Source organism: Haliotis rufescens, unplaced genomic scaffold (assembly GCF_023055435.1).
Source record: "Haliotis rufescens isolate VD_foot unplaced genomic scaffold, xgHalRufe1.0.p SCAF_33, whole genome shotgun sequence".
NCBI classification, from domain to species: Eukaryota; Metazoa; Mollusca; class Gastropoda; order Lepetellida; family Haliotidae; genus Haliotis; species Haliotis rufescens.
In genome coordinates, this window is record NW_025964035.1 from 516,265 (window position 1) to 794,540 (window position 278,276).

The window sequence follows — 278,276 nt, forward strand, 5'->3', positions numbered from 1 at the left end:
TACGACATGGCAATACACTCTTCTGGTGCAAGCTCATTATTTCAAGTGGTTGCATTCAGTGTGCCATAATCCCATACGACATGGCTATACACTCTCCTGGTGCAAGCTCATTATGTCAAGTAGTTGCATTCAGAGTGCCATAATCCCATACGACATCTCCTGGGGCCCACCTTGCTGTCGACACAAGATGCTGATTGCAGAATTTTTTTCGTTTGGCCCTTAAGTCTCGAAATTCATTTCAGGTGGAATTTCGGGCAAACAAATGGACTTGTGAGATACTCACGAATTCCGAATCCTCAGTTGCTGGTGTCACGTGTGTGCCAGCTCTCTGGGTCGCCCCTATTCCCTGAGCTATGCTGCGTTTTCCAGGCGTGACAGATAGCTATTCTTGTGGGTCCGAATCCCAGATTCAACCTTATTATAATCCTTGGTTTGTCGGCACCATGCTCGTGGGATCGACCAAAGTGGTAAATGTTTAAACTGTTCCTCCCGCACAAGCTGAGACGCCGTGATATAAGTCCAGACCCGGGAACATCCGGGGTAGAATAGGTCTTCAGCAACCCATACCTTCCATATAAAGCGACTATGCTTGTCGCAAGAGACGACTAACGGGATCGGGTGGTCAGACTCGCTAACTTGATTGATGCGTGTCATCGATCCCAATTGTGTGATGTCAAGCACAGGATTGCCTGGTCTAGACTCGATTATTTACAGACCGCCGCCATATAGCTGGAATATTGCTGAGTGCGGCGTTAAACAACAAAGAAACAAACAAACGATATGAGTCCAATACTGTTAACGAGGCGTTAACCCATACCCAATCTCTTGTATCAGATTTCAGAATGGTGATGTCGACCTGCCGGAAGATGGCGCTGACGGGACTGCTGGGAATATAAGTCTTATACTGTTAACGAGGCGTTAACCCATACCCGATCTCTTGTATCAGATTTCAGAATGGTGATGTCGACCTGCCGGAAGATGGCGCTGACGGGACTGCTGGGGATATAAATCCCATACTGTTAACGAGGCGTTAACCCATACCCAATCTCTTGTATCAGATTTCAGAATGGTGATGTCGACCTGCCGGAAGATGGCGCTGACGGGACTGCTTGTGTACACAGGTTCACTGGAGGTAATCCTGATTCAGCGAAAGACTCAACCTCAATACACTGTATAAATATAATGTCCGTGTTTCCACACTTTGGCTCCTGAGAGTTTCTAGCTCCACACTGAAGCACATGTAACATATGTGATGTCTCCTTTGGCAAGTTTCTTTGTTCGAAATGTGCCTCTGTTCACCCACTAGTGAATGGGTACCCGGTAGGATGAGATGACAATGTGGTTGTTCTTTTTCTAGCGCCTAACAGGCAGATTTGGTTGTATACTCCCCAGAGAGCTGTGATTGTTGAGTGCACACCCATCAAGTGTAATTATGTATTTAAAATATAAACCATAAGTAATATATATATATATATTGCAATGTAGACCTTATTGTGTCACTGAATTTCGCAGCTTTTATTCTCCTCCTGGGTACAATTGTGTAAAGTTCATGTTTCTGATGTTCCCCGCATTGACATTGCCGGGATATTCCTGGAAGCGGCGTAAAACAATACTCACTCATCAGTGCTTTTCAGGGCTGTCTGTCGGGCGTTTTGGGACCAACATTACCGCAGCTACAATGCCTCTTCAGTACAAACTTACAAACAATATCAGCCATTTTCCTCGTGGTCGGAATCATGAACGCCGTCGGTGCCGTGATTGGCAGTGTCCTGCTGGCGCACGTGGAGCTGCATCTCCTCATCGCGACTGCCACAACAATAGCCATTGTGTCACATTGTGCGTTTCCGTTTGTACACAACGTTTATACAGCAATGGTGATATCATCTATAACGGCCTTCTGTCTGGGAGTGCTGTGTAACAGTAAGTACAGTAAACTACGGTTATAACGAACACGCTTATAACGAACTGACGGATATAACGAACTAACTTTTTAGTCCGACTATTTGCTGTAGTTATGCTGTATATATGCTTATAACGAACTACGGTTATAACGAACTAAAAATAGTAGTCCCTTTGAGTTCGTTATAACCGTAGTTTACTGTACATGGTACTTGTAAGCCATCTTTTCTTTGTAATTTAACACCGCATTCAGCAGTATTCCAGCTATATAACGGCGGTCTGTAAATACTCTGGACTAGACAATCCAGTGATTGACATCATGAGCATCGATCCACGCAATTGGGATCGATGACACGCATCAACCAAGTCAGCGAGCCTGACCACCCCAACCCGTATGTCGCCTCTTACAACAAGCAAAGTCGCCTTTTAGGCCAAGCATGGGTTGCTGAAGACGTATTCTACCCCGGATCGCCACGGGGTTCCAGCTATATGCAGACGGAGATATCAAGAGATTGATATTATGAGCAACACCCCACGCCGACCGGGCACGATGACACACAGTGAACCAAGTCATCTTGCCTTTCACGACAAACATACATACCCGCGGCGTCTAACCATTTGTTGATTTACTGTGATTGGTTCCATCGAAAATGTGCAGGGTTCTTTCATTAGGACGCAAACGTTATGGGGATAGTGTCTTTGTTTGTAATTTGTGTAGCTATTCCTATTTAAAGTGTGTACACATTCCAATGTTTAGCAGCTCTGTGCTGGTTTTCTTTGGTAGGCTTGTTAATCGTTATAATAAGAACCCAAGTGTGTCAAGAGAAGTCAAGAAAGACCCTTGTTTGAAATTGAAAACTCCAATAATTCATGTCATTGGAAAATACATATTTTAACGATGATAGACATATGACATTTAGGTATACATCATTTAAATTTACTAAAATAATCCCGTTGAAATGCTCAATGACATCCTTTTTGACATAAATACAATATTGACGGAAGTGGTCGTGATTGGTTCATAGGTTGACAACGCATCAATATCCCCGAAATTCATTCAGAAACATCCGTAATATACGTGCGAAGTTTCACTGAGTGAAACGCTTTGATTCAGACAGTTTGACAGATTCAGACGACGCAAATGGAGTTACTCCCCTTTGCCGAATGCATGCGCATAAACATCGGCTCAATTAAGCGCAACGACACTTATGCGAGATAAGCAAGTTAACTTATGTGTGTTCCGATTGTTTTCTCAGCGGGGTACATGAAAATAATTCTTATCTCGATACATGCTTCTTCTACTACCATATGGTGTGGAAACGATCCCCAAACAATTTTTCAGCTTCTAAACCGCTGATATGTCATACAAAACATATCGCACAAAAAAATGGAAATAGTAACTTAGATATAAGTTTGACAATTTCAGTGTGATGATTCATTTATCATTTTTACAGTTAAAAATAAACTGAAGGCCGGGAGTGCCTGGTAAAACTCAAAACTATCAGCCCGAGAACGAATCTGTAGTCCTCGGGCCTACGGGCCAGCCGATGTCTATTTCGAACACTGCTGCATAAAGATATTATGAAGCCGAGGTAATGGGAGAATAGGTCCATTACCGTCTGAAAGACCCGTGAAGATCCGGGGTAGAATAGGTCTTCAGCAACCCATGCTTGCCGTAAAAGGCGACTATGCTTGTGGTAAGAGGCGACTAACGGGATCGGGTGGTCAGGCAACTTGGTTGATGCAAGTCATCGTATCCCAAATGCGTAGATCGATGCTCCTGATGCTAACCCCTGGATTGTCTGGTCCAGACTCGATTATTTACAGACCACCGTCAAAAAGCTGGAATTTTGCCGAGTGCGGCGTTAAACAACAAACAAATAAACAAATCTTAAATATTCCCGAATGTATTGAGAAGATTCTGGTATGAAATGTGATGAAACCAAATCTATTACACACTAAAAATATCCATGTTCAACCTCCATTTGCAGGTCGGATTTTTGGAGCAGATAAAATATGGCCCAATCAACCATTTGCGGTTCATCTGGTCATAGCAGGATTTGGATTGGGGTCTATAATAGCATCAGTGGTGTCGGAACCATTCCTGGAAGAATTGCCACACAATATAACAACCGACCCGGAAGACAGTCAGGGGTGTCGCAACCAGGCCGTTCGTGTTCAGTACCTTTACCTCCTCCTCGCAAGCTTTGGTGTCCCAGTGTCAGTCGGTATGTTTGTTCTATACATGTACGCCCGGCAAACAGATCCACTGCATTCAACGTTGTTTGAAGCTCGCTCCACAGGCGCCAACAGTCGACGAGGTTACAACCTGTTTCTTGTCTTCTTTTTTCTTCTCTGTATGCCGGCAGGTGGCGTATTCATAACATACGGGGACTTGCTCACGACGTTTGGAGTGAATAGTAACCTACACATCAGACAAAGCTACATGGCGTTAATAACAGCACTTTTCTGGGGAGCCTTAGTGACTGGGCGAATTGTCATGACAATAGCATCAATCTTCATTCGACAAATGTGGATAATTATTGTTTGCAGTATTGGTTTGTTTTCAGCATCCATATCGCTTGTGTTCTTTGCAAATGAATCTGAATGGTCCCTTGGGATTTTATCTGCTGTTTTCGGCTTTTTCTGCGCTCCCTCTTCAGCAGCGTGTTTTTCTTTGGCCAGGGAACGTATTGAGTTAACGGGATTTGTTGTAGCGGTAGGTACTGTCGGGGAAAATGTGGGAGCAATACTAGGCCCCTATGTTGGGGGTCTTCTGATGGGGACGTACAGTTCAGATGCGTTTCTGTACGTGGTGCTGAGCCTTGTGACGATTCTGTTTATTCTGTTTTGCTGCATCTACACTATAGGAAGATACTTTCTAGAAAGCAATTCATGTGAAGGTGTGCATCTATTGCAAGCCACCTCGTCTCACAGTGAAGAGGAGGCAACTGATAACTCCGATACATTTTAATGTACAGTTCATGTTCTTCAGCAACCCATGCTTGCCGTAAAAGGTGACTATGCTTGTCGTAAATCCAGTGATTGATATCATGAGCATCGATCCACGCATTAGGGATCGATGACATGAATCAGCCAAGTCAGCGAGCCTGACCACCCGATCCCGTTAGTCGCCTTTTACGACAAGCATAGCCACCTTTGCAATCACTGGATTGCAAGCCACCTCGTCTGAGAATGCGGCGTTAAACAACAAACCAACCAACCAACCAACCAAATCATGTTCGATTACCCTGTGTAATATATATATGTCCATACTATTGTGATAAATGCCTGGGACCCGTTTCGTTTTAAGCCCAACACTGTCCCACTGTCCCACATGTCCCTGTGTTACAAAAGACTTGTACATTTAATGTAGTATTATTGTAAGTTGCGGCACATGGCTGAAGCGGTGGTAGAATGACGAGTGCTATCGCCGAAGGCGAGAGTACTTCAGGATATGCCTGAAAACTACAGGCTTGAACGTTCGAGAAGTTTCGGAATGGGACAGTTTCTATAAGGCTGGCGTATCTATTTAATTGCGACGAGAGGGCGTTTTTTCGGTGAGGCATTTTTCGACCCGATCCGCGACTTATCTGTTTGTGCGGATCGGATACCAACCTGAAAACACTAATCTCCTGCTATCTTTCACCACTTTTCTGTAGTGAGTGAGTTTGGTTTAACGCCGCTTTTACAGTATTCCAGTTATATCGCAGCGTGTCAGCTTAATGTGGGAGGAAAGCCCGAAGTGATGCAGGTCTCGGACGTTTACCACTTCGGTGAAACCCAGGAGCACGGGTATGGTGCTGACAAACCTAGAAACATATACGGGGCGAACTGGGATTCGAACCCACTTTTCTGGAACGAACAAGAACGAAGACAATGCTCTTTCAAAGCATGGGACAGTGACAATATTCTGAACATGCGTAGGTGCACTTACATTAGTTCTAGAGACTGATACTTGTTGATGTTGTCACTCAATTGACCTATTGCCTTTATGTATTGTAAACCCGAAACTATATGTTTCAATATAACTTATTATTAAATTATTATTATATTCATATACTGATTTCACAGCCTTGTTGTGTACGAACCGATTTCTTGGGTAACCTCTCTGGTATCATTTGGTAATCACCTTGTGACAAACGTTTGGTTATAAGATGGGTGAGGCTCATGGATGAAGCCAGGGTGTTGTCACCACAGGGACATATGATCCGATGCATTGTCGAGGAGGGTCAAACTTGTATGTATAATCATGAATGTGTACGATTCCTCTCTTCCAGATATTGGAAACTTGTTACTTTATACACTCTATGGAAATTGGTAGCGGTGCATTGTTCAAAACCGTGATTGTTATAAATAAAACACAACAAAACAAGCAAAAAATGTGTATATATTTCAAACGTAACATGTTTTTCAACCACCCCTTGAAAACCTTTGCTGCTCTGTTTTTGTTTGTATTTTTGTTTTTTGTTTGTTTGTTTTTCTTTTGTTGTTTTTTGTTTGCTTTTTTTTTTTTTTTTTAGTGTTTGTGTGTGTGTGTGGGGGTGGTGGAGGGGGTGGGGGGGGGGGGGGGGGTGACGGGGTTGTTCTGTACGCCGTATTCCAGTAATATGCCGGTGGTCTGTAAATGATGGAGTCTGGATCAGATAATCCGGGGATTGACATCTTAATCATCGATCATCGAAATTGATACCTTGTACTTGGAATAATGCCGATGTAGGCGGATCAGATCATAAACATCAGGAAATGGACCATGTAATGATAGAGCGTATATCAGAAGTTCTACCCAAGTAATGTCTTCTAAGCCTGCACAGACTACGACCTGCAGCGTCAGTTGAAAATCGTGACACCTGAAGTGAATAATATTTTTTAAAAAAGGTCACTTTCATTTGCAGGAAAACACCCCCGGGGGTGATATATATGGCAATTATGCACGGTTAGAGTGAGTGAGTTAGGCTTAATGCCACTTTTAACATTATCCCAGTTATATCGCGTGTCTATTATCGGGAAGAACCGGGATTCGAACCCACAATCATAGGTTTTTGGCGTGTCCAAGGGACGCAACTCTGCACAGCGAATTGCGGCGCCTTAGACGACTGGGCCACCCATGCCACACAAAGGTGGCACGATCCACAGAATGGAGGAACGATCCACAAAATGGAGGGACAATCAACGCAATGGAGGGACGATCCAGAGAATGGAGGTAAGATCACATGCAGCCAGGCAAGTCACAGAGCCTGACGACGAGATCCGCCATGTGGTTTCCTCATACAAGCAAAGGCGGCATGGACTTACGCGTCCTCGTACTCACTCACTCACTCATGCACTCGATACGTGAAGATCCGGTGTAGAATAGGTCTTCACCAACCCATGTTTGCCATAACAGGCGATTATAGGTCTGAAGGTGTGCATCTATTGCAAGCCACCTCGTCTGAGAGTGAAGAGGAGGCAACTGATAACTCCGATACATTTTAATGTACAGTTCATGTTCTTCAGCAACCCAGGCTTGCCCTAAAAGGTGACAATGCTTGTCGTAAGAGGCGACTTACGGGATCGGGTGGTCAGGCTCGCTGAATTGGTCGTATCCCAATTGCGTGGATCGATGCTGGTGATGTCAATTACTGGATTGTCTGGTCCAGACTCCAGTATTTCCAGACCGCATGCATATAGCTGGACTAGTGCTTAGTGCGGCGTTAAACAAAAAACAAAAAAAACCTTCACTCATGAACTCACTCAAAAACCCAATAAATCACTCAAAACTCAAAACATTCAACTACAAACCAATGGACATTTGAGTGTGACTTTATTAAAACGGAATATATTAATGTGTATATAAAGGCATGTAGATATATTACTCCAAAGGTCATTGTGCCACACACAAATTGATATTCTGACGTGTACAGGTCTGTATTTTTATTATGGCTGGGACGATACACCCATTGTGCCATCCGATACGTATCACGATACCTTGCTCACGATCCGATACGTATCGCGATACGTACATGTGCACTTATCTGTGGTGCGTAAGCCATCTTTTTCATGGACAGGATTGCGAAATACCTGGCAAAATGATGAATGACAATTCGCAGTGTCAAGTATGGCGCAATGAATGAAAATATTTTCGTTTTCACTATTCATTTTCACTGGTTATTAGTGTTTGGTGTAACATAAGGGATTTATTCTGCCTCTCAGAAATCCACAGTGCTTGTGGCGGGGTATAAGAGATTTATTCCCCCGCTGAAAAATGTATTACCCTCCAAGGCGGTTACATTGTATTTTATCAAGATCACGTGGATCAATCAGATCTCGTAATTCTGACATGGAGGTGTGATAATATATATCTTTATATATGCTGGTGTTGTGTGCAGCTAGCATTCCACTTCCGTTGCCATAAATGGTTGTCACTGTTCACAAAGTATTCATTTTACAAAATAATATATCTCACCAGTAAATTAAGGTGAGGTCGATTCACAACATATTTGCAGCAGATGAGATACAAAAAATCTGATTTGCATGCATTTCAAAATGGAATAAATTGCGACGATCGAGGAACACTCTCATTAAAATAAAAGAAAAGTGGTTCACCGCTCATGCTTACTCAATTGTTGAAGAAGTAATACAGTCACGCAAGAAAGGCGTCAGGATAATAGTATCTTTGTAAGATAGGCGTCAGGATAATAGTACGTTTGTATTCCGTTAATGAATCAGGACAATCGTCCCGATCTTTTATGTCGTCTAACTATGATCTGATTTCTGTACTGAAATATATTGCTATGGCCCTTTACTGTCTTGCAACAAACTTTATACCCTTGCGCTCTAGTCTTTCCAGTATAGGTTTGTAGATTTCTGGCAGGATAGGCAGGATGACACCTCTCTTAGTTATCTCCCCTGAAATAGTGAGAGGAAAGGGTTAACGATAAAGTAATATAGGCATTACGACATCTCTCTTAGTTATTTCCCCTGAAACAGTAATAGGAAGGGTTAACGATAATGTGATATAGGCATTACGACATCTCTCTTAGTTATTTCCCGCAAAACAGTGAGAGGAGGGTTTACGATAAAGTAATATTGGCATGACAATACTTCTCTCAGTTATCTCCCCTGAAACAGTGAAGGAAGGGTTTATGATAAAGTAATATTGGCATGACAATACTTCTCTCAGTTATCTCCCCTGAAACAGTGAAGGAAGGGTTTATGATAAAGTAATATTGGCATGACAATACTTCTCTCAGTTATCTCCCCTGAAACAGTGAAGGAAGGGTTTATGATAAAGTAATATTGGCATGACAATACTTCTCTCAGTTATCTCCCCTGAAACAGTGAAGGAAGGGTTTATGATAAAGTAATATTGGCATGACCATACTTCTCTCAGTTATCTCCCCTGAAACAGTGAAGGAAGGGTTTATGATAAAGTAATATAGGCATGACGATACCTCTCTCAGTTATCTCCCCTGAAACAGTGAAGGAAGGGTTTATGATAAAGTAATATAGGCATGACAATACTTCTCTCAGTTATCTCCCCTGAAACAGTGAAGGAAGGGTTTATGATAAAGTAATATAGGCATGACGACATCTCTCTTAGATATCTCACCTGAAACAGTAATAGGAAGGGTTTATGATAAAGTAATATTGGCATGACAATACTTCTCTCAGTTATCTCCCCTGAAACAGTGAAGGAAGGGTTTATGATAAAGTAATATAGGCATGACAATACTTCTCTCAGTTATCTCCCCTGAAACAGTGAAGGAAGGGTTTATGATAAAGTAATATAGGCATGACAATACTTCTCTCAGTTATCTCCCCTGAAACAGTGAAGGAAGGGTTTACGATAAAGTAATATAGGCATTACGATACCTCTCTCAGTTATCTCCCCTGAAATAGTGAGAGGAAAGGGTTAACGATAAAGTAATATGGGCATGACTTCACCTCTCTCAGTTATCTCCCCTGAAATAGTGAGAGGAAAGGGTTAACGATAAAGTAATATTGGCATGACAATACCTCTCTCAGTTATCTCCCCTGAAACAGTGAAGGAAGGGTTTACGATAAAGTAATATGGGCATGACTTCACCTCTCTCAGTTATCTCCCCTGAAATAGTGAGAGGAAAGGGTTAACACTAAAGTAATATAGGCATTACGATATGTCTCTCAGGTATCTCCCCTGAAATAGTGAGAGGAAAGGGTTAACGATGCAGATCATTCAAGTATGAAGACACCTCTAACCGTTGTCTCAAGGGCGGTGGGGTAGTCTCGTGGTTAAAGCTATCGCTCGCCATGCGAAGACCAGGTTCGATTCAACACATGGGTACAATATCTAAAGCCCATTTCTGTTCACCTGCCTTGATATTCTTGGTATATTGCTAAGAGCGGTGTAAAACCAGACTCACTCATTTAGTTATCTCTCTTGAAACTGTGAGAGGAAGATATTTACGATGAGGATCATATAAGCATGACGACATCTATCTCAGTTATCCCCCCTGTTATCTATCTCAGTTATCTCCCCTGAGAAAGAGACAGTGTGAGATACAATTTCTGTCTGTAAGAATCAAATATGTGTCAATCGTGTTACGTTACTGACACACGCAGTGATGTAGCAAAATCAAAACGAATGTAAGACTCTTGTCCAACCATGCTATTAAAACCGCAAGTATCCATTATATACTACTCAAAACAGTTAAGGATCATGGCATGATTAATTATATTAAAATTAAAAGATTCAGGTAATCTTTAACTTTTCATGAGAAGTATATTTGGTGCTGCATCGCCCGCCTACCATTCAGTATCATCATTGCTGCTGTTGCGGCGCATCGTCCCACGCATTTAGCCATGGCAGTGTGACCCCCAGCGTCCCCAAACACAGTCAGCTCCAACTTCCGGGTTTCGCTGGACCCATCATGGAAAGCTGCGGTTACTTTGACGTCCATCAGGTTCATGTCTCGTTCATTTGGACCTGCAATATGCATAAAGACAACCCACTTATTGTTTGTAACACGACCGCCTCCGTGGTCTAGTGGTGGACCGTCCGCCCGGAGAGCGGAAGGTCCGGGGTTCGATCCCCAGCCGCGTCATACCAAAAGACGTTAAAAGATGGTACTTGTTGTTACCCTGTCTGGCGCTCGGCATTAAGGGGTTAAAGCAAGGACTGGTCGGCTCGGAGTCAGTATACTGTGTCTGAGTGGGGTATTTATGTTAAACTGCCGCATGGTATATCAGTGGGCTAGCACTATAAATCGGCATCAGTCCGGTCTAGTACAAGCAGCCACACACATACACGTACATACACGTCGCTATATCAATGCAATAATCTTGGACGCGACGTTAAACCCAATTTCACCTCACCTCACCTGTAACACTAACTGCAGGCAATGTACCAGTGTACCAGTGTACCAGTGTAACAGATCAAGTCCTGTGGCGACGTGTCTCTCTCTTCGATTATTTCATAACCAAGCAAATAGTACTTATAGTACCAACTCGACACAATGATATTAAACCCTATCAAAGCCTCACTGTGAATGTAAAACCTCAGAGTACACGTAAAACTTCAGTGATCTGGTAAAACCTAAATGTGAATGTAAAACCTCAGTGCACGGGTAAAACATCAGTTTCAATGACAAACCGCTTGTGAATGCGAAACTTTACTGAGAATGTGGAACCAAAGTGTGAAATTAAAGGAAAAACCTCAGAGTGAATGTAAAAAATGTATGGTGATAATGATGTTAGAAACTACACCGAAACCGAAACGTCGCTCTTAATTGTAATAAAGAAGTTGTTGTTTATCCATAATTCTTATCCTTTCACATTAAGTTTGATGTTTTAAGGTTTGAAGAGTAGTCTCCCTTAGTCTCCTTCGACCCAAGCTCCTTCCCAGCGCGTGATACTCGCGGTAACATCGCTGCCACCAGTGTGGGCGCGGCCATTACAAGAATCTTTAAATTTGCCCTCCAACCCCATATGTAGTAACGTTTATACTTTTGTTTATGTCTTTGGGAATGCCATCATATTTCATTTTGAAAAGATTTACGACTGACCATGTTTTCCAGATGAATTTACTTTGTTGTTTTAATAATCAGATTGGTTCGAGATTGCAGACTAACGAAAAATCAACCAACTTCTCCCTTACATTCTTACTATATCAATTAAAGATGATAGTTTTAATGAAATAGAAATTCAAATTGACAAACAAAGAAAGTAATGTATCTGCGGTAAGTGTATTCGGCGTCACGATAGCCGTCACTTGTTTGTAAACATAACGGTCATTCGGTTGCGAGTTCAACTCCAAGCATGAATGGGGGCCACCTATCACAGTGGGGAGTTGTGGTAGCGATAGTATAGAGAGCTCCGCGAACGGACTATCGCTGTGAGGAGCTTGCCTTTGACCTTTATGTATTTTTCTGCTAACCTCAAATGACACCGGAAACGGCAACTAAAGACACCATAAAGAATTTATTATGCCGCAAGGTTTACACTGTATGGTATCCATTTCGCACATGACATGTCAAAATGAACACCTGACACTTACAACCGTTGACATTAAACATCAAAAGTGAAGTCTCGAACGTGATCCCCAAATATATGAATGTCCTTGCACATCAAAATTAATTATATTAAAACATTAAACAGTGGTTGTTTTCTGGTAACCCAATATGGCACCGTATGACGCCACTCCCAGTATTTTTCTGCTGTCCTAATATGACGCCTTATACGGCAACTGAAGACACCATAACTAAAATGTAGCCCTGAAACGTCGTTAGAAACAATAAAGAAGTGGTTGTCCACCAAGCATGTCTTCATTTCTTCCAACTTCTACATTGCCTGTTTTTGATTGTATACGGCACTGCTCAGGGTTGTGTTAAGAATAGATGATACGGCAGTACTTGGGGTGTGGTGTTATGTACAGATGCTACGACAGTACTTGGGGTTTAGTGTTAAGTACAGATGCTACGACTGTACTTGGGGTTTGGTGTTAAGTACAGATGCTACAACAGTACTTGGGGTTTTGTGTTAAGTATAGATGCTACAACAGTACTTGGGGTTTGGTGTTAAGTACAGATGCTACAACAGTACTTGGGGTTTGGTGTTAAGTACAGATGATACGACAGGACTTGGGGTTTGGTGTTAAGTACAGATGCTACAACAGTACTTTGGGTTTGGTGTTAAGTACAGATGACACGACAGTACTTGGGGTTTGATGTTAAGTACAGATGACACGATAGTACGTGGGGTTTCGTGTTAAGTACAGATGCTACAACAGTACTTGGGGTTTGGTGTTAAGAATAGATGACACGACAGTACTTGGGGTTTCGTGTTAAGAAAAGATGACACGGCAGTACGTGGGGTTTCGTGTTAAGTACAGATGCTACGACAGTACGTGGGGTTTGGTGTTAAGAATAGATGACACGACAGTACGTGGGGTTTGGTGTTAAGAATAGATGACACGGCAGTACGTGGGGTTTGGTGTTAAGAATAGATGACACGGCAGTACGTGGGGTTTGGTGTTAAGAATAGATGACACGGCAGTACGTGGGGTTTGGTGTTAAGAATAGATGACACGACAGTACGTGGGGTTTGGTGTTAAGAATAGATGACACGGCAGTACGTGGGGTTTGGTGTTAAGAGTAGATGACACGGCAGTACTAGGGGTTTGGTATTAAGAACAGATGCTACGACAGTACTTGGGGTTTTGTGTTAAGTACAGATGCTACAACAGTACTTGGGGTTTGGTGTTAAGTACAGATGATACAACAGTACTTGTGGTTTGGTGTTAAGTACAGATGATACAACAGTACTTGTGGTTTGGTGTTAAGTACAGATGCTACGACAGTACTTGTGGTTTGCTGTTAAGAAAAGATGACACGGCAGTACGTGGGGTTTCGTGTTAAGTACAGATGCTACAACAGTACGTGGGGTTTGGTGTGACGTACAGATGCTACGACAGTACTTGGGGTTTGGTGTTAAGAATAGATGACACGGCAGTACTTGGGGTTTGGTATTAAGAACAGATGCTACGACAGCACTAGGGGTTTGGTATTAAGTACAGATGACACGACAGCACTAGGGGTTTGGAGTTAAGTACAGATGACACGACAGTACTTGGGGTTTGGAGTTAAGTACAGATGATACAACAGTACTTGGGGTTTGGAGTTAAGTACAGATGACACGACAGTACTTGGGGTTTGGAGTAAGGTACAGATGCTACGACAGTACTTGGGGTTTGGAGTTAAGTACAGATGACACGGCAGTATTAGGGGTTTGGTATTAAGTACAGATGACACGACAGTACTTGGGGTTTGGAGTTAAGTACAGATGACACGGCAGTACTTGGGGTTTTGTGTTAAGTACAGATGCTACAACAGTACTTGGGGTTTGGTATTAAGAACAGATACTACGAAAGTACTTGGGGTTTGGAGTTAAGTATAGATGACACGACAGTACTTGGGGTTTGGTATTAAGAACAGATGACACGACAGTACTTGGGGTTTGGAGTTAAGTACAGATGACACGGCAGTACTAGGGGTTTGGTATTAAGAACAGATGCTACGACAGTACTTGGGGTTTGGTGTTAAGTACAGATGACACGACAGTACTTGGGGTTTGGTGTTAAGTACAGATGCTACGACAGTACGTGGGGTTTGGTGTTAAGTACAGATGACACGACAGTATTTGGGTTTGGTTTTAAGTACAGATACTACGACAGTACTTCGGGTTTTGTGTTAAGTACAGATGACACGGCAGTACTTGGGGTTTGGTGTTTATTACAGATGTTACGACAGAACTTTGGGTTTGGTGTTAAGTACAGATGTTACGACAGGACTTGGGGTTTGGTGTTAAGTACAGATGCTACGACAGGACTTGGGGTTTGGTGTTAAGTACAGATGCTACAACAGTACTTGGGGTTTGGAGTTAAGTACAGATGATACAACAGTACTTGGGGTTTGGTGTTAAGTACAGATGCTACGACAGTACTTGGGGTTTTGTGTTAAGTACAGATGCTACAACAGTACTTGGGGTTTGGTATTAAGAACAGATACTACGAAAGTACTTGGGGTTTGGAGTTAAGTATAGATGACACGACAGTACTTGGGGTTTGGTATTAAGTACAGATGACACGACAGTACTTGGGGTTTGGAGTTAAGTACAGATGACACGGCAGTACTAGGGGTTTGGTATTAAGAACAGATGCTACAACAGTACTTGGGGTTTGGTGTTAAGTACAGATGACACGACAGTACTAGGGGTTTGGTGTTAAGTACAGATGCTACGACAGTACGTGGGGTTTGGTGTTAAGTACAGATGACACGACAGTATTTGGGTTTGGTTTTAAGTACAGATACTACGACAGTACTTCGGGTTTTGTGTTAAGTACAGATGACACGACAGTACTTGGGGTTTGGGGTTTATTACAGATGTTACGACAGAACTTGGGGTTTGGTGTTAAGTACAGATGTTACGACAGGACTTGGGGTTTGGTGTTAAGTACAGATGCTACGACAGGACTTGGGGTTTGGTGTTAAGTACAGATGCTACAACAGTACTTGGGGTTTGGAGTTAAGTACTGATGATACAACAGTACTTGGGGTTTGGTGTTAAGTACAGATGCTACGACAGTACTTGGGGTTTGGTGTTAAGTACAGATGCTACGACAGTACTTGTGGTTTGGTGTTAAGTACAAATGCTACGACAGTACCATGGGGTGAATGTTAAGAACAGCGACTATGCACAGTGACTATGTGGGTGAGGAGGTAATCTTCAAGATCAAACGGTCCTTTCCAAGGCCACCCCACTCTCCCGAAAGAACGCTTTCATCATTGCGTTACCTACCAACCACAACCAAAAAAAACCCCCTCCCTCCTCCTCCTCCTCCTCCCTCCACGACCACCACCTTTTTGCGCTTTTTTAATGGAAGTGGAAGATTTTACGTGCGCTTCTGTTCCTTTTTTCAGGCGCACGCCTCCCCGGAACCGGACGTGACGCCATCTTGAATGCATGCGCATGCCCTCTAGGATGCGCACGTATCACCCAGCATGCCCCTCTTTGCCAATCCAAGATGGCGGCACTTCCGGTAGGGGAGATAACTCCTGCTGGCTTGGTTACCATGGTACTGTCCTTAACTACTCGGAACATTCCGAGTATTGACCGATTCCCGGCAGATGACCTTTCGGCTATCCTCCGATGACCATACCACAACCGAGCACTGCAAAATTTGTCCGATTCCCTCGCGGTCTGGCAGGTGCCTGGAGGGTCACTGGTGGGCTTCTTCCCGATGTCAAAAACATGGCCAATGCTCACAGATGATCGTCCGGTGCCCCTTCGGGTATCTCTAAATTTTGCCGATTTTCAGCTTTTTCGGGCATCGTAAACTAATCTTTCCCTGCCTTGTGGTTATTTGAACGGAAGTGGCCTTGTGGAATGAATGAATGAATGAATGAATGAATGAATGAATGAATTGTTTATTTGTTTATTTGTTGAACATGTTTATATTTTTATGCAAGGCCAGTATAGGCCGAGGAGACACTATACACAAAACCATGTATCACATTTTTTTGGTTATGTTTTTAACATAATTCTAAAATGTACAGTTAGTGTGAAAAATAGAACTTTGATCAGAATTTTTTGGTTAAACAACGTTTAAAAAGCGTTTTCTCCAGGCATTCATTTTAAAATACATTGTACATCTGAGGCATCATACATTAATACCATAATGTGTGCATCTTATGTGTTATTGACAAAAGCAGGATTATTAAATATACTGGGTAATTCCTTAAGGCGAATATCATTATAAAATGGACATTGTAGAAGAAAATGCTTTTCGTCTTCGACACAATTAATTCGGAATTTAAAAAATCGGTAAACCGGAAGCTTACACGCCACACCAGCACCTGAATATAGTAACTTCCTTAAAACTGCTTACATTAAATAGTACTACATTCCTGACACCGGGTCACGGTCCAAATACAATGCACTCCAATGAGCATCTGCCGAATTTCAACAGAAACAATGAAACACATATACAAATATTCTTCAACATAAAAGTACACCGCCATATAACAGTCGATATAGTATATAAGTTGCTGATATAAACTGACGTCCAAAAGAAACTTTACCAACTGAAAATATAAATTTGAGACAAAGTATAAAAATTTGTTCGATGAAGTCTATCTAAAACACATAACCTAAATACAACAATAATGTATGCAGAAAATGTTAATCGTCTGTTATATGTTTGCGAGATAACACGCGAAAAAGTGAAAAACACGTGCACCACGGACAACTGCAAATGCACGTGTGTGTAAGGGTATAAAACGATTGCAACGGCAAGTAAGACATCCACGGTGATTAAAAACACAAAAGAAAAGCCACGACTTACAGTCGAACAACGTGAACGAGCCTTGGGTATGGTACAGATGGGAGCCACCCACGCCCATATTGCACGAACCTTTGGTTGCTCCCGTGTTGCCGTTTCCAACTTGATGCAACGTTACAGACAGACAGGGCGGACCGCTGACAGGCCAAGAACAGGCAGACCCAGGGTGACCACGCCCCATGATGACCGGTACTTGCGTACCTTGCACCTCCGAAATCGCTTCCTGACAGTGACGTCATCGGCGACAAATGCCTTAGGTCACAGGGTTAGTCGACAGACAGTGGCCAGGAGACTCAGGGCTCATGGAATCAGGGCTTTTAGACCATACAGAGGACAGCTATTGAGAGCGCAACATCGTCGTCTGCGATTAAGATGGGCCCGGACTGTACGACGTTGGCAATGACGTGACTGGCAGAGGGTTGTCTTCACTGACGAAAGTCGATTCTGTATGTTTCGGGCTGATGGAAGACAACGTGTTTACCGCCGAAGGGGTGAACGAACGGCGGCGTGTTGCGTGCAGGAGGTCGTACCATATGGTGGAGGGAGTGTCATGGTGTGGGGAGGGATCTGTGAGCAGGAGAGGACACCGCTGGTCATCGTTGACGGAAACTTGACAGCTCAGCGTCACATAGATAACATTCTTCGTCCAGTTGTCCTACCATTTCTCCAACAGCAGCCACGTGGTGTCATTTATCAGCATGACAACGCTAGAGCCCATACAGCCAGAATTGTCACTAACTTCCTCTCAGCCAACAACGACAACGACCTGCCGTGGCCTGCACGCTCACCCGACATGTCCCCCATAGAACACCTCTGGGACTTGATGGATCGTCGTGTGACAACGACCACACTCTCCAGCCAACCGGCAAGAACTGATCTTGGCTCTCCAAGAACTGATCTTGGCTCTCCAAGAAGAATGGCGTCAAATCCCACGTGACCTCATCAGACGACTGACTTTTTCTGTGCGTCGAAGAGTTTTTGCGTGTATTGAGGCATTTGGTGGTCACACACGCTACTAATGACTTGTTATTGAACGTGAGCGATTGTTTATGTACTCTGCCTATTGTCCATGATTCTGAAACTCGAGTTTTGTACCACACCCAACTTTGGGGGGCTCTGACGTCATTCTCGGTCGCGGTATGATTGACATTTTCATTGTTGATTATGTTGATATATTGATCTTCTCAATACACTTTACTTCATGCATGTATGTTTTGTTGTTTTTTAGCAAGAGTGATTTCAAACTCTGGTAAAGTTTCTTTTGGACGTCAGTTTAGTATATAAGTGTTACTTGACGACGCACTCAGTAATATCCCAGCTATATGACGGCGGTCTTTAAATAACTGCGTCTGGATAAGACAATCAGTGATTGATATCATGAGCATCGATCCAACTAGGTTACGATGACATGCATTCATTCAGTCGGCAATCTGCTGTTGAGATGCCCCTATATGGGCCATACCAATAGCTGTCACATGCCTTTTGTGTGAGTCTCGGCATTTTTCTGATATTCTTTTTGATGCTGCATCCTTGCTCTGTCCCATGCCGATATTTATGCAACAACCATGCACGAACATTTTTTACAGTTCCCCAAATCATGTTTTTCCCATTTTGCTTGACTGCACTGATTTCACTGCATCCTACAAAAAGAGACTTTCATGTGTGCACAGGGTGTGTTTTGGTGAATGTTTTGTGATAACGTTCTAACTTATCGCACCGTCTTTATTACAGATAAAACATAATTTACAAGTGATAATGTACTATTGCCCGGCAGTTTATATAGTATATAAGTAGTAGATATAGTTCATATAGTATATGTAATGTATAAGTTTGTTTGTTTGTTTGTTTGTTTGTTTGTTTGTTTGTTTGTTTGTTTAACGCCGCACTCAGCAATATTCCAACACTATATGACGGCGGTCTGTAAAATAATCGAGTCTGGACCAGACAATCCAGTGATTAACATCATGAGCATCGATTCACGCAATTGGGGTCGATGACATGTATCAACCAAGTCAGCGAGCCTGACCACCCAATCCCGTTAGTCGCCTTTTACGACAAGCATAGTCGCCTTTTACGGCAAGCATGGGTTGCTGAAGACCTATTCTACCCCGGAATCTTCACGAGTCTAATATAAAAGTAGCAGATATAGTATATAAATAGTAGATATAGTATCTATAGTATACACGTAGCAGATATAGTGTATAAGTAGCAAATATAATATTTATGCAGAAGATATAGTACATAAGTGCCAGATACAGTATTTAATCACCGGTAGTAGATATGGTATATAAGTAGCAGATATATTATATTAATAGTAGATCTAGAAATAATTATTACTAAGTTTGTTTGTTTGTTGTTTAACGGCGCACTCAGAATTAAATATTCCAGCTATATGGCGGCGGTCTCGAAATAATCGAGCCTGGACCAAACAATCCAGTGATTGCATTCAGGAGCATCGATCCACGCCATTTGGATTTGATGACATGCATCAACCAAATCAGCGATCCTGACCACCCGATCGCGTTAGTCGCCTCTTACGACAAGCATAGTCGCCTTTTACGGCAAGCATGGGTTGCTGAAGACCTATTCTACCCCGGAATATCCACGGGACATAAGTAGTAGATATAGCATAATATATAAGTAGGACATATGTATAGTATATACGTAGCAGATATAGTATATAGAAGTAACATATATACAGTATAGAAGTAGCAGATATAGTATACAGAAGTACCATATATATACAGTATATAAGAAGCAGATATAGTATTTAGAAGTACCATATATACAGTATATAAGTAGCAGATATAGTATATAGAAGTACCATATATATACAGTATATACGTAGCAGATATAGTGTATAGATATAACATATAAACAGTATATAAGTAGCAGATATAGTGTATAGAAGTAACATATATACAGTATATAAGTAGCAGATATAGTATCTAAGTAACATATAAACAGTATATAAGTAGCAGATATAGTATTTAGAAGTAACATATATACAGTATATAAGAAGCAGATATAGTATTTAGAAGTAACATATATACAGACTAATGAGTATATAAGTAGCAGATATAGTATTTAGAAGTAACATATATACAGTATATAAGAAGCAGATATAGTATTTAGAAGTAACATATATACAGTATATAAGTAGCAGATATAGTATTTAGAAGTAACATATATACAGTATATAAGTAGCAGATATAGTATTTAGAAGTAACATATATACAGTATATAAGTAGCAGATATGGTATATAAATGTAACATATATACAGTATATAAGTAGCAGATATAGTATATAGAAGTACCATATATATAAAGTATATAAGAAGCAGATATAGTGTATAGAAGTTACATATATACAGAATATAAGTAGCAAATATAGTATATAAGTAACATAATAGCAGATATGCTATCAAGGCTACCAGCTGTGCCTATTTACACAGGAAGCTTCTGTTCGTTGTGATAACTGTTAAGAAACCCTACGGTGTCGGGAGACGTCTGCTTCGTTATGCCACAGGGACATATATGTCCCTCCTCTACAACCCTCATTTTGAAGTCGAATAAAATTCAAAATACATCATGCACACTTATACACTTCACAGTTTTGAATAAGGTGGGAAATTCCCTGTTCTGTGGTATCATCCACTGGCATTTTAGGCCAAGCAAAAGTACTGAAAATGACCTCTGAAAATTAGGTACATCGTAAATGTCGCCATTTTTTTACACATTACTAAATCACCACTCACGGCGTTATTTACATGATGTTTTGAAATCTAAAGTTCGGATATTTACTCGGAGAAATGAATTTCAAAAGTAGCATATTAGTGATCACGGGCAACTGACTTTTAGAAAATCACCAATGATCATTCCAAAACGTCTCCGATAACCCTAGAATCGTTTAGAATGTTTTGGAAAATACGCAAACACCAACGCCGAAGTGAACTTTCCGCCATATTGGATAGTGCTCACAAAATCACGTTTCAGGTACACCGGTTATGAGGCGCCTGAAACATCACGTATATTTCAAACTTAGCTGCGATACACACATCCTTGAATCCCTCATACATTTTAGAATCAAATGACCAATGGTCTTTAATTGTCACCAATACGAAGTGGATGGATGAAATCAAGCAAAATAAGTTAGGTGTGAAAACGAACGCTGTGCTCGAAAAAGCACTCGGTTCCAAATTGAAATAAGAGGTATCTACTCTACAGTAGGACTACATCAAATTTCCAAACACAATCTCCTAAATGTGGGAACATGACTGGACAAAACCCGAATCAGTAACGGATATTGACGAATGTAACCGAACATTTCTAGCGGAAAGACCCGAATAGTAGCGAATGATTAAAACCTAGCCACAAAGCTCTGCACATCGTGTGCCCACATTTTCATTGACTGAACCGACACCGCTATCCACAGCATCGAGTGCGTAATTTTTACGCATGCGCAATCGTCACCCGGTACACAATATCCGGACGCCATACACGTGAATCAAAATATCACAAATATGAGGTAAATATGTCAACATTATTGCTTTAATTGGGTTTGAGAGCTGCTGCATGCACTCGGTGTTGTATTTCAAGGGAGAGATTGTACGGAACAGAAAGAAGTGCAATACGATCTGCAAGATACAGTCGGAATTGTCAAAACGCTAAACGTGTTATTGTGTTGTGAGAATGTTACCCAAGGACTAGGCTAGTATAATAAAGACTAGACCTCAAGAAGCATAATTGGCAACAATGCAGTTTACCGGGCGCAGCTTATATAGCTCTATTGCCTAAGGCTGCCGCTCTCTCTTCACAGATCTCGTGTGCCTCTTCGATCCTAATTGGGTTAGCTGTGCTTGGGTTAGGGTAGGTTATTCCCTATCCCCCGCTACCCCTGAGACTCTATCCTTAGCCCTTGGCCCTAGATTAACATATCTTACTGACAAAAACAGTTGTGAAATTATCTTAATTAAAATGTTATAAGAAGGGTCCAGGAGACTCTCTTCATTTTAAGATACTGCTGTAATCTAGACTTTCCAAACATTATAGACTTGCATTGGATATATTTGTATCAGGGTCTGTATGACAAACTGCCCTTGCACCCTTTCCTATCAAGCACCCCTTTACAATAATAAGGGTTAGGTACCCCTTTACGATCGGACACCTCTTCATAGTCCCAAGGGTTGGGCACCACTTGCCAAACAAATAACCCTTTCAGCGTTAGAAATTGGCACTATTCCTATCATGCCTATAGTCCTTGCCAAACTGCCCAATAGTAAAGGTATCATAAGGACTAGTAGAAATTTGCCATTTTTAGGGGTTTTGCTATTTGTTATCATTATAAGGACTAGTGGACTGAAACTGTGAGTTTCTACCGCTGTCTTTAGGTTAGTGTTGGGCAGCCTGTTATGATCCTAAGGGTCAGTTGTGAGGGAGGGTGTGCTAACCATCTCAAGTTAGGGTCACATATTCAGCTCAGCCATCTCTTTTAACAAGTTAATCCAATGTAATTTGAGGAAAGTCCGAACAAGTTTTATCAAGTTTCGTGTTTCATTGAGAAAATGGCTACTGCGCCTGTGGCCTAAAGGTAAACAATCGGGTGCTGATGTTAAACGAGCACTAATTATTTGTGATAGTGTTGTGATCCCATGGTAAAATGTTGGTTAGTTAGATTAACCCATTAGCTTAGCTTCAAACTGGAAACATGAGTTCGATCCACCACCCAGTGCTAATTGAAACCTGAAAATCCAATAAAGTGCACTGCTCCTATTTGACCCGTGAAGATTCCAGGGTAGAATAGGCCTTCAGCAACCCATGCTTGCCGTAAAAGGTGACTATGCTTGTCGTAAAAGGCGACTAACAGGATCGGGTGGTCAGACTCGCTGACTTGGTTGATGCATTTTACGATCCCAATTATGTGGATCGAGGCTCATGATATTAATCACTGGATTGTCTGGTTCAGACTCGATTATTTCCAGACCGCCGTCATATAGCTTGAATATTTCTGAGTTCAGCGTTAAACAACAAACCAACCAACCACTACTCCTATTTAGAAACGCTTCACCAGTCTCGCGAGCCTAATCGGTCATTAGGGTTAGGTGTGTTTCGGTACGTTACCCCCAACTGTATCATTAATGCTTGGATCCTTGAAAGGAAGTACTGGTGAACATAGTATGTTATTGTTAAACAAAACAGGCCATTCATTTGGGGCTGCGAAATGTTTATAACGAACACAGATATAGTGAAATTTTCTGTTTAGTCCTGGCCATTTGCTGTTTATTTTATCATATAAAATTGATGGATATAACGAACATGCTTAGAACGAAGTTATGGATATAGCGAACTCACTTTGTGGTCCGGTGTGTACTCTGTCCACAACAAAGTTTATGTTTGTAACAAACTGTTAATGTCTGAACTGCTCATGCGTCACCAATCAGCCTAATCATGCTAATAGGCTATCAAATCGGCTATAAACAATAGAAGGCAAGTGATTAATTTGATTAAGTACTGACACTTTGTACTCAATTTACACCCACAATCAACAATATTAAAACAGTGATTAGTTCTTGGCCTTGGAGTGGATACATGAGATGTCTTCAAAATTTGGCAACTAGAGTGGGGATATTCAGTATTGATAAAGTTACAATGGCAGACACATCTCGCAAGCGGAAATCTTTTGTGTCTGTATGTCAATGAAACCGTACCAGTAAGAAAGAGTATTTATGGATGTCAACTTCTTTTTTATGAGGTTGACATCCATAAGTTCCCTCCACTGTGAGTATTACTTCTAAATGCCTTTCAAAGACTCGTATTGATCAGAAAGATATTTTAACATGTACTTACTTGTGTTATGTATTTTATGTCCTGAATGTGATGAACAAACAACAAATACCCTTGTTAGGGGAGATATCAAGTTTAGTTCTAACCCTGACAATGCTCCGTTCCAGGAATCTCCGAGGACGTGGGGGACCTCCGATGAGGGGAGGGATGAGACCATCGCATCCCCCATTCAAACCTGGACCTCCGTATGTACATGCTAGGATTTAGGGGTGTCATAACCTATAGCTATATTTATTCCATGATACAGTACATATATCAAGATGTATTGATACTTAATACATGTAATATATATGTTTTGTTGCATGAAATAGCTTGAGTCCATTTGTCAAATGTTAAGCATGTTAAGAGTATCTTCAGCATTTGTTTAATGCTAGTGGAATTCCAGACCTTTATGGGTGTGTTCTCATCAATGATATCCTGTGACCATGATTGTATATTTTACAGACAATTAAAACATGTTTCAGGTTAATTCCACAGTTGTTGGCGTAGTTAGCATGGTTAGCATGTTAGGATACAATTATATCATTAATATAACTCAATTGCAATGTTCATGATAGCAAAAAAAAGTATAATATCACTTTCTAGCAACTTTTGTAAGTTTTTATTCTGTAATTTGATTGAGATCTCGTGACATTAACCCTGACCTCACCAAGGCTCGAGACTGTAAACCTTAAGTCCATTCAGAACGTATTATTCCTGTTGCTCATACAATAGTCTAAATACCGTATTCGACGTAGTAAGCGCCTAGGTCGCTCTCAAAATTAGAAATAGGGGTCTCTTATTGGAATATAATTTTGGTGAGATAAAAAACAGAGATGAAAGATTGTAAATTTTGTGGTTTGTGCTGACAGCCTGAAATGATATAAAAGAAGAATCTGTGCTTATTATACACAACAGATATATTTTTGAGAATTTAATTGCCCATAATTAAGGGTGCATATAACACACGAGTGCATATTAAACACGAATAAATAAGTCTTGTGTACATTGATCAATCAGAAAGGGTCCTAATTGGGATTGTTCACTGGCCAATATATTAGCAAATATTTCCGGGGGCACTTATTATGTCGAATACAGTATGCCATTGTTTTTTTGTATGATTCACTGTGATCAGCAATTGCATAGGAAACTGAGTGACTGTCTGATGGTACAGGAGTTTAATCAGTATTTCCTCCATTTCAGATTCAGAGCATTTATCCCCCATATACCATTTGACTTGGTACAGGTGAGAACTGCCATTTTCATCACATTATTTGATACTTAATTTTGAATGAGTGAGTTGGATTTTACGCTGCTTTTAACATGTTTAACAGTATTTCAAACTGTTCTGATATCGGAATAAGCAATGATGTACATGATCATGATGATAAGGGTTTACAAACATGTTCAGGGTCTGGTCGCATGAGACAGCCTCCGTGGTCTAGTGGTAGAGCGTCCGCCCGGAGAGCGGAAGGTACATGGTTCAATCCCCGTCCGCGTCATACCAAAAGACGTTAAAAGATGGTACTTGTTGTTACCCTGTCTGGCGCTCGGCATTAAGGGGCTAAAACAAGGACTGGTCGGCTCGGAGTCAGTATACTGTGTCTGAGTGGGGTATTCATGTTAAACTGCGGCATGGTATCTCAGTGGGCTAGCACTATAAATCGGCATCAGTCCGGACTAGTACAAGCAGCCACACACACACACACATGCATGCACGTCGCTATATAAGTGCAATAATCTTGGACGCGACGTTAAACCCAATTTCACCTCACCTCACCTGGTCACATGATATGCAAATTAGCTTGTGGCTGTCTCATTATGCTAAGCTGCTCTCTGGTATTTACAGGATTCTGATTGGTAAACACTGGTAAACTCCAGGGCGGGCGGTGGTGTAACCTAGTGGTTAAAGTGTTTGCTCGTCATGCTGAAGACCTGGGTTAAATTCCCCTCATGGTTAAAATGTGTGAAGCCCTTTTCTGTTGTTCCTCGATGTGATATTGCTGGAATATTGCTAAAAGTGGCATCAGAATGACCTTTCATCCAACCAATCAAAGCATCGCTTACCAGATCATGAAAGTGACAGTCGGAATGTGTATTCTAATCATGCAAACTTGAAAACATTAACACGGTGTATTCCGAACGTACAACTGATTCTGTCAAAATTATCGTCTGTCTCTTGCTTCCGTGGGATAAACATTTGAATGGAGGAGGCGTTTGCACGTACATGGGAAGCACTGCCATACAATCTCAACCATATATTAGGCATTCCGGAATGTTCGTGTGTTCAGTTTTCAATATTTTAATCAAGAACTGTGTCAACATATTTTTCAAGCGTAATCTGAAATGGAAGTCGCCAGGTTAAAATGAGTGCCGAAAAGTCTCGAGAAAGCTGCTTTCTAAATTGGCTGATGTCGACTTCTTGTTAGTCATTTCAGTGGTCAGTCATAGCTTGCGAAAGGTCGTTCTGACGTGACCTGTAATGGGATGTCCTCACATGTTTGTTTACCGGCAGCGAGATCTGATTTTAATGAGATTGCTTAAAGCCATACTCCCCCACTCAATCAAGGGTTTTCTATTTCTGTTTGGTTAATATATTGTTTATTCACAGTTTGACCGCATCCACTCTCTGAGCACTACAGCATGTACAGTAGACTTTCTTTCATTACCTATTATTAATATGATAAAATAAGGAAATAACATCCTGTAATGCCGTTTACTGGTTTATTAATATGGTTTACTCACTACAGATAAGAGCACATGCAAGTACGTTGATATGTATCGGATCATGAGCAGGATGTCATGGTGTGTATCCGATCACATAGTTGGTGTATTGTCCCAGCCTTAGTACATTCTCGGTATTTGGTGTAGTATTAGTTGATCTTACCAGACCAAGTGTAGATCATTTCACCAGACTCTGGTTACTGAGTAGTGATCTTACTAAACCGACCCATGAAGATCCGGGGTAGAATAGGTCTTCAGCAACCCTCGCTTGCCGTAAAAAGTGACTATGCTTTTTGTAAGAGGCGGCTAACGGGATCGGATGGTCAGACTTCCTGACTTGGTTGATGCATGTCATTGTATCCCAATTGCGTGGATGGAAGCTCATGATGTCAATCACTGGATTGTCTGGTCCAGACTCGATTATTTACAGACCGCTGTCAAATAGCTGGAATATTGCTGAGTGTGGCGTTAAACAACAAACAAAACAAACAAAACCAAACTCATACTAAACCAAATAGAGATCTATTTTACTAGAGACTATGGCAGGCAGACCAGCGACTGAGGTCGCCTACTTCTAATGTGCGTTTCTCCCCATGTTCTCAATATGTTTGATTGCCATTTCATTATTTACTGAGTACATCATGTGAGTCACGTCTTAGAATAACTGGTCAATAATGTGTATGATTGAGGTCACGTGTAATTATTCCGATCAAGGAACTGTAGATGTCATTATATTTTTGTAAATTTCAGTGCGAGTCAACATTTCCCCGTGCCAAGACAGCCCCAGAGGAGAAGGCTCTCACTGAGGTAATTCCGAGTTCAGGCATTTTCGTATATTGTTAGTGCCAGTATTCAGAACCAAGGGGCTCAAGAGACACTAGACTTGGGGCAAATGGCAGTCCTGGCAAGTGTTATTGGTGTCGTCCTAAACCCTTTTGTTCTTTGTAAGATCCAGGTTAGAATTTGGTCTTCAGCAAGTAATAGCAAACAAGCTTGTTGTAAGAAGCAACATCTACAAAATATATCAATTGCGTAGATTGAGGCTCGTGATGTCGATCGCTTATTGTCTGGTCCAGACTTGAATATTTACAGACCACCGTCAAAAAGCTGGAATATTGCTGAGTACGGCATTAAGCAACAAACCAATAAAATGTTTCCTTGTCATACCCATGTCATCCAGATCGAGCATTTTACTGCTTTTTTTTACTAATCACTCTTCTGCTTGTTTGAGTATTTCCTGAACAAATGACTGCTAAATTAAAAGAGTTTTGAAGATGGAGTCCAGGAGAGTTATTGATGGCTGTTTGTGTTGCAGTCCCTGTTAAAGAGGAACACAGACCTAACCCCTACAGCTCAGGAGCAAGCCTCCATCCTGGCCCTCGTCACCAAGATTCAGGGCATCCTGGACAACCTGGTCATCGCACCCGGCACATTCGATGCCGCTGTAAGTAGATGCATGTCATTGTATCCCTTTTGCTTGGATCAATGAGCTTGATATCAATCACTGGGTTGTCTGGTCCAGACTCAATTATTTATAGCCTGTGTCATATAGCTGGAATATGGCTGAGTGCAGAGTTAAACAAACTACACACACTAACATACTCACATGCAAGCAATCCCATCTTGTTCGTGTTGCAGCAAGTGGAGGAGGTGCGACAAGTTGGATCTTTCAAGAAAGGCACCATGATGGGCGGTCACAATGTTGCAGATATTGTTGTCATGCTGAAGACTCTACCTACAAGTAAGTCAGATAATATAACGCACCTGCCACACATAGTCATTGTTTTCCCCACAGGGGATTCCAGGTTAGAAGTCTGCCTCCATGGTCTGGTTGTAGAGCGTCCGTCCAGAGAGCGGAAGGTCTGGGGTCGTACCAAAAAACATTAAAAGATGGTACTTGTTGTTACCCTGTCTGGCGCACAGCATTAAGGGGCTAAAACAAGGACTGGTCGGCTCGGAGTCAGTATACTGTGTCTGAGTGACGTATTCATGTTAAACTGCTGTGTGGTTTCTCAGTGGGCTAGCATCAGTCAAGACAAGTACAAGCAGCCACACACACATTCATGCACATTTCATCTTAACTCACCAGTTTAGAATCGGTCCCGAGGGCCCCACTTTCAACGAACGATCATAGGGCTATGCAGGCTGTAATTCTGTGTTAAGAGTATGTGAGTTACAATCACTTTGTGGAACGGGGCCAAGCAAGCTGTGCTTGGCGTAAGAGGGTACTTATGGATTTGGTGATCACTCATTGACTTATGTGATGACATGGAACTGTACCCCAATGCCGTGTCTCATTGCTCATAATAATGGCCATGAGGTTGGTCTTGCCAAGCCTCAATTATTTGCCATATAGCTGGACCCCTCGTGGGGATTCTGGGTTAGAACTATGCTGTTTGTAAGAGTGAGTGAGTAAGTTTGGTTTAACGCCGCTTTTAACATTATTCCAATTACATCACAGCGTGTCAGCTTAATGTGGGAGGAAAGCCCGAAGTGATGCAGGTCTAAGACGTTTACCACTTCGGTGAAACCCACAAGCACGGGTATGGTGCTGACAAACCTAGAAACATAATTGGGGCGAACCGGGATTCAAACCCATAATCATAGGTTTCTGGCGTGCCCAAGGGACGCAACTCTGCACAGCGAATCGCGGCGCCTTAGATGACTGGGCCACCCGTGCCCCTTGTTTGTAAGAGGCCAAATGGATGGGCAGGATAAGTGACTTTTAGTAGTGCCCTGGTACACTGACAGCATAGATCAGCATCACATAGCTGAATGAAATATTGCTGAATGCAGCATTAAACAACAAACAAACAAACAAACCTATTGCTGGAACACTGCTGAATGTGGGCCACGTTGAACGAACACCGAATGACAGATTATAGGTGTACGGTTTAATGATAGTGGTATTTTGGGGTCCACATTGGACTTATTTTAACTTTTCTTATGGGTAATGTGGGAATGAGGGTTGCCACATGTCATGGTATTGCAGTTTATTGTGTTCTGTTGCATTCCTTATTTGTGCCAGGATCTGATGATTGTGGGTTTGAATCACAGCTTCACGCCATGTGTGTGTTCATTGTTTTAGTGGTAGTCTTTCCTCGCTCTTTACGCTGACACACTGGGATATAACTGAAATACTTTTCAAATTCAAAGTGGAATAAAACCCAGCCATCTCACACTCCAAAAGGACACAATGTTTGGGATCGGGCAAAAGCCTCTTAATGAAATAATTGTCATAATGTCAATTGACTTTCTCATAAATATTGTCCCTAAGTAAAAAGTGAACATTACTCCTCTCTTTGAAATTGAGTTACAACAAGAGTTACCCCCCTTCTTGCCCAACAAGAGTTGTCCCCCTTCAACTAGTTCAAGGCATGTCCTGTTTCCAATTTCAGGCATTTTTGGATGTTTCCATGGTATGATTTGTATAACTACTCAGATCTTTTAAAGACCATCTGTAGCCTATCAGTGGTAGATATACGTAGGCATACCCACAAACAAGACAGAGAATCTTACCTGTATCATTGATATGTTGGTGCTATTCAGTTCTCTATGATACCCGTGAAGATCCGGAGTAGAATAGGTCTTCAGCAATCCATGCTTGCCTTAAAAGGCGACAACGCTTGTCGTAAGAGGCGACTAACAGGATGGGGTGGTCAGACTCACTGACTTGGTTAGCGTATGTCATTGGTCCAAATTACGTGGATTGATGCTCATGATGTCAATCACTGGATTGTCTGGTCCAGACTTGATTATTTACAGACCGCCGTCATAAAGCTGGAATATTGCTGAGTGCGGCGTTAAACAAAAAACAAACAAACAGTCTTCTATGCCAGGGAGAATCAACAATGCTATCAACATTGTAAAGTACAAAAGTTACCAGTAATTTTCTGAAGTGCTCTCTCTATGGTTATTATTAAGGCGCCTAAAAATACCCAAACACACAGCTTTGATTCAACTGAATCTTTTGCAGATTAGCCATCATATGTTGCTGTGTAACATCTATTGCACTACATTATTATTCTATTATTTGTTCATAAATTAATAAATTATGTGACCCGTGAAGATTCCGGGATAGAATAGGTCTTCAGCAACCCAGGCTTGCCGTAAACGGTGACTATGCTTGTCGTAAAAGGCGACTAACGGTATCTGGTGGTCAGGCTCGCTGACTTGGTTGATGAATGTCATCAATCTCAATTGCGTGGATTGATGCTCATGATATCAATCACTGGATTGTCTGGTCCAGACTCGATTATTTACAGACCGCCGTCATATAGCTGGAATATTGCTGAGTTCGGCGTTAAACAACCAATCAACCAACCATAAATTATGCAAATTTGAACAAAAGCCTTAAATTTAAATGCCTTTGTTTAAATGGTAAATTGTTCAAGAGTTGAAGCTGTTGAGAAATTTCACCTGATCTGTCTTTTGCTCATGGCTTCACTGTTACTGTGTCACGATGTCAAAGCTGTGGGATGTTTCAAATTTGGGATTTAGAAATAAGAATGTATTTGGGTAAAAATATTTAGATTTATGGGATTCAATCACATTTAAAACAAAATTCAACCAAACAGATTACAATACACACATATTCTTCAATTACCTTTAAGTGCAAAACAGATTGGTAGATGGATTTGCTCGCTTCCTTTGTTTGCTACTTAACATGAGATTGGGCTGTACACCAGTATCCATATTATAGATATATTGGTTGTATTTCTTCAGAGGAAGCGGTGGCGTCGCTAGGCAACAAAGTATTGGAAGAACTTAAGGTGCAGGAACCCAATGAAGGTGAGAGTCACAAGGGTCGTCAATGACGCCCAGTGGTAATCGATGATATCACAATGGTCTGCAAATGGTATTTCAGGGTTCAATTTAGCTATAGAAAACAGGCACCAGGGCACCCTATTGAAAAATGTAAGCTAATATTTATGTCTATATGCACCAATTGCATGTATATCTTTGCAAGTTTGTGTCTGACGAACCATTACTTGTCCACACAACGGCAATCTTTGAATGCATGCAATACCTCTATGCTTTATTTATCATTCTACATCACTAATAGCTGTGTTATATGTATTTTATAACACAGTCATCAGTGGTATCAGATAGGGTTGGGGCGATACACCAACTGTGCGATCCGATACGTATCACGATACCTTACGATCCGATATGTATCACGATACTTGCATGTGCTCTTACCTGTGGCAGGTAAGCCATCTTTTTCATAGAGAGGATGGCCAAATACCTAGCACACTGATGATTTACAGTTGGCAGTGTCAAGTATGGCACAACAAATGAAAATATGTATGTTTTCACTATTAACTTGCAGTACTGATTAGTGTTTATTTTTTACTTAGTGTGCGACTGTGATCAATACTTGTATCGAGAAGTAAAAAATTGCGATGCACCGATGCATCAGTGTATTATGCGTCTTTGTATCAACTTTGATACATTTATAGGACCAGGGTGCCACCTGGTTATGTCCTTAAAGTGAGCCATGTATTTCACTGGAGCAACATCTCCTGTTGCAGCCAGTTTGGGATGATCGACAAAAGGAAAGATCCCAATTATCCCGGATTCTGTCGTCGTGTGTTGAGGTTAAGTGTCCTATATTTCAGTGCTGAGTATGCTGACAAATGACTCGGGGTTTGAGATCAGTTCTGCTGACGCCAGCGTGAAGGGTCTGATCACCACCATCCCACCAAACCTGAAGAAGCTGGACCCAGAACTACATTGTACGTACACCCACTGCAGCATGTAGCATGTCTGCCCACGCGTTCTCCTCCCTATCTCCTCGCCTCTCTCTTCCTCAACAACATTCACCCATCCATATATCTCTCTCTCTCCTCTCTCTCTCTCTCCTCTCTCTCTCTCTCTTTATCAGACTCTCGCTGCAGCATCAGACTCTCCGCCCACACGTTCTCTTCCCTATCTCCTCCCCTTTCTCTTCCTCAACATTCACCCATCCATATCTCTCTCTCTCTCTCTCTCTCTCTCTCTCCTCTCTCTCTCTCTCTTTATCAGACTCTCGCTGCAGCATCAGACTCTCCGCCCACACGTTCTCTTCCCTATCTCCTCCCCTTTCTCTTCCTCAACATTCACCCATCCATATATCTCTCTCTCTCTCTCTCTCTCTTTATCAGACTCTCGCTGCAGCATCAGACTCTCCGCCCACGCGTTCTCTTCCCTATCTCCTCGCATCTCTCTTCCTCAACAACATTCACCCATCCATATATCTCTCTCTCTCCTCTCTCTCTCTCTCCTCTCTCTCTCTCTCTTTATCAGACTCTCGCTGCAGCATCAGACTCTCCGCCCACACGTTCTCTTCCCTATCTCCTCCCCTTTCTCTTCCTCAACATTCACCCATCCATATCTCTCTCTCTCTCTCTCTCTCTCTCTCTCTCTCTCTCCTCTCTCTCTCTCTCTTTATCAGACTCTCGCTGCAGCATCAGACTCTCCGCCCACACGTTCTCTTCCCTATCTCCTCCCCTTTCTCTTCCTCAACATTCACCCATCCATATCTCTCTCTCTCTCTCTCTCTCTCTCTCTCTCTCTCTCTCTCCTCTCTCTCTCTCTCTTTATCAGACTCTCGCTGCAGCATCAGACTCTCCGCCCACACGTTCTCTTCCCTATCTCCTCCCCTTTCTCTTCCTCAACATTCACCCATCCATATATCTCTCTCTCTCTCTCTCTCTCTCTCTCTCTCTCTCTCTCCTCTCTCTCTCTCTCTTTATCAGACTCTCGCTGCAGCATCAGACTCTCCGCCCACACGTTCTCTTCCCTATCTCCTCCCCTTTCTCTTCCTCAACATTCACCCATCCATATCTCTCTCTCTCTCTCTCTCTCTCTCTCTCTCTCTCTCTCTCTCTCTCTTTATCAGACTCTCGCTGCAGCATCAGACTCTCCGCCCACGCGTTCTCTTCCCTATCTCCTCGCATCTCTCTTCCTCAACAACATTCACCAATCCATATCTCTCTCTCTCTCTCTCTCTCTCTCTCTCTCTCTTTATCAGACTCTCGCTGCAGCATCAGACTCTCCGCCCACACGTTCTCTTCCCTATCTCCTCCCCTCTCTCTTCCTCAACATTCACCCATCCATTTCTTTCTCTCTCTTTCTCTCTCTCTCTTTATCTCCCTCTCTCTTTATCAGACTCTCGCTGCAGCATCCCTTAAAAAAAAAACCTTATGAAGAAAACAAGAGCTTCTCTATCTCTATACAGTCATATTACTGTAATTATTATAAATGACCTGCACTTTATACAGGATTTGTCCAACCAAAACAAATGTAATATATTATAATGAACGACACAAACGAACCTTCCCAAGCTAAATAGTAAGCAAACATTCTGTGAGCCTTCATGATTGTGTGGTTGCTATGTTTGTGTGTGTTCTTTCAGTGGATGGTAAGGTGATGCAGGGTCATCTAGCAGCTGTCAGACATGCAAGGTGGTTTGAAGAGAACGCTGTGCACTCAAGGTATGATACAAGGTTTATTATCAGACAGACCAGGGATTTAACTACATGTGCTCAAAGGCCGATATTCAACCCCAAGGCTGCTGCAAATGTAATTAAAATTTCCCATTTTTGGAACTGAAAATTTCCCAAATCATGTTACAATATACTAATATATATAACAACTAATATCTTGGCTTAGAAGTAGCCTGTATTCACAGATATTACACGGCCAATAAATAGAACAGGTTTTAATGCTTTGTTTTATATTATTGCATTCAATGCAATCTCCAAATACCTCTGAATTTATTAAGTTATGAACTTTTAACAAATCCCCATTTTGAACAAAAGAAATGTTTTTCCCAATTTGTCTGCCAGGGGCACTTGGTTAAAAATCCAAGATAAAGTCCTAGCAGACAGACAGACAGATAGACCATAATACAATCAAGTTGGAAAAGATATTTCAAAGATAGAAATGCCTATTTTTTCAAGTGTCCCACAGGGCATTATTCATAAAGATGTTTCAGTGTGATCTTTGGAATGTTGGTTGGTTGATTTGTTGTTTAACGCCGCACTCAGCAATATTCCAGCTATATGGCGGCGGTTTGTAAATAATCAAGTCTGGACCAGACAATCCAGTGATTAACATCCTGAGCATCGATCCACGTAATTGGGATCGATGACATGCAGCAACCAAGTCAGCGAGTCTGACACCCTTTGGAATGTAAGTGTGCTAGAAGAAAACGTTTGCTTCATCTGCTGGCTTCATGAGTATCTTTTCATAATAATAAGCAGTCCTATTTTAGAAGGGGGTCCAGGTGGCCTAGTCGTCTAAGGCGCCGCGATTCGCTGTGCAAGTTGCATCCCTCGGGCACGCCAGAAACCTATGATTGTGGGTTCGAATCCCGGTTCGCCACGATTATGTTTCTAGGTTTGTCAGCACCATACCCGTGCTCATGGGTTTCACGGAAGTGGTAAACATCTTAGACCTGCATCACTTCGGGCTTCCCTCCCATATTAAGTTGACACGCCGTGATATAACTGGAATAATGTTAAAAGCAGCGTTAAACCCAACTCCCTCCTATTTTAGGAAAGTTCCCTTCCTCTTCATTGAGATTGCTAATGCCCAACATTATTTTGTGCATCATGGTGCATTAGGCATGTTCACATGTTTATCATTGTCCATGTGTTTATCATGTTTACTTGTGCGAAAGTACATTTATCACTGGCTTCATGTAACAACCATTGTCACAAGGTACTGTTTGTTGTTTAAAGTTATTATTCATAAGTGTTCCCTTGGGCGCTGGGAACATATTTTAATCATGCCTTTTTTTTCCTTATCTTTAGTGCTTGACAAAGAATTTTGGTCTGACATCTAATGATGGATGTTGTCGGTTGACTTGAGTCTTTTGAAGGTTTCAGTTGTTGGTAGATTGATGAGATGATTGGTGAAACATTCTCTTCTTGGTTGAGCAGTCACATGATGTGACTTCAAAATATGTTCAAGGGAGATAACTTCAAATGTTTTCAAATTGTCTCCCCTTTACATCACTAAGGTTTGAAAAAGACTCTGCATGGCGTTAGTAAACCTATTTCATGCATTGACCAAATAATTCAAAGCATCTTGAGTTGGCAGTTAGCAATGTTTTTCATCCAGTCAAATTCCAGCCCACAGTTTGTTTTACAATAGTGTTTGTCTCCCTCCAGCATCAAGGTGCTGATTCGACTCCTGCGAGATCTGAAGAACAGGTTTGAAGGCTTGCAGCCCCTCACACCGTGGATAATTGACCTGATGGTGAGACTCACTGCACCCTGGCACACTCATCTTGTGTGCCACATCGATTGTTCCTCAGACGTGCCAGAATCCATTTGTTGAGGGTCACTTATTGATGAGTTCTTTAATGCACCCTGAACTAATATTTCTTACCAGAAAGAGATGTCCGTAATATGTTACATGCTCTCTACCTTTTGAATTAATGATCCGTTTTTGCTTGCCCCACAGTCATTAAAATCAGATCTTACTGCTCTCTATGGCAACACAAAGATGTGAGGACATCCCATTACAGGTCATGTCAGAATGACCTTTTGCAAACTTTGATCGACCAATGAAATCGCTTAACAAGACCTTGACATTAGTCAATCAGCTTTTCTTGAGCAGACAAGTGACTTCCATTCAAGACTACAAATATTGCTTCAAAATTAGTAAAATGAACACAGAAAATTGATGAGGGGAGTATGTGATGCTGATGTTACTGTTGCAGGGTCACTATGCCGTGATGAACAACCCCTCCCGCCAGCCCCTACCCATCAACGTTGCATTTAAGTAAGTAGAAATAGTCATCAGAGAATTGACACACAACTCATAAATCTGTCTGAACTTGTTCCCCTGTTTGAATGTGACGCAAACTTAGCGCTTTACCCAACATCCAACCGCCTCTGTGGTCTAGTGGAGAGCGGAAGGTCCGGGGTTTGAACCCTGGCCTCATCATACCAAAAGACGTTAAAAGATGGTACTTGATGTTACCTTGACTGGCGCTCGGCACGTAGTTCGCTATTTATTTTCACATGATACCGAGAACTAATGAATGCTATGTTAGTGTTGTCCAATCACAGCCCTCAACAAATCAGCTGCTGCCTGTTTACTGGTGTTTAGGTAGACAGGAGCCCAGTCTAGAATCTGTCAACGATGAATGTTTTGCCATTGTTTTGCCCAAGTTTTCTGCAATGTTTTTTCTTAAAATGATTCCTGATCAAAATCAGGAAGACCTTTGTGTCGCAAATATGATTGTGTTTCAGAAATGATGGCCGTCCCATAAACGTGATGAACAATGAATTCATCTTGCCTATTATTTGGTTCTGTTGAGAATTGACTTCAATATTTTGCGTTAACATATAAAAAACAATGGTGTGCACGCTGCGTAAACACGTGTTGCAGATTTATGCAAAGTGTGCAGATCGGTTTTTACAACTCCAAAGATGCAAAATATAGAAAGTCAGTCCTTATATAAATAAATACGCCACAATAATAGCTTTAATCATTAACACACAAAAAATGTGACACCATTCAGAGCAAGAATACAACACAAGCCCTGCCTATTCTATTATCAGCCAATCAAGAAACAATAGTCCGTTGGTGGGCGGGGCCTAATTATTGGGGTTTAAGGAAAATTGCTTGACTAACCATGGAATTGCTTGCAATATATTTATATGGACTATTAACCTGGCAGTGGATATGAAGTCCTCCTGGGTTCCAATCCCAGTTTGCCCCGATTATGTTTCTAGGTTTCTCAGCACCATACCCATGCTAATCAATTTCACTGAAGTGGTAAACATCTGAGGCCTGAATCCCCTGGGGCTTTTGAAGCTGACATGCTGTGATATAAATGGAATACTGTTCAAAAGCACTCACTGTCTCACTCACTCACTCACTCACTCACTCACTCACTTTCAGGCGATGTCTGCAGCTGCTAGCGGCCGGCTTCTTCCTACCTGGGTCGGTCGGCATCACAGACCCATGTGAGCAGGGGACAGTCCGCGTCCACACAGTCATGACCCTTGAACAACAGGTAGTGTAAAGACATGCATTATGTCATGCAATAGACCAGATAGAACTTCTGCCGTCATCATAAATAAATAAGACTGACTAGTAATTCAGATACATCTATCAACAATTTCACCTGACCATTAATTTTGTGAAGTAAGTTGTATTATGATGGGGATATATTGGCAGAAAGGAAGGATGGGCATCAGGCTCGACTTCTAGCTTGACCAACCAAACTGTTTCTGGCTGCTTTTCAACATTTTGAGTCCATAACTTGCTCATGTTCAAATATTTGAACTATGATTCCTGTCACCTCTAAGCCTCATTCCCACTGTTCAGCCTTACACCTACGTTTGGTGTTATCATTTATCTGAAACAAAGTCTGTTACTCTTTCGTGTGAACCCTTCTGCTTAATTAAAAAACAGTTTGAAAGTAAACTTTCTAAATGTTTTGCTCATTTCTAAAATCGGATCTAATGGGCCAAAAAGGCCACTTATCATACCCCGTCCTTTCTACTTGCCAACAGGCTAGCATGTACATGAGAATGATTCCTTAGGGAGAGGTTTTATTACCATGGTGTGATGTTCCTTACAACACCTAAACCAGTCAGTCCACCATTCAATCAGACCATCGTTCCTTCATTCAATCCATCCTTCATTCAATCAGTCCATAGGTCCTTCGGTCAATCATTTAATCAGTCAATCAATCAATCATTAATCAGTCCATCAGTCCAATCGGCCCTTCGTTCAATCAGTCAACCGATCTATCAGTCCATTGGTAAGTCGGTCCTTAGTTCAATCAGTCCATCAGTCCATCAATCAGTTAATCATCCACAAGTCAATCAGTCCATCAGTGATTCCATCAATCTATTAATTATTCCACCAGTCATTCAGTCAGTCCGCCAGTCCATCATTCCATCAATCATGCCTTCTGTTTGCAGGACCAGGTGTGTTTCACGGCTCAGACGTTGCTCAGAGTTCTCAGTCACGGTGGTTTCAAACAGATCCTTGGCATGGAGGGCAACTCAAGTAAGTCTCACACTGTGGACCTGTGAAGATCCGGGGTAGAATAGGTCTTCAGCAGCCCATGCTTGTCGTTAGAGGCAACTATGCTTGTCATAAGTGGCCACTAACGGGATCGGGTGGTCAGGCTTGCTGACTTCGTTAAAGCATGTCATCTCAATTGCGTGGATCGATGCTTATGATATCAATCACTGGATTGTCTGATCCAGACTCGATTATTTCCAGACTGCTGTCATATAGCTAGAATATTGCTGAATGCGGTGTTAAACAACAAACAAAACAACATCAAGGACCCACATTTCTTAGTGCTTCCTCCCACGATAATCTGGCACTTTGATACAACAGAAATACTGTTGAATACAGCATACAGCTCACTCCATTGCATTTGTGTGTCAGGTATTGCCACAGAGATGAGCGTGTGGGAGGGCGTGGTGGTCACCCCATCAGACAAGGCCTACGAGAAGATCGAGAGGAAGGAGGGAGAGGAAGAAGAGGAAGAAGGAGGAGACGATGAAGGCATGGACACTCAGGAGGGCCAGTAGTGGTGAGTTGCATTGTGGGTAATGTGTTCGCTCACCAAGACAAAAACCCAGGTTTTAAATTCCCCACATGAGTACAATGTGTGAAGAGTTTGACTGTACCCTGATACAACATGTACAAAGGAGGGCCAGTAGTGGTGAGTAGCATTGTGGGTAATGTATTTGCTGATCAAGACGAAGGCCCGGGTTTGATTCTCCACATGGGTACAATGTTTGGAGAGTAAGCCCTGATCTCTACTAGAGTCAGTTATGGAGTGATTGTAAACCTCACAATCTTTATGGGAAGGTAGCATCGTTTTTAATGTGTTCACACTTCAAGACGAAGGCCCCAATATGTAAATTCAGAGTTAAAGGGGAAGTGTACACGCAAAAATCACTTTCTTTCTTTTTCTAAAACAAAACGCAATTTTAGAATTAGTTAGTATCTGTGTTTGAAAATATACGCTCATTTTTTTCACAGTGAAAGTAGGAAGCTCACAATAGTGTTAAAATGATATGTCGTTATGAGGCCTTCGTTTTACGAGCGAAATAGGCCTGAGTTATCCCCCTTAGATTATGACGTAATTGGTGCCAATTCAACTGGGTCCCTGTCTATTCTCAACGCAAAAGATATCAAGGACCAGTTTGCGGTAAAACAACATGGTCTACGACACACTCCGGCGCAGTGGTGACTCAGCATAACACAATTCTGGCTGGCATCTGAGACGCTAGAATCACAAAACTGTACCTACACCACGTGAAGCGGCTCTAACAAAGCATGATGACATCATAATGTTTATCAATTGGCACCAATGACGTCATATTGCAAGGGGCATAAGCCATGGTGTTTTTGTTATGGAAATAGAACACTTGGTAAATGTGAAAAATATAAATCGTTTTAATGCAAAAAATATGTTAATTAAATATGATGTTTTTATATTTTTGTCTATGACACTTCTATGTTAACACTTTTAATGTGGAAAAAGTACAAGAAAAATTGGTTCATTTCCGTGTGAACTTGCCCTTTAAGGTTACGTTTTTGTATGATGTGGTTGCTAGTGTTGATAGTGTCATTGGTGATCCTGCTATCAACCACTGGTTTGCATAATCAAGGCTGACATAATTACAAGCTGCCCTTTTACAGCATAATTATTCCTGGTTGGCCTAAAACTGTGTAAGTGTCATAAGTTTGACAATCTGATTAAAATCAGATCTTAGTTTTCGCTACCGCTTATCAAAGATCTGAGGACATCCCATTACGGATCATGTTAGAACGACCTTTTGCAAATTTTGACCGACCAATGAAATGACTGACAAGAAATCGACATTAGCCAATCAGAAGGCAGCTTTCTCGAGCTTTACGACACTAGTTTCAAACTGGCGACTATGCTTCCAAACATATTTTGACGTTTTCTCGATTAAAAAAATTAAAACTGACAAGAAGAACATTCTGGAATGGCTTATAGATGGCCAAGATTGTATGGATATAATCATAAAACCTGTAACTGTCGTTCGGAATACCCCGTGTTAAATAATTCGTGGTTGCATGATTAGAAAACACATTCCGACTGTCACTTTCATGATCTGGTAAGCGACGCTCTGATTGGTTGTATGAAAGGTCGTTCTGACGTGACCCTTAATGGGATGTCCTCAGATCTTTGTTTAGCATAGCGAGAACTAAGATCTGATTTTAATGAGATTGTATTTTGAGATCTTTTACTCTAGTACGATGTGTCCCCCTGCCTGAAAATTTGACAACTTTTCCATATTCTTATGAAACTGAAGGAGGCATGGGTTTTTAGCCAATCAGATGACAGCTTTCTAAAGTGATTCAGCTTCATGTCTTTACTGCCTCCATTCACAATTTCTTTTTTAACAAAGGAAAACCCACAAAAAAACAAATATCCATTCAATGGTACTCTATCTTGATGTAGGTGTTATGGTGCTGAGAAATGAGAGGGTGTGTAAAATATCCTACAATATGATGACACATCCTTTATTATTTACATTCTGAAATGACTATTTAAGTTCATTTTCAAGATACAGAAAACAGGTATGATGGTACCGAGAATTTAGAAGCCTTGACACTGCTTTACTGAGTTCCAAGTCCAACTGCTGTGACCTTCTGTGAAGGGGTTGTCAGATCTTCACATATAGAGGTATAGAAGTAAAAGGCCTGATTTTAATTAGATTGAAAACAACATTCAATCTCTCTCATCTGATCCTGAATGAAAACCTCTTTTGTTTTGTTTTCCAGATTCCAGCTGCTCAGACAAGATAGAAGCACTGACTAGAAGCCATTTGCAACATTGAGAAAAGAAAGACAAAATTGTTCCAACTAATAGAAATCCTGCCATCATTAAAAATACCTCTGTTTTGCGCAACATGATCTGTTCATGTGAAGAGGGCTGTTTAGTTTGTTCTATCCAGACAATTAAATGATTTCAGATGGACTGAGAGGCCTACGCTTGTGTGGGTCATATGTATAATAAGGCTGGTAAATAGATGTTTACTAGTCAAAGCTATTTTGCCCAAGACAAGGGCTTTTTGTGTGGCCTAATGAGGTCTGTTTGTATAGAAATGTATGCATTTAGTATCATGGTCAAACTCATACATTATTCCCATCACATCATGTCCTATGCCATAAATGCCCCCTGGGGCGGTGGGGGTAGCTTAGTGGTTAAACGTTCGCTCATCACACCTGAAGACCCGAGGTTCGATTCCCCACATGGGTACAATGTGTGAAGCCCATTTCTGGTGTCTCGTGGTTTAAAACCATGCTCACTCTCTCATAAATGCGACTCTTTTCTTAATCTGATGGCCATTGCAGTTCTGTGTCAGTGTACGGCAGACAATCAACCCACCACCAGCAGTGAGTAAAGTACACGCAAAACACAAGACTGTCATGTCAATGTATTATTGAAAATTGATGATAATTAGGATAAGGACTAATGGCTTCACAGTCTGGTCAATTTTCAGTGTACAGACAAACCACTGGTCAAGATATACCAGGCTACTGGATACCATTTTTATGTGCATTACCTTTAAAAAATATGTCGTTTATGTGTTATCGAATAACCAGCCATTTCACAATTACATCTGTATAGAACTCCTACATTGTATGGCAAAACTTTCACATGGAATGTTTAGATTGTGAATTTGCATATATTTTTTACTGATTTTAAAAAACACACACACACACTGGATATCCTCGATCGAAATGTGGATGTTGTACATTGCAAGCATGTATGTTTCCTATTTTACCATTTTCATGTTGTCATTAAAATCATCTTTTTGTATCATTGATGTTGTGTCTTTTGGGTGCAACCATCGTATGACGCTCTTTAAGATTGTACCTTCAAAGTTGTGAAATACGAAATAAATGAGGCTGTATCATTGTCTCTCTTATTTCTGGCTCAGGTAGGTAAATCAGTCAGCCACATCAGCCATGACTGCTGTTGCTTAACACTGAGACTGGGCTTTCCTCTCCCTGAGCTGAAACCCTGAAATACTATTTTCTGACTGAAACACACCTCATTGCTGTGTGCCACTGAAACAGCCTACGTAGACCTCTTGCCGTTGCACTTAGCGATGACCGCAACTCCCATACCTTAACATAGACTTACAACAGTCATAGTGGGAAGGATGTTTTGTACAACCGCACCCAGGGCCTGGTACACACATCTTAGCGCAATGAGCCATAAGCCTATGTTAAGGTATGGGAGTTTCCTTTGTGTTGAGATCGCTCCGTGGAACCAGGCTCCGAATCACACTATTCACCACATGAAACAGTTTATTCTGATTTTATCCTTTTATTTCAAAATATGAATACATATGTGCATAGATATTCTAAAAGTTACAAAATCTATTTCCTTTGATTCACAAGTTTCCAAGTATATCAACAGGGTATACATGACATTTTCTACAGATGCTACATGAGGGACAGAAGCAGTTTGTGATCACCCTTGAATATTGGAGGCCGAGAAATACTACACATACACAGAAGACTGAAAATATAGCTTACTATCTTCAAGTCCTACTGGACCTACAAGGCACTTGGTTTTAGCCGCAATGTTTAGTACACTGCTTGGGTATACATGGAATACTTCAAATATAACAAGAAGCATTCAACAGCTTGATATATGGATGATTTAGATAGTAATCTACGGCAACTGGGAATTCAGGATTATCTGTCGCGAGTGAATTAATTTTGCAAGTTCCTAGATTTGCTATAGGTTCTTTATGTTACCCAGTCAATTTTCTTGGGACATAAAGAAAAATGTGGTTTTCTTGATCTCAAATGGAGACGTCGGCTCCATTACTCTGTTGTTGGAACGACCTCACATGTAATCGTTCGTGGCATCATGAACAATGGATGACGTCATCTCAATTATTTGCGTTCATATGACGTCACGTTGCTGTGGGCCTCTTCGCACATTGAAAACAATTGAACAATAGTTGTGACGCTCAGTGAGAAAATCTTAAAATTTCGCCTATAGCCGTGTCATGGGTAGTATACGATGAAGAATCCCGAGGTCGGGATCTGATCTAAGAATTTTAAAGCACGAAAGCCTTAATGACCAGTTCACCTTGTTTCAAATATTAAATCGTTCGTGTGTCAGCGATATAAATTAATTAAAAAAATAACATTAACATATGAACATTTCATTACATAAAAAGTAATGTAAAAGTAAAAAGCCTATATTAAAGTATGGGACTTACGATTACCTTAGCGCCAATATAGCTTTGAGGAACGAGGCCCTGGACCCATTTTGACCCAACCTTTAACGATTCACATGACGCAATGCAACAGCCACCCAGTCAAAATGCCCCCCCCCCCCCCCCCCCCCCCCTCCCCCTTCTCCCCCTTCTCCCCCTTAGTTGTAGAAGGGTACTGGTCCCTTCCGATGTTGTGATGGCGAACTGATCCTGGGTGTGTGGAGATCTAATACAACGGACAACGGAGGATACTTTTAATATGTGACACGTAAATAACCTTTCACTAACACAAACAAACATTTAAAACTGTGATAATTTTTTGAAGGACGTGGGTCAGCCTGGAGGTCAAAACGATCTCTTGTCTACCGAAAGCCATGGGTACAATGTGTGAAGCCCATTTCTGGTGCCCCCTGCCGTGAAATTGCTGAAATATTGCTAAAAGCGATGTATAACAAAAATCACCCACTCACTCATTCAGAACATTGATATAAGGTTTCGTTGTAAAGATGACGGGACGTGTGGTGACAAGACGATGATAGTTTTAAGTAGGTTTTGTCAAGTTTATGAGCCGGATAATACCGTTCTTTTGTATTAATGGTACGTGCACTGCCGGTACTCCTCTCCACTTCGACAAGACATATAGGTATAACAGTTCTCATCTCATGATGACCCAGGCGTGTCTTAAGATCGAATCCATGTGTTCAATATCTTTTACATCATTACACTGCATGGCGGTCGTACGTCATCACGGACGAGAACCAGGAAGTACTCTCTCGTTCGTGAAGTAATGACGATGGTTTTCAATTACTTATTTTCATTTTGCTACAGATGCCCGTGCAGGTATTCACAGCCCCCAGCATCAGCAGTACGCGTGTACCCGGATCTCAAACAATAACGGATGTTTTTGTATGGCTCACACCTGTTACCACACATCTTGTAATTTTCGACACATCCTGAGCAAAACCGTTCACATAGAAAGTATAGTTCTACACAAAACATAACGAAATAAAAATCTTATACTCTATACAATCTTTAAATAGGAGACGTTTGAAAACATAATTCAATTACCGTTAATATGTCATTACCCGTATATTAAACCCCACTGTCGAAGATCCAGTGCATTTCATTAATCTCATTTTTAATATTTATATGCTTATCACATCCGTTTGGGAAGATAACACACTGGATGTTAAAGAATGCGTAAAACCCTGTTCCTATCTTTTAAAACCACTTTCGTCACAAGTAAGGTGTCATTCGAGGGGGGATCATGTGGTCTCTTTACAATGAGGTATGCACATTTTGGACATAAACTACCTCTTTTCTTGAATATACACGACGTACAATAATGTATATTCAATCTATAGAGATTGTTATACGAGAGCGAGGGAAAAAGATGATTTTTTACACGTACCGCTGTACGTTTTCTTAATTCTTATACGAGTTTCGTAAAATCAGTGTGACGCACATGCGAGTGTAATAATGTCTTTATAACCCATTATTTCTGAATCATTTTTAGCTTCCCTTTAGAAAAATGCACTGAACACGACTGCCTTCTTAGAAAAACACAATTGTTGAATGACGATAACAATCTTCAGCCATGACGTCGGTTCTAGTTTGACCTTACGTTACAATAAGATTCGAATACCGTCCGGATGACGTAAATAATACACTGGTTTTAAGTGATATGTGCGCCAGTGCTAATACGACTTCTTAAACTTGGTTATTTCTAACCCTGTGGGTATTAACATTACATTCAGAACTTTAACTCCGATACATGTCTTTGCGTAGAGCTGTGAAGACACTCCAAATTTTCCAAATTATTTGAAAATACATCTCAAAATTGTCTTTGAAAATGCGTATTGAAAGTACGAATGCGTATCCTCTTTTAGCATCGACAATAATGTTGTATTTTCACCAGCTTCGTCAATATTCAAACTATTTTTAAGAAACTGATTTGAAGAACAAAGCTGACAAAGGTTTATGTAAAACAACTTCTTTATTAACCTGTAATAGCAACGTTTCAGTACAGATACAAATACAGTTGTCAAGCAAGATTGACAAGGAATAAGGATCTATACCGAAACGTCGCCATATTACAGTAAAATCAAGAAGTTGTTATCCATAAACCTTTATCCACTTTGTCATCCGTCAACTTCCGAGAAATGCCTATCAAACAATGATTTGAAGAAATAACATGTTGCGACAGTTGGAAGTCCAATGCAAGTCGCAGGTAAATATATATCGCAGACTATTTCTGCGATTAATTACGATAAATGTACATTTGATTGATTTAATCATCATTTTAGTGTAATTTCACATTAAGGATTTGTTCCCAGCCGACATTATGTTATACACCGGATCAGACAAAGCAGACCCCATTCTCGAAATCCATTTTATATATGTATTACTCGCTACTCAGTATAGAAACCCTGGTTTTTTAACCACGTCTGAACGCTCTGGACGTTCGCGTCCATCCACTTAATGTTGGCGTTCGTCTTCTCCATAGCCTGCTCGAATGCCCGCTTCCCTGACCCCTGATCGGGGTGCGTGTCCACGAAAGTCTGAAGCTGAAACAAAGTTACAAGAATTTTAGTTTTCAGGAATTTGACTGCGGTGATAGACGGAATACTGTTTGTTGCCGCAATCAGCAATGCGTCAGCTGTAGAACGGTGGCCTGTCAATACTTGAGCCATTACCGGACAAAAGCGCCGTCTGCTCGATGACGGTAGCTGTTGATTTAGAGTAGCCTCCCTTGAATATAAGATGAACAGGAACACGAGCTCCCTATAGCCGCCGACAAATAATGGTATGGCTACTCTCTGGTGGCATTGCACACGAAAGGAACTTTAATACATGGGGTTGATTCCAGGACTCACACACTCCGAACTATAAAAGCTGATTATTTTTAAAACATGAGAAATCCAAGTTAATTTCCCTGACCTGTTTCAATTGGAACGGCGTGTTAAAGGATTCCGTGATTCCTCCAATTAGACGTGTGAAGGCGAAGAATGCTGTACCATAACTGTAAAAAAAGAAATATGGTAAGAAGCTGACTGTGTGAGGGAGTGGCTGACAATCCTGTGATTGATATCATGATATTATGACATGCATCAACCAGTGGTTATTACTTGTCATGTCCTTTCTATGGCCATCATATTGACCAATCAAATTCCACCTCTCATGTCACTTGCATTTACTTCAAACAAAATGGCGGCGCCCAGTGAAGACGATGTGATCGATAATCTACATCTGTAGTGTGATAAAACGGATCCTACTTCGCGAAGTGCATCAAATTACATGCGAACCTTGATTAAAAACAGGAAAAGATTTGGAAAGTATATATTAACGACGAGTTGGCGGTACACATCCTTTGCAAATCCTGCAGTCGACCGAAATCTGCACAGCAGTTTACGAATCGGATGTTGATGTCGATATTTATTGGACTATGCATCGACTCGTTAGTCCAGCCAAAATATAACTCCATAATTCCAGCCTAGTTCGGCAAGAGCGGAAACTGGACATTTACAGCCAGTTGTCTCGGGAAGGTGTACTCACTCGTTCCTAATGGTTTCCCATCTGTTCCTGAAGAAGTCCCAGGCCAGGCCTTGACCTATGGAGTTTCTAGACACATACACAAGTACGTTCAGGGCGTCCTGTTTGCGGACTTGTTCTGTCATTAAAGCTCGGTTTAGGAATCTGAAATAAGATTAAACATATCTTCAAGGAGGTGTACATGGATGAGAAAATATTTATGAATAAATGTCAGTAATACAGGGACTGATCACACAGAGTGGTTTGATGGCAAAGGGGATGTTGGAGAGGGTGTGGCAGTATGGTGGGTGGGACAGTATAATGGTAGTATGATGGGTTGGGCAGTGTAATGGGTGTGGCAGTATGGTGGGTGGGTCAATGTGGTGGGTGTGGCAATATGGTGGATGGGACTGTGTAGTGGATGTGGCAGTATGATGGGTGGGGCAGTGTAGTAGGTGGTGCAGTATGATGGCTGGGACAGTGTTGTGGGTGTGGCAATATGGTTGGTGGGACAGTGTAGTGGGTGTGACAGTACGGTGGGTGGGACAGTGTGGTGGTTGTGGCAATATGGTGGGTGGGACAGTGTTGTGGATGTGGCAATATAGTTGGTGGGACAGTGTGGTGGGTGTGGCAATATGGTGGGTGGGGCAGTGTAGTAGGTGTGACAGTGCGGTGGGTGGGACAGTGATGTCGGTGTTGCAGTGGCAGTGAATGTATTTTGTTTGTTTGAAGTTGCTACAGCGAAAGGAGCAATATGGTCGGTGGTATTGTGGAAGGGGCAATATGGTCGGTGTTATTGTGGATACGGCAATATGGTCGGTGTTATTGCGGACGAGGCAACATGGGCGGTGTTATTGTGGAAGGGGCAATATGGTCAGTGTTATTGTGGAAGGGGCAATATGGTCGGTGTTATTGTGGACGGGGCAATATGGTCGATGTTATTGCGGAAAGGGCAATGTGGGCGGTGTTATTGTGGAAGGGGCAATATGGTCGATGTTATTGCGGACAGGGTAATATGGGCAGTGTTATTGTGGAAGGGGCAATATGGGCGGTGTTATTGTGGACGGGGCAATATGGTCAATGTTATTGCGGACAGGGCAATGTGGGCGGTGTTATTGTGGACGGGGCAATATGGGCGGTGTTATTGTGGACGGGGCAATATGGTCGTTGTTATTGTGGACGGGGCAATATGGTCGGTGTTATTGTGGACGGGGCAATATGGGCGGTGTTATTGTGGATGGGGCAATATGGTCAGTGTTATTGTGGACAGGGCAATATGGTCGGTGTTATTGTGGAAGGGGCAATATGGTCGCTGTTATTGTGGAAGGGGCAATATGGTCGGTGTCATTGTGGACGGGGCAATATGGTCAGTGTTATTGTGGACGGGGCAATATGGTCGGTGTTATTGCGGACAGGGCAATATGGTCAGTGTTATTGTGGACGGGGCAATATGGGCGGTGTTATTGTGGACGGGGCAATATGGGCGGTGTTATTGTAGACGGGGCAATATGGTCGGTGTCATTGTGTCGGTGTCATTGTGTCGGTGTTATTGTGGAAGGGGCAATATGGTCGGTGTTATTGGGGACGGGGCAATATGTTCGGTGTTATTGGGGACGGAGCAATATGTTCGGTGTTATTGTGGAAGGGGCAATATGTTCGGTGTTATTGTGGAAGGGGCAATATGGGCGGTGTTATTGTGGAAGGGGCAATATGGTCGATGTTATTGCGGACAGGGCAATATGGGCGGTGTTATTGTGTAAGGGGCAATATGGTCAGTGTTATTGTGGACGGGGCAATAGGGTCGGCGTTATTGTGGAAGGGGCAATATGGGCGGTGTTATTGCGGACGGGGCAATATGGGCGGTGTTATTGTGGAAGGGGCAATATGGTCAGTGTTATTGTGTCAGTGTTATTGTGGACAGGGCAATATGGTCGGTGTTATTGTGGAAGGGGCAATATGGTCGGTGTTATTGTGGAAGGGGCAATATGGTCAGTGTTATTGTGGAAGGGGCAATATGGTCAGTGTTATTATGGAAGGGGCAATATGGTCAGTGTTATTATGGAAGGGGCAATATGGTCAGTGTTATTGTGTCAGTGTTATTCCGGACAGGGCAATATGGGCGGTGTTACTGTGGAAGGGGCAATATGGTCGGTGTTATTGTGGACGGGGCAATATGGTCGGTGTTATTGTGGAAGGGGCAATATGGTCGGTGTTATTGTGGAAGGGGCAATATGGTCGGTGTCATTGTGGACGGGGCAATATGGTCAGTGTTATTGTGGACGGGGCAATATGGTCGGTGTTATTGCGGACAGGGCAATATGGTCAGTGTTATTGTGGACGGGGCAATATGGGCGGTGTTATTGTGGACGGGGCAATATGGGCGGTGTTATTGAGGACGGGGCAATATGGTCGGTGTTATTGGGGACGGAGCAATATGTTCGGTGTTATTGTGGAAGGGGCAATATGTTCGGTGTTATTGTGGAAGGGGCAATATGGTCGGTGTTATTGTGGAAGGGGCAATATGGTCGGTGTTATTGTGGAAGGGGCAATATGGTCGGTGTTATTGTGGACGGGGCAATATGGTCGGTGTTATTGTGGACGGGGCAATATGGGCGGTGTTATTGTGGACGGGGCAATATGTTCGGTGTTATTGTGGACAGGGCAGTGTAGCCAACGTTAAAGAGGATGGTGCAATATGGCCAGTGGATGTGACAATCCCTTTGCCAACACAGTTGTTAATTAAGGAAGTCCTACCGGCTGAGGATCCACGGTTCTCTGGAGCATCCCATGGACGACAACAGCCGTGCAGATTCTGCCGCCACAGTCGCCGTCTTGTATTGTGTGAAGGCGAAGTCCCACTCCAACACTCCACCGTACTTGATGGCGGTGCAGTAGACAGTGCTCTTCAGACCAGGATCGATGCTGGAGAGGAGAGTCACAGAGTTAATTGTGCCGTGCCTGAGACACTTGGGAATTGTGCTCAACAATGAGTGAGTGAGTAAGTTGGGTTTAACGCCGCTTTTAACAGTATTCCAGCTATATCGCGGCGTGTCAGCTTAATGTGGGAGGAAAGCCCGAAGTGATGCAGGTCTCAGACGTTTAACACTTCGGTGAAACCCATGAGCACGGGTATGGTGCTGACAAACCTAGAAACATAATTGGGGCGAACCGGGATTCGAACCCACAATCATAGGTTTCTGGCGTGCCCAAGGGACGCAACGCCGCACAGCGAATCGCGGCACCTTAGACGACTGGGCCACCAATGCCCCCGTGCTCAACAAAGTAACACGTAAAACATACGAGAAGCACCGTTCAAAGTAGCGTTGAACCCAACTCACTCACTCAACATGCTGAATGCCACACTACCGACTAAAGAGTTGGGAGAGAGTGAGAGACCGAGTGAGTATGGTTTTACGCCGCTTTAAACAATATTTCAGCAATATCACGACAGGGGACACCAGAAATGGGCTTCACACATTGTATCCGGCGTGGCAAGCGAACACTTTAACCACTAGGCTACCCCACCGTCCCAATAATTAGAGAATAGGGGGAACGTTGACACTGGGCCATGGAGGCCACACTCGATGATTCGTCGTCACTGTGTCTGTTGTCAAGGTATCTACCAATCACGTAACCACTAACACTTTTTTTCCATTCTAATGGCTTCAATGTCATTGGCACTGTCAGGCACTGTGAAATTTTCAACCAGAATTATGTTTGTTTGTTTGTTGATTAACGCCGAACTCAGCAATATTCCAGCTACATGACGGCGGTCTGTAAATAAATCGAGTCTAGACCAGACAATGATTGATATCATGAGCACCAGAATTAATCATTCATTGTACTCAAATACATTGATGTTGTTAATTTAGGAAGCTAAATCGTTGTGTCTAAAATATGCAACTGAGTATATAAGAGCGTTTGAAATCACTTTCTTATATCACAAAAGCTGTTCAACAATACTTCTAAAAATATCATGCTTTAGTGTAGCATGCTCGTGTGCCCACATAATCACGTACACTCAAAATACATTCTCAGCTCCCTGGGGAGAATATAACCCAAGACACTTGAGAGTTTGCATTCACACTGTTATCTCATCCTACCAGGTACCCATTCGACGTTGTGTGAACAGGACCATATTCAGACCAAAGTCAATTTGTTTTTCAATCCGGGCTGGGCCAAAACCCACGGTCACCCATGCAACTTCTATCCGCCGCCCGCGCTGCTTTACTACCCCTGATGTGCACTGTGAGCTATGCACAGGACCACATGCTGATCTCGTGTATACTCGTATACGCTTGATTGTAAGTAGCTGCACATTAGTAAAAATATAAATGTATCTGAACTTACGGGTTGTTTGATGGGGTGGCCATCCATTCTCGGAAGAGCCTCAAAGATTCATCTGTGCAGGCTGTTATGCCGTATGAACACGCCGACCCCGATATCAAGGACCGGATATATCTGCAGCAGAAGCACATGTACGTCATCAATAAAAACTGAGAACAGTTTGCAGTTAATTTTCATGAAAATAATAATTGATTCTTTAAATCAGCCAATTTCGCTGCCAAACATTACATAGAAATGTCATCATGGAATCACACAAACATGTTCCTTTTTTTGTTTGTTTGTTTGTTTGTTTGCTTGTGTGTTGTTTAACGCCGCACCTAGCAATATTCCAGCTATATGACGGCGGTCTGAAAATAATCGAGTCTGGACCTAACCAGACAATCCAGTGATTGACATCATGAGCATCGATTCACGCAATTGGGATAAGGTGACATGCATCAACCAAGTCAGCGAGCCTGACCACCCGATCCCGTTAGTCGCCTCTTAGACAAGCATAGTCGCCTTTTACGGCAAGCATGGATTGCTGAAGACCTATTCTACTCCGTATCTTCACGGGTTTCACACAGATGTAAACCATACAACACTCCCGGAATCGTATATTAACATATAGGACAAAATAGAGTCGCAACGAAAACAGAGTTAACCGATGCACGTAACCAACACACAACAAGTCTCCAATAAACGCCAGGACCTTATACCGTAAAGTGATTTCATCGATACGACTTTCGTCAGTCTAACAAATGTTAACTTTGGGATAACACTTCCTTAGTAAAGTACAAATTCGAATATTTTTGTGGGTGGAGTCCCATTCGGAATTCGAGCCCACACTGCCAGAGTGAGACACCAAATCGCCAGTACACAAAGTCAACGATCTAACCCATTCAGCCACCGAGGCTTCCACAATAATGAAAGTCAGACAACTGGTTGTCGAGATCACGTTCTTTGTTCCAGGGCCGTGTTCAGTAAGCCCCACGCTGTCCGAAGCGCAGGTGCATCGGGGATCTGGCCGTGTTCACTAAGTCCCACATGTGCATGTGCTCCAGGGTGCCGTTGTACAAACCGATCTTAAGGTGATCGTAACTCCCACACCTTAACATAGACTTACGATAGACTTAAGCCCCACTCTGTCTTAGGTTTACCAGGGGAACTGGGCCGTGTTCAGTAAGCCCGACTCTGTCTTAGGTTTACCAGGGGAACTGGGCCGTGTTCAGTAAGCCCGACTCTGTATTAGGTTTACCAGGGGAACTGGGCCGTGTTCAGTAAGCCCCACTCTGTCTTAGGTTTACCAGGGGAACTGGGCCGTGTTTAGTAAGCCCCACTCTGTCTTTGGTGCACCAGGGAACTGGGCCGTGTTCAGTAAGCCCCACTCTGTCTTAGGTTTACCAGGGGAACTGGGCCGTGTTCAGTAAGCCCCACTCTGTCTTTGGTGCACCAGGGAACTGTTCAATAAGGCCAGGTTCACACAGTGCCGATTATGGTTCCCGTTTGAGATCAGACAGCGCTACGAAAAGTGAAAAAGTCGGATTACTATCCTCAATGATCTGGAATGTCCTATCATTGTCTGACAGCAGTCGTTTATGTCCTTAACAGAGTCCTACGGATCGGGAAAGGTCCAGAGAGGTCGGCCAAGTACTCTCGACAGTATGGTGCGTCCTGTAACATTCGGGAAACCGATTTTGTCTAGTCCGATTACAATCGTGACTATGTCGTGACAGATTCTACTGTATCGGATTAAAATCGCCACAATGTCCTGTGTTGTCTGGACGGTGTCCTGTGGATCGGGATGCTGTCGTGATGAACGGTCATGAATTGTTCATTGCCGTTTCTTGTCGATTAAGTCCAGACTGCCTCCAGATCTTGCCGAATGCGAACCGTCTTTGTCGGTTCACTGTCCGGTCATTGTCTGATCTCTGTCGGATCGCATTCGGGAGAATCATATGTCGGGACATATTCGGTCTTTTTTTACCATTCGGAAGATACAAATCGGATCAGATTCGGATTAAGAACGGGAGACTCGGGATGAATTCGTCTGGAAACGGCAGAATCGTCACACTTTCTGAACAATATCTGATTGTTTGTGAATTTCCCGCCACGAATCACAAGATCTTGATCAGACTTCTGACAAATTTTAATCGGGAATAGTCTTATCAAGGACGGCAGTAAATATCCTGAATGTGTGATTGAGCCCTAAGCCAGCGCCCGCGCTATCGCAGGTGCATATGAAATTTGAAGGCTCAGTTCAATGTTCAACTTACGATGTCAGATGCGATGCCCCAGTGTTGTTCATGGTCAGTGTATTAAATGGCATCTGAACCTTCGCCTTCATGAAAGCCTGACAACACACAAGTATTGTATATAATTAAATAGATATATTGTATGTGATTCCATGGCATTTAATTGGTTAAACAAACAATGATGAGACAACTTCTTTCAGGATTGTCTGCCACAGAACTGCAAATTACCAGAATCGGTTGTCGCCGTTATGTGTTGAGTCAACACAATGGAATATATTTTACGAGCGCGTTGCACACTTTCGCACAAATTCAAAAATTCACCTTTGTCAGGCTGCGTGAATAGATGAGGTCTAAAATCTGACCAATTCGGCCCTTCTCCCACATCAAACTGACACGCCTTGATATTACGTAAATATCTTTTAAAGCTGCGTCAGACCAAACACTCACTCACTCACTCACTCTTCCTGAGGGAAAGGAGTTAACTGACTGTAAAAGTCCAGCTTCCACCCTTGCCGAACCAGGCTGGAATTATAGAGTAATATTTTGGCTGGACTAACGAGTCTATGCATCGTCCAATCAAAACCGCGTAACAAAATGTCGGTAAATTGTAGGATTTGCAAAACGTGTGTACCGTCAACTCAGCATCATTTCCAAATCTTTTCAAGGTGCTCACGTGATACGATGCACTTTGCAAGTTAAATCCTTTCTTATTACAATATAGATCAGATCGTCTTCACTGGGCAACCAATTTATCTGAAGCAAATTAATGCAAGTGATGCGAGAGGTGGAATCGGATTGGTCAATAGGAGGGACCTAGAAGGGGAATAACTCGTAATAGTCACTGGTGGCGCTACGGTCGAGCCCAGAAACTCCAGCCTAGTTCGACAAAGGTGGAAACTTGACTTATATAGTCACGTAACTCCCTTGCCTTGGGAAGATGATACCGACTTACCCCGAATGCCCCATACAGTCCTGTCTTGGTCAGCATGGTGTCGACGTATCCTAGCTGTCGAATGGCCGCGGCCCAAGGGACATACTCTAACTCCCTGTCGAGGTACTCCACTGTCTGCAGAGCCATGTCCTGGGGCAGCATCCCTGCTCTGAGGCAGACACACTGGTTTAGTCACAGGGACCCTATCCTCTCCCACCTTCATCGTTTAATATCATTTGTTTCTTGTTTTTTTAACGGGTTGCTGAATCTTAGTACCAAATATGATTTTAATTGCGTCCCGTGTACCCCACGAATATCCTCTAAAAAGACCCCCGAACCCCGCGTATCAAAAGGGGGTTGGCAGCGTCTTTGTTGTATAACTCTGTAGTCAGCAATATTCCAGCTATATGACAGGCTGCTGAGGAGTTTTTACCCGGAGCTTTTTCATAGTGCGTGTGTGTGTTCGGATTGAACCGCCACAGAAGTGGGCCACTCTGCGCTCTTCTACATCTTCGCTAAACTACAAATCATTAGAAAGTGCATATACCAATCTCCTCCCTTCTCTCTTACCTTCTCATACGTTTACATGTGTTCCTCATCAGTGAACTTGAAATAAGGATTAAAAAACCGATACGAGTTTTGGAAAACAAGATGGCGGTCCCCATGAAACCGCTATCGGTTTTAACTTTCCATCTTAAAAAGTCAGTAGGAGTGGGCGAGTGGGGATGTACTTCGAATGCGATATTCAGTATATGTGTTTTCAGATTTGAAGGCATTGAAAATTTCATGCCCTGAAATTTCACTTGAAACCGACTGCGTTAGCGGTCTGCATACAAGACTCGTAAAATATATATCTGGGTCGGACAAACCAGTGGTTGATAGCATGAGCAACGAGTCGTAGGGACATGACGCAATCAGCAAGGTCGCACATTGTGACCACTTGATCCTCATTAGTCGGGTCTTGCGACAGGATTCCTGCTGACCCTTCTATCACTGTAGCAGATATTGAATACATGTAATATACTCTGCCCTCATTAGTCGGGTCTTGCGACAGGATTCGGCTCCTGCTGACCCTTCTATCACTGGTAGCAGATATTGAATACTTGTAATATACTCACTTAGCCAAACTCCAGGCATCGTTTATAATTTGTGCTCTGTTGATCGTGTGTATTTGCTGGAAGAGAAAAGAATATCGACTAAACGTAAACATTTATTTTAATGTCGTTAATTAAACTCGCCCATCAATACCTGGCAATGCCAGCGGCTTCCTGTATCTTTTGAATGAAGAAAAAATCAAACGAGCGCTGTCTCTGATGTGGCTTACATGAAACATATATACAACAATCTGGTCTTACAATGTTCTTGAAATACAGAAGAACAATAGCCATTTAAAAAATAGTATCCCCCAAAGAGGTCAGTTAGCTTTGATTACTTGTAGGTCTGTATTACAACATCAATATTACAAAGTAGACACAATTTATGGATAACAACTTCTTTAATTACTGAAAAGGTGACGTTTCGGTAAATATCCTTAAATACCGTTGTCAAGCAAGACTGAATAAAGATTGAGTGAGTTTGGTTTTACGCCGCTTGCAGCAATATTCCAGCAATATCACGGCGGAGGACACCAGAAATGGGCTTCACTCATTGTACCCATGTTGGGAATCGAACCCGGGTCTTCGGCGTGACGAGCGAACGCTTTGACCACTAGGCTACCCGACCGCCCCTGAATAAAGAGCATGGTACAGAATACATATAGTAGATGGAGGATTAACAGTAACAACAATTGCATACATGAGTGGGATAACATGAGTAGTAATGACAACAGAAGGATAATACTGTAACGACATGATGGACCGAAACGTCGCCTTAACAGTAATTGAAGAAATTGTTTTCCATAAATTGTGTCTACTTTGTCATCCGTCAACTTCTAGGTAATGCCTATCAAAGAAAACATCAACATTGTAGCTAATACTGTGATTTTGGAGCTTTTTTTTTATTGTCTAAAATCAGAGTTGGAAAGTTTAATTTACGAGAGCGGAATTGGACTTTTGACCTTTTCATTCTTATAAACAAAAACTAAAATATGAGAAAGATGTTGAGTTTTCGAGCTTTCCAGTTCTTCGAAAACCACTCGCCAAACATGTTTTAATCTCCTGCATCAAGAAAACCAAGAAAGTTGGATGAACTATTCATAATTGTATAGAGATCAAATCAAATCTTACAGGTATTTATCTTATTCTTGAAAATAGCACTACGGTACTGGAGTTCACCACAGGAAAACCTCAACTAAAACAGCCTCTCTACTTAATTATTCCAGATTGGAAAACTCAAATCGATCTTTTTTAAGCTTTCCAACTCTGGTTTCTGAAGACGATGATATCAAAATCATGGCATTTCTTTGTCCTGAACACATTTCTCGTAGACATCCTCTCTCGCAGACAACCTAACCTCTGTTGATGGTCTTACAAATCTGAGCAAGATGGCTGACAGTGATGCGTGTCATCGAACCACGACGGCGTGTGGCGTTGGTCATACTATCAATCACTGGTTTGTGTGACCCAGATTGTTTACAGGACGCCGAGGTATATGTGGAATATTCCTGGCTGGGGTGTAAACCAAACAATAAAGAAAGTCAAACTGGTTCTCACCCTGTGATCCGTCTTCAGCTGGTTGACGAGGGCCATCCAGTTGGCGGTGTCGTAGTTGACCCTGTAGAAGCCGTACTGCATGGGGTTGCCAAGCACCCAGCTCACGTTGTCCGACCTGGGGGGGATCACGGAGGGGTTGTCAAATATCACTGCAAGCGACATTTGAGTGAATGAGTGAGTGAGGAAAGGAGAGGTGATGTCGTTATGTCAATTCAGTGTACTAGCATTTGCCTTTCTGGAAATCCGGGTTACAATTGGTCTTCAGCAGCCCATGCTTTTGAGAGGCGACTAACGGGATCGGGTGGTCAGGCTCGCTGACTTGGTTGATGCATGTCATCGTATTCCAAATGCGTGGAACGATGCTCATGATGTCAATTGTCCGGTTAGGTCCAGACTCGATTATTTTCAGACCGCCGTCATATAGCTGGAATATTGCTTAGTGAGGCGTTAAGCAACAAACAAACAAACAAACAAATCTTACAAATGAGGTTTTATAAACTTGGGGCCATTTGACATTGTTTGTGGCGCTATGATTCAAAAGAATATTGTTCCATCAAACGCTGAAAAATTAAATTCACCATCGGGTCAGGAAACAGAGACGGACAACAATACTGTCTCTAACACATTGTCAGGACTCTCGGGGTGTGGAACTGTTGAAAGTAGTTCAAATGGTGGAATAAAACTTACGCTCGTTGCTGTCTGGCTTGATCCAGCTGATGTCGGCGTCCGTCTTGTTGAAGTCGTTCTCGACGCTGCTGGTGTAGGCGAACGGGATCTCCCACTTGTACCTGGAAAACATACGCAGTCGGAACTCGAGTCAGTGAGTGAGTGAGTGAGTGAGTTTGTTTGACGCCGCTTTGTTACGTATTTCAGTTCCACATCCTGCTGAATGAGGGAGGAAGCGACGCAGGTCGTAGATGTTCACCACGAAGGTGAAGCCCAATATTCCCGAGGCAAGGGAGTTAATGACTATAAAAGTCCGGTTTTCACCCTTGCCGAACTAGGCTGGAATAGAGTTATATTTTGGTTGGACTAACGAGTCTTTGCATAGTCCAATCAAAATCGCGCAAAGAAATCGAAATCCGGATCGTAAACTGTCATGCAGATTTCGGTCGATTACAGGATTTGCAAAGCATTTGCATCGCCAACTCGATGTCAAAAGATATTTTTCGAATCTTTTCATGTTTTTAATCAAGGTGCTCACGTGATTTGAAGCATTTCGCGATGTCAGACTCTTTTTATCACAATATAGATCTTGATTATGGATAACATCGTCATAACTGGGCGCCGCCATTTTGTTTGAAGCAAATGCAAGTGATACGAGTGGTGGAATCTGATTGGTCCATAGGAGAGGCTTAGAAGGGATAATAGCCACTGGTGCCACTATGATGGAGCCCAGGAGTTCCAGCCTTGTTCGGCAAGGGTGGAAACTGGACTTTTAAAGTCGGTTAACTCCCTTGTGTCGGGAAGATGTTACTGTCCGACATCTATTGTTAATGCAGCGGAACTTTTCCTTTGAAAATATTGTTCTGTATGAGTTAAATGTACATTTAATTATTTTTCCACCTTGTTTGTCTGTATGTCTGTATAAAAACACGGAGGGGTCCAGTTTGCCTGTTCAAAACTTTTGAAAAGCATACATTAACAAACAAAATGTTTTGTGTTCGTAAAGATAAATGGTTTGTGAATAAGGGGATACACACAAATCCAGCAATATTATATAGTTTGGCTACTGATGGAGCTCGTGATGCCAGTGAAACAAACAGCATCACTTATTGTTCAAGGTTAGGAAGAATCGTGTCGAAGCCATGTATTAACGACCTGTACATGCACCCGAAGTGCTATGTGGACCTACCCGAAGCTGGACGTGTATTTGCCTGGGTCCTTGGCGTTAGGGTCAGTGAGGAAGCGTTGCTGGGATACCCTTATGCGCGTGCCTTCACGAATCACCATGACAACCGGGTAGTTCATCTGCAGTGTCCACGTGTCCATCACTTCCTTCACGTTGATATTTTTCCCCTCCTTAGCGGATTGCTGTAAAGCGAGGGCCAACTCGTTATAACGCATTTCCCTTTTCCACTAACTTCTAAAGGAACGTAACCATGCACACTACCTCAACCGTAATCAAACCAATGCTATTTAACAGTTTCGTGACGAAATATATTTTGATCATTTCCGTCACATTCAATATAGAAATTATTGGATGTATATCTATAAAAAAATGGTGAATATCAAAATTTAGGTAACAAAAGCAGGCACAAAATGTGTACACAGAATTGTGTATGTAATTCAATGTAAACATACGAAACGTAGATTAGGAAAATATAGCTTCATCAGAAGCAGGACATATCTGGCAGTAGTTTCGCCTCAAATAGCTTCAAGAATCATGATGCAGCATGAAGGAACTTTACTGAAAAATAAGTTGAAACAAGACTCGAACCCGTGAAGATCCTGGATAGAATTGGCCTTCATCAACCCAAACCGGGCATGCTTGTCGTAGGAGGCGGATATATATATATCATCGTATCCTTATTATCCTTATCCTTATTACGTGGATCGATGCTCATGACCATTCTGACCATTGAACTGCCTCGCTAATCGCCCCAAACTCCACTTCTTACTCTCTAAAAAATATCGTACATACCAAATCCACATAAACCTTTTCATAGGCCATTACATTTTCTTTAGACATGCATAATTTCAGGACCTGTGAAGATCCGGGTTATAGAATAGGTCTTCAGCAACCCATGCTTGCCGTAAATGAAATGCCGACTATGCTTGTCGTATGAGGCAACTAACGGGATCGGGTGGTCAGTTTCGTTGACTTGGTTGATTCATGTCATCGTAACCCATTTGTGTGGATCAGTGCTAATGATGTCAATCACTAAATCGTCTGGTCCTGACTTGATTAATGACAGACCGCCATGATATAGCTGGAATATTGCTGAGTGTGGCGTTTAACAACAACAACAACAACAAACAAACGAAACGCTTGATACGACATTAACCTGAGGCACTATAGTGGAATTTGTTGTTCCTCCTAATATGAACTTGCTTTGTTTCGATGGGGATGGGGATGTGGGAATTTGTCATTAAATTTGATACTTAAAGTTTGGAGAGTATTTCCCCACGACTTCTCACAAAGGTGCTACATATATCAACGTCGCAAGTGCGAGAATAAGTAAGGTATGTTTCGTTTTGTATCCTTTAAATAGAAAAACTGAAATATAATGAAAATATAAATTATGTGAACACTTATGGTCTGTCAAATATTACGGGGATTATAGCTTTTGAAAACCGGCCAACTGCCGGCGACATGCAGATGTCGGACTCACTTTGGTGAGGGCTGTCCACAGATCGTCGTGAAACGCAGCACCGTAGGCCTTACTCTTGAGGTAGTTCTGTAACAGAGACGAGATGGAGAGAATGATTAAGTGAGAGAGAAAGAGAGACAAAGTTTGAGAAAGAGACAGAAAAGGGGAGGGAGGGAGAAAAGAGGAGGAGGAAGAGAGAGAGAGAGAGAGAGTGAGAGAGAGACCGGGACAAAGGTGAGAGAGAGAGACAGATGCGAGAGTGACATATAGAGAGAGTGGCAGAGAGTGACATATAGAGAGAGTGGCAGAGAGAGAGAGAGAGAGTGGCAGAGAGAGAGATAGAGTGGCAGAGAGAGAGAGAGAGAGAGAGAGAGAGAGAGAGAGAGTGAGAGAGTGAGAGAGAGAGAGAGAGAGAGAGAGAACGTAACGTCTCCTCCCCGAGATCTTGGCGTTAACCAACATTCACCCTCGCGTTTATACCACCTAAATGAAAACAAGGAACATATAGATACTTACAGATAGACCGAGCTGGAACCTCCTCCCCGAGGAAGATCGCGGTGTTAAACAACATTCACTCTCTCATTTATACCACCTTAAAGGGCAAGTTCACACGGAAATGAACCTAATTTTCTTGTACTTTTTCCACAATAAAAGTGTTAACCTAGAAGTGTCATAGACAAAAATATAAAAATATCACAATTAATTAACATATGTTTTGCATTAAAACGATTTATATTTTTCACATTTACCAAGTGTTCTATTTCCATAACAAAAACACCATGGCTTATGCCCCTTGCAATATGACGTCATTGGTGCCAATTGATAAACATTATGACGTCATCATGCTTTGTTAGAGCCGCTTCACGTGGTGTAGGTATAGGTGTGTGATTCTAGCGTCTCAGATGCCAGCCAGCATAGTGTAATGCTGAGTCACCACTGCGCCGGAGTGTGTCGTAGGCCATGTTGTTTTACCGAAAACTGGTACTTGATATCTTTTGCGTTCAGAATAGACAGGGACCCAGTTGAATTGGCACCAATTACGTCATAATCTAAGGGGGATAACTCAGGCCTGTTTAGCTCGAAAAACGAAGGCCTCATAACGGCATATCATTTTCACACAATTGTGAGCTTCCTACTTTCACTGTGAAAAAAATGAGTGTATATTTTCAAACACAGATACTAACTAATTCTAAAATTGCGTTTTGTTTAGAAAAAGAAAGAAAGTGGTTTTTGCGTGTACACTTCCCCTTTAAGGCAAACAAGGAATATACAGATACGTACTGAGAGGCCGAGCTAGAACCTCCTCCCCGATGAAGATCGCGGCGTTAAACAACATTCACTCTCTCATTTATACCACCTTAAGGCAAACAAGGAACATACAGATACTTACAGATAGACCGAGCTGGAACCTCCTCCCCGAGGAAGATCGCGGCGTTAAACAACATTCACTCTCTCATTTATACCACCTTAAGGCAAACAAGGGACATACAGATACTTACAGATAGACCGAGCTGGAACCTCCTCCCCGAGGAAGATCGCGGTGTTAAACAACATTCACTCTCTCATTTATACCACCTTAAGGCAAACAAGGAACATACAGATACTTACAGATAGACCGACCCGGAACGTCTCCTCCCCGAGGAAGAACCGCATCATCCTGATAATGGAGGCACCCTGCAACATGATCCTTGTTTGTTCAGTAACAAGTAAACACATGCACACTGTGATAGAGAAAAAGACTTATTACGCAGTGAGCATTATGGATCTGCGTACAAAATCTACCAGAAGATAAAACATACACAATAGCAATAAGCAATAAAATAATAGCCACACGGTAGATTCCTATAAATAAATTGTAAGTGATTCCGTTGCATTTGATTGGCTAAACAAGTATCTATTGTAAAATAGAAAATAGGCCACGCCCACGAACGGATAACTGTTTCGTGATTGACTGATAATAGGATTGGCGGGGCGTGTGTTGTATTATTGCGATTTCGTATTGTTGTGTACTTTATTTGTTTATTTATTTATAAGAATTAACTTTCGTTTTTGTTTTTGTATTATGTTAAACGCCGCAACAATGATGGCATGCATAAACGAAGTCATCGAGTCTGACCACACGATCCCGTTAGTCGCCTCTTACGACAAGCATAGTTGCCTTTTACATGGGTTGCTGAAGACCTATTCTAACACTCATCTAAACAGTATTTCTTTGTTTTGGCGTTATGGAGTTATAAACTTAAAAAATCGGCGTGTATGCTTTGTGTATAAACGCAAAATACATTGAAGTCAATATTTATAGGTACGATATAATGATAATGTTATTTATCATATCTGTCATTATATATTATAATAATATTCGATAAGAGTCAGTAGTCATTGTCAGTAGTTGGTTCATTTATGATTGGAAGGTGGTAATCATATGTTATATTGTATGCCTGTGCGCCGAGGATGATCCTACCTTTGCGTATGAGATCCTGTCAAATATCTCATTGATCTCGTCAGGGTGGGCGACGGGGACGTACACGGGATGTGAAGAGATGAGGCTGTCGAAGTCGAAGACGTCCTGGAGATCCTCCACCACAAACTGCTCAAACTGTAAAACACAAGGCATAACTACATCCACACATCCCTAAGATCCCCCTCCACAAACTGCTCAAACTGTACAACACAAGGCATAACTAGATACACACGTCCCTGAGATCCTCCACCACAAACTGCCCAACACAAGGCATTACTACATACACACGTCCCTGAGATCCTCCACCACAAACTGCTCAAACTGTCCAACACAAGGTATAACTACATCCACACATCCCTAAGATCCCCCTCCACAAACTGCTCAAACTTAACACAAGACATAACTACATACACACATCCCTAAGATCCCCCTCCACAAACTGCTCAAACTGCCCAACACAAGGCATAACTAGATACACACGTCCCTGAGATCCTCCACCACAAACTGCCCAACACAAGGCATAACTACATCCACACATCCCTAAGATCCCCCTTCACAAACTGCTCAAACTTAACACAAGACATAACTACATACACACATCCCTAAGATCCCCCTCCACAAACTGCTCAAACTGCCCAACACAAGGCATAACTAGATACACACGTCCCTGAGATCCTCCACCACAAACTGCCCAACACAAGGCATTACTACATACACACGTCCCTGAGATCCTCCACCACAAACTGCTCAAACTGTCCAACACAAGGTATAACTACATCCACACATCCCTAAGATCCCCCTCCACAAACTGCTCAAACTTAACACAAGACATAACTACATACACACATCCCTAAGATCCCCCTCCACAAACTGCTCAAACTGCCCAACACAAGGCATAACTAGATACACACGTCCCTGAGATCCTCCACCACAAACTGCCCAAAACAAGGCATTACTACATACACACGTCCCTGAGATCCTCCACCACAAACTGCTCAAACTGTCCATCACAAGGTATAACTACATACCCACGTCCTTGAGATCCTGCAGCACAAAGTGCCCAACACAAGACATAACTACATACACACGTCCCTGAGAACCTCCACCACAAACTGCTCAAACTGCTCTAACACAAGGTATAACTACATACACACGTCCCTGAGATCCTCCACCACAAACTGCTCAAAATGTCCAACACAAGGCATAACTACATACACACATACATTCCGCCATCTGGAACCTATTAACACCTCTCCACCCATTAAAAAGTAGAGCTTACACACACAGTTGCGAGGAAAAGATAATATATTTCATCAGGGCATAACTTACCATCTTCCAGTCTGGATGAACGAAGTCCACTCCCATGTATTCCACGAAGCTGGCGAAGCCCTCGTTTAACCAGAGGTCGTCCCACCATGACGGCGTCACAAGGTCACCAAACCACTGTAGATAAAGAGCACTTGTTTAGCCACATCGCCCCAGTTGTACACAAGTGTACACAGAACGGTTCATACAAGTGTTTACACAACGGTTCATACAAGTGTTTATACAACGGTTCATACAAGTGTACACACAACGGTTCATACAAGTGTACACACAACGGTTCATACAAGTGTTTACACAACGGTTCATACAAGTGTTTACACAACGGTTCATACAAGTGTTTACACAACGGTTCATACAAGTGTTTACACAACGGTTCAGACAAGTGTACACACAACGGTTCAGACAAGTGTACACACAACGGTTCATACAAGTGTACACACAACGGTTCATACAAGTGTTTACACAACGGTTCATACAAGTGTTTACACAACGGTTCAGACAAGCGTTCACACAACGGTTCATACAAGCGTACACACAACGGTTCATACAAGCGTTTACACAACGGTTCATACAAGCGTTTACACAACGGTTCATACAAGTGTTTACACAACGGTTCATACAAGTGTTTACACAACGGTTCATACAAGTGTTCACACAACGGTTCATACAAGTGTTTATATAACGGTTCATATAAGTGTTCACACAACGGTTCAAACAAGTGTTTACACAACGGTTCATACAAGTGTTTACACAACGGTTCATACAAGTGTTTACACAACGGTTCATACAAGTGTTTACACAACGGTTCATACAAGTGTTCACACAACGGTTCATACAAGTGTTTATATAACGGTTCATATAAGTGTTCACACAACGGTTCAAACAAGTGTTTACACAACGGTTCATACAAGTGTACACACAACGGTTCATACAAGTGTTTACACAACGGTTCATACAAGTGTACACACAACGGTTCATACAAGTGTTCACACAACGGTTCATACACGTGTTCACACAACGGTTCAAACAAGTGTTTACACAACGGTTCATACAAGTGTTTACACAACGGTTCAAACAAGTGTTCACACAACGGTTCAAACAAGTGTTTACACAACGGTTCATACAAGTGTTCACACAACGGTTCAAACAAGTGTTTACACAACGGTTCATACAAGTGTTTACACAACGGTTCAAACAAGTGTTCACAAAACGGTTCATACAAGTGTTTACACAACGGTTCAAACAAGTGTTTACACAACGGTTCATACAAGTGTTTACACAACGGTTCATACAAGTGTTTACACAACGGTTCAAACAAGTGTTTACACAACGGTTCATACAAGTGTTCACACAACGGTTCAAACAAGTGTTTACACAACGGTTCATACAAGTGTTCACACAACGGTTCATACAAGTGTTCACACAACGGTTCATTCAAGTGTTTACACAACGGTTCATACAAGTGTTCACACAACGGTTCAAACAAGTGTTTACACAACGGTTCATACAAGTGTTCACACAACGGTTCAAACAAGTGTTTACACAACGGTTCATACACGTGTTCACACAACGGTTCAAACAAGTGTTTATACAACGGTTCAAACAAGTGTTTATACAACGGTTCAAACAAGTGTTTATACAACGGTTCATACAAGTGTTGATACAATGGTTCATACAAGTGTTCACCCAACGGTTCATACAAATGTTCACCCAACGGTTCAGACAAGTGTACACACAACCGTTCATACAAGTGTTTACACAACGGTTCATACAAGTGTTCACACAACGGTTCATACAAGTGTTCACACAACGGTTCATACAAGTGTTTATACAACGGTTCACACAAGTGTTCACACAACGGTTCATACAAGTGTTTATACAACGGTTCATACAAGTGTTCACACAACGGTTCATACAAGTGTTCACGAAACGGTTCAGACAAGCGTTCACACAACGGTTCATACAAGTGTTTATACAACGGTTCATACAAGTGTACACACAACCGTTCATACAAGTGTTCACAAAACGGTTCAGACAAGCGTTCACACAACGGTTCATACAAGTGTTTATACAATGGTTCATACAAGTGTTCACACAACGGTTCATACAAATGTTTATACAACGGTTCATACAAGTGTTCACACAACGGTTCATACAAGTGTCACACAACGGTTCAGACAAGTGTTCACACAACGGTTCATATAAGTGTTCACACAACGGTTCATACAAGTGTTGATACAATGGTTCATACAATAGTTCACCCAACGGTTCATACAAATGTTGATACAACGGTTCAGACAAGTGTACACACAACGGTTCATACAAGTGTTCACACAACCGTTTATACAAGTGTTCACACAACGGTTCATACAAGTGTTTAAACAACGGTTCACACAAGTGTTTATACAACGGTTCATACAAGTGTTTACACAACGGTTCATACAAGTGTTCACACAACGGTTCATACAAGTGTACACACAACCGTTCATACAAGTGTTCACACAACCGTTCATACACGTGCTCATACAACGGTTCATACAAGTGTTCACACAACCGTTCATACAAGTGTTTATACAACGGTTCATACAAGTGTTCACACAACAGTTCCAACAAGTGTTCACACAACGGTCCATACAAGTGTTCACAGAACACACCTGATGCGCCAGTTCATGAGACACGACCACCGCGACTCTCTGCTTGTTGCCCTCTGAAGACACTCCCGGTTCATACAACATAGCCGTCTCCCTGTATGTGATCAGCCCCCAGTTCTCCATGGCTCCAGCAGCAAAATCAGGAATGGCTATCATGTCTGGAAGGAATATTAAGCAAACTTTTACAATACTCAAACATAATGCTTGTGGGTTTCACCCGAAACCTTAAACATCCTGCTTGACTGTATGCATTCCTCCAACATAAAGCTTACACGTCGTGACATACATAGAGTACTGTTGAAAGCGGCGTCAAAATTCACTCACTCACTCACTCAATCCATATTTGACACACGGTGGCGTGACTGAAATACTGTACAGGTGCGTGTTTAAACAGGTCTTCAGCAACACGTACTTGCCGTAACAGGCAATTATGCTTGTTGTAAGAGGCGACTAACGGGTTTGGGTGGTCAGGCTCGCTGACTTGGTGATTGGGGCACGGGTGGCCCAGTCGTCTAAGGCGCCGCGATTCGCTGTGCAGAGTTGCGTCCCCTGGACACGCCAGAAACCTTTGATTGTGGGTTCGAATCCCGGTTCACCCCGATTATGTTCTAGGTTTATCAGCACCATACCCGTGCTCGTGGGTTTCACCGAAGTGGTAAACGTCTAAGACCTGCATCACTTCGGGCGTTCCACCCACACTAAGCTGACACGCCACGATATAACTGGAATACGGTTAAAAGCGGCGTTAAACACAACTCACTCACCTACTCACCCACTGATCTATTCACTCATCAACTCACCTTGTTTTGGGAGAGGGAACTTGACATCAAAGTACTTCTCAAAATAGGTTAGGACTTTCACCCCCACATCAAGGGCGTAGGGGGTCTGGTCCACCGACTCCGGCCTGGACCACGCCCTGTACTGCAAACACAACACAGCATGTCACTTAAAGTGTCCGTGAATGAGTGAGTGAGTAGCAGTACCAGTCATATCTTGACGGGAAACACTCGAAAGGTCGTCAACATTGTACTGTGTCGGAAACGAACCCGGGTTATACACGGGTGAACGCTTTCGGGAAAACAGAAAACGACGAGGAAACGCTTCGAAAACGCCTGAAGTTATGTCGACGTATTTCCGCGTTATTGGTCGTCTCATAAGGAACAAAAGTTGTTTTGTGTCCACATGACTGCCACGCCTCGCCCCGACCGACTTTGGAAACACCTGTCTCTACCCTGCCTAAGGAATGGTACGATAGCCTAGTGGGCAAAGCGTTCGCACTGATGGTCGATTCTTACTCGGATTGTTACCATGAGATCTATACGCCATTATGATGTTTATCGCTGGGGGCGGTGGGGTAGCCTAGTGGTTAAAGCGTTCGCTCGTCACGCCGAAGACCCGGGTTCGATTCCCGACATGGATACAATGTGTGAAGCCCATTTCTGGTGTCCCCCGCCGTGATATTGCTGGAATATTGCTAAAAGCGGCGTAAAACCATACTCACTCACTCACTCACTGTTTATCGCGGGCACAAGGGATATTTCTTGAAAAATTCACGTTGCAATATTTGCCATTCCTTTAAGTAACAGTTCTTATTGACGGAATGGCTTGTTTTCACTTCATAAGTGTTCGCACACATGCAGCCATCTTCGATAATTCATCATCGCGATATGTCGTGATTCTATTTCAAGTGACAAGGACGATAGCTGTTATACTACTTCATGTAAAATACACTTAATTTCTAAACAAACAATAAAATGGCCGCATCTGTTATCTATTGGATAGAGTGTCTGTCCTGAAGCGGAAGATCAGTTACGCCAAAACAACTAAAAGGAAGGCACTTGTTGTTACCCTGTCTGGCGCTCAGCATTAAGAGGATAAAGAATGGCTGATCGGCTCGGAGTCAGTATACTGTGTCTGGGTTGGGTATCCATGTTAAACAGCGGCGTGGTATGTATCTGACTGGGCTAGCAGTATAAAACCACCATTAAGCGGGACAAGTGCAAGCACACACGCCTCTCAACCCATGAGGGGCGGTCGGGTAGCGTAGTGGTTAAAGCGTTCGCTGGTCACGCCAAAGGCCCGGGTTCGATTCCCGACATGGGTACAATGTGTGAAGCCCATTTCCGGTGTCCCCCGCCGTGATATTGCTGGAATATTGCTAAAAGCGGCGTAAAACAATATTCACACACTCTCAACCTCTGATCAAATGCTGGTTTAGTTTAGTTAAATATGCATATGTTGTAAGGCACAAAGGTGAGGTGAGGTGAAATGGGGTTTAACGCCGCGTCCAAGATTATTGCTCTTATATAGCGACGTGCATGCGTGTGTGTGTGGCTGCTTGTACTAGTCCGGACTGATGCCGATTTATACTGCTAGCCCACTGAGATACCATGCCACAGTTTAACATGAATACCCCATTCAGACACAGTATACTGACTCCGAGCCGACCAGTCCTTGTTTTAACCCCTTAATGCCGAGCGCCAGACAGGGTAACAACAAGTACCATCTTTTAACGTCTTTTGGTATGACGCGGCCGGGAATCGAACCCCGGACCTTCCGCTCTCCGGGCGGACGCTCTACCACTAGACCACGGAGGCGGTCGACGCACAAAGGCTTCTCCTGATAACTCGTACTTTCGTTAACTCACCAGTATATCGTTACTCGTAGTTTCATTGGTATATTCAAAGTTGCACACGATAAAAGCAAGCAGGTATGTCGGCATCTTCGGAGTTGTCTGATAAACATCGGCCACCCAGTTGTCTCCCCTGAAAAACATGTAACACCAGTCAATCGGTTGAATAGGGGATCGTCTCAAAAGTTAAAAATATGGGCTGCTGAAGACCAATTGGAACCCGGAATTTTCAGGAAGGCAAATGCTAGTACACTGAAGTCACATAGAGAGAGCAATACAGCAAAGCCAGTATACAATTTAGAGAAACAATGAGAACTTACTTTATTTATCAAAACAAACAAACAAACAAACTCTTTTACAAGTTTACATATTTGGCCTGGTATTTAAAAGTTTGACCTGGTATTAAAATATATTACATGGCATTTACATAAATGGACTGATTTTTACATATATGGCACACATATTGCTTTCAAATTTGGCCTGGCATCAACATATTTGGTATGACATTTACATATTTAGTCTGGTATTTACATATTTGGCCTGGTATGTACATATTTCGGCTGGTATTTAAATGTCTTACCTGGTATTGACATATACTCTTCAGAAAAAGAAACGCAAAGTCAGATTCGTGTGAGGTTGGAAAATACATTTATTCGAGGAACCGTACAAGGCATCGAGTCATGAAGTTGTGGAGAGAACGCTTGGTGAATGTAGTCATCTCATTTATCGGTACATAGGAAAAAACAAAGGTGAAGGTCAGCTACCATCAGTAACGCGTATGTCCCCCGTTGGAATCGATAGCGCCCTGACATCTCCTGCTTATGGTAGAGACGAGTATGCGAATTACATCCTGGGGAATGGTAGCCCACTCGGCCTGCAACGCAAAAAACAACTACTGCAACGTCTTGGGTTGTGGTTGAAGTCGGCGTAGCCGTCTATCCAATTTATCCAAAAGGTGCTCTATCGGGTTCAAATCAGGGGATCGTGAGGGCCAGGGGAGAACATCGACAATGTTGTTGTGTAGACAGGCTCTTGTGATCCCCGCGGTATGCGGTCGAGCATTGTCCTGCTGGAATACACCGTTGCCGTTGGCTCCAATTGCGTGGACGTGTGGTAGGAGAATTTCGTTGGTGTATTGTTGAACCGTAAGATTGCCCTGGATATGGACCAAACCTGTCCTGCCATGATGAGAAATAGCCGCCAACATCATAACGCTACCCCATCCAAACCTCCGGCGTAACGTTCTCACCGACGTCTGTAGACCCGTGCTCTTCCATCCCCTCGACGGAGGAGAAATCTTGATTCGTCGCTGAACCAGACATCTCTCCATCGCACTTGAGACGATACCCTGTGTTGACGACACCAATGCAGCCGTTGTCGACGATGTTGTCGACTCAGTATGACGCGTTGAACAGGACGTCTTTGCTCGTAGACATGCTGTTCTTAAACGGTTACGTACGGTCTGTTCGGAGATTCTGCGCAGTCCGGGTATTTGGGATGCGGCTGAGGTGGCTGCGGTCGTCCTCCACGTAGGTGGCGCAGTCGGATGTAGCGATCTTGGTTACTCTTGGAGGTGGTTACTCTTGGTCGTCCCGACCTTGAGCCATGCTGTTGAAACCGATCCCATAGCCTTGTGATGGTGCTTGGCGCTACATCTGATCGGGATTCCCCTGCCTGCAAGCGGCCTATGACGTTGTTTCTCTGCACTTGTGTTAATCTTGGCATGCTGTTGAACTGTCACTGTTCGATTGACGCAGATGCCAGGCAATCAAAAACCCTGCACTTTAACACCTTTCATAGTGCTGCTACACGTGCAGTGCGTGCAGCTCCATGGCCCTTTTGTTATTGCACTGGGTGCGTTTTTCCGAATCGTACATGTTTCCCGACTAATGGTTTGGATGTCCTTGTTGTGATCATTTTGATCCGGAAAGTTTGTCACTGACACTATAACACATTCAACCTCTTCATTTTGCACATTTTGTCCCGTATATTTTGCATTTATGGCAAAAAATATCCGTTTTGCGTTTCTATTTTAGAAGAGTATATAATATTTAGCCTGGTATTTTCGTATTTAGCCTTGCATTTACATATCTTTTGGTATGTACACAATACACAATCATGGAACTTGACAGAGAATGCCTACTTTTTGCAAATAAGAAAACTTAAGCGATGCCAGCTAGTACAGCTAACTGCAGTGGATGAGGCGCTGTAGCTTACCTGTCCTGAGAGTCTATGATTGGCATGTTGGACAGAGACTTGAGATGGTTCTTCCTGACCAAGGTGATATTGAAGTTAGACTTGATGGCGGGTTCGTCAAAACAGGGAAATGTCTTCCGGGCGTCCGTGGGCTGGAACTGGGTCGCAGCGACGTAGCTACATGAAACAAAGATAACTTTGTAAGGTGAGGTGAAATGGGGTCGGGTTTAAAATTACCGTACTTATACTGTGACGTGTGCGTGCGTGCGTTCGTGCGTTCATGCGTGCGTGCGTGTGTGTGTGTGGCTGCTTGTACTAGTCCGGACTGATGCCGACTTAAAGTGCTAGCCCATTGAGATACCATGACGTAGTTTAACATGAAAACCCCACTCAGACACAGTATAGTGACTCCGAGCCGACCAGTTTGTTTTAGCCCCTTAATGCTGAGCGCCAGGCAGGGTAACAACAAGTACCATATTTTTACCGATCCGAGGAAACCCACAAAGGAGGCAGTATTTCTAAATAAACATTATTAGTTGAGTGTATTGTTAACATCATTTATTAGGAATGATAGAAAACATCTATTTAAACATTGATTCATGGAGATTAAACGTATATTTATTGGATCGTGATACCACGATTATCGGATTAGTTTTTCGCATCGACAACGCTATCCGTTATGTGATAAATAAACTTACATCGTATCATTATTCTGTTCGTATTTAGACAGATAGAGTCCATGCAGGTCGTCAGACAGAGGTCCGGTATAATTCATCTTCACATAGTAAAGGCCATCTTTCACAAGCAGCCCGTCAAGATGAATCACCATGAATTGTCGGTCCTTGTCCCATTCCCAGTTCTCGATAGAGGGCGCTGCGGCTGTTCCAGGTTCCGCCCCAAATTCCAGACTTCCGGGAGTGATCTGGAGTTTGTTGGTGTGCAGGGTTACGTTTCTTGTGGGCGTGTCACAGCGGAGCTGGATTCTTGTGAAGCCATTGAAGGTGAAGTTTTCGGCCGCACCTTCGTACATGTTGGGCCTGATTTCTATGTCGTAATACAGCGGGTACAAGGCCAGGGGTATCCTCACATCCTTCACTAGCGGCTTAGACGTTGGGGAGGGTGTCGTCATACCCGTCGTACCGGAGGGACACGCCATGCCTGGAAATAAATTATTGATAGGCCTGAGTGAGTGAGTGAGTGAGTGAGTGAGTGAGTGAGTGAGTCAGTCAGTCAGTGAGTCAGTCAGTCAGTCAGTGAGTCAGTCAGTCAGTCAGTCAGTCAATGCGTAATTAACGATTCACGGCGTGAAAACACACTCACTCACTCAATAATTAAAACCCATTGTGTTAGTCCTGTTTTATAGCAGCAGTTTTGTTAACCGATGCTGCAGGATTGTGGATGGTGTGTGAGGCAACGTTGCGCTCAAGACGTATGTCTTTGAGTGTGTGTGTTAGTGTTTGTGTGTGTGTGTTTATGTGTGAGTGAGTGTGCGCGTCTGTATGAGTGATTGTATGTGTAGTGAGTGTGTGAATGTAAGTGTGTATGTGTGTGTGTATATGTGTGTGTGCGCGTGTGCGTATATGTGTGTGTGCACGTGCTTGTATGTGTTAGTGTATGTATGTGTTAGTGTATGTATGTGTGTGTATGAGTGTGTATCAGTGTATGTGTGAGTGTGTGAATGTAAGTGTGTACGTGTGTGTGTGCGCGTGTATGTGTGTGAGTGTGTGTGTGTTTGTGTGTTTGTGTGAGTGTGTATAAGTGTATGTGTGAGTGTGTGAATGTAAGTGTGTACGTGTGTGTGTGCGCGTGTATGTGTGTGTGAGTGTGTGTGTGTTAGTGTGTGTATGTGTGAGTGTGTATAAGTGTATGTGTGAAAGAGCCGGTGCTCGCTTGTAATTGTCCAGACTTATGCTGGTTTTATAGTCAGAAACCCAATGAAACGTTATGCCGCAGTCTGACATGGATACACCGCTCACACACTCCGAGCCGACCAGTCCTTGTTTTATCTCCTTATAGCGGTATGAACTGTGATACCCATAAGGAGGGCGTTTCCTAGATATCGTTATGTAAAACCACGCCCGCGCCGACCCCACCGACACCCCCACCCCCACCCCCACCCCCACCCCCACCCCCAGCCTCATCCCGAACAATCAGTCCATCACCCCAGCCCACCGGATCTGCTAGAGGCCCCGGAAGACTACACTACCTCTGCATGGCGAGATTGACCTCAAACACCTGTCTTAGTTTATAACTGATTTCATTGTGTAAGAATTCGGCCAGAAGAAAGAATTAATTGAAAACACCCCCACAGACAAGACGCGATATCAATCACGTGACTAATCACAAGTCAGCTCACCTTCCACACTCAACAGCTTCACTTTGGAGGGGTCGTATCAAAGAAAATATATACTATTTTTGTAATATCTTTGGAGGATATAAGGTAGCATGTGTGTGGAAGTTATTTTGTTACTGTGATGAACTAAATGGACAAACACCAACTAGATTGGAAGATCCTGAAGTAATCATTTATTTATCATGATAAATTGTAATAGAGGTGGCGAAGAATCGGCGCTGACACAGTCCCCATGAGGAGACGTGGATTTACATCCAAGTTTTCAATTGGATGTAACTGGATAGAACAGAGGATTAATTATCTGATTTTCGTTTCCTCTCTTAGATTAAAGTCGATCAGCACTCCTTTGATCTCTTAGAGGTTTAAAACTAGGTTATTGTGTTTGTTCTTTCTTTATTTCGTGCAGATAAAGAGGACATTTCAGTTGATACAACTAACACAGAACCCTTTTTATTTCGTTATCCTATAAATACGCGGACGCTATCTGCATTCAACCAATGAGATGTGCAAGAAGTTGCATCTCGTGATATATGTTTACATTAAATACATTTTTAGGTCTTCCCATCAATCGTATGTCTACCTGGAAGATAAGCAGACTTTGTGATGTCTGCGTAAGGAATATTTCTTCTATGAATTGTCTTTTATGTTTGTGGAAAAAAGGTTATCCTCGATCACAAATCAATGAAGAGTGACAAGTGATGTTTCTTTTCTCATTTTATGTTATTAAATATCTGAATGTCGTATACAAAGATGTATTGTCAGTGGAAGCTACAATCAACACCAGTATATCTCGCAAACCTGCCCCCTCTTCCCTCACCCCCGTCCCCATCTTTCTCCCCCCCCCCCCCCCCCCCCCCTCTCTCACACACAAACACTTACACACACATTAATCATCCTCAAATCCCTTTTCCAGCAGCCCCAAATCCCTTTTTATCTCGTCCAAGTCCCTCTCTCCACCCACAAATTCCTTTCCCCACCCACAAAGTCCCGTTCCCCACCGTCAAATTCTTTCCCCACCCACAAAGTCCCTTTCCCCACCCACAAAGTCCTTTCCCCACCCACAATGTCCCTGTTCCCACCCTCAAAGTCCTTTCCCCACCCACAAAGTCCCTTTCCCCACCCACAAAGTCCTTTTCCCCACCCACAAAGTCCTTTTCCCGACCCTCCCACAAAGTCCCGTTCCCAACCGTCAAATTCTTTCCCCAGAGTCAAGTCCTTTCCCCACCCACAAAGTCCCTGTTACCACCAACAAAGTCCTTTCCCCACCAACAAAGTCCCTTTTCCCACCGACAAAGTCCTTTCCCCACCCACAAAGTCCCTTTCCCCACCCACAAAGTCCTTTTCCCCACCCACAAAGTCCTTTTCCCGACCCTCCCACAAAGTCCCGTTCCCAACCGTCAAATTCTTTCCCCAGAGTCAAGTCCTTTCCCCACCCACAAAGTCCCTGTTACCACCAACAAAGTCCTTTCCCCACCAACAAAGTCCCTTTTCCCACCGACAAAGTCCTTTCCCATCCCAAAAAGTCCCTTTCCCCAGACACAAAGTTCTTTCCCAACCCACAAAGTCCTTTTCCCCACCTACAAAATCCTTTTCCCCACCCTCCCACAAAGTCCCGTTCCCAACCGTCAAATTCTTTCCCCAGAGTCAAGTCCTTTCCCCACCCACAAAGTTCCTGTTACCACCCACAAAGTCCTTTCCCCACCGTCAAGTCCTTTCCCAACCAACAAAGTCCCTTTTCCCACCGACAAAGTCCTTTCCCATCCTCAAAAAGTCCCTTTCCCCAGACACAAAGTTCTTTCCCCACCCACAAAGTCCTTTTCCCCACCCACAAAATCCTTTTCCCCACCCTCCCACAAAGTCCCGTTCCCAACCGTCAAATTCTTTCCCCAGAGTCAAGTCCTTTCACCACCCACAAAGTCCCTGTTACCACCCACAAAGTCCTTTCCCCACCGTCAAGTCCTTTCCCCACCGACAAAGTCCTTTCCCACCCACAACGTCCCTTTCCCCAGACACAAAGTCCTTTCCCCACCCACAACGTCCCTTTCCCCACCAACAAAGTCCCTTTCCCCACTCACAACGTCCCTTTCCCCACCCACAAAGTCCCTTTCCCCACCCACAATGTCCCTTTCCCCACCCACAAAGTCCCTTTCCCCACCAACAAAGTCCCTTTCCCCACCCACAAAGTCCCTTTCCCCACCCACAATGTCCCTGTTCCCACCCACAAAGTCTCTGTTACCACCCACAAACTCATTTTCCCCTACCGCAAAGTCCTTTCCCCACCCTCTAAGTAAATCAGTATAAGAAGGAAAGTAATCCTTTCAGACCAACAACTAGTCTCTGGAATGAACAATTTTTACAGCAAAAACTGTTACTAAATTATCTTAATAAAATATAATGAGAAGGAGCCAAAAAACGTTCTTCATTCTGCATCAATCTAGACTTGATATTTTTGATAGACTTGCGAGGGCTGTATTGGATATATTTGTTTCGGACATTGTATGACAGACTACAATCCACTGAGCTGTCATTGTGAGTTCTTTCCTTGAACATGTCTTTCATTCACACGACCGGTAATAATCGAGAGGTTTTTCAAAACCAAGAAACTACTTTCATTGTGTTACCGAACTCCTCCCTATTAATGACCGCCTCCGTGGTCTAGAGGTAGAGCGTCCGCCCGGAGAGCGGAAGGTCCCGGGTTCGATCCCCGGCCGCGCCATACCAAAAGACGTTAAAAGATGGTACTTGTTGTTACCCTGTCTGGCGCTCGGCATTAAGGGGCTAAAACAAAGACTGGTCGGCTCGGAGTCAGTATACAGTATACTGTCTGAGTGGTATTCATGTTAAACTGCGGCATGGTATCTCAGTGTGCTAGCTCTATACATCGGCATCAGTCCGGACTAGTACAAGCAGCCACACACACACACACACGTACATGCATGTCGCTATATAAGTGCAATAATCTTGGACGCGACGTTAAACCCCATTTCACCTCACCTCACCTCCCTATTAATATGTCTTGGGAATGTAGTACAAAGCAATGACCACGACTCAAGATGTCATCGACAGAAATTAAGTAGAAACACAATCTTTACGTCATGGTCGTAATATCTCCAAGATTTTCTCTATAGGGACAGTATAACATTTATTGGTAAACCTTAACACATGAACATTATGTATGCTGCATAGGCAAAGAGAATTATATACATCGACCAAATATTAACCTTCACGATAACACAGCACCACTCTGTTATTCCAAGCACCCTTGAACAATGAAACGCCGCGCCCAAAGAGATCTGTAAACCCACCACCTGCGTCGATGCGCTCGATCACCAGGTAATGTATACAGCGAGGTGACAGTAACTGGTCTCCGTGTGTACATATATATGTGTGTTTATAATATAAACTCGCCCAACAAACAAACACCGAGACAATACCAACACTATGTCGTGCACGGTCATAAGAAAGTCGCCTTGACGATGTTTGTCTTTTGTTACACCGAGACACGGTGATGGGATATCATATAACAAGCTGATATTGAAGCAATTGTTCTCTCATACAAACCACGGGGATCTATCCCGTTTGGCTCAAACGCTCAACCAGCACCAAACCTCGGGTGCAGCGTGCTTTATTATATCCATGTTGAGTTTCGTTGGAACTTTCAACATTGAATCCGATTATCGTCTTCGAGCCGACGAGTCCTTGTTTTATCCCCTTAATGCCGAGCTCCAGGCAGGGTAACAACAAGTATAATCTTTTAAACGTCTTTTGGTATAGCGGGTCCGGGCATCGAAACACCCACCTTCCGCTCCCCAGGCGGGCGCTCTATCCACTATATTGTATGGAGTGAGTGAGTATTGTTTTACGCCGCTTTTTAGCAATATTCCAGCAATATCACGGCGGGGGACACCAGAAATGGGCTTCACACATTGTACCCATGTCGGGAATCGAACCCGGGTCTTCGGCGTGACGAGCGAACGCCATTGAACGACAAAGATCACCAAGAACACGTGCACAGATCCATGAGAGCTACATCCAAGCGCAGATCGGTTTATCGAAATCGTATATTTTACTTTACGGCAGATCGCCAATTACCGTTTATAGGTTCATTTCCAATAGTCGCTCTATCTCGACACTTCTCTTGTATCGAAGTGTCAGCCATATGTTGAACCTAACACAAGTCTCCATGTAAGCACTTATAGATTCACAACACTCGCTGTATCTCGACACTTCGGTTGTATCGAATTTTAGCCAAATGATCAACTTGACACAGGCCGCCATGTTAACACTGATAGACTCACAGCACTCGCTGTATCTCGACACTTCGGCTGTATCGAATTTCAGCCAAATGATGAACCTGACACAGGCCGCCATGTTAACACTGACAGACTCACAACACTCGCTCTATCTCGACACTTCGGTTGTATCGAATTTCAGCCAAATGATGAACCTGACACAGGCCGCCATGTTAACACTGATAGACTGACAACACTCGCTCTATCTCGACACTTCGGTTGTTTCGAATTTTTAGCTAAATGATGAACCTGACACGGGCCGCCTTGTTAACACTCATAGACTCACAACACTCGTTCTATCTCGACACTTCGGTTGTATCGAATTTCAGCCTTATGTTGAAACTGACACTGGTCTTAAGGCAATTTTTTTAGATTCAACGAAGCTGGTTCTGCCTTCGAGTAAGCGAGTGAGGTAAGAATTTTTGTAACGTCGATACCATGTCAGCGATATAGTGACTTGTACATCACGGAACAGTAAAATAGCAAGCAATGTATCCATTAACACTAGTATGAGCACATTTAAAAATACGACTATTACACATCAGCACAATATATAAATCGTCTTCGAAATAAGTGTGTGACTTATTTGGAGCCTAAAGTTGTGGGTGTGGTTGTGGGTGTGGTTGTGCGAGTGGTTGGAGGGTATAAGCCCAAGATGGCACGAATACGGTCCTCCATTGAAATTGTGCTTGCTACTCAACAAACGACGTGTCTGTCTTTTACCAGGCTCTTTCCTAACGAAACAAATACAACGGCAACGAATATCAGCTAAATAACGCAATATTTGATATATTTTACAGTAATGCGTCTGAGCGTTTCACATGGCCATCCCAAACAGCGCCTGATTTGTCACGTGACCCGAGGACGTTACGTCTTGTGTGAACCTTTTGTGTATGATGCACGGAATGCTGTCGGAAGGGGGCGGAGTTGTCGTCACCTCTGACCTCTGCACGGAATGATACAGCGGCTCTGGTGAACAGACATGTGTCGTAAATTACCGAAACTTCCCGAGAGCACGGGCGAGGGTGAGAATGCATAGCACATGAATCAACATGGCGGACTTGTCACACCAGGGACGTCTTTGTCCGGAGGAATATTTGATATTTTAAATGTGTCATACCGTCTGTATGGATATCAAACCACAGCTACACAGGGAATGTTTCATCAGTGGGGCGGTCGGGTAGCCTAGTGGTTAAAGCGTTCGCTGGTCACGCCCAAGACCCGGGTTCGATTCCCCAACTGGGTATAATGTGTGAGGCCCATTTCTGGTGTCCACCGCCGTGATATTGCTGGAATATTGCTAAAAGCGGCATAAAACTATACTGACTCACTCACTGTTACATCAGCCATAAATGAGCACCATCAATCACCAATCCGACTGCATCAATCATTGATCCACCATCAATGCATCTATATATTCATCAATCCACATCAATCCACTATCGTTCGATACCAGTCTATCATCACTTCATCTTCATACAAAAATCAATCCATCTGCAATCATTAATTCGTTCCTCCATCAACCCATCATATCCATTCATCAACGACCGCCTCCGTGGTCTAGTGGTAGAGCATCAGTCTGGAGAGTGGAAGGTCCGGGGTTCGATCCCCGGCCGCGTTATACCAAAAGACGTTACAAAATGGTACTTGTTGTTACCCTGTCTGGTGCTAGTCATTAAGGGGCTAAAACAAGGACTGGTCGTCTCGGAGTCAGTATACTGTGTCTGAGTGGGGTATTCATGTTAAACTGTGGCATGGTATCTAAGTCCGGATTAGTACACACACACACACACACACACACACACACACAATAAGTGCAATAATCTTGGACGCGACGTTAAACTCCATTTCACCTTACCATTCATCACCAGTACATCTCCAGACATAGAGAATCTCATCCGAGTGTTTTTGTTGTTGTGTGTATCAAATATATAATCACAAGTAGATAAAAGATTAAAACTGTGAGGCTATACTAACATTTAGTCCCAGAAATATAGTTATCTTATATAAAAATATGTAACTACAAAACAATAACTTAAAATCCAAATGGAGCCCAGAACAATCCTTTATTTCCGAGGGGGCACGGGTGGCCCAGTCGTCTAAGGCGCCGCGATTCGCTGTGCAGAGTTGCGTCCTTTGGGCACGCCAGAGACCTATGATTGTGGGTTCGAATCCCGGTTCGCCCCGATTATGTTTCTAGGTTTGTCAGCACCATACCCGTGCTCGTGGGTTTCACCGAAGTGGTAAACGTCTGAGACCTGCATCACTTCAGGCTTTCCTCCCACATTAAGCTGACACGCCGTGATATAACTGGAATAATGTTAAAAGCGGCGTTAAACCCAACTCACTCACTCACTCACTTAATTTCCGAGCTGGGGTAATATAGACGATAAAGGGAGACAATTTGAGGGTAGGTTACACTTGCATGAAAATAGTTCCGTCAAAGTGTCATGTTCCACAGAAGTGAAATATCAAGTCTTACGGTCACTGCAATGGAAATACCTCTTTTCTTGACTTCTGGAAACTCAGTCTTTCACACTTAAGTATAATATAAACAGCCACCATCCTTATCATCATCAGACCCGTGAAGATCCGGGGTAGAGTAGGTCTTCAGCAGCCCATTCTTGCCGTAAAAAGGCGTCTATGCTTGTCGTAAGAGTCGACAAACGGGATCGGGTGATCAGGCTCGCTGACTTGGTTGATGCATGTCATCTATCCTAATTGTGTGGATCGATGCGCATGTTGTCAGTCACTGGATTGTCTGGTCCAGACATGATTATTTCCAGACCGCGTCTTATAGCTGGTATATTGCTGAGAACAGCGTTTAACAACAAACAAAAAAACAACTCTTCATGGTATTCCAACCGTTTTGGTCCCTAATACCCATTCGAAGAAACCATGATGTCGTACACATGGACATGCTGCCCACAACGATGTAGCGATTGACTGACACAATTAATTAATATCTTATAACGCTACATGCTACTTTTTCATTTATTTCCGCAATCCATCATATCGTAGCTATCTATGTAGCCTGCCAATACTTATGGACCAGGCAAACCAATCACAGGAATTAGCGATCCATCCATCGAGAAGAAGACATCCAATCACCCAAGACACAGAGCCTGACCACTCGATCTGTGAAGTCACCTCCTTGGCCATATGACCGCCTCCGTGGTCTGGTGGCAGAGCATCAGCCCAGAGAGCGGAAGGTCCGGGGTTCGATCCCCGTCCGCCTTATACCAAAAGACGTTAAAAGGTGGTAATTGTTGTTACCCTGTCTGGCTAGGCATTAAGGGGATAAACAAGGACTGTTCGGCTCGGAGTCAGTATACTGTGTCTGAGTGGGGTATTCAAGTTAAACTGCGGCATGGTATCGCAGTGGGCTAGCACTATAACATAGCACGTCGCCATATAAGTGCAATAATCTTGAACGCGACGTTTCAACATTTCACCTCAGCTCAATTCGACCACCTGCGCCCCCCCCCCCCCCCCCCCCCCCCCCCCCCCATGTATTTAGAAGATCCCATGGAGGGAATGAACTAAATAGATATGTACGTCAATTTAGAACTGTAAACATCTCCTCTCTGTCACGTAACATATTAAACTAAAACTCTTTAAGTTTGGTAGTAAAATATCTGCGCAACTTCATTGCCGCTACAAATCGAGTAATGTGAAAATAAAGAAATAAACACACGCCTATTAAAACCAGCATTAATCCTAACAAAAAAGTCTCTGTTTCCAGATACAGGTCGGTCATCGCATTCTTCCCTTGAGTTCTGATAACAACCAGACATCGAAGGCCTCAACCACCGACTGTCTCCAATCTGGGACAAGTCTGTCCGTTATTTATGTTCGGATGCAGAAGTGGGGTAATGTTTAAACCAGCATCAGCAGCTCAAACACTGCTTGACAATGCCTCACTGATAATGTGCATCTGTTTGAGTGCGGAATATTCCTAACTGCGCAGTTCGCCGGGGTTGGATTTTACAGCTAATGACCGACTTTATGTCTGTTACGCATACTTACGTTTAAAGTTTGATGATGAGTTGATGTGTTTATAAGTCATTAAAACGAAGAGAGTGATATAATGAACAAGGGAGGGGGGAAAGGGGTTCATTGTCGCGTTCAGTCCATTTATAAAGTGACGTGCATGCACAAGTGTGTGTGGCTGCTTGGTCTAGTCCAGACGAATGACAGTTTTTTAGTGCTAGCCCACTGAAATATCATGCCGCAGTTTAACATCGATACCCCAACAGAGACACAGTATACTGACTTCGAGCCGACACGTCCTTGTTTTATCCCCGTAATGCAGGCAGGGAAACAACAAGGTTCACTTTTCCAGTGAAATAACAATACGTGTTTTATAAAAATTAAAAATAGGAACAATATTAATACGTGCGCGACAGATAATCCATCGCTTCCCGCGTTTCCGTTCCATCAAAATCGAACGCTTAATTGACCTACTGAGAGCAGAGCTTAAATTAAATATGCTGATGAAAATATATAACGCCTCTCGTAGCAAATCATTGGAAAATGTATCAATGAATACAATTGCAATAAATCCCTCAGCTGTCCAGATTAACGGTGTTTCCAGAATAATGGAGTCCAGATTAACGGTGTTTCCAGAATAATGGAGTCCAGATTAACGGTGTTTCCAGAATAATGGAGTCCAGATTAACGGTCTTTCCAGAATAATGGTGTCCAGATTAACGGGGTTTCCAGACTAATGGAGTCCAGGTTAAAGCTGTTTCCAGAATAATGGAGTCCAGATTAACGGGGTTACCAGAATAGTGGGGTTCAGCTTAACGGGGTTTCCAGAATAACATAGACCAGATTAGCGGGGTTTACGGGAAAATGGAGTCCAGATTAACGGGGTTTAAGGAATAATGGGGTCCAGATTAACGGGTTTTAAAAAGGGGGGTCCAGATTAAAGGGGGTTTCCAACATAATGGAGTTCAGACTAACGGGGTTTCCAGAATAATGTGGTTCTGATTAGCGGGCTTTCACTGTTTATGACATGTCACATATAACACTCTCAAACACACAACCCATCTGCACAGTGCGCTCGTGGTATCTGTTTCAGATGTAGTCGAGCTTTCACTTCATAAGAAAATATGACCTTGACCTTGGCTTAACGTGTTCCTAACACAGGTGTGGGCTTGTGAGGCCATCTTACGTCCTACGGTACTTAGTCTGCTACTTATGCCGTGTGTGCCGACCCCTAGACGTCCCTTGTCGTCTCCTCCATTGGGTAATGGCTAATAATGTCAGGCCTTAGTGTCCACTTGTGCCTAATGGTCAGCTTTAATGGCTAGCTTTCGTGTCCCTCGCCATGATATTGTTTGTATATTGCTAAAGGTTGCGTACAACCATACTTACTCCCTCTCTACCCTCCCCTATTACCTATATTGAATTTATTTCATCAAAAAGGTCAACCAAATGTTGCTTCCCCAACGGCCAGTCAGTGCAGTCAATCAGTCGATCATTTTTTACATGTGTCAAAACATACGATATCCACGTATAAAACACATCAAATAGCCCTTCCTCCCAAAACACACACGCGATGTGAGGAATTCACATACAAATTGACATTGCACTGTGAGGTGATTTGAGGTCACGACCCCCAGCGTTGACTAAACAGACCAATAAACGCTCGCCACTCTCAGCAGTTCCGTGACCTTTAATAATATGACCTGTCCCACCCACCCATCCCCCTTTGAAACCTAGGCACCATCTTTGTTTTATAAGGCGACATTTTTGACAACACGTTGACCTTTCGTCAGTGAATATTTCCAAGTGTTTCACTTACCAAATATGCACGTCTGTGGCTTCTTGCATTACACATGAAAAACACACTGGCATAGCAAATGTTCTTCAAGTGAAGAAAGTTGCCTGAGAAAAACTACGTGAAATTGGAGTTGTGTTAAAGGACAATCCACTGAATTCATGTGCCAGATACCTTCTCGAATATGTAAGTTTCACAACATGTGCGCGTTTTAAAGAAACACTGCTGGTGGCATATACAACATTTAATTTAGTAAGTGAGTATTGATTTATGCACCATCAGCTGCCAATGAAAAAATATGTTTGTTTGTTGTTTAACGCCGAACTAAAAATTACAGCTATTATATATAGACCCCGGTCTGTTACTTATCCATTCTGGACCATACAATCAAGTGATTGATATCACGAGCATCGATCCACCCAACTGCATCAACCGAGTCAATTAGCCTGACTGCTCGCTTGTCGCCTCTTAGGACAAGCATGGGCTGCTGAAGACCTATTCTACCCCAACCCCCCCCCCCCCCCCGCCCCCACCCCCACCCCCCACCCCACCCCACCCCCACCCTTCCACAAACACACACACACTCAAACACACCCGTAAAAAGAAACATCATTTGCAAAATCACAAAATGTGCAACTCCTATTCTTGCAAAAATTATTAGTATTCGCGCATACGCAACATTTCAAAGTGCCGCCTCTCTTTATCGTGCCAGGATCCGATGACAGTGAGCGTGAATCGACCTGATTGTGGTTCGTGGTCGTCAGTCCCAGGTTTTCATAAAAGTGGTAAACGTCTGAGACCACACGAAGAGATTACGCCATTTTTACAAGGACCAAATATTAATTGGTTCAGTATTTTTCAAGTTACGCCAGTTTTACATGCACATACATAAGACTTACAACTGCTTTGTGCAACGGAAGCCAGCATCACTTCGGGTTTTCCTCCCACATCAAGTTGACACACAGTGTTTGTTTGTTTATTTGTTGTTTAACGCCGTACTCAGCAATATTCCAACTTTATGACCGTTGTCTGTAAATAATCGAGTCTGGACAAGACAATCCAGCGATTGACATCATGAGCATCGATCTACGCAATTGGGATACGATGACATGCATCAATCAAGTCAGCGAGCCTGACCCGATCCCGTACGTCGCCTCTTACGGCAAGCATAGTCGCCCTTTACGACAAGCATGGGTTGCTGAAGACCTATTCTACCCCGGATCTTCACGGGTGTATTATTGTCATCACGATTGTCTTTTGCAACCGTCTTATACTCGTCGATTTTCTCTAACAACGGATGATTCCACATAATGAGACCCCCGTTCTCCTCGAATAACGAATAACTAGACATAAAATCTGCGATTCACTAGAACGACGGATATCACGACATCCTCGGATACCCGTTAACTCGAACAGCGAATGACTCCACACTCTGACTACCGCTTTACTCGAACTACAAGTAACACGACATAATCGGATCTCCGATCTCATGGAACGACGGACACCATGACATTTTCCAACGACAGGGCAGACTTCGAGATAATGAGACTTCGAGATAACGAGACTTCATTCACAAAGGCTGAAGCAGAATGTCCTGTTTAAAAACCACGGTGATATTTAAAAGTTTACAAGAGCTGGGAGCCCTTTCCAGGAAGTGCAGAAAGTGGACGCGGTGTTGCTGAATAACTTGTTTTCCGACATTAAAAACATGTTACTAGCACATTTTGACAAGGATACCTACAGGCTTGCTCTTAATGTCGACATTAACATCTCCCGATGTCGGGACGACGTTTAACTGCCACGTCTAGGACAAACCAACAGTAAACATGTCGACACTGTTTCCTTTTATGATAATACAGTCTGCATGAATGATAAATCCGTGCAGAATGAAATAATGAACGCAGCAGTTTGAGAGACGTTGTTGGGTGGCCTACTTTCCGGCTTTCAAGACGCTATTCGCTAAAACAAATGCCACATAACCGCGTTATAAACGTTTCGTGTACAATGACCTGACACAAGGGAACGGTGCTGACTGACAGTGTGGATCTAGATGCAAGGGTACGGTGCTAACACTGTGGATCCAGATGCACGGGTACGGTGTTGACACTGTTGATCATAATGCACGGGTACGGTGATGACTGACCCTGTGGATCCAGATGCACGGGTACGGTGCTGACACTGGGATCCAGATGCACGGGTACCGTGCTAACACTGGGATCCAGATGCATGGGTACGGTCCTGACACTGTGGATCCAGATGCACAAGTACGGTGCTGACTGACACTGTGGATTCAGATGCACGGGTAGGGTGCTGACACTGTGGATCCAGATGCACGGGTACAGTGCTGACACTGGGATCCAGATTCACGGGTACGGTGCTGACACGGTGGATACAGATGCACGGGTACGGTGCTGACACTGGGATCCAGATGCACGGGTACGGTCCTGACACTGTGGATCCAGATGCTCGAATACGGTGCTGACTGACACTGTGGATCCAGATGCAGGGGGGCGGTCCTGACACTGTGGATACAGATGCACGGGTCGGTGCTAACACTTGGATCCAGATGCACGGGTACGGTGCTGAGACTGGGATCCAGATGCACGGGTACGGTGCTGACACTGGGATCCAGATGCACGGGTACGGTGCTGAGACTGGGATCCAGATGCACGAGGACGGTGCTGACACGGTGGATACAGATGCACGGGTACGGTGCTGACACGATGGATACAGATGCACGGGTACGGTGCTGACACGGTGGATACAGATGCACGGGTACGGTGCTGACTGACACTGTGGATCTGACTGACACTGTGGATCTAGATGCATATATTCGGTGCTGACAAACCAATTAGCCTTATCAGGGCGAATCCGGTATTTAAACCCATGAGTATCGGATTCTGGCACGACTAAGGGACACGACTCTGCTCTGCTCTTAGACGACGAAGACAACCATGTGCCCCCAAAATTGGTTTGTCAGCACTGGACCCGTGCATCTGGATTCACTAAGTCAGTAAAAAAACGGACAGCCACGTGTTTATGTTTGTTTGCTGTAACGCCGCACACAGCAATATTCCAGCTTTATGACGGCGGTCTGTAAGTAATCGAGTCTGGACCAGACAATCCAGTGATTGATAACATGAATGATGACATGCATCAACCAAGTGAGAGAGCCTGACCACCCGATCCCGTTAGTCGCCTCTAACGACAAGCATAGTCCCCTTTTACGGCAATCATGGGTTGCTGAAGACCTAATCTACCCCGGATCCTCACGGGTTCTGTTGTCACGTGGCTAATGTCAATCATTTGTTAGACTTGATTGATTGACTGTTTGTGTTTTTTGTTCAACGCCACGCAGCTTTAGTCCATCTATATCACGGCCTGTAAATAATCCTGTATTCAATGGTTGACATCATGAACATCGATTTACGCAATTGTGATACGACGACATGTCGACGAGTCTGACCACCCGATCCATTGATCCGCCTCTCACTACCTCAGGTTGCCGACGACCGGTACTGGCATCCGGATCCCCCATTTTTATCGATTATTTTTTAATTAAAAATAAATTTCTCATGTTACTGGAAACAGGTGAGGTGAGGTGAAATGGGGTTTAACGTCGCGTCCAAGATTATTGCACTTATATAGCGACGTGCATGCACGTATGTGTGTGTGGTTGCTTGTACTAGTCCGGACTGTTGCCGATTTATAGTGCTAGCTCACTGAGATACCTTGCCACAGTTTAACATGAATATCCCACTCAGACATAGTATACCGACTCCGAGCCGACCAGTCCTTGTTTTAGCCCCTTAATGCCGAGCGCCAGACAGGGTATCAACAAGTACCATCTTTTAACGTCTTTTGGTATGACGCGGCCGGGGATCGAACCCCGGACCTTCCGCTCTCCGGGCTGACGCTCTACCGCTAGACCACGGAGAGCTGGTAGTCACGTAGTCGTTATCCTATATGGTCTGAGGGTGGTACATGCAGTCTCACACACACACACACACACGCACACACGCACACACATACACGTGGACGTCGCTATATACGTGCAATAATTTTGAACACATCGTTAAATCCCATTTCAGCTAACCTCACTGGACCTTGAGTGTAAACACTGTCTGGACCAAAGCAAATATTACCAGCTCCATTGAAGAGACTTCAACAAAAATCATCCAGCGAAAGATCTGACAATCAGACTTCCTCAGCCTGATGCCTGACCTGGCCGTCGTCCTACAAAGCGATCTTAGCAATGAGGTGATCGTAACTCCCATACCTTAACATAGACTTACGACACCCTGGTCTACGATGGTTCTACATTTGTCAGTCGGCCAGCAGGGTTCCAACCCACAGGATTAGCAGGATAATTAGCAGGAACGGTGATCGGATTATACCGCTGAGACATGACCTACATTCCAGCTCTCAGCTTGATTTTTTTCTTCAAAGAAACCTGGTCGTCACGTGCTCTGTCTTCCCTGAGCGATCTGATATGCATACATACGTTTGACTTCTATCATGCTGATTTGTGTAGCCGATAATCTCAATCGCCTGCTTATTTATGTCGTACGTGGCATGTTGGTTATAAGAGGCGACTTTCGGGACCGGATGATTCTTCTCGGTGATTGTATGTCGTCGTACCCCGACACAATGGGACGTTGCTTATAATATCAATCATTAGTTGCTCTATATTATTTATTTATTTATTTTAATATCTATTTATTTATTTATCCACGAGTATTTAAGCTCTCTTGGTCAGCGAATCAAGAATTCGTCCAGACACCATAATAACATTTGTTGCGAAAAAAAAACAATAATTGTTTACAATAAACGTTTACAATAGAGTAAATAGTTACAAATATATAGACAGCTTTTTTCTTCTTTGATGTGAACATCTCCGCGACAGAGATCCTTGGAAAACCAGCAACATGACGAGTCCTGGGATTATATTTTGGCTTTCTAAGAAAACAGAACACGCGAATAGCTTACAAACTGCAAGTTGATTCCAAAATGCGAAATCACCTCTATACGAATACCGCCTGTCTGGGAAAACATTGCGTCAGCTAGTTCTACATTCGTTTCATTACTGTAATTCGTGTTTTGCAAATACCAAACCCTGATTGTTTCAGTTGCGTTGATAAATCTACTTATAAACGAATTTTACGAGACTTTAGCACGATTGGGGTAAACAGTGAAGTTTAAATTTACGCCAAGTATTTTTATGGACATTATACGCATTTTTTACGACGTTGCTAACGATAGCGTTTTCAGTTTTTATCGTGACACAGCATATTCCATCAAGACCCATCCGTGGGAGCGTTACGTTACGTCACAGCCCTAAACGCTTAATTGTGAATATGTTGACACACTCAACGAGCTCGAGATTCCGGTGTCAAGCGAAACCCACTTGGCAACGATTTCTGAAAATTGCGGTGCGGCTTAGCGGTCGAGCATGTTGAGATGACTGAACCTCACATATCCTCGTTTTAAAACCAACCGTGAAGACGCCATTCATTGTGAAGCAGCTCTCACACTTTGCCGAGGTGGTTGCCGAGCTCTCCCGAGCCTAACTCGGTTAGGACACGGGAATAGGTGAGGTGAAATGGGGTTTAACGTCGCGTCCACGATTATTGCACTTATATAGCGACGTGCATGTACGTGTGTGTGTTTGTGTGGCTGCTTGTACTAGTCCGGACTGATGCCGATTTATAGTGCTAGCTCACAGAGATACCATGCCGCAGTTTAACATGAATATCCCACTCAGACACAGTATACCGACTCCGAGCCGACCAGTCCTTGTTTTAGCCCCTTAATGCCGAGAGCCAGACAGGGTAACAACAAGTACCATCTTTTAACGTCTTTTGGTATGACGCGGCCGGGGATCGAACCCCGGACCTTCCGCTCTCCGGGCGGACGCTGACTGGGGAAGAGACTACATGTATACGGGTATCATACGGGTATCATACGAGTGTGTTACGAGCCCAATAGGAGTCCAATAGGAGTCCAATAGGGGTATATTAAGAGTTGCATACCAGCACAACGATCTCGATACGAGCTGTACGAGTTTGGGACTTCTTCGGCGGGAATAAAACTCGTACAACTCGTATTACACTTGGTCAACTCGGCAATTAATTTTGCAGGCGATCCTCATACGAGTTCTGTATGAGCACTAAGACCACGAGGGTACTACGAGTAGGACGAGTGTGTTACGAGTTTGTTACGAGTTTACTTGGAGTTGGCTGGAGGCCCGACTGTTTTGAGCAGTTCCAAAACTCTCGTTGATCAGTACGAGGTATCCCGAGTTACCCCGAGTTTAGTACGACCTCGCCACGAGCTCCATACGAGTCATTCGTCACCACTCGCTCCTTTCCGTAACCTGCAAGAAGACTCGTCCCCCTATCGAAGAATGTTAGATGCGAAAATACGACAAACCAATGAGAATGCGCGTATGACGTTAAGAATCCCTCAGAAATAATTTTTTATTTTATATATGTCTTGCATCTAAAAATATACCCAAGACACAGTTAAATGTGTTCAATCATACTGTATAATTCCGCACGTCCCGGTGTGCTTTAAATTGCATCTGAAATATATATAATACATGGGGAAATATATGTGAACCATTACGCAACGAGTTGACAATTGTTTTAGGTATGCCCGTTTGCGCTAAGACGGAACCCAGTTGCAAAAAATGGCCATGAGTCGCTATTCGGGTTGTCCCGGAATAACACGAGTTGCTCACGAATACATACGAGTACCCCTGAGTCAGCTCGGGTCCATACTCGGGACGCAACTCGGCAATGTGTGAGAGCTGCCTTAGAATGAAATATGACACAGGTGGTTTATCTCAACCGTATCTTCTCTAGATTCATAATTTTGTGGGAGTAGCAAACCCCAAAACCTTCCGGAAATGGGATTTTCTTCATCAAAAATCGTCACTGAATACACGGGAAGGTCAAAACACATTTGACCCGAGAGAATAGTGAGTGGGTGAGTATGGTTTTACGCCCCTTTTACAGCCATATCACGGCGGGGTGAGGTGTGTGGGGGTGGGTGGGGTGGGGTGGGGGGTGGGGCACCAGAAATGGGCTTCAAACATTGTACCCAAGTCGGGAATCGAAGCCGGGTCTTCGGCGTGACGAGAGAATGTTTTAACCAATAGGCTACCCGAGAATAGATATAAGTAGATTAACACATGGTCCTAATAATATCTTATGCATAAGGTTATATACAAATTGTTCTACAAAGTAGCCATCGAGTACTAACGAAGCATTAACTCTCTAACTTCAAGCCTAGAGCTGAATAGGGAATGGGTAAGAGAGATGGGTTTAACGCCGTTTTAACATTAATCCAGTATCGTGCGTGTCACCTTAATGTGGGAGGAAAGCCCGAAGTGATGCAGGTCTCAGACGTTTACCTCTTTAGTGAAACCCACGAGGAAAAGGGAATGATTAGAGGGATGCTGACACAGTTAACCTGAGTGAGTGAGTGGATGGATGAGTAGGGGTTTAGGACCTTGATTACAATACTCCAGCATCATCACGGGAGACATTATAACAATGTGGGGAATAGAACAGTGACGGCGTGACGAGCTAACGTTTTAACCACTAGGCTACCCTTCGCCCCAAACAGCCGATGTAATTGTGTCCACTATGTTTGTTTGTTGTTTAACGCCGCACTCTGCAATATTCCAGTTATAAGACGCGGTCTGTAGATAATCGAGTCTGGACCACACAATCCAGTGATTGACATCATGAGCATCAATCCGCGCAATTCGGATACGATGACATGTATCAACCAAGTCACCGAGCCCGACCACCCGATCCCGTTAGTCGCCTCTTACGACAAGCAGTCGTCTTTTACGGCAAGCATGGGTTGCTTAAGACCTATTCTACCCCGGATCTTCATGGATCTGTCTCACTATGAAATATTGAGCTTCACAGAAACATTTCACAAGCCATGGACAAACTTTATTTTTTAAAGTTGGTTTTCTGTGTGTGCCTGAATGGCGTACACAATTCAAACCCTGTTGACACGAGCGTAATCAATTATACACGTCAAAACACCAATAGGCACCAGTATAATGTGAACAATCAGGCAGGAAGATCATGAAAAGATTCCCTACCATCTGGTTGAGCCCTCTAACAAGTACGGAAGCCTTTTAGGGCCATTTCTTTTTTCTTTTCTTTTTCTTGAAATTTCAAGATACTTAGTAAGTTGAAATTTCAAGATAATAAGTTGAAATTTTAATATATTTCAACTTATTATCAACTTAAGTTCAAGATCTTTATCTTGAAATTTCAAGTAAATTTCTTTTGTTAAAATGGCCCTAAACGGCTTCCGTGCATAAGCAATGATATGCATACTTCATTGTAAGCCGACAATCAAACGCTCGTCATAACAAATCGACCGAAGTTCAAGGTGACCTCGGAATTGCGCCATCTTCAATTCCAGTGTGTCACCGGTTGTCGACTGTTGTGAACACTATTGACTGAGCTTGAAAGAGATCGGTCTGAATTAACAAAGAGACTTAGTTGCCACCTGTGAATAACGAAAAGACGTGAATTTGAATCGTATATGGCGGATTGTCATGAAAAAAGACTTGTACCGTGCATTGTAAATATCAGCTGGCGACGGAGCTCTGTGCACGTGCAACAGCGGCAGAGAACGTATTCCTCGTGCATCACGCAGGGGCGACTCACGCAGCATAAATACACTCTACAAAGAGTTCTGGTATATTTTTCAAATATTTCGCACAAGAGAATGTTTTGTAGGGATGTGTTGAAGTAGGGAGATATCCTCGTAATTCTCGATTCTCCATTCCTTAAAAATAATGAGCCTCTCCTTCTACATCATAATCCGACAATTGAACCCGCAGATATGCATAATTCCAACTGCAGAGGTGACGATATGACGTGGAACATGAACTCAAAGTGCAACGCGTCACCCCCACACCCCCAATTTTTAGGTGAAAGATAGGTAAAAAGTTTTGTTTTGTTTGTTGTTTAACGCCGCACTCAGCAATATTCCAGCTATATGACGGCGAACTGTAAATAATCGAGTCCGGACAAGACAATCCAGTGATTGACATCACGAGCATTGATCCATGCAATTTGGATACGATGACATGCATCAACCAAGTCAGCGAGCCTGACCACCCGATCCCGTTAGTCGCCTTTTACGACAAGCATGGGTTGCTGAAGAAGTCTACACTTAAACATCTGCATGATTTCAACGCCAACTAGTCTGTCTCAAAGACCTAAAGAATAAATTAAAACACGAATCTAAAAATATTTGGCAAGTCTAAAGTGGCTCAGCTCTAAAAGTCCCTGAAATTAAGCATTCTTTTGGTCTCCATTGGATTTTTAAACTTTTTTAAATATATATTTTTAAACAAGATAACTCTCTTTCTGGGACTGTTAGCAGTCTCCATGGCAACTACACTCCATGTAAGAAATTGAAAAGTGTACCCTAACATCAACATGGTCGACAACCGACACTGGAGCTTCCTAGCTTTAACCCAATATACACTGACGTATAAACGCCGTGAACACATTTTCAACAGAAGTGGGGTTAAAGGTTGCATAAGCCACAGTTACCTCATAACCGTTTGAAACGTCAAACAAAAACAGTCATATTCGTATATACAAATTGGCAATTCTAGCGTTAGAGCACGACTAACGAGCTCACTGCTAATTAAACGTATTTACTTAAGGTCAATTTATTCCGACTCAGTGCCTATATATATTTGACCCGTTCCAAATTGCTGTACTTCCCCATATTTTCCACATGACGTCAAAGGAGGCACACGTGGTTGGTGTAAACATATTCCCCACGTTAACAGGAACTGATGTTAACCGCGTGCAGATCTGCTACTATGTATTATTAACAGGAGTAAATCCGCCGCCTGAGCGGACGATCAAAGCGGGCTGTCTTCATCGTTGGGGAAACTCTGGCTACTGCAGATTGTATGCATCGAGCCGTGAATCTCAACACCTCGTTAGAGTCGCAGTGTTTGTAGTTGAAGATCCGTTTCGGTAATGTCTTATCGTAAATCTGAAACATATGTGCAGAGACCATATACCGATATATGGTCTCTGATAAGTGCCATTTCGTAACCGCGATTCCTCTTTACGACAACCCGGAAAAAGAACTTGGATTTCATTTTCGGCATTTATGTCTACTGTTTTATGACTTTAACCAGGCGATAGGGCATTCACTTGTTGGCATAAGTTTATAGTTGAGATAGGTAAAAATATCACGCTCTTGTACGACATGCCGCAAAGCTATATATACTTAAAATAGGTCCAATAAATGAGCGAGTGAACATAGTTTAAAGCCGCTTTGAACAGTAAATAAGTTATATCACGGCGTGTAAGCTTAATGCGGGAGGACAGCCCGAAGTGATGCAGGTCTTAGACGTTTACCACTTCGGTGAAACCCATGAGCACGGGTATGGTGCTGACAAACCTAGAAACATAATCGGGGCGAACCGGGAAACCCAACTCATTGACTCACTCACTCACTCACTCACTCCAAGCACACGTACGTAACAACTATAAAAAAACCTTATATATCCTGTTACTTTCACCACGTGTTGACGTTGTACTGACGTGTACACCTGCATCCTGAACCACTTGATATAACAAGCTATCTGATGTTCATGTTTGTAATCTCAATATTTCATGTTACTTTCAAGTGACGTCAGGGCAATGGTTGCAATAGGCGATAATGCAACGCACCTTGTGTTCAGCGGTAGGGTCAGGTCGTTGAGGATAAGAATACTTCATTCCTTAAGTTTTGTGTAACACAAACGAAGAAAAGAGCGGAAAATATAAACCCCTCACCTCACACTAACCCACCCACTCATCACCTCATACCGACCCGTGAAGAACCAGGGTAGAATAGGTCTTCAGCAACCCATACTTGCCGTAAAAGGTGACTACGCTTGCCGTAAAAGGCGACTAACGGGATCGGGTGGTCAGGCTCGCTGACTTGGTTGATGCATGTCATCAATCCCAATTGCGTTGATCGCTGCTCATGATATTAATCACTGGATTGTTTGGTCCAGACTCGATTATTTACAGATCGCCGTCATATACCTGGAATATTGCTGAGAGCGGCGTTAAACAACAAACCAACCAATCAACTCATACCAACCGACTAGGAACCAGCCTACGTCAACCCACCCCACTTCAAAACCCAGCCAACTCATCCCGCCTCACACCAAATCACCCCGCCTCACACCAACTCACCCCGCCTCACACCAACCCACCCACCCCTCACCTCACACCCACCCACCCCTCACCTCACTCCTCACGCACCCACTTCACACCAACTCACTCCGCCTCACACCAACTCACCCCGCCTCACACCAACCCACCCACCCCTCACCTCATACCCATCCACCCCTCACCTCACTCCAGCCGACTTGTACTCCACCGACCTCACACTGACGCACCCACTTCACACCAACTCACTCCGCCTCCCACCAACTCACTCCGCCTCACACCAACTCGCCCCGCCTCACCCTAACTCACACCAACTCACTCCGTCTCACACCAACTCACTCCGTCTCACACCAACTCAGTCCGTCTCACACCAACTCACACCAACTCACTCCGCCTCACACCAACTCACACCAACTCACTCCGTCTCACACCAACTCAGACCAACTCACTCCGCCTCACACCAACTCACTCCGCCTCACACCAACTCACACCAACTCACTCCGTCTCACACCAACTCCCACCGCCTCACACCAACTCACTCCGCCTCACACCAACTCACTCCGTCTCACACCAACTCACACCAACTCACTCCGTCTCACACCAACTCACACCAACTCACTCCGTCTCACACCAACTCACACCAACTCACCCCGCCTCACACCAACTCACTCCGTCTCACACCAACTCACACCAACTCACTCCGTCTCACACCAACTCACACCAACTCACCCCGCCTCACACCAACTCACTCCGCCTCACACCAACTCACTCCGTCTCACACCAACTCACACCAACTCACTCCGTCTCACACCAACTCACACCAACTCACACCGCCTCACACCAACTCACTCCGTCTCACACCAACTCACACCAACTCACTCCGTCTCACACCAACTCACACCAACTCACCCCGCATCAAACCAACTCACTCCGTCTCACACCAACTCACTCCGTCTCACACCAACTCAGTCCGTCTCACACCAACTCAGACCAACTCACTCCGCCTCACACCAACTCACACCAACTCAGTCCGCCTCACACCAACTCACCCCGCCTCACACCAACTCACACCAACTCACACCAACTAACCCCGCCTCACACCAACTCACCCCGCCTCACACCAACTCACCCCGCCTCACACCAACTCACTCCGCCTAACACCAACTCACTCCGCCTAACACCAACTCACCCCGCCTCACACCAACTCACACCAACTAACCCCGCCTCACACCAACTCACCCCGCCTCACACCAACTCACCCCGCCTCACACCAACTCACACCAACTAACCCCGCCTCACACCAACTCACCCCGCCTCACACCAACTCACCCAGCCTCACACCAACTCACCCCGCCTCACACCAACTCACTCCGCCTAACACCAACTCACTCCGCCTAACACCAACTCACCCCGCCTAACACCAACTCACTCCGCCTAACACCAACTCACCCCGCCTCACACCAACTCACCCCGCCTCAGATTAAACTCATCCCGCCTTACACCAACTCTCACCAATCCACCAGCAACCCACGCACCTGACACCAACCCCACGCACCTGACACCATCCCCCCGCACCTGAAACCAACCCCACGCACCTGAAACCAACCCCACGCACCTGACACCAACCCCACGCACCTGACACCAACCCCACGCACCTGAAACCAACCCCACGCACCTGACACCAACCCCACGCACCTGACACCAACCCCACGCACCTGAAACCAACCCCACGCACCTGAAACCAACCCCACGCACCTGACACCAACCCCACGCACCTGACACCAACCCCACGCACCTGAAACCAACCCCACGCACCTGAAACCAACCCCACGCATCCCTTTCTGAATCCTGGGTGACCTGGGTTTGGGCTCCATCCACATTGTACTATCCAAATGTGACCTGCAGTGCGTTGCCCAACTTAAACCATGAAGCACATTCTGGTGAAAGTTCACACAGTACGCGTTCTAACCTCAATTTTTGTCTGATTGGGTGAGAGATAATTGAATCAAATATTCAGAAAATAGCAAGCAGTAGCCCTAGGACGAACGCATAAAGTGTACCTATAAGCAGGTAGGCTAAGGTAGTTATGTACATGCATGTGGAATACTGTACATTGTACAAGATAAAATACATGCATCCCTTAAGCAATTTCGTTGTAAAGAATGACGGATCGGGGGCAACAGGTTCTAGTTGTTGTTGACCTCGAAGAACCATCAAGTTCGTGAGAAATACTGAGAAAATACGTAAAGATCTCCAATAGCCTGTGAGGCGCTCGAATGTTGACAGTGACATCACCGTCACATCCTACCGGGTACCCACCCAACTACTATCCGCGACCGACGTTTCTTAACTTCACGTGTTTTGTGACCTGTGCGCTATACACAGGGCCGCGTGCAACCAGTGGTTGATATCATGAGGAAACCCAGCCCGATCAAACCAACACAGCTAGCGCTGAGCAAGGTCTGGTGACTGGAAGGGTGTTGACAGTAAGCACACAGAAGTTGCCCGGAACGAGCACACACGCGGACACCCAGGAATGTAGGAAATGGCACAACACCACTCCGCGTCAAACTGCTGTGGTCGTTTCCAGTTAATATTTCTGTTTTTAAAATAAACAGGATGATTCCATTCTTAACGAGAAAACAAAACGTGGGTATTGCTGGTAAGAACAGAGACCCAGAAGCTGGTCAGCCTCGGTGACTTGGTTGATTGTGTGTTACCTTACCTCAGCATTGGGGGACGTTGCTTAATAATAATAATCATAATCATAATCATAATTAGTGCATGTATAATGCGTCAGATTCCATTCACCAAGTGGATGCTCATAGCGCTACACTATTATTACCCCGGTCAATGGATCAGTGAGCACTCGATTTTCATTCTCAGCTCCCTGGGGAGTATACAACCCAAGCTGCCTGTGAGGCGCTGGAAGGTTAACAATCACAGGATTGTCAGGCCCAGACTTAATTATTTACAGACCGCCGTCATGTAGCTGGAATATTGCTGGGTGTTGCGTTAAACAACAATTGAGTGAGTGAGTATGGCTTTACGCCGCTTTTAGCTACATTCCAGCAATATCACAATGGGGGACACCAGAAGGCTTCACACATCATACCAATGTTGGGAATCGAACCAGGAACTTCAGCCTTACGACGGAACGCTTTAACCACTAGGCTACCCAGCCGCCCCCGTCAAACAACAAACTGGTCAAAATAAGAACACATTTTGAAACATATTTTCGGAAGACACACATGAGCATTTGTAACAGTGACCTATATACGGCAGCATCATTACGTTATAACGAAGTGATTTCATCTGTCCCCTTGAGTTCGTTACAAACAAAACTGACACTGACAATGCTTGAGCATGTCTACGCTCAATACACATGCTTTATACACGATCGTTCGCTTTAAATGAAAATACAACGTACATGTTATTCGGAACATGGCTAGGGACGTTAAACAACCATTGTGAATATTCGTGAGTACAGAAGGCGACAATTGTCGGCCCAGGGGGGCCCCATTCAACACGCAGCGTCTGGTATGACAATCTGTAACTGTAGTCCCTAGGCCTCCAGTGCAACAAAACGCATACAAGTCCATATGTTTGACAAAGTCAACTTCAATACTTTCTTTAACTGCTCTTTGCAATGCGCGCATGACGTAAGGGGTATATACGTGTATTCCACGAGGACGCCGCGCCCCTACATTAATCAAAATTTAAAATTGTACTTATACTAGTATTACACTGGGGAATTTTCATTTGACGACACCGTAACCCAGTAATTCCGCTGATTAATAATTAACTATTAATTATCAATACCTATATTTTATGAATATGATACTTACATATTTCCATCTCCCCATCCATGGCCATCTTCTTGCACTGGGTCTTCACATAATCCGAGCTGGGGGTCGTCGTCCCCTTGTTCCCCCCCTGTTGCCCCTGCTGTGCCCCGTTAGAGGGGGGCCAGCTACACACAACTGTCTTCTGACCCCCCGCAAAATGAACAATCAACCCCACTCCTACGGCGATCGCGATGACCAACAGCACCATCACAAACCCAACTGCCGTGCTGACGTAACATCCTCCGCTTTTGCTTTTCTTTCCATTTGTCAAATTGGATTCACTGTTGTACTTTTGCATGTCAGAAAAGTCCATGCGTTCTACCCCATTCGCCATGGTACCGTTACACTTCTCGCAATGGACGGGCGATCAGTAACGCCCTCACTTCGCACTATTACCACTTAGGTTCCAAAGCGCGTCTGTTCCTCCGTACAGGTGTTAAAGATGTTGGTGCTTGTTTATGACAGTCGCGGGGCAGCGAGAGTTAACGAGTCATCCAGGACGTGCTTGGGGAGATGATCCGTCTCGCTGTGAGACAACTGGTGAATGCTCACCTGGGAGCCGTCAGCCAGGTGTAGCGCGGCGAGGTCGCATGTCACATGACACCCCCAGGAGGCCGGACAGCCCGCGGTGACCCCCGGGTCCTGACGGGAACATGCGAAACAAATTATTCACTCAATTTGGAAGATTTAGCGGGTAACGATGCGCGGAGGGGTTAATATGAAAGTGTGCAGACCTCGTTCTGCCATATCGCCCTCCTCAGCACGATCCCAACCACTTGCCGTGGATTGCAGCCTCTTCCCCTCTGTGCTCCTCGCATTTTATTACTCCTCTCAGTGCACCACGCATTCCTCTTCTTCTCTGTGCACCACGCATCCCTCTTCTTCTCAGTGCTCCTCGCATTCCTCTTCCTCTCTGTGCATCTCGAATTCCTTTTCCTTTCTGTGAACCACGCATTCCTCTTCTTCTCAGTGTTCCTCGCATTCCTCTTCCGCTCTGTGCACAACGCATTCTTCCTCTTCTCAGTGCTCCTCGCATTCCTCTTCCTCCATCTCGCATTCCTCTTTCTTTCTGTGCCCCTCGCATTCCTCTTCCTCTGTCTCCATCTCGCATTCCTCTTCCTTTCTGTGCACCTCGCATTCCTCTTCCTCTCTGTGCACCACGCATTCCTCTTCATCTTTGTAAATCTCGCATTCCTCTTCCTCTCTGTGCACCTCGCATTCCTCCCCTTCTCAGTGCACCACGCATTCCCCTCTCTCTCTCTGTGCACCACGCATTCCTCTTTCCCTCTGTATACTAAATAGTTGTCATGGATTTTTGTTCCTTTTATCTCTCTTTGTCCCCCGCCTTTAAAATTTAATGTTATTGCCGTAAGACAATCGCAGGTATTCCCCCTTTACTCTCACAGTCACCTTGTCTCACGCATTCCCCCACTGGGAATGTTATCATCATGCACAAATGTGCCGTTATCTCTCAGAGGAATCTTATGCCGCTCAACGTCTCCTTCACCCTTCACCCCTCTGCCCTCTCTCTCGTTCTTACTGTCTCTGTGTCTCTCTCTCTCACTCTCTCTGTTTCTGTGACTCTCTCTCTCACTCTCTCTGTTTCTGTGACTCTCTCTCTCTCTCTGTCTCTCACTCTATATCACTCTGCGTGTGTGTCTCTGCTTCTCTCCTGTGTTTCTCACCGTGTCTCTCTGAGTCAGTGTGTCTCTCACTTTGTGTCTCTCTCTCTGTCTCTCATTCTATATCACTCTGTGTGTGTCTCTGTTTCTCCCCTGTGTTTCTCACTGTGTCTCTCTGAGTCAGTGTGTCACTCACTTTGTGTCTCTCTCTCTGTCTCTCACTGTGTGTCTCTCTCTGTGTCTCTCACTCTATATCACTCTCTGTGTCTCTCACTCTATATCACTCTGTGTGTGTCTCTGTTTCTCCCCTGTGTTTCTCACCGTGTCTCTCTGAGTCAGTGTGTCTCTCACTTTGTGTCTCTCTCTCTGTCTCTCATTCTATATCACTCTCTGTGTGTCTCTGTTTCTCCCCTGTGTTTCTCACTGTGTCTCTCTGAGTGAGTGTGTCTCTCACTTTGTGTGTCTCTCTCTGTCTCTCACTCTATATCACTCTGTGTGTCTCTGTTTCTCCCCTGTGTTTCTCACTGTGTCTCTCTGAGTGAGTGTGTCTCTCACTTTGTGTCTCTCTCTCTGTCTCTCATTCTATATCACTCTGTGTGTGTCTCTGTTTCTCCCCTGTGTTTCTCACTGTGTCTCTCTGAGTCAGTGTGTCACTCACTTTGTGTCTCTCTCTCTGTCTCTCACTGTGTGTCTCTCTCTGTGTCTCTCACTCTATATCACTCTCTGTGTCTCTCACTCTATATCACTCTGTGTGTGTCTCTGTTTCTCCCCTGTGTTTCTCACCGTGTCTCTCTGAGTCAGTGTGTCTCTCACTTTGTGTCTCTCTCTCTGTCTCTCATTCTATATCACTCTCTGTGTGTCTCTGTTTCTCCCCTGTGTTTCTCACTGTGTCTCTCTGAGTGAGTGTGTCTCTCACTTTGTGTGTCTCTCTCTGTCTCTCACTCTATATCACTCTGTGTGTCTCTGTTTCTCCCCTGTGTTTCTCACTGTGTCTCTCTGAGTGAGTGTGTCTCTCACTTTGTGTCTCTCTCTCTGTCTCTCATTCTATATCACTCTGTGTGTGTCTCTGTTTCTCCCCTGTGTTTCTCACTGTGTCTCTCTGAGTCAGTGTGTCACTCACTTTGTGTCTCTCTCTCTGTCTCTCACTGTGTGTCTCTCTCTGTGTCTCTCACTCTATATCACTCTCTGTGTCTCTCACTCTATATCACTCTGTGTGTGTCTCTGTTTCTCCCCTGTGTTTCTCACCGTGTCTCTCTGAGTGAGTGTGTCTCTCACTCTATATCACTCTCTGTGTCTCTCACTCTATATCACTCTCTGTGTGTCTCTGTTTCTCCCCTGTGTTTCTCACTGTGTCTCTCTGAGTCAGTGTGTCTCTCACTTTGTGTCTCTCTCTCTGTCTCTCACTCTATATCACTCTCTGTGTGTCTCTGTTTCTCCCCTGTGTTTCTCACTGTGTCTCTCTGAGTGAGTGTGTCTCTCACTTTGTGTCTCTCTCTCTGTCTCTCACTCTATATCACTCTGTGTGTCTCTCTCTGTGTCTCTCACTCTATATCACTCTCTGTGTCTCTCACTCTATATCACTCTGTGTGTGTCTCTGTTTCTGCCCTGTGTTTCTCACCGTGTCTCTCTGAGTCAGTGTGTCTCTCACTTTGTGTCTCTCTCTCTGTCTCTCACTCTATATCACTCTGTGTGTCTCTGTTTCTCCCCTGTGTTTCTCACTGTGTCTCTCTGAATCAGTGTGTCTCTCACTTTGTGTGTCTCTCTTTGTCTCTCACTCTATATCACTCTGTGTGTCTCTGTTTCTCCCCTGTGTTTCTCACTGTGTCTCTCTGAGTGAGTGTGTCTCTCACTTTGTGTGTCTCTCTCTCTGTCTCTCACTCTATATCACACTCTGTGTGTCTCTGTTTCTCCCCTGTGTTTCTCACTGTGTCTCTCTGAGTGAGTGTGTCTCTCACTTTGTGTGTCTCTCTCTCTGTCTCTCACTCTATATCACTCTGTGTGTGTCTCTGTTTCTCTCCTGTGTTTCTCACCGTGTATCTCTGAGTGAGTGTGTCTCTCACTTTGTGTGTCTCTCTGTCTCTCACTCTATATCACTCTGTGTGTGTCTCTGTTTCTCTCCTGTGTTTCTCACCGTGTCTCTCTGAGTCAGTGTGTCTCTCACTTTATCTCTCACTCTCTGTCTCTCACTGTGTGTCTCTCTCTGTGTCTCTCACTCTATATCACTCTCTGTGTCTCTCACTTTATATCACTCTCTGTGTGTCTCTGTTTCTCTCCTGTGTTTCTCTCCGTGTCTCTCTGAGTGAGTGTGTCTCTCACTTTGTGTCTCTCTCTGTGTCTCTCACTCTATATCACTCTCTGTGTCTCTCACTCTATATCACTCTCTGTGTGTGTCTGTTTCTCTCCTGTGTTTCTCTCCGTGTCTCTCTGAGTCAGTGTGTCTCTCACTTTGTGTCTCTCTCTGTGTCTCTCACTCTATATCACTCTGTGTGTGTCTGTTTCTCTCCTGTGTTTCTCTCCGTGTCTCTCTGAGTCAGTGTTTCCTTTTCCTTTCTGTGAACCACGCATTCCTCTTCTTCTCAGTGTTCCTCGCATTCCTCTTCCGCTCTGTGCACAACGCATTCTTCCTCTTCTCAGTGCTCCTCGCATTCCTCTTCCTCCATCTCGCATTCCTCTTTCTTTCTGTGCCCCTCGCATTCCTCTTCCTCTGTCTCCATCTCGCATTCCTCTTCCTTTCTGTGCACCTCGCATTCCTCTTCCTCTCTGTGCACCACGCATTCCTCTTCATCTTTGTAAATCTCGCATTCCTCTTCCTCTCTGTGCACCTCGCATTCCTCCCCTTCTCAGTGCACCACGCATTCCCCTCTCTCTCTCTGTGCACCACGCATTCCTCTTTCCCTCTGTATACTAAATAGTTGTCATGGATTTTTGTTCCTTTTATCTCTCTTTGTCCCCCGCCTTTAAAATTTAATGTTATTGCCGTAAGACAATCGCAGGTATTCCCCCTTTACTCTCACAGTCACCTTGTCTCACGCATTCCCCCACTGGGAATGTTATCATCATGCACAAATGTGCCGTTATCTCTCAGAGGAATCTTATGCCGCTCAACGTCTCCTTCACCCTTCACCCCTCTGCCCTCTCTCTCGTTCTTACTGTCTCTGTGTCTCTCTCTCTCACTCTCTCTGTTTCTGTGACTCTCTCTCTCACTCTCTCTGTTTCTGTGACTCTCTCTCTCTCTCTGTCTCTCACTCTATATCACTCTGCGTGTGTGTCTCTGCTTCTCTCCTGTGTTTCTCACCGTGTCTCTCTGAGTCAGTGTGTCTCTCACTTTGTGTCTCTCTCTCTGTCTCTCATTCTATATCACTCTGTGTGTGTCTCTGTTTCTCCCCTGTGTTTCTCACTGTGTCTCTCTGAGTCAGTGTGTCACTCACTTTGTGTCTCTCTCTCTGTCTCTCACTGTGTGTCTCTCTCTGTGTCTCTCACTCTATATCACTCTCTGTGTCTCTCACTCTATATCACTCTGTGTGTGTCTCTGTTTCTCCCCTGTGTTTCTCACCGTGTCTCTCTGAGTCAGTGTGTCTCTCACTTTGTGTCTCTCTCTCTGTCTCTCATTCTATATCACTCTCTGTGTGTCTCTGTTTCTCCCCTGTGTTTCTCACTGTGTCTCTCTGAGTGAGTGTGTCTCTCACTTTGTGTGTCTCTCTCTGTCTCTCACTCTATATCACTCTGTGTGTCTCTGTTTCTCCCCTGTGTTTCTCACTGTGTCTCTCTGAGTGAGTGTGTCTCTCACTTTGTGTCTCTCTCTCTGTCTCTCATTCTATATCACTCTGTGTGTGTCTCTGTTTCTCCCCTGTGTTTCTCACTGTGTCTCTCTGAGTGAGTGTGTCACTCACTTTGTGTCTCTCTCTCTGTCTCTCACTGTGTGTCTCTCTCTGTGTCTCTCACTCTATATCACTCTCTGTGTCTCTCACTCTATATCACTCTGTGTGTGTCTCTGTTTCTCCCCTGTGTTTCTCACCGTGTCTCTCTGAGTCAGTGTGTCTCTCACTTTGTGTCTCTCTCTCTGTCTCTCATTCTATATCACTCTCTGTGTGTCTCTGTTTCTCCCCTGTGTTTCTCACTGTGTCTCTCTGAGTGAGTGTGTCTCTCACTTTGTGTGTCTCTCTCTGTCTCTCACTCTATATCACTCTGTGTGTCTCTGTTTCTCCCCTGTGTTTCTCACTGTGTCTCTCTGAGTGAGTGTGTCTCTCACTTTGTGTCTCTCTCTCTGTCTCTCATTCTATATCACTCTGTGTGTGTCTCTGTTTCTCCCCTGTGTTTCTCACTGTGTCTCTCTGAGTCAGTGTGTCACTCACTTTGTGTCTCTCTCTCTGTCTCTCACTGTGTGTCTCTCTCTGTGTCTCTCACTCTATATCACTCTCTGTGTCTCTCACTCTATATCACTCTGTGTGTGTCTCTGTTTCTCCCCTGTGTTTCTCACCGTGTCTCTCTGAGTGAGTGTGTCTCTCACTCTATATCACTCTCTGTGTCTCTCACTCTATATCACTCTCTGTGTGTCTCTGTTTCTCCCCTGTGTTTCTCACTGTGTCTCTCTGAGTCAGTGTGTCTCTCACTTTGTGTCTCTCTCTCTGTCTCTCACTCTATATCACTCTCTGTGTGTCTCTGTTTCTCCCCTGTGTTTCTCACTGTGTCTCTCTGAGTGAGTGTGTCTCTCACTTTGTGTCTCTCTCTCTGTCTCTCACTCTATATCACTCTGTGTGTCTCTCTCTGTGTCTCTCACTCTATATCACTCTCTGTGTCTCTCACTCTATATCACTCTGTGTGTGTCTCTGTTTCTGCCCTGTGTTTCTCACCGTGTCTCTCTGAGTCAGTGTGTCTCTCACTTTGTGTCTCTCTCTCTGTCTCTCACTCTATATCACTCTGTGTGTCTCTGTTTCTCCCCTGTGTTTCTCACTGTGTCTCTCTGAATCAGTGTGTCTCTCACTTTGTGTGTCTCTCTTTGTCTCTCACTCTATATCACTCTGTGTGTCTCTGTTTCTCCCCTGTGTTTCTCACTGTGTCTCTCTGAGTGAGTGTGTCTCTCACTTTGTGTGTCTCTCTCTCTGTCTCTCACTCTATATCACACTCTGTGTGTCTCTGTTTCTCCCCTGTGTTTCTCACTGTGTCTCTCTGAGTGAGTGTGTCTCTCACTTTGTGTGTCTCTCTCTCTGTCTCTCACTCTATATCACTCTGTGTGTGTCTCTGTTTCTCTCCTGTGTTTCTCACCGTGTATCTCTGAGTGAGTGTGTCTCTCACTTTGTGTGTCTCTCTGTCTCTCACTCTATATCACTCTGTGTGTGTCTCTGTTTCTCTCCTGTGTTTCTCACCGTGTCTCTCTGAGTCAGTGTGTCTCTCACTTTATCTCTCACTCTCTGTCTCTCACTGTGTGTCTCTCTCTGTGTCTCTCACTCTATATCACTCTCTGTGTCTCTCACTTTATATCACTCTCTGTGTGTCTCTGTTTCTCTCCTGTGTTTCTCTCCGTGTCTCTCTGAGTGAGTGTGTCTCTCACTTTGTGTCTCTCTCTGTGTCTCTCACTCTATATCACTCTCTGTGTCTCTCACTCTATATCACTCTCTGTGTGTGTCTGTTTCTCTCCTGTGTTTCTCTCCGTGTCTCTCTGAGTCAGTGTGTCTCTCACTTTGTGTCTCTCTCTGTGTCTCTCACTCTATATCACTCTGTGTGTGTCTGTTTCTCTCCTGTGTTTCTCTCCGTGTCTCTCTGAGTCAGTGTGTCTCTCACTTTGTGTGTCTCTCTCTCTGTCTCTCACTCTATATCACTCTGTGTGTCTCTGTTTCTCCCCTGTGTTTCTCCCCGTGTCTCTCTGAGTCAGTGTGTCTCTCACTTTGTGTCTCTCTCTCTGTCTCTCACTCTATATCACTCTCTGTGTGTCTCTGTTTCTCTCCTGTGTTTCTCACTTTGTCTCTCTGAGTGAGTGTGTCTCTCACTTTGTGTCTCTCTCTCTGTCTCTCACTCTATATCACTCTCTGTGTGTGTCTCTGTTTCTCCCCTGTGTTTCTCACTTTGTCTCTCTGAGTGAGTGTGTCACTCACTTTGTGTCTCTCTCTCTCTGTGTCTCTCACTCTATATCACTCTGTGTGTCTCTGTTTCTCCCCTGTGTTTCTCACCGTGTCTCTCTGAGTCAGTGTGTCTCTCACTTTGTGTCTCTCTCTCTGTCTCTCTTTTTCTCTCTCTTACCGACTCGAATATATCCCCACTCAACTCATTCAAGGAGCAACACGGTGTTGCATGAACATACGGCGTTGTCATACAGACCAGAGAGTTATTATCGTCCAGTTTCCAGCATACAAACATTTTCCCTCTCCGCGTCTCTCTCTCTCTCTCTGTCTCTCTCCGGTTTCGTGTCTCTCACTCTCTCTGTTTCTCCCCGTTTGTCTCACTCTCTCTGTCTCTCCGTGTCTCTCACTCTGTATCTTTGTTTCTCTCCCTATCTGTCTCTCATTCTGTCTCTAGCCTTTGCTCTCTATCTCTCTCACTCTCTCTCTCACTCTCTCTATCTCTCCGACTTAAATATATCGCTCAATTCATGCTAGGAGCAACAAGGTGTTCCAGCATGCACAACAAGCATTTGTTAACTTTTGTAAAACGTGAAGCAAACATGTTTTCCAAGACGGCAATACGGTTAGATTCAAACATATTGGATTTACCGGAAGCTAAACTGTTGTTTCGTCTGTCATCATTGACATGCCGTGGTGATTTAGCCACTGGTCACGCCGGGGTACAGTGTTACACAGCTTCACGTACTAGGAGGGAGGTCATCACAGCTGATGACAAGTGGCCCGCTGGGTTGTGTCCTCGCGTATAACGCACTAGAGCTGGTTTGAATCTTTAAGTGAGGTGAGGTGGAATGGGGTAAACGTCGCGTTCAAGATTATTACATTTATATAGCGACGTGCATGCACGTGTGTCTGTGTGTGTGGCTGCTTGTACTAGTCCGGACTGATGCCGATTTATAGTGCTAGCCCACTGAGATACCATGCCGCAGTTTAACATGAATACCCCACTCAGACACAGTATACTGACTCCGAGCCGACCAGTCCTTGTTTTAGCCCCTTAATGCCAAGCGCCAGACAGGGTAACAACAAGTACCATCTTTTAACGTATTTTGGTATGACGCGGCAAGCCTCGGAGTTTTTCCGCTTTTATCAACTCATGAGATACAAGATACCAAGTGTACTGACGGCGTACTTGAAATTATTATATCAAACTGACCTATCACAATGACTGGAGAGCGGGGCCATTCGTCACCATTCGCCCCTTTCCGGAACCTGCAAGAAGACTCGTCCCCTTATCGATGAATGTTATGCGCGAAAATACGACAAACCAATCAGATTGCGCGTATGATTTCAAGTTCTTCGTCAAAGAATCCCTCAGATATAATTTTTGATTTTACATATGTCTTGCATCTAAATATATACCCAAGACACAGTTAAACGTGTTCAATCATACTGTATAATACAATTAAGTCCCGATGTGTCTTAAATAGCATCTGGAATATATATGACATATGGGAAATCATTACGCAACGAGTTGACATTTTTTTAGTTATGCCCGTTTGCGCTTAGACGGAACCCAGTCGCAGAAAATGGCCTAGAGAGGGGCACGAGTCACTATTCGGCTTGTCCCAGAATAACACGAGTTGGTCACGAATCGAGCGGGGCGTGCAACGTGTGTATGTTATATTTGCAATGAGATATAATAGCGACAAACGTCAAATGTCACTGTGACCTGATTACTGGACACAATGATAAAACGGAACTCCATCCATCATCCTGTTGTTGGGGAGACAGTTACGTCCCTTTGTTAATCCCGTTATTAAAATATCGCTCTCAAATCCGTCAGAGGTTGTGATTCAATTCGCTGGTGATTAATGCCTCTCGGCGTATGAGTGGGCAGTGGACAGTCCGACTCTTGTCTCGGTGGTATCCGCTTGAGAAAACTGAAGTGTCACATATCTTATTCATCTTCTCTTAGTGCTATTGTCAACTTGCAACATCAACAGGATATATCTGTCACATAAATGTGCTGCTCGGAGTGATTTAACAGTCCGGGTGTGTGTTGGTTCATTGTATATTGTTTGTTGGTTTGTTTGTTTGTTCATCACCGCACTCATCAATATTCCAGCTCTGTGACGTCGGTCTGTCAATGATGGATCAGACTTACCACTGACTACAGTTATTGAGATCAATGCCCTTTCACTGAGTGGATATGTGAGTGAGTGAGTGAGTGAGTGAGTGAGTGAGTGAGTGAGTGAGGATAAGGCCCATAAGGATCCAATCCCATTCCTTAATTCAGTTCAGAGAAGGGAGCGGTAGGGTAGGGTAGAGTGAGTGAGTGAGTGAGTGAGTTTTTTCCTATTTTAAAAGTGGATGAAAAGTGATGCAGGTCTGAATCGTGTACCATTTTGCCGAAACACAGATATTGTCTTGACATCCACAGACCCAGCTAAAGTGTTGAATCCCACAGGCACAGCTGTGGTGTTGAAACCAACAGGCACAGATGTGGTGTTGAAATCCACATGCACAGCTGTGGTGTTGAAACCCACAGGCACAGATGTGGTGTTGAAATCCACAGGCACAGCTGTTGTGTTGAAACCAAAAGGCACAGCTGTGGTGTTGAAACCCAAAGGCACAGCTGTGGTGTTAAAACCCACAGGCACAGCTGTGGTGTTGAAATCCACATGCACAGCTGTGGTGTTGAAATCCACAGGCACAGCTGTGGTGTTGAAACCCAAAGGCACAGCTGTGGTGTTGAAACCCACAGGCACAGCTGTTGTGTTGAAATCCACAGGCACACAGCTGTTGTGTTGAAATCCACAGGCACAGCTGTGGTGTTGAAATCCACAGGATCAGCTGTTCTTTGAAACCCAGAGACACAGATGTGGTGTTGAAACCCACAGGCACAGATGTGGTGTTGAAACCAACAGGCACACAGCTGTAGTGTTGAAACCCAAAGTCACAGCTCTGGTGTTGAAACCCACAGGCACAGATGTGGTGTTGAAATCCATAGGCACAGCTGTGGTGTTGAAACCCACAGGCACAGCTGTGGTGTTGAAACCCACAGGCACAGCTGTGGTGTTGAAACCCACAGACACAGATGTGGTGTTGAAACCCACAGGCACAGATGTGGTGTTGAAACCCACAGGCACAGATGTGGTGTTGAAATCCACAGGCACAGCTGTGATGTTGAATCCCACAGGCACACAGCTGTTGTGTTGAAATCCACAGGCACAGCTGTGGTGTTGAAATCCACAGGATCAGCTGTTCTTTGAAACTCAGAGACACAGATGTGGTGTTGAAACCCACAGGCACAGATGTGGTGTTGAAACCAACAGGCACACAGCTGTAGTGTTGAAACCCAAAGTCACAGCTCTGGTGTTGAAACCCACAGGCACAGATGTGGTGTTGAAATCCATAGGCACAGCTGTGGTGTTGAAACCCACAGGCACAGCTGTGGTGTTGAAACCCACAGGCACAGCTGTGGTGTTGAAACCCACAGACACAGATATGGTGTTGAAACCCACAGGCACAGATGTGGTGTTGAAACCCAGAGACACAGATGTGGTGTTGAAATCCACAGGCACAGCTGTGATGTTGAATCCCACAGGCACAGATGTGGTGTTGAAATCCACAGGCACAGATGTGGTGTTGAAATCCACAGGCACAGATGTGGTGTTGAAACCCACAGGCACAGCTGTGGTGTTGAAACCCTGAGGCCCATAAAGATCCAGGTCCATTCCTTCATTCAGTTCAGAGAAGGTAGTGGTAGGGTAGTCTAGTGGTTCAAACGTTCGCTCGTCACGCCGAAGACCCAGGTTCGGATACCAAAATGGGTACAATGTGTGAAGCTCATATAGGGTGTTCCACACTGTGATATTACTTGAACAATACTCAAAGCGGCATTAAACCATATTCACTCACTCAGTTCAGAGAATTAAATCAGTTAAGGGACTCGCCCTGTGTAGAATCCATCTGGCCAGGTGAGCTAACTCCTGTCATACTCCCAAATGTCCTTCAGAATGAACTGGCAACATGTTTAACCGTGACAATACAAGAGAACATGCATACATAACCTACTTGGGATAAAAAAACTACTTCAAACTTGCACAGTCTCTGTGTGTTAATGGTCGTGAGGCTCTCAGCATGAATAGCAATGGGCGAGCCGTTGACAAGCTTGTCTGCGCGAACGCATCCACGCGCAGGACTTCCCGGATAGACAATTCAGGAAAACACGTCTGTATTCATCAACCTATGTTATGCTGTTTAGATTTAAATCAAGGCAACGTAAGACCAATCCTGTATGTGTGCACGTGACGCGGTGGTTTACGTGACATTGTAATGACTGGTTACAAAAGACTCAACGATGTGTCCGGGATTGTCTCGTGCAGTTAAACATGTTCTAGAAAACTAGAAATTAGAATATTCTCCGTCCCTCGGATGCATTATGAATTTTTCCCTGAAGGTTTCAGAACAAAAGTTGAAATTCTAGTTGCATATTCTTGTTTCAAATGTAAAATGTTATCTGTTTTGAAGGTAATCATAGAAAATAATTAAGTTGGTCGCGAGACGACGTGACATATACCGCAGGGTCACGTTACAAGTGTTATGAGCCGCTGTGTCGAGTGTCTTTCATGAGCGTTACAAGTACATACAGACGAGATGAGGTGTGGTGAGGTGAGGTGAGGTGAGGTGAGGTGAGGTGAGGTGAGGTGCGATATGATTTAATGTCGGGTTCAAGGTTATTGCACTCGTATAGTGTGTGTGTGTGTGTGTGTGTGTGTGTGTGTGTGTGTGTGTGTGTGTGACAATGTCTTTCTATGTGTGTGTGTATGTGTGTGTGACCATGTCTTTCTATGCGTGTGTGTCTGCGTGTGTGTGTGCGTGCGTGTGTGTGTGTGACCATGTCTTCTCTATGTGTGTGTGTGTGTGTCTGCGTGTGTGTGTGTGACCATGTTTTTCTATGTGTGTGTGTGTGTCTGCGTGTGTGTGTGACCATGTTTTTTCTATGTGTGTGTATGTGTGTGTGTGTGACCATGTCTTTTTATGTGTGTGTATGTGTGTCTGCGTGTGTGTGTGTGTGTGACCATGTCTTTCTGTGTGTGTGTGTGTGTCTGCGTGTGTGTCTGCGTGTGTGTGTCTGCGTGCGTGCGTGTGTGTGTGTGTGTGTGTGACCATGTGGCCATGTCTTTCTATGTGTGTGTGTGTGTCTGCGTGTTTGTGTCTGTGTCTCAGTCTGTTTCCCTGTGTGCCTTTGTGTGTGTATCTTTGCGCGTGCGTGCGTGCGTGTATGTGTGTGCTTGCGTGTGTGTGTGTGTGTGCGTGCGTGCGTGTGTGTGTGTGTGTGTGTGTGTGTGCGTGTGTGTGTCTGTGTGTATCTTTGCGCGTGCGTGCGTGCGTGTATGTGTGTGCGTGCGCGTGTGTGTGTGTGTGTGTGCGTGTGTGTGTCCGAGCGTTCCGGGACGTGTTACTGTCTATTCAAATTAAAGGTTGTTATTGCACATATGTTCAATTTATATGTAAGTTGTATAACGCCACACTCAACAATACTGCAGCTGGTTGAAGACGGTCTGTATATAACCGAGTCTTGACCAAACAATTCAGTGATTGACACGGATAAGATGGCATACTATGACATGTATCAGCCTCGCCTCTTACGACAGACGAGGTGACTGGGGGACCTATATCACCCGGAATCACACCGGGAGTAGTTCCAAAAGATTTACGTCATTTGTGAGTTTAAAAAGAAAATTGTGAATAATAAAAAGGTGATTCTTTTAATACAGTAAGCTTTGTTTATAACGAACACGCTTATAACGAACTGACGGATATAACGAACTGCTTTTTGTCCCAGCCAAATAATGTATATACATTGAATATTGTATATATGCTTATTACGAACTACGGTTATACCGAACTAACATTAGTGGTACCTTTGAGTTCGTTATGACCGTAGTTTACTGTAAATCGTCCAGTGAGTGAAAGATATAGATAATATACTAGTCTGTCTTACAGACCCTGATACAAATATATATCAAATACAGCACATGGAAGTCTATAATGTTTGGCAAGTCTAGATTACTGCAGTATCAGAAAATGAAGAGAGTCACTGGGCTCCCTTTTATTATATTTTTATTAAGATAACTGAACAACTTTTCTTTTTCAGTACGATATGTTCATTTCAGAGACTAGATGTAGTCTAATAATATACAAGCAGATCCATTTTGTCGGGACTATGTGCACGTGACAAGTGTTATAATGACTTACAATGCGTCTTTGTTATGACATATAATGTTATGTTTTCACACACCTTGAGAAGACCAAGTAGGGGTTGTAAACAAACAGATATATAGAGGTTATCATAGCAATAAGAAATAGAAAGTTGAAAACTGATCCCCCATTTCTAGTGTCCTCACTAAATTCTTTCACAATTTATATCTCCAAAGTTGCCAAAACTTGTAAAATGCTTCAGCTACGTCAGAGTTAGATTTTATTCACTATAAAGACTCAAGCTCCAAATGGCCGCCTCCGTGGTCTAGTGGTAGAGCGTCCGCCCGGAGAGCGGAAGGTGCAGGGTTCGATTCCCGGCCGCGTCATACCAAAAGACGATAAAATATGTTACTTGTTGTTAGTCTGCCTGGTGCGCGGCATTAAGGGGCTAAAACAATGACTCGTCGGCTCGGAGTCAGAAAACTGTGTCTGAGTGGGGTATTCATGTTAAACTGCGGCAAGGTATCTCAGTGAACTAGCACTATAAACTCGGCATCAGTCCGGACTGGCACAAGCACCCAGACACACACGTGCACGCACGTCTCAAAATAACTGAAATAATCTTGAACGCGATATTTAAAAAAACATTTTAGCTCACCTCACCTCCGGCCCCAAAATACACTCAGTGCAAATGATTTATAGGTACAAATTTACATTTATTGTTTCTAGGTTTCAACAATTTATTTACTTGATGTAAATAAAAATGGAAGTGTTACATGTAACAACTATGTTATTGTTCTCGAAGATTTGTTTGTTTGGTTGTGGTTGAACGCCGCACCCAGCAATATTCGAGGAATATGACGGCGGTGTGTAAATTATCGTGTCAGGACCATGCAATCCAGTGATTGACATATTGGACATCGATCCAAGCAATTGGGAAACGATGACATGCATCAACCAAGTCAGCGAGCCTGACCCCCCGATCCCGTAAGTCGCCTCTTACGACAAGCATGGTCGCCTGTTACGGCAAACATAGGTTGCTGAAGACCTATTCTACCGGATCTCGAAGAGATTTATAAGCTCAAACATTTATTGTTCTCGAAGAGAGTTATAAGTGTTTGAAAGGGGTATTGCTCTTTAACAAGCATAGAGATATATTTTGTCCTAATTTTAGAGTAACGATATCAGACAAGTAAACACGCATTTAATTTTCAACAGACACTGTGTAGAATGTAAACACATACCAGATATGTTTAGATCTAGACAATGTGTTTAAATGGCAAACGGAATATACATTTGGTATGTCCTATCTAAACATTTGTCAGGTCTAAACACATGAAATGAGGTATCGCCTCTCCGCAATAAAACATGTTTGAAATGTGTTTACGTCAAAGTGCATATCGTTGTGTATTATCTTAATAATCTAACGTGTTTATGACAAAGTGCATATCGTTGTGTATTATCCTAATAATCTAACGTGTTTACGTCAAAGTGCATATCGTTGTGTATTATCCTAATAATCTAACGTGTTTACGTCAAAGTGCATATTGTTGTGTATTATCTTAATAATCTAATGTGTTTATGTCAAAGTGCATATCGTTGTGTATTATCCTAATAATCTAACGTGTTTACGTCAAAGTGCATATCGTTCTATATTATCCTAATAATCTAACGTGTTTATGACAAAGTGCAAAGAGGACGATAGGGCCTTAAGTCAAATATCAATAAGATGTATATTATTAAAATAAGGTTTCACAAGTAATCGGATCAAGACATATCATATTCATAATTACAAGTTGTTCCACTATGAACAATATTTCCAGTGTTATTGTGTAACATAACACCGACCTTGAAGGTTGGTTTGGTTCATGAATATGATTGTATGATATCGTTAAAAAATCCTGTGATCGGGGGATTGAACAGAATGCAGTGTATATAATATACCCTGGACAATACTGGAATTCAATCTTAACACGTTAAGACGCTAAACATGTGTAACTGCTGAACACATTTCGAAACATGTTTGGACCTATACATTGTGAGACAAGTGACGAGGTACGTTTTGTGTTCAGCATGAAAAGACGTTTTTGCAGTGACGTCTAAGCCTTTAGATTTACGATGTTTACACATTCCTGGTTATAGTCCGCCGTGTCAAGACGATCAGTTTTCAAAGTTATTGTAAAATTACTGCATCTAAATCAATATAAAACTACTTTAAAGTAGTCTGTGGATGTCAAAACATAAATTATTTTTTAAAAACATTTTGAGCGTTTTAAAGTGTTTAAAATATAGCAGCACTTTAAAGAATAATTTATAGAGGACTGCCGTGACAAGATTGAGAGACATCAGACAATCTTAGTTTGTTTGAATAAACCAATGTATTAATTAGCAGCATCTTGGCATACATTGTCAAATACTTACTGAGGGACTGGTCATTTAGTATACCGGGGTGGGGATGGGGATGACGGCCATCGAGATTTGTCTTGGGACTGTATCATATTTAGCTGAGCCCTCCCCACCCTTAAACCTTCAACTGACGTCCCACAGCACAAGTATCACGCCTCACAACCTGTGTTTCACGTCACACAACCCGTGTCTCATGTCACACAACCTGTGTCTCACGTCACACAACCCGTGTCTCACGTCACACAACCTGTGTCTCATGTCACACAACCTGTGTCTCACGTCACAGAACCCGTGTCTCACGTCACATAACCCGTGTCTCACGTTTCACAACCTGTGTCTCACGCATCACAACCCGTTTCTCACGTCTCACAACCTGTGTCTCACGTCCCACAACCCGTGTCTCATGTCACACAACCTGTGTCTCACGTCACACAACCCGTGTCTCACGTCTCACAACCCGTGTCTCACGTCTCACAACCTGTGTCTCACGTCTCACAACCGGTGTCTCACGTCTCACAACCCGTGTCTCATGTCTCACAACCCGTGTCTCACGTCTCACAACCGGTGTCTCACGTCTCACAACCCGTGTTTCACGTCACACAAACCGTGTCTCATGTCACACAACCTGTGTCTCAAGTCACACAACCCGTGTCTCATGTCACACAACCTGTGTCTCACTTCACACAACCCGTGTCTCACGTCACATAACCTGTGTCTCACATCACATAACCTGTGTCTCACGTCACATAACCTGTCTCACGTCCCACAACCTGTGTCTCACGTTTCACAACCCGTGTCTCACGTCTCACAACCTGTGTCTCACGTCTCACAACCCGTGTCTCATGTCACACAACCGGTGCCTCACGTCACACAACCTGTGTCTCACGTCTCACAACCCGTAAACCTTCAATTGACGTCCCACAGCACAAGTATCACGCCTCACAACCTGTGTTTCACGCCACACAACCTGTGTCTCACGTCACATAACCCGTGTCTCACGTTTCACAACCTGTGTCTCACGCATCACAACCCGTATCTCACGTCTCACAACCTGTGTCTCACGTGCCACAACCCGTGTCTCATGTCACACAACCTGTGTCTCACGTCACACAACCCGTGTCTCACGTCTCACAACCCGTGTCTCACGTCTCACAACCTGTGTCTCACGTCTCACAACCCGTGTCTCACGTCACACAACCCGTGTCTCACGTCTCACAACCCGTGTCTCACGTCTCACAACCTGTGTCTCACGTCTCACAACCTGTGTCTCACGTCACACAACCCGTGTCTCACGTCACACAACCTGTGTCTCACGTCTCACAACCTGTGTCTCACGTCTCACAACCGGTGTCTCACGTCTCACAACCCGTGTTTCACGTCACACAACCTGTGTCTCATGTCACACAACCTGTGTCTCACGTCACACAACCCGTGTCTCATGTCACACAACCTGTGTCTCACTTCACACAACCCGTGTCTCACATCACATAACCTGTGTCTCACGTCACATAACCTGTGTCTCACGTCACATAACGTGTCTCACGTCCCACAACCCGTGTCTCACGTTTCACAACCCGTGTCTCACGTCTCACAACCTGTGTCTCACGTCTCACAACCCGTGTCTCATGTCACACAACCGGTGTCTCGCGTCACACAACCCGTGTCTCACGTCTCACAACCTGTGTCTCACGTCTCACAACCTGTGTCTCACGTCACAGAACCCGTGTCTCACGTCACATAACCCGTGTCTCATGTCACACAACCTGTGTCTCACGTCACACAACCCGTGTCTCATGTCACACAACCTGTGTCTCACTTCATACAACCCGTGTCTCACGTCACATAACCTGTGTCTCACGTCTCACAACCTGTGTCTCACGTCACACAACCTGTGGCTCACGTCACATAACCTGTGTCTCACGTCTCACAACCTGTGTCTCACGTCACACAACCTGTGTCTCACGTCACATAACCTGTGTCTCACGTCTCACAACCTGTGTCTCACGTCACATAACCTGTGTCTCACGTCACATAACTTGTGTCTCACGTCACACAACCTGTGTCTCACGTCACACAACCTGTGTCTCACGTCACATAACCTGTGTCTCAAGTCTCACAACCCGTGTCTCACGTCTCACAACCTGTGTCTCACGTCACATAACCTGTGTCTTACGTCTCACAACCTGTGTCTCACGTCACACAACCTGTGTCTGACGTCACATAACCTGTGTGTCACGTCACACAACCTGTGTCTCACGTCACACAACCTGTGTCTCACGTCACACAACCTGTGTCTCACGTCACATAACCTGTGTCTCACGTCTCACAACCTGTGTTTCACGTCACATTACTTGTGTTTCACGTCACATAACTTGTGTTCCACGTCAAATAACCTGTGTCTCACGTCTCACAACCTGTGTCTCACGTCTCACAACCCGTGTCTCACGTCTCACAACCTGTGTCTCATGTTTCACAACCCGTGTCTCACGCATCACAACCTGTGTCTCACGTCACATAACCTGTGTTTCACGTCACATAACCTGTATCTCACGTCTCACAACCTGTGTCTCACGTCTCACAACCCGTATCTCACGTCACATAACGTGTGTTTCACGTCACATAACCTGTGTCTCACGTCTCACAACCCGTGTTTCACGTCACATAACCTGTGTTTCACGTCACATAACCTGTGTCTCACGTCACATAACTTGTGTTTCACGTCACATAACCTGTGTCTCACGTCACATAACTTGTGTTTCACGTCACATAACCTGTGTCTCACGTCTCACAACCCGTATCTCACGTCACATAACTTGTGTTTCACGTCACATAACCTGTGTCTCACGTCTCACAACCCGTGTTTCACGTCACATAACTTGTGTTTCACCTCACATAACCTGTGTTTCACGTCACATAACCTGTGTCTCACGTCACATAACCTGTGTCTCACGTCACATAACCTGTGTCTCACGTCACATAACCTGTGTCTCACGTCTCACAACCTGTGTCTCACGTCACATAACCTGTGTCTCACGTCACATAACTTGTGTCTCACGTCACACAACCTGTGTCTCACGTCACACAACCTGTGTCTCATGTCACATAACCTGTGTCTCACGTCTCACAACCTGTGTCTCATGTCACATAACTTGTGTCTCACGTCACATAACCTGTGTCTCACGTCTCACAACCTGTGTCTCACGTCACATAACCTGTGTCTCACGTCACATAACCTGTGTCTCACGTCACACAACCTGTGTCTCACGTCACATAACCTGTGTCTCACGTCTCACAACCTGTGTCTCACAGTTCCCAGTGGTCCGCAACCCTCGTATCAGGGACCTCAATCCACACCTCTCGGGCATCAGTCATCATTGCACTTCCAACAACCAACATCGGGCGGTCGGGTAGCCTAGTGGTTAAAGCGTTCGCTCGTCACGCCAAAGACCCGGGTTTGATTCCCGATATGGGTACAATGTGTGAAGCCCATTTCTGGTGTCCCCCGCCGTAATACAGCTGGAATATTGCTAAAAGCGGCGTAAAGCCATACTTACTCACTCACAACCAACAACCCACAACCCACAACCCTCAACCTCTCACAGCCAACAACCCGTGTTTCTGGCCAACAATCCAGAAGCCTCAGAAGTCCCGTCTCACACCGCACAGCTCATGACACGACGTACGGTCGCATATCACTAGTCTGTCTTACAAATACAGCCCATGCAAGTCTATAATGTTTGGCAAGTCTAGATTACTGTAGTATCAGGACCTGAAAATGAGTCACTGAGCTCCCTTTCATTATAATTTTATTAAGATAACTGAACAACTGTTATTTCTGTACGATATGTTCATTTCAGAGACTAGATGTTAGTCTAACATATCACGCGCGGCCATTGCATCCATCAAGGATGTGGCCCCTGGCAGCCAGTGGACCCATTTCAGCCCTGAGAACAGCGATGCTTTTTCACCATTTTGACAGTCGTGACCGACTCAATTACAAGCAACCTGTGAAGATCCGGGGTAGAATAGGTCTTCAGCAACCCATGCTTGCCGTAAAAGGCGACTATGCTTGTCGTGAGAGGCGCCTTTAGAACGGGATCGGGAGGTCAGGCTGGCTGACTTGGTTGAGGCATGTCATCGATCCCTATTGCGTAGATCGATGCATATGATGTCAATCAGTGGATTGTCTGGTCAATACTCGATTATTTACAGACCGCCGTTATATAGCTGGAATATTGCTGGGTGACAAAACAAACAAACAAACCAAACATGCACAAGCCCTGCCTCCGTTGATGAAGCGTCCGAGACATGAGAAGATTTTATGTCCGTTTCATCACCGTCTGACTAAAAAATGGTCATCAGTGATCCCCTCGGGACTGTCTTTATAACAGTGGAACAGAACCAGACCAGCATTTCATTTGTGGCTGATGCATATATCTGAGTTTGAATAAGTTCCTACCCTAAACAATGAGTTGCGGAATATTATCACCTACCGTGAGGGCCGATTTACGCAGTGATTCTAAGTCAAATTTTGAAAATTAATTTCATAACAGGAACGTCCCCAATATCTCAGCAGACAAATATCATTTCAACTAGCATGTATTTAGTTTAGAGTAAATGCAAGGGGGAAGTTGATCTGAAAGCTCTCACCAATCTTATGCAACAAACAAACAAACGACAACTCATCAGAATCATAGAAAGTCAGTCGTAGACCATTTCCCAATCAACAAAAATGACACTCTCAAAGACATACACAATAAAATTAATATCACCAAATTCTGGGTTTGAGGTTAAATGGTCAAGATACCAGTAATGGCCGCTTGGACATGGTGATACCGGGAATGTAACAAGCGGTGTGAGGAGCTTGGACCTCGTCATGTAAAAGGGCCCCAATTCACCGACACGAGTTGTCTCCCTTTGACGTGCAGGACACCAGTCGTTTTGACCGCGGGTGAGAATCTCAGACTCGAACTGAGCATGCTTCCAGGTTTGTCCACACCACACCTGCGCTCGTGGGTTTCACTAAAGTTGTAATCGTCTTGCCTCAATTCATGACCTGCGCTACCCCTGATGATCCGGGGTAGAATAGGTCTCCAGCAACCCATGCTTGCCGTAAAAGGCGACTATGGTTGTGGTAAGGGCCAACAAACGGGAACGGGTGGTCAGGCTCGCTGACTTGGTTGATGCATGTAATCGTATCCCAATGGCGTTGATCGATGCTCATGATATCAATCACTGGAATTTCTGGTCCAGACTCGATTATTAACAGATCGCTCTCATATAGCTGAGGGCGGCGTTAAACAACAAACAAACAAACAAACAAACAGTGCTGCAGCCCTCCCCCGACATCAAGCCGACACGCCGTGCTAAAACCGAAATCGTAACTGTTCAAAATGGCATTCAGCCCAATTCACTTCCTCACTGAAACCGATGATCCGTTTCGGACATACAACCAGACAGTGAGTGAGTGACTATGGTTTTACGCCGCTTTTAACAATATTCAAGCAATATCACGGCGGGGGACACCGGAAATGGGCTTCACACATTGTACCCATCTCGGGAATCGAACCCGGGTCTTTGGAGTGACGAGCGAACGCTTTAACCACTAGGCTACCCGACCGCCCAGAACCAGACAGGACTGGTGTCCTTCTGACGCCATGGGACTTCATACAGTGGTTACCTGTTATTACGGTCGTTCGCGCTCCCAAGTGTCCGACTCGTGGGGATTGTTCCCTACCAACCTATTCTGGGTGGTCAGGCTTGGTGATCATGTCATGGTTGATGGCGTGTCAACGTACCCAAACAGCTTGGATCGTTGTTCACAGTATCAATCACTGGATTGTCTCTGGTCAAGGCTCGATTGTTTCTACAGGCCGCCGTCATTTAGCTGTAATATTGCATTTAGGAATAAACGAGTCATGGCCATGTAATATCGCTTGTACCAAGAATAGACGTTCGCAATAGTTCACCACAAAATTTTAAATTCCTCTTAAACTTATTGAAAGGAAGTATGCACGCTATGGTTAGATCAGTCGTTGAACCAATATCGTATTGAAATTTTAAACAAATTATGCAACTCTGAACGACGTTTGTAAATGACGTTTATTTCAAACAAACACGGTCGCTGCCGCATGGATCGGACCAGTCCTGAAATAGAGCAAGACAAGAATAGTGATTTCTGGAGGTCATGTAGCTTTTCATGAAGCTGTCTTATTGACTCCCTGAACATACAAGACATCGTTGGTAAGTGCAGGATGGTGAGGTTAAAGCATTCGCTCGTCACGTCGAATCCATGCATTCGATTCCCCACATTGGTATAACGTGTGAAGCCGAAATGTATGTGTTTGTGTCTGGCGCCGTGATATTGCTGGAATATTGGTGGATTATTGCTGGAATATTGGTGGATTATTGCTGGAATATTGGTGGATTATTGCTGGAATATTGGTGGATTATTGCTGGAATAATTCTGAAACGGCGTAAATCCATACTCACTCACTCACTCACCAAAGTTGAACACTATCAATACCTAACTTCATTCACTTGACGTCATAAGATGGTACTTATTGTTACCCTGTCTTGTGCTCGGTATATAGGGGATAACACAGAGGGCTGGCACGCTCGAGGTTGTATCGCAGTGGGCTTGCATTATAAAACCGGCATTAGTCCGGACCAGTACAATTAGCCAGCCAGCCAGCCACACACGCACGCACGCGTACACACACACACACACACACACACACACACACACACACACACACACACACACACACACACACACACACACACACACACACACACACACACACACACACACACACACACACACGCACGCACACACACACACACACACTTGTATGAACGTTGCGGTACACGTGCACTAATTGCGAGTGGCTGTCATAATAAAGACGTTTTATTCGTTTTTTTAGCTGACGGGATACACAGGGTTCTTTATTGTTTTTGTTTTTTGTTGCCGTACTCAGCAATATTCCAGCTACAAGCTTGTGATCTCTCTGGGCCAGACAATCCAGTGATTGACATCATGAACATCGATCTATGCAATTGGGATACGGTGGGATATGTATCAACCAAGTTACAGAGCCTGACCACCTAGTCGCCTCTTGCGACAAGCATGGGTTGCTGAATATCAATTCTAACCAGGATGTTAATGGTTGCTTTTCTTTGAAGGCTCTTGTGCCCCACACTGAAGCTTGTACACTCAACAACATGGACTGTGTTTAGACCCAACGCCATTTTAAATCATTAATGACATTTACCACCAACCAACACATTCGTCACCTCTCGCCCCTTTCCGTAACCTGCAAGAAGACTCGTCCCCCTATCGATGAATGTTATGTGCGAAAATACGACAAACCAATCAGAATGCGCGTATGATTTCAAGTTCTTTTTCAAAGAATCCCTCAGAAATAATATTTGATTTTACATGTGTCTTGCATCTAAAAATATACCCAAGACACAGTTAAATGTGTTCAAACATACTGTATAAGTCACCACGTCCAGATCTGCTTTAAATTGTATCTAATATATATATAATATACGGGGAAATATGTGTGAACTATTACACAACGAGTTGACAATTGTTTTAGGTATGCCCGTTTGCGCAAAGACGGAACCCGGTTGCAAAAATGGCCACGAGAGGGGCACGAGTCGCTATTCGGCTTGTCCCGGAATAACACGAGTTGGTCACGAATGCAACCAACAGTCCCAGCGAAGTGGCCTAGCTTTGGTTACTGATGGCGTATAGACCGTGTTTTAAACAGTTGTAAATAACAAAATAGACACAATTTATAGATAACAACTTTTTTATTTTACAACCATAAGTTATCCATAAATTGTGTCTACTTTGTCATCCATCAACTTCTAAAAAATGCATATCAAACAGTTCTGTCATAATAATATTGTTGTGTTAAAATATGTTTGACAAATGTGCTTTTATATGAACTTTGTATTTATGACGCACTCCTATATACAAAAACACTTGTTTTCGTCACTATCGCTGCAATAATGCCGGTGTGGCGTTAAATTTGAACTCACTCACACATTTATGATAATTTATCATTATTATGCTCTAATCCGATCATAAACACTGATTAACGAGGACGCCAGATTTGGTTTACTCACGCGGTACTGGTGATGCCGTTCTGTGTCACCCCCTGGAAATTCAGGTACGATCCATCTCTCATAGACCACGTGACCCACCCGCCGGCGTCAGTCACAGCTCCTGATTGGATAGCGGCTTGGCACAGTCCGGAGTTCTGACGACGGAATAAAATCTGGTCAGATTGTGTATTTGTTTTTCGGATTTGTAACCATGTATGTTTTTGTTTGTTTGTTTGTTGTTTAACGCCGCATTCAGCAATGTTCAAACTGAAATATATGACGGCAGTCTGTAAATAATCGAGTCTGGACCAGGCAATCCTGTGATTGACATCATGGGCATCGATCTATGCAACTGTCATATGCTGGCATGCATCAACTTAGTCACCGAGCCGGATAACCCAATCCTTTAAGTCGCCTCTTACACAAGACGAGTCCGAACCTGGAACCACAGGGATCTACATCCTCAAAAGCCACACACCACGCGTCACACGCCACATGCCTCACGCCACACGCCACACGCCACAAGCCACACCCCACTGGCCACAAGCCACACCCTACTGGCCACAAGCCACCCCCCACACGCCACAAGTCACACGCCACAGGCCACAAGCCAAACCCCGCACGCCACAAGCCACACCCCACACGCCACAAGTCACACGCCACAGGCCACATGCCACAACCCACTGGCCACAAGCCACACTCCACTGGCCACAAGCCACACGCCACAAGTCACACGCCACAGGCCACAAGCCATACCCCGCACGCCACAAGCCACACCCCACACGCCACAAGTCACAAGCCACAGGCCACATGCCACAACCCACTGGCCACAAGCCACACTCCACTGGCCACAAGCCACACGCCACAAGTCACACGCCACAGGCCATACCCCGCACGCCACAAGCCACACCCCACACGCCACAAGTCACACGCCACAGGCCACATGCCACAACCCACTGGCCACAAGCCACACTCCACCTGCCACAAGCCACACCCCACCTGCCACAAGCCATACCCCGCACGCCACAAGTCACACCCCACAAGTCCCATACCACAGGCCACAGACCACAGGCCACAGGCCACACCCCACACGCCGCACGTCACCCGCCACAAGTCCCATGCCACAAGCCACTCCCCACTGGCTACAAACCACACCCCACACGCCGCACGCACAACACGCCACAATCACAGGCCACAAGTCCCATGCCACACGCCACACCCCACACCCCACACCCCACACGCCGCACGCCACACGCCACAAGCCACACCAAGGAGGTGGTGTTGGAACTTAAAATCTTACTGCTGTATAATCTTTATATCCAAACAGCATTCCTGGCGTGGAAGCACAGCCTGCAGGGCACTTGGCGCTGGGGGATAAAACACACCAATGAGACCCTACTCAGGTTTCAAACGTTTACAGGTTCTTCTAAAATTGGTTCAAGTTGAGTAAGAAATTAGTGACATACTCACCCGCTCATCAAGAAGGTGGTATGAGGTGAAATGGGGTTTAACGTCGCGTCAAAGATTATTGCACATATATAGCGACGTTTATGTACGTGTGTGTTTGTGTGGCTGCTCGTACTAGTCCGGACTGAAGCCGATTTATGGTCGGCTCGGAGTCAGTATACTGTTTCTGAGTTGGGTATTCATGTTAAACTGCAGTATTAAGCATTAAGGGGCTAAAACAAGGACTGGTCGGCTCGTTGTCAGTATGGTGTGTCTGAATGGGGTATCCATGTTAAACTGTGGCTTTAAGCATTAAGGGGCTAAAACAAGGACTGGTAGGCTCGTAGTCAGTATACTGTGTCTGAGTGGGGTATTCATTTAAACTGCGGCATGGCAGCTCAGTGAGCTAGCACTATAAATCGCCATCAGTCCGGACTAGTACACACACACGTGAGGCACGTCGCTATATAAGTGCAATAATCTTGGACGTGAAGTTAAACCCAATTTCACCTCACCTCACCTCACACGTGGCAAACGCGGGTCAGACTCGAACACTTTTAAAATATACCTTCAACACTAGCAGTGTAGTGCGGGCTTTGCAGTTGACCGAGAGGAATCGCTATCATGGACTGAAAGCTTTGTAAATTTATCTGAGTATCAAACCTTGTGTTGTGTTAATCCTTGTGTGTGCGCGCCAGTACATGAATGCTTATAGGGAGAGTTAGACCATCGTCAGACCCTCACTCCTTGACTTAGCAGCCCGGACCGGCGAGCTGTAGAGTCATGGTTCACATTGACCATGAGGGAAAGACAATGCGTGTAGGTAACTGTTGTATGGTCCCTTGACGCCCCCAAACCCAGTTTCAACACTCCATTAAATGTAGGCTTCTAATTAAGCTTAAGACACAGGTAAAATACTGACCCACAAGCTTTAGATACAGGTAAAATACTGACCCACAAGCTTTAGATACAGGTAAAATACTGACCCACAAGCTTTAGACACAGATAAAATACTGACCCACAAGCTTTAGAAACAGGTAAAATACTGACCCACAAGCTTTAGACACAGGTAAAATACTGACCCACAAGCTTTAGATACAGATAAAATACTGACCCACAAGCTTTACATACAGGTAAAATACTGACCCACAAGCTTTAGATACAGATAAAATACTGACCCACAAGCTTTAGATACAGGTAAAATACTGACCCACAAGCTTTAGATACAGGTAAAATACTGACCAACAAGCTTTAGATACAGATAAAATACTGACCAACAAGCTTTAGATACAGGTAAAATACTGACCTACAAGCTTTAGATACAGATAAAATACTGACCCACAAGCTTTAGATACAGATAAAATACTGACCCACAAGCTTTAGATACAGGTAAAATACTGACCCACAAGCTTTAGATACAGGTAAAATACTGACCCACAAGCTTTAGATACAGATAAAATACTGACCCACAAGCTTTAGATACAGATAAAATACTGACCCACAAGCTTTAGATACAGGTAAAATACTGACCCACAAGCTTTAGATACAGGTAAAATACTGACCCACAAGCTTTAGATACAGATAAAATACTGACCCACAAGCTTTAGATACAGGTAAAATACTGATCCACAAGCTTTAGATACAGGTAAAATACTGACCAACAAGCTTTAGATACAGGTAAAATACTGACCCACAAGCTTTAGATCAGGTAAAATACTGACCCACAAGCTTTAGATACAGGTAAAATACTGACCAACAAGCTTTAGATACAGGTAAAATACTGACCTATAAGCTTTAGATACAGGTAAAATACTGACCCACAAGCTTTAGATACAGATAAAATACTGACCCACAAGCTTTAGATACAGATAAAATACTGACCCACAAGCTTTAGATACAGGTAAAATACTGACCCACAAGCTTTAGATACAGGTAAAATACTGACCCACAAGCTTTAGATACAGATAAAATACTGACCAACAAGCTTTAGATAAGGTAAAATACTGACCTACAAGCTTTAGATACAGATAAAATACTGACCCACAAGCTTTAGATACAGATAAAATACTGACCCACATGCTTTAGATACAGATAAAATACTGACCCACAAGCTTTAGATACAGATAAAATACTGACCCACAAGCTTTAGATACAGGTAAAATACTGACCCACAAGCTTTAGATACAGGTAAAATACTGACCTATAAGCTTTAGATACAGGTAAAATACTGACCCACAAGCTTTAGATACAGGTAAAATACTGACCAACAAGCTTTAGATACAGGTAAAATACTGACCCACAAGCTTTAGATACAGGTAAAATACTGACCCACAAGCTTTAGATACAGGTAAAATACTGACCCACAAGCTTTAGACAAGGTAAAATACTGACCCACAAGCTTTAGATACAGGTAAAATACTGACAACAAGCTTTAGATACAGGTAAAATACTGACCTATAAGCTTTAGATACAGGTAAAATACTGACCCACAAGCTTTAGATACAGATAAAATACTGACCCACAAGCTTTAGATACAGGTAAAATACTGACCCACAAGCTTTAGATACAGGTAAAATACTGACCAACAAGCTTTAGATACAGGTAAAATACTGACCCACAAGCTTTAGATACAGATAAAATACTGACCCACAAGCTTTAGATACAGATAAAATACTGACCCACAAGCTTTAGATAAGGTAAAATGCTGACCCACAAGCTTTAGATACAGGTAAAATACTGACCACAAGCTTTAGATACAGGTAAAATACTGACCTATAAGCTTTATATACAGGTAAAATACTGACCCACAAGCTTTAGATACAGATAAAATACTGACCCACAAGCTTTAGATACAGATAAAATACTGACCCACAAGCTTTAGATACAGGTAAAATACTGACCCACAAGCTTTAGATACAGATAAAATACTGACCCACAAGCTTTAGATACAGGTAAAATACTGACCCACAAGCAACGCCAATGGGCCCTGTGCATGTCTGGAACGTAGTCGAGCAGTCCACGACCGGAACTTCTTTGTAAACTGAAAATTACAAGAACTTGTTTTTTAGTCTGTGTATATCCTAAACTGTTCCACATCGTGTAATTTTGTGATAAGCCAACTGGTGTCGGGGTACAGCGTGTTGCTTGTTGTTGTGTCATGGAATAACAATGTTTTGGGTGCAGTTAAAGTTGGCGAACATGAATTATTACACATTTATTTCTAGTGTGGATTTACGAAGGGAAGTAACTCTAAGCAAATTCAGTTTAACGAATTCTGGATGAGGCCCAGTAAAAAAAGTGAATTATACCATCAACCGACGGCAACCAACACAAGACTGTGGCATGGATAGGTGGCATGGGCGTGGTCGTGGCTGTGGGCGTGATGCGTGCACGTGTGGCTTGGACGTGGGCGTAGGCGTGTATGTGTGTCGTGGGCGTAGGCGTGTGACGATGGCGTGGGAGCGTGACGTAGTCCTGTGGCGTGGCGTGGGCGTGGGAATGTGGCGTGGGCGTGGGAATATGGCGTGGGCGTGAGGGTGTGGTGCGGGCGTATGATGTGGGCGTGAAAGCGTGGCGTGTACATGTAGCGTGGGCGTGGGGCTGTGTGTGGGAAGGGGGCATGGACGTGTGGCGTGGACGTGGACGTTGGGTGCGTGGCGTGCATTTGTGTGGCTTGGACGTATGGTGTTGTCGTGTGGCGTGGACGTGTGGTGTTAGCATGTGGCATGGACCTGTGGCGTGGGTTCGTGGCCCGCATGTGTGCGTCGTGGACGTATTGTGTGGATGTGTGATCTTGGCGTGTGATGCCGGCGTGGACGTGTGGCGTAGGCGTGTGGTATGGGCGTGGGAGCGTGACATGTAAGTGTAGCGTGGGCGTGGGAGTTGGGCATGGACGTGTGGAGTGGGCGTGTGGCGTGCTGTGTGGGCGTATGGTGTGGGCGTCGGAGCGTGACGTGTACGTGTAGCGGGGGCGTGGAGGCGTGGCGTGGACGTGTCGCGTGGGCGTTGGAGTGTTGTGTGGGCGTGTGGTGTAGACGTGGGAGCATAACGTGTACGCGTGGCGTGGGCGCGGGAGTAGGGCACGGACGGTTCGCGTGGGCGTTGGAGTGTTGTGTTAGCATCAGTTAGGCGGCTGCACCACCCGATGATAAGTGCACTTCAGACCACCGCAATGGTACAGCAATAATATGGCAAAAGAATAGCAACAATACCGCAACAGTACACAAATGCAACAGTTCCGCTGCTCCACGCATAGAACACACCTATAGCCTTCTTGGATACGGTGGACATGCTGTTCGTCCCCGTGCATATGTATACCCCAGAGTCCTTGTCCTGTGTGGCCGGAGTCACCCCCGTGATCAGGAAGTCCCCCCCGAGGGTGATGTAACGTGGGTCGGTCTTGTCGATCGACGAGTCCAGTTTGGACCATGTGCTGTTGGGGGTGGGGTCTCCCGTGGTCTTGCAGTCCAGGGACACAACGGGGCTGGTCTGCAGGGAGGTGCTAGTAGGGGTCAGTGTCACCTCTACACTGTCTACAAAGGACGAGACAGGTTTTATATGAACGGAACTCCTGGTTTCTCCATTCGTTGTTAAGAGATCGACATTGTTAATAAAACATCAGCGTCATTTTCTCCACAATAATGTAAGACCTCACCAAACCTAAATATTGCCCACAAGTAGTCAGATACATCTTCCCGAGGAAAGGGAGTTAACTGACTATAAAAGTCCAGTTTCCACCCTTGCCGAACTAGGCTGGAATTCCTTGGCTCGATCGTAGCGCCACCAGTGGCTATTACGAGTTATGTCCTTTCTATGCCTCTCCTATTGACCAATCAGATTCAACCTCTCGTATCACTTGCATTTGCTTCAAACAAAACGGTGGCGCCCAGTCAAGACGATGCGATTGATAATCAAGATCTGTATTGTGATAAAACGAGTCTTACATCGCGAAATGCATCAAATCACGTGAGCATCTTGATTAAAAGCATGAAAAGATTTAGAAAATATCTGTTGACAACGAGTTAGCGGTGCACATGCTTTGCAAATCCTGCAGTCGACCGAAATCTGCTTGACACTTTACGAACCGGATTTCGATTTCGGTCCGCGATTTTGATTGGACTATGCATAGACTCATTTGTCCAGCCAAAATGTAACTCCATAATACCAGCCTAGTTCGGTAAGGGTGGAAACTGGACTTTTATAGTCAGTTAACTCTCTTGCCTCGGGAAGATGAGTCAGATACAGAAATGTTATGGTTAGTTTGTTTGTTGGTTAACGCCGCATTCAGCAATATTCCAGCTATATGACGACGGTCTGGAAATAATCGAGTCTGGACCAGACAATCCAGTAATTAACATCATGCGCATCGATCCACGCAATTGGGATCGATGACATGCATCAACCAAGTCACCGAGCCTGACCACCCGATCCCGTTAGTCGCCTTTTACGACAAGCATGGTCGCCTCTTATGACAAGTTTGGGTTGCTGAAGACTTATTCTACCCTTGATCTTTACGGGTATCCTCTGCAGTGCGATACATGTATACCATTCAATGTATAACACCTCTGTGTGAACAGTACCTCTTTATGTACAATACCTCTATAAACAATACCTCACTATGCATATACCTCTGTTAAAATAAGCCTCTTTGGCAAATGCCTCTCTATGTACACTTTGTCTCTATGTATACTACCATTCAATGGCAAATACTATTCTACGTTATGTACCATTGTTCAAAATACCTTCCTGTGTAAATACCATTGTAGGTAAAGTACCGTTCTATTTAAAGTACAACCTTTGTCAAATGTCATACAATTAAAAATACCACTAAATATAAAATTCGTGAAAATTCTAAAAGCTGCGCTGAAGCCAACACACCCACTCCAATTAACGCCAGGGCTTACTCACGGACGATCTGTAGCCTCGCTTTGGTCTGGATGACGCCATATTGGTTGCGAGCTATGCAGGTATACACGCCTTCGTTCTCGTTGTCAGCATTGTTGATCGTGATGGAGTTGTCAGTGTTGACTTTGACGTTGAACCGGGGGTGGCTGTCATTCTGGAATAGCAAAACCCTGATAGTTCGGAAATTGTACATATCCAACATGTTTGAACATCATTTGTTCATCCGGACTATTGATGAACGTGATTGAAAGTGAACGTTGATGAACGACCCAACAGTTGCGTCTTCAGGTTTGTGGGGTTGGTTTATCGGGAGGTACGTAGTGGTGAAGAGGTTTTAACGGGTGTGTGGGCGTTGTCCGGGTGGGTTGGCGGGTGGGTGGTGGCCATTGTTTGATTGTCGTTTCACGCCGCACTCACCAATATTCCAGCTATATAACGGCGGTCTGTCAATAATCGAGTCTGGACCAGACAATCCAGTCACTGACATCAAGAGCATCGATCCACACAACTGAGATACGATGACATGCATTAACCAAGTCAGCTAGCCTGACTACCCTATCCCGTTAGTCGCCTCTTACGACAAGTACAGTCGCCTTTTACAGCAAACATGGGTTGCTGAAGACCTATTCTACCCCCGATCTTCACGGGTCGGGTGCGTAAAGAAGCTTGAGGGAGCTTGACGGGGGTGTGGAAAGTGGAGGGGCGGTTTAACGAGGTTATTGTGGTGACCAGGGCGGCTTAGCCGATGAGTGTCTTAGTCGGGCTGCTTAATGGGCTGTGGGGGTGGGGGTGGGGTGTGTGGGGTTGTGATTAATGTAATAATCGAGAGAACTTTCAATGATCAGTTGGTTGGAGGAGGTGTGGTTCCACCAATGAAACATGGCCCTCGCGTCAGTTTAAACGACTCCGTGAAAGAAAGACTTGAATGCCTGTACAGAAATGGCAACGGTGTGACCAAGCTTTTCTACTTCGAAAACGAACATCACTCGCTCTTGGCACCTAGTCCAACTTGTTTATAGAAAATGGCAACAAGTCTGTATGACAAAAAATATGAACAGCAAATCTGTACAAACGTCAAGTCCCTACAAAAAGGCCTCCATCCCCGTAGAGAAGGGGAGACAACCCTACATGCCGTGCTGCTGCGTCAATGATACTGTGCACGCGGTGTACGCACGTGAGGGTAGATCCACGTGACGGTGGCGGGAGGTACGCTGTTGACGTCACAGTGTAGGGTGATCGTGGTTCCAGTAGTCGTGCTCTGGTTCTGGGGGATGTTCTCGAAGTGAGGGGGACCTGTAAGACAATATATGCAAATACATGTACTACTACTTCTGCTACAACTACTACTCCAACAACTACAACTACTAATTCTACTGCTACTACTACAACTACTACAACTTCTACTACTACTACCACTACTACTACTACTCCTACTACTACTACTACTACTACTACTACTACTACTACTACTACTACTACCACTACTACTACTACTCCTACTACTCCTACTACTACTACTACTACTACTACTACTACTACTACTACTACTCTTACTACTACTACTTCTACTACGACAACTACTTCTGCTACTACTACTACTACTACTACTACTACTACCACTACTACTACTACTACTACTACTACTACTACAACTACTTCTACTACTACTACTACTACTACTACAACTACTTCTACTACTACTTCTACTACTACTACCACTACTACTACTACTCCTACTACTACTACTACTACTACTACTACTACTACTACTACTACTACTCTTACTACTACTACTTCTACTACGACAACTACTTCTGCTACTACTACTACTACTACTACTACTTCTACTACTACTTCTACTACTACTACCACTACTACTACTACTACTACTACTACTACTACTACTCTTACTACTACTACTACTACTACTCCTACTACTACTACTACTACTACTACTACTCCTACTACTACTACTACTACTACTACTGCTGCTGCTACTACTACTACTACTACTACTACTACTACTACTACTACTACTACTCTTACTACTACTACTACTACTACTCCTACTCTTACTACTACTACTACTACTACTCCTACTACTACTACTACTACTACTACTGCTGCTGCTACTACTACTACTACTACTACTACTACTACTACTACTACTACTACTACTCCTACTACTACTACTACTACTACTACTACTACTTCTACTACTACTACTCCTACTACTACTACTACTACTACTACTACTACTACTACTCTTACTACTACTACTTCTACTACTACTACTCCTACTACTACTACTACTACAACTACTTCTACTACTACTTCTACTACTACTTCTACTACAACTACTTCTACTACTACTTCTACTACTACTACCACTACTACTACTACTACTACTACTACTACTACTACTCCTACTACTACTACTACTACTACTACTACTACTACAACTACTTCTACTACTACTTCTACTACTACTACCACTACTACTACTACTCCTACTACTACTACTACTACTACTCCTACTACTACTACTACTACTACTACTACTTCTACTACTACTTCTACTACTACTACCACTACTACTACTACTACTACTACTACTACTACTACTCTTACTACTACTACTACTACTACTACTTCTACTACTACTTCTACTACTACTTCTACTACTACTACCACTACTACTACTACTACTACTACTTCTACTACTACTTCTACTACTACTTCTACTACTACTACCACTACTACTACTACTACTACTACTACTACTACTACTCTTACTACTACTACTACTACTACTACTACTCTTACTACTACTACTTCTACTACGACAACTACAACTACTTCTGCTACTACTACTCCTACTACTTCTACTACAACCACCACTACTATTTCTAATACTATTACAACAAAGACAAATGCCAAATTACAATGTTTACATCAAAACTATGGTATATGGTGAACAAAATATGATTCGTTTCATTCACGCCCCTGAAGAAGTTTCAGAGGGAGAAATCAAGCTATTCGGATCTGTGTGGACATGGAGATTGCTGTCTACAAACTTAAGAATTGAAATTAAAACCCATGAAATTCATTTCATAATAATTATCTATTTTGAAAGAAACAAATATGTATTTCCCCATTTTGACACTCTTTGCATCCATGATACATTCTATTTGCATATCATATTTGCGTTATTTTAGCATATTAGTATATACTGAGCGAAAAAAGTTAGGGATCATTGATATCATGGGGATATTTGTATTACATTGTGTGTTTCGACTTCACCGTTCAGTATATATCGCCCTGCTTGCGACCTTTGACCCACCAAAAACAGTAAGAGTAGAAGACGCCTCCTTTCTGCCCCCGTTGGCTGTGGCCGCCCTACAAACATACCTCCCCCCATCCGTCGTCGTGGGGGAGGGGATGGTAAGGACGCTGACACCCTGTCTGCTGCTGTCAATGTTGGAGTTGACGACCTCCGTCTGACCATTGTCCCGGACGTGCAACCACGCCACTGTTGGTGGTGGGTAGCCATTGAATGAACACGTCAGAGTTATGTCCCCTGGACTGCCTTCAGTGAAGTTTGAGGTGGTCGGTGTAATCGACACGCTGACTGGGGCTACAAGACAGGAGGCATGTTGAAGTTATTAGTGAATCGATTGCTACACAGTGAGTGAGTGAGTGAGTGAGTGGAGCGGAACTGAGTTGAGTTGAGCTGAGCTGTGTGGGTGGGTGGGTGAGTGAGTGAGTGAGTGAGTGAGTGAGTATGGTTTTACGCCGATTTGCGTAAGACAGGCAGCATGTAGAAGTTATCAGTGAATCGATTGCGAGTGAGTGAGTGAGTGAGTGAGTGAGTGAGTGGAGCGGAGCGGAGCGTAACTGAGTTGAGTTGAGTTGAGCTGAGGTGAGCTGTGTGGGTGAGTGAGTGAGTGAGTGAGTGAGTGAGTATGGTTTTACGCCGATTTGCGTAAGACAGGCAGCATGTAGAAGTTATCAGTGAATCGATTGCGAGTGAGTGAGTGAGTGGAGCGGAACTGAGTTGAGTTGAGTTGAGCTGAGTGAGTGAGTGAGTGAGTGAGTGAGTGAGTGAGTGAGTGAGTGAGTGAGTGAGTGAGTGAGTGAGTGAGTAGGTGAGTGTGGTTTTACGCCGATTTGAGTAGTATTAAAGCAATATCATAGCAGGGGACACAAGAAATAGGCTTCACACGTATCAACGCGGGGTTCGATCAGGGGCTTTCAGCGTCACGAGATAACGCTTTAACCACTGGGCTACCCTCCGACCCAGTGAGTTAGTCAATTGTGAGTCAACACCGCGGAGCAGCATTTCAGTTGAAGGTGTCAGCTTGATGTGGGGAGAACGCCCGACTCATGCAGGTTTCGTGTGTGTGTGTGCGCGCGCGTGCGTTTGCGTGCGTGCGTGAGTGCGTGAGTGTGTCTGCATGTGTGTGTTTATTGTTTAACGTCCCACTCCACAATATTCATGCTATATGACGAAGGCCCGTAAATATTCGAGACCAAACAATCTAGTGATTGATATTATGAACAACGCAGTCGGTGTTCGATGCCACACAATCAGCCGAGTCACTTAGCCTGGGATCTATTGAGTCGCCTCGTACGACAAACAAAGGTTTTTAGGGACCAATTCAAACCCGGACTCCCGAGTTTCCATTGTCAACCTCTCACTACAAGCACCAATATGTTTTACACTGCAACCGATATAAAAAACCGTTTCTAGTAAGTGAACGTACCGTGAAAACCCGGCTTACAAAAGGTCTTCAGCATCCCATGCTTGCCTTAACTCGCGACTCTGCCTGTCGTAAGAGGCGACTATGCTTGTCGTAAAAGGCGACTAACGGGATCGGATGTCTGGCTCGCTGACTTGGTTGATGCATGTCATAGATCCCAATTGCGTGGATCGATGCTCATGATATTAATCACTGGGTTGTCTGGTCAAGACTCGATTATTTACAGACCGCCGTTATAGAGCTGGAATATTGCTGAGTGCGGAGTTAAACAACAAACCAAAACAAAAAGGTTAGTGAATATTGTTCTACCCTGCTGGGCTAGACAAACCAGTGGTTGAAAGAATGAGCAGAGATCCACACCATCGGTGAAGGGTACACTCAGACAGAAGGCACATTGTAACTACGCGATCAACTTCCCCTCGACGAACACCACTGACCTGAAATGTCCAGCTGGTAACGTGTGACAGAACTACCAAACATGTTGGTCACTTCACAGGTGAACACCCTTCCATTGTCTGACAGCTGCGCCCCCATCAAAGTGAGCCCATCCTTTGACTGTACGTAACGAGTCGTTCCAAGCTGTGTTAGCGGAGGGATCCATTCTACCGTTGGGGGTGGATAGCCAGATTCTTTACAACCGAGCAGCATATTGTCACCGACTGCACCGTAGACAGTCAACGCCTTTGATCCAATCTGTTTAGGGGAAGCTGGAAAATGTTTAAAATATTTCATAACCAAGTTGCAGCGGATAACATCTGTATCTGCCACTATGTCATCTTAACACAGCATCTGTTCACCCAGCAATGGATGGGTACCCGGTTGGATGAGATGCCAATGTGACTGTTAACCTTCTAGCGCCTCACAGGTTGCCTGGGGTGTACACTCCCCAGGGAGCTGAGAATGAGAATCGAGTGCACACAGATCCATTTACTGGGATAATTATGTAGCGGGTTGAGCATGATTAAGGGTGTGGATTTGTCGCATTAGAGATATACACTTTGTATCTTACTATCTGCGTGAGTGAGTCAGCAATATTTCATAGATTGTTGAATATTCTTCATCATTATTTATTTTCTACCATGATAGGCGTCTCACACCTTGGAAAATAAGAGCATAACAATAGACAGGGGCGGGACAATGTGATAAACAGGGGCGGGGCAATGTGATAAACAGGGGCGGGACACAGTGATAGACAGGGGCGGGGCAATGTGATAGACAGGGGCGGGGCAATGTGATAGACAGGGGCGGGGCAATGTGATAGACAGGGGCGGGACACAGTGATAGACAGGGGCGGGACAATGTGATAGACAGGAGCGGGGCAATGTGATAGACAGGGGCGGGGCAATGTGATAGACAGGGGCGGGACACAGTGATAGACAGGGGCGGGGCAATGTGATAGACAGGGGCGGGACACAGTGATAGACAGGGGCGGGACACAGTGATAGACAGGGGCGGGGCAATGTGATAGACAGGGGCGGGACACAGTGATAGACAGGGGCGGGGCAATGTGATAGACAGGGGCGGGACACAGTGATAGACAGGGGCGGGACACAGTGATAGACAGGGGCGGGGCAATGTGATAGACAGGGGCGGGGCAATGGGATAGACAGGGGCGGGACACAGTGATAGACAGGGGCGGGGCAATGTGATAGACAGGGGCGGGACACAGTGATAGACAGGGGCGGGGCAATGTGATAAACAGGGGCGGGGCTATGTGATAAACAGGGGCGGGGCAATGTGATAGACAGGGACGGGGCAATGTGATAGACAGGGACGGGACACAGTGATAGACAGGGGCGGGGCACGGTGATAGACAGGGGCGGGGCAATGTGATAGACAGGGACGGGACACAGTGATAGACAGGGGCGGGACACAGTGATAGACAGGGGCGGGGCAATGTGATAGACAGGGGCGGGACACAGTGATAGACAGGGGCGGGACACAATGATAGACAGGGGCGGGGCAATGTGATAGACAGGGGAGGGACACAGTGATAGACATGGACGGGGCCTATGATTGGATGGGCGGGCCCGTCACTTGACAGCTCGTGCAACATTTAACCGTACGTTAGGCGAAGGGCTGACTCATTGCTAGTCTGTTTGTGAATTTTCGATTTGTCTAAATTAAACAAAAGTGAAAACGTGTTGAATACCAAGAGGTTTATCTTAAGCAGAATTCAAATTAAGCACAAGAGGATGTCGGACTTGTGTGTACTTACTTTTAGAAATGATAAAACTTGATTGATTGATGTGACTTATTTTACTCACAAAGTCGAAGACAGCACTCTTGGGGGAGAGGGCCGTTGCCACTCCCAAAGCCTCCGCTCTCCCCCTTTGGTCCTGGAGGCCCGGAGAACCCTGTGAGCCCTCTGTCGCCTGGCAACAGAACATGGGAATATCACATAGAAACCCTGTTATTCCGGGCTGAAGGGATGCGGCCATCCTCTTTGTCTCCGGGTACCGCGGTGAAACTAGCCTACAGTTGTCAACCGATCTCGAGGGGTTTGTGACGTGACGGCTCGGGGTAGACAGACTCACACACAGGGTTCATCACACATTATAATGCCTCAAAATGAGATTGACCAATCAGAGAGCAGAATTACTAACCCCATATGAACCTTTATGATGCCTCAAAGTGAGATTGACCAATCAGAGAGCAGAATTACTAACCCCATATGAACCTTTATGATGCCTCAAAGTGAGATTGACCAATTAGAGAGCAGAATTACTAACCCCATATGAACCTTTATGATGCCTCAAAGTGAGATTGACCAATCAGAGAGCAGAATTACTAACCCCATATGAACCTTTATGATGCCTCACAGTGAGATTGACCAATTAGAGGGCAGAATTACTAACCCCATATGAACCTTTGTGATGCCTCAAAGTGAGATTGACCAATTAGAGGGCAGAATTACTAACCCCATATGAACCTTTGTGATGCCTCAAAGTGAGATTTACCAATTAGAGGGCAGAACTACTAACCCCATATGAACCTTTGTGATGCTCCAAAGTGAGATTGACCAATTAGAGGGCAGAACTACTAACCCCATATGAACCTTTATGATGCCTCACAGTGAGATTGACCAATTAGAGGGCAGAACTACTAACCCCATATGAACCTTTATGATGCCTCACAGTGAGATTGACCAATTAGAGGGCAGAACTACTAACCCCATATGAACCTTTATGATGCCTCACAGTGAGATTGACCAATTAGAGGGCAGAACTACTAACCCCATATGAACCTTTATGATGCCTCACAGTGAGATTGACCAATTAGAGGGCAGAACTACTAACCCCATATGAACCTTTATGATGCCTCACAGTGAGATTGACCAATTAGAGGGCAGAACTACTAACCCTATATGAACCTTTATGATGCCTCACAGTGAGATTGACCAATTAGAGGGCAGAACTACTAACCCCATATGAACCTTTATGATGCCTCACAGTGAGATTGACCAATTAGAGAGCAGAATTACTAACCCCATATGAACCTTTATGATGCCTCACAGTGAGATTGACCAATTAGAGGGCAAAACTACTAACCCCATATGAACCTTTATGATGCCTCACAGTGAGATTGACCAATTAGAGGGCAAAACTACTAACCCCATATGAACCTTTATGATGCCTCACAGTGAGATTGACCAATTAGAGGGCAAAACTACTAACCCCATATGAACCTTTATGATGCCTCACAGTGAGATTGACCAATTAGAGGGCAAAACTACTAACCCCATATGAACCTTTATGATGCCTCACAGTGAGATTGACCAATTAGAGAGCAGAATTACTAACCCAATATGAACCTTTTTGATGCCTCACAGTGAGATTGACCAATTAGAGGGCAGAATTACTAACCCCATATGAACCTTTTTGATGCCTCACAGTGAGATTGACCAATTAGAGGGCAGAACTACTAACCCCATATGAACATTTATGATGCCTCACAGTGAGATTGACCAATTAGAGGGCAGAACTACTGACCCCATATGAACCTTTATGATGCCTCACAGTGAGATTGACCAATCAGAGAGCAGAACTACTAACCCCATATGAACCTTTATGATGCCTCACAGTGAGATTGACCAATTAGAGAGCAGAATTACTAACCCCATATGAACCTTTTTGATGCCTCACAGTGAGATTGACCAATTAGAGGGCAGAATTACTAACCCCATATGAACCTTTATGATGCCTCACAGTGAGATTGACCAATTAGAGGGCAGAACTACTAACCCCATATGAACCTTTATGATGCCTCACAGTGAGATTGACCAATTAGAGGGCAGAACTACTAACCCCATATGAACCTTTATGATGCCTCACAGTGAGATTGACCAATCAGAGAGCAGAACTACTAACCCCATATGATCCTCTATGATGCCTCACAGTGAGATTGACCAATCAGAGAGCAGAACTACTAACCCCATATGAACCTTTATGATGCCTCACAGTGAGATTGACCAATTAGAGGGCAAAACTACTGACCCCATATGAACCTTTATGATGCCTCACAGTGAGATTGACCAATTAGAGGGCAAAACTACTGACCCATGAGCCCGTATACCGTCTGCAAAAATCCAAGATGGTTGTTGCTGACCTTATATGAGAATGTGTACCGTCAGTAACAGCCTCTTTGGATTTTCCAACAAACATCTCACATATTTCACATGGAAATTAAGGAACCGAAACTCGTTATTCGACATTGTTTCAATGTAATAAATAGTGATGTGCAAATACATTATTCTTTAAAGAAACCACGTTCGTGAATTAAAGAAACAAAGCTTACAACGTAGGTCACTGATTTACAAAAGGATGATGTCACAAACAAGAAACGTGACGCCAATGACGTCACATAGCAATATTATGAATAGCAGCCCGTCGTCAGGGGAACACGGACTGCTATCAAGTTACAGTGGACCGCAGATTTTTGTTAACATGCGGGCAGTTTTATGATAATTCTATCCATTTTAGCTTCAATACTTGTTGAACCGTTCACATGTAGTGCATTATATATTCCATTGTTAACGTTTGTGTTTACATTAAAGCATGGTGTCGGAAACATACTAGTATATACTGGTCCTGTCATTAATACCGACATGACATTTGCAATATGGACACCAAATTGTGTAAACCTTTCGACATGATAAATTTGTTATGGTGTCTCTTCGCCCAATATGTTGAAGCTAACTAATATGACACCGTATACACGGCCACTGAGGGCATCATAACTAATAACATACCCCTCGAGATCTCTTGAGAACGAATGTATCTCACCGACAAAGAAAAACCTTTGATTCAGCCATGTTGACAGCTAGCAGACGACGCAAACGAACGAGTTTACCCAATGCATTCGGATAAAGATCGGTTCTGTTTGTCCCAACGATACTTTTGCGAGATAAGTAAGTTACGCAAGGTGTGTTCCGATTTATTTCTCAGCAGGGTTCATGAGCGAACTACGTGGACACTAATCGCCCGCACCTTAACCAATCAGAAGCTGGTATTTTAATGTAAAGTGAGATATAATAACCCATGGATTCTCGAGATCTCAAATTACCTGCTCTTGATTGTCATTTTCAGGCTGCCACTATAATCAGTCTAACGAACCAATCGGAACGCGAGTTGCAAACGATCCTCACTATAATCAGTCTAACGAACCAATCGGAACGCGAGTTGCAAACGATCCTCAGTATAATCAGTCTAACGAACCAATCGGAACGCGAGTTGCAAACGAGCCTCAATGTTGGGTTGGTGGTATCAACAACATGGCGGCCGGTCCCATTGATTACGAAAGAGTTTGCGAGAAATTCAACGTGGAAAAACAGACTGACACGCAAAAGAAAGCCCTAAAAATCTTTTGTTGGAAATGTTGTCTTCCTGTCCATTATAGCTGGAACCCGGGAAGATCCGGGGTAGAATAGGTCTTCAGAAACCCATGCTTGCCGTAAAATGTGACTATGCTTGTCGCCGGGATCGGGTGCTCAGGCACGCTGACTTGGTTGATGCATGCCATTGATCCCAATTGCGTTGGTCGATGTTCATGATGTAAATCAATGGATTGTCTGGTCCAGACTCGATTATTTACAGACCGCAGTCATATAGCTGGAATATTGCTGAGTGCGGCGTAAAACAACAAACCAAACAAAAAACAACAACATTATAGCCGCCCCCCCCCCCCCCCCCCCCCCCCTTCTTATTTTTGCTTAATTTCTCGACCACAATATAAATCTTTTCAATATAATCGATTATACCACCTTTGTCGCGAACCGCGAAGTTACGGGTTAGAACATATCTTCAGGAACCCATGCTTGCTGTAAAAGCTGACTTATACTTGTCGAAAGGGGCGACTAACGAGATCGGGTGATCAGGCTCGCTGACTTTGTAGATGCATGTCATCGTTTCCCAATTGCGTAAATGATGTCTATTACTGGATTGTCTGGTCCAGACTCGATTATTTTCAGACCGCCGTCATATAGCTGGAATATTGCTCAATGCGGCGTTAACAAACAAACAAACAAACAAACAAACCTCTTTCGCCTGTGTCCCCCTTAGGTCCGGCGAGACCAGTTTGACCGTTAACGCCCGGCTCGCCCTTCGTGCCTGAAATGCCTGTAGGATAAGAGTAACGAGAAAATGCATAGGTTTAACACCAATTTGAACAATATTTCATCAAAATCATGTGTGAGAAAGCACATAAGGTTAAGCAATCCTATTTCGTATTATCTTCCGGACACATTTCGTTCCGCAATATTCCCATTGTATTTTGCTGTATGTTTTTTGAACTTCCGGTGTGTACGTTTTTGTGACTGGGGTGATCGACCTTGGAAAACAGAACCCCGTGCTCTCAAACCTTAACATGATCCATGAACGTGAGCCAGAATGAATGGACGTTTCTAACTGTAGGTATTCATGTTTCATCATGCGTTAATAAACGCATTCAAGACATCCACCCTCAGTACATTCAGAGCTCCAGATAAGCTGCGTATCTGCGTGAAATACGCATCAGAAATGCAGAAATACACAGTAAAATATAATCCAAGCGTATCAAATACGCAACGAACATTACAGATACGCTACAAAAATAAAACTTGTGCGTATCATCAAAATATTGCGAAGTAACCCTGCGTATTCGATTAGCAAATCAGCAACTTATTTTGAAATTATAAACGGGCATTCCGTCAACCTTGCCAAACTCCACGATGACAGTTACATCATGATCATTTGCCATCACACTTTCTTGTGGAAGTATCGTGGTATTTTTGAGTCCTATAAAGCTCTCGAACCCACACGACACCAGTTTGCAGGGACTAGATGAATAGTGTTTTTAAATATTTAACTTAAATACCCACATGTGTAAAAACTAGTGGGTAACAGAAATTTGAATACGCAGATAGAATTACTGATACCCAATGATTTTAAAATGCATGGGTAAAATACCCACAACACCAAAAGCTTATCTGGAGCTCTGATACATGGAATGACCATTTCCTGTTTGTATGATTTGCAGCCACTGTTAAACATGGGTGTATTCCTCCTTTTACTCTGCAGTTTATTTCTGTCTGACTAACGGGATCGGGTGGTCAGGCTAGCTGACTTGGTTGATGCATGTCATCGTATCCCAGTTGCGTGGATTAAGGCTGATGATGTCAGTCACTGAACTGCCTGGTCCAGACTCGATTATCTACAGACCGCCGTCATACAGCTAGAATATTGTGCGGCGGCGTTAAACAGCAAACAAATAAACAAACAAACAATCACAGAAAGACACCACAGGAGGCAATGTGCACGTGACTACCTTGACTCCCCACCTCTCCCTTGGGGCCGCCGGGGCCGTTGTATCCTGCACTTCCGGGTTCTCCCTTCAGTCCCTGCAGGCCCTGGAACCCCTGTGAGCCGCTCTGGCCTAGGTCCCCCTTGTTTCCTGCACAGAGAAACGCGTTGAGAACAAAGGCAGTCTTTCTTACAGACCGCAGAGCATATCAAACAATGACCTCTTATTCTATTCCACCCTTCTCAGTTCTATCAGCCTATACTCATCCCCTTCTCAGCTCTAGCAGCCTATACGCATCCCCTTCTCAGGCCTATCAGCCTGAACTTATCACCTCTTCAGCTCTATCAGCCTATACTCATCCTCTTCTCAGGCCAATCAGCCTATACTTATCACCTCTTCAGCTCTATCAGCATATACTCATCCCCTTCTCAGCTCTATCAGCCTATACTCATCCCCTTCTCAGCTCTATCAGCCTATACTCATCCTCTTCTCGGCTCAATGAGCCTATACTCATTCCCTTTTCAGGCCTATCAGCCTATACGTATCACCTCTATCAGCCTATACTCATCCCCTTTTCAGCTCTCTCAGCCTATACTCATCCCCTTCTCAGCTCTATCAGCCTATACTCATCCCCTTCTCAGCTCTATCAGCCTATACTCATCCCCTTCTCAGCTCTATCAGCCTATACTCATCCCCTTCTCAGCTCTATCAGCCTGTACTCATCTCCTTCTCAGCTCTATCAGCCTATACTCATCCCCTTCTCAGCTCTAGCAGCCTATACGCATCCCCTTCTCAGGCCTATCAGCCTATACTTATCACCTTTTCAGCTCTATCAGCCTATACTCATTCCCTTCTCAGGCCTATCAGCCTATACTTATCACCCTGTCAGCTCTATCAGCCTATACTCATCCTCTTATCAACTCTATGATCCTATACGTATTCCCTTCTCAGGCCTATTAGCCTATACTTATCACCTTCTCAACTCTATCAGCATATACTTATCACCTTATCAGCTCTATCAGCCTATACTTATCCCCTTCTCAGCTCTATCAGCCTATACTTATCCCCTTCTCAGCTCTATCAGCCTATACTTATCCCCTTCTCAGCTCTATCAGCCTATACTCATCGCCCTCTGAACTCTATCACCATATATTCGGGTTATTCCGAGGTCAGTCGACATTATGCAACACATTATTCTGAGATCACCTGACACTTCTCAACAAGTTATTCTGAGGCCACTCGGCAATACACAGCAAATTCTCCTGGGGTAGCATGACATTGGATTGAGAAGATGTCTGACGTTACACAACATGTTTTTAATGAGATCATCTGACGAGACAATACCGACCTTATTCTCAGGTCGCCTGACAATACACAGAAAGTTATTCTGAGGTCACCTGATATACCCAGAAAGTTATTCCGAGGTCACCTGATATACCCAGAAAGTTCTTCTGAGGTCACCTACCTGCATCTCCTTTCTCGCCCTTTTCACCTGTAAAGACAAACACAGTGTTTATGAGCAGCCAGAGTTATGTATGACATACACCACATTGTATTCGACAGTGAGTGAATGTTGTTTTACGCCAGAAGACCCGTGAAGTTACGGGGTAGAACAGGTCTTCAGCAACCCATGCTTGCCGTAAAAGGTGACTATGCTTGTCGTAAAAGGCCACTAATGGGATCGGGTGGTCAGGCTCGTTGACTTGGTTGATGCATGTCATCGATCCCAATTGCGTGGATCGATGCTTATGATATTAATCACTGGATTGTCTGGTCCAGACTCGATTATTTACAGACCGCCGACATATAGCTGGAATATTGCTGAGTGCGGCGTTAAGCAAACAAACAAACAAAACAAATTTACGCCAGAATCAGCAAACTTCCCGCAATTAAAGGGTGAGTGGCCAATACTCGAGCCAGGGCCAATCAAATCAGGGAGTGCTTGTTGTTCACGACAAAGTGTAAATAATCGAGGCCAGATATCCAGTGATCGATACGATGAGCCACGTACAGTGTAAAGTCACTAAGCCTGACCACCCGATCTATTGAACACCTCTCAAGACCAGCATAGGGTACTGACCCGTGAAGATCCGAGTTAGAAAAGGTCTTAACCAACCCATGCTTGGCATAAGATGCGACTAACGGGACTGGATGGTCAGGTTCGCTGACTTGGTTGATGCGTGTCATCGTATCCCAATTTCGTGGATCCATGCTCATGATATCAGTCACTGGATTGTCTGGTCCAGACTCGATTATTTACAGACCGCCGTCACTAGTTGGAATATTGCTGAGTTAACTAACCAATCAACAAACAAATAAACAAACAAAGTCATGGTACTTGTGACGTATCTAACCGGGATCCCCACCGGGTAATGGCGAATGTACCCTATACAAACAACAGCCCGAAGGGGAAGTAATCTTACTTTGGTCACCAACGTTTATCTCCCTTTTCAGAATCAATGTAATTGAAAAACCCATATAAATCCCCGGTGGTGGCCATGGGCTGATAAATAAATTGGAAGTGATTCCATGGCATTTGATTGGCTAATCAAGGTTTATCTTGCGTTTATGCTTCCAGAAACCTCAAAAATAGGCCACGCCCTCTAGCGGACTACAATCTCCTGCTTGACTGGTAATAGAATCGGCCAGGCGTTTGGTGCATTTTTTGCGCTGATGGAACGATGTAACTCATTTCGCATAGTTGTCCAGCTCTTATGTGTTAATTGGGTGAATATTCTTATTACTTATTGACCATCCATGAGGGCATTATCGTGTTTTATGGACCATAAAATATGATATTGTCCGAGTTGTGGCCAATAATTGTTTTACTACATAATAATTGAAGCAGAACTCACGGGAAGTTAAAGGATGCACAACAAGCCTTGCGTTACGTTTTCGCTGATTGGCTGAAATTATTCCCTTGAGTCTAATGGCTTAATCACACAGGGCAATACGATTCTTGATCTCTACGCGGCAGGGCAAAACCGTATTTTAAGGAAGGTCGTGTGACCCTTTGTCACCAAATGAAAATACAGATTGAATTTGCAAATGTAATAATAGTGTTAATTTATTTATAAGAACTGACTTCAGTATTGACTGCAATATTTTGCATTTATTGATTAACGTAAAACAGGTGCGCACACCGTCAGTTAAGTATTTTGCGGATTTACGCAAAGTGTCCATTGAAGTGGATTCTTCTTTCAGACGGGGGCCCAGTCGTCTGAGGCGCCGCGAATTGCTGTGCAAGAGTTGCGTCCCTTGGGCACACCAGACACCTATGATTGTGGGTTCGAATCCCGGTTCTCCCCGATTATGTTTCTAGGTTTGTGAGCACCATACCCCTGCTCGTGGGCTTCACCGAAGTGGTAAACGTCTGAGACCTGCATCACTTCGGGCATTCCTCCCACATTAAGCTGACACGCCGCGATATAACTGGAATACTGTTAAAAGCGGCGTTAAACCCAACTCACTCACTCTTCTTTCAGACGTCTAACACTCACCGGCCGGGCAGACTAAGGTGGAGTTCTCGCAGTAAGACTGTACCAGTTGGGCCTGGAACCCAGAGCATAACCACTGATTGATTTATAATCGCTAAGTCACACGTATAGGCTTATACAACATATTCGACATAATAGGCGCCCAGGGCGCTCTCAAAATTAGAAATGGGGGGCTCTTATTAGATATTATTTTGGTGAAAAACAAAAGAGTTGAAAGATCTTACATTTCGTGGTTTATGCTGACAGCCTGAAATGTTTATATACGACAGATATATTTTTCCAGAATTTAATTTGTACCCATAATTAAGGGTTTATATAACATACGTATTATAAGAATAAATATGTCTTGTGTACATTGATCAATCGGAAGGGGTGCTAATTGGGATTGTTCACTAGCCAATATATTTGTAAATATCGCCATAGGCGCTTATTAGAGCGGGGCGCTTATTACGTCGAATACGGTAATTAATAATATTTATTGATCTGAAAATTTCAAAGCAAATTCAGGCTAGTATATCCATAAAGAATGAGCATTGGTTAGTTCATATCAAGATTTTAAACACAGGCCTACATGAAACATGAAATGAGTTATCACGTGATGAAAGTAACAGCACGTGACGAGGGTAATACCGCGTACCTCCGAAGCGATCATCTGCTTGACCAGCGTCTCAATTCCCCCCTGACCCAGCAGTTGTCGCGTGTCCATCTGGTGGTCAATGTGTCGCTTCACCAGTCTCTCAACATCAACTTCGAGGTCATCAAGATTCCTCTGCAATGATGAAAACAAAACACAAATCAAAACCAAAAATAATCCCTCGCGACCCATCTTCCCTAGGCCAGAGAGTTAACTGACTGTAAAAGTCCAGTTTCCACGATCTGATCAATAACCAAAATCTATATTGTAACAAAACGGGTCTTACCTCGCGAAGGGCAACAAATCACGCGAGCACCTTGATTAAAAACATGAAAAGATTTGGATAATATGTGCTGACGCCGAGTTGGCGGTACACATGCTTTTCAAATCCTGCAATCGACCGATATCTGCAAGGCAGTTTACGAACCGGATTTCGATTTTGTGACGCGATATTGATTGAACTATGCATAGACTCGTTAGTCCAGCCAAAATATAGCTCCACAATTCCTGCCTAGATCGGCAAGGGTGGAAACTGGACTTTTAAAGTCAGTTAATTCCCTTGACTCGGGAAGATGATGACGACCATGATGTTGACGTTCTACGACGAGTACCTTATTTTCATAATGTTGCATTTACACTCCTTGTCCCTCTCCCTGACCCTACAAAAATTGATCCAACTCAAATCTAGAATGATTTGGCAATTTTCGATTGCCTATGCCTGAACTTATGCAATGTTCTGGGCTCAATTAGGTTGTATTTTGGAGTTTGTAGATATATAATTTTAAATAAGATAACTCTATTTCTCGGACTAAATGTTAGCCTTTGCTGCGTGTGAGCTCACAGAACGATCATTGATATTTGGGGAACTTCTGTGAAAAACAAGATTCACGAAATATTTAGAGAAGCAGTTTTACCTCTAATTGCATCATACACCTAATTTTCACTGGACACGCCGAATGTCCTGAGTGAGTGAATGTGGTTTAACGCCGCTTGTAGCAATACTCCATCAATATCACGGCGGGGGACACCAGAAATGGGCTTCACACATTGTACCCATGTCGGGAATCGAACCCGGGTCCTCGGCGTGACGAGCGAACGCTTTAACCACTAGGCTACCAGAGCGCTCCCGACAGACAGGACTGGTGTCCTTCTGACGCCATGGAACTTCATACAGTGGTAACCTGTTATTTCCAACCTATGCTGGGTGGTCAGGCTTGGTGATCATGTCTTGTGGAAGTGGAATGTGTTTTGGAACTGTGATTATAATTGATCTTCGCCTCCTGTTAAAGATTAATAGAGATCGTTACCTCTGTGTTTTTCGGTATCGTATATATTTTTTTCAGAAAATGATTGTATTATGAGAGCCTTTCCGATACGGACACATACGAGGGTAAAAGCCTGTGTCATGTAATAATATTCTTACAATAGCGGATGTTCAAGACGCAATTTCTCTCAATGAATTCGAAGAAGCATTCGTCACCACTCGCCCCTTTCCGTAACCTGCAAGAAGACTCGTCCCCCTATCGATGAATGTTATGTGCGGAAATACGGCAAACCAATCAGAATGCGCATATGATTTCGAGTTCTTTGTCAAAGATACCTTCAGAAATAATTTTTGATTTTACATATGTCTTGCACCTAAAAATATACCCAAGACACAGTTAAATGTGTTCAATCATACTGTATAATTCCGCACGTCCCGATGTGCTTTAAATGGCATCTGAAATATATATAATATATGGGAAAATATATGTGAACCATTACGCAACGAGTTGACAATTGTTTTAGGTATGCCCGTTTGCGCTAAGACGGAACCCAGTCTCAAAAATGGCCATGAGAGGGGCACGAGTCGCTTTCGGCTTGTCCCGGAATAACACGAGTTGGTCACGAACGAAGAAGCTGTTGAACTGCGCATGAATTCACTTTTTGAGTGAACCGGCTAGTTTATCATATAATGTCAGTTAAATCACTCGCTGTCATGTTTGTCGCCATTGTTCAGTGGCACATTGGAAACCCCTTTCTACATATTGGGAACGTTGTCAACAGTGTATTAAGAAATCAGGTATCACATTGATATATGGAGTTTGAAAGTAGTTCCTCATTTGCATATTTATAGGATCAGGATGCCAAGTTTACCTGATTGGTTTATTTTTGCATAGATAACACCAGACTTAATATGATATTAAAGTTTATGTCTTCAAACATTGACCGAAATAACATATATCCTATAAACCGTTTACTTGTATGGTAGGATTGACCGATTGGTTGGGATGGTCTCCTAGGTATTAACGGCAATAAATTGTCCCGATTGGGGACTCAGAGTTACAGGGTCGTGGCCTTCTAAATTACTACCAGGCCCGCTCACCTCACGCCCTGGTCAAGGTTGCTACGGATGGAGGCATGACATAGGTCTCCATAGTAACAACAAGTTCCACCCAATAGAAACATGTCATCAACAAAAAATTCTTAAAGTTTATTTCAGTTATATCACGGTGTGTCAGCTTGATGTGGGAGTATTTCAGTTATATCACGGTGTGTCAGCTTGATGTGGGAGTATTTCAGTTATTTCACGGTATGTCAACTTCATGTGGGAGTATTTCAGTTATGTCATGGTGTGTCAGCTTGATGTGGGAGTATTTCAGTTATATCACGGTGTGTCAGCTTGATGTGGGAGTATTTCAGTTATATCATGGCGTGTCAGCTTGATGTGGGAGTATTTCAGTTATATCACGGTATGTCAACTTCATGTGGGAGTATTTCAGTTATATCACGGTGTGTCAGCTGAATGTGGGGATATTTCAGTTATATCATGGTGTGTCAGCTTGATGTGGGAATGTTTCAGTTATATCACGGTGTGTCAGCTTGATGTGGGAGTATTTCAGTTATGTCACGGTATATCAACTTGATGTGGGAGTATTTCAGTTCTATCACGGTATATCAGCTTGATGTGGGAGTATTTCAGTTATGTCACGGTATATCAACTTGATGTGGGAGTATTTCAGTTCTATCACGGTGTTTCAGCTTGATGTGGGAGTATTTCAGTTCTATCACGGTGTGTCGGCTTGATGTGGGAGTATTTCAGTTATACCACGGTGTGTCAGCGTGATGTGGGAGTATTTCAGTTATCTCATGGTGTGTCAGCTTGATGTGGGAGTATTTCAGTTATCTCATGGTGTGTCAACTTGATGTGGGAGTGTTTCAGTTATATCAGTGTGTCAGCTTGATGTGGGAGTGTTCCAGTTATACCACGGTGTGTCAGCTTGATGTGGGAGTATTTCAGTTATCTCATGGTGTGTCAACTTGATGTGGGAGTGTTTCAGTTATATCAGTGTGTCAGCTTGATGTGGGAGTATTCCAGTTATATCACGGTGTGTCAGCTTGATGTGGGAGTATTTCAGTTATATCACGGCGTGTGAGCTTGATGTGGGAGTCTTTCAGTTATATCACGGTTTGTCAGCTTGATGTGGGAGTATTTCAGTTATATCACGGTGTGTCAGCTTGATGTGGGAGTATTTCAGTTATATCACGGTGTGTCTAGTTGATGTGGGAGTATTTCAGTTATCTCATGGTGTGTCAACTTGATGTGGGAGTGTTTCAGTTATATCAGTGTGTCAGCTTGATGTGGGAGTGTTCCAGTTATACCACGGTGTGTCAGCTTGATGTGGGAGTATTTCAGTTATCTCATGGTGTGTCAACTTGATGTGGGAGTGTTTCAGTTATATCAGTGTGTCAGCTTGATGTGGGAGTATTCCAGTTATATCACGGTGTGTCAGCTTGATGTGGGAGTATTTCAGTTATATCACGGCGTGTGAGCTTGATGTGGGAGTCTTTCAGTTATATCACGGTGTGTCAGCTTGATGTGGGAGTATTTCAGTTATATCACGGTGTGTCAGCTTGATGTGGGAGTATTTCAGTTATATCACGGCGTGTCAGCTTGATTGAGTATTTCAGTTATATCACGGTGTGTCAGCTTGATGTGGCAGTATTTCAGTTATATCACGGTGTGTCAGCTTGATGTGGGAGTATTTCAGTTATATCACGGCGTGTCAGCTTGATTGAGTATTTCAGTTATATCACGGTGTGTCAGCTTGATGTGGGAGTATTTCAGTTCTATCACGGTGTGTCAGCTTGATGTGGGAGTATTTCAGTTATACCACGGTGTGTCAGCGTGATGTAGGAGTATTTCAGTTATCTCATGGTGTGTCAGCTTGATGTGGGAATATTTCAGTTATCTCATGGTGTGTCAGCTTGATGTGGGAGTGTTTCAGTTATATCAGTGTGTCAGCTTGATGTGGGAGTATTCCAGTTATATCGCGGTGTGTCAGCTTGATGTGGGAGTATTCAAGTTATATCACGGCGTGTGAGCTTGATGTGGGAGTCTTTCAGTTATATCACGGTGTGTCAGCTTGATGTGGGAGTATTTCAGTTATATCACGGTGTGTCAGCTTGATGTGGGAGTATTTCAGTTATATCACGGCGTGTCAGCTTGATTGAGTATTTCAGTTATATCACGGTGTGTCAGCTTGATGTGGGAGTATTTCAGTTATATCACGGTGTGTCAGCTTGATGTGGGAGTATTTCAGTTATATCACGGCGTGTCAGTTTGATGGAGTATTTCAGTTATATCACGGCGTGTCAGCTTGATTGAGTATTTCAGTTATAACACGGTGTGTCAGCTTGATGTGGGAGTATTCCAGTTATATCACGGTGTGTCAGCTTGATAGAGTATTTCAGTTATATCACGGTGTGTCAGCTTGATGTGGGAGTATTTCAGTTATATCACGGCGTGTCAGTTTGATGGAGTATTTCAGTTATATCACGGCGTGTCAGGTTGATGTGGAAGTATTTCAGTTATATCACGGTGTGTCAGCTTGATGTTGGAGTATTCCAATTATATCGCGGTGTGTCAGCTTGATGTAGGAGTATTTCAGTTATATCACGGCTTGTCAGCTTGATGTGCGAGCAACGGCCAAAGTGGTGCAGGATATTTGCCATTGTGGTGAAACCCGCGTGCGGGGTAAGTTTGTCGGTAACCCTTGAAACAAATTATCTGGGCTAATCTTCAAACCCACAATCACTGGTTCCTGGCACGCCCAAGGGGCGCAACTCTGCACAGCGAATTGCGGCGCTTTTTCGACTTGGCCATCCTTTCCAACATTGGATAATGAAACCTTCATCCGGACGTACATAATATGTTTTTTCTGCTACTCTGTATGTTACTACTCTGAGTTGCTAATGTAATCTTGGCCTTCTAACCAACACTGACCTTAATTCTATTTTAACATTATTTGTTGCGAAAATCCCATGAATTTGGCTCAAATCATGTTCGTGATTCTTATATTGACCGACTCCGTCGTCTAATGGTAGAGCGTCCGCCCGGAGAGCGGAAGGTCCGGGTTTCGATCCCCGACCGCGTCATACCAAAAGACTTGTTGTTACCCTGTCTGGCGCTCGGCATTAAGGGGCTAAAACAAGGACTGGTCGGCTCGGAGTCAGTATACTGTGTCTGAGTGGGGTATTCATGTTAAACTGCTTCATGGTATCTCAGTGTGCTAGCACTTTTAATCGGCATCAGTCCGGACAAGTACAAGCAGCCACACACACACACACACACATACACGTGCATGCACGTCGCTAGATAAGTGCAATAATCTTAACGCGACGTTAAACCCCATTTCACCTCACCTCACCTCGTGATTCGTTTTTGCTTAACAAAAAAAATCTGGGGGTGCTTAACTTTTTTGAATGTGTATATGTACGGATACACTTTGAAAATGCACATTGACTTTTTGTAATATTTTGTAACTAACATGTTCTGGGTAGTCAGCCATGAGATAATAAAACACAACAACGTTAGGGTTCGAGTGAGCACAATAACACATCTTGGATGACGATTCAAACCACAAGTATGCGTTATCATAGCGTCAGTTGGTTGGTTGGTTGGTTGTTTTACGCCGCACTCAGCAATATTACAGCTATATGACGGCGGTCTGTAAAATAATCAAGTCTGGACCAGACAATCCAGTGATTGATATCATGAGCATCGATCCACGCAATTGGGATCGATGACCTGCATCACCAAGTCAGCGAGCCTGACCACCCGATCCCGTTAGTCGCCTTTTACGACAAGCATAGTCGCCTTTTACGGCAAGCATGGGTTGCTGAAGACCTATTCTACCCCGGATCATAGTGTCGGTATAAAACAATAGGATTTTTGACGTTACTATAACTTCTGCTCTACTCTGGTCATGAGAGATTAGGAGCGGTGGAGTAGCCCAGTGGTTAACGCATGCGCTCGTCACGCCTAAAACCGGGTTCGATTCCCCACATGGGTAAAGTGTGAAGCCCATTTCTGGTGTCGCCCACCGTGATATTGCTGCAATAGCGGCGTAAAACCATACTCACTCACCCATGAAAGTCCGGCTTTAAAAATTAACGCAATTTTGTGTAGTCGATATTCAACATGACACTTGTACTGACATAGATAAGGTCTTACCCTCATTCTTGACTTCTCACGATCTGCTTGTCTCTCCACGCTGATAATCCTGGCTTCCAGGAGAGACAGCTGACTGTTCTGGTAGTAGGCGAACACCCCCAACACCACCAACGCCGTCACGCCAAGGACGGCAGCCGCCCATGTCTTGAGGTTGTGGTTTTGAGGCTGAGATTTGACACTCATACTTTGTGAAGTTCCTCCGCCAACGACCTGACCCTGGTGCACGAAGGACGGTGGAGATAAGGTGGGAGAGTGACATGTGGTAGTGGGAGAATACCGTAGGCATGAGATAGAGGACCATTCGTCTATATGGTTAATGTATGCTTGCTGTAAAAGGCGACTATGCTTGTCGTAAGAGGCAGCTAACGGGATCGGGTGGTCAGGCTCGCTGACTTGGTTGATGCATGTCATCGTATCCCAATTGCGTGGATCGATGCTCATGATATCAATCACTGGGTTGTCCTGCCCAGACTCATTTCTTTCCAGACCGCCGTCATATAGCTGGAATATTGCTGAGTGCGGCGTTAAACAAACAAACAAACATATGGTAATGTTTGAGTGAGTGAGTGAGTGAGTGAGTGAGTATGGTTTTACGCCGCTCTTAGTAATATTCCAGCAATATCACGGCGGTGGTCACCGGAAATGGGCTTCACACATTGTACCCATGTCGGGAATCGAACATGGCTCTACGGCGTGACAAGCGAACGCTTTAACCACGAGGCTACCCGACCGCCCCCTGGTAATGTTTGAAGAGCGGCAGCCATTTTTTTAGAGATTTTGCAGATCGTTGCCCAACAGGGGTCAGTTGTGTACAAGCTGGCGGAACATTCGCAGTGATTTTTTGCGAAACTGCAGAACTTTCTGCTTTGCGCTGCTATTATTGCCTTACAGTTCATTCCTAAATGAGTAGACAGACGGTGGTCGATGTCTCGTAGGCTGTGATTGGACGACACAAAACATAGCAGTCAATGGTCCTCAGTATCGAATGAAGTTTGTTTGTGAAGTAAAACTGCTCTCGCCTTAAATAACATGAGCAGAACAGTTTGTTTTAACTTTTATATTCCAAATCAAACTTTGCGGTGTTGTTCGAGCTCATAATATCAGTCACTGGTTTGTTTGGCCCCCATGATACTTTACAACTGTCTTCAATACTCACTCACTCTGTGTTATATTTGTTTGTTTGTTGTTTAACGCCACACTCAGCAATGTTCCAGCTATATGACAGCGTCTGTAAATAATCGAGTCTTGACTAGACAATCCAGTGATTGACAGCATGAGCATGGGTACCGTGGTCGTGTTGTATGTTGCTGATGAGGGAGGGGAGACGGAGTTTTGAGACTTTCCGCTCCGTGGAACAATACTTAACTGCATGTCATCTGAACAACTCACGAAAATAGTTTGCTGGTACTCCCAAGGGACGCAACTCTGCACGGCGAATTGTGGCGCCTTTGAGCCAAAGTGAACCAGGTCGTGGACGTTTGTCGTTTGTGTGATAATCGAACACATTGTTGTTACTTTGTGTTTGCCCTGTACTACAGAACCGGGTTCTCACGTGCTGTTTCACTTCCCATGAACATATTTGTGATGGCGCCACAGTCCACATGGCATGATCTGCACGTGGAAGTCACGACAACGCACAATTCATAAGCTTGTGGCCATTCGTCACCACTCGCCCCTTTCCGTAACCTGTAAGAAGACTCGTCCTCCTATCGATGAATGTTATTTGCGAAAATACGACAAACCAATCAGAATGCGCATATGATTTCGAGTTCTTTGTCAAAGAATCCTTCAGAAATAATTTTTGATTTTACATATGTCTTGCACCTAAAAATATACCCAAGACACAGTTAAATGTGTTCAATCATACTGTATAATTCCGCACGTCCCGAAGTGCTTTAAATTGCATCTGAAATATATATAATATATGGGAAAATATATGTGAACCATTACGCAACGAGTTGACAATTGTTTAAGGTAAGACGGAACCCAGTCGCAAAAATGGCCACGAGAGGGGCACGAGTCGCTATTCGGCTTGTCCCGGAATAACACGAGTTGGTCACGAATGGCTTGTCGCCTGATTCACATTCAACCAGAGTTAACCAGTGTTACCCAAGAATAACATAGGACAGTGCCGAAATGTTACGCATGAACTTCAACCTCAGAATATAATACAAATTCTACCCACGGCATTGAAAAAATGCTTGCTTTTGATTGGTTGAAAATCCTTTTGTCTACTGAAAACTCTTTTAAATTATGCCTTTTCACACAAAATCTGTGCGTATATACAGCGATAAAATACATATCGATCAATAAAATAGCTGCCGATAACCCATCACAAATGTAAGCCGTATTTCCTCTATTAGATGATGGATCTCCATTACGCGCGGCCCATAATACACGCCGGTTTAACGGGTCCACGAAATTCAAAGCGGCGAGGTAAGGTGAAATGGGGTTTAACGTCACGTCCAAGATTATTGCACTTATACAGCGACGTGCATGTATGTGTGTGTGTTTGTGTGGATGTTCTACTCCGGACTGATTCCGATTTATAGTGCTAGCTCACTGAGATACCAGTTTAATATAAATACCCCACTCAGACACAGTATACTGACTCCCAGCCGACCAGTCCTTGTTTTAGCCCCTTAATGCCGAGCGCCAGACAGGGTAACAACAAGTACCATCTTTTAACGTCTTTTGGTATGACGCGGTCGGGGATCGAACCCCGGACCTTCCGCTCTACCACTAGGCCACGGAGGCGGTCACAAAATTCGCTCGGTTCCAAAATGAAATTAGAAGTATCTACTTTACAGTGGGACCACGTCAAATTTCAAAACAATTTTTTTTCTCCTAAATGGCTGCCAGGAGTGGGAGAATGAGTCATGTATTTTGCTATCGTACAAATTATTTACAGATTAAAATAAAAAATGCAGCAAAGAGGGTCTGGGTGATCCTGGCACAGTCAGGCTTGTTAGGCTCATCATCAGCTCAGGGCCCTTTCCCGCTCTACACGCAGCGAATGGGGCCTATCCCAGGAAGCGCTGCCTTGTCAAACCCACCCAGAACTTTCTGAAAATGTGAAGACACCTCAACACTCCGGGCTTCTGCATTACCCAGATTGGCAGAAGGGCTGTATTCCTAGCAGCAAACCCGGGTACTCTCCCAATGTCAGTCAACAGATTGGGAGGTACCAAGCCTTCTGTTTCACTCTTCAGGCCAGCCGACCTCATCCAAGCCAAGGACTGTGCAGGGCTGCTAGCCTTCTCAACACACTGTACATAAACTCGATGCAGTGGGCGTTCAGATAGCCTCTCCTTGAGTGTGGGCCGATTTGATATGGCACTTCACTTGGTTGACACCCATTTATGTATCGTCCGGCACTACATGACCACCAACAAAATCAACACTCACATTGAGGTTATATCCCACATCCTTGGCTCGTTTACGAAAACTGTGGAATGCCTTGTTTTCATCATGAATCTTGACATGCTTCACAAGAGGATCATCAGACAAATAAATGTGTGCAAACGTGCACAAAACAATCCTATCACGAAGAGCCCCATATTATTATTATTATCAGTATTATTATTATCATTATTATTATGATGATGATGATGATGATGATGATGATGATGATATATTTATTATGTACAGGCTTAGTAGACATTACCTGGACACAGCTTCTGATATTCGCTCTATCGTTACATGGTCCATTTTCTGAGGTGTGTTAATAATTTGTACATGAAACTCAAGCTCCCTAACATAGGATATAGAACTCTCAAGAGGATCTTCAGTTCACGGTGTCAGGTATCAGTAACATTGATTATTTCACCGGGAAGATATACACCACAGGCGACATCAAATCGTAGACACAACAACAGAAAAGGTTCTCCCAATTTTATTTTGTTCTATTTCTACATTTTCTTTTTTACAACTAATTAACTTCCAACCAGATCACGTGCCTCACCGGGGTTTTGTGGACTGTTTAAAACCTGCCAAAGGCCATGACTAAACTGTATGACAAAACACACTATTCCCCACAATGGGATGCAGGGGCGGATGCCGGAAAGAATTAAAATGGAGAAGGGGGGGGGGGGGGGGGGGGGGGGGGTTGGGAGATGGGTGTGTGTGTACTACGGTTATAACGGACACGCTTAAAACGAACTGACGGATATAACGAACTTACTTTTTTGGTCCCGACTTTTTGCTGTAGTTATGCTGTATGTATGCTTATAACGAACTACGGTTATAAGGGTCAGGCAAGGGTCAGGCAAAGGCTAGGCAAGGGTCAGGCAAGGGACAGGCAAGGGCTAGGCAAGGGCTAGGCAAGGGCTAGGCAAAGGTCAGGCAAGGGTTAGGGCTAGGCAAGGGTCAGGCAAGGGTCCGGCAAGGGCTAGGCAAAGGTCAGGCAAGGGTTAGGGCTAGGCAAGGGTCAGGCAAGGGTCAGGCAAGGGCTAGGCAAGGGTAAGGCAAGGGTCAGTCAAGGGCTAGGGAAGGTTCAGGCAAGGGCTAGGGAAGGGTCAGGCAAGGGTCAGGCAAGGGCTAGGGAAGGGTCAGGCAAGGGCTAGGGAAGGGTCAGGCAAGGGCTAGGGAAGGGTAAGGCAAGGGTCAGTCAAGGGCTAGGGAAGGGTCAGGCAAGGGCTAGGGAAGGGTCAGTCAAGGGCTAGGCAAGGGTCAGGCAAGGGCTAGGCAAGGGTCAGGCAAGGGTCAGTCAAGGGCTAGGGAAGGGTCAGGCAAGGGCTAGGCAAGGGTCAGGCAAGGGTTAGGCAAGGGCTAGGGAAGGGTCAGGCAAGGGCTAGGCAAGGGTCAGGCAAGGGCTAGGCAAGGGTCAGGCAAGGGTCAGTCAAGGGCTAGGGAAGGGTCAGGCAAGGGCTAGGCAAGGGTCAGGCAAGGGCTAGGCAAGGGTCAGGCAAGGGTTAGGCAAGGGCTAGGCAAGGGCTAGGCAAGGGTCAGGCAAGGGTCAGGCAAGGGCCAGGTAAGGGCTAGGCAAAGGTCAGGCAAGGGTTAGGCAAGGGCCAGGCAAGGGCCAGGCAAGGGCTAGGCAAGGGTCAGGCAAGGGTTAGGCAAGTGTAAGACAGGGGGCTAGGTCCGGCTAGTACTAACAATTGGATTCACGTCCACTGAATTCACAGAGACAATGTGTGAGTGTTATACAAGGCATTAACAACAGCTTCGAGACCTTGGCAGACCATGGGCTACAGACCCTGGAACATAGTGTCACTATAAACAGATACTCTCCACCGTGTGTATAATCAGATACTGATGGTGTTATTATTTGAGATATCCATCAATGCATTACACATTGCACGGATAACAACTTCTTTTATTCTTTGTAACGACGTTTCAGGGCTACTTCTTGTCTTTTAATAGGGTGTATAAAAGGTGTTATCCATAGAAAAGTGTCATGTATTTATGTTCTTCCGACGCCTAAATGCCTGTCAAAGATTTCGAGGATTCCATCAGCAAGTTTGTCACAGATCCACCTGGTCAGTCATCGGGTCACGAGGTCTCTGTTATGGCGGTTATTCTGTTTCAATTTCTATAGAGACCGGGGCCGCAGCTCCAGCTCCACCTTCTGCCCCGCCCCCAGCGCCTTCTGCTCCGCCCCCAGCGCCTCCTGCCCCGCCTCCTGCCCCGCCTCCAGCACCTCCTGCTCCGCCTCCAGCCCCGCCCCCAGCACCATGCCCTGGTGGGTTACCTGCCCTTGTTGCTTGGTTACCATGCCGGATAATACGCACAGATGACATGCTGCTTCTTAAGGCGTTAGGTCTGTTGCTTTGGTAACGCATGAATGCTGAAAAATAATAATAGAAATAATTATATCTATCTATCTATCTATCTATCTATCTACCCTCGGATATATAGATGCATCTTAAAAAAGTCAGCCAAATCCACTACGGCCTGCCGAGCAAATGGTTGAGCCACAAGATCACATTGCCACTCAGAATCTTTTGTAAGATATTCGTAATTGACAACCTTTAATCTATGATGAGTAAAATAATCCTTATGGCGTTAATGTTATTGATTGTTTCTCACTAAAAACAGGCTCTCTCTCTCTCTCTCTCTCTCTCTCTCTCTCTCCCTCTCTCTCTCTCTCTCTCTCTCTCTCTCTCTCTCTCTCTCTCTCTCAGAAACAGATCTCAGTGTACTCTACTCACGTGTTCGTATCTGCGTTGACCCCCCTGCTCCGCCTAGGGACGGCTGTGGACGCTTGACGATGCTACTGGCGATGTTGGTCCCGGGGCTCGAGGAGCGGTGGTTGGTGGCCATGCGGTAGGTCAGGAAACTTGGTCGACGGCGCGGAAGTGGTCCCTTGTCTTGGCTTGCTACAACAGATGAGGCTGCTGCATCACTTGCTGCCTGCCTCTGCCTCTGTCTGAGCAGGAATAATCCTCCTGTAGAAGGGCTTTGCAAATTCGCGGAAGGTCGATTCAGGAAGACTGACGGTCCGCGGGAGACTGAGACTGCAGCTGAAGGTATGGGACGGGAAGATGGGACTACAGCTGAAGGTATGGGACGGGAGACTGAGACTGAGGGTCGAGACGGGGAGGAGACTGATGCTGACTGAAGAGGCCGGACTAGATTAAGGAAGGCGGATGAAGCAGGACGAGAGACTGAGGTTGAAGATTTTTGTGGGGGAAAGATTGAAGCTGTCTGAGATTGTCGGGAGATTGTCTGTGAGGATTGAGGTGAGGAGGGGGAGGAGGCTGATTGAGATTGTCGGGAGATTGTCTGTGAGATTTGAGGTGAGAAGGGGGAGGAGACTGGTTGAGATTGTCGGGAGATTGTGATAGAGGGAACGGGGCGGGAGACCGTGGCTGAAGCTCTTTTGGGTGAAGAAACTGAGGCTGACTTGAAAGGTTGGGAGATTGTGATGGTGGCGGATGAAGCAGGACGAGAGATTGAGATTGAGTGTCGAGATGGGGAGGGGTTTGAACCTGGTTGAGATTGTCGCGAGATTGTGACGGAGGCTGGCGAAGCCGGGCGGGAGATTGAGAGTGTGGGTCGAGATGGGGAGGGGTTTGAACCAGATTGAGATTGTCGGGAGATTGTGACGGAGGCTGGCGAAGCAGGGCGGGAGATTGAGATTGTGGGTCGAGATGGGGAGGGGTTTGAACCTGGTTGAGATTGTCGCGAGATTGTGACGGAGGCTGGCGAAGCAGGGCGGGAGATTGAGATTGAGGGTCGAGATGGGGAGGGGTTTGAACCAGATTGAGATTGTCGGGAGATTGTGATGGAGGCTGACGAAGAAGGGCGAGAGATTGAGATTGAGGGTCGAGATGGGGAGGGGTTTGAACCAGATTGAGATTGTCGGGAGATGGTGACGGAGGCTGCAGAAGCCGGGCGGGAGGCTGAGACTAAAGCTCGAGCTGGGCTTGAGATTGAAGGTGATTGGTTGCGGCGGGACAAATTGTCTGAGGACCGAGCTATGGCCTCAGATGTCGACTGGGCTGAACTGGATACCATGATGGGATCAGGACGCGACTGGGAGCTTGAGCGGATTGCTCCAGCATGGGGGGGCCTGGAGATCGTTATTGAGGCAGTGGGTCGGGGATTCGCTTCAGGAGCCTTGTTAACAACAGACCGGGATATGGTCACTGAAGGCCTTGGAGAAGGGGAATCCGAAGATCGGGAGATTACAACAGATGCTTTGGAAGATGAAGAGGTTAGTGAGGAGGCTGGAGGACGTTTTAGGGTCACAGTTGCTGTTGCGGGTTTAGATGCTGCTATAGATGCAGAACGACTTGAAGATGAACTAGAAGAGGATGACAATGCTTGAAGAATAGCGTTGGAAACAGGAAGAGTAGACTTGGTGTTTCCAGGTGTGTTTTGGCTTGTCCCACTAGCTTGGATGTCCTTTCCCGAGGGGTTGGAATCCAGGGAAGAGATGCCTGTCTTTATCTTTATTGTGTTGATGGAACCGCTATCAGGGCTTGGTCTGTTAACTGAAACTGAATTTTTAGCCGCACCGGAACCACCTGAACCGATAAACCTAGCGCCCAGAGATCTGGGTACAGCCGCTGACGCTCCGGGTCCGGAGGCTGCTGCCGCAGATTGAGGGAAAGATCCTGGGGGGTAGCGGGGCTGTCGGATGGACACAGTCTGGGCTCGGGTACTTGAGTGGGATTGGGCAAATTGTCGGGGGTATTGCTGTGAGGCTGGGGGGTCTGGGGGTATAGCTCGATAAATCGGGTTGACGCGTGTTTGAGCAGTGTTCATCGACTGTCGGAGTACTGGTTGGCCTGTCATCACTATGCTGTTATGATTGTGGCCCTGTCTGAACGTAGTTGCTTGTCCAGTTGGTCTTGGGGCGCTCTGTGTTCCTGGTGTGCCCGGCGAACCTGGGGAAATATTGTCTTATTGAACCACAATGAGTGAGTGAGTGAGTGAGTGAGTGAGAGAGAGTTGGGTTTAACGCCGCCTTGAACGATATTCCAGTTATATCACGGCATGTCAGCTTGATGAAAGCCCGAAGTGATACAAATCTCAGACGTTTACCACTTCAGTGGAACCCACGAGCACGGGTATGGTGCTGACAAACCTGGAAACATAATCGGGGCAAACCGGAATTCGAACCCACAATCATAGGTTTCTGGCGTGCCCAAGGGACGCAACTCTGCACACTGAATTGCGGAGCCTTAGACGACTAGGCCACCCGTGGCCCCAGTGAGTGAAAAAGTCAGTGAGTTGTTCTGGCGTCGTGTTATATGATATCATTATCAGGGACAACCTGTGATTAGAACCCAAGATCATCGATCGCATCCTGCCTTGGCAAAGGTAAGCAGACTTCGACACCGTACACTACCGGGCCACAAATTAAATTTGTCAAAAGTACTGATGCTGTCTTCACAAAGGAAGTGAAAAAAATATAAATATCATCTCAAATTCATAACAATGACAAAGTAAATTAGGTCAGAATGTGTGTTTGGTTTACGGATCTTTCGTCTGAACGTTCAGGTCGGTAGGTCGGAAGAAAGGTATTTTGGAGGCTTTTTTATTAAGGTACTAAATATTTTGGGAGAAAAATATAATTTGAAAAAAACCCCGGAAGGTTTTAAGGTAAAGTTTCAATAAGTTCTATTTTTTGTATTTTAGAAAATGTATTATGTTGATAGCGACAGTTAAATATATGTTTTAACATTTTACTGATTTCTGGTCATCGGAATAAAACTCCTACTGCATATTTTTTATTTCATTTTTTTGGAGTCGGTGGATTCGTAAACCAAGTTTAGAAATATGTCTGTCCTTTGGAATTGTGAAACAAGAAAAAAGACATGCGTACTCACCTGGGAGACCATCTTTACCAGGCGGCCCAGGTAGACCTTTAAATGAAATAATGATCCTATTTGTACCCTGTAGGATCAACTTCAGCATCAATAGTAGTGGGATAGGGTGAGTGAGTATGGTTTTACGCCGCTTTTAGCAATATTCCTGCAATATCACGGCGGGGGACACTGGAAATGGGTTTCACACTTGTATCCATATTGGTAATCGAACCCGTGCCATCAGCGTGACGAGCGAACGCTTTAACCACTAGGCTACCCCATAGCCCCAATAGTGGGATAGGACAACAAAGGTGCAATGGCATCAAAGTAACATATGCCAATGGGATTGTACACCACGAGGGTAAACACGAACGTTCAGCTCATTAAACCCAGTATGCCCAGCTTGTGACACGTGTAACGGATTTAACATTGAGAGTTCACAAGTTGCAAGACGTATTTCCGGTGATATATATTTATATTACAATAAGGTCTGTATCATGACCGCCATCCGATTTTCAGAACAGTACCAAATATGGTAACAGTGCCGTCATATCAAACATTATGACGTCATGACATCCGTACAGGCCAGCTGTATTGTTTTCTGCGCCATGATTAAAGACAATAAAGTTTGTAGCTTAGCTCAACCTGTTTAGGGAATAACCATGTGGTATTCTGGTCGGGGCTGAGATTTTTTGCGAAAAGAATATTTTGCTCTATAAAACCGTGAAACATACTTTGCCCTCCGATTTAACCCCCCAGAGTATATTGTTCAGTGGACCCCTTAAAAAAATGTGAAATTCTACTAATATATTCTTGGGAATATTGCAAGACACCGACTGGTTTAGCACTATTTGAGTAGACAGCGCTAAAGCCCACTGAACATCAGTGGAACTTATTGTCATAAAGGACATTGCAACACAACAGATTACAATTATCTCGAGACTGAAAGAGTGAGTGAGTGAGGACACACACTCAGGTGGTGTCATGAGAGAAAGCTACACTGGTCCGGAAGGCATCACACAGTAATGTAAGAAGGTAATGAGTAATATCAGACGGTAAAGTCAGAAAGGAATGAGTAATATCAGTTATGTCAGAAAGTAATGAGTTATATCGCAGGGTAATGTCAGAAAGTAATGAGTTACATCACGAAGTAATGTCAGAAAGTAATGAGTAATATCACAGAGTAATGTCAGAAAGGAATGAGTAATATCACACAGTAAAGTCAGAAAGGAATGAGTAATATCACAGAGTAATGTCAGAAAGTAATGAGTAATATCACACGGTAAAGCCAGAAAGGAATGAATAATATCATAGAGTAATGCCAGAAGTTAATGAGTAATATCACACATCAAAGTCAGAGAGGAATGAGTAATACCTCAGAGTAATGTCAGAAAGTAATGCGTAATATCACACAGTAAAGTCAGAAAGGAATGAATAATATCATAGAGTAATGTCAGAAAGTAATGAGTAATATCACAGAGTAATGCCAGAAAGTAATGAGTAATATCACAGAGTAATGTTAAAAGTAACGAGTAATATCACATAGTAATGTCGGAAAGTGTTGAGTAATATTACAGAGTAATGTCGGAAAGTAACGAGTAATACCACACAGTAATGTCGGAAAGTAAAGAGTAATATTACAGAGTAATGTCGGAAATTAACTAGTAATATCACACAGTAATGTCGGAAAGTAATGAGTAATATTACAGAGTAATGTTAGAAAGTAACGAGTAATATCACACAGTAATGTCGGAAAGTGTTGAGTAATATTACAGTAATAACAAAAGTTAATAAGTAATACCACAGAGTAATGTCAGGAAGATGGACTATCTGGTTGGAGATAGCAATTGTCAGCCATTTTTCTTGCTTCTGGGAAAAGTATCACCCTTTTCTATCATTATCGATCGACAGAAATGCGAAAGAAACAAAACGATTACAAAAGAGTTTTATTGTATTTTTTTCGAGATACACATATAAACATATATATAAACTTTACATGATTAGTTTTTATGAATAGTGTTTCATTTTCAGGTGGGTTGCAAAATGAATGTATATTTAAGAAAGTATACGCGTGTCTGATACGTAAATTTACACAAGGTAGGTTTAAAGATAACATGATACTCTGGAAAATCAGCAACGGATACATACGATTTAGTAATAAAGTTTCAAATAAAAGGTTATAAAATATGCTATTGTATCTGTCTTTGTATCACGATTCATTTGTCCCAAGTGATAAAGCTTGGAGTAGAAGCTTGGAATTGTCATATTGTTATATACACTATATCGCAATCCAAGTTCATAATATGTGAGGCATTCTTTATCCTGTGTATCGTCGTTCAACATTTGATCTCAACTGAATTAAAGGTTACCATTTGTATTGAACATGTAAGCAGAAGAGATATCCCTTGTGACTAAAGTTGAAGAGGTGGACTATGAGAATCGGATATGACAGGCCATCTAGTTAACTCAATAATCAACGATACAGGCTTTAAACTTTAAACAAAGACAGGGGATGCTCAAACATCTGTAGATTCATGTACAGACTTAAGACTTATACGTGATATATATGATATATATGTCATTACTACTTCTAGTGCATATGCACTTTTCTCAGGCGCGTGTTGGTTTTAGATTGTATTTGGAAAAGAATTCTGTGTTCGTTGATCGTTTCCCTCGGAAGGTGATCTGAGTGGCTGGTTTCTGGTTGGTGATAATTTGTTGTTGATTGTTTTGCTGCCCAGCAACGACAACGGTTCCTGGTGGCGAGGGAAGATTAACAGTCGCCTGACTACGAACAGTGCCGATCACCCCAACATTTCCAGCAGTTGCTCGCTGAGCCACACCATTAGCTGGCTGAGCGAACATGTTCCCTACTGGTTGTCCTTCAAGGTGAATGACCTGCTGTGCATTGGCCCCTTGTGACCCAGGCATTCCATTAATAGGCAGCAGTCCTCCTTGAGCCTTGTACCTCAGTGCATCTGTTGGATCCATCACCATCCTCCCACCTACACCCACCTCAAATGAAATCGGTTCAGCCCCCAGCATCGCTGCTCCTTTGTTCCTGTAGGGAAGGACAAGATCCCTGACTCTGCCTGGACCCGTCATCGTCCCCCCAGTTGCCATCCCTCCTCCTCCTCCTCCTCCCGCTCCCGTCATCACGGTATTACCTCCCCCCAGGTGCTGTGTGGCACTCATACTATTTTGGGCAACCCCTCCTTGAGTACCAATGTTCATCTGTCCACCCACACCGACTGTGCCAACACCGCCCTGAAGAGTTCCACCGGCAGTGTTTAGCTGAGTTCCACCAGTGAAGCTCTGAACGGTTCCACCTGATACCCCTTGATTAATCCCATTCTGAACCTGTTTAGCTCCATTTTGTATCCCTTGATTGACACCACTTTGGATCCCTTGATTGACACCATTATGCATTCCTTGATTGATTCCATTTTGCATTCCTTGATTGGCTCCATTTTGCATTCCTTGATTGACACCACTTTGCAATCCTTGATTGGCTCCATTTTGCATTCCTTGATTGACTCCATTTTGCATTCCTTGATTGACTCCATTTTGCATTCCTTGATTGACACCACTTTGCATTCCTTGATTGATTCCATTTTGCATTCCTTGATTGGCTCCATTTTGCATTCCTTGATTGACTCCATTTTGCATTCCTTGATTGACTCCATTTTGCATTCCTTGATTGATTCCATTTTGCATTCCTTGATTGGCTCCATTTTGCATTCCTTGATTGACTCCGTTTTGCATTCCTTGATTGGCTCCATTTAGCATTCCTTGATTAACCCCATTTTGCATTCCTTGATTAACTCCATTTTGCATTCCTTGATTGACTCCATTTTGCATTCCTTGATTGACTCCATTTTGCATTCCTTGATTGACTCCATTTTGCATTCCTTGATTCGTCTGTGTTGACATGGAATTCCCCACCTGTCCTGTATTGGCTTGCGATAGTCCAGGGTAGTTAATTGCACCTTGGTTTAGCGGTGAACCACCTAAGTTAGATCCAATTCCTGTTTGAGGGTTTTGACCTTGACTTCCGTGCTGGACAGTTCCTTGTATACTGACACCCTGTCCCTGACCACTTTGACCAGTTGACCCTGGCTTCACAGCAATTTGACTTTGCCCCTGGATGTGGTAGGAGGTCGATACACCTGCCTGGTTATTCGGGCCGATATTTGGCTGTCCTAGACTCTGACTCAGCTTTTGGCCTGATCCACCAGCTGATGACTGTATGGGCATTTGACCCTGTTGTCCACCATATGAGATTGCCCTTGCGCTATTTATCGGACTCTGGTTCTGCATTGAGGGCTGTGTATTTACAGACTGAGCGAGACCTTGTCCTTGAGATCCAGTATTACTGTAACCTGATGACCGAGTCGCCCCTGTGTTTGTAGCCAAGCTATTTTGGTTCTGCATTCCTGGTTGATTATTTGCAGACTGACCATATGCTGTAGCTCCTGTCTGGCCTTGTGGCTTCACCTGGCCATGAAGCTGTTGTCCCTGTTGGTTAAAGATGCTCACCACCTCTTTCAGTGCACCCTGACTCATAGACCTGGCTTGATTAGTTTGACTGTTCTGTGTTTGAACTAATCCACCGGCACTACCGTAGCCTGTTCCCTGATTCCCACTTCGGACATTGTTGTTTGTATTTGTATTGACCTGCATAAAGGCTGGTTGCCCTAGTCCATTGTTACTCCCTGTGTGCTGATTTTGCTGTGGTGTTGGCCGACTCTTTGACTGATAGGACTCTTGATTTTGTTGCTGCTGTTGCTGATATCCACCATGCTGCTGTTGTTGCTGTGATTGTTTTTGATACCCCTGCTTCTGCTGTGGCTGATGTGATAACTGCTGTTGACCTGGCATTTGTTGTTGTGACTGATGCTGATATCCCCCCTGTTGCTGTTGTTGCTGCTGCTGCTGCTGAGGCTGTTGTTGATATCCAACCTGTTGCTTTTGGGGCGGAGTAGGATGCTTTGGGGCCTGATACGATGTACCTGAACCACTTTGATATGAGGTCAGGCTTGCAGCTGGCATGTTTATGTTACTACCCTGTCCGGTTTCTGGTTTCCAGCTTTTACTCTGAGGAACTGAACCAGGTGCTTGTTGAAAGGCAGGGATTGAAGACTGTACATTTTGTCCTTGCGTGTTGAAGTTTTGAGACTGCTGTGGTGGGTCCGGATTGTTGTTAGTTTGATACCCTGAGCTTTGAGAAGGCTTTGGCAACACAACTTGTTTAGGAGTTGGTGCTATTGCTTGTTTGTTGTAGGAACTTGGCTGCTGTTGTTGGTTACTTAATGACTGCGACTGTTGATATGAAGACGGTTGCTGAATATTCGAAGGAACATTCTGTTGGGTCTTCTGTGGATTGTCGTAGGTGTTTGAAGTTTGGGGATTTGATTGAGAATTATAGGCGTTAATTTCAGGTGGAGGATTTTGCGGTTTTTGAAGTGATGGGTTGTTATATGAACTCTGGGGAACAGAGGGCTTATTGTTTATGGGGTGAGAATTTTTCTTCGTGTTAAAGCCTCCTGAAAATCGTCTCAGTGTGAAAGTAATTTTTCGTGGAGGTTGTGGGCCAAGTGTTTGAACTGAAGGTTTTGTGTTTGCTTGTTGTTGATTGTTCTGTAACCTCGACTGATAACTTGATTGTGTACCCTGTGCTTGCTGATAACCAGGGCTATCCTGTGATGGTGCATGGATGCCCTGGTTGGATGGTGGACTTTGGGGTTCAGGTTTGATATTGAGGTTTGGTGTTTTTCGGTACTCTCTCATGCTGTCTGTTGGTGTCTGTGGCAGAGGAGGCTGATTCCCAACATTGGTACCAACACGGGGAACAGGACTTCTGGGGCGGTAATTAGGCAAATGGGTCTTCGGGGATGTGGCTGCAGTTTGAGGTGTTGGCACACGTGACTGGACCCGGGCAGGTGATTGTGCAGCTGAGGATGCAGGCATGGTACTGGATCTATCATTCTCAGTAGCTGTTGGGCCCCTCCTGCGTAAAAACCGTGGTCGATAAGGTAATGAGGATGTGTTGGTCTGCCTCACCCTAAACAAAGGAGCTTTCTTAAAACCCGGTCTTGAAAGAGGAGCCCTCACAGTCACCGATCTGGATCTGAAACTTGGCCGTGGTGTTTGAGTCTTCAAACCAGAAAATCTAATAATGGGTTTAGAAAAGGATTTTGTGTGAACCCTTATGTATGGTGCTGCAGTTGTGATGTGTTGCCTGTTTATATCATAGCCTTGCTGTTGGTTCTGAGCAGGTCCTTGGTTCTGTGCCGTGTTGATATTTGGTGCATTGTTACCCAGAAACTTCTGCTGAGTGTTGGATCCTGATGTTGAAGGGTGGATTATCTCCCCTTTCTCATTATGTCTAAGACGTAATGGGGAACTGGATAGACGGGACGAGGAAGAGGCTGCCAGGGAAACTACAACATGTTTGATCTGAGACTGTGGCTCTTCAGCAGGTTTTGTATACCCTGACGCATAGTTAGGGTCAGCATTAGGTCTGTTATTCACAGACACAGACGTGCCTGTTTGACCAAGATTTGCTTTCGACTTTTCAAGATACTGAGCCGGGTCTACCATCCGCTTCAAAGGGATTTTATTGGGTACATTTTTCCTGAATGTATTAACTGGACTCGGCGTTGTTTGGATTGGAACCCTCAAGTCATTAGATAAAGACATTCCCGGAGGGAAAGTACCACCGCCAAGCTTTTTTCCAGCCACTCCGCTGGCGTCTTTCTCAAGGACAGAGAACTCTGCTGGTGACAGAGATTCCACTACCTTTATTCGTGGCCCTGACACCCTAGGTTCTTTACGCAGAGGAACACTGGACATACCTCTTGGAAACACTGCCTCTATGTTACCAGCACCTGGTACCCCATTCTTGGGTTGACCGGCTGGGCCTTTTGGAGGATACATCTGCTCCGTACCTGGTTGGGCCGAATTTAAAAATGTCTTTGATCCAGACGTCCCTGCATTATCAGGATGACCAACTGGACCGTTTCTTTGGTAAAGTGGTCTAGTCATTTCCTGACCGAGGCCAGTCTGGGGTCGTGGTTCATATTGTGCTCCTGCACCAGGGTCGTTTGGGCCATTGTTTACATATGGCCTCCTTGTGATGTCCTGCTGATACGGAGGAGGAGTTGGACCATAGAATGTGTCTGCACCTACAGGGACGTCCATCCCCGCATCTCCTGCTCCATACGGTGCGTCCGATGGTAATGGATCTTTGCTCCAGCTCGGATCAGATCTAACATTTCCATATAGTGTTCCTGAAATGGATGATTCTGATTGCTTAGGCTCGGAAACTAGACGTATTCTTACATGAGAGTCAATTAATTTTGGTGTTGTTGTTGTTGGCTTTGGAGTAGTGGTTGTTGATGTCGGCGGTGGGGGTGGTGGTGGTTGTGGTCGTCGTGGAGGTTGTGGCGGTTGGCGATACACTTGGCTATTGTACTTCCTCCAAGGGGAGACAATCGGTGGTCTGGCTCCGTGCCGTTTATCCAGTTGTCCAGACCCTGGAAAATGGGCCTCTGATGAAATTAGTCATTACAAGGAGATGAGAATTTGTCATTCATTCGTGTTCAGTCTTTTACTCTAAGCTGTCTAAGTTGACTATGTATTTCACGTTCTTGGTATTATTTAAGATCTGACTTGCGCTTTGTAGGAGTTCATTAGAACATATGGCCCTCATTCTATGAAGGTTCATACTCCAATGGACTCACACAAAGTGAAAGTCAATTCTGATATTTTTTTATGTCACTAGTTTTTACCTCGAAGGATGTGTCTGTACACAATTGTATTTAAAGGGTACATGTGACTTCATGTTTTCACTGACAGTCATACAACCAGCTGTATCGCGGAACTCAAATTGAGAGGTGACATGAGCTCAACTTGCTTTATAGGAACATCTGTTGTAGTTGTTCACAGCAAATGTATTCAAATAATATCATCATTGGATGAGAAACGTCTATCAGGAACTACCTCAGTATGTCCGGCACAAGTACCGCGCGTCGTAATACATTTTACATAAAGTACAAGATGTCAAAATGGCCGACACGACAACCGTGACGGGATAGATTTCCGATGTTGTTCATGGACCTGTGGCGGTTACATGTGAAAGGTGCCAAATAGATACTAAGATATATTTATAGATTGATGTAGACTATCGCTGTAAATCTAGACACGGATCAAGTCAATACTGCGATAGTTTCGATGTGCATTTCTTCGTTTTGTTCATAAGGACGGGTCGTAGCGAGGATATTCATGAACAATAATGCAGTCGTAGTCTCTCAACGTATACTAAAGTTTAAGATTAAAGGGTCTAAATTATCAGAAACAACGCTTCTGTGTGCATTCGTGCTCTAGATTTCACAGGGGTTCCCCCGGGAATGTTGTCCGTCTGTGTTTACGTCATTTGAAGAATAAGGTCTCGTGAAAAAACGTATGAACGTCAAATTGTGTCGTTCATACACTTATGAGCGCCAATTTCGCAACCATGTGAACTACCTCTCGTCCAATGGAAATGCCATATATCGTGTGAACTGCACTTAAACATAGTATTTCATATTGCACCGCCTCACTGAGAAACTTAACTATTAATATTTGAATCGTATAATACTGCAGGGGGCACGGGTGGCCCAGTTGTCTAAGGCACCGCGATTCGCTGTGCAGAGTTGCGTCCCTTGGGCACGCCAGAAACCTATGATTGTGGGTTCGAATCCCGGTTCGCCCCGATTATGTGTCTAGATTTGTCAGCACCATACCCGTGCTCGTGGGTTTCAACGAAGTGGTAAATGTCTGAGACTTGCATCTGTATGGCTTTCCTCCCACATTAATCTGACACGCCGTGATATAACTGGAATACCGTTAAAAGCGGCGTTAAACCCAACTCACTCACTCACTCACTCACTATAATACTGCAATGTCAAAGAGACGCCAGTCTTGCCGCTATATGCAATAGCAGAAGTGTGAATTTGCGGTTTAACGCTCATGACGGTTTACCTTGAGTTACAAAACTCGGCGTCCAAGGTATCCCCAATAATTAATTATTACAGTTCTTATAGGAAATAAGAGTGTCCGTACTGTTCTGTGAGGTTTGATCATTATTTTTGTAACAGGACATTTATATTTCTTGTTAATAATTAGGTGCAACTGCAGTCATTGAACGACTCTTGGACACAATATAGTTTATCTGCGTCCATTCTGTACATTTGTGCGTTCTGGACGCACGTGTCAGCGTAGTGTAAACCTCTGCCATTAACGATTATCATGACAAGCTAAGCGATGAGAAATCTTTTACGGGTCTGTCCCAAATATAGTTTACGCTTAGACCAAATAAAAATATTAAATGACTATCCTAAAAACAAATTAACAAATTTATTAATAGAATACTCTAATTATACTGAGGGGCAAAAGAAACTACAACTCGCAGTTGTTTTTATCATATATTTCAGTTGAAAATATCTCAAGTTACTGATATTATGTCCAAACATTGAACTCTACTGGTTCTACTGGTCACTCAAAGAACACATCTACAAGGCTTCATTTTTTTTAAATATAATTTATTTAATTTTTTTTTTAAATATATATAAATTAAATTAAAAAATCCGAATAATACACTACTGCTGTTGGGTGTCTCAGACAACTTAACTTTGAAATCAATTTGTTTGCTTTTTTTGGAATACATTTACACAACTTCAAACATCGTCAGGGTCATGTGGTTGCAAATTCATTTCTTAACCCAGTCTGGATTGAACCAGTATATTTTACACAAAATTACCCAGGCACAGATTACTCTTTACAAACTTGCATAATGAATGACGGTTAAAAAAGACTAGTTCAAAGATGGTACTTGTTGTTACGCTGCCTGGCACTCGGCATTAAGGGGTTAAAACAAGGACTGGTCGGCTCGGAGTCAGTATACTGTGTCTGAGTTGGGTATTCATGTTAAACTGTGGCATGGTATCTCAGTGGGCTAGCAGTATAAATCGGCATGAGTCCGGACCAGTACAAGCAGACACGCACACCCCACCCCACCCCAACCCACCCCACCCCCCACACCCCACCCCAACACACACACACACACACACACACACACGTGCATGCACGTCGCAATATAATGCAATGATCTTGGACGCGAGGTTAAACCCCATTTCACCTCACCGTTTAATATTGAACAGTTTAGACAAGGGCTTCACCTGTAATTTACGAGTTCCCTTCTTGTAGTTCCCCAGTGAGTGGTCATGTTGCTAAGTAAGTAGGAGAGTACCGCGCCCATTGATAATACAGACATGTTTTACTGTGAAGGAAGGAACAGTGTTTCAGGACAACTTGCCCCTCCCTAAAAACATTTCAGCACCCCAATAAAAAAATAAAAGAAATAGTAGGTCCCTTTTGTATCATTACCTATGGATGTCTTGCAATTGTAATTTTTTAATGTCTTTACAATCTTTGCCTGAGTTCTGCAAATACGATATACCGTATTCGACGTAATAAGCGCCCCGCTCTAATAAGCGCCTACGGCGATATTTGCTAAAATATTGGCTAGTGAACAATCCCAATTAGCATCCCTTATTTAGATTTCGTTACAGGTGATGAAGTTAGTGGATAGCTAATACTCACCAGCAAATCCTCTCCATCCTCTGGGCCCCTGGGGTCCTTCTCCGCCTGAAATACCAGGGAGTCATTCAGTGACTATCACAATTCACATACCACCAGTCAAACCACACTTTTAATGTCCCACTACAGAAAACTTTACGGTGGCCACCGTATGGGATGAATAATGGAGCGGACGTCTTTGTGTATTACCTAATATAAAGCTTGGAATTTGTATTTGTTTACAAAGCAATGAACCTACCTAGTGGTCCCTTGTCGCCCTGTGGACCAAGAGGCCCCAGCCCTCCAGGAGGGCCTGAAATACAGTGATTTAATGAATGCAGGAATATAACGAGCTGACTCAAGGTGTCGACGTCCTGCATCACTTCGGGCTTTTCTCCCACATCAAGCTGACACACCGTGATATAACTGAAATACTCCCACATCAAGCTGACACGCCGTGATATAACTGAAATACTCACACATCAAGCTGACACAACGTGATATAACTGAAATACTCCTACATCAAACTGACACAACGTGATATAACTGAAATACTCCCACATCAAGCTGACACACCGTGATATAACTGAAATACTCCTACATCAAGCTGACACGCCGTGATATAACTGAAATACTCCCACATCAAGCTGACAAACCGTGATATAACTGAAATACTCCTACATCAAACTGACACACCGTGATATAACTGAAATACTCCCACATCAAGCTGACACACCGTGATATAACTGAAATATTCCCACATCAACTAGACACACCGTGATATAACTGAAATACTCCTACATCAAGCTGACATACCTTGATATAACTGAAATACTCCCACATCAAGCTGACACACCGTGATATAACTGAAATACTCCCACATCAAGCTGACACACTGTGATATAACTGAAATACTCCTACATCAAGCTGACACACCGTGATATAACTGAAATACTCCCACATCAAGCTGACAAACCGTGATATAACTGAAATACTCCCACATCAAGCTGACATCCCGTGATATAACTGAAATACTCCCACATCAAACTGACACAACGTGATATAACTGAAATACTCCATCAAGCTGACACACCGTGATATAACTGAAATACTCCCACATCAAGCTGACAAACCGTGATATAACTGAAATACTCCCACATCAAACTGACACAACGTGATATAACTGAAATACTCCCACATCAAACTGACACACTGTGATATAACTGAAATACTCCCACATCAAGCTGACAAACCGTGATATAACTGAAATACTCCCACATCAAGCTGACACACCGTGATATAACTGAAATACTCCCACATCAAGCTGACACACCATGATATAACTGAAATACTCTCACAGCAAGCTGACACACCGTGATATAACTGAAATACTCCTAGATCAAGCTGACACACTGTGACATAACAGAAATACTCGTACATCAAGCTGACACACTGTGACATAACAGAAATACTCCCACATCAAGCTGACACACTGTGACATAACAGAAATACTCCCACAGCAAGCTGACTCGCCGTGCTAAGACAGGAATACTGTTCAAAGCGGCGTTAAATCACACTCACTAACTCATATTCGTAGACTGGTTTAAGGCTGCAGTTGCATTGCTAAACACTTGCAACACTTTATTCGTTTTGGCGACCGATTCTGAATCCGTTCCTTGATTCATACAGACGTTAGCCTCAACGTAATGCAATATATCCAAGTTCGAGTATTTATAGACCGCCTTAGCACAGCTGGAATATGAAGACGTCAAATAAAAACAAACAAATAAACAATAAACAATAAACAAACAACAATATAGAGATGATTTGTAAACAACACATACCCGGCGGCCCAATGGGTCCGGCAGGACCTGAAATGAGAAATACATATTTCATTATTACGTTGCAACAAAACAACTTGAAACTCTATTAATAATATTGACGATCTTTATGTACTGATAAAAGAAAACTGATCCTTAAAGGAAGACTGGGCTCTGCTATTTGACAGTCCCCATAAAGGTGTTTCAAGTCCTTAATAACAACGCTTTGATTTTCTATTGGTTCAATGTTATATCAATTTAGCAATTAGTTCCTAGGCTTATAGACCGCCTCCGTGGTCTTGTGGTAGAGCGTCCGCCCGGAGAGCGGAAGGTCCAGGGTTCGATCCCGGGCCGCGTCATACAAAAAGACGTTAAAAGATTGTACTTGTTGTTACCCTGTCTGGCGCTCGGCATTAAGGGGCTGAAACAAGGACTGGTCGGCTCGGAGTCAGTATACTGTGTCTGAGTGGGGTATTCATGTTAAACTGCGGCATGGTATCTCAGTGAGCTAGCACTATAAATCGGCATCAGTCCGGACTAGTACAAGCAGCCACACACACAAATACACGTGCACGCACGTCGCTATATAAGTGCAATAATCTTGGACGCGACGTTAAACCCAATTTCACCTCACCTCCTAGGTCACGCCGAAGACCCGGGTTCGTTTTTTCCGACATGGGTACAATGTGTGATGCCCATTTCTAGTGTCCCCCGCCGTGATATTGCTGGAATATTGCTAAAAGCGGCGTAAAACCTCACTCACTCACTCTTATACACTGAAACATCGTTTGCCAGCTTCACACATGGAACTTAGGACTGGCATATGACAGGAATAAGCACCATACGGAACAACAGAGTCTCTCTTCAAGAACGCCAATTTAACTATTTCATCTTCCTACTCCGGATAAAACGAAGGCTATTACAAGTACCGTTCCAATCCCAGGAATGAGAACTGCCTGTTTGGTACAACGATAACGATCTACGATAAAACGCACGAATTCTGAGGGTCTCATTGAGTTTGCATTACCTGCATGTACTAAGTCAGAGCAAGATTCGGAAGTTTTTACAGCTGAGAGGCGTCAGACAATATAAACTTATTTTTTATGCAAATTGTAAATGGCGGGTGCTACCAGTAGGGCAGGACAGGGATACCCTTTTCACAAATACCTGGTGTCATCATGGTGTCACCAGTTTTATAGTGTCGCTATTTCGCTCTCTACGCCAAATGGATTCTATCGGCGGATAATCTAGACTGGTTATTTTCTTGCATTGACAATTTATATTTACCTGCAAATCCTTGTGGGCCAGGTGTACCTTGAGTTAACAAAGATGTGAGATCGGGATTAAGACACTGATACAGAGCCGATACATACATGCACGTAAACATCTGAGCTATGTGAACACCATAGTACATGTTTTATACCATAAATATTCACGTATGTTATATTAATAAATATATGACTTAGTGAGAAAGTAATGTTCCCTACATAATGAATGGCAGAGTATCAACAGAAGACGGGAGTTTGAGTTGAAAAATTCGTTTCTTAGTTCTTAAGTTAATAAAAACAAGAGCGTGACAACAACCAGTATATACCTAACCAGGAGTGCGTGACGCTTATATGCACGTACATAAATACAGTTCATCTTAAGGTGTTTTTAAGCGACAAAAGCGCTTTCAAATATCTGATGTAAATTTGACACAAGGGACTTTGCAGTGATTGAATGAGTTATAGTTGGTGTAGTTACCCGCATCTCCCTTCACCGACAACCCGGGAGGACCTGCAACAAACAGATAGTTTTATTAAACATATTTTATTGTCCAAAAAGACAAAGGTATTGGGAACAAGTGCATCACTTATCGCCGCCTTCCTCCAGAGAGCTGGGATTAACGCTTCCTTATGAGTGTTGTCGTCATATCAACACGCTTCCGCGTGGCATGGCTGAAAAGCTGGAAGCAGATGTTTGTTTGTTTGTTTGTTTGTTTGTTTGTTTATTTGTTGTTTAACGCCGCACTCAGCAATATTCCAGCTATATGACGGCGGTCTGGAAATAATCGTATCTGGACCAGACAATCCAGTGATTGACATCTTGATCATCGATCTACGCTATTGGGATACGATGACATGCATCAAGTTAGTCAGCGAGCCTGACCACCCGATCCCGATAGTCGACTCTTACGACAAGCATTGTCGCCTTTTACGACAAGCATGGGTTGCTGAAGACCTATTCTACCCCGGATCTTCACGGGTGGAAGCAGATGTTCAGATGGTGAAAGACTACGATCGCTGGTATAGAGCTGATAGATCCAGGATCATCATTGGAGCAGTCTTGGGTTCGAACCCACAACCAAAGCATCCCGGGGGTTTATACCACTTACATAATCTGATTATAACAGTGAGTGAGTGAGTGAGTGAGGTGTGTTTAACGCCACTTTTAACATTATTCCAGTTATATCACGGCGTGTCAGCTTAATGTGAGAGGAAAGCCATAAGTGATGCAGGTCTTAGACGTTTACCACTTCGGGTATGGTGCTGACATACCTAGAAAAATAATCGTGGCGAACCGGGATTCGAACCCACAATCATAGGTTTCTGGCGTGCCCAAGGGACGCAACTCTGCACAGCGAATTGCGGCGCCTTAGACGACTGGGCCACCCGTGCCCCCTAAGATCATAATAACTGGATTTGAGGTATAAAACCCTTTCGTACCTTGATAGCCATCATAGCCTCTTGGTCCTTGTAGTCCTTCGGTTCCTGGAAACAAGAAATGAGTGAGTGAGTGGTTGTGGCTTTACGGCGCTTTAAGCAATATTCAAGCAATATCCCAATGTACCCATATGGGGAATCGAACCCAGGCTTTCGACGTTACGAGCGAACGCCTCTGGGCTAACCCACTACCACTTCAACATGAAAACAATGATACAGACACATTCTATAAACATCTGGTACTCAAGCCGGCACGGCTCCTGATGGAATCTACCTTTCATTCTCTACACCCGTTTACCTCGTTTGTATGTCTTGAAAGAAATGTTTTTTTATAGACGATGTTGGTAATTCCAAAAGCTTGAACAAATATATCCTAAGACGAACCGAAAGGTTAATATTCACTTTGGAAAAGTTATTTTTTCCAAATGAAGGCCTCAGATGAAATCACTCTCCCACCTACTGGGTCCTAGCGCACCATTGCTTTTTACAAAGAAATGGTATAAGCTTGATCAGTGGGCCCTGCCCGGTGAAATAGTGAGTGAGTGAGTATGGTTTTACGCCGCCTTTAGCAATATTCCAGCAATATCACAGCGGGGGACACCAAAAATGGGCTTCTCACATTGTACCCATGTCTGGAATCGAACCCGGGTCTTCGGCGACGAGCGAACGCTTTAACCACTTGGCTGTCCTACGTCTCCTCGGTGTCATAAAACCCCTGAAGTTGGGGTGTTGCCCAGAACGTCCACTACTGATTTGTCTGGTCCAGACTCGATTATTTACAGACCGTCGTCACACAGCTGGAGTATTGCTGAGTCCGAAATTGAAAAGGAAATGTAAGAAACAAACCAATCTCGAGGAAATCGGAAAAATCATAAATGCCTACCTGGTTCACCTTTCTGTCCCTTCAGCCCTGGAACAAGAAAATATTAAACATGAGACACCTGCTTGATTCCTTCATATATACCATAGAGTAAGATCCAGATCATAGACTTCCGGTTGATACTAATTGAAAAGGGTGACAATCTGGTTAAAAGCAGATCTTAGAGTTCGCGTCCCCATCACCCAAGATCTCAGGTCATTCAATTACAGGACACGTCAGAACGATCTTTCGCGAACGTTTACCGACCAATGATAGGGAGTCGACAGCCAATAACAAAGCAGCTTTATCGAGCTTTTCGGCACGAATTTCAAAATGGCGACTTCCATTACAGGCTACGCTTGAAATATATTCAGACAAAGTTCTCATTAAAAACTGAACAAACTGGAATGTCTAATATCTGACCGACATAGATAGTGGCACCGATGGCACCGATTCGCCCTGATAATGGTTATTGGTTTGTCAGCACGATTCCAAAGGAATTCGCCAAAGTGGTAAATGTCCGAGACCTGCATCACTTGGGGCTTTCCTCCCACATGAAGCCGACACGCCGTGATATAACTAGAATACTGTTCAAAGCAGTGTTAAACCAAACTCCACATTGTAAAGCAATTATCATTTATCCCCATGTCCAGCTTCCTGATCCGGACAGTGTCCAGCATAGTGGACTGTACATCGAATTCGTGTCAACAATCAACATGCATGTTGATGTTTGTTTCCACCTGTTCGCCGCGCCAACATCAAAGGATAGGTCCAGTAAACAAACACAATGGACAGGTGACAACACAGGGCTGGACGTTCTCACCTGGGAGACCATCTGGTCCAGGTAATCCTGAAAAACACAAACGTCAGATGAGGAAACGTTTATCTGAAACATTGCAGTACACATTAGACTAGTTGAGATAAGAAAGATACGCGATAAATCGCAAAGAGCAATGGTGAACGAAACGTGGCGTATTTCACGATACAAAATTGCTCTTTCATGGAGTCATTTCTGGAGAGGCGAATATGCGCTCGCAACTTGATGACTTAATGTACTGGGCGACGTTACTTTGGAGAGGGAAGTGTCTCGTGAGTTGTTCCCCATAGATGTCATTGGCGGATACAGCTTTTTTGAAAAGGGGGTGCACAATTAAGGTCTATTTATTGTCTTTGGTGGTAATTTATACAGAAATAAAGATTTTTTTCGAAATAAAAAGGGGGGGGGGGGGTGCGCACCCCCGCACCCCCGCCCCCTCTCATATCAACCTGATACACCGCACTATAACAATCCTATTCACAGCGCCGAAAACCCATCACTAACAAGTTTGTTTTGTTTGTTTTGTTTGTTTGTTGTTTAACGCCGCACTCAGCAATATTCCAGCTGTACGACGGCGGTCTGGAAATAATCGAATCTGGACAAGACAATCCAGTGATTGACATCTTGAGCATCGATCCACGCAATTGGGATCGATGACATACATCAACCAAGTCAGCGAGCCTGACCACCCGATCACGTTGGGCGCCTCTTACGAGAGGCATAGTCGCCTTTTACGGCAAGCATGGGTTCCTGAAGATCTATTCTACCCCGGATCTTCATTGGTCCACTAAGAAGTAAGACAAAACTATTTCATCTTTGATATGGATATGTTCATGTTTCCATAACACATTAAACTTATTCTGATAATATAGCAAGTGTATATTTAAATATATTTGACACAACGGATATTCCCCATCACAATTAGAGTAATATATTATGTTTATTATTATTATTCTTACCATCATATCCCTGCAAGCCTCTTTCTCCGGCTGGGCCTAATAAAAAAACAACAGAGAAAATTTGACATTTCTGCTTAAAAGCATGTACAGTGTAGCTTGCCTATACAGAAATCATAGAATATTTGAATCAAAAGTAGATAAATATTGAGGCACTTACTGTACTTGAGTACTAATACTTGACGTCACGTAATTCATTCCTGCTCTGACATCAATGTTATGTGCAGATTAAAAGGTAGCAAAGAGGGTTTGGGTGATCCTGGCAGACAGGCTGGTTAGGCTCATCATCAGCTCAGGGTCCTTGCCCCCTCTATACGTAGCCCAGACAGCGAATGGGAATTCTCCCAGGAAGCGCTGCCTCGACAACCGACCCATAACGACTCCTGTGATCGTTGGTTAACCATGACTACGGTGGCCCATAAGGGACATGGAGTCTTTTTTTCAATATTTTGATATTTCACTTACTTTTATCGTTACCTTTTGCAAATTAACACAATTTGTCTTACACACATGTGATAAATCATGTGTAAAGAAGATATTGAATCGCTGAAAAGTGAAACGAAAATGGCAAAAACTAAAATGAAAATGTCAAAAAACAAAAACGCAAATGTCAAAAACTAAAATGAAACCACAGAAAACTATTTCCACCGCGGTGATAATATTTCCAACGCGGTGATAATATTTCAACTGCGGTGAAAACTATTTACACCGCTGTGGAAATATTATCACAGCGGTGAAAATAGTTTTCTGTGGTTTTATTTTATTTTTTGACATTTTCGCTTTTGTTTTAGACATTTTCGTTTTGGTTTTTGACATTTCCATTTTAGTTTTAGACATGTTCGCTTCACATTTCAGCGACTGAATAGCTACTTGAATGTACATTTTCCATGTTTTCGGTTGTTTTTATACATGATTTATCACATATTTGTATGACAAATTGTGTTAATTTGCAAAAGGTTACGATTAAAGTAAGTGAAACATAAAAATGTTGAAAAACAGACTCCATGTCCCATATGGGCCACCGGACATGACACCATGCCTGGGTACACGTCCACACCCACAGCCACACCCACAGCCACACCCACAGCCACACCCCTTGAGGTATCCCCCAACATCAAGTGAGTGAGTGAGTATGGTTTTACGCCGCTTTTAGCAATATTCCAGCAATATCACGGCGGGGGACACCAGAAATGGGCTTCACACATTGTACCCATGTCGGGAATCGAACCCGGGTCTTCGGCGTGACGAGCGAACGCTTTAACCTCTAGGCTACCCGACCGCCCCTCCAACATCAAGCTGACATGCCGTGATATAAACCTGTACACTGCGGTCGTGCCTCACTCACTCACTCACTCACTCACTCAAACCTACCTGGCGGGCCCGGTTTTCCTACAAAAAGAAACAACGAGAATAATCTTAATAACTCGTATTATGGCATATGTAACATCGACTAGATCGCGACAGCGGGTGCTTTATTACAGAGAAGTTCAGGGATCACTACTGTGTGGCGGAATCATATACTTGAAGCAAGTTTGACGGCATGGGAAGAAATAAATAAATTAATCTACAAATCGTCTATGTACCGTCCATTCCGTCGTAGCCAACAGCGCCCTGAGCTCCGTCTACACCTGCTGGACCTGGGGAGCCCGGAGGACCTGAAACAGGTCATCAACACATGCGGATAATGTAGTCGGAACTGGCAACAGGAAATTTCCCTGATGCGTTCGATGTCTGTAGGGAGGCGGTGTGGTAGTGGGGAGGTGGCGTGATGTGGTGGTTGTAGGGAGGTGGCGTGATGTGGTGGTTGTGGGGAGGTGGCGTGATGTGGTGGTTCTGGGGAGGTGGCGTGATGTGGTGTTTGTGGGGAGTTGGCGTGATGTGGTGTTTTGGGGGAGGTGGAGCAGTGGGGTGGTTATGGGAAGGTGGGGTGGTTGTGTGGTCATGGGGAGGTGGGGTGATGTATTTGGGTGGTTGTGGGAAGGTTGGGTGATGTGGTGCGATGGTTCTGAGAGGTCGGGTGGTATGGTGGTTGTGGGACGGTGAGGTGATATGGTGGTGTGGTGGGGTGGTTGTGGGGAGGTGATCATGAGTGAGCCAGAAACCTATAATTGTGGGTTCGAATCCCGGTTCGCCCCGATGATGTTTCTAGGTTTGTCAGCACCATACCCGTGCTCGTGGGTTTCACCGAAGTGGTAAACGTCTGAGACCTGCATCACTTCGGGCTTTCCTCCCACATTAAGCTGACACGCCGCGATATTCGTATTATCTGAAATTCTTTCTTCATGAAATACACAAATATCAACTTGCTTCCCAGCCTACTTTTCTTGCCCATTTGTTTTGCAATTCAGAATTTATTAACTGACAAAAAAGCAAATATATAAATAGTAAAACTTCCAGAGCATCTCCTCTTTTACATACCGTTCAAGCCAGATGAACCTTTTTGACCCGGGAGACCTAAACGAACAAAGCATCACGTCAGAGAACATGAAACTAAGGCTGTTAATAGCTCATAACAATTCAGACCGCCTCCGTGGCCTAGTGGTTGAGGATCCATCCGGAGAGCGGATGGTCCGGGGTTCGATCCCCGGCCGCGTCATATAAAAGACGTAAAAAGATGGTACTTGTTGTTACCCTGTTTGGGGCTCGGCATTAAGGGTCTAAAACTGGTCGGCTCGGAGTCAGTATACTGTGTCTGGGTGGGGTATTCATGTTAAACTGCGGCATGGTGTCTCAGTGGGCTAGCACTATAAATCGGCATCAGTCCGGACTAGAATCATAAGACACACACACAGACACACACAGACACACACAGACACACACAGACACACACACACACACACACACACACACACACGCACGCACGCACGCACGCGCACACACACACTCGCACGCACGCACGCACGCACCTGTACTAACAATAAATTAAATGCAACTATTACAAGTTAATTGCATTAGTGATTTTAACTGTAGCATTGCCACGAAACACTAGTGACATACGACATGCTTTCATTGTTTTTTTAATGAGGTAGGTAGAATCCATAAACCGACATATTAAAAAAATGTCCCCCTTCTGCAACAGTAAAATACCCGTCATAGTCACCCCCCGTGGAGGACTTACCTGGCATCCCTTCAGGCCCTTGGGGGCCTGTCATACCGTCAAAGCCGGGCTGTCCAGTGTCGCCTAGCAACAGAACACATCACGTGAGTCATTCAGTTAAAACATGGCGTTGCAGTAGATCACAGTGGACGATGCGATTTTTGTCGATAAAATTTGTTCACGATACGATACATTACACGATATATAGTAACCTGATAATTTTGATAATAAAGGTAGTTTTTACTGACATCAGAACTTAACATGTTGACTTGTTCCGGTTACTTAACAACGTGATGCTCAGAAACATACACACTTTGTGAAGTTATTATAAATTGTCCACTTGTCTCGGGGTAGGGGGAGGGGGTTGGATTGTGTGGATGGACAATGATTTGATTACATTGCAGGTATATCTTATACATTCACGATTTGGTCCGAGTCAGTAAGAATACCACAGTTAGGCATTTATCAACTTCGTTCATTTTTCACATTTATCGACAAACTGCAGACAGAAAATAAACTTAGAGTTATTCCCCTAGAATTATTTAATTCGGGAAATATCGTAAAATATCTGTTTACATCGTTAATATTTGCACATATGAAACGCCCACATTTCCACAATTCGAGCGGGGAAATGTGAGTGTCCATTGAAAATAATAGAATGGGACTCAGCCAATCAGAGTCGGACATTCAAGTGTAAGGTAAGATGTGGACCAATCAGATCTCATCATTCTGACATGATAATAAAGCGGGTACCACACACCATGTAACCCCCAGTAAGCTCTGACAACATCAGGTAGGGATGACCTCTGATGTGCCGAGAGACACAAGTAGTGAAGGATTAGAATTTGCGAACCTTTTCCCATGAACGACCCCTACCACTACCAGTACTTGTCTTTTTTCAATTTCGAACATTTTGGTGAAAGAACATATTTGTTTTTTATTTTTTCTTGTCCGTGTTCCTACCTTTGTCTCCCTTCGGGCCTCCAGTCGGGCCTTGCGGGCCTGAAACACACGTGTCACAACAGGTCTATAACGTTACACACAGGCAGACACAGACAGACAGACAGGCACAGACACACAGGCAGGCGCAGTCAGACAGATAGACAGACAGACAGATAGACGGACTTTATTCAGAATTTAGGTCACTGGCCTATGATACATATAACCGTAATTTGATGAGCATCTGGGGCGGTCGGGTAGCCTAGTGGTTAAAGCGTTCGCTCGTCACGCCGAAGACCCGGGTTCGATTCCCAACATGGGTACAATGTGTGAAGCCCATTTCTGGTGTCCCCCGCCGTGATGTTGCTGGAATATTGCTAGAAGCGGCGTAAAATCAAACTCACTGACTGGTGTGCATCTAGCCTGCCTTGTGTACAAGCAGCTATCATGGATTGGTACAGAAACTATTTACCAAATTATATTCATGACAGCAATCATGTTGATCAGTAAGATTTGTCTGTTTCGTTTGTTGTTTAACGCCGCAATCAGCAATATTCTAGCTTTATGACGGCGGTCTGGAAATAATCGAGTATGGACCAGACAATCCAGTGATTTACATCATAAGTATCGATCCATGCAATTGAGTTACCATGACATGCATCAACCAAGTCTGTGAGCCTGACCACCCCATCCCGTTAGTCGTTTCTTACGACAAGCATAGTCGCCTTTTACGGCAAGTATGGGTTGCTGAAGATCTATTCTACCCCGGATTATCACGGGCCTGATCTGGTTAGAAGTCTGTCAATTAATGTTTATGAGGCTGTGCACCAAAGGAAAGCATATTGTCCTGCCACTATACATGCACCACTCACGGGATTCACGGATTGCCCTACCTGTCAGGCCTTGTATTCCCTGGGGGCCTGGGGGGCCGGGCAGTCCTGGGGGTGAAAGCACATGGTGGTGAACAAACATCAACCACAACCATAAAAAGAAATACTCCTCAATAAAAGCGACAAAATCATTTCCATAATAATTATTATTGCAATCTCTGCTACTAATAAAAGCAGGTCCATCTCACGACAATATATATGTAGGCGTATATGAATCACTTGTCTATCAAATAGTGATGATACAGGTGCTCGCCAAAAGGTGGGCGTATCCGGCCCCATCCGTGTCACCCGTCACAAACACATGCAAATCCATTCGATCACCTAAACACGGGAACAGTACAAGTTAAAACAAGGAACTGCGCCAGACATAATTTCTGTCAAACCCGGAAATGATAGCGTATTTTCCTTTTGTCGATAATTTTCCTATTTTCCTCACACTGTGTCTACCTTACATTGACACCTTCCTATTCTCATTGGGTCCTCGGGTCAACCCAGTAAGTTCACGTACTGACCTGGTTCTCCTTGGGGACCACCTGAAGGGCCTGGTAACCCTGGAAACAGAATCAGTTGCATCATCATCATCATCATCATCATCACCACCACCACCACCATCATCATCATCATCATCATCATCATCATCATCATCAATATTCACGGGTTTGTATACACCACACCAGCACATATAGAGTGAGGTGAGATGAAAAGGGGGTTTAAGGTCGCGTCCAAAATTATTACACTTATCTAGCGACGTGCATGTGTGTGTGTGTTTGTACTAGTCCGGACTGATGCCGATTTTATAGTGATAGCCCACTGAGATACCATGCCACAGTTCAACATGGGTATTCGCATTTCGGTAAACCTACACTAACACCTGGATAGATCACACTGGTTATTGCGATATCAAATTACCCGTCCTTGATTTCCATTGGCCAGTTTGAATTGCTACCCTACTCAGTCTAACGGACCAATCAGAACGCGAGTTACAAACCAGCGATATGAAGAACAACATGGCGGCCAGTCCCATTCATTACGATGGTGTTTGCGAAACATTCAACATTGAAAAACTGACTTACACGCAATATAAATGCCAATTTGATTCTTACAGTTGGAAAGGATGTCTTCATGTACATTAGAAGTGGAAGTGTCAAGTCTTCTCTTACCCATTACATGTTTTCTCAACTCGACGTTTGATTTGTCGGTAAAATGTTGATGAAAATCAAGGGCAGATAATTTGATATCGCGAGAACCACGGGCATGGATCAAGGGGTTAGTGCAGGATGTGATGACCCAAAGTAACCGGAAGTTATAAATGACCTCATGTCATTATCTATCTCAATTCAGGTATCAAATTCGTTTTATCCGACCGTACACTAGGGCCGTTACGATTCACAAGCGTATTCGGTAAATCGAACCGTATCCATTCATGAATTGAATTCGTTATTCGTTGCCACTAGAATCGAATATTTATGTATATGCAATCATGTGCATTTAAATACCCTGTACCTAAAATGTCCATAAGGACGTATGATATGCATAGGTTTCTTTAAAGACAACACTCTTATAATATTTAATTTGACAGGAATTTGGTCACTGGTCATTGTAGCATTTGAGCAGATACTAAGTCTAAGTACCTGGACAAGTCCAGTATATAAATGTATGATATGGATAATTAACAAACCATGTCAAATGATTTATGTTGATGTTGCCTCACTGAACATGCTGAATATGACAAATAATACATCAACTGCTGACTTATTATTGTATTCGTGAATTAATATTCGTATTCATTACCCTATATTTATGATACGAATCGTATTCGCCTCATAGGTTATTCGTTGCAGCCCTACCGTACACACTGTTTCTCCAATATCGATGACAGATTTGAACTCACGTCAAGAATCGAACTCATACCCTGTACGTGACTGCAATCGACCACGTTACCTCTTAGGCGTATTTTCTTGGCATGGAATACAGGTTTTCAAAGCTCCAGATAAGCTGCGTATCTGCGTAAAATACGCATCAGAAATGCAGAAATACACTGTAAAATATAATCCAAACGTATCAAATACGCAACGAACATTACAGATACGCTACAAAAATAAAACGTGTGCGTATCATCAACATATTGTGAAGTAACCCTGCGTATTCGATTAGCAAATCAGCATCCTATTTTGAAAAAAACGTTTGCCATCACACTTTCTTGTGGAAGTATCGTGGTATTTTTGAGTCCTATAAAGCTCTCGGACCCACACGACACCAGTTTGCAGGGACTAGATGAATAGTGTTTTTTAATATTTAACTTAAATACCCACATGTGTAAAAACTAGTGGGTAACAGAAATTTGAATACGCAGATAGAATTACTGAAACCCAATGATTTTAAAATGCATGGGTAAAATACCCACAACACCAAAAGCTTATCTGGAGCTCTGGGTTTTATCAAAAAACGAACATGTTCACTTCATTGGGCATTTGACAGCAGCGTTTTAAATTAGGGAGTTGCTTATGATTCTATAACGCTCAACGTTCGATAGGGACATTCATATTATTCTGTGACACGTGATATATGTATATAGTATGAACGGTCTCAGTGTCCCTATCAACAGTTGAGCGGCATGTGCCCTGTGGGGACATGGAGACGGCTGAATCCTCACATACCTCTAGGCCCGGGGGGTCCGTTCAAACCCTGCTGCCCCCGCCATCCTGCAACACGAGAACATACATAGATATTAATCATAATTATGGAATGCAAAATAAACTTCGGCTAGTAAAATACATATTTGCAAATTTGTTTGATTGTTTGTTGTTTATCGTCGCACTCAGCAATATTCACTCTAAATGACGGCGGTCAGTAAATAATCCGATCTGGATCAGACAATCCAGTGATTGACATCGATCCACGTAACTGGGATACGATGACATGCATCAAGCAAGTCATTGAGCCTGACCACCCGATCCCGTTAGTCGCCTATTACGACGAGTACAGTCGCCTTTTTCGGCAAGCATGGGTTGCTGAAGACCTATTCTACCCCGGATATCTTCACGGTTCGTATAATTTGTAAATCATTATATATGATATCCCCGATACGGAAGCATAAAAGGGTAAATATATCTTTATAATATAATTTCATTTTTAAAATAATAATGTGTAAGAGACGATTTCATTAAATGAAGTAACTTTAGAAACTTTGAACACAATGCCTGAGTGATCAGAGTTATCATTTGCAGCCATGTGTGATGATATAAGCAGGAAACCTCTCTCGAGACATGCTGCCGGTAGGTAAATTAGCAAGAGTGAGTGAGTGAGTTTGATTTTACGCCGCTTTTAGCAATATTCCAGCAATATCACGGCGGGGAACACCAGAAATGGGCTTCACACATTGTACCCATGTCGGGAATCGAACCCGGGTCTTAGCCGTGACGAGCGATTGCTTTAATCACTAGGCTACCCGACCGCTACAGTTTACCAAGTAAGCATCAATTTGAAAAACATATTAAAAGCTAAGTGTCCACGGTGGCATATTTATCAGAACGTGATTTTTATCGGATTGGTTTATCGCATCCTCAACACAATCCGTTATTTGACAAGCAATATTCCAGCTATATGATGGCGGTCTGTAAATAGTCGTGTCGGGGCAAGACAATCCAGCGATTGGCATCATAAGCATCGAACTGCGCAGTTGGGATATGATGACATGCATCACCCACTTCCGCCAATGTGACCGCCCGATCCCGTTAGTCGCCTCCTTCGACAAGCATGGGTTTGCTGAAGACCAATTCTAACCGAGATCTTCACGGGAGAGACAAGCATGGGTTGCTGAAGACCAATTCTAACCGAGATCTTCACAGGGGAGACAAGCATGGATTGCTGAAGACCAATTCTAACCGAGATCTTCACAGGGGAGACAAGCATGGATTGCTGAAGGCCAATTCTAACCGAGATCTTCACAGGGGAGACAAGCATGGATTGCTAAAGACCAATTCTAACCGAGATCTTCACGGGGGAGACAAGCATGGATTGCTAAAGACCAATTCTAACCGAGATCTTCACAGGGGAGACAAGCATGGATTGCTAAAGACCAATTCTAACCGAGATCTTCACAGGGGAGACAAGCATGGATTGCTAAAGACCAATTCTAACCGAAATCTTCACGGGGGAGACAAGCATGGATTGCTAAAGACCAATTCTAACCGAGATCTTCACAGGGGAGACAAGCATGGATTGCTAAAGACCAACTCTAACCGAGATCTTCACGGGGGAGACAAGCATGGATTGCTAAAGACCAATTCTAACCGAGATCTTCACAGGGGAGACAAGCATGGATTGCTAAAGACCAATTCTAACCGAGATCTTCACAGGGGACACAAGCATGTATTGCTGAAGACCAATTCTAACTCAGACCAGTTCTAACCGAGATCTTCACGGGGGAGACAAGCATGGGTTGCTGAAGACCAATTCTAACCCAGGTCTTCACGGGGGAGACACACATGGGTTGCTGAAGACCAATTCTAACCCAGATCTGGAAAAAAACATCTCCTATTGAGAACACCTCACCTCTCCATCCTCTCTGGCCGGGGGCACCCTCAGGGCCTGGCCCTCCTGGGGGGCCTGTGAGGAAGAAGCAAACTTAGTGATATTCCTATCTCATTCAAATAAGATATTCCGACACCTTACAATCGTCTCTGCGTGAAGACCCGGGGACACCCCTTCAGGGTACAGGTTAAACCAAATTTAACCCCTCGGTACGAAGCATTCAAACAGATTTATCTGATGTCGGCATCTCAAAAACGAATATAATCGAGGAATTCCGAATGCAAAGACATAAAGCCGCGCTATTATATTGTTGTGGGTATGTTATACATCCTGTCTGAGTGAGTTTGTGAGTGAGTGAGTGACGAAGTATTGTTTTACCCACTTTTAGCAATATTCCTGCAATATGACCTCAGGAGAAACCATAAATGGTTTTCGCATATTGTACCCATGTGGGGAATCGAACCCGGGTCTTCGGTGTGACGAGTTAACACTTTAACCACAAGCCCCAAACGCCCCTCACATCCTGCCTGGGCGCCATCTGCACTCAACGCGGTGTACTATCGAGGGTATATTTGTGCCCTGTGGTGTGTTTTTTTCAGGCAAATAAAAACAGTGCAACCTAGATGGTTAGGAAATGAAGCCAAATCATTTAAGAATAGTGAGTGAGTGGGTGAGCATGGTTTTACGCCGCTTTTAGCAATATTCCAGCAATATCACGGCGGGGGACACCAGAAATGGGCTTCACACATTATACCCATGTCGGGAATCGAACCCGGGTCTTCGGCGTTACGAGCGAACGCTTTAACCACTTGGCCACCCGACCCCCCCTAATTTAAGATTAATATTAGGCCATTTATATTGCGCATATTTCCACGCCACTCAGGGCCATGCTCAAAGCGCTTTTATTACCCCGGTGACTGGATCAGTGTGCACTCAACAATAATTCTCAGCTCCCTGGGGAGTCAACTACCCAAACTGCCTATTAAACCACATTGTCATCTCATCCTACCGGGTACCCATTCGCTGCTGGGTGAACAGAGGCACATTTCTAACAGAGTCACCTGCCCAAGGAGACACCACATGCGTTACATGTGCTTCAGTGTGGGGCAGGACTGAAGCCCTGGAAACACACAGGAGCAAAACTGCCGAAAGGCGGTCACCCATCCAAGGGCTCTCCGCCACCGAGGCACCTTCACCTGATTTGTGACCTGTGCGCTGTGTTCAGGACCACGTGCTACCACAGGCGGCATGTGATTGGCTCAAGAACCCACGCATCCACGAATCAGGATTAGGCGGTCACGTTCACTCAGAGTTTACCTGCCTCGACCTCCTGGTGAGGTGAGGTGAAATGGGGTTTAACGTCGCGTCAAAGATTATTGCACTTATATAGCGACGTGCATGTACGTGTGTGTGTGTGTGTGGCTGCTTGTACTAGTCCGGACTGATGCCGATTTATAGTGCTAGCTCACTGAGATACCATGCCGCAGTTTAACATGAATACCCCACTCAGACACAGTATACTGACTCCCAGCCGACCAGTCCTTGTTTTAGCCCCTTAATGCCGAGCGCCAGACAGGATAACAACAAGTACCATCTTTTAACGTCTTTTGGTATGACGCGGCCGGGGATCGAACCCCGGACCTTCTGCTCTCCGGGCGGACGCTCTACCACTAGGCCACCGAGGCGGTCACCTTCTATGGAGGTGTTGTTAGGTCATCACGCAGAGAGGTATTTTGTCAGAGAAATTAAGATTTATTAAATAAGATAAACTTGTTGTTTTGGTTTTTTAACGCCGAAAAAGGTAATACTGCATTAACGTGTTGTCCGTGCATCGTCTCCATTTCTCCGTTTCAAACAACATCATATACATCACCTGCAGCACCAGCCGCTCCGGGGACGCCAGCTTCGCCTGCAACATGAGGTGATGGCATCAGTCCAATTTCGGATGACATGGTACAGTTGTGTTTTGAATATCGAGGTCTTTGCAATGAGACAATTATGAGTGAGTTTTACGCCATCTTAAGCAAGAGGCAATCCACGGCAATGCAAGGCAGGGGACACAAGAAATAGGCTTCAAACGTTTTACCAATAGGAAATCGAACCCTGAATACCACGAGCGAACACTTTAACTACTAGGCTAAATCATCTCCCCACATTTCATAAAAGGTCATTACAATTAGAAACAGTGTAGAGTTATAGTTTTCAATAGTTCCGTATTTTCCGGAATAGTTGGATTCCTGGTTTTGTCTAGTGATGCTGAATGCCCGGGGTTTACGCAGTGTCGTGTTTTGTAGACAACCTACCCTTGAAGCCATCATATCCGGCAGGGCCCGGGGGACCGGCAGGACCCGGGGGGCCAGGAGCACCTTCAACCAAAACCATGGTTGATGGTTAAAAGTATATAAATTAAAAAAAACCTTTCCTCAAGTATAAGACATTTCTGTTAAAAGCACGACATTGTCTTTATAATCACTTGGTGTTCGAAAAACAGTACAACTTTGAAGAATTTACTCTGAGTTAAAAATAAACATATTAAACAACAATAGAATAGGTTCTATATCATACAATTATGGATGTGTACAAGTTCGAGTCCAAACAGTTAAAACAAAATAACCAGCAAGCTAGGACACTACATGAATAGAGATAAAAAATAATCATTTTTTAAACTTGTTTTTAGTTTGTAAACAGAATTAAGAGTGTCCTGAATGTAAACCAGTGATTGTGACGTCATGGTGTCCGATGACGTCACAATGATCTACACGTGAGTGAGTGAGTTAGAAGATAAGGTCGCATCGGCGTTATTTCATCCAAACCGCGACTTATTTTTTCCAAAGAATTGTGATGTAATTTCATTGGAGCGTTATTTCTCAGCAGAAAGCTCCTGTTTTGGATGATATCATTTCTTACCTGTCTCTCCCTTTACACCTGCAGATGGTGATGCGTTGCCTGAAACAAGGCGTGAAGTTTTACAAATAGAATAATCGGATCCGGTGTACCTCCGACGGCATAGTTGCTCATACTATCAACCACTGGAATATGGCTCCATTATTTCCAACCCGTAGACACATAGCTAATTGCGGCTTTAAGCAACAAATTATCAAATATTTTTATTTTGATATGACAGTCATGCATGCCAATATATGACTGCGGTCTTTAAATAATCGAGTCTGGACCAGACAATTCAATGATTGACATCATGAGCATCATTCTACGCAATTGGGGTACGATGACATGCATCAACCAAGTCAGCGAGCCTGACAACCTGATTCCGTTAGTCGCCTTTTACGACAAGCATAGTCACCTTTTACGGCAAGCATGGGCTGCTGAAGACCTATTCTACCCCGGATCTTCCCAGGTTAAAATATCATGACTACGATAATTATTTATTATAGGGAAAAGTTGGGTTAATTGGGAGTTAGTGATCCACGAGAGTCTATTAAGCAATGTATGGTTGGGTCAAATCAGGGCCAATCTGGAATTCGAACCTACGACCATGTGATTCTGGTACATCTAAGGGACGTAACTCCAATACAGCGAGTTGCACTGCCTTACTGTTTCACCCCTTTAAGTGTACGTTCACGTCCTCATTGACATCGACCGATGAGTTCGGGGCGATGTTATGGGTTATGGGCGTGATTCTGTTCCAGCCATGTCCCTAGCGATGCCTGCCTACCCTACCTGAGTCTCCTCTCGGTCCTGGTTGGCCCGCATCACCTGTTTATGAATCAGAGAAAACAAGGACATGATTCCCGGGATATATACTGAGGGGCAAAAAAAAGTATTCGATTTTCGTGCAGTTGAAAATTAACTGTTGAATTTGATTTTGTCTATTTTACCATCACTCGTTCCTGAAACACTTTGTAAAAAGTAATTTTGTGTGAAAATAAATTGGTCCAATGAACACTGGTGTCAAAAATGAATTTGGCTTACCCCATCCATGTTTAAAATGTTGTAAAGTTGTGCCGAAAAAATCAAATTGAATATTTTTAAAAGATAACATGTCTAAGATACCCATCAGCTGTTGTGTATTATGCAATTTATATTTCATTTTTTAAACGTTTTAAGTCAAATTATATTTTAAAGTATATAAACTATGTAGAAATATTCTTTGAGAGATTACTAAGCGCCTATACGGTGCTTGTTTGGATATAATATCGCTAATTAAGATATTGTCAATTGAAAATCAAACATGATAAAATCAGCTGAGATGTATGGTTTCTTCTTGCCCTCAGTATATATCCAGTGTGTGAAATGCTGCAAACTTGATCATGCACATATCAGTGAGTAAATGAGTAATGTTCTGTCCCGTTTTAGTTGTATTCTAGCAATTTCACTCGGGAGGACATCGCCAATAAGTTCTACAAAATTGGACCGTTTGGGAACGGAACAAGGGTCTTCGGCAACGAGGTAAGACGAAGTGAAATGGAGTTTAACGTCGCGTCCAAGATTATTGCCCTTTTCAGCGACGTACATGCGCTTGTGAGTGAGTGTGTCGTTGCTCGTACTACTCTGGACTGATGCCAGTGTTTGCCTACTGAGATTCCATGCCAAGATTTAACATAGATACCCAATTCAGACACAGTGTAGACACAGTGTACACTTTATTACCAGCGCAAGACAGGATAACAACAAGTACCATCTTTAAACGTCTTTTGGTCTGACGCGGCCGGGGATCGAACCCCGGACCTTCCGCTCTCCGGGCTGACACTCGTCCACTGCGCTCGGCATTATGGGGCTTAAACAAGGACTGGTCTGCTCTAAGTCAGTATACTGTGTATTCCTGTTACACTGTGGCATGGTGTGCTGGCACTATAAATCTGCATCACTCCGGACTAGTACAAGCAGCCACACACACACACGCACGCACGCACGCACACACAAACACACGCGCGCGCGTACACAAGCGCGTACACGCACACGCACACGCACACACACACACACACACACACACACGTCCCTATATAAGTGAAATAATCTTGGACGCGACGTTAAACTCAATTCCACCTCAACTCACCTAATTACTTACATGATTTTGTGGGTATCTTTATTTTTAGAACATATATTACAAACACATAACACACCCTTGAATCCGTCGTATCCCATTTCTCCCCGCTGACCCGGGACACCTGCAATAATGTTGTGATGGCATTAACGACGTAAAAAACAAGAAAAAGGTATATGTTTGTTATTTTGTCTATCTCGAGTATGTGTTAAACTATATAAAATGTCAGTGCCCTTTACCTCCAAGATTATGTTACGTCACTGCAACAAGCCTTTGATGATTTATTTCACAAAAGAAAGTACAGTTCGGCTTTCAGGACAACACTGTGCTTGACAAATAATAAGTTTGAGTCACAAAATTTCGACCTGTCCGAATAGACTTATTAGTGATCAAATGATAGAAAATGGAGAGATTCAAATCCGAGTTTGACACAACCGAGAATTCGACATATTAATGTTCGACACAGCGGTTTTCAACATCACACACAGGCCAGATATATGGTTTTACGCCGCTTTTAGCAATAATCCAGCAATATTACGATGACTGACACCAAAAATGGGCTTCAAATATTGTACCCATGTGGAGAATCGAACTCGGGCTTTTGGCGGGACGAGCAAACGCTTTAACCACTAGGCTACCCCAACGCCCGAAGATTCTGTTGGCGACGCGATGAGTTTTCTTCGGTCATTACTCCAAAACAGTCATTTACGGATTACAATCATGCACAATTTTTCACATCAGCTGTTTGATTTTTTTTCGTTTCTTAGGAGATGACGCATTACATTTTCCAATGTCGAAGAATAATATGTTGAATAACTTAATATACATATAACTTAATTTGTCAGTTCCATTCATGTCCTGACTAGCCTGTTACAAGAGATCCTACACATCTCTATTACCTGTGGTTTCTGAAAAAAGGTGAGGTGAGGTGAGGTGAAATGGGGTTTAACGTCGCGTCCAAGATTATTGCACATATATAGCAACGTGCATGCACGTGTGAGTCTGCTTGTACTAGTCCGGACTGATGCCGATTTATAGTGCTAGCTCACTGAGATACCATGCCGCAGTTTAACATGAATACCCCACTCAGACACAGTATACTGACTCCCAGCCGACCAGTCCTTGTTTTAGCCCCTTAATGCCGAGCGCCAGACAGGGTAAGAACAAGTACCAACTTTTAACGTCTTTTGGCATGACGCGGCCGGGGATCGAACCCCGGACCCTCCGCTCTCCGGGCGGACGCTCTACCACTAGACCACCGAGGCGGTCTGAAAAAAGGACATAGAGGACATACTACTACTTTAAACAAATCTTGATCCCGCTGTGTTTCTGTGCATGAAATGTTTCAAATTTAGACTACTGTGTCAGAGAATAAATTTTCTTTATGTTTCTTTGCAGTTGCACAACGTTAATTAAAAACAAAAACTCTAATGTATTTATACTAACGCCAACTTGAATCCTACTACATCCACCTTCAGTAGGAGGAAGACGTCGAACGTTAACGAACCGGCTAAGCTCTGGTGAGCTAACAGAAAGCTGACCGGATTATTACCTTGCACGCCTTGGGGGCCAGGCAGCCCGTTGTCACCTGAAAAGTTGACAGTCGATTCATTACTGCTATTCACAAATTGGACTGATCATGCAATGGATTCAAGCGCTCCTCCTACATTTTATCATATTAACACAGGTGAACGTGTGGTTAGCGTGAGGTAGGGAGTGAAGTGCATCTTCCCGAGCCAAGAGTTAACTGACTTTAAAAGTCCTGTTTCCACCTTTGCTGAAATCGTAGCGCCACCAGTGGCTATTACGAGTTGTGTCCCTTCTAAGCCTATCCTATGGACCAATTGGATTCTACCACTCGTATCACTTGCATTTGCTTCAAACATAATGGCGGCTCCCAGTCAAGACGATCTGATCGATAATCAAGATCTTTATTGACATAAAACGGGCCTTACATCGCGAAGTGCATCAAATCAGAGAACCTTGATTAAAAACATGAAAAGATTTAGAAAAGATCTGTTGACAACGAGTTGGCGGTGAACACGTTTGCAACTCCTGCAATCGACCGAAATCTGCGTCAGTTTACGAACCGGATTTCGATTTCGTTGCGCGATTTTGATTGGACTATGCATAGACGCGTTAGTCCAGCCAAAATGTAAGTCCATAATACCAGCCTAATTCGGCAAGGGTGGAAACTGGACTTTTATAGTCAGTTAATTCCCTTGCCTCGGGAAGATGGGTGAAGTGAGGCTCAAGACTATAGAGACACAGTATGCTGTACCAACAGTTACCATCTTTTAACGTCTTGTTGGCATGACGCGTCCGGGGTTCGAACCACCGACCTTCCGCTCTCCGGAAAGACGTTCTGTCCACAAGATATCATGAGCATCGATCCACGCAACTGGGATACGATGACGAGCATCAACCAAGTCAGCGAGCCTGACCACCCGATCCCGTAAGTCGCCTCTTACGACAAGCATAGTCGCCTTTTTACGACAAGCATGGGTTGCTGAAGACCTATTCTACCCCGGATCTTCACGGGGCTTAGGGTGAGTGAGTGACCATGGTATTTAGTAAGTTGTCAGAGGTGTCGCAGTTTGAGGCAAGGGGGTAATGTTGCCCCTCTCCCCACCTCGTCCAAAATGGTTGATTCCCCCCCCCCCCCAAATAAAAATCAGTAAGTGAGAAATGTAGATCTCAGATGTTTACCACGAGAACGGGGGTATAGTGCTGACAAAACTGGAAACATATCCTTAATAACACATTATCCGACCTCTACAAACAATGACGACAATAATACCTTTAGCCCCTGGAAGACCTCTCGGCCCCTGCAGACCAACAGCACCTGCAAGCAATCACCAAGTACAGATCGCTAGAGAGACCATACAGAGTATATAGAGTCCCCAGATTTAAATGACATATTTTTACCCTCAGTTGTAAACATTGTTCAATTCCAAGGTAAAGGTTAAGGTGGTTAAAAAAAGGCTCTCCAAATCTCACCAGAGCCACAACACTAAGACTACGTTTTCATGTTCTTTGCTTACTTGTTCAACGTATCAGCTTCCAGCTGCAATAAACTACGGTTATAACGAACTCAAAGGGCCACTGATGTTAGTTCGTTATAACCGTAGTTCGATATAAACATATATACAACAAATGGATGGGGGAAAATAATTTCGTTGTATCCGTCATTTCGTGATAAACGTAGTTACTGTATATGGCTAGTGCATTATCGAGGCTGGACCAGACCATCCGGTGATTGATATTATGCGCAACGTTCCGCGCCGTCGGGTTACGATATCACGGGATCCGTTCAGCCGCCTCGTACAAGCATAGGTTGCTGGGGACCACTTCTAACCCGCAGTCACCACAGTGGGACTGTGGTCACAGTGGTTTATTTGAGTGGTTTACTTGAGTGAGTGAGTGAGTATGGTTTTACGCCGCTTTTAGCAATATACCAGCAATATCACGGCGGGGGACACCAGAAATGTATTTAGACTTGAAACATGGACACACTACAATCTCTTCTTTCGGGACTGTGGCCGCAATATTCCAGGTGAATATTATATATGTACTTCGTTATATGAGAAGCTGAAGGCAAGCGAAAGACATTTTTTTGTCAGTCCTAGGAATTCCTATAAATATTCTTGACAATTTAAAACAAAATTTCGTCGTTTGAAATGTGCCATTAAGCCCCCAAAATCATTTATCAACCCTCATTTGTTAATATCAATTCCACTTTTTATCTCGCACGCATACCTGGTTCACCAGCCGACCCAGGGAATCCCATGTCTCCTGAAAAAAACAACATTGATTAAATGAGTGCTTTTTTATTGTTAATGTGTTCTTTAACGCCGCACTCAGCAATATCCCAGCTATATGACGGCGGTCTGTAAATAATCGAGTATGGACCTGACAATCCAGTGATTAATATCATGAGCATCGATCCACGCAATTGGGATACGATGACATGCATCAACCGAGTCAGCGAGCCTGATCACTCGATCCCGTTAGTCGCCTCTTACGACAAGCGTAGTCGCCTTTTACGGCAAACATGAGCTGCTGAAGACCTACTCTCTACCCGGATCTCTACGGGTGGATTAAATGGGTGAGTCAGTGACAGCGTGACTGAGTGAGTCCGTCAGTAACAAGATCTGGACAAACCAACATATTATTTGAGCTCATCGAATGACTTGAAGGAAAATGGAAATATGTACATATTACGTAATATCACAAGTCCATCAGTATATTTCATCCACGTCCAGCATTTTAAAGACTCATTTTCTGTAACAAAGCTACCCCATTAGCTAAGTCTGGTGTATTTTCACTTCAGAGGTCTCCAACGTAGATTAGATACCTGTAAATTTGATTGGACACCGTACGCGAGAGCATGAGGTTTCAAATTAATAAACGTTACACCTGTTGTTTGAAATCTCTAAGTTGAAATCACAATAGGTTTATCTCCATACGTCCGTGACACAATGACAAAACAAACGGGAACTATATTGTTATAGCGGAGGATTACTGAAGCGGCATCGGTGTAGCCTAATATTTTCAGCAGGTTGAAAGGGCGAATCCAGGGATCAATGGAGATCAGCTTTAATCTACACGTGTTTGCTTCATGTACCCAAACCGTATTTTTCACCATAATGCTTGAACTACTTCAATAAGACACAAAAACATCATTTAGGCAGATATCCCGAAAGGATTATTCAAAATTCACTTGCCTTCAGAAAAAGACTCGACCTTTGTCAAGTTTTGTTCAAAAGAACGCGACACTATTATGTGTCATTAACTTCTCAGATGGTAAGTCTTAGAATCGTGATGCGGTGGTCATGACGTCACAGAACGTGTGAGAGTAGCGCTAAAAGTCAAGCTATATTCATGTTGCTGACTTTTACAACACACTCTCTGAGTTTTTGTTCGTCAAGTTGTCCGCCGGAAAATAAGCCACACATGCTGGAGATTATGATGGGACAACACTACGTTATTTAGCAACGTTAATGAAGTAAGACCAGTGTCAGGAATTGTCCAACGAGCGGGTTTGTGAAAATAGGTCTTCTGAATGAATATTTTCCTTCGCAGTGAAGCGGTCATCAGCAAGATGACGTAGATTCGATACCTCTGGCGGACCAATCAGAAGGCAGGATTCCGAATGTCATGGTAGAATAACGAATACATCACATTATTATGCTGGGTTTATTTGTATACGAAATGATGATTATGATATTAAAATATTGTTCTGAAGTTTACACCAACCTTTGGGTCCAACAATTCCGGGCACTCCGGGATCTCCTGAAATGATAAAAATAATAATGTTTTGAAATCGTTACAACAACTCGTCTGTCCTCGATTACATGTCACGCATGAAATATAAAGTCTGACATACCAAGAATCAGCATCGGACTTCGGTAGAACGTTATGATGTGGGATAGTATAGAAGGTGGAGCACTTCGACAGCGAGGCTCGTGTAATCTGTGGACGTCGCTATGATTGGTTGGTTGGTTGGTTTGTTGTTTAACGCCGCACTCAGCAATATTCCAGCTATGTGACGGCGTTCTGTAAATAATCGAGTCTGGACCAGACAATACAGTGATTGACATTATGAGCATCGATCGACGCAATTGGGATCGGTGACATGCTTCAACCAAGTCACCGAGCCTGACCACCCGATCCCGTTAGTCGCCTCCAACGACATGCATTGTCGCCTTTTACGGCAAGCATGGTTTGCTGAAGACTTATTCTACCCCGTATCTTCACGGGTCACTTCGCTATGAAGAGAACCTACCCTTGTCTCCTTTCAGACCAGCAGCGGATCCGCCATCGCCTGTTGACATTTATAAAAACGTAAGACGTAAGATCATCACAAAATGGTTTCCGTATTGTAATTACCATGTAAGCAGTAAACATTGTATTATACGAATCGCTGGAAATATATTATGCAAGGGATAAACATTGGAAGTCTTTGCAAATATCACCATGCATTTGCCTTTTGTGCCCAATGGAGCCTGTTTCGGCGGCTAATTGAGACTGGTTATTCTCTATCTTTGAAAATTCACATTTCAAATATCATATATATATCAAGATGAAAAGTTCGATTATGCGAGTCCTGTAACACTATAACAGGTTCATGTTGATACGAGAGCCGATGGGTGAGTGAGGGAGCTAATTTTCACGCCTTTTGGCAATATGTCAAGTCATCGAACATATGTTATATTCAGTCTGTGTAGACATCTATACGTAACCCCACCGCCCCATCTGTTGAAGACACCGGGTGTTATAGCCAGTCTGTGTAGACATATATACGTTACCCCACCGCCCTGTCAGTTGAAGACACCGGGTGTTATATTCAGTCTGCGAAGACATCTATACGTTACCCAACCCTATCTGTTGGAGACACCGGGTGTTATAGCCAGTCTGTGAAGACATCTATACGTTACCCCGCCGCCCTGTCAGTTGAAGACACCGGTCGTTATATCCAGTCTATGTAGACATCTGTACGTTACCCCAACACCCTGACAGTTGAAGACACCGGGTGTTATATCCAGTCTATGTAGACATCTGTACGTTACCCCAACACCCTGACAGTTGAAGACACCGGGTGTTATATTCAGTCTATGTAGACATCTGTACGTTACCCGGCTCTCCCTTGATGCCAACCCAACCTCGCCAGCCTGAAACAAGATATACCAATGTAAATATAAACTTTTTCATCATCATCATCACCATCATTATCATCATCATCAATTGAGTCACTTACACCTACATCACCAACTCAAATTACTATTTTCAGGAACAGGACCCCCAATCCTACCCCTAAGATGATTAAATAATATATATGAAATCGTCCGTATTAACAAGATTCGGACGAACGAATCATGTGCAGTGTTGAACACGTTCACGTCAATATCTTCCGGATTAAAGAGGTGAGGACTAACTTAATGGTACTGACTTCTTTAAGTGTCAGAAGTTGGTGTCATGAACAAGGGAGATAATTCTATGGAGATACAACTTCTTTATTTTAACGTTGTGCCGAAATATGTTCGACACATTTGTTTTTAAATATATCTTTGAATTCATGACTCAATTGTATATATATATATATATATCAACTAATACACTGACACCGTTATAAAGCAAGTGATGAGAATTGCTTTATAACAGTGTTATATCAACACCAATACGTTGCCGTTATTGTTATAAAGAAGCTGTATATCCATAGAACTATATCTCCTTGTTCATGATGTTAATGTTTTAGAAATTATTTATGATACTCCACATTTTAATCTCTATAGAAATACAGAACCGAATAAAAACAATGTTCCACTCATATAAAACATACTGTATTCATTTATGAGGAAGTGAGATATAACGTCGCGTTCAAGATTATTTCACCTATATAGCGACGTGCATGCTTGTGTGTGTGTGTGTGTGTGTGTGTGTGTGTGTGTGTGTGTGTGTGTGTGTGTGTGGCTGCTTGTACTTGTCCGGACTGATGCTGATTTATAGTGCTAGCTCACTGAGATACCATGCCGCAGTTTAACATGAATACACCACTCAGACACAGTATACTGACTCCGAGCCGACCAGTCCTTGTTTTGACCCCTTAATGCCGAGCGCCAGGCAGGGTAACAACAAGTACCATAGTTTAACGTCTTTTGGTATGAAGCGGCCGAGGTTCGAACCCCGGACCTTCCGCTCTCCGGCGGATGCTCTACCACTAGACCACGGAGGCTGTTAGGAGATGTAGTGGTGAGTAGAGAACGTCAGTGTCATGTTTTTTTGTAGAAGGTGATCGTTTTTTAACAATATTTCAAACGAATCTAGGATGTTAAATATATATCTTGTTTTCAAATATTGAATGTTGAGCTTACTTTGTTGAACATACCTCGTTCTCCCCGCGGACCCTCATCACCTGAAGAACATAAACGAAAGGTCACAGAGGTCACAAAGGTCACACAGGTCACAGAGGTCAGACACTATGGTTATATAGTGAGTAGAAAGTCAAGCAGCTAGTATCAACATTCCAGCAACATTACGACGGGGGGAGGGAGAGAAGGGGGGGAGAAGGGGGGGGGGGAGGGGGAGTTGACATCCGACATGGGTTCACACATTGTACCCATGTGGGGAATCGATCCCGGGCCCTCGTCGTGACGAGCGGGCGTTTTAACCTCTAGGCTACCACTGTCGCTACAGAGACCGTGGGTAGCCTTGAGGTCTCTATCGCTACATGGAGGAACGGGTGGCCGGGCCGTCTAAGGCGCCGCGATTCGCTGTGCAGAGTTGCATCCCTTGGGCACTCCAGAAACCTATGATTGTGGGTTCGAATCCCGGTTCGCCCCGATTATGTTTCTAGGTTTGTCAGCACCGTGTTCGTGGGTTTCGTGGTAAACGTCTAAGACGCATCACTTGGGGCTTTCCTCCCACATTGAGCTCACACGCCGTCATATAACTGGAATACTGTTTAAAGCGGCGTTAAACCAAACTCACTCACTATCGCTACATAGAAACCAAAGGCGTCACTCTGAGCTGTTAATAATATCGCATCCTTCATAAATAAAGCATACAGACTCATATAATTTGAAATGTATATTAACATCATGCCATTTCTTCTGTGAGGGTGGGATAAGGAGAGCGTAAGTGTGTCCCAGTCTCCGCAACTTAGATATTACATATAAAACAAAGAATTGTAGAATCAGTGCATTCGGCACCACTCGTAGGGTTCCGTCACCACCAAGGTGATTATCTGCTTGACTCGGAAAATAGAGAAATAGAATGTGCCGCCTTATGATTTGTTTGTTTGTTTGTTGTTTAACGCCTCTCAATATTCCAGCTATATCGCTGCGGTCTGTAAATATTCGAGTCTGGACCAGACAATCTAGTGATTGACATCAAGAGCATCGATCTACGCAACTGGGATCAATGACGCATCAACCAAGTCAGCGAGCCTGACCACCCGATCCCGTCAGTCGCCTCTTACGACAAGCATAGTCTCCTTTTACGGCAAGCATGGGTTGCTGAAGACCTATTCTACCCCGGTTCTTCACGGGTATGCTGCCTAAGAAAAGCGTTACTGAATACATAAATATATACATTAACTATAATATAGCATTAAACATGAAATTTGACCTATTTTCGTCAGTAAGTACACTTAATAATCATAATATTTTATTGAAAACAAACAACGTACCTTTCGGCCCCGGGAGACCATCCGCTCCTGCATAAAAAGACATTTGTTGTCTTTTGATGAAAAACATAGATATGTCGTACAAACACACAGCAATGTGATTCATTGAGATTTCAAATATTCCGAGCGGATTGTTTACAGTGTTCTGAAACGTGAAACAGCTCCTCGAGAGAGGAATTTATTTAATTGCCATCGACCTTGCTTTAGAATGACCTGCCAAGTTGATACGAAGCATTAAGTCCTCCTTGAATTATGTATTCATTCGTAAATCGTTGGACACAATGTAAAGTTGATTGTGTTATTCATAAACATATTTGCCGTGGAAACAGTGACAAATGTTGGTCCATATTTAAATAGGTAATATTCGACATCAGCTAAAGTTTGATTGTTTTGTATCGTAGTAACATCTTATCTGTAGTAGTGTTTGTTTATTTATTTGTTGTTTAACGCCGCACTCAGCAATATTCTTACTATACAGCGGCGGTCTGTTAATAATCGAGTCGGAACCAGACAATCCACTGATTGACATCATGAGCATCGGCCCACGCAACTAAGTCAGCGAGCGTGACCACCCAATCCCGTTAGTCACCTCTTGCGACAAGCATAGTTCCCTTTTACGGCAAGCATGCATGGGTTGCTGAAGATCTATTCTACCCCGGATTTTCACGGGTCTCTGTAGTAAGATGGGTTGTTTTCAAATCTTTAATCGAAAACAACACCTGCATAGATTAACGTCTATTTGCTCTTTTTAAAAAACCCATAATGTATCATTCAAACATACAACGATATATTCACAAGGTCAGATTTGAAAAAGTCAAATTCTGTTGGATTGTTGCGATGGGAATACAACGAAACAACTACTCCAGATACAATTAATAACTGTTGATTTTGCTTTAGACTTGCAAACAAATATTCGTTGCTGTTCTCAATTAACATTAACCCCTCCCCGGAGAACGTATCCATTCGTTGATTGTTGGAAACAATATTTATTATTTCATTCATGAGCTTGTTTGCCGGAGAGCAGCCGTAGGTCTTTAAGAAAACCGCAAATATTCGACATCTTTACTTTGAATATTTTATATGGTGAGAAAGTATATACAGCAATTGTTTTTTTTGCAGAATATGTAATCGACAACAAACAACCTACCTTTCTGCCCCGGAAGTCCATCCGCACCTGCATAAAACAACATCCATAAGTTAAGGATACGCGACAGAAATCATTTAACAATGACATAGAAAGCTCGGTTTTATTAACCAGCCAACCAACCAGCCAGCCGACCGACCGACCGACCGACCGACCGACCGACCGACCGACCGACCGATCGATCGATCGATCGATCGATCAATCAATCAATCAATCAATCAATCAATCAATCAATCAATCAATCAATCAATCAATCAATTTTGTCGCTCCTATAAAACAAATAACAGTACATTACGAGAACACAAAACTTGTATGAATGAACTAGTATCGCCTGTGTTGAAGCTACGTCCAACGCCAACACATGTCATGTCGGCGGTGCAGTGGTGTACGTCACGTACAGCTAGATAGAGCGATACAGTGAGTGAGTGAGTGAGTGAGTATATGGCTTTACGACTCTCTTAGCAATATTTTATCAATATTACGGCAGGGAACACCAGAATTCAACATTCCCATGTTGGGAATCGAACACGGGACTTCGGCGTGACGAGCGAACGATTTAGCCACTTGGCTACCGCATCGCCTCTTCGACGGTACAGACACAATCGTTTACTTTGTTTCATAAGCCCTCATGTTTATCCGTTGTTTCACAGATTCCTTTCCAAGACCATGTGTTCAATGGTCGACATAAAAACGAATTGTTTGTTTTTAAATACGTTTTAGGGGATATTATTAAACCTGTCGGGCAGGAAAATTATTTTTTTCAATTCTGCTTTTAAAAAAAGCTTCCAATAGGGTCCAACTTAGCGTTTTGAAAATTACCGAAATACTGAATTCTTCCCGAAATTATAAAATGTGTGGTCTTAACTCACCTGGGTTGCCGGGAGGTCCTTGGGAACCTGTTCAACAAAATAAAAATAAAATTTTGGTATCACAATAACATACGTTTTCTTAAAACATACTCTCCGGCGTTCACAATAAGATCAAATCATTGTCTTCGATTATCACTTCGATGACATCACCGCAGAGTTGCATCCGTTAAGCGTGTAAGGATCCTATGATCGTGGGTACAAATGCACAATTTCTCGTCTTATTAATATTATGCACAGATTAAAATTATAAAAATGCAGCAAAGAGGGTTTGGGTGATCCTGGCACAGTCAGGCTGGTTAGGCTCATCATCAGCTCAGGGCCCTTGCCCCCTCTACACGCAGCCCAGACAGCGAAATGGGACTTCTCCCAGAAAGCGCTACCTAATCAAACCCGCCCAGAACTTTTCGGAGAATGTGAAGACTCCCCAACACTGCAGCCTTCTGCATTACCCAGATTGTCAGAGGGGCTGTATTCCTGGTAGCAAACCCGGGTACTCTCCCAATGTCAGTCAACAAATTGTCAGGTACCAAACCTAAGGCACCGAGAACAATGGGGAGTTGGACAACTTGGTACTTGGGATGCAAGCGTGACTTCCGAAAGCGAGGTCTGCACATTTGCCATGTTTTTCATGAATCTTGTCAATCACATTAGTGTCAAAAGGAACAGGAAATTCAATGATATAAAAGGATTTCATTGGATTTATCAAAAAGGACAAGATCAGGTTTGTTGGCCTGGATACGTCTGGGGCTGTATACGGGCCTATTCCAAAGAATTTTGTATTCATCATTTTCCATGACGCCCTCTACATATTCCGGGTCGTACCATAAGGGTGGACCTGTGTGTCAAAACCACAAGCATGGCAGAGACTCTCCATGTCCATCATGTCGCTTAAGATACAGTGTTTGTGCCAAAGCAGTATCATTAAACTCACTGCATAATCTACATTTCATAGTCACATTTGGACGGTTTCGAGTGGGAAGTGACTGGTCAAGAGAAGCAAACAGAAAGCCCTTCGAATTCTGTTTCACTTTTCAAGCCAGCCGACTTCATCAAGGCGAACGACTCTGCGGGGTTGCTGAACCTCTCAACATACTGCACATATCCTCGACGCAGTGGTCGTTCAGACAGTCGCTACTTATTATTATTATTAAATTAAAATTTGTCTTCCCCATACTCTTGGTAAACTCTGGTAGATATTGACTGACCCACTTAGCCTGAACGTGATCGGATACCAGTCAGTAGATGGGCAGATAAATACATGCAAATATCCACTTTTATAACCTAATTAAAACTACTCAAGTTGGAACTAGAATAGATTCATGATTTCGCTCTTCTATTAAATATAGATCACGTAAAACCGTTAAACTGGACCCCCCTTTGTTCGAAAACCTCGCCTTTCGGAAGATTATTGTTGAAAACGCCTTCACGTATGTACAAGTATATCATATCACACCTTACAATATACTCAACGATATCATATCATTGCCTATTATTAGTTTATCAGTAATTTTATTAACACCGTCAGTTTCTCTGAGTCGGTGTTGTCCAGATTAGAGAGGTTTTACTGTAGAACAAGACAAGTGTTTCTCACCATCTTTCCCAGCCGGACCCACTGGCCCCTCCGGACCTGGAACACAATGTGACTCCTTACTGTCTGGGGGCGATGTAACACACACACAGACACACATACACAGACACACTCACGCACAGACACACACACATACACACAGACATACATACACACATACATACACACACATACACACTTACACATAGACACAGACAGACAGATACACTCACACAGAGACCCAAAGACACACACAGGCACATAGACACACACATGCACACAGGCATACATACACACAGACATACATACACACATACATACTTACACATAGACACACACAGGCACAGAAACACACACACACACACACACACACACACACACACACACACACACACACAAACAGGCACATATACACACACATGCACACAGACATACACACATACACACAGATACACTCACACAGATACCCAAAGACACACACAGGCACATAGACACACACATGCACACAGACATACATACACACATACATACTTACACATACACACTTACACATACACACACACAGACAGATACACTCACACAGATACCCAAAGACACACACAGGCACATAGACACACACATGCACACAGACATACACTCATACACACAGACATACATACACACATACATACACACACATACACACTTACACATAGACACACACAGACAGATACACTCATACAGAGACCCAAAGACACACACAGGCACATAGACACACACATGCACACAGACATACATACACATAGACACACACAGGCACAGAAACACACACACACACACACACACACACGCACATAGACACACACATGCACGGTGTATGCAGTGTAGCGGGATATACATAATATACAACATGTCATGCACGATGTATGCAGTGTAGCGGGTTATACATAAAATACTACATGTCATGCACGATGTATGCAGTGTAGCGGGATATATATGATATACTACATGTCATGCACGATGCATGCAGTGTAGTGGGATATACATAATATACTACAGTTCAAGCACGATGTATGCAGTGTAGTGGGATACCCATAATATACTACATGTCATGCACGATGTATGCAGTGTAGTGGGATACACATAATGTACTACAGGTCATGCACGATTTATGCAGTGTAGCGGGATAAACATAATATACTACATGTCATGCACGATGTATGCAGTGTAGTGGGATACCCATAATATACAACATGTCATGCACGATGTATGCAGTGTAGTGGGATACACATAATGTACTACAGGTCATGCACGATGTATGCAATGTAGCGGGATATACACAATATACTACAGGTCATGCACTGTGTATGTAGTGTAGCGGGATATACATAATATACTACAGGTCATGCACGGTGTATGTAGTGTAGCGGGATATACACAATATACTACAGGTCATGCACGATGTATGCAGTGTAGCGGGATATACACAATATACTACAGGTCATGCACGATGTATGCAGTGTAGCGGGATATACATAATATACTACAGGTCATGCACTGTGTATGCAGTGTAGCGGGATATACATAATATACTACAGGTCATGCACGGTGTATGCAGTGTAGCGGGATATACATAATATACTACATGTTATGCACGGTGTATGCAGTGTAGCGGGATATACAATATATACTACAGGTCATGCACTGTGTATGTAGTGTAGCGGGATACACATAATATACTACATGTCATGCACTGTGTATGTAGTGTAGCGGGATACTTACCTGGGTAGCCGTCGAAACCAGGTTGACCCTTTGGACCTACAAACATACATTAGTACATGTCACGTGACATATGAACACACCCACTACAAACATGCATAAGTACATGTCACGTGACATTTGAACAAACACACTACAAATATACATCAGCAGAGGTCACATGGCATATGAAAAAACACACTACAAATATACATCAGCAGAGGTCACATGGCATATGAACAAACACACAGGAAACATACACCGGTTTGTTTATTGTTTAACGACGCACTCAGCAATATTCCAGCTATATAACGACGGTCTTTAAATAGTCGGGTCTGGACCAGACAATACTTTGAATGACATCATGAGCATCGATCTACGCAAAATGGATACGAGGACATGCATTAACCAAGTCAGCGAGCCTGACCACGGGATCCCGTTTGTCGCCTCTTACGGCAAGCGTAGTCGCCTTTTACGGCAAGCATGGGTTGCTGAAGACCTATTCTACCCCGGAATCTTCAAGGGACACACATATCAGTAGACGTCAGGTGACCTTTTAACATACACTGACTACAAACAACTTACACCACAACTTTCTGAAGTACTAGTTGAGGAATATGTGTCTAATCGTTTAGCTTGAATTAATGAATAGAAAAACCTAAATAGGCCATGGCACTGTAGCTCACCTGGGTATGCAGTCAACCGTTTAAAATGTCCACTGCGACAGACACCAAACATTAGTTACTGTCAGCATTGATATTTAACTATTTTCTGCATATAATGTGAAGAGTAAAAACTACTCCAAAACTGTAATGATTTCAACAAATAATATATCATCATCATTACAAGGTTAAACTCGCTCCATCGGGAAATGGGCGGTCGGGTAGCCTAGTGGTTAAAGCGTTCGCTGGTCACGCCGAAGACCCGGGTTCGATTCCCGACATGGGTACAATGTGTGAGGCTCATTTCTGGTGTCCCCCGCCGTGATATTGCTAGAATATTGCTAAAAGCGTCGCCATATAAGTGCAATAATATCGGACGCGACGTAAAATCCAATTTCAACACAACACGATGTTGGAGATTTTATGAGTACTTCTGGTAGAGCAGATTTCGCTAACGTGTGTTTTCCCAGAGCATATCTACAAACTGCTACGTTGTTAAAAACGGGTAGTGAAGCAATAAACGTATTTTAATGCATATATACAGACATGGTTTGGAAAGGAGATGATAAACAGAATTTTAATGACAGACTTATTATTTGATAAACTAATGCCCTCATCAATCCGGACGATACCACAGCCACCAGGATGTTAATATTAACGGGTGACCTACCTGAGAGGCAAATGCTGTGCGCGGCCGAACAATGAACTGCGAGTGCCTCTGCCTGGAAAGCGTTGATCGAAATATTTCAATATTGTAGAGAGTATTACAAGTAATACATTTTTGCTGATGGACACATTTACAGAAGTGGCCAGGATAATAACAATAATGATAAGAATGATAATGATGATGATAATGATGATGATGATGATGATGATGATGATGATGATGATAATAATAATAATAATAATAATAATAATAATAATAATGATGATGATGATGATGATGATGATGATGATGATGATGATAATAATGATGATGATGATTATATTGATGATGATGATGATGATGATGATGATGATGATGATGATGATGATAAACAAAAAAAAGTGACAAATTATTTTCATAATCATAAGTAATCCATTGTACAATTCTGACTATATCATATGCACATGTTGATGAATCACTATCAAATAGTGATGACACCAGGTGTTCGAGAAAAGGTTAGCCTAACCTACCCAATCGGACGAAACCGACACAAACGCATGCAAAGACAAGTCAAATGTTCACCTGAAAAAAAACACCACTGTCCTCCACATGTGTGAACATTTAGACCGCTTTACTGAGGCCGTGTATGTTGTACACCTGATCAAGCAACACTTGGGCAAGAGTCGTGTGACACCAGTTGCCTTACACAGGTAAAGATTGCCTTGTGTAACGGGACACTGACACTGTCGGAACACACCGACCAGGACATATTTACCTCGTATGTTCTGCTAGCATTGGGCTGTTGTGAACGTGGCATTCGCGCACTTTTTGCACAGTTAGCATGTTTCCTAGGTTCGAGATCACGAGAACGCGAGCATGTCCCTCACAAACCATAATCTTAACATATTCAACGTGAAGTTATTAGATACTACAATATGACCAAGTTAATTGCATTCTCAAATTGCAATTCTACATCTTTCTTTCAGTTCTGGTCTTCCTTCCACAGACTTTTCAATCCTAACAAAAAATACTAGTTATGATATTTTATGATTGTCTATATTTGCAAAAGGTTTTGAAAGTTTGATGTAAAGGGATTGTTTTTTAAATAATGCATAATTGATGAAATTCTACACATTGTACTTTATTTGAAATGTGAATAAAGATATATTTTTTTTTAAATAAAAAAAAAAAAATCTTATATAGCATGCAAAAAATACGAATGGTCAGTGATGAGGAACTAGAAATTGTGTTAAAATGTGCTGCTGACCTGAGCGTCCAGGATGTATTGGATGGCCTGGTCGATGACCATCTCGACGCCGTAGTTGGAGAGTGGCACGCCGCCGTAGTCGATGTTAGCCATGTTTTCCGTCAGATTGATCTTGTCGGCTATCTGGGTGACGTATGCCATCTCGGGGGTGCTGGCATAGGAAGGAAGGTTGGTGTAGGTTTCGGGCATGACGTCACTGCTCATCATTGGGGGCTGGGTTGTCTCCGCCTTGACATTTCTCTGAAGTCGGTCGAACAATTTAGGAAACATTTTGTTGAAAAGGAGTGAGTATGGTTTTACGCCGCTTTTAGCAATATTCCAGCAATATCACCCGATCCCGTTTGTCGCCTCTTACGACAACCATTGTCGCCTTTTACGGCAGGCATGGGTTGCTAAAGACCTATTCTACCCCGGATCTTCACGGGTCCGGTAGTTCCACTACCAGGAGATAATTCAATGTTAATATCAATTCTATATTTTCAGATAATTATAGTAGTTCATCATAAACACATAATAAAGCACAATATATACTGATGCTGTTAGTTTAAGTTCGGGTGCAAATATATATATTTTTTGGAATTTTTTTACCATTATTAAACATACAAAATATTAAACATAATTTCAACCAAGGAGAAAATTTTGTACTTTTTAAAATCTTCCAATCGCCAGCTGCCCCAGAAGTAGATCTGTTTACACAAAAAGTAATACGGATGGTCCAACACACAACTCTTCCCACATATTACTCCAGACACTCAACACGCCATGGCGACACGATGCAATCCCGAACAATCTTGTACGATCATGTTTAACATATAGAGTGAGTGAGTGAATGAGTATGTTTTTACGCCGCCTTTAGCAATATTCCAGCAATATCACGGCGGGGGACACCAGAAATGGGCTTCACACATTGTACCCATGTCGGGAATCGAACCCGGGTTTTCGGCGTGTCGAGCGAACGCTTTAACCACTAGGCTACCCCACCGCCCCTGTTGAAAAGGAAAGAGATGAAGGTGTTTGTGTCTAGCTGTGTCAGGTTGGTATAATGAGGGGGGGTTGAATGTTGTTTTTGGCCGCAGTCAGCAGTAATTGAATCGGCGCTAGACCAGTGATTGATATAATGAGCAGCCCAAAATTAGGGTAGGACGTCACGAAGACTACCATGTCAGATGTCGCGCCCTCCCGTCCCAAAGTGTCACATTCGTACACCGTGACCTGCAGTTCAAGTCCGAGTCACACCATATGACGTCATGTGCAGTCAGGGTACCAGGGTATGTCGTATCTCACACACCGCCGTCATATAGCTGGAATATTGCTGGGTGAGGCGTTAAACAACAAACCAATCAACCAACCAACGTATCTCACATGCTATATCACACATCATTTATCCATCTCACACTCATTGGAAACCTCACACATAACCATATATCACACATCCTGACAATCATCTCACACATCCTGACGAAATCACACACATCATTAGGTATGTCTCACACATTATGACGTCATCTAACACATCATGACGTACATCTCACACATTATGATGCACACCTCACACATTATGACGTCATCTAATATATTATGACGTCATCTTACACATTATGAAGCACATCTGACACACCATGATGCATATCTTACACATTATGACGTCATCTTACAAATAATGACGCACATGTCACATCCTGATGTACATATCATACATTTTGACGCCATCTCACACATCCTGATGCACATCTCACACATTATGGCGCACATCTCACACATCCTGATGCACATCTCACACATTATGGCGCACATCTCACACATCCTGATGTACATTTCACACATTATGGCGCACATCTCACACATCCTGATGCACATTTCACACATTATGGCGCACATCTCACACATCCTGATGCACATTTCACACATTATGACGTCATCTCACACATTATGGCGCACATCTCACACATCCTGATGCACATTTCACACATTATGACGTCATCTCACACATTATGGCGCACATCTCACACATCCTGATGCACATTTCACACATTATGACGTCATCTCACACATTATGGCGCACATCTCACACATCCTGACAATCATCTCACACATCCTGACAATCATCTCACACATCACGACACACATCTCACACATCACGACACACATCTCACACATCACGACGTACATCTCAAACATCACAGGGTAGATCTCACACATCACACATCTTTTCATCGGATACACAGAGAATATTACCCGCGTGTCTTTTGATATCAAATATACCAACTGGAGTTGATAAAAGTGGGAAAAAGAAGAAGATTTTCCACTTCTATCAAAGGGTGTTGACATAATTGATATCAAAAGACACAAGGGTGAGATTTTTTTTATCATCCAACAACATTCTTCCAACTGTTTCACTTTGCAAACAGTAATATGTGTCTTGAGTGTAAAAAATAATGCTAACAGCTTCAGTAGCGGAGCTATTAGTGATGTCATTTGATTGTGTCATGGTAACAATGACGTCACCATGGTCTGCAAAGCTTTGTGATGCAGTTTCATTGCAGCAATGTCTACAACGTAGTGAGTGAGTGAGTGAGTCTGTGAGTGAGCGAGTGAGTATGATTTTAAGCCGCTTTCAGCAATATTGCTGCAATATCACGACGGGGGACACCAGAAATGGCCTTCACAAGGAATCGAACCCCGGCCTTCGGCGTGACGAGCGAACGCTTGAACCACTAGGCTACCCCACCTCCAGCAGCCAATCCGCAACACAGCTTTTTTCAACCAAAATTCCTCGGAGACATTTGACAAGTAGCGCCTGTCATAAGGTAACATTAATCATGCACGGACCTGTACAAGACAAAGAACCATCCCTCGCCCAAACTTGTCACAATCAAAATGTCAAAACAACGATTTGGCATCCGGTATTTTTTAAAGGTAAAAATTCAGAATTTGAAGAATGGACACTTTCATTTCAAAAATCAAAACTCAAAATACGTACCTTTGCCCGTTCATGCCTGTTATGAATAGCGAAATTGCATAGAGTTTCTAACTTGTCGACTCGTCCGCGAAGCCGGGTAACGTCCAGAAATTGCACATAAAACCCCGCACCAAACGAACATATCAGAGCCAGCTGAACGAAAGTGAAAGAGAGAAGATATGGTCGAATACTGTTCTTCTCTGAGCTGTTTTCTCCTCCCTTCATCTGTCTATCCACATAGCCCTTGAGGGCTTGTTTGTTTCTGAAGATATCCGTAAATACGCCGGTCGAAAACAAATACAGCAGGACTACCGGTATCCAGGCGTGCGAATTGATTCAGCTAGCTTGTGATGACGTCACAGTTTTTGACACGTGTCGCCCCATCTCCTCTACATGCCTGTCTGTCTAGATGAGATACTGAGTGTTTAATAAAACTTTAAGTAATTGTGGCAGTTGATTTGACAATAAAACGGATACGACAACCACTGACGAACATTAAGATATGCCGAAAATGCAAATTTAATAAGTCATGATAAATATTGGTTAAAAATAGGCTACCAAATATCAAGAGTTCGGAGTTGAATACACTCACGCGTTATAAAACGCGATTTCCTTAATACCACGTGACTTTAAGGGCGTGGCTATTTGATGACAAGTAACCATTGCGGCTCTTACTTCAGATAACTTGGTTTCGGTGCAAGACCACATTCTTAGAAATGAATTGAGATAATATAAGCCTTGAATTCCGACCACAGGATTCTTCAAATGCCTTGAATGGTCTTTGAAATATAAAATACAACTCGCCGAAACTTTAACCAGTCGAAATGGAACGAACATCAGTAGCCCATATTACATAGACATTATTGCATAATGCGGGCGTTCATATATTTTATCGAAACGACAATTCTTTAAATATTGTACATTCTGACACTAATATCACATTTCTTGCACACACGAATGAAATAAAAATCACAGTTAGCTATTTATCTAATCTTATATTCCAGGAGAAGAGGTGTCTCTCCTGTCATCAATAATATGCTGTGACGTCATTACTGTTGTGACGTCACTGTACAACATTGACAGTAGCCTCGCCTAGATGAACACTACTAAGCTGACTGTCTTTCATTTCCCGATGAACGTCAGTATGTCGTTTGATTGCGTCATCAGTTCAGCGGCGAGATGCAGAACTACTTTAGAAGAATTCCCCAATGTGTAAAAAAATGTCCCGACATAAATTCAGGCTACGAATGATGCAGGCTTTGAAGATCTTGTACACGTTGGGTCATTAAAATGAAGCGTCCATTCGTAGCTACAACAGAACATGCTATATTTACCAAAATTTTAACGAAATCACTAAGATCACTTTAGGTGAAAGACATTTCCGAAGCCGCCATTTTATGACGTTTGTAAAAGCAAGGGACGAAAATTCCAGTGGATTTTGGGGACGATGACGTCACGAAAAAGCACACTCTCCGCGTTAACTTTAATTGATTAAAGTTTGGTGTAAAAATTGATTGCTTTGTTAGGTAGTATGTTTTTGTCTATATAAGGATTGAAGTTGTATTTGTTGACGTTCATCAGAAAATGTACCATAAAGCGCACCTCCCGTGAAGCACCCTCTTCATCGGCCGATGAACGTCAACAAATAAATAACTGTAGAGCTCGTGAAATTATTACATCATATGTGTATGGTGCTTGCATGACGCTTATCCGTAGGCGAGGAGAAATGAGATTTTAACGTCGCGTGATTTAACGTCGCGTTCAAGTTATTACACTTGCCTAGAGACGTCCATGCACGTGTGTTTATTGGTCTGTCTGTTTTTTTATGTTGCTGTTTGTACTCGTCCAGACTAATGTCGGTCTGTTTGTTTGTTTGTTTTGGTTGTTGTTTAACGCCGCAATCAACAATATTCCATCTATATGACGACGGTCTGTAAATAATCGAGTCTGGACCAGACAATCCAGTATTTGAAATCATGAGCATCGATCCACGCAATTTGGATACGATGATGCATCAACCAAGTCAGCGAGCCTGACCACCCGATCCCGTTTGTCGCCTCTTATGACAAGCATGGGTTGCTCGAATACTTTTTCGTAGTGCAAGACAACTAATATACCATGCGGCAGTTTTCACCCACTCAGACACAGCATACTGTCTCCGCGTCGACCAGTCCTTATTGTGTCCCCCTCACCCAAGGGCTTCCACAGCAGATATCGTGTCGGTGAGATCAAGCGATGTCTCCTTGGCGATATCATTGTTAACAACTGCATCCAAATGCTTTGTAGACAATTGTGGCGTCATCGGTTGCCATGGCGTCACAATCAAGTGACATAACTGAAGCTTGTTAGCTGCAGTTTTGACTCTTAACACACAATACAAATAATTACTCTTGACTAGATCTTATGAGGTCTTGGTGGACCAACTCAGGAGACGGGTCCTCGGGTCCTTGTTTAAGCATTGGACCTCGTCAAGAATAATCATTCGTTTTGTTATACCGAAATTAACTTTAAAGTTTATGAAGTCTTTATACGGTCTTCGGTGCGGTCGGGTAGCCTAGTGGTTAAAGCGTTCGCTCGTCACGCCGAAGACCCGGGTTCGATTCCCGACATGGGTACAATGTGTGAAGCCCATTTCTGGTGTCCCCCGCCGTGATATTGCTGGAATATTGCTAAAAGCGGCGTAAAACCATACTCATCCATCATCATACCGTATTCAGTGTCATTACGGTATTTTTACGTAAAAGGCGACTATGCTTGTCGTAAGAGGTGACTAACGGGATCGGGTGGTCAGGCTCGCTGACTTGGTTGATGCATGTCATCGTATCCCAATTGTGTGGATCGATGCTCATGCTATTAATCATTGGATTGTCTGATCAAGACTCGATTATTTACAGACCTCAGCTGGAATATTGCTGAGTGCGGCGTAAAACAACGAACAAACAAAACAAAAACTTCTAAGCCGGATCCCGAAAGAGACCATGAGCGTACAGATGGACTAGAGAGAATACATCAGGTATTTGGGGTAACTCTTGATTGGAGATGTTTCTCACTCCGCATTCAATGTAATTGTGGAATATGCTTCCACTTGCTCAGTTCACAGTGTACTATGTCAAATCTAGGGGCATATACATGTATGAAGTGCAAACGTTATGGTCAATGTCAAAGTTTCTGGGTGCAATGCTTGACATAGTTATAAGCCTGAAACATTATATACTCACGAAAAGCATGTCTACTATCGGGATATATTTTATTCAGAACAGACTTTGTGGTCCTTTCGTTCGTGTTGTATTACTTCCCGACCGGATCTTTACACGTAATATGGCAGCTGTAAAGTGTGTCGTAAAAATGTCAGACCGGTTTATGGCTCAGACCGGTTTATAGCACCCTACCTTGTCACGTGATCAGAACCGGCGATAAATATGCTCGTTCGTATTATTCATTTCATTTCAACTTTAACGTAGCATTTCCTGGTCTAACAAAATGCAGTATTTGCAGTGTAGGAAACAACGTCGACAAAATGTGTAAAAAAAAGATCGAAAGCTGGACAAGTGGATGTTTGGAACAGAAGAGACATTCAGCTCCACCCGTACAACACGACATGGGGAATGTGACACACGTGTCATCCGCTCACATAGATGTGTGGTTAATTAAACAGAGTTATAAAACACCATGCTTTTTGTGATGAGTGCAGGTCAGATCAAGACCCAGCCATGGCTAAACAGGCTCGCTGTAACCATAGGTAACACATCGCGATTAAACTGTCATGCAAAAGAAAGTAAACGCCCATTTTTTGGTGCCTAAAAATGAAACAAACAAGAAATGTTTTTTTTTTATGGTGATGTATTTGATACGGATATCATATATAGATGTGTTTTGGACCTCTTGTTTGCAGTTTTTTGGTCATGTCCAATGTTCAAGTGTTTCTATCTTTGCTACACTCTGTCAAATTACGAGATCCCACATTTGTCAGTCACTTTCACAAATTAACTGTAAATATGATTTACAACATGGAGATTTAATAACATTTATTTTTATCTTTCTGTAAAAAATATGTTGTAAACAATATAACATTTACTATGTACGCAGTGAAAACACTATATAACGGCTTCCTGTAAATAACCGAGGCTGGACCCGACAATCCAGTGATTGATATTATGAGAACGACCCAGACTATTGGGGTGCGATGACACGTCATCAGTCGAGTCACCGAGCCTTACCACCGATCGATGAAGTCGCCTCTAAGGCAAGCGCAGGTTGGCGGCAACCGGTCATAACCCGGAATTCCCACCAGGTGAGACCCGCGAAGATTCCGGGGTAGAACAGGTCTTCAGCAACCCATGCTTGCCGTAAAAGGTGACTATGCTTGTCGTAAAAGGCGACTAACGGGATCGGGTGGTCAGGCTCGCTGACTCGGTTGATGCATGTCATCGATCCAATTGGGTGGATCGATGCTCATGATATCATTCACAGGATTGTCTGGTACAGACTCGATTATTTAAGGACCGCCGTCATATAGCTGGAATATTGCTGAGTGCGGCGTTAAACAACAAAACCAACCAACCCACCAGGTGAAACCACACAATACAGGTGACATTTGAACATAATTTTGTAAAGTGAGTGGGTGTTGATTTGAGACATTTTACAAATTTGCTGAATAAAGACATTGTCCGTAACACGCCCATGCTCCATCGGCACCCCAGACAGTAACGACCCAGGAATTCGAAGTATTGCACTATGTGTTCGACCTGGCTAAAATATAGACCTGTACTCGGTATATCCGTTCACTGACCATCTCCACAGGCAAGCATCACGGGTGGCACAGTAGACCGAGTAACCTGCGAAGATCCGGGGTGCAATAGGTCTTCAACAACCCATGCTTGTCGTAAAAGGCGACTATGCTTGTCGTGAGAGGCGACTAACGGGATCGGGTGGTCAGGCTCGCTGACTTGGTTGATGCATGTCATCAGTCCCAATTGCGTGGATCGTTGCTTATGATGTCAATCACTGGATTTTCTGGTCCATACTCGATTATTTACAGACCGGCGTCATTATAGCTGGAGTGCGGCGTTAAAAAAACAAAAACAAAACAAACAAAGTAACCGTTCTCGCGGATTTCACCTACATGGTGTTACTGACTGTGCTCTCACATGAATATTTTTTCGTATTTGTTTTTTCACATAAGGTATCACGAACTTACTCCAAACCCTACAGGACCACGTGGCTGACTTAGGTCGTAGTCTGTGCCATCTTCCCGAGGCAAGGAGTTAACTGACTTTGAAAGTCCAGTTTCCACCCTTGCCGAACTAGGCTTGAATTCCTTGGCTCGATCGTAGGGCCACCAATGGTTATTACGAGTTATGTCCCTTTTAAGCCTCTCCTATGGACCAATCAGATTCCACATTTCGTATCACTTGCATTTGTTTCAAACAAAACGGCGGCGCCCAGTCAAGACGACCTGATCGACAATCAAGATCTATATTGTGATAAAACGGGTCTCACATTGCGAAGTGCATCAATTCAAGTGAGCACCTTGATAAGAAACATGAAAAAACTTGGAAATTATCTGTTGACAATGAGTTGGCGGTGCAATGCTTTGCAAATCCTGCAATCGCACGAAATCTCCACGACAGGTTATTGACCGGATTTCGATTTCATAGTCAGTTAACTCCCTTGCCTCGGGAAGGTGAGTCTGTGCCGGCTTAGTAGACATTACTTGGACACAGCTAATGATATTCGCTCTATCGTAACATGGTCCATTTTCTGAGGTTTGTTAATAATTTGTATTTGAAACTCTAGCTCCTTAACATAGGTATTAAATGTACAGATCATTTCAAGAACTTTACATTTATACTTGAAATAGTTTGCCGTAAGTAGAAGATAATTGAGTATCACCGAGTACACACTCCCTTTCACTCCATAAAATACTGTATCTCTGTAATTTTCAAATATCATATCATTTATATTCAATTTCATCCATTTAAAAAAATATGACCCTCTCACATGAAGTTGACTCCCGCCTCACTCACCCGAGATTGACTGAGTATTATATCCTGGCCCTGCAGTGTCAAAGGTCCTGACAAGTTTGATATTTTAGACCCTCCCTTGAGTCTCATTCTGTTTTCAGTTGTTTTTTCATGTATGCCAAGAGGCGTGCTTTACCTTAGCATAACCGTTGAGAAGCGTCTTTCGTATTATTGGTTTCTTTAGAAAAAACGTTTTGATATCCCATGCAACGATTAAAATATTTCCTAAAAGGGCGATAACTCTGAACGGCTTGTGGAAGTCGACCGTGTGCAGATGCTGAATCGTTACATTATAGAGAATCTTACCCTAGTGCCTTTTGATATCAAATATATTTTCGTCGCGTCGATAAATGTCGATAAACGTATTAAAATGCCTCTGCAAACCTTGAAGTTTTCAATTTCATCGACTCGTGTTTATAATTTTCATATGAAAAGACACTGCGGTAAGAGTTTCTTTATCATCTAAAATATTTATAACAAATGTCATATTTGGGATATAGAGAATCTCACCCGAGTGTCTTTTGATTTCAAATATTAACACGAGTTGATAAAAGTGGAAAAATTCCGAGGCTTGCCACCCAACATCATTATTCCACTTTTTCAATTTGGAGACAGTAATTAGAAGTGTCTTCAGTGTAAAAAGTACTGCTAACAGCTTCAGTAGCAGAGCCATTAGTGATATCATTTGATTGTGACGTCATGGTAACCAGTGATGTCAAAATGGTCTGCAAAGCATTGTGATGTAATTTCATTGCAGCGATATCTACAGTGTAGATATCGCTTGATCTCATCCAAGCGATATCTCCTGTGGGAGCCAGTTTTGGATGATAAAACACTTTCTTAGTAAAGTACCGATTCTAATACTTTTTTTTCTGGCAGTCTGGTTTCGAATCCCGGACGTGACTCAACCCAAAAAAGTAATAGATCTGTACTTTACTAAGAATGTGTTATCCCAAATATAACTTTTTTTTACATTTGACCACTTTCTAAATGGCATTGTGTATTCATGTCTAACATATTTCCTCCAACGTTTTTCAGTTTGTAAACGGTAATAAGCACTGTTCTGTGGGTGAAAAGGACACCAAAGTAGCTTCAGTGGAAGAGTGAATATCGATGTCATTTGATTGTAATGGCATTCAATATTGCAGTGACATCTCCAAGCAATATTTACCGTGGAAGCCAGTTTTGAGTGCCAAATTACGACCGCTGCTGAAAAACAACAACATGGAAATATACACCTGGAAATTGATTCAGCTCTTTCCCCATGTTACTGTGTTAAAAATATTTATGGAAATTATTTCTTACAATTCCGGATTCAAAAGGAACATTTTAAGCTCTCAAGCCTGTGACGACGTCACGCCAGAGCCATCACAGCTCTGCCCCGCGGCCCAGGAAACAATAGTTTTAAATAAACTGTCAACATTTTCATAAACATTTTGCTTGTGAATATTTTATGTCCGTTTCAGCAGCTTTCGTCAACTGTAGGGTGAGGTGAGGTGAAATGGGGTTTAACGTCGCGTCCAAGATTATTGCACTTACATGTATATAGCGACGTGCATGCACGTGTGTGTGTGTGTGTGTGGCTGCTTGTACTAGTCCGGACTGATGCCGATTTATAGTGCTAGCCCACTGAGATACCATGCCGCAGTTTAACATGAATACCCCACTCAGACACGGTAGACTGACTCCGAGCCGACCAGTCCTTGTTTTAGGCCCTTGATGCCGAGCGCCAGACAGGGTAACAACAAGTATCATCGTTTAACGTCTTTTGGTATGACGCGGCCGGGGATCGAACCCCGTACCTTCCGCTCTCCGGGCGGACGCTCGACCTCTAGACCACGGAGGCGGTCCTCGTCAACTGTAAAATATTAATGGCAAACGTAAAGAAATGTGTTCTCCCAGTGCAGTGCGACTGGCCTGATGATGTGTTGTGTACACCTCTAACCGCATGTTTAAAACACCAACCTATAGCATAACCATAGTCACAGATGTCCAATACGATTCCCTATTTTGACTTGTAACACGTGTTCCCGTGGTTTTCGTCAGATTTGTGGGGCGGTCGGGTAGTCTTGTGGTTAAAGCGTTCGCTTGTCACGCTGAAGACCCGGGTTCGATTCTTGACATGGGTACAATGTGTGGAGCCCATTTCTGGTGTCTCGCGCCGTGATATTGCTGGAATATTGCTAAAATCGGCGTTAAACCAAACTCACTCACTCCCTCACTCTTTAGATTTATGACACCAGTGGGGCAAGATACGCTCACCTTTTCGCGAACACCTGGTATCATCACTCTTTGATAGTGATTCATAAACACATAGTTATGATATTATCAGAATCGTACAATGGACTCTGCTTTTAGAAGGAATTATTTTTGATTATGGAAATGGCGGCCAAAACAAGTTAGTCCAAATATCATGAAGGAATACATGGTTTAATAAAACGTCCTAAAGAACAAGAACAGTTTCCATCAATATCCCAGCTGATAAAAAATATAAAACAGTTGACTTATATTTTCTTATAGAGGGACAAACATTACATTAACGTCGTCGCAAGATACGGCGTTCATGCAGTTTGGCCCTCACTATATGAGGGTTAACACTCCAATGAACTCAAACAAAGTGAAAGTCAACTCTTAAATAAATAATATAACGATTCTGGCGGGAATCCTTTCGGTGCGTCAAATAAGTTTCATTTAGTTCAAAATATTAATTAAAAGGGCTAAAAATTGGACTAAATTATGCTTCATTTTTGACGAGCAAATGGTGGCTGCTACCTAACTTCCGGTTTGGCATGGACAGCGCATAGACAGACATATGGCATGGTAAACCTCCATCTTCCCTAGGCAAGACGTTATCTTACGATAAAAGTTCAGTTGCAACCCTTGCCGCACATAGCTGGAATTTCTGGACTCGATCGTAGCGCCACGAGTGGCTATTACTAGTTATGTCCCTTCAATGTCCCTTCTATAGACCAATCAGATTCCATCTCTAATATCACTTGGATTTGCTTCAAACAAAATGGCCCAGACAAAACGATCTGATCGATAATCAAAGATGTATATTGTTTTTACCCCGCGAAGTGCATCCAATCACTTGAGCACCTTGATTAAAAACATAAACAAAATTGCAAAATATCTGTCGACGACCAGTTGAACGGTACACATGCGTTACAAATCCTGCAGTCGATCGAAATCTGCACGTTGAAATCCATGTTGTTTACGAACCGGATGTCAGATCAAGTTCGTGACGCGATTTTGATTGGACTATGCATAGACTCGTTAGTCCAGCCAAAATGTAACTCCGGAATTCCAGCCTAGTTCGGCAAGGGTGGAAACTTGACTTTTACAGTCAGTTAACTCCCTTGCCTCGGGAAGATGGGAAAACCTCACACAACGAAAGAAGGAAGTGTGCATGTTGTTATCGGGCACATATAAAGCGAGTGAAGAGGCTGTACAATGCACATACACAAGTCCTTTCTCCTATGAACATTCAACTTCTTTCTGTTTTCTTAGGGCACGGTTCAAAACTTGAATTCAGAATAAAATAATTTAGTTCCCTGAGTTTTGCATACGTCTTATCCCCACCACCACCCATCCTGCTCAATAAAAAAAACAAAGATTTTGAAATGTTGATTTCCTCAAAGTGATTCATATTTTTTTGGCAAGAAACTCCTCAATCACAAAGAGTCCTGAATCTGGTGGTAGGGCGTTGGTTTCGAATTTGTAGACTTTACTGCTTTTTGACACAAATTCTTTTTGTGTTTGTGTTTACACCACAAGGAGATGAGAATGAAAAAGAGCGCCGCTGATCCACTAAATGGGATAGTAATGAGTGAGTGAGTGAGTATTCACAGTATTCCAGTTATATCACGGCGTGTCAGCTTAATGTGGGAGGAAAGCCCGAAGTGATGTAGGTCTCAGACGTTTAACACTACGGTGAAACCCACGGGTATGGTGCTGACAAACCTAGAAACATAATCGGGGAGAACCGGGATTCGAACCCACAATCATAGTTTTCTGGCGTGCCCAAGGGACGCAACTCTGCACAGGGAATCGCGGCGCCTTAGACGACTGGGCCACCCGTGCCCCCGGGATAGTAATGAAGCGCATTGAGCATGCAGTTGGGTGTAGATTTGGCACATTATAAATATTACAATTAAGGTGACGTTCATTTTCACAGTGCTAATATGATGATGACGGCATATCATACTGAGGTCGTATACGCCCTGGATCACTTCGGGCTTCCCTCCCTCACCAAGCTGACACGCCGTGATATGACAGAAATACTCCCACCTCAAGCTGACATGCCGTGATATGACAGAAATTTTCCCACATCAAGCTGACACACCGTGAAATAACTGGAATACTCCCACATCAAGCTGACACACCGTGATATAACTGAAATACTCCCACATCAAGCTAACACACTGATATAACTGAAATGCTCCCACATCAAGCTGACACACCTTGATATAACTAAAATACTCCCACATCAAGCTGACACACCGTGATATAACCGAAATACGCTCACCCTAAGCCGACACGCCATGATATAACTGAAATACTCCCACATCAAGCTGACACACCGTGATATAACTGAAATACTCCCATATTAACCCAACACACCGTGATATAAATGAAATACTCCCACATCAAGCTGACACACCGTGATATCACTGAAATACTCCATCAAGCTGACTCGCCATGATATAACTGTAATACACCCACATCAAGCTGCCACACCGTGATATAACTGAAATACTCCCACATCAAGCCGAATCGCCGTGATATAACTGAAATACTCCCACATCAAGCTGACATGCCGTGATATAACTGAAATACTCCCACATCAAACTGACACGCTGATATAACTGAAATACTCCCTCATCTAGCTGACACCCAGTGATATAACTGAAATACTCCCACATCAAGTTGACACATCGTGATATAACTGAAATACTCCAACATCAAGCTGACACGCCGTGATATAACTGAAATACTCCCACATCAAGCTGACACGCCGTGATATAACTAAAATACTCCCACATCAAGCTGACACACCGTGATATAACTGAAATACTCGGTCAAGCTGACACACCGTGATATAACTGACATACTCCATCAAGCTGACACACCGTTTATATAACTGGAATACTCCCACATCAAACTGACACACCGTGATATTACTGAAATACTCCCACATCAAGCCGAATCGCCGTGATATAACTGAAATACTCCCACATCAAGCCGACACGCCGAGATATAACTGGAATACTCTCACTTCAAGCTGACATACCGTGATATAACTGAAATACACCTACATTAACCCGACACACCGTGATATAACTGAAATACTCCCACTTCAAGCTGACACACCGTGATATAACTGAAATACTCCATCATCAAACTGACACACTGATATAACTGAAATGTTCCCACTTCAAGGTGACACACCGTGATATAACTGAAATGCTCCCACATCAAGCTGAAACACTATGATATAACTGAAATACTCCCACATCAATCTGACACACCGTGATATAACTGAAATACTCCATCAAGCTGACACACTGATATAACTGAAATACTCCCACATCAAGCTGTCACACCGTGATATAACCGAAATACTCCCACATTAAACCGACACCCCGTGATATCACTGAAATACTCCCACATCAAGCTGACACACCGTGATATAACTGGAATACTCCCACATCAAGCTGACACACCGTGATATAACTGAAATACTCCCACATTAACCCGACACACGGTGATATAACTGAAATACTCCCACATCAATCTGATCTCATGACACACTGATATAACTGAAATACTCCCACATCAAGCTGACACACCGTGATATAACTGAAATGCTCCCACATCAATCTGACACACCGTGATATAACTGAAATGCTCCCACATCAAGCTGACACACCTTGATATAACTAAAATACTCCCACATCAAGCTGACACACCGTGATATAACCGAAATACGCTCACCCTAAGCCGACACGCCATGATATAACTGGAATACTCCCACATCAAGCTGACACACTGTGATATAACTGAAATACTCCCACATTAACCCGACACACCGTGATATAACTGAAATACACCAACATCAAGCTGACACACCGTGATATAACTGAAATACTCCAACATCAAGCTGACACACCGTGATATAACTGAAATACTCCTACATCAAGCTGACACACCGTGATATAACTGAAATACTCCCACATCAAACTGACACACTGATATAACTGAAATGTTCCCACTTCAAGCTGACAAACCGTGATATAACTGAAATACTCCCACATCAAGCTGACACGCCGTAATATAACTGAAATACTCCAACATCAAGCTGACACACTGATATAACTGAAATCCTCCCACATCTAGCTGACACACTGTGATAAAACTGAAATACTCCCACATCAATCTGACACACGGTGATATAACTGAAATGCTCCATCAAGCTGACTCGCCATGATATAACTGAAATACTCCCACATCAAGCTGTCACACCGTGATATAACTGAAATACTCCCACATTAAACCGACACGCCGTGATATCACTGAAATATTCCCACATTAAGCTGACACACCGTGATATAACTGGAATACTCCCACATCAAGCTGACACACCGTGATATAACTGAAATACTCCCACATTATCCCGACACACCGTGATATAACTGAAATGCTCCATCAAGCTGACACACTGATATAACTGAAATACTCCAACATCAAGCTGACACACCGTGATATAACTGAAATACTACCACATCAATCTGACACACTGATATAACTGAAATGCTCCCACATCAAGCTGAAACACTGTGATATAACTGAAATACTCCCACATCTAGCTGACACCCAGTGATATAACTTAAATACTCCCGCATCTAGCTGACACCCAGTGATATAACTGAAATACTCCCACATTAAGCTGACACACCGTGATATAACTGAAATACTCCCACATCAAGCTGAAACGCCGTGATATAACTGAAATGCTCCCACATCAAGCTGACACACTGATAAAACTGAAATGCTCCCACTTCAAGCTGATACACTGTGATATAACTGAAATACTCACACATCAAGCTGACACACCGTGATATAACTGAAATACTTCATCAAGCTGACACACTGATATAACTGAAATACTCCCACATGAAGCTATCACCGTGATATAACCGAAATACTCCCACATTAAACCGACACGCCGTGATATCACTGAAATACTCCCACATCAAGCTGACACACCGTGATATCACTGAAATACTCCCACATCAAGCTGACACACCGTGATATAACCGAAATACGCTCACACTAAGCTGACACGCCGTGATATAACTGGAATACTCCCACATCAGGCTGACACACCGTGATATAACTGTAATACTCCCACATCAAGCTGACACACCGTGATATAACTGGAATACTCCCACATCAAGCTGACACACCGTGATATAACTGAAATACTCCATCAAGCTGACACACCTTTTATATAACTGGAATACTCCCACATCAAGCTGACACACCGTGATATAACTGAAATACTCCCACATCAAGCTGACACACCGTGATATAACCGAAATACGCTCACACTAAGCTGACACGCCGTGATATAACTGGAATACTCCCACATCAGGCTGACACACCGTGATATAACTGTAATACTCCCACATCAAGCTGACACACCGTGATATAACCGACATACCCCCACATTAATCCGAAACGCCGTGATATAACCGAAATACTCCCACATTATGTCGAAACGCCGTGACATAACTGAAATACTCCCACATTAAGCCGAAACGTCGTGATATAACTGAAATACTCCCACATCAAGCAGACACACCGTGATATAACCGACATACCCCCACATTAATCCGAAACGCCGTGATATAACCGAAATACTCCCACATTATGTCGAAACGCCGTGACATAACTGAAATACTCCCACATTAAGCCGAAACGTCGTGATATAACTGACATACTGTTCGAAGCAGCTTTCTCCGAAATGAGAGACACACGTGTGACGGAAATATCCTTAAATGAAAAATGCAATTTTATCGTGACGTTTGAAGACTGATGGAATAACAGCAAAAACGCCAAGTCATTGTTAAGTCATCATGACAGAGCACAACCCGAATATTAACGCCAATGATCTGGCTGACTTTCAGTGGATGTTCATGTTGCGGAAACGTTTTCAGACTGTATCACTTAATGATGTAAAGTGAGTGATTTGAGGTTAGCGCTACTTTAAACAGTATGTCAGTCCCGTCACGGCATGTCAGCTTCACGTGATGCAAATATTAGAGTGAGTGAGTTTGGTTTTACGCCGCTTTTAGCAATATTCCAGCAATATCACGGCGGGGGACACCAGAAATGGGCTTCACACATTGTACCCATGTCGGGAATCGAACCCGGGTCCTCGGCGTGACGAGGGAACGCTTTAACCACTAGGCTACCCGACGCCGCTGCACATCTTAGACGTTCACCACTTTGGTGAAACCCGCGACCATCAGAACAACCAAAGAATCGAAGTATTTTGGGATTCGAACCCACAATTATATGATTCTTGCATGCATAAGAGACGCCGCTCTGCAGATACACCTCAATACATCATTTTTGTTCGTTTACAGTTAAAGCTAATGTCAGGCAAAGAACAATACCATGTTTTGTCAAGTGGTACCGATATTACAGAAATGAGAAAAATTGAAACACCAGACATGATATAGTACGCACAGTAATATTTTTGTTCCAAGCGATCATCGGTGGATCCTTATTTTTATTCGGTAACCAAGTAAGTCTCAACCCATTCATGCACTCACAACCTTCGTTAATTGTGCCCTGCTTTTCCAAACCAGCTCCACACTACGTTTTGTCTCCTTTTTCACATTTTTTGTTTGATTTTCTGTCAGCATAAATTGTTTATAGTTATCTACACACTTAGTGCGCATTTTAGGGTACGAGGACTCAAAGCTGGAATATCGCTGACTTTGGCGTGCAGCTAAATTCAGGTACTAGTTAGCTACATGTTAAATCAGTGATTTGAAGTCATCTAGTCTATGAGAAAGCAAAAACCTCAGATAGGCGTGAATGAAATCAGCGTTACAATACGATATGGACAAAAAAGGAATAAATTACATTTCATTTCAGATTATTAAGACGTATCTGTATTATTTCATCGTAAGCTATGGGGATTTCTTCTATAGAAATGGATGGGGGATTTCTTCTATAGAAATGGATGGGGGATTTCTTCTATAGAAATGGATGGGGGATTTCTTCTATAAAAATGGATCTGGGGTTTCTTCTGTAGAAATGGATCTGGGATTTCTTCAATAGAAATGGATCGGGGATTTCTTCTATAGAAATGGATCAGGGATTTCTTCTATATAAATGGATCGGGGATTTCTTCTATATAAATGGATCGGGGATTTCTTCTTTAGAAATGGATCTGGGATTTCTTCTATAAAAATGGATCGGGGGTTTCTTCTGTAGAAATGGATCTGGGATTTCTTCAATAGAAATAGATCGGGGATTTCTTCTATAGAAATGGATCAGGGATTTTTTCTATAGAAATGTATCGGGGATTACTTCTATAGAAATGGATCGGGGATTTCTTTTATAGAAATGGATCTGAGATTTCATCTATAGAAATGGACCTGGGATTTCTTTTGTAGAAATGGATCGGGGGTTTCTTCTATAGAAATGGATCTGGGATTTCTTCTATAGAAATGGATCGGGGATTTCATCTATAGAAATGGATCGGGGATTTCTTCTATAGAAAAGGATCGGGGGTTTCTTCTATAGAAATGGATCGGGGATTTCTTTTATAGAAATGGATCTGAGATTTCATCTATAGAAATGGACCTGGGATTTCTTCTATAGAAATGGATCGGGGATTTCTTCTATAGAAATGGATCAGGGATTTTTTCTATAGAAATGGATCGGGGATTTCTTTTATAGAAATGGATCTGAGATTTCATCTATAGAAATGGACCTGGGATTTCTTCTATAGAAATGGATCTGGGATTTCTTTTGTAGAAATGGATCGGGGGTTTCTTCTATAGAAATGGATCGGGGGTTTCTTCTATAGAAATGGATCTGGGATTTCTTCTATAGAAATGGATCGGGGATTCATCTATAGAAATGGATCGGGGATTTCTTCTATAGAAAAGGATCGGGGGTTTCTTCTATAGAAATGGATCTGGGATTTCTTCTGTGGAAATGGATCTGGGATTTCATCTATAGAAATGTACCGGGGATTTCCTCTATAGACTCGACGGTGTGGTATCGCTACAGATACAATGTAGTATCAATCGTTGGTCTTTATTCTGTTATATGAAGACAGGCATCGTATAGCTGGGATATTTCTAGGTGCCGCGTTACAAACCACGCAAACAAACTAAATATATGATTTGAATATCATTAAATATTACATCAAATATACATGTGTTACGTGTTGACTTTCAAATTGAAATAAAAGATTAACCCAGAAATCTATACGTGAAAGAATTCAGTGTGTGAAACCAACAAACAACAAAGAAATGACTTCTTTAAGTGGCATTTAGAAGTTGGTGTGATGAAGTAAGACAAGTTCACTTGCTTAATAAAGGTGTTAGGATCTACACCGAAACGTCTATGGGTAAAAAATTGGCTGTGTGTAACGCTTGTCCCGTGGGCGGCAGGGTATCCGACTGTCCATGCTGACTACAAGGGCACCTGGCGAGACCCCCAAACCGCCTTGAGGGGTGTGGCTAACGGGAAATCCATCACGTGACAAGCTCGCTGTAAGCTACATTCTACATGATGAATGGACGGAAATGTATGTGTTACGTTCTGTGATTGGTTGGTTGAGATAGACTCTTAATGTCGGTCGCAATGACTTAATGTCACTGATACTTGTTCAACATTCTTGAGATTAGCATCTGTACATTACTTCCTCGTTAGGCGCGGGAAGATTTTTAAATACGATTCTTAGACTTATATCTCAAACATAAAGATTTTATTTAAAACATTAAGGACGAGTGGGAGTTGTTTATCGTAAATTAGACACTGGTTTATTCTCCCTGCAGTGTTTTTTGTACGATAAACAACGGCAACGAGTCGTTTTTCTTTAAGTTATATGAGATGTCCACATTATGGCCCCTTTAAGGATGTTGATAAAATGTACAAAAGTTTAAAAAATATTTACCAAAATTTTAATAGCGATGACTCACTGAATAGAATCCGGCCTTGAAAATGTCGGACGAGTCCATTTTACGAACAGGTGGGTTAAGTTTAGTATTTCCCACATATTCTCACATTCCTAACGTCGATTGGCTGTACCTTTTCACCAAATACCGATTGTCATATCTCTCCCGTTTAATTATCTGCGTTGCCCAGCTACATCTATGGGGAACAACCCACGAGACACTCCCCTCTCAAAAATAATGTCGTCCATTATACGACGTCATCAAGTTGCAAGCTCATGTTCAAATCTCCAGAAAAGACGTCATGATAAACAATGTTTTATCGTGGAATATTTACTTAAAAAAAACAGTCTTAAGAAGGATAAGCAGCCCGACTAAAATAGTAAAGCAACACTTATGTATTAATGTTATATGCAAGCTTATTGATGTACATACTAAAATATAGCGGTATTTGTTATCATGATTGATCATAGAGAAGAATGAATAATCTTTGTCATAAAATTTCAGTTTCTTTTCAATATTCTTTACCTAAAATGACATACTTTGTCTGTTTGTTTTGTTAGTTTGTTTGTTTGTTGTTTAACGCCGCATTCAGCAATATTCCAGCTATATGACGGCGGTCTGTAAGTAATCGAGTCTGGACCACACAATCCAGTGATTGACATCATGAGCATCGATCTACGCAATCAGCAAGCCTGACCACCGGATCCCGTTAGTCGCCTCTTACGACAAGCATGGGTTGCTGAAGAACTATTCTACCCCGGATCTTCACGTGTAAATGGACATTCTGTCGTGATGTGGTGCAACTTACCTGTTACAAGAACAAACTGCACGCCACCTGTGGCTTAACGTTGATTGATAGTGTAGTGTCTACTTCAGCTCGTATCTGACAGCAGGTTCTATCAATGTGTGGTACATGAGTGGAAAGACATCATTCTTACTCTCAAACTGATGTGAATAAATAACATGCACGGGAGGGTCTGCACTGAAATACCGGTTAAACTTGTTAATTATACAGTGGCAATGTGTTCATTTCATTCAAGGACAGAGAGTCATTGGAATAATTATATTTAAGATTAAAACAGGTCGTAATTTGCTTGTTTGTTGTTTAACGCTGAAGGAATTCCAGCTATGTGACCAAAAAATGGTTATAGATATATTTATAAAGCATATGTTTTGGTTTACAAGAATTTGCTTCATGATTAATTATATGAGTGCTTTTCTGTAGACGACTGTGACGTCATATATGAGTGACGTGTGATATGACGTCATGAGAGTGACGTGGGGGTACAATGAAACCATGGAGAACTTAGTTAGTTTTCTTTAGCGGTGCCATCTCGTGTTCTATAACGACGTTGCTGTGCTACACTAGTGATACTTTCAATCCCCGCCATATGTTCAAGTGTCTGCTGGGGGGCACGGGTGGCCCAGTCGTCTAAGGCGCCGCGATTCACTGTGCAGAGTTGCGTCCCTTGGACACGCCAGAAACCTATGATTGTGGGTTCGAATCCCGGTTCGCCCCGATCATGTTTCTAGGTTTGTCAGCACCATACCCGTGCTCGTGGGTTTCACCGAAGTGGTAAACATCTGAGACCTGCATCACTTCGGCTTTTCTCCCACATTAAGCTGACACGCCTCGATATAACTGAAATAATGTTAAAAGCGGCGTTAAACCCACCTCACTCACTCCCTCACTCAAGTTTCGCACATAGAGCGTCGTATTTTGTTTCAACGCTGTAATTCCGTAATTCAGATCGTCGACCCAGTCGAAACATTGGACTCAACCCCTGTGACCTGTGAGACCGCCTCATCTGTTTCATATTTAAATCTATGCATACAGATTAAGAGTGACAAAACACTCTACACAAGACTGTATGACAAGAGGAATGACTTCACCTTTCGAATAGTCAACTTCCCTTCATATCGAGCAATATTCCTGCAGCTCCAGCTTTTGGTGCACGTGTTTACATTTCACAACTTTTGAGATACAACCGAGTATGCTCTTTCTACCAAGATTTCTAAGAGCGTCATACGACCGTTGCTCAGAAGTTGTTTGATCAAGTTTAAAACATGCCTCAGTAAAGCTTTCAAAAAGTTTTATGGTTGACATTCGGAGGACATTTCCAAATTTCACGCATCAGTGACAAACATTATGTCCGATGCAATTCCCTATTTTGACTCCCGTCCCGTGTTCCCGTGTTTTTTCAGGTGAAAAATTGACTTGCCTTTGCATGTGTTTGTGACGGGTGCCAACGGTGGGGCAGGATACGCTCACCTTTTCGCGAACACCTGGGGCGGTATTCATAAAAGAACTTAAGTCTTGAAATAAACTAAGTTTTTTACCTTTTCTGACTTATGTTTTAAGATTTGACTTAAGTCGTATTCATGAAGCGGCGGGGCAGGATACACTTACTTTTTCGCACCATTACTATTTGACAGTGATTCCAAAACACATGCTCATGATATAGTCGGAATCGTACAATGGACTCTGCTTTATGCAGAGATTTCTGTTGGATATGGAAAGGGTTTTGTCGCTTTATTCTCTCAATATTAGTGATCACCACCAAAGAGTTTGCGTTTTAAGATAAACATGCTGCGCCTTTCGTTCAAAATTCAATTTAAAGCGGTTACCTACAGGTAACCTAGCTCTACATCGAAAACACAGAGTGTCAATCTCCTAATGTCACATCTTCACCGAAGCAATTACAGTAAACTACGGTTATAACGAACTCAAAGGGACCGCTAATTTTAGTTCGTTAGAACCGTAGTTCGTAATAAGCATATATACAGCATAATACAGCAGATAGTCGGGACAAAAAAGTAAGTTTGTTATATCCGTCAGTTCGTTATAAGCGTGTTCGTTATAAACGTAGTTTACTTACCACGTTCCCGAAGTCCCATTGCAGCAAACACTGTTTATCCCATTTCTTCTTCTAAATCGAAAATCAGAGGAAAATGTCACATTTTCATAAAACAAAAAAACAAATGTCAAGAACGTAGTTTGACAAAGAGCCCAAGATTGATATATGTCATTCTGTCTTATTAAGACATGGACGATGACATACGAGAGAGTGGATATGTGCAGGTTGACAAACAGCCAGGATGAACATACATGTCATGAAGAATGAGACGTTGAGTGTCACTGCATGGTGTGACCCCCTTGAAGATCCGGGTTAGAAATGATCTTCAGCTAAACATGATTGACCCCTGTGAAGATCCTAGATAGAAATGATCTTCAGCTTAACATGATTGACCCCCGTGAAGATCCAGGTTAGAAATGATCTTCAGCTAAACATGATTGACCCCCGTGAAGATCCAGGTTAGAAATGATCTTCAGCTACCCATGATCAACCCCTGTGAAGATCCTGGATAGAAATGATCTTCAGCTACTAATGATTGACCTCCGTGAAGATCCGGGATAGAGTTAGCCTTCAGCAACCCATACTTGCCGTATGAGGCGATTAACGGGATCGGATAGTCAGGCTCGCTGACTTGATTGATGCATGTCATCGTATCCTAATTGCGTGGATCGGTGCTCATGATGTCAATCTCTGGATTGTTTGGTCCAGACTCGATTTTTTACAGACCATCGTCATACCTTGAATACTGAGTTAAACCATAAACAAAAAAGAATCGTATGGTGAACACACCGATATCACCAGAGGTGGTGGAGTAGCTGATGGATCAAGGAAACCGAACCATTTTGATTGCTCAGCCGGGACAACGTCGGTGCGATCGAGTGACAGACGATCAAAGCACGGCGCTAAATGACTTTTTAAGTTTTCTTACAGATGTCTTGCGTAATGACAACAATGAGCTTGAATTATAATAAGTTAAATAAATTCTTTAAAAAAAAAATCTTGAGCGTTGGTGCTGTCATGTTTTCACACACAACAGCAGGAACATGTTGTAAATGCGTATGCATAGAAATGTCAACAATGTCCATATTTGGGCATATATCAATATTCATGCGCAAACAGATTTGCAACCGGTTTACTTAACTTAAGGGTGATTACCAGTTTTGTTTAAGATTATCAAGAAGGCTTATTTTAAGTAATCTGATAACATTGTTAAATTTCCCAACATCCTGGGTTATTCATACAAAACCAAAGTTTATCATGAGCATCGATCCACGCAATTGGGATACAATGATATGCATCAAACCAAGTCAACGAGCCTGACCACTCGATCCCGTTAGTCGCCTCTTACGACAACCATCATCGCCTTTTACGGCAAGCATGGGTTGCTGAAGACCTTTTGTTACCCGGATGTTTCCTCTTGAACGATATTGACTTTGTTTTGTCCTAAAATGGATGGTGTTACCGGTACGATAAAATTCCGATTAACTTCATATGGTAGGAAAGCTTTTAAACTCTATTCATCGATTCAATACCTGATGTACCAATAAACCTTTAACTAATCTTCCCAATAAGTTTAGGTAGTTGTAGTGGTCGTTATGTGGACAAACATGGTTACAAATCATAGGCAAATGTACGATAAATGGAACAGTGTTCTAACATATTCAAGGGCGGTCGGGTAGCCTAGTGATTAAAGCGTTCACTCGTCACGCCGAAGACCTGGGTTCGATTTGCGACATGGGTACAATATGTGAAGCCCATTTCTGGTGTCCCCCGCAGTGATATTGCTGGAATATTGCTAAAAGCGGCGTAAAACCATATTCACTCACTCACTCACTCACTCACTCACTCTAACATATTCTGCGCCGATTTTATAAGTTACTTTATTGAGCGAAATCTTAAACAGATTAATGACATTGTATGAAAAAGAGATTATGACACTGGTGTGTCTCCATATCATTATTTATATAATTTAGGATGATTAAATGCGTGTTATGCTAAGCAAAGGCTTGTATCATAAATTTTTTAATTATAATATATTATATTTATGACCAGGAAAACCATTCAGGTAATAATCTTTACTTCTCAAATTAAATATACAAACATGAGGCCGTGAATTTTAGCAAAATCAAATGGTTGGGTATGTTATTATTTACAAAATAATTCGAAAGTCCGTATGTTTTAGCCGTGCATCCGGGTTCTGTGATCATCAATTAACGAGAATGTTGCGTCCATCCTAACACTGACGTCACTCACGAGGACGTAAATAAATTAGATAAACTAATGTAAATTAGTTGGCTAAATGTTTGTTGTCACTGAATTGGCCTTCTTCATCCATCACCGCGACAACGATGACCACTGGTGACAGGTAGTATGTTTCCGGTGCGCTATGACCTCTGACATATGTCCTGGTTACATATGTATGACGATGCGCATTTAATGAACTGCGCACATTCAGTTTGGACATGCGCGCGGCGGGGGCGTGTATAGTTTCTTCACTTGTCAGGGACACGGTGCACCGCTTTGACAAATACTAGACAAATGGCAGACATTGACGTTTAAATAGCTCAGCGAGACAGTTCGTGTTATGATTTTATAAAGTAATGCATTGTTTTGTGTTAAAAAAAAAACCTGTTATCGTGACAACAGTCACATCAAAGGATGAATATTTATGTCACACGATCAACGTGCGAAAAAGCGGCACAGTGAACTATGATAATAGAATAAGTTATAGTTTTCAATAAGAACTCATATTCTGTATGGCATTAGTGGAGCAAGGAAAACAAGTCAACAAGGCCATTAATCGAGATGCATTGGGGCTTGATATTTTAACAACTAACTACTAAATGCACTTTTACCCTCTTGGGGTAGATAGGTATTATCACTACTTCAACTTTTACTGCTACTACTACTACTACTACTACTACTACTACTACTACTACTTCTACTACTACTGCTGCTGCTGCAGCTGCTGCTACTGCTGCTGCTACTACTACTACTTTTACTGCTACTACTGCTACTTCTACCACTACCACTGCTACTACTACTACTACTACTACTACTACTACTACTACTTTTACTGCTACTACTGCTACTTCTACCACTACCACTGCTACTACTACTACTACTACTACTACTACTACTACTACTACTACTACTACTACTACTACTACTTTTACTGCTACTACTGCTACTTCTACCACTACCACTGCTACTGCTAGTACTACTACTACTACTACTGTTGCTGCTACTACTACTACTTCTACTACTACTACTACTACTACTACTACTACTACTGCTGCTGCTGCAACTACTGCTACTGCCGCTACGGCTACTACTACTTTTACTACCACTGCTACTGCTACTACCTCTAATACTACTACTTTTACTACTACTACTACTGTTGCTACTTCTACTGCTACTACTACTCCTGCTGCTACTACTACTATTACTTTTTCTTATACTACTGCTACTGCTACTGCTACTGCCACTACTACCACTGCTACTGCTACTACCACTACTACTACTACTACTACTTTTACTACTACTTCTGCTACTGTTGCGGCTTCTGCTACTACTACTGCTACTACTACTACTACCACTCTTACTACCATTACTGCTGCTACATATCTTCATAGTTTATACATTAGCATAATGGCGGAAGATTTCTCTCTACACTCTTAATTACCAGCGGATCATTGTGTGAATCAAACCCACAAACCCACCCCCATCCTGACCCCCAAGACCCTCTCTTCCCCCTCTCCCCTCTGGAGTATACAACCTACATGCATAACTGTGTAAGATGTAGCCTGTGGGTTATGGCGTCCCACACAACCGAACACTGTTTTCTAGCAACCCCAGGGTCATGCTCTGGGCGACTCCTGAATCGATCTTTCAACTTTCGGAACCGGCCGCCACGCCTACTGTTAAAGAACTTTGTTTTCAATCTACATTTTCAATTATCTCTCCACAACGTTAACATTAGCGTGGACTGGTTTCGCCCAATTTAGGCGCTCAAATACACTGTGCAGAGTTGCGTCCCTTAAGTGTGTCCGGATGCAGCTGAGCTCCTCATTCGCCCTGTTTATGATCATTATGCTGTCAGCAATATATCCCTGTTTGTGGGTTTTTACGAAATAGTCTGTTTTCCTATTCAAGTCGGCGCTAACCCCAACCCACTCACTTAAAAACTTTAAATTAAATAGACAATTATTTCTAAAATACTGAGACACATTACATTAACATTGACATAACGCTCCATCATGCTGACGAAACGATGACACAACGTTTTGCTGAAAGTCTTCGACAGTGAAGTTCAAATAAAAAATATACATTATTCAGATACACAAATACACAATTTCCGTCACATGTATGCCACACTTTTCGGAAACTGTTTCAGAAACACTCCCACGGTCATGACGTACCAATACGTCACCATCATGATCGACTGTGAGCGACACCCCTACAATCTATCACAGCCCTATATACGTCACGGGCGGTAGGTATTGAGAACATCTTCCCCAGAACACAAGCTCAATACAAGCTGACCAGGCAGCAGCACGAACCTTGAACACTTTTCAGAACCAAGGAGTTAACATTAACAAGATAAACATGAAGTGGACCACAGCCATTAGGATGTTCGCTTTACTCTGTGAGTAGATATGTGTCTTCTTGTTGCTGGTACGAGTGTTGTTCTACGGGCTTCGTAAATGTCAGGGAGAAACAGATTGTTGTTGTCGCCTTGATGATGGCGTGTGCGCTGTCAAGGCCGCTGTCAGTTGTCGGTTTATTCTCCACATTGCCATGATGCAATTTATATACTTCAGTTACTTCTTTATTCATGAAATGAATATATTCACAACCTATTTATGACATAATGGTCGCACTCGAAAAGTGGCCTGTATTTTGGAACGGTATGACAAAAAAATCCCTTATTATTTTAAGTGGTAATAATATTATGTGGTTAGAAAGGATACACTTGTATTATAACAATCTCACTGTCGACGTATAATCTTAATGTTTTGCTGATTAAATTATGTAAATGCATAACTACAAATAAAATGTTCAATATTTGAGTTCAAGCCAGTCATAACAGGGTGAATGGGAACACTAAAGAAAATGTGTAGTATAACATAATTTACCTCCAATACATATTAGAACGGCCTCAAACTACCCTGTGGAAGACCTTAGATACATTTTTGATTATCACAAATTAATATTTTTACAATTGTTGATTATAATTTGCTGACCACGTCACGACCAACATAGTGTGTGAGCCACGTGCATTCAGATACCTTTGTATTAAAGTGTGTTTGTAGCCTATGTGTCAAATATAGACTACAGGTGATCGTTCATCGTTAACGCTTGTCACGGCTAGGACCATGGCCTCACAATGTGTCTTAGTCATTACTAGAATGTTCAACACAAAACAAATGGGACAGCAAGAAAGATCAGTTAAAAAACCCATCCTGTGACATAATGAAGAACAATGAAATGGTCGTGTTCCCATTTAGCATGTCGTGATTGGATAGAATAATGGAGACGAGAGTAACCCAGTTCTGTCACATTGTTTTTAATTTCAATTTAAAAATAAGATTAATATTTCCAGTCCAAATTCAGCTCCGCACTTTCTATGTTTTTTTTATGTAATGTGAACTGGAATTGTGATGGCCGTGGAAGCACGTCAGTGATGTGTGTTGTGGGTCTCGCTAGAGATGTTGTGTGTTGTTTAACGCCACACTCAGCAATATCCTAGCTATATTAAGACAGACAGACTTTTCGAGTCTGGACCAATCAATCCAATGATCAATGTTGTGAACAACGATCCTCGCCGTCGGGGTAAGATGACAACTCACTGAGCCTGACCGCTCGATTAATTTGGTCGGATTATACAACCAGTACAGGTTGTTAGGGGTCTGTTTTAAACGGGAATTCCCAAAGGGAGACACGAAAGGTTACCCCGACCTTCTCTAACCCGGAATCTCCATGGGGATGTAGTTCGAAAGATAAAGTGAGTGAGTACTGTTTTACGTGGCTTTTAGCAAAATTCCAGCAATATCCCGGCGGGGGGACCAATATGGGCTTCATACAGTGTAACCATGTCGGGAATCGAATCCGGGTCTTCGGCGTGACGAGCGAACGCTTTAACCCCTAGGCTACCCGACCGCCCCTTTGAAGAGAAAGAAAATGTGTTTATAACATTATTTACCTCTAGTACATATTAGAACGGCCTCAAACTATTCTGGTGTGACTTGACCTTAGAAACATTTTTAATTATTACAAATTAATATTTTAACAAAGGTTTTATTTGCATGACCAAGTCACGACCATCATAGAGTGTGAACAACGCGGATTCAGATCATCGCGTTACATTCGGTCTACTCCGTTTTTCTAATTGTTGTTGGGAATTATTATGATTGATAATTTCGGGTGAAGAAGTCTGTGAAACGGATAACAAATAGCTGGCTATGAAACCAACGACAAGGACATCCTCAAACAAACACCCATTGTGCCAAAACACCTTTGATTCACGTGACGGATGTATGTCTTTGTCTCCTTGTCTTTGATTGGTCGTTCCGTGGCCTACTTCATCCAATCATTAATAACTGTCATGGACTAGCGGTTGAAGACGCACAAGGTCGCGCCAGAGTGTACCGTTAGTGTGTTAAATTTCTTATTGACAAACAGAGATGAGTCAACCTCCCTCCTTTTTAAGCATATAAAACATGCATTTGAAAATTTAATTGGTGTAGTCATACGAAATGTAGAAATATTACGACATGCCAACTGACACAAAAGGTGAATATTTCCAATGTAAAAAATAACATATATACCACATTTACAAGTTAAAAAAAATCGATAGCAGCTCGTCCTCAAATATATATTATATATTATATTCCTATTCTATTATGACATCTACGGCGGAAGTATAACCTTTCAAAGAATCTTATTCCTCCCAATTTGAAAGGTACGACACTCTAAATTGTCGGGCAATCTCTCTAATGAACGATGGAATACTGCGAAGTTGGTGAAGACGAGTGATGACTACTGGCGTCACTTCCGAAACGATGTTACTATATAACTGAGACACAGTACACTAGATATTCGAGGATGGTCGCCGATAGAAGCAGGCATTCGTGACCAACTCGTGTTATTCCGGGAAAAGCCGAAGAGCGACTCGTGCCCCTCTCGTGGCCATTTATGCGGCCGGGTTCCGTCTTAGCGCAAACGGGCATACCCAAAACAATTGTCAACTCGTTACGTAATGATTCACACATATTTCCCCATATATGATATATATTTCAGATGCAATTTAAAGCACATCAGGACGTGCGGAATTATGCATTATGATTGAACACATTTAACTGTGTCTTGGGTATATTTCTAGATGCAAGACATACACATGTATGTAAAATCATAAATTATTCCTGAGGGATTCTTTGACGAAGAACTTGAAATCAAACGTTATTCTGATTGGTTTGTCGTATTTTCGCACATAACATTCATAGATAGGGGGACGAGTCTTCTTGCAGGTTACGGAAAGGAGCGAGTGGTGACGAATGAAAAGCAGGTTCTTGTAGATCCCTTCCCTCCCCCCCTTCCCACACACATCGTACAATTCTGCACGCATATGCGACAACTACGACAGTTCTGCGACAGCTTTACGTTCTCAAGCGAATCAAACCTGACGAGAGAACTATGTAACATGTAACATTGGACAACCAGACACTGACATTTTAACATCAGCGTTCGATATCACATGTGATCATATCACACACAATATTTCATCCAAGCCATCTGCTGTATTGCTCTTTCAAACATGTTCTTGCTCTGACCGGGTTAAAAGTATTACGATGTAGAAATATGACTTTTACGACCTCCTATATCTCGTCAGTGACGTTTCCGCTTTCGTGAAACATGTCATTAATCTTCCTCGCCATATGACCGGAAGTACGTTCCGCGCATGACCGACTTTAGGTTTAGGATTCCGCCATGCTTAGTAAGCATGTTACCTACTCCTGTAGCTTCAGGCTATTGTAACAAACATATTCCCTCACGAACAGTGATAAATTAGGAAGACTTCAACAACGCATAGCCGCAAGTGGGCGTCTTAATGTGAAGTCCCGTGAAGAATGGAAGAGCCATAGTTTTTGTCTTGTTACATGTAGGTCCAACCCGTGAAGATCCGGGGTAGAATAGGTCTTCAGCAACCCATGATAGCCCTAAAAGGCGACTATGCTTGTCGTAAGAGGCGACTAACGGGATCGGGCGGTGCATGTCATCGTATCCCAATTGCGTGGATCGATGCTCATGATGTCAATCACTGGATTGTCTGGTTCAGAATCGATTATAATACCGACCGCCGTCATATAAGCTGGAATATTGCTGAGTGTGGCGTTAAACCAAAAACAAACATAAAAAAGATGTAGGACCCGTCGTGGTATACATATAAATAAATGGGATTCTAGGTTATAATACGTCCTCATGTTTGGCGTTCGAACATCGGAATCGGATAGTCAGGCTCGATGACGTGGCTGTGACATCGTATGCCCGATGGTTGTTCACGCTATCACCCATTGGTTGATCTGGCCTAGATTCGAATATTGTCAGAACCGGGGCTTTGTCAGATTGCGGCTTCAAATAACATTCAATCACTCACTCGGAGATATGGATACTTCGTGGTTATAGATACGGTTATATATGGGTAGCTGCGAGATCATGGCTATGTACTGTTCCGACCTCTGACCGCGTCCGTGGTCTAGTGTCATATTGAAAGACGTTAAAATATGTTACTTGTTGTTACCCTGCCTGGCGCTCGGTATTAAGGGGCTAAAACAAGGAGTGGTGGGCTCGGAGTGAGTATACTGTGTCTGAGCGGGGTATTCATGTTAAACTGTGGCATGGATCTCAGTGATACAATCGGCATTAGTCCGAACAAGCACGCCGCAATGTAAGTGCAATAATCTTGGTCGCGACGTTAAACCCAAATTCGCCTCGCCTATCCGACATCAACCCACCTACGATAAACGCCTTCTAATCTGTGGTGTAATAGATAGCGCGTCTAACCGGAGAACGGAAGACCAGTGCTTCGATGCCCTGCCGCGTCATAACAACAGATGCTAAAAGATGGTACTTGTTATTACCTTGCCTGATCTTAAAGGAGATACAAGTGCAGTGGGATATCCGTGTTAAACTGCGACATGGTATTTCATTGGGCAGGTTCTTTATCACCGGCTTTAGTCACGACCAGTACAGTGCTTCGATGCCCAGCCGCGTCATACCAACAGATGCTAAAAGATGGTACTTGTTATTACCTTGCCTGATCTTAAAGGAGATACAAGTGCAGTGGGATATCCGTGTTAAACTGCGACATGGTATTTCATTGGGCAGGTTCTTTATCACCGGCTTTAGTCACGACCAGTACAGTGCTTCGATGCCCAGCCGCGTCATACCAACAGATGCTAAAAGATGGTACTTGTTATTACCTTGCCTGATCTTAAAGGAGATACAAGTGCAGTGGGATATCCGTGTTAAACTGCGACATGGTATTTCATTGGGCAGGTTCTTTATCACCGGCTTTAGTCACGACCAGTACAGTGCTTCGATGCCCAGCCGCGTCATACCAACAGATGCTAAAAGATGGTACTTGTTATTACCTTGCCTGATCTTAAAGGAGATACAAGTGCAGTGGGATATCCGTGTTAAACTGCGACATGGTATTTCATTGGGCAGGTTCTTTATCACCGGCTTTAGTCACGACCAGTACAGTGCTTCGATGCCCAGCCGCGTCATACCAACAGATGCTAAAAGATGGTACTTGTTATTACCTTGCCTGATCTTAAAGGAGATACAAGTGCAGTGGGATATCCGTGTTAAACTGCGACATGGTATTTCATTGGGCAGGTTCTTTATCACCGGCTTTAGTCACGACCAGTACAGTGCTTCGATGCCCAGCCGCGTCATACCAACAGATGCTAAAAGATGGTACTTGTTATTACCTTGCCTGATCTTAAAGGAGATACAAGTGCAGTGGGATATCCGTGTTAAACTGCGACATGGTATTTCATTGGGCAGGTTCTTTATCACCGGCTTTAGTCACGACCAGTACAGTGCTTCGATGCCCAGCCGCGTCATACCAACAGATGCTAAAAGATGGTACTTGTTATTACCTTGCCTGATCTTAAAGGAGATACAAGTGCAGTGGGATATCCGTGTTAAACTGCGACATGGTATTTCATTGGGCAGGTTCTTTATCACCGGCTTTAGTCACGACCAGTACAGTGCTTCGATGCCCAGCCGCGTCATACCAACAGATGCTAAAAGATGGTACTTGTTATTACCTTGCCTGATCTTAAAGGAGATACAAGTGCAGTGGGATATCCGTGTTAAACTGCGACATGGTATTTCATTGGGCAGGTTCTTTATCACCGGCTTTAGTCACGACCAGTACAGTGCTTCGATGCCCAGCCGCGTCATACCAACAGATGCTAAAAGATGGTACTTGTTGTTACCCTGCCTGGTCGTAAAGGAGATACAAGTGCAGTGGGATATCCGTGTTAAACTGCGACATGGTATTTCATTGGGCAGGTTCTTTATCACCGGCTTTAGTCACGACCAGTACAGTGCTTCGATGCCCAGCCGCGTCATACCAACAGATGCTAAAAGATGGTACTTGTTGTTACCCTGCCTGGTCGTAAAGGAGATACAAGTGCAGTGGGATATCCGTGTTAAACTGCGACATGATATTTCATTGGGCAGGTTCTTTATCACCGGCTTTAGTCACGACCAGTACAGTGCTTCGATGCCCAGCCGCGTCATACCAACAGATGCTAAAAGATGGTACTTGTTATTACCTTGCCTGATCTTAAAGGAGATACAAGTGCAGTGGGATATCCGTGTTAAACTGCGACATGGTATTTCATTGGGCAGGTTCTTTATCACCGGCTTTAGTCACGACCAGTACAGTGCTTCGATGCCCAGCCGCGTCATACCAACAGATGCTAAAAGATGGTACTTGTTGTTACCTTGCCTGATCTTAAAGGAGATACAAGTGCAGTGGGATATCCGTGTTAAACTGCGACATGGTATTTCATTGGGCAGGTTCTTTATCACCGGCTTTAGTCACGACCAGTACAGTGCTTCGATGCCCTGCCGCGTCATACCAACAGATGCTAAAAGATGGTACTTGTTGTTACCCTGCCTGGTCGTAAAGGAGATACAAGTGCAGTGGGATATCCGTGTTAAACTGCGACATGGTATTTCATTGGGCAGGTTCTTTATCACCGGCTTTAGTCACGACCAGTACAGTGCTTCGATGCCCTGCCGCGTCATACCAACAGATGCTAAAAGATGGTACTTGTTGTTACCCTGCCTGGTCGTAAAGGAGATACAAGTGCAGTGGGATATCCGTGTTAAACTGCGACATGGTATTTCATTGGGCAGGTTCTTTATCACCGGCTTTAGTCACGACCAGTACAGTGCTTCGATGCCCTGCCGCGTCATACCAACAGATGCTAAAAGATGGTACTTGTTGTTACCCTGCCTGGTCGTAAAGGAGATACAAGTGCAGTGGGATATCCGTGTTAAACTGCGACATGGTATTTCATTGGGCAGGTTCTTTATCACCGGCTTTAGTCACGACCAGTACAGTGCTTCGATGCCCTGCCGCGTCATACCAACAGATGCTAAAAGATGGTACTTGTTGTTACCCTGCCTGGTCGTAAAGGAGATACAAGTGCAGTGGGATATCCGTGTTAAACTGCGACATGGTATTTCATTGGGCAGGTTCTTTATCACCGGCTTTAGTCACGACCAGTACAGTGCTTCGATGCCCTGCCGCGTCATACCAACAGATGCTAAAAGATGGTACTTGTTGTTACCCTGCCTGGTCGTAAAGGAGATACAAGAGCCAGTGCAGTGGGTTATCCATGTTAAACTGCGACATGGTATTTCATTGGGCAGGTACTTTATCACCGGCTTTAGTCACGACCAGTACAATCAGCATCCCCCCGCAACCTCCCCCCCCCCCCCCCCACCCCCCCCTACACACACACACATACACACACACGTTGCTATAAAAACGACGTTAAACCCCAGCTCCCCTTAACGTCTTCCACTAGGTCTCAATCTGATTTTACACCAGCCTTCAGAAGCCCCAATCTGGATTTGCGGTCACATGACTTACGCTTATGTTTGTCTCAGCATTATTCATTCGTTTTTATCACGAGCATCAAACCCCGGCCATGTAACCAATAGATCACTACATTGACATGCTGGGAGACATCAATCAGCCCGCCTCATCGCACGTGATGGATCACAGTCGTAGGGGACGTATGAAGGAACAAGCTAGTAATAAACCATTGTTATGATGACAAACAGATCACCAAAAATGAAACTTCAGTTGAATGCTGTAGCTCGATGATTTTATTACATACTTCGCCATGCTTGTTGTTTTGACACAGAGGTCCATCCATGGTACGACCCAGAATATGTAGAGGGCGTTATGGAAAAATTCAAAATTCTTCTGAATAGGCCGGTTTTACAGCCTCAGACGTATCCGGGCCAACAAACCTGTTCTTGTCCTTTTGGATAAATCCAATGAAATCATTTATATCATTGAACTTTCTGTCCCTTTTGACACTAATATGATTGACCAGATTCAGCAAATACATGGCAAATATGCGGTCCTCGCTTTCGAAATGACACGCTTGCATCCCAAGTACCAAGTTGTCCGACTCCCCAGTGTTCTTGGAACCCTAGGATTGGGACCTCCCAATCTGTTGACTGACATTGGAAGAGTATGTACCCGGGTTTGCTACCAGGAATACAGCCCTTCTGACAATCTGGGTAATGCAGAAGGCTGCAGTGTTGGGTAGTCTTCATAGTCTCCGGAAAGTTCTGGGTGGGTTTGCATTTTTTTTTTTTTTATCTGTGCAAAATAATAATAACAACATCCTCATCATATGGTGTGACGGGACATGGAAACTCGTCTATTCTACAATTATTGTTACATTTTTTGTTCATTTGCAGGTATCACACAGACTACAACAGCTTTTCTTTCACAACGTGAGTTATGTCATTTGATTTATTTCATTATCGCCAAGGCTGCTTAAATATTTCAGTCTATAAATACTTATGTATATTATTATGAGTTTCACGCTAACAACGTTAAATTGTCAAATTCGTAACCAGGACGATATCACTAGAAACGGTATCGTACGGAATAACAGGGTTCCATCGTCTTTAGCTATAGCCACAATGCCTTCACCTATAGTCACAATACCTTCACTTATAGTCACAGTACCTTCACCTACAGCCACAATGTCTTCACCTATAGTCACAATGCCTTCACCTAAAGTCACAATGTCTTCACCTATAGTCACGATGACTTCACCTATAGTCACAATGTCTTCACCTATAGTCACAATGCCTTCACCTATAGTCACAATGCCTTCACCTACAGTCACAATGCCTTCACCTACAGTCGCAATGCCTTCACCTATAGTCACAATGCCTTCACCTATAGTCACAATGCCTTCACCTATAGTCACAATGCCTTCACCTATAGTCACAATGCCTTCATCTATAGTCACAATGTTTCACCTATAGTCACAATGTCTTCACCTATAGTCACAATGCCTTCACCTATAGTCACAATGTTTCACCTATAGTCACAATGTCTTCACCTATAGTCACAATGCCTTCACCTACAGTCACAATGCCTTCACCTATAGTCACAATGTCTTCACCTACAGTCACAATGTCTTCACCTATAGTCACAATGCCTTCACCTATAGTCACAATGCCTTCACCTATAGTCACAATGCCTTCACCTACAGTCACAATGTCTTCACCTATAGTCACAATGCCTTCACCTATAGTCACAATGTCTTCACCAGTCACAATGTCTTCACCTACAGTTACAATGTCTTCACCTATAGCCACAATGTCTTCACCTACAGTCATAATGTGTTCATCTTGTCATAACGCCACACGTTTCAGATGACCGCTGCACATTCGTGGACATCATCACGTGTTGGTTCAACCCATGCCGATCATCTGTGTGCCCTCTCTACCCACAAGCCACATGCAGGTAGAGTTACCGTTCTTGAAAAGTAGCCCAGTTGTCTCCCGTGTCAGTGGGATGTTGGAGGAAAGTCCCCAGTGAGTCACGGGCGGTCGGGTAGCCTAGTGGTGAAAGCGTTCGCTCGTCACGCCAAAGGCCCGGGTTCGATTCCGCAGCTGGGTATGTGTGAGGCCCATTTCTTTTGTCCCCGCCGAGATATTGCTGGAATATTGTTAAAAGCGGGGAAAAACCATACTCAATCAATCACAGTGAGTCACAGTCACGTCCTAAACGTTTCCGCTTTGTTAAAATCAACGAGCGACCCGTGAAGATCCGGGGTGGAATAGGTCTTTAGCAACCTATACTTGTCGTAAGAGGCGACGAACATGATCGGGTGGTCAGGCTCGCTGACTTGGTTTATGCATGTCATCGATCCCAAATGCGTGGATCTATGCTCATGATATCAATCATTGTCTGGTCCAGACTCGATTATTTACAGACCGCCCTCATATAGCTGGAACATTGCTGAGTGCGGCGTTAAACAACAAAGAAAGAAAGAAAGAAATCAACGAGCATGGTGCAAACAAACCAGTGACCATGATCAGGGTGATTGCTGAACCCTGGCACATCTAAGGGGAGCGACTCTGTAGAATCTGTTTCTTAAAATAATATATATATATATATATATATATATATATATATATATATATATATATATATATATATATATATATATATATGCGCGAGTGCAAACACTAAATAAAAATACATGCAAGTTATGAATGCCAATCCAATATACTAACTTAGCCTATGACTTCGACGAGGTAGCTTGATGGTTGAAGCGTTCGCTCGATCCGGGTTCGATTCCTCACATAAGTACACTGAGAGAAGCCACTCTCACTCACTCATTCACTCACTCACTCACTCATGCCTACAATGAGAGAAGCACTCACTCACTCACTCACATATTTTCTATTTTCAGTTTGGTGTATATGCGTTGCGGCTGTCGACCTGTGTGGCATACAAGTTTCGGGCAAGTCAACTGCAACGGTCCACGTAAGGAATTTACGGTTTTGTCAAACCCCGGTTTGATTCAATTCCTCTTCTAAATAAAGCATCGACACTCGTTCTAGCGATCAAGATGCTCCGATCGTTTAAGTTAACTAGTGTTGCATATATCAGACGTGTTGCTGAAAGAATGTCAAGTTATTTTTGTGCTTGTTTTGAAATCACTATTGCAAGCTATGCCTGTCATAAAAGGCGACTCAATCGAGCGGGTGGTCAAGCTCGCAGTATGATTGATCCACGTCATCGTATTCAAATTCCGTTATTCGATGCTCATGATTTCAATCACTGGTCCAGACTAGATCATTTACAGACCGCCGTCACATAGCTGGAATATGCGCTGTTAAACGAGGAAAAAAAACGAAAATATTTTGAAATTAATTTTACAACCATTGCTGTTTCGGAGAAGCAACAGTTACTGGTAAATTCATATAACTTTTTTGCCTTGTTTCTCCTGCAGTGCATTTTGGGCTCGGTAAGCAGATTGGCTTCTTTCCTTATGGTTCATTTGCTACGTGATATTGCTTTGCATAAATTCCTTTACGTTCAGACAAACACCTGACAGACATTGAAATTTCGTTTGTCTGGAAACCCTTCATCCGGACCTCGTTAGTCTAGACACCGTCTATGTTGGGTTCGTTAGTCCAGACACCGTCAATCATGAAACCCTTCTTCAGGACCTCGTTAGTCCAGACACCTTTCATCTAGAAACCCTTCTTCCGGACCTCGTTAGTCCAGACACCTTCAACCCCGGGTTCGTTAGTCCAGACACCGTCAATCAACAAACCCTTCTTCCGGACCTCGTTAGTCCAGACACCGTCAATCATGAAACCCTTCTTTCCGACCTCGTTAGTCCAGACACCTTTCATCTAGAAACCCTTCTTCCAGACCTCGTTAGTCCAGACACCGTTAATCATGAAACCGTTCCTTCGGACCTCGCTAGTCCAAACACCGTTAATCATCAAACCCTTCTTCCAGACCTCGTTAGTCCAGACACCGTAAATCATGAATCCCTTCTTCCAGACCTCGTTAGTCCAGACACCGTAAATCATGAATCCCTTCTTCCAGACCTCGTTAGTCCAGACACCGTTAATCATGAAACTCTTCTTCCAGACCTCGTTAGTCCAGACACCAATAATCTGGAAACCTTTTTTCCCGACCTTGTTAGTTAATTCGGAAACCACCTCTCAGGACGAACAGTGTTGGGGGCGGTGACATATATACGCCTTATTATTTCTGCCGTCCCTCATGAATAGTATCGTTTTTCAGAATTTTTTCTCTCAGCTTTCCCGCCATTTATCAAACAAACAAAGGAAAAGTATCAGGGTTTTCTTCATCAGTAATTTGACGGTTTCAATAATCAAACCGATATATTTACTAGTTGCTACATTTGCTATTTAAATGTTTTTGCTTCCAATGTTCTATGGTAGATTCGGTGATTGCGCTTTCACGGTTGTACACAACCCGGCATAAAGACGAACAGATTTTTTTGCTGATTTTTGTCGCTTTAGCTTCTGTGGCACTTTTTGGCTTTATAATCCCGCTATCACAATCAGTATTATCACTGGCTGATTTTACTAATTCATCATTTGTTCGTTTGTGGACATTCTCAACAATATTAAAAAGATTCGCCTGCTTTCATAAACGGCCATGTTGGATAAACTCGTTTCACTTTGGTTCGAGATTAAGTCGCTAAAAATAGATATATATCCTCGAAACAAGCGAAATGTTCTTCCCCTGCACTAAATATTAACAACGGGAAACTGTGATGATAAAAGACAAGCTGACTTCGTTCTAAAAAATATGATTTATTAACAATCACCGATGTTATGTTAAACAATAAAAATTATTGGGTACTTTATGTGTCGACCAGAGGGACTGACACTCACGTGAATTACCGGCCCAAGCCTAAATCTACGGGTCAAAATTCGTTGAGTACCGGTGAACGGGAACATGGTTAGTTAGTGCTATGTCTGAATTGAAACAGTTTTGATGCAGTCATAGCAATCCTTAGCTACAAATCGATAATCATTTGCCTGTCACTCTGTTTGATAATTTGAATTTAACTACTAAGATCAAATTACCTGGGTCTGTCCGTTAGTCACGGCGAAGTACCCCTTTAACACTGCTGCATGACGGGAACTCATCTCATCCTATTGTTCTTTCAGAACTCCCTGTGACGTCAGCAATATTACCCGGTTAGTGAAACTTACTTTCTAGACTTAAGAATGAATGTGTCTCACGATGCATGCACAGACATCAGACATCAGATCGCAGCAGGAAGCCATTGCACAATACTTGTTGTCTGAATGGTCTCACAAGTATGGATAGCACTCGATATTTCATCGCAAAATTATTATTATTATTATTATTATTATTATTATTATTATTATTATTATTATTATTATTATTATTACAGTTGAAATGAGCCTATGTTTATTCGAATGAATTGGGTAAAGGGAAGTAACTCGTTTCGTTGGCGTGGTCTGTTTCGAGTTTTGCTGAGTTACGCATATACTCCGGACCTGTGTGTATGAATGACGGTAAGATACCCTGTAGGTGAGTCTGTATACCCGTCGCCCTGCATGGTATATGATGGCATATACCCTATAGATCGGTTGACAACAAGTATCTTATATTTTCAGTTCAGGCTGTCGGAAGGCCCGCGACACCCGTTTTGCAAACAGGTAAGTTTTAAACATGGGCATGAGTAAGTGAGTAAAGTTGGGTTTGACGCCGATGTGAGCAGTGTTTTACTTATATCAAGGCGTTATATCAAACTTGTGTGGGAGCCACAATAACCTAACATCGTAAGCAGGGATTCGAACCCACGATCATAGCCTCCTGGCACCCCGGAGAGACGAGTGGGCCATCCCAGCCCCAGTGTTGTTTATCAGGAAATCCCAACAAGGCTCTAATTGTTGGAGGTTTCAGTACTTTGATGAAATCATCGGGTGCAGGCATGGTTGACATGGATCCTGACAGAGGCGAGTATGAGATTCGAACCCATGATCATAACCTTCTGGCATCCCTGAGTGACGAGTGGGCCATCCAAGCCCCAGTGTTATGTATCAGGAAATCCCAACGAGGCTCTGATTGTAGGGTTCAGTACCTTTGATGAAACCATCGGGTGCAGGTATGGTTGACATGGATCCTGATAGAGGCGAGTTTGAGATTCGAACCCACGATCAAAGCCTTCTGGCACCCCTGAGAGACGAGTGGGCCATCCAAGCCCCAGTGTTATGTATCAGGAAATCCCAACGAGGCTCTGATTGTAGGGTTCAGTACCTTTGAGGAAACCATCGGGTGCAGGCATGGTTGACATGGATCCTGACAGAGGCGAGTATGGGATTCGAACCCACGATCATCGGACCCTGGAATGGTTGAAGGCCAAGGCATTTAAAAACAGGGATCTGGGATTTAAAAATGGATGATCTGTGTCATTTCAGCCAAAGGATTTGGTCGCTACTCAGCCACTGGTCTGTCTAAGACAGTTTCGATGATTTTCGATTGGTTGATATGAGAATCAAGATGATGAAACTATCGTGAACCAAACGTTATCACGGCGACTTGTAAACAATGGAACAGTGCAAACCAGTGAGTGATAGCATGAGCATCCACCAACGCCGTTGAAACAATATCAACCCAACAACCAGATCCCTTCATTCGGCCAATCACTGGAATGTCTGGTCCAGATTATACTTTGTAACTTTCATTCAATTTATTTCTTTTTTAGCAATTGTGCCGGATCAAAGACAACAGCTTCAGAATGGTAAGGGGGACATACGTCAGAGTTTATTGCATTCTATAAACATACAGACAGTATGTGTGTGTGTGTGTGTGTGTGTGTGTGTGTGTGTGTGTGTGTGTGTGTGTGTGTGTGTGTGTGTACATATGTATGTATGTATGTATGTATGTATGTATGTATGTATGTATGTATGTATGTGTGAATGTGTGTGAGTTATTTTTCACAAAATTGTACACGTGCACATCTCTGTGCATGTAAGTCTGCATGTTTGTACTTGTACATGTACAAAATTGTATATATATAATATTATTGCATGTATATCGGCCTATGGCCAGAATACAATAAATGATGATGATGATGAGAGAGAGAGAGAGAAAGAGAGAGAGGGAGAGACCGAGCGTGTGTGTGCGTGTGTGTGTGTGTGTGTGCGTGCGCGTGCGTATGTGCGTGTGTGTGCGTGTGTGTGGCTGCTTGAGTGGGCCATCCAAGCCCCAGTGTTATGTATCAGGAAATCCCAACGAGGCTCTGATTGTAGGGTTCAGTACTTTGATGAAACCATCGGGTGCAGGTATGGTTGACATGGATCCTGATAGAGGCGAGTATGAGATTCGAACCCACGATCAAAGCCTTCTGGCACCCCTGAGAGACGAGTGGGCCATCCAAGCCCCAGTGTTATGTATCAGGAAATCCCAACGAGGCTCTGATTGTAGGGTTCACTACTTTGATTAAACCATCGGGTGCAGGCATGGTTGACATGGATCCTGACAGAGGCGAGTTTGAGATTCGAACCCACGATCATAACCTTCTGGCATCCCTGAGTGACGAGTGGGCCATCCAAGCCCCAGTGTTATGTATCAGGAAATCCCAACGAGGCTCTGATTGTAGGGTTCAGTACCTTTGATGAAACCATCGGGTGCAGGTATGGTTGACATGGATCCTGATAGAGGCGAGTTTGAGATTCGAACCCACGATCAAAGCCTTCTGGCACCCCTGAGAGACGAGTGGGCCATCCAAGCCCCAGTGTTATGTATCAGGAAATCCCAACGAGGCTCTGATTGTAGGGTTCACTACTTTGATTAAACCATCGGGTGCAGGCATGGTTGACATGGATCCTGACAGAGGCGAGTTTGAGATTCGAACCCACGATCATAACCTTCTGGCATCCCTGAGTGACGAGTGGGCCATCCAAGCCCCAGTGTTATGTATCAGGAAATCCCAACGAGGCTCTGATTGTAGGGTTCAGTACCTTTGATGAAACCATCGGGTGCAGGCATGGTTGACATGGATCCTGACAGAGGCGAGTATGGGATTCGAACCCACGATCATCGGACCCTGGAATGGTTGAAGGCCAAGGCATTTAAAAACAGGGATCTGGGATTTAAAAATGGATGATCTGTGTCATTTCAGCCAAAGGATTTGGTCGCTACTCAGCCACTGGTCTGTCTAAGACAGTTTCGATGATTTTCGATTGGTTGATATGAGAATCAAGATGATGAAACTATCGTGAACCAAACGTTATCACGGCGACTTGTAAACAATGGAACAGTGCAAACCAGTGAGTGATAGCATGAGCATCCACCAACGCCGTTGAAACAATATCAACCCAACAACCAGATCCCTTCATTCGGCCAATCACTGGAATGTCTGGTCCAGATTTTACTTTGTAACTTTCATTCAATTTATTTCTTTTTTAGCAATTGTGCCGGATCAAAGACAACAGCTTCAGAATGGTAAGGGGGACATACGTCAGAGTTTATTGCATTCTATAAACATACAGACAGTATGTGTGTGTGTGTGTGTGTGTGTGTGTGTGTGTGTGTGTGTGTGTGTGTGTGTGTGTGTGTGTGTGTGTGTGTGTGTGTGTGTGTGTGTGTGTACGTGTGTGTACACATATGTATGTATGTATGTATGTATGTATGTATGTATGTATGTATGTATGTATGTATGTATGTATGTATGTATGTATGTATGTATGTATGTATGTATGTATGTATGTATGTATGTGTGAATGTGTGTGAGTTATTTTTCGCAAAATTGTACACGTGCACATCTCTGTGCATATAAGTCTGCATGTTTATACTTGTACATGTACAAAATTGTATATATATAATGTTATTGCATGTATATGGGCCTATGGCCAGAATACAATAAATGATGATGATGATGAGAGAGAGAGGGAGAGACCGAGCGTGTGTGTTCGTGTGTGTGCGTGCGCGTGCGTGCGCGTGCGTATTTGCGTGTGTGTGCGTGTGGGTGGCTGCTTGTACTATTCCGGACTAAAACCGCTTAAGAACTGATGTCCCTGCCGAACAGTCCTTGTTTTATCCTCTTAATGCCGAGCGCCAGGCAGGGAAACAAGAAGTGCCATCTTTTCACTTCTTTTGGCATGAAGCGGCCAGGGCTCGAACCACCGACCCTTCGCACTCCGGGCAGACATTCTCTCCATGAGACCATGGAGGCGTTGAGAGTAGCTGATACATTCAGTGTAAACCTATATTAATGTTGCTTCTTTTAACCAGCTAATGAAGGATGTCATTTGCCATTCCAGAGTGCCCCCCGGAAGTGATGCGTGTACAATGTCGCGACGACCCGTGCATGCGTTCAACGTGTAGGGGGATGCCAGACGCCGTATGCAGGTATGTCTCTGGTGGTGATGATGAGGATGATGATGATGATGATGATGATGATGATAGTGAGCACGGATGACTAAGTGATTTAAGGTGTCATTTAATCGTGCCAGAAACCAACGGTCGGGGGTTCGAATCCTAGACTCTTGATCCGTCAGCACCAAACTCGCCCGAGCTTAGATCCAAGGTTTGTGAACACCCAAGCCATGCTATCAGATATCACAAACGTGGCAATGGTCTGAGGCCTACATCACTTTTGGCTTTCCTCTCACATCAAGGGGCGGTCGGGTAGCCTAGTGGTTAAAGCGTTCGCTCGCCACGACGAAGACCCAGGTTCGATTCCCGACATGGGTACAATGTGTGATGCCCAATTCTGGTGTCCCCCGCCGTGATATTGCTGGGATATTGCTAAAAGCGGCGTAACACTGTACTCACTCACTCACTCTCACATCAAGCCAATGTGACTGAAATACTGTTCAAAGCGGCGTTAAACTAAGCAAGCTCTCATTAATTACGTATTTGCCAAATGTCAAGAAAATTTCTACTCTACAGGCCTAACTACTGTGGCGGGTGTATGGCGGAGTTCTTCAGGGACGGGATGAGGGTGCAGTGTGGGCGGACCAGTTACCCCGAACTCATTGTCCCATCGTCCGTCATGGTGAAGGACAGGAGCGCTTACACGAACAGCAAGGGCCGACAACGTGAGTTAATACGGTACTCTGAGATGATCCCAGATGAAATGAATCTCAAGTTACTTCTGTTGTTTTTTCTTTTAATTTGTTAAGGTCAGTCAGTGATCAATTTAAGCATGAAATGATTAAAACATCCCCATATCCTATATAATTTCGTTTGACTTCGTATGCCTGTTCTCACTTACGCTCAGAATCCTATGCTTGTCGTAAGAGGCGACTAACGGAATCGGGTGGTCAGGCTCGCTGGCTTGGTTGATGCATGTCATCGTATCCCAATTGCGTGGATCGATGCTCATGGTGTCAATCACTGGATTGTCTGTTCCAGACTCGATTATTTACAGATCGCCGTCATATAGCTGAAATATTGCTTAGTGCGGCGTTAAACAATAAACAAACAAACAAATAAACAAATCATAATTCTAAATACGGTCACTTCTAATCCTCATGCATGTCATCAAACACGTGTATCCGTTGTCATTGACACTGACAATCCTATCCTAATAACGATTTCAGCACCCCCGATCATCCAGACCAATCCTGCCACCCAGGTGACAAGCATTGCCCCGGGGTGGACCGGCCCCCAGGTTCTGCAGCCAACTCCCTCCATCCCTCAACCGCAGTCGCCATGGACAGATGGTTCCCGCAACACACAAATCCCTCCCAGGGTTGTTGCCTCAGGCGTGTCCAGTGTGGCTCAACGTAACCCCCAACCGAACGCCGCGCTAGCAATACAACAGAACGTAATGGGACTAGGAGCTCTCTTTCCCGACCAGAACGCTGATCCTCAAGGGTCATCAGCCTTACTACCCAACGGTCCACTTCCGACGAGTTCCATGACCAGCAGACAGAACAATTTCGGATCCCAGGGTCAGACGGGAAACTCCGTTCCTACTGCTCCAACGATGACAAGACCAACAACCGCTGGTACTTCATGGCCTGCGAGTCAGAGTCAAGGTCAAGGTCAAGGTCAGAATAACCTTGCGGCGTGGAGAGCAAGATCTGGTGCGACCGACACCACCTTTGTTCCTCCAAGAAATACCGTTGGTATGGGAGTGTCCGTCCAAGCAACAGGTACCAATAAATCATGCTTGCAACACTATCGTTTTGAATGCTTTTTGGAAAATCTTCAAATAGAATTCCCGAATGCCTGTTATAAACCATCTAGTAATAAAGGTTTTCTTCTAAGCTAATATTGGCAAACTCACGCGGTTCGCTTTGCAGAATTACGAATTATTTTATGATGATGATAATGATGATGATGATGTTGATCATCATCATCATCATTATCATCATCATCATTATTATTATTATTATTATTTATTAATTAATCAATTTATTTATTTGTTTATTTATTTTGATTGTCAACAACAAACCTCTGCGTCAAAGGAGTATACGTCTATGTCTTTGACGACTTCGAGTTTTCCTACCACGTGAAGCAGATACGCTGTAATACAGCGTAAATACTGTCTGTTCAAAGAGGCGTTAAAGAAAGTCTCTGAAAAATGAGCGCATGCACGACTAATTGGAAGCGACCCGTATCCAGACAAGAGCTGACTCTCACGTTCAGGCTTTCTAGGATTCTTGGTCCGTCAGATTCAGATTCAGTTTCTTCTCAAACGAAAACGACCATCGGTGGTACATGTGCATTTACAGCTATATATGAAAAGTCAGAGCTATATGAAGATACAAAGAGATATCAACATGACGAGTGACAGGGTCAACGGTTCTTTCTAATTAACTTACACAGACATTTTCTAACATAACATTCACTAACATAATCTTTAAGCCATATCGGAATGTACATGCAATGTCTGAGGTGTATAAACTTGTGTGTGTTGTTTCAGCACAAGCTTGCCCCGTGGGTACCGCGCCCTCCATGTGTTCCTCCCACCCCTGCGCCAACCAGACATGCGGCATCCCCGGGGCAGTCTGCAGGTATGTTCATATATCAGAGCTATCACCACTCACAGGTGAATTCTACCCGTGAAGATTCCGGGGTAGGTCTTCAGCAACCCATGCTTGCCGTAAAAGGCGACTTTGCTTGTCGTAAAAGGCGACAAACGGGATCGGGTTTTCAGGCTCGCTGACTTGGTTGATGCATGTCATCGATCACAATTGCGTGGATCGATGCTCATGATATTAATCACTGGATTGTCTGGTCCAGACTCGATTATTTACAGACCGCTGTCATGTAGCTGGAATATTGCTGAGTGCGGCGTTAAACAACCAACCAACCAACCAACCACAGATGAATTCTGCGATTCCGAGATTCGCAAATACAGCAAAATCGCGGAAGTAGCCTTTTTGAATTAGTCAGTAGGGTATTTTTTTGTTATTTTCAAGTTTTCTATTAATTTTTTCTCTCGAATGATGCCAAACATTTTTCGTGCTATTGAAACATACAAAATATTTATCCCACAATAAACGAAAATTGAAATTGAAATTCTCCTTTTTAAATGTTCCTATGGTATTACGACGACATAAAGCTATGTTTACGCAAAACAATCAACAAATATCAGACACTATGCATATATACTTGCATAATTTCATCTCTTGAAATGTCTAAATGCAAGAGATTAAAAATTGTAAAGAAAATAATAGTTTGTATTAAAGTTTGTTGGGGATATGGTTATGCTTTTATCGCAAAATTTACCACAGAGTTATATCATTTTAGCAGCAGAATGCTGGTAATTGTACCGCGGAAATTTGAAAATTTACCTTAGAATTCGTCTGGCACTGCTTGACGGCCAGCGGGTAGCTCCAACTACCGTATCCCCTGATTCCCTGGCATGCATGACAATGGTGCTTGTGCATACGGCAATAACAATGAGCATGTGTTTGACGGCCAAAGTGAGTTCATATCGCGAGACAAGTGAAGGTCCGGGTTAGAATTGGGCTTCAGCAACCCATGACTTAGACTGCTACAATTGATAAGATGGGGCAGTATTGTCGAAGTGAAATCAAAGCAACAACAAAAATTCCATAATCATAAGAAATATCTGCTAAAAGTTTATTATACGATTCCGACTATGTCAGAAGCATATGTGTATGTCAAATAGTGATGATACCAGGTGTCACGAACACATGCAAAGTCAAGTCAATTTTTCATCTTAAAACACACGGGAACCTTGGGTACAAGTTCACATGTCTACCATGATGGTTTTTTTATGGTTTTTGGAAAACTTTACTAATGTCTGGAAAGCTTCGCCGCGACACGTTTGCCTTGAAAAATAAATCACCTTCCCCAAAATGGATAGTATTTTTTTATAAGTATACATGTATATCACGACATCAATGATTTTACTTTAACCAAATGATTCGTGTCTGTACAGTTTCTTATCGAATTTTGGGCGGAGAGGTGGCATAGTGGTCAAAACATTTGCTCGTCACGCCGAGAGCCAGGACGCCAAGGGATTTGCACCGGACATAATGTTTTGTCACTAATGAGTCAGATTTGGAAATGTCCTCCACATTTCTGCCATAAGACGTTTTGAAAGCTTTAACCAACTTGGAATAACTTTCTTTGTTCAGACCGAATCCCTGCGGTTCGTGCTTCGCCCGATGGTACAGAGACGGCCAGGAGGTGGACTGCACTGGAGGTTTGTAGCATTGTCGTACACTTGCTTCCACGAACGGGTGGTCAAGGGTAGTTATTTGTCGTGCATATCACATTTGTCCCTTGACCACAGGACATGAGTTAAACTACACAGATACCCTGGCCTCACAGCGACCGCTTCCTTGGTCTGCCTTCCCTTGACGGTCCAGGGTAGAATAGGTCTTCAGCAACCCATGCTTGCCTTAAAAGGCGACTGTGCTCGTCACAAGAGGTGACTAACGGGATCGGGTGGTGAGGCTCGCTGACTGCATGTCATTGTATCCTAATTGCGTGGATCGATGCTCATGGTGTCAATCACTAGATTGTCTTGTCCAGGCTCGATTATTTCAAGACCGCCGTCATATAGCTGGAATATGCGTGCGGCGTTAAACAACAAACAAACAAATAAACAAATCACTCTGCCGTTATGTCGATAAAACAGTTTCTCGTTTTTGTAATTTCTGTTTGTCGTAGCCTTTGAATTTTCTCATCGGTTGCGGAAATAAAAGATTTGTTTTGGGTTTTTATATCCTAGGATGTGTTTTGTACCCTGTTGATCGAATTGAACAAATAACGGAATATTCCACATTTTGCTGAAACGTACAGTCATATTAGCCGAGCCGTGGTAGACCTTGAGTCAGGGCAGTCCCTAATTTCAGTATACATGTCCTATGACTTCTTCTGTGACGTCATCTCATTGTTTGTAACTGTCTGTATCAGGTCAACTTCGCTGTTAGGGACGCGAAACAAAACTATCAAGTGTTGATAATTGTTATTTCAACACATCTTTTCTACTTTCTTATCTTTCCACAGAATGTCCGGCGTCTCAGATTACAGTGGCGTGTACCAGGAACCCTTGTGCCCAGTACTCCTGCCCCGCCCACCCAGACGCTGTGTGCAGGTAGATATAGCCTCACTACCCTCAATATTCCTACCCACCCAGACGCTGTGTGCAGGTAGATATAGCCTCCCTACCCTCAATATTCCTGCCCCGCCCACTCGGACGCTGTGTGCAGGTAGATATAGCCTCACTTCCCTCAATATTCCTGCCCCTTCCAGCCAGACGCTGTGTGCAGGTAGATATAGCCTCACTACCCTCTATATTCCTGCCCCTTCCAGCCAGAAGCTGTGTGCAGGTAGATATAGCCTCACTACCCTCTATATTCCTGCCCCTTCCAGCCAGAAGCTGTGTGCAGGTAGATATAGCCTCACTACCCTCTATATTCCTGCCCCTTCCAGCCAGAAGCTGTGTGCAGGTAGATATAGCCTCACTACCCTCAATATTCCTACCCCTTCCACCCAGACGCTGTGTGCAGGTAGATATAGCCTGACTACCCTCAATATTCCTGCCCCTTCCAGCCAGACGCTGTGTGCAGGTAGATATCGCCTCACTTCCCTCAATATTCCTGCCCCTTCCAGCCAGAAGCTGTGTGCAGGTAGATATAGCCTCACTACCCTCTATATTCCTGCCCCTTCCAGCCAGAAGCTGTGTGCAGGTAGATATAGCCTCACTACCCTCAATATTCCTACCCCTTCCACCCAGACGCTGTGTGCAGGTAGATATAGCCTGACTACCCTCAATATTCCTGCCCCTTCCACCCAGACGCTGTGTGCAGGTAGATATAGCCTCACTACCCTCAATATTCCTGCCCCTTCCACCCAGACGCTGTGTGCAGGTAGATATAGCCTTACTACTCTCAATATTCCTACCCACCCAGACGCTGTGTGCAGGTAGATATAGCCTCACTACCCTCAATATTCCTACCTACCCAGACGTTGTATGGCGGTAGATATAACCTCACTTCCCTCCATATTTCTGCCCCGTCCACCCAGACGTTGTGAGGGGGTAGATATAACCTGGCTGCCCTCAGTATTCCTGCCCCACCCACTCGGACGCTGTGTGCAGGTAGATATAGCCTCACTTCCCTCAATATTCCTGCCCCGCCCACCCGGACGCTGTTTGAGGGTAGATTTATCCTCACTACCCTCAATATGCCTGCCCCGCCCACCCAGACGCTGTGTGCAGGTAGATATAGCCTGACTACCCTCCATATTCCTGGCCCGCCCACCCAGACGCTGTGTGCAGGTAGATATAGCCTGACTACCCTCCATATTCCTGCCCCGGCCACCCAGACGTTGTGTGGAGGTAGATATAGCCTGACTACCCTCCATATTCCTGCCCCGGCCACCCAGACGTTGTGTGGAGGTAGATATAGCCTGACTACCCTCCATATTCCTGCCCCGGCCACCCGGACGCTGTGTGCAGGTAGATATAGCCTCACTACCCTCAATATTCCTACCCACCCAGACGTTGTGTGGCGGTAGATGTAGCCTCACTTCCCTCAATATTTCTGCCCCGCCCATCCAGACGTTGTGAGGGGGTAGATATAACCTGGCTGCCCTCTATATTCCTGCCCCACCCACTCGGACGCTGTGTGCAGGTAGATATCGCCTCACTTCCCTCAATATTCCTGCCCCGCCCACCCAGACGCTGTGTGCAGGTAGATATAGCCTGACTACCCTCCATATTCCTGCCCCGGCCACCAAGACGATGTGTGCAGGTAGATATAGCCTCACTTCCCTCAATATTCCTGCCCCGCCCACCCAGACGCTGTGTGCAGGTAGATATAGCCTCACTACCCTCAATATTACTACCCACCCAGACGCTGTGTGCAGATAGATATAGCCTCACTACCCTCAATATTACTACCCACCCAGACGTTGTGTGGAGGTAGATATAGCCTCACTACCCTCAATATTACTACCCACCCAGACGCTGTGTGCAGGTAGATATAGCCTCACTACCCTCAATATTACTACCCACCCAGACGCTGTGTGCAAATAGATATAGCCTCACTACGCTAAATATTCCTACCCACCCAGACGGTGTGTGCAGGCAGATATAGCCTCAGTACTCTCTATATTCCTGCCCCTTCCACTCAGACGCTGTGTGCAGGTAGATATAGCCTCAGTACTCTCGATATTCCTGCCCCTTCCACTCAGACGCTGTGTGCAGGTAGATATAGCCTCAGTACCCTCTATATTCCTGCCCCTTCCACTCAGACGCTGTGTGCAGGTAGATATAGCCTCAGTACTCTCTATATTCCTGCCCCTTCCACTCAGACGCTGTGTGCAGGTAGATATAGCCTCAGTACCCTCTATATTCCTGCCCCTTCCACTCAGACGCTGTGTGCAGGTAGATATAGCCTCAGTACCCTCTATATTCCTGCCCCTTCCACTCAGACGCTGTGTGCAGGTAGATTTCGCCTCACTTCCCTCAGTATTCCTGCGCCGTCCACCCGGATGCTGTGTGCAGGGAAATATAGCCTCACTACCCTCAATATTCTTGCCCACCCAGACGCTGTGTGCAGTTAGTCATAGGTATTTAGGGACAATATATACAAAGGAAATCATAATATTGATCTTCGCATTTCATAAACAGTTAAAAAGTGAGATTGAAAAAAAAAGTGAAATGTTCCATACAATTCTGAAAACAATCTTGATTCATGCAAAACAACACTAAAGCATTCATAACCATTATTATTATTATTATTATTATCATTATCATTACAGATTTTCGAAGTGCGGGTCGTGCAAAGCTCAATGGTTTATTGGTGACAGAGAAGTGGCATGTGACATCCCCTGGTCGACATCACGTGAGTGAACTTAACTTATGTCTTACATACCGTAGTGGTAGACTAGTCTCCCCATGGTGATTCCGAGATGGAAATGCTTTCCTCCCTGTGGAGATTTCGGGGTAGAATTGGCCCCTCGTGCCCTATGCTTGACACACCATGTAGCTCTGGCAGAGTGTGTTTGTGTGTTTGTTGTATTACGCCGCACTCAGCGGCGCTCTTTAAATAATCGAGTCTGGACCAGACAATCCAGTAATTGATTTCATGAGCATCGATCCACGCAATTGGGATTCGATGACATGCATCAATCAAGTCAGTCGCCTTTTACGACAAGCATAGTCGCTTTTTACGGCAAGCATTGGTTGCTGAAGACCTATTCTACCCCGGATCTTCACGGGTCTGGCAGAGTGTTCAATTCCACGAGTATACTTAACAAATCCAGTCACGTGGCACATGCTTCCTTTGTGTGTCCCCAGTACTCCATGCTTGTCTTCCTGTTGTGATTTTTATTGGGGGGGGGGGGGGGGGGGGGGGGGGTGAAGGCCTGTCACCGTATCCAAATTGTATAGCTAGATGCTTATGATGTCAATCAGTGGATTGTCTGGTCCAGATTTGATTATTTACATACCGCCGTCATACAGCTGGAATATTGCTCAGTGCGGCGTTAAAAACAAACGAATTTTCATATTGTGTCTTGAACATGATAATTGTGTTGATGAAAATTGCAACTTGTAATTGGCAGCGTGTCCCGCGAACGAACAGCCAACGTGCAGGTGTTTCTACAACCGATGTGAGAGTGACAGACAGGCTCTGTGCAGGTAAGTGTTGCACGGGTGTAGAGGGAAAGGGAGGAGGTAGGGGGGCGGGGATGGGGTAGGGGTGAGGAGGGGGGGGGGGGGGGGGGGGGGGCTGAAGGGACAGGCACGAGGGACGCTACAGGTTACCACGAAGCCCATCAGCCCTTCACATCTACGATAGCCCGGTGGGGATTCCGGGTTAGAATAGGCCCCATCACCTATACATAATCTGAATCATCGCTGAGACTAGGTAATAGGCGATAGCTGTTGCACCAATCACTGGTTTGTCTGGTTCTAACTCGTATATTTACAGATATACTTGGAATGTTACTGAACATGGCGTAAACGGGGAGTTCAACAAACAAACAAACAAACACAAAATTTTGGCAAATGGTAAACAAAATGGAACAACGTATGTTTCTAGTATACTTTGAACAATACACAGATGTCCATCATTACACTGCGTTCTTTATGTGAGGTACGATGTCCCCCAACTCCCCCACCCCGTCAGGTCACTCCCTATACACGCGTTCTTTAAGTGAGGTACGATGTCCCCCAACTCCCCCACCCCGTCAGGTCACTCTCATACACGCGTTCTTTATGTGAGGTACGATGTCCCCCAACTCCCCCACCCCGTCAGGTCACTCTCATACACGCATTCTTTAAGAAATGCACGATGTCCGCTCTTTTAGCAAACAATTGCGTGTTTCATGAAATATGGGTCAAATGTAAAAAAAATGTGAGTACAGTATGAGTCAAATGTGAACAAAAAAAAAGTGAAAAGGGAATCAAATGTGAGAGGAGTGATGAGAATCATTGTGATCGAAATGTGAATCAATGTAATCGAAATGCCAGTCAATGAGCCTAAAACATGCACCCAATGTGACTTAAATGTAATTCAAAGGTGATGTAATGTGAGTCAAATGCATATGTGAGTACAGTGTAGTTTAATGTGAGCGAAGTGACGTTATGTGAGTCAAATGTGAGTACAGTGAAGTCTAATGCGAGCCAAGTGTGACGTTATGTGAGTCAAATGTGAGTACAGTGTAGTTTAATGTGATTTAGGTGTGAAGTTATGTGAGTCAAATGTAAGTGCAGTGTAGTCTAATGTGAACCAAGTGTGACGTTATGTGAGTCAAATGTGAGTTCAGTGTAGTCTAACGTGAGCCAAGTGTGACGTTAAGTGAGTCAAATGTGAGTACAGTGAAGTTTAATGTGAGTACGATGTGACGTTATGTGAGTCAAATGTGAGTATAGTGTAGTCTCATGTGAGTCAGGTGTGACGTTATGTGAGTCAAATGTAAGTACAATATAGTCTAATATGAACCAAGTGTGACGTTATGTGAGTCAAATGTGAGCACAGTGTAGTCTAATGTGAGTCAAGTTTGACTTTATGTGAGTCAAATGTGAGTACAGTGTAGTATAATGTGAGTCAGGTGTGACGTTATGTGAGTCATATGTGAGTACAGTGTAGTTTAATGTGACGTTATGTGAGTCAAATGTAAGTACAGTATAGTCTAATGTGAGTCAGGTGTGACGTTATGTGAGTCAAATGTGAGTACAGTGTAGTCTAATGTGACGTTATGTTATGTGCGTCAAATGTGAGTACAGTGTAGTCTCATGTGAGTCAGGTGTGGCGTTATGTGAGTGAAATGTGTGTACAGGGTAGTCTAATGTGAGCCAAGTGTGACGTTCTGCAAGTCAAATGTGAGTACAGTGTAGTCGAATGTCGGCAAAGTGTGACGTTATATGAGTCACGTCAGTACAGTGCAGTCTAATGTGAGTCAAGTGTGACGTTACGTGAGTCACATGTAAGTACAGTGTAGTCTCGTGTGAGTCAAGTGTGACGTTATGTGAGTCAAATGTGAGTACAGTGTAGTCTAATGTGAATCAAGTGTGACGTTATGTGAGTCACATGTAAGTACAATGTAGTCTAATGTGACTCAAGTGTGACGTCATGTGAGTCACATGTGAGTATAGTGTAGTCTAATGTGAGTCAAGTGTGACGTTATGAGTCACATATGAGTACAGTGTAGTCTAATGTGACTCAAGTGTGACGTCATGTGAGTCAAATGTAAGTACAGTGTAGTCTGTTATCTAAGTGTAACGTTATGTGAGTCAAATGTGAGTACAGTGTAGTGCCATGTGAGTCAGGTACGATACAAGTGAGTCAATAGTAAGTGATGTGTGAGACAATGTGACTCAATTGTGAGACATGTACATTACTTCTAATTTCAGGGTGACAGGCTGTGGCTCCGACTGCGGTACCGAGTTCTACAAAGTCGCCAACAACAGCATCGTCCTCGTGGACTGTGCCCTCCAGAAGGGACAATGGTCAAGAAACGCACAATAGAAAATGAAGTATTATGTACCATCCACAGATGTGGCCCAAACAGTTCTTGACGCTCAAAGTGCATTGTCTCCAATCGCGTTCCTGGCTAGAACAGACGTTGTGACACTTTTCCTATTCTTGTTGACATGTCAATGCGTTTAAAGGAAGATGGTCCTGATCTTATTCTGCTTTATAACATTAAACGCAGTAACACAAAAAACACGTTTTAAATTTCGTTGTGTTTAGTGACAAGAAATCCAAACATTTGGCACAAAACCTCCAACTCCTCTGTACGACTGTTGTTTGTATTAGTGATGTTTCTAGGTTTGTCAGCACCATACCCGTGCTCGTGGGTTTCACCGAAGTGGTAAACTTCTGAGACCTGCATCACTTCGGGCTTTCCTCCCACACTAAGCTGACACGCCGTGATGTAACTGGAATACTGTTAAAAACGGCGTAAAACCCAACTCACGCACTCACTAGTATTAGTGATGTATTTGTTGAACGCTTTGTTTAAAAACACGAAGATGATATTTTGCTTATTTAATCTTCACTGTGTCCCTGTGCTTATTAGTATGTGAATAAAATGTCAGCTTATCTCTGAATAGTGCCTTGCTTCCTATGATTGTGGGTTCGAATCCCGGTTCGCCCCGATTATATTTCTAGGTTTGTCAGCACCATACCCGTGCTCGTGGGTTTCACCAAAGAGGTAAACGTCTAAGACCTGAATCACTTGAGGCTTTCCTCCCACATTAAGCTGACACGCTGCGAAATAACTGGAATATTGTTAAAAACGGCGTTAAACCCAACTCACTCACTCACTCACAGATTCTCGGAATTCATATGATGTCCTGTGCTACAACATGGATCAACTTGATGTCCAATGTTACAACTGAGATCCATGTCAACGGGAGGGACGGGGTTGTGACGTGGGTGTTTTACAGGGTGCACGGTCGGCTAAGCGCGCCGCGATTCGCCATGTAGAGTTGCGTCCCTTGGGCACACTAGAATCCTATGTTCCTGGGTTCAAATCCCGGTTCCCTGATTATGTTTCTAGGATTGTCAACACCATACCTGTGTTCGTGGCTTTAACCAAAGTGGTAACGGTCTTAGAACTTTTCTCTCCTGGCAATATATTTCAGAAATATCTATCTGACTCGTTGTGTTTTTTCCAAGTCGAAAACGTAAGGCAATGACACTAAAACGCAATGTGACATCACTCACTCTTTGCATCGCGTTCACTCGTCACGCCGAAGACCCGGGTTCGATTCCCGACATGGGTACAATGTGTGAAGCCCATTTCTGGTGTCCCCGCCGTGATATGTGCTGGAATATTGCTAAAAGCGGTGTAAAACCATACTCACTCACTCACTCTTTGCATCGCGTTCACTCGTCACGCCGAAGACCCGGGTTCGATTCCCGACATGGGTACAATGTGTGAAGCCCATTTCTGGTGTCCCCCGCCGTGATATTGCTGGAATATTGCTAAAAGAGGCGTAAAACCATACTCACTCACTCACTTTGCATCGCGTCATGGTTTCATCGCGTCATCGCAATCGGTTCGTATTTCTCGCCTCCTCCGTAATAGAACGGGCAGGTGGGAAGGTGCGATGTTTCAGAAATGGGCCACCCTACATGACAGTTGTTATCCGTCCATACATAAAAATAAACACGCCAGGATTACGTTTAATTCTCCCATTCCTGTTCACCGTTGTTTATCATCTCTTAATTAAGTTGACAAATCCCACGCGACAGGCAGTATTCCTTTTCACGAGCCCAGCGTATACATTCCTCCATAACAAATGTCGTTACATATGGAACAGGTAGGTCGGGATACTTAGCTGACTGGTTCTACGCCTACAACACGCAGTTCCGTTGACTGGAACGACCTCTTCGCCGTCACGCCGGCGTGCCGTCCTCCATCATCAGTCATCCTCACACTCCCGCGTGGATGTTTATTGCAATATCGTGACTGTACTATGCCACTGTGAAGAGGTTATCTCCCAAAACCCCTACATCCCATTTCCCCTACAACCCAGTTCCCCTACAATTAGTTAAAACAACACGCGGCATTTACCTGTCTGGCATTATGAACTCACCTAAAGGAGAGATTAAGGTCTGGAGTAGAGGTAGTAGAAATGAAAGGGGTAGAGCTTTAGGGGACTAGGGGAAGTTTGTTTGTTTAAATAATGTAAGTGTAATGAAAGATGCCTATATGATGAGAAGACAATTTTAAAAAAATACAAAAATAACAATATGAAGAAACAATTATTACACTGAGAAACTGAGATGGACGATTTACAGTTGAGATGGCTATGTTTAGTATATAGATACTTGAAACTGACTAACATGACATCAACATGTCTGGGCTTCGCTATGTTGAGTTTGTTATGTCACAGAGAGGAAAGCCCCAAGTCCTATGTGATGGGTATCTTCACACTAAGAACGTCGAGAGACTGACTTGCGTACACTGGTAGTGTGTCAAGTCCACATGTAGAGGAAGACTCACGACAGTAGGAACCGTGATGAGGCTGGCCATTTCCTCAGGCTGGGATAAAGAGTGAATTGAACATTTGAGATGAAATTTATTATAATGTATTATGAATTTTGAAAAACGAACATTTTGTTATAATGTATTATGAATTTTGAAAAATGAACATTTTATTATAATGTATTATGCATTTTGAAAAATGAACATTTTATTATAATGTATTATGAATTTTGAAAAATGAACATTTTATTATAATGTATTATGAAATTTGAATAATATCGTAATCGTAATTTAATATTTATCTCAATCTATTCGTGTTTCTTGGGTTGTTCCATTGTATGAAATAGGTAATAGACTAGGGATTAGCAGTGCCATGGACCGTGAACTTTGTTGTCTTAAGCTGTAGGGGAAATGGGATGTAGGGGTTTTGGGAGGTTACCTGTGAAGTAGTACTGCATTACTGTTACGTATTAACCCGCGCATCCCTTAATTGAATATTTCATAACAACCCGTTTTGATAAATGAATGAGGTGAAGATTTAGATTTGGTGCTTCTTATCAAGTAATGAGTGAGTGAGAGAGTTAATATTTAAAGTCACATATATATATATATATATATATATATTCCTGATTGGCCAGTCATATCGCCTTATAAAACGTTATTGTATCGTTTCATCGATCGGCCTTCCGCGTAATCGGGTAATCGGGTAATCATGTGTGTTTCTCCCTCTCCGATATAAGGGCATCCGGGCGGGCTTGAAAAATATGATTTAAAAGCCTGTCTTTGGTTGCGAAGACAACTGATACGTTAAGAAAAGACAATGCAATTGTCAAGACAGTGGTCAAATGTAACATATGTTACGTTTGGGATTACGCTTTCTCGGTAAAATACAAATTCTATTACTGTTTTGGATCGAGTCACATCTGGGATTCGACCTTACACTCTCAGAGTTAGGCACCTAATCACCAGCACACCTTTATGGCACGTTACATTGACTAGTTTGTGAGTGGCCTTACATATAGTATGTACTACTACATACTACTACTACTACTACTACTACTGCTACTACTAATGATAAATAATAATGCCACTACTACTACCACCACAACTACTACTACTACTGGGGCTGTTGGGTAGTCTAGGGGTTAAAGCGTTCGCTAGATACGCAGAAGACCCGGGTTCGATTCCCCAATGTGTGAGGCCCATTTCTGGTGTTCCCCGCCGTGACATTGCTGGAATAGTGCTAAAAGTGGCGTAAAACCACATTCATTCACTACCACTAACACTGCCATAACGTCTGCTACTATTTACGTCATATAGCTGGAATATTGCTGAGTGCGGCGTAAAACAAGATACAACATCTACTGCCACTACCACTACCACTACTATTATGTGGAGGTGAATGTCCGAGTAACTCTCCATTCCTTAAAAATAATGGAGAAGAGGCCCCGCAGGGGTGGAGGCCCAATGTTTTTAAGGAATGGAGAGTTACGAGGATATTCTCCTACTTAAAACTCATCCCTACTTTCACACTTTGACAAAACATTCTGTTGTGGAAAATATTTGAAAAATATACCAGAACTCTTTGTAGTCTCTATTTATACTGTGTGGGTCGCCATTGCGTGATGTGTTTTTACAGATGTGTTTTAATACCACTACTGCTGCTACAGCTACTACAATTACTACTAAAACTATTACTACAGCTACTACTACTATTATACTAGCTGAGAATACCCTTCTATTTAGTCTAAGAACACTCATTGTCTTCTGCCACCCTACAATTAACACCATTTCTTACACCAGTCTGGTTGCACGTGTTCCTTTAATGTTTCCAGTACAGATGGAAGGAAGTCACACGTGTTCTTGGTCATCAGACAAGTCATTGTTACAGCGTTCTTTAGCTTCACCTGTGCCACCCAAGTCCCTATAGTCCATGGCAAGGCAATGCCGTCTTCAACGGGATGTGTTTTAGTGAGTGAGTGAGAATAATTTTACGCCGCTTTGAGCAATATACCAACAATATCACGGCGGGGAACAACAGAAACGGGCTTCACACATTGTACCCATGTCGGAAATCGAACCCGGGTCTTCGTCGGGACGAGCGAACGCTTTAACCACTAGGCTACCCGACCGCCCCTGTTTGTTTAGAAACAGTGTTTTTTCACATTCGTACCATTACCTTTAGTTATGATGAAGTGTTTGGTGTCTATAACAGGTATGAAGTGTTATTCGCACGGTAATTATTAGATAAACATACTGTGTTTTCAATGTAGATTTAACCGTGCTAAATTAAGCATTTGAAACCTTACGCCGCGCGTTCGGTTCTAAATTCAATTTAGCGCGGTTAAATCTACAGGTAACCTAGCACTACATTGAAAACACAGTATGTTTATCTCCATTCTACCGTGACTAAATACAACGCGAACTCTTTGGTGTTAGTAAATATACTGAGTGAAGCGGCATGGGTTGCGTCCAGTGTTTTGACTGGGTTATTGATCTGATTTACGGAATCACCGAACAAAATATGGCGCTGTATATAATTTTCTTAAGCAGTTTGTTTACACCGTGATACTTCACTCGAACATATGACAGGCATTGAAAGCATATAAGCACGGCAACTTGGTAAGCTGACATGAGGTGGGCATCCCTAAAGAAAACAAAGCAAGCTTTGCAAGGCTTTCGCTCTACATCGCGCGTCACCATTATGACGTCATATCGCTCATTGTGACGGAACAGATATGACGACACAGTCGTATATAGAAAAGCACCAAAATTCCAAGCTCTCTGTTGTCTCCAAAAGGTAAACACGTTTTCTGTGTAGATTTCTATCGTGTTTTCTGCACACATCCACACATCCTTTGAATACTGTAGTAACCGCATCTGTGCATTTTGTAACCTGTAATTGTAGATATAATTATTTAAATATGCCTACCGACAATTACTGTAAATAGTACTATTCTATGAATATTCGCTTCCGCTGTGATGCGGCCGTCAAACCAGCTGTTTCAATCAGAGGGGGTTAATTGTGATTTAATACCATCTGATTGACCAATCAGAATCGAGTCAATTCCAAATTCATGGTTGATTGCATTGTCATAGCCCTTTCATCTATGGTGGATGCCAAAGTGTCATATATGTAACACTGTTTCTAAATGTCCAAAGGGCACGGGTGACCCAGTCGTCTGAGGCGCCGCGATTCGCTGTGCAGAGTTGCGTCCCTTGGGCAAGCCAGAAACCTATGATTGTGGGTTCGAATCCCGGTTCGCCCCTATTATGTTTCTAGGTTTGTCAGCTGGTAAACTGTTAAACTGTTAAACCCAACTCACTCACACTTACTCAAAATGTCCAACATTTTGTACCCTCAAGACTTTTACAACCCACCACCATCTGCTGCTCCAAAATATCTCCGCCTGTGATTGCCATTCCGTCATAGCTGTTGTGGGGTGATGTGTTGCTTTTGGTTGTTTTGCTTTTGGTTTCGAAGTATGAGTGAGTGAGTGAGTATGGTTTTACGCCGCTTTTAGCAATATTCCAGCAATATCACGGCGGGGGACACCAGAAATGGGCTCCACACATTGTACCCATGTCGGGAATCGAACCCGGCTCTAACCCCTAGGCTACCCGACCGCCCCTCTCGAAGTATGAATAGTAGAGACATGTTGTTGATAAAGTCGTGTATGGTATACAATTGATAGGTGGGTACGTGTGAACACTAAGAGATGATATATCAAGACAGCCCCCGGGTATAGTTTGAGAAGCTCTCTGTTCAGGAGCTGGACAATGTTCCTGTGTTGCCTCAGATTGCCCTTGGGCAGTGCTGTTGTATAGGCGGTTGTCTTTTTATCAATATGTCGTAATGAATTAGGACTCGACCACGTAACATTCCGCGGTGGGCCAGTGGCACCGGCTGGTTTGGGGGAGTTGGAGAGTAGGTGTGTCGGGGTGGGGGTAGGGGGTCTATGCGAAGTTCGTTTGAGACACCAAAAGCTGACAATGTTTTGTCCATCAAATACCCATGTTGTGTGTCTGAACATTCAGTGAGTGAGTGAGTGAGTTGTGTTTAACGCCGCTTTTAACAGTATTCCAGTTATATCGTGGCATGTCTGCTTAATGTCGGAGGAAAGCCCGAAGTGATGCAGGTCTCAGACGTTTACCACTTCGGTTAAATCCACGAGCACGGGTATGGTGCTGACAAACCTAGAAACAATCGGAGCGAACCGGAACCCACAATCATAGGTTTCTGGCGTGCCGAAGGGACGCAACTCTGCACAGTGAATTGCGGCGCCTTAGATGACTGGGCCACCCGCGCCCCCTGAACATTCAGCATGTCCAGTGTACGAAGATATTTTGTTAGACCTCAGGACAAATTATTTTCTTTCAACACTTTCGCTGGCAGCTTTCAGGATAACGAATGACCCTTATTACAAAAAATGTGTTTGTTTGTTTGTTTGCTTGTTTGCTTGTTTGCTTGTTTGCTTGCTTGTTTGCTTTTTAAAACTGCACACAGCGATATTGTGAGCAACGTCGTCAGGATACGAAGACACGCCATCAACAAAATCACCGAGCCTGACCACCAGATCCATTTAGTCGCTTTGCACCACCAGGAAAAAGTTGCTGTGGACCTATTTAAACCTGGAATCCTCACTTGTGGTGGCACATGATTATCACAGGTCAAAAATCAGGTGGAATTAGGAAATGTCGGTCGCGGAGAGTAGGTGGATGGGTGACCGCATTCGGCAGCTGGACTTCGGGGAGTTTCTGGAGTTTCAGAACTCCCCCATCCTGAAGCGGGGCGGTCGGGTAGCCTAGTGGTTAAAGCGTTCGCTCGTCACGCCGAAGACCCGGGTTCGATTCCCGACATGGGTACAATGTGTGAAGCCCATTTCTGGTGTCCCCCGCCGTGATATTGCTGGAATATTGCTAAAAGCGGCGTAAAACCATACTCACTCACTCACCCATCCTGAAGCATATGTCGCACATGTGTTATCTACGTGGGCAGGTGACTTTGTTCGTAATCTGCCTCCGTTCCCACTACAGTGAATGGGCACCTGTTGGTTTGAGGTGGTACTTGTTGTTACCCGGCGTTCGTCATTCAGGGGCTAAAACAAGGACTGGTCTTAGACGCGATGTTAAAGGCCATTTCACCTCACCTCACATCAATATGTTTCAAAAGTGGCACCCATGCGTTTAAAGATTTTCACGTTACTATTGGTATAGAGTGAGTGAGTGAGTATGGTTTTATGCCGCTTTTAGCAATATTCCAGCAATATCACGGCGGGAGACACGAGAAACTATTGGTATAGAGAACTTAATATCTCTCAATCCTATCTGATAGAAAGTTCATGATTTACAGAAGATGTTTGAAAATTGAAAAAATAATGAAGAGAGAAAGTTAACTAGTGATATTTCACAAAGAACATCTCTAGTTTGCAATTACCGTACGAATTCCACTTCCCATGTATTTGTCCATATTATGAAGTTCTTAGCTTTAGGAAATGTGCCGTCTGGACCCGTCTGGGCCCGTCTGGACCCGTCTGGACCCGTCTGTGCCGTCTGGACCCGTCTGGACCCGTCTGTGCCGCCTGGACCCGTCTGGACCCCGGGGCACAATAGGCCCCAACAATCCCATGCTGGTGTCCCGATCACTGGCTTGTCTGGCACTGACTCCAATGTGTTTTTGGTGTTTGTTGTTAAACGCCGCGTTGAGCAATATACCTGTTCGGAGGCTGGACCAGACAATCCAGTGATTGACATCATGAGCATCGATCTACATCTAAACAATTGGGACACGATGACATGCTCCTGGATAATTTCACAACCTTATTGTTTGCTGACGACACGGGCAAGGTTGCATGTAGCGTGTACAGATTATAGCAGCAAAGGGATTTATTAATGTACGATTTGCAATAATTATGGTTTGAGAGTGAACACACGTACCACTTAAATCATGGAACTCAGAAGAAGTGGACAACTTAAAACAACTGAAGGGGCGGTCGGGTAGCCTAGCGGTCAAAGCGTTCGCTCGTCACGCCGAAAACCCGGGTTCGATTCCCGACATGGATACAATGTGTGAAGCCCATTTCTGATGTCCTCCGCCGTGATATTACTGGAATATTGCCAAAAGCGGCGTAAAGTCAAACTCACTCACTCACTCACTAAAACAAGTGAAACATGGAGCTATGACGGATATGTTTTGAAAGTGTGCCTGAGTATAAATATCTTGTTATCTATTCACACCTACTCTGTATTGGGGGAAAACCGAAAACTTTTTGTCACTTAAGGTTTAACGTTTATTGAGCGTAATAAGTTCAATGTAAATACGTCAATGTTCTTGTTTAAATTTGACACAAATGATTGCACCTATTTCAATCTACGTCTCTGAAGTTTGGGGATGTCAACATGTAACGTCCATTGAAAGGGCAAAGTTATGTTTTAGTAAACGAATTTAAAGCATTTCTAGTAATACAAGCAGTGATGTTGTAATCTGCGAATAAGGAAGGCACCCATCATATATATTGTGTTGTGAAGTGTATATCCTACTGGATAAAATTGTTAATCCACAGTCTTACTGCATGATCTATTCCATATTCACATGGTATATCCTCTTTACTGAAGAATGAAGAAATGCATGCATGTATTATGACATGAAATATACACTTTTTGAGAAAAAAATATGTCCAGAATAATTAAAGCGTTTAGAGCTAAAAGTGGCCAAAATGCACTTTGTCCCTTTTTGCATATTATTGCATAAATAACATCTATGAATTCTTGTCTACAGTCCTACCTTCTTGTCTCGAAAAATATTGTATGATTTCATTCATGCGTTTTTG

At 43.6% G+C, this 278,276-nt stretch overlaps 9 protein-coding genes across 13 annotated transcripts; 4 read left to right on the plus strand and 5 right to left on the minus strand.

Moving 5' to 3' along the window:
- The first annotated feature begins 21,679 nt into the window (after positions 1-21,679).
- Positions 21,680-42,638, plus strand: LOC124151608 (interleukin enhancer-binding factor 2-like). Of its 2 annotated transcripts, XM_046524140.2 has the most exons (15): positions 21,680-21,785; positions 24,208-24,285; positions 25,283-25,325; positions 27,554-27,610; positions 28,119-28,247; positions 28,442-28,544; positions 31,529-31,594; positions 32,425-32,541; positions 34,203-34,281; positions 35,965-36,052; positions 36,519-36,580; positions 37,709-37,823; positions 38,740-38,827; positions 39,218-39,365; positions 41,597-42,638. In XM_046524140.2, the coding sequence occupies exons 1-14, from the start codon at positions 21,781-21,783 to the stop codon at positions 39,361-39,363; spliced, it is 1,176 nt and encodes a 391-aa protein (XP_046380096.1). In that variant the 5' UTR covers positions 21,680-21,780; the 3' UTR covers positions 39,364-39,365; positions 41,597-42,638. The 2 variants fall into 2 exon arrangements, with proteins under 2 accessions (XP_046380096.1, XP_046380095.1); XM_046524139.2 differs by lacking the exon at positions 21,680-21,785 and having other exon boundaries at positions 24,194-24,285.
- A 1,742-nt stretch (positions 42,639-44,380) lies between these two features.
- On the minus strand, positions 44,381-100,470 carry LOC124151609 (aminopeptidase N-like). The gene is made up of 21 exons (XM_046524141.2): positions 99,845-100,470; positions 73,031-73,490; positions 72,354-72,509; positions 70,152-70,269; positions 68,305-68,425; positions 67,508-67,662; positions 64,857-64,970; positions 63,528-63,662; positions 62,675-62,740; positions 61,088-61,153; positions 59,608-59,786; positions 58,440-58,540; positions 57,753-57,901; positions 56,220-56,275; positions 55,123-55,270; positions 54,192-54,268; positions 51,940-52,050; positions 50,344-50,511; positions 47,614-47,754; positions 46,999-47,080; positions 44,381-46,625 (listed from the first exon to the last, which is right to left on the minus strand). Exons 1-21 carry the CDS (start codon positions 100,176-100,178, stop codon positions 46,470-46,472), a joined length of 3,093 nt encoding a protein of 1,030 aa, XP_046380097.2. The 5' UTR covers positions 100,179-100,470; the 3' UTR covers positions 44,381-46,469.
- A 3,626-nt stretch (positions 100,471-104,096) lies between these two features.
- Positions 104,097-111,259, minus strand: LOC125371993 (integumentary mucin A.1-like). Its single transcript, XM_048380768.1, has 3 exons — positions 110,829-111,259; positions 109,924-110,348; positions 104,097-104,302 (listed from the first exon to the last, which is right to left on the minus strand). Exons 1-3 carry the CDS (start codon positions 111,257-111,259, stop codon positions 104,097-104,099), a joined length of 1,062 nt encoding a protein of 353 aa, XP_048236725.1.
- A 4,931-nt stretch (positions 111,260-116,190) lies between these two features.
- LOC124151592 (putative proline-rich protein 21) lies at positions 116,191-117,876 on the plus strand. The gene has a single exon (XM_046524123.2). It carries the CDS (start codon positions 116,191-116,193, stop codon positions 117,874-117,876), a length of 1,686 nt encoding a protein of 561 aa, XP_046380079.2.
- A 10-nt stretch (positions 117,877-117,886) lies between these two features.
- Positions 117,887-119,551, plus strand: LOC125371994. The gene has a single exon (XM_048380769.1). It carries the CDS (start codon positions 117,887-117,889, stop codon positions 119,549-119,551), a length of 1,665 nt encoding a protein of 554 aa, XP_048236726.1.
- A 2,668-nt stretch (positions 119,552-122,219) lies between these two features.
- Positions 122,220-156,293, minus strand: LOC124151610 (basement membrane-specific heparan sulfate proteoglycan core protein-like). The gene is made up of 17 exons (XM_046524142.2): positions 156,162-156,293; positions 154,773-154,988; positions 148,280-148,411; positions 147,646-147,697; positions 145,611-145,637; positions 144,170-144,295; positions 142,903-142,983; positions 138,634-138,741; positions 136,804-137,073; positions 134,947-135,240; positions 132,778-132,896; positions 131,607-131,757; positions 129,962-130,231; positions 128,664-128,739; positions 125,554-125,620; positions 124,275-124,408; positions 122,220-122,282 (listed from the first exon to the last, which is right to left on the minus strand). The coding sequence occupies exons 1-17, from the start codon at positions 156,276-156,278 to the stop codon at positions 122,243-122,245; spliced, it is 2,280 nt and encodes a 759-aa protein (XP_046380098.2). The 5' UTR covers positions 156,279-156,293; the 3' UTR covers positions 122,220-122,242.
- A 3,998-nt stretch (positions 156,294-160,291) lies between these two features.
- LOC124151611 (mucin-19-like) lies at positions 160,292-216,703 on the minus strand. The gene is made up of 41 exons (XM_048380770.1): positions 216,333-216,703; positions 213,353-213,592; positions 212,110-212,161; positions 210,802-210,837; positions 209,065-209,100; positions 207,474-207,500; positions 206,608-206,634; positions 205,464-205,490; positions 204,162-204,188; positions 202,912-202,947; positions 202,062-202,100; positions 201,533-201,568; positions 200,033-200,068; positions 199,074-199,118; positions 197,826-197,861; positions 196,353-196,397; positions 194,950-194,985; positions 194,179-194,217; positions 193,575-193,637; positions 193,145-193,180; positions 191,293-191,346; positions 189,396-189,440; positions 187,251-187,289; positions 186,742-186,786; positions 185,873-185,911; positions 184,931-184,993; positions 184,231-184,266; positions 183,396-183,467; positions 183,184-183,201; positions 181,816-181,851; positions 180,863-180,889; positions 180,064-180,090; positions 179,184-179,228; positions 178,222-178,254; positions 177,763-177,789; positions 176,500-176,526; positions 174,915-174,968; positions 174,680-174,724; positions 164,057-164,092; positions 160,928-163,111; positions 160,292-160,563 (listed from the first exon to the last, which is right to left on the minus strand). Exons 1-41 carry the CDS (start codon positions 216,534-216,536, stop codon positions 160,292-160,294), a joined length of 4,347 nt encoding a protein of 1,448 aa, XP_048236727.1. The 5' UTR covers positions 216,537-216,703.
- Positions 166,041-171,369, minus strand: LOC125372008 (mediator of RNA polymerase II transcription subunit 12-like). Its single transcript, XM_048380808.1, has one exon. The coding sequence runs from the start codon at positions 171,236-171,238 to the stop codon at positions 166,646-166,648; it is 4,593 nt and encodes a 1,530-aa protein (XP_048236765.1). The 5' UTR covers positions 171,239-171,369; the 3' UTR covers positions 166,041-166,645.
- A 24,153-nt stretch (positions 216,704-240,856) lies between the features above and the next one.
- Positions 240,857-269,560, plus strand: LOC124151612. 4 transcript variants are annotated; one of them, XM_048380863.1, is made up of 18 exons: positions 240,857-241,050; positions 249,429-249,464; positions 250,401-250,491; positions 251,447-251,520; positions 251,990-252,004; positions 253,698-253,727; positions 254,175-254,216; positions 255,266-255,301; positions 256,972-257,007; positions 257,826-257,913; positions 258,457-258,605; positions 259,110-259,667; positions 260,441-260,531; positions 262,128-262,195; positions 263,005-263,092; positions 265,765-265,847; positions 266,569-266,644; positions 268,862-269,560. In XM_048380863.1, the coding sequence occupies exons 1-18, from the start codon at positions 241,011-241,013 to the stop codon at positions 268,974-268,976; spliced, it is 1,716 nt and encodes a 571-aa protein (XP_048236820.1). In that variant the 5' UTR covers positions 240,857-241,010; the 3' UTR covers positions 268,977-269,560. The 4 variants fall into 4 exon arrangements, with proteins under 4 accessions (XP_048236820.1, XP_046380104.2, XP_048236821.1 ...); XM_046524148.2 differs by lacking the exon at positions 256,972-257,007; XM_048380864.1 differs by lacking the exon at positions 251,990-252,004.
- The last annotated feature ends 8,716 nt before the right edge of the window (positions 269,561-278,276 follow it).

Bases quoted from the DNA above. Each gene is read 5' to 3' on its own strand.
- LOC124151608 (XM_046524139.2), top strand. From the start codon at position 24,194: ATGCTCCGTTCCAGGAATCTCCGAGGACGTGGGGGACCTCCGATGAGG. The intron at 24,286-25,282 runs GTATGTACATGC...CCTCCATTTCAG, and splicing joins CCATTCAAACCTGGACCTCC to ATTCAGAGCATTTATCCCCC. The intron at 28,545-31,528 runs GTAAGTCAGATA...GTATTTCTTCAG, and splicing joins GCTGAAGACTCTACCTACAA to AGGAAGCGGTGGCGTCGCTA.
- LOC124151609 (XM_046524141.2), bottom strand. From the start codon at position 100,178: ATGGCGAATGGGGTAGAACGCATGGACTTTTCTGACATGCAAAAGTAC. The intron at 63,663-64,856 runs GTAAGTTATGCC...TGTGTTTTACAG, and splicing joins TTCATCCAGACTGGAAGATG to TTTGAGCAGTTTGTGGTGGA. The intron at 57,902-58,439 runs GTAAGTTTTATT...TGTCGCTTGCAG, and splicing joins CAAGCCAGACAGCAACGAGC to TGATATTTGACAACCCCTCC.
- LOC125371993 (XM_048380768.1), bottom strand. From the start codon at position 111,259: ATGGACCTGGATCTTTATGGGCCTCAGGGTTTCAACACCACAGCTGTG. The intron at 110,349-110,828 runs GTGGGTTTCAAC...TCAACACCACAG, and splicing joins TCAACACCACATCTGTGCCT to CTGTGCCTGTGGATTTCAAC. The intron at 104,303-109,923 runs GTACACGATTCA...TGCACTGAGAAG, and splicing joins ATCTGTGTTTCGGCAAAATG to GGGAGGAATGCGAGGTGCAC.
- LOC124151592 (XM_046524123.2), top strand. From the start codon at position 116,191: ATGACGGCCATCGAGATTTGTCTTGGGACTGTATCATATTTAGCTGAG.
- LOC125371994 (XM_048380769.1), top strand. From the start codon at position 117,887: ATGTCACACAACCTGTGTCTCACGTCACACAACCCGTGTCTCATGTCA.
- LOC124151610 (XM_046524142.2), bottom strand. From the start codon at position 156,278: ATGTGTTCGATTATCACACAAACGACAAACGTCCACGACCTGGTTCAC. The intron at 145,638-147,645 runs GTGAGTGTTAGA...TTGTCTTTACAG, and splicing joins CACCTTAGTCTGCCCGGCCG to GTGAAAAGGGCGAGAAAGGA. The intron at 144,296-145,610 runs GTAGGTGACCTC...TTCTCTGTGCAG, and splicing joins GGGCGAGAAAGGAGATGCAG to GAAACAAGGGGGACCTAGGC.
- LOC125372008 (XM_048380808.1), bottom strand. From the start codon at position 171,238: ATGGACGTCCCTGTAGGTGCAGACACATTCTATGGTCCAACTCCTCCT.
- LOC124151611 (XM_048380770.1), bottom strand. From the start codon at position 216,536: ATGAAGGGAGGAGAAAACAGCTCAGAGAAGAACAGTATTCGACCATAT. The intron at 184,994-185,872 runs GTAGGAACACGG...TTCTGTTGCTAG, and splicing joins AGGCCCGAAGGGAGACAAAG to GCGACACTGGACAGCCCGGC. The intron at 174,725-174,914 runs GTAGGTTCATTG...CTGGTATTTCAG, and splicing joins GGGCGACAAGGGACCACTAG to GCGGAGAAGGACCCCAGGGG.
- LOC124151612 (XM_048380863.1), top strand. From the start codon at position 241,011: ATGAAGTGGACCACAGCCATTAGGATGTTCGCTTTACTCT. The intron at 257,914-258,456 runs GTATGTCTCTGG...TCTACTCTACAG, and splicing joins ATGCCAGACGCCGTATGCAG to GCCTAACTACTGTGGCGGGT. The intron at 258,606-259,109 runs GTGAGTTAATAC...TAACGATTTCAG, and splicing joins GAACAGCAAGGGCCGACAAC to CACCCCCGATCATCCAGACC.